Consider the following 214,929-nt stretch of genomic DNA (forward strand, 5'->3'; position numbering starts at 1 on the left):
ACCACCGCCCGGCTTCAACAGGATTTTTTTTAAAGAACTTGGAAGAGATCTTGAAACAGCAAAGAAAGGGTTGGCGAGATGGCTCAGCGAGGAAAGGTGCTTGTCAAAGAAGTCTGCCTGAGTTCGATCCCAGGAACTCCCAGGTAAAGGTGGAAGGAAATAACTGACTCCACAAAGTGGTTCTTTGACCTCCACACGTGTGTACCCTCTCCAACATCATACACAACGATAATAAATTTTAAAGTCAAAATAGCAAATGAAAGATGTAAAGGATCTAGAGTGCTGTATCACTCCAGCCGAGGGATTCCCAATCAGCTTGTCATTGAATGCTTCAGAAGGTCCAGGACAGCCAGTGCCATGTAGAGAGACCCTGGAGACCATGTCTAAAAAAAAAAAAAAAAAAAAAAAAAAAAAAGTGCCTTTAATCCCAGCACTCGGAAGGCAGAGGCAGAAGGATCTCTGTGAGTTCGAGGCCAGTCTGGTCTACAGATCAAGTTCTAGGACAGCCAGGGCTACACAGAGAAAATCTGTCTCAAAAAACCAAAAAAAAAAAAAAAAATAAAAATAAAGAAAGGAAAGGAGGAAGGAAGAAAAGAAAGGAAGGAAGGAAGGAAAGGAGAAAGGAAGGAAGAAAAGAAAGAAAGAAAGAAAGAAAGAAAGAAAGAAAGAAAGAAAGAAAGAAAGAAAGCAATACCCCAGAAGACCCAAGTGAGGCATCTATAGGAGCACCTGATTCCTATACAGTTGGTGTCCTCAGATGATAGCCTTGGGCAGGAATCCCAAGGCTTAGGACCAGGGTCCTCAGACCTCCTCACAGATGTGTCTCGGCCTCAGCTCTCAGTGACCCCAGTATACATTGCAATAAGGGCAGGGGCTGGGAAGGGAACAGAGCAGAGTCCTTCAGCCCCACACAGGAACCAGGTTGAAGCCTACCTTATTCGCAGGGACTCTGGGATGCTTCCTGGCCCTTTTATCTTGTAGTTTTTAAGGCTCACCCTATCTAGATCTTGAGAGCAAGGAATGTCTTGCTGCACAGAGAATGAACATAAAAAGGTGGGCTCATGGTTGGTTCCTACCACTGAGTCTTCTAATTCACTGTTCCCTTTACCTGGCACACACTTTCTCCTGAATGTCATCTTGTAAGAGAAAACATAACTCAGGGCGGGGGTTTGGTGTATTTCAGCAGTAAGTACCCCCAAATGCTTCATTATGGAAAAGTACCAAACATACAACAAAGGTGAAAAAGTGCCTCTGTTAACCCCTTGCCTTGCACAGATTCTTCAGGGTAGACCTTACCCCACTGCTTTACCCATTCTCCCCACCCCCACCCCCACCCTGTCCTCATATGCAGTCATTAGCCTTGCTTCCTCATATTCCCAAGTATGGCGTAGCAGTCAAGCCCTTCCCACAAACTAGTCCAACACACACATTTCCTTAAGTTCAATTTTTTTTTCTTCAATAAAGTTTGTACAGTGTGTATTTGTTTGCTAGGGCCACCTCAACAAAGTGCCACAGACTTGGTGGCTTTAATTTTTCTACTCTTGTCATCTAGAGGCTGGAAGTCAGGATGTGAGCAAGATTGTTGCTCCTGAGGCCTTTTGCCTTCTGCCTCAAAGGGTCTCCCACTCTCTGTGTGTCTGTCTGTGTCCTCTGCGCCAGTTCTTTTGTTTTGTCTTTTGGTTGTTTTTCAAAACAGGGTTTCTCTGTGTAGCCCTGGCTGTCCTGGAACTCCCTTTGTAGACCAGGCTGGCCTTGAACTCCCAGAGATCCACTTGCCTTAGCCTCCTGAGTGCTGGGATTAAAGGTGTGCACCACCACCACCACCACCACCACCACCATCACTGCCGGGCTTCAGTTCTTTTAAGGACACAGCCATAGTGAATTAGGGCCTATTCTAATGACTTGATGCTATCATAAATACCTCTTGAAAGGCTACATCTCCAAACATGAATGGGATGGGGGCAAGTCATAGTAGAATGCTCAGCTCTTCCAGGACCATCCAGTGAGCTCTGACAAAGACAATGTGACAAGGTAATGTGCTTGGTGCTTCACGCTTCAATATTCTGTGGCCATCAGTGCACCAAGGGAACATCCTTTTTCAAACATCCAGCCTATTGCAGGATTTAAATCGGACACAAACACTAGGTTACTGTGAATGGAGTGATCATTCCCCCTGGGTGAGGGCACCTGAGCCCTTCCCTGAGGCTTTCAGTGAGGGAGGGAGGCTGCCCCTCATGTACCTCCAGTTCATGCCCTGCTACTGCAGTGACCTGTCTGAGTGAGCTGCATTGATCACACTACCTGGGAAAGATTACACATGCTGTGATTCAGGGATCCTGGCAACAACGTAATTACAGTGAGTTTTTCTAAATCCCAAATTCACAGGCAAATTTGCCTGCTTTGTTTGTGTTTGTTCCACCTCTCCTTCACCTGACCTGAACTGATCTGTGGTTTTTACTGCTCTCTCTTCCGTCTCCCCAATTTACCATGTCCCTGCCAAGTCTCTCTTCCTGGTGGCTCTTGCCCACCTGGCACACTCCATGGCAAATGGGGCTAACATTTCCTGCAGTCTTTGCCTGTGGCTGGCCGGCTCTTCCACAACTCCCTGACTCCCTTATAAAAACAGCCTGGATGCTCTTTTACTCCAGAGTTTCTCCCACATTTCTGCTTGCTCCAGGATACAACCTGGCATTGAAAGTCTACTCCATCTGTCCTGTGGTAATCTGAAAGTCCCCATTTCCTGTTAAATCCCAGTGCTCAATGTAACAGTGTTAAGTAAAAAATACTGGCTCAGAACTGTAATCCCAGCAATTGAGAGGGTGGGGCTGGAGGATCATGGGTTTAAGGTCAGCCTCAGCTATGTACAGAGTTTCAAGCCTAGGGTACTTATGACCTTGTTAAAAAAAACAAACAACAAATTGTTTCAGATTGCCAGGATCATTTTTTGCTAACCATAAAACTTTAGAAAAATAAAATCAGGGTTGGGGATTTAGCTCAGTGGTAGACTGCTTGCCTAGCAAGGACAAGGCCCTGGGTTCGGTCCTCAGCTCCGAATAAAAAAAGAAAAAGAAAAAATCACCCTACAGAAAAGAAGCTTCTGGTGACAGGATTTTGAACATCTATTGTTATCAGTGGCATTATGTCTTTTGTGATGTCATTGGTTGTTCTCTGTATAGTAGTAGGCCCTTGGTATTTTCCCATATTCTACCTATGTACTCGATCATAGTATCATTATGTCTATTGCAAGAAACACAGTGGGGCATTAAAATTTAAACTCTATTTAAACTCTCTATGATTTTCCTCCATTCTGATTCATAAGCCTGGGTTAAATGTGGTCAGTAGGTTAACAGGCATGGTGTCTCACACCTTTAATCCCAGCACTCGGGAGGCAAAGGCAGGCAGATCTCTGAGTTCGAGGCTAGGCTGGTCTGCAGAGTGAGTTCCAAGAAAGCCAGAGCTACACAGAGAAACCCTGTCTCAAAAAACCAAAAGACAAAATGACATATAAAATAAGAGGATGATTGCCTGGTGGGCCATTTGTCCATTACTCGAGGTCATGCTGCTCATCGGCTTTAATTCCTAATTTTTCACACTCACATACCATGACTGTTCCTGTAGAACAACACTGAGAACTCCCCTTTGCTGGACACCTCATGCCAGGACGGGTAAATATGTCATGGCTGGACTGTCCTTTCTCTGTTATCAGACATTCCTTCCCATAAGCTCTCCCTTTGAAATACTACACACACACCTGCAATGCAACAGAACACATGCCCAGGCAAACTCCCAAGACCGCTGCCAACCAGAAGAGGGCAGCTCTAGACTCCGTTCTCAGGTGCAGGGTGAGGGAGCCCACACTCCTGAGCAGAGTACCCCAGGAGGTGGGTGCCTGCCTCTAAGTGAATTAAGCAGGCAATCAAAATGTGCATCTCCTCTTATAAAGAAAACAAAAGCCTGTTTTATTCTTTGTGAATATTTTAACATGTGTATTTTGCATTGGCCTATGGTCTTGTATGGTTTCCCAGGGCTGTAAGGATATTACCTACTTCTTCCCTTTTTTTTCTTTTTTCTTTAAAATCCTGCCGTGGTCGGACACCAGACAGCCTGGGAATTGAACCTAGGTCCTCTGGAACATCAGTCACTGCTCTTAACCACTGAGCCATCTCTCTCCTCTAGGATATTACCTACTAAATAAATATATATTCCTATAAAGATGGTCCTTAGCTGGGGCTGGAGAGATGGCTCAGAGGTTAAGAGCACCGACTGCTCTTCCAGAGGTCTTGAGTTCAATTCCCAACTCCCACATGGTGGCTCACAACCATCTGTAATGAGATCTGGCACCCTCTTCGGTGTACATAATAAATAAATAAATCTTAAAAAAAAAAAAAAAAGATGGTCCTTAGTTTGTAAAGGGGTAAGTGCTGGGGTTGCCCTTTGCTTATTTATTTTTCCAGAACTCATGAAGCTCTAACCAAAGGGCACCTGGTGCCCTGGATCAGCCGGTCAGCCGGTCAGCCAGTCAGCCACAGGTCTATTTTGACTTATCTGACACAAAACATATTTTTATTTTTCTGGGACAGGGTCTCATGATGTAACTCTGGTTGGCTTGGAGCTTTCTATATAGACCAAGCTGGCCTCAAAAATCATAGGAATCCCACTGCCTCTGCCTCTGGAGTGATGGGATTAAAGATGTGCACCACCAAAAACCCACAACTGGCTTGACACAACATTTTTATTTCCCTTCTCAATTAATATACTTCACTGTTGTAAAGAACATAAAGACAGATAAGCAGGAAGGAAAACAAAGGAATCAGCTGAATTCCCAGCACACAGAGGCAATCTCATGGTGCTGAGCACAGTTTATATTTTCTTATTTCAGTTTGAATTCCTGTGCACCAGTATTTTTGAAAAAATGTATTTGACATGAATAATCATGTATTGATAATGTCATGTACACACATGACAATCTTTGCTTTTTTTTTTTTTTTTTTTTTGCCGAGTACGATTAAACTTCCTATTTTCAATGGTTTTGTTGTCTGTTTTTGAGATGGGTCTCACCATACAACAACCATGAGCTGCTCAGTCAGCGGGTTTCTTCAATGTCTGTTTCAGACCTTGAGGTTTTAGTTACTGACATCCTATCAGACACATTGGAATATGCCCTTTTCTTCTCACTGTACCAGCAGTGACAGCACTATTACCGCTAACCTCTCTATGAGCAGTTATGGCTGGGTTTCGTACCTCTCATCTCGGCTCATGATGAAGGGAAGTGGGTATGTTATGGTTAGCTTTACTGTCAAGTTCCACAAATTAGGGATCCTCACCTGAAGAACTGTTCCTTTCATTTCACTGTGGGCCTCCCTCCGATACCTAGGGCAGACTGCATTTGCCTCTCTCTGTCTCCATGTGTGGTGTTCAGAAGCTATTATCTATTGTTCACCAACAAACTACCCTCAAAACAGGGCAACATGCTGGGCAGTGGTGGCGAATGCTTTTAATCCTCGTACTCAGGAGGCAGAGGCTGGCGGATCCCTGTGAGTTCAAGGCCAGCCTGTTCTACAGAGTGAGTTCCAGGACAGCCAGGGCTACTCAGAGAAACACCGTCTTGAAAAACCAAAACCAAAACAACAACAAAAAAAAAAAAAAAGAAAGAAAGAAAAGAAGAAGAAGAAAGAAAGAAAAGAAAAGAAAAAAGAAGACAACACATCATAAATTCAGGAGTTCCTAAAAAACCCACATACAAGCACTAGAACCATCATGCTCATGATGACCTTGGGTCTGGCAGAGAGCTCAGAGATAAAGCTGGTAAGCAGAACTAGCAGAATGCAAAACCTGGGTTTTCAAAAAATAAAGAAAAGAAAAAGAAACGGAGGAAGGAAAGAAGGAAGGAACAAGCAGCTATAAACTGGGAGGGAGAAGCTGTCGGTCCCATATTGTGAAATAACTGTCTCTGCTGGCTTTTGCTTTTTCTTTTTTTTTTTGTTTTGTTTTGTTTTGAGACAGGGTTTCTCTGTTTAGTCCTGGCTGTCTTGGAACTTGCTCTGTAGACCAGGCTGGCCTCAATTTGCCTGCCTTTGCCTCCTGAGTGCTGGGATTAAAGGTGTGCACCACCCCCATGGGGCACTGCTGGCCTTTTCATTTTGAGCTGTCTCACCTGGGCCCTTCAGCAATCCAAAGGTGACCAGGCTGGGAACTTATGTGCTCCTGGACTGCAGCTACTTTGGGCTAATGTTGTAGCTTAAGAGCTGCTAGGGCAAAGGGAGATCTGATCTAAATCTTCAGGGACACTAGATCTTCCAGAGCCTGGCTGGTACTGCCCTTCCCTGTGGCAATTCCACCCAGTCCTCAGACCTCACTCAAAACTGATCCATGACCTCCCACTCTGCTGCTTCCGACACAGTATCTGAGAGTGTACCCTTTTAATGTCAGAACTGTCCTAGCTCCTGAAGGATGTCCACTCCTCCAGGGCAAGCAGTCCATTCTTGCATCTCTATGACTTGACACCGGCTTCGTAATAACTTAGTTGAATGAGTCAATGAGAGCCTTTCTGAACCTTCCAACTCTGAGGGAGGCCCGGTGAGGTCTTGGAGACACCTCCAGTGGCAGCCCCCTGTCGTAGTTCTGACTGCAGTCAGCATTGGTGGTTTATGTCCTGCTCCCTGCAGCCACCTAGCAGGGCATCAACATGGAAGACCCCACAGACCATATTGATGCATAAAGCTCAGGTTCTTGCCTAACTAGGTCAGACATAAAGTAAATCAGGAAATGGAGATACAGCAGGTGCCTGTAAACTTCAAACCTCTTGGTGGTTTCCCAAGGACAATCCTCCAACTACAAGCAGCTCTTGTTCCAACCAACACCATCATTTGGTAGGAGAATAGGGACTAAAAAGCTACATCAAAATTAACAGATGGAGGGGATGGAGTGATGGCTCAGGGGTTAAGTAAGAGTGCTGCCTGCTCTTCCAGAGGTTCTGAGTTCAATTCCCAGCCACCACAAGGTGGTGGTTCACAACCATCTATAATGAGATTTGGTGCCCTCTTCTGGCATGCAGGCATATGTGCATGCAGAACACTCTATATGTTACAATATATGTGATAAATAAATCTTTAAAAAAATTAACAGATGGGCTAGGCATGGCAGCACAGGCCTTTAATCCCAGCATTGAAGAGGCAGAGGCAGGCAGATCTCTGTGAGTTCAAGGCCAAGCCTGCTCTACATAGAGTTCAGAACAGCCAGGGCTACATAGAGAAACCCTGTCTCAAAAACAAACAAACAAACAAACAACAACAACAAAAACATGAAAGGAGCCACAGGGGAAGACTGGAAACCTTTCCTTACCTGGCATCATCTAAAGAATAAAGTATGTTGGAGACAAATTCGTGAAATACAACCAGTAGCAGAGGTGGGTGCTTATAAAAGGCCATCCAGTGAGTGGCCAGATTTTTGCTCATTAGTTTATTTCCATTCTTGGAAGTTCTTTTTAAGATTAGTTTTATTTTGTGTGGGTGTGCAGATGCAAATAGATGGTGTTGGTTCTCCATGGAGCTGGACATGGATGTTGGGAATTGAACTCCTGTCCTCTGCAAGAGCAGCAAGTGCTTTTCCAGCCTCCATTGTTCCTTTCTTAGTTAGCTGTTTCTATTCCATGTCTAACTAAGAAGGCATGCTTTTTTTCTCACCTCTTTCTGGCAGCTGTCAGGATTTTTAACCTAACCTGTACTATGTCTTCTTTTAAATGCTAATAAACTTGTTTTGAGTTTAATTCTTTTATTTTTTAAAGATTTATTTATTTTTATGTACATTGGTATTTTGCCTGTGTGCATGCCTGTATGAGGGTGTCAGATCCCCTGGAACTGGAGTTACAGACAGTTGTGAGCTCCCATGTGGGTGCTGGGAATTGAAGCCAGGTCCTCTGGAAGAGTGGCCAGTGCTCTTAACCGCTGAGCCATCTCTCCAGCCTTTTCATTCTTTTATTAGTGAGACTAGGTACACTACACGAGCATCTCAGTTTCCTCGATAATATCTATGGTCCTGTTCCACTTCCATGGACCACATCTGCAACATTGTTCAGCTCAAAATGACCAGTGTCTGGTGCTCTGCCATGAGCCTTCCCGCCCACAGCCTCTCCTTACACCCACTTGGCTTCTGAAGGCTACCTAGGTTCCCAGACAGATCATTCCTTTCCCCTAAGGAGGCCTGTGTGACCCACACTCCACATGACCAGGGTGACTTCTGTGTGTGAAGTTTCTGTCCCTGCCTCCTTGATAGTAGCTTGGTCGAGTCTGCAGCCCTGTCCCTGACACAACAAGGCTGACAGGACTTGTCCATGTAGGGATGCAGAATATGAACTAAGTTGTCACAGAAACACAAGCTCCTCTGGCAACTCACCTGATGGACGAGAGCGCAGAGTTAACAGTGTAAAGAAGGCTGGACCAGAAGGCAGCAGAAGGCTCAGAGCCCACCAGCGGTCACTCACTAAATACATGGACATGAGCCTGGTGCACTCCCCCGGCATGGACAGAGGCCTGGAGTCCCTGTGGTTCCTGTGCCTTGGACACACCCCAAGGTCCCCGGTCTCTGAGGGAACTTCTTTAGCATGCCTTGCCTTCAATTTCCTCATGTGGTATCACATTCTCATGCCAGGTTTACATCATTTTAACCCAAGCTAAACAGACCAGTAGTTTCCAAGGAATCCATGGTCCAGAGCACCAGCTAGGAGGGTGTGATCCCCAATGTACAGGCTGAGGGAAACCCAGTCACAATCTGTGGGCCTGTAGGAAGCTGGCTAAACCTCTACCTCCCGTCACTACTCATGGTCCTTTTAGGAACCCAAGAATTTAATTCACTACCAACAAACAAAGTTTGGGAGCAGGCAACATGTCTGGCCTTAACAGTGGGTTATGTGTGCTGATTTGAGACGGTAGGGCTCTGAAGGACCCTCTCTCGGGCCATGACCAGCCATCTCAGTTGTCCACAGGAGTTCATCCTGAACTAAGTTTCCATTTTAAAGGAAAAATGCTCCAAATGTGGAAGGGTGGGAGTAATATCATACCTAGTTTGCAGGAAGAGGCATCTTCCAGCTTTCAAGGAACTTGTCTTGGGACCTACAGTTTACAAAAGGAGGATGGACACATTTTTACTTTGGAATACAGAGGCCAAAACTGCAAACAACAGGTTTGGTGAAACAGATTCAAACTGCCATCTACTCACTCGGAAAACACACTGGTTATCACTAACACGTTCCCATGACCTTAACAGACAGCCACCACCAGCACCACCACACTCACATCTGATGCTCCCCACTAGGAAGTGCAGAAGCGCATGTATCTCACTTTCCTCCCCTTTAAAATGAGAATGGGCAGATGTATTCGTTGAGAAGCTACAATGGTGTCTAGTACAAGATGGCACAGCTCAACCGAGGCCACTGGTGCCAAGCCCCAGTGTGCACAGCGTGGTCACCCTCATTTCCTCCCTTGACCCTGGCTGCAATGCCTGCCTGGTGCACACAGACACAACTCATCAGGCAGCCCATTCTTCTGCCTGCAAATGCACTCTTGGTCTGTGCCCAGCACTGTATGCCAATTGCTGAGGTCAGTGGATGCTTGTCCTTTGCTTCCAATCAAAGGCAGCCTGTCCACCAAGGCTGCTGAAGCTCAGTGAACACGGCCTCCGGTTTCCTAGGTACAAGCCTCACTACTGGCCCAATAGGGCTGCAATGTCAGACAATATTCATCTCAGCTGGCCACAGACTGACAGATCCTCTGGACTTTGTTTTACTACCCCAATGAGTGGGGAACATGAGGAAAACACAGGTCCCCTTGTTCTCTTCAAAGTGGGACTCTGGCTTTAAGCAGTTGCAGCTGTTTGCAGCTCCCATCCTGGAGGAGTTACAGCAGGAGGCTGCCTCTGGCAGAGGAGCACCAAATGTTGTCGGCAGGGGGTGGGGTGTCACAGCAGAGGAAGGACCACCCCCACAGGGCCTTCCAGGGAAGAAAAGCAGAAAGCAGAGCTGCTGGGGGGTAAAACTGAAAGGCAAGAAGGGACAGCCAGGTCAAATTGGCTTGGGTTAGAATTGTTTCAATAAAATTACTTGTAGATAATAGGGCATGGGACCCAGAGGGAGAAAGGCAATTGTGTAAAGCGGTGGATACAAAGAAACAAGACACGCCAGAAAAGCTTTTTCCTAAATTTGTTGACTTTGACCAAAGACAGCCAAAAGGAGAGAGGAGGGACAGAGCCTCTCCCTGAGCCCCAGAACCTAGCCGGCCTTCCCAAGGCCATGCCTGGAGTCCCCTACCCCCCCTCCCACCCCCACCCCACCCCACCCCCGCCACCTCCTATCGGCCCGAGTTAGCAGTTCACTGTGAACAAGGCAGAAGGCACCCTGTACCAAATATTTGTTACGATGGTTTTGAGGAAAACTTATAAGTAAATAAATAAGTACAGCATTGCTGAATGTAGGAGGCTGGGATGGGAGGAGGTTGCTGCATGGGGCAGCTAGGGAGGACAGATGGTGGCTGAAACTCCTCAAGGGATAAGAGTGGGTGGGGCCTACAGAGTACGAGAGGAGCCCGGAGGCCTTGGGGTCCGATGCGGGAACGCACAGGATGGCAGGGGACAGGAGGCACCGGGGTACATGAGCATGTGCTCAGGCCCACGGCCCGCGGCAGGGAGCGTGAGGGCTCGCTGACCTGGCCACTCGGGTAGCCATGGCATCGCTTGCCTGGGTCCCTGCCTGGGAGGGCTGAGCCTGTGCGCAGGCGCGCGCGCTCGCTCGCTCCCGCGGCGGGGCGCCGGAGACGCCCTGAGGCGCGCGCCTCACTTCCGGTAGGCAGTGATTGGGTGTGCCGCGCGAGCCCTGCCCTGCCGGCCAATAGGCAGCGCGGAGCGGCAGGGGGCGGGGCGCGGGCACAGCCCGGACACCGCCCGCGGGCCTGCCCGACTCCCGCCCGGCCGCCGGCGCCATGTGACCGCGCCGCCGCCCTCCGCGCGCCCGGCCCGCCCGCCCGCCGCGCTCCCGCGGCCCGGCGCAGCCCCAGGCCGCCGAGGGACGGCGGGGCCGGCGCCATGGCCGAGCGGGGCCGCCTCGGCCTGCCCGGCGCGCCCGGAGCGCTCAACACCCCGGTGCCCATGAACCTGTTCGCCACCTGGGAGGTGGACGGCTCCAGCCCCAGCTGCGTGCCCAGGTACGCCCCCGCGCTGCGCTTTGTCCGCGCGCACCTGCCCGCGGGCCGGGACCCCTCGCCCCGGAGCGCGCGCGGGCGAGAGCCAGGCGAGGGCCGGGGCGGGGCGGTGGGCCTGTGGCTCGCGGGGCCAGTGCTCTGCCTGCACCTTGACACCTGCGTCCCCGGCGGGGCTGCGCGCAGCGGACCTCAGGCACCTCGGGCGGTCGAGCTCTCGGCTGGTGCCACCGCTCTCCTCCCGCGTGCAGCGGCACTGTCACACCCCAGAGGCCTGGGCCTGAGGCTCGCAGGACACGGCCACTGTTGCCTCTCCTGTGCCCTGCGGGTCGGGTCTGCTCTCTCTTCACCTGTCGGCCTTGTGCCGGGAGCTGTGGAGAGAGCACCGGAGTCCGCTCTACTCACGGCTGCAGAAGCTTGGCCTTCCTCCCCTGGGTAGGCGCCCTCCCACTCCCTCGCTCCATGGAAAGGGCTAGACAAGATTTACCCACCGGGCGGACTCTGTGAACACCTATCTTTATGTGGACCTACAGCTTCCCATTCTTCTGCCCAGCTTGAAAGTTTTGGGATTTCTTGACTTGGATCCTACTCAGGAGCCTCAGTTTGTGAAGGAAAAGAGGAACTGTAGACACTAGGCTGAAGGCGCCGCAGGCTTCCCCTCTGGGGAGACAGGGAAAGTAGGCTTATCACCAAAGAGCCTTCCAGGTACAGAACCTGGACAGTGTGCCCCGGGGCGGGGGCGGGAGGTGAGCTTGAGTAGAGAGATGCTAGGGAGCGGGAGGTTCTTCACTGCAGGTTGGCCTGTGGCTCCCACTCTGCTTTTTCAGCAGGCCTCTGAGTGTGGTGTTAGGGTACAGAGGGCACTGGACAGTGGCTTTTCCCTTTTGGGTCTAGGCTGTACCTTTGGGAAAGGAAGGATGGATACTGAACACAATTCCTAGACCTGTGTGGCATCTGGAGGACCAAGACCTGAGGGTCAGTCAGCATTTGTCTCACTGGGAGCATCTCCCAAGTCACCAAAACCGGAGAAGGGGAATGTTGGACCCTCCCACTCTATTTCTGTCTCTTTAAATCATTGCCCTGAGCATCCCACTTCACACTGGCCCTTGTCTTCTTTTAGCAGCCCCTGAGTCCCTTAAATGAGAGCCAAGGGGGTCTCTCTCTCTCATTCCCTCCTCTTCCCCTGTTCTTTCTTCCTTTTTTTGACACTGAATCTCATTATGTTGCTGAGGCTGCTCTTGAATCCTAGGCTCTTGTGACCCACCCCCGACACCTGAGCTTATTTTATAGTTAGAACTACAGTTACAGGTGTATGCCCCACACTCACCTAAGACAGAGGTCATTTCATTTTTCCTCTAAAGGTGGACTTTTGTTGTTATTGTTATTTTTCGAGACAGGGTTTCTCTGTGTAGTCCTGGCTGTCCTGGAACTCCCTTTTGTAGACCAGGCAGGCCTTGAACTCACAGAGGATCCCACTGCCTCTGCCTCTCAGCGCTGGGATTAAAGGCGTGCACCACCAGCACCTGGCCAGGTGGACTGTTTTTTTGCGACAGGGTTTTGCTTTGAGTCATGGATGGCCTTGAATTTGTTTTATAGCCCAGGGTAGCCTTGAACTCTCCATCCTTCTGCCTCTGTCTTCTGCCGTACAGGGATTATAGGCATGCTCCATCATGCCTGCTCTGGTCTCTGTTCTTGCAGCACCTAGAATACCCTCTTTCTTTAGAAGAAAGCAGGGTCAGGGAAGGATGAGGCATCTGGGATCAGGAGCTGCAGATGCTGGGGTGCTCTGGGATTTGTCCTGGACAGAGGTGAGAGCCTTTCTCTGGAGTGATGAGGGTCATGTGGACCAGATGTTTGTGTGAAAGCATGTAGTCTCAGTACAGTGCTGCCTGTTCTCAGTCCTGTGTCCTTCTCTGCTCTGCTGATGTATGTACCTCCTGTGCACATACCCTCACACCACCTGCGTGCACTGCTGCTCTTCTGGGCACTGTCTGCAAACAGGATCATGATGGTGTTCTCTGAGTTCTTTCCACTGTTCGCCCTGGTTTTGGTCAAGTCTTTATGTGAGCTGCATCTGTGCTGGTGGCCTTTGATGCGTCACTGCTGTGTAGTATTCCCTTGGAATGATGACACCCGGGCGTCTGTTAAGGGATGTTGTCAGGTTCTTGCCCAATTACAAATCTGCCATTGCCATTGCAGAGGAGGTTCTCTTACCTCTCTCCTGTGTGCATGCCTGTCCCTGTGGCAGGCAGGACTGCCTTGAACGTGTTTTGCCAAGTAGGAGGATTTAGAGGTGTGGGTGTGTGTTCACTCAGTGTTACTATTCAGTTGCTTCCTAAAGCAGTTGTGCCAGCTCTGGCCCCCAGCATCAGGGTGAGAATCCTCACTGCCTTGCATTCTTGCCAAGCTGGTGGGTGTGAAACAGTGTTGTGGTTTTAGTTTGAATTTCTCTGATTATGAATCTAGACCACTTGTACTTCCTTGTTAGTGAAATTCCTATTCATGTCTTTAGCCAATTTTTCTTTCTCGTTTTTCCGCTACTTGAGTCTCAGCAGTTTCTACAGGGGATTGTAATCTTTTCCCACCTAAAACTGTCGAAATGCCCCTTTTCAATTGCATGTGTCCTTCAGAGTTGGCCTGGAGTGTGTGGATGGTGGGCTGGGGGTGGACTCCACCCCCCTCACTTTGGCATTGGTTGAGTTTCAGTTCTCCTTCCTTCCCTGGGAGGTGATGAGACAGCTCTCTGTCCTCGGGGAAGCTGGGTGCTAGGCATCCTGGGGCTGGAGGGAGGGAAGATCCAACTCCTGATACTCAGTGCTCTCCAAGCCGTGTTACCAAGTTCACCTTGCCTCAACAGCCTGGTACACCACGCTGCTGGGGACAGTGTCCTGCCCTGCCATCCTGATGGGATTCCAGAGTCCTTACCCATTCCCAGGCATGTTCTCCATCCACTGTTCAGCAGGGTCTTTACCACTTTGGATCTTTGTACTTCCCACTTGAATTCTTTTCTTGTTGACATTTATTAACACACTTCCAAGCTTTGTGCACCTGTTTCTTTTTCTTACCTCTGCTGACTTCTAGCCCATGTGTTGGCTCACTTCAGGAAAGGCCACTTGGTGTCTGGACAGCAACTTCTGTACAGAGTGCACACCGTTGTAGATGTGTGTTTGTGGAAGGCACAGACATCTCTATCATTCCAGCAAAGAGCCCCCATCCTTCCTTGTCTTGCCTGATGCTACCAGCTCTGCATTCCCAGGCAGTACCATTTCCCCAGAGGGCCCCGTGGATAGAGTGAGGCTGTCTTTGATGCATCCATGCTTTTTTGTCAGCCGACTTTCCTTTTTGTTGTTACATAATACTCCCTTGTAAGCATGAACCCCCATTTTAGACATTGGATTCTTTGCAGTTTGGGGCTGTCATTTGGTGATTATTGTCATAGGGCTTCAGTTTAAGAAAACCTCAGTTTAAGGTGCCGGGGAGGGGCACAATCTTCCACTTTCCCAATGGTCCTGGACAGTGTGGTAAATTTTCCTTAGACTCTCCTTGGAGATAGACAGTGTCAAGGTTTTCTCCATGTGCTGTCGCATGTCTGAAGTGGAGGTTGTCTCCTGGTTTTTACTGGGAAGGATTTGTTTTCCTCATCGAGTTGAGGAGTCCTTCATACAGTGGAAGTGGATGCTTTTTGCCAGTGTTTCTGCTCTGGGGTTTTCCACTCTTCTTCATGGGTGTGCTTTGTGATTTTACTTGAGACTGGTCTCATATGCTGCCCAGACTGGCCTCCAAACTGTGGAGCTCAAGTGAGCCTCCTGAGTTGCCGAGACCACAGATGTGTCTGTGTGCCCAGCTCTAGTATTTCTGGATGAGCAGTAGTTTTGATTTTGGTAAAGCCCACTGTTTTAGTTGCTTCTGTATCCTGTCTTAGAAATCTCAAGGTTATGAACGTGCTCTATGCCTGGCTTTATCACCAACTGGGTTAATTGTGATAACAGAAAGGCTTTGAAATGCCCATGCAATCTCCTGAGCTGCATGTGGTTCTCAGAGAACGGCCCCAAGCTTCTTTTCAGACATGTGCCTTGCATTGGCTGAGGTCTGTGATTGCATCCTGAGGAATGTGTGGGTTCTGCTGACAAGTCATATGTGTCTGCGTCAGACTCATTCCTTAATGTTCATATTGTGGACACACAGTGAAACTCATCTTTTGTTGCTCCAATTTAAAGTGAGGGCATAATCTTCTACTCTCCCAATGGTCCTGGACAGTGTGGTAACTTTTCCTTAGACTCTCCTTGGGGATGTGTAGTGTCAAGGGTTTTCCTATGTGCTGTTCAGATACGTGGAAACTTAGTGTTCTAGCACTGAGCTATATGTCTGGCACCCAGCTTACATGGCTTGGTCTGGGTCCTAAACTGCCATTTTAACTTTTTTGTTTGTTTGTTTTTTGGAGATAGAGTTTCCCTGTGTATCCCTGGCTGTCCTGGAATTTGCTCTGTAGCTCAGACTGGTTTCCAACTTGCACTCCTCTTGTCTCAGCCTCCTACGTGTTGGGATTATGAAAACGAGCCACAATTCCCATTGTGACCATCCTGAGAGTGATGTCTGTTGGAGTTTATGAAGAGACAGTTGGGAAAGTTAAGAGGCTCATTCTATGATGGGTGGATATGACTCTTCAAAACATTATCATTTGTTGGGAAGTTTGAGATGGTGAGAGGGAGATGGTTCATAGGTAAAGGTGCCACTCCTGGTGACCTGAGTTCCATCCCCAGGAGACACACTGTATAAGGAGGAAACCCACTCCACAAGTTGCCTTCTTACCTCCACATGTGCACTGCGGCACATGCCCCCCCCCCCATAAATACATTTGTCTTTGGTGGGTGTTAAATATGCTTACTTGAATACTTTACCTCTCCACCCTACAATCCATTTGCCTTCTTCTCATCTTCTTCCTCTCCTTCTTCTTCTTCTTCTCCTCCTCCTTCCTTTTTCCTTCCTTCTTCCTTCTCCTTCTCCTACTTCTTCTTCTTCTTCTTTTTGTAATGGGCTTTGGATTTTGAAATCTGGGCTTCACTTGCACTCGGCAGGTACTCTTCTACTGAGCTGTCTCCAGTGCGGCTGGTTGTTTGTTTGTTTTTTGTTTTGTTGTTGTTGTTTTTCAAGACAGGATTTCTTTGTATAGTCCAGGCTGTCGTGGAATTCACTTGTAGACCAGGGCTGGCCTTGAATTCAAAGATCCGCCTGCCTCTGCCTCCTGAGTGCTGGGATTAAAGGCGTTTGACAACACCACCCGGCCTGCGCTGCTGATCTTTACCCTTTCCCTTCTAGAGTGGTAAATTGTATGTATTATTTATTTTTTAATTAAAATCTTTATTTATTTATTTAGTTAGTTTTAGGATTAAATTCATCACTATTCTTGGGATAAAGTCCCAACATGGTCATACTGTGGTACCTTTTGTGTGTTGATCTTTAGACTGGACCATGGCTCTACAGTACTTTGAGGTAACTCACAATAAAGTAACTAAACTTTGCAGTCTCCTGGTAGAAATATACATTGCTTTTATTTTTGAGACAAAGTCTTATGATGTAGCCCAGACTAGCCTGGAACTTGGGGTGTTCCTGCAGTAGTTCCACAGTGTGAGGGTTACAAGTGTGCAGCACTATACCTGTTTTTTTCTGTAGAAAGTTTAACTTCTACAGAAGTTAAGTTTATATAGCACCCCTCTTAGTTTTGCAAAGTTGTATTTTTCTGAGACCTTTTGTACTTCATCCAGATTTTCAGACGTATTGACATGAAGTTTGTAATGGTCTCTTGTTTTCTGCCTATATGTGGGATCTGGAGTGATGCTTCCTTTCAGTCTTTCAATTCTTTTTTTGAGACAGGGTTTCACCATGTAACCCTGGCTGTCCTGGAACTCACTCTGTAGACTAGGTTGGCCTCTAACTCAGAGATCTGCCTGCCTCTACCTCCTTGGTGCTGGGATTAAAGGTGTGCACCACCACACCTGACTCCTTTTAATTCTCAGTATTATTTTATTTATTTATTTATTTATTTTGTGCCCCCCCCCCCCCCCCCCCCAGACAGGGTTTCTCTGTGTAGCTTTGTGCCTTTCCTGAAACTCACTTGGTAGCCCAGGCTGGCCTTGAATTCACAGAGATCCGCCTGGCTCTGCCTCCCGAGTGCTGGGATTAAAGGCGTGCGCCACCACCGCCCGGCTATTTTTTGTTTTTTTGAGACAGGGTTTCTCTGTAGCTTTAGAGCCTGTCCTCGACTAGCTCTGTAGACCAGGTTGGCCTTGAACTCACAGAGAACCGCCTGCTCTGTCTTCCGAGTGCTGGAATTACAGGCGTTCTCAGTATTATTTGTACATGTGGTGTGCACTCCTGATAGCTCTCACACAAGGGTCTGCTGCTTTTGAAAGTGATCATTGGTTTTATGTTTCCTACCACTTGTAGTCATTGGGCTTACTTTGTTTTTTCTGATCCTGTCTCCCACTTCCTTTTCCTCCTCCTGTTGGGGACAGAACCCAGGGACTGTGCAAGCTAGGCAAGCACTCTGCTACTGAGCTACACTCTAGCCCCTTGTTTCTAATTTCTTAAATACATAGTTAATTGCTTTTCCTCTTTCTTTTCATATCAGCAGTTGTAGGTATACATTTTCTTTAAAATGTATACATTCACAAGCTTTTATGTACATCACTTAAAGTATTTCCAGTGTTTTTGTTATTCCTGGTTTAAGTTTATACAATAGTCTTAAGTGTCTTAATATTCAAACATCTGTTTTTATTTTTTATTTTTTTGACACTAGGCCCTTAAAATGCTTTTGGAATTTGCTTTATGGCTCAGGATGTCCTCAGCTTTCATTCATGGTCTCTCTATGCTGAAGGTGAATGTATGCCTGGAAGCTGATAGGACATTGCTTGCTGTGTGTCCATTGGGGCAAGCTTGGTTTGTTACAGTCCTCAAGTCTGTTTGCTTTTGGTCTACTTCAGAAGCGAATTAAAATCTAATCTGGGGAAATATTTTTCTATTTCTCTTGTTCTGTCAATCTTTGTCCTATACATTTTTGAAGTGTGTTTCCATATAAATGTATGTTTAGAATTATGACATCTCTTTATCCATCGTGTGTGTGTTTGACTGCACCGTGGCGCGCATGTGGAGATCAGAGGACAGCTTGCAGGACTCAGTTTTCTCTTTCCATCCTGTGGAACCTAGGGAGTGAACTTGGGTCATCACTTTGAGGCAAGCACCTCTACCTACTGATGCATCTCAATAGCTCTACTTTAAAAACAAATGGAGGGCTGGAGAGATGACTCAGAGGTTAAGAGCACCGACTGTTCTTCCAGAGGTCCTGAGTTCAATTCCTAGCAACCACATGGTGGCTGACAACCATCTGTAATGAGATCTGACACCCTCTTCTGTGTACATAATAAATAAATAAATCTTTTAAAAAAAAAAAAACAAAAACAAATGGAAACAAAAACCAAACTTTCTTCTTTTCTTTTCCTTTCTTATTTTGAGACAGGGCTGCATGTTTCTAAAGCTCAGTATGTAGCTGTGGACGAGCCTCCCACCTTCACATCCCTGGTGCTGGGATTCCAGGCATGTGCCCCCACACCTGGTTTCTGTGTTGCTAGTGACCATACTCAGGGTTTTATGCATGCTACGCATGTATTCCGCCACCTCAGCTGCACCCCCAGCCAATAACCACCCCCTTTTCTTTAAACTGTCACATAGCCTTATGTATGGGGTGTAACTGGCTATTCAGTGTGTGTTTAGATTTAGTACTCACCCAATCTGACCCGATATTCTTTTCTTTTTTTTTTAAATGAATCATCTAGTCTATTTGTATTTATCTAAGTTGGCAATACTGTATTCATGTCTATTTTATCTTTGTGCTTTGTATCATCCTGTACTTTTTCTCTCTTTTACCTCACCTTAATTTTGCACCAAATTTCCCCTCCCTCGTTAGTAGTAAAATCTACTACTCTTACTTCTTTCCTGGTTACTCTGTGAACTTTAACTGTGTCCTTGTGTCATAGTTTAGTCAGCCATGCCTTGCTCTTGAGCTCTTTACTCTAGCCCCGGCGCTCCATTTGCACATGGAGCATTTGCTGCTGTGGCAGTGAACTTCCTCTTAAGCCTGGTGATGCTGCCCTTGTCGCTTTAGCTGTCAAGACTTGGAAGCTTTAGACTACTTGGTATCACTTCTCCCCAGTGTTCTTGCACCTAGGACCTAAGATCCTCCTCACTGCACTGGAAAGACTTCCTGAGGCTTTCCTCTGGGGAGGATCTGATAGCTATGAGGTGCTGTTTTATCCAATGGTGTCTTGTCTCTGTCTCATCCCCTGGGGCCTGGTGCTGGCTCCAGGGGCAGCATCTCCCTCAGGATGGCCACTGATTGCAGCCTCTGGTCTTGCTGTGCAGGAGGCAGCAGTCAGGCAGCCATGACTCACTGGAGGGCAGTGTGTTGGGTGGCTTGTGGTCACCTCTTTGTTGTCGGATGATGTGTTTTGGCATGTATTTCTTTTGTGCTGGCTCCTATTGGGGTTGTTGGACTTGTGGATTGGTGGTTTTCTTTAGTTCTGGGAGGTTCTCAGCCCTTTTCTCTTGGATTGTTGCCTCCTCCCTGTGCTCCCCACCTACCTCTGCAGTACTGGATGGATGTGTGGACATGTCAGCCTTCTTACTAGACATTTCATGTCAGCAGACGACGAAGGAGGTATGATGGATAGCAAGCCATGTTCCTCTTCGGCAACTGCCTGTTGCTTTCATGTGCTGGTATAATCCTTCTAGACCTATTCCTCTTCTCCCTCCTTGCCGCAGGCTTAACTCCCTCTGTCGGCATCATGTCTGTCTTGCTCAGTCCAGTCCAGGTCTGGTCCAAGTAACTAACTATTGGTGAATGTTGTGATTGACCAAGACGGCATGCTAAAGAATGTATATTTTACTTTGAGTAAGGGGAGGAATCTGGATTACTTTGAAGGTTTGTTGGGGAAAGTAGTGCTGCCTGGGCGCCTGAATTAATGTCAGTTTAGCTGGAGATGGATTTGAGGAGGGTTGGAGTGGGCAGAGGAGTTTGTGAGGTTCAAGAGTGGACTCTGTTGGAGGAGGAAGGCACTGTAGAGACCGACTTGGGTTGAGTAGGCTATGGACTTGGCATCTCCTTAACATAGCTCAGTGGGAAGATGGAGAAGACTGCACTTGTGAAGGCCCTGTGGATTCAGAATAGGCCTGGCACGTGGCTGGGGTCTGCATGGCTCTGATCTGCCTACCTTGCCCAGGTACTGCTTTTAGGTCATGAGCAGGGAAAGTTGCCTGTGGCCAACTGTCAGCCAAGGAGGCTGACTCTCCCTATGGGACTTGATGCTGTGACATCTTCATTTCCCTCGAGTGGCTTTATGCAAATGCTGTGGCCTGCACTGCCTTAGATGCTGGGCATCATTGAATACTCATGACCTGAAAACTAGGCAGGGCCAAGGTGCCTTGCAGTTCAAGGTCCTTGCTATTGTCCCGTGTCCACCCACTCTTTTCTTGGGTCCCAGGAAGATTGGGTACTGCAGGGTGTCAGTGAAGCAGGGTTGGGAGTGGGAGGGCATTCTAGAGTGAGGTCTGCTGCTTCGTACACAACTGGGATCTCATTTGATGCTGTGGTGGGCTTATGCAGGTGGCAGAACTCCATCATATGGAGAGAATCTTTAGGACTCCGACTTCAGGTGGTATAGCCAGAACTATAGAAGTGCTGTATGTATGTGTGTATGCACTCAGGTGCAGATAAGAGGGGACATGGGTAGGAAGGCCCAGGGTTTGTGCTCAGGGTCTGCCTTGCTCATTCTAGACCCAAGCCCCAGGCTGCCTGTCCCTTTGGGAACTGGCCTCCTCCACTGCAGTACTACTGGTGCTCAGGAGACACAGCTCTCCATACAAGGTGTTTCCACTAACAATGTGTGTGAGCTGCTGGCTCCTCTGCACGAGTACCTGTCACTTGCAGTGGTACTGAGAGACAGTTGGCCCTAAACATAGTATGTGAATGTATCTAGGGTTGAGTTCTCTCTGCTTTGGAGGTCGTTGTTCTAGAGCAAAGGTGGATTTTGTGTATCCTCTAGGGATGGCAAGGGACACACATGGCCTCTGAGACAGGAACTCCAAGCAGCAGTCCTAGAACTTTCAGGCAACTTTCACAGGCCTCTGAGAGCCTGTGCAGGGAGGCGAGTGCCTCAGGAACCCTCTGGTGCTCACAGATTTGGTGGTCCATTCCTACTATCCCACTAGCCTCTCCTCACCACCCTGTCAAGATTGAGGGTATTCCCCTATAACATGTACTCCGTGTCAAGTGCTGAGGTCTGAAGTAGAGCTTCACCTTGTGGCCCAGTTCCAAGGGCACCATTGTCAGAATGGGGACCTGTCTCTAAGGTGTCAGGTTCTTTCTGCATTTATGTCCAGCATGGATGCACACAGGCTACAGTGAACCCCTAGCCATTAGGTTGGAGTGCCTCGGCAGGGCCTGGTTGGATCCCCACACACCCTTCTCTCTGCAACACCTTTCTTCTTCTGGCCTCTGACATCTTACCTCAGGTAGAAGATACCACGTTGTCATAGCAGGAGAATCTGAGTTTGACAACTAGCTGTCATATCTCTTGTTCATTTCTCTGAAAGGTCCTCAGTTCTGTCCATCCAGCATGTGCTTCCTGCAACAGCTTTTGGCAGGGCTGTGCACACATGCTGAGTTGACCACCAAAGTGAGCAGTGCAGTGGGCACCTTCAGCTTTTACCAGGACAGTATCAAGCTGGCCAGTGCCTTTGGAAGGTGCCTTGCTGGCAGGAGAGTGCCTGGAGGCCAGAGGCTGTTTTATGCTGAGGAGAGGCTTGACTGGGTCTGGCCTCAGGCAGTGCCTGCTGGTGCCCTTATGCACCTTTGTGCTGGAGCCTTGGGGTGATGCCTTTCTACATCCTCAGGGCTCCTCTATTGAGGATGGGTATACATATCCTGAACATCCTTTATTTCTTCAGGACTGTCTCAGCCCCACTTGCCTTGAGTCTGGGGTATGCCCTGGCCAGGGCTGGCAGGGGAGCTTTGGCTGTGAAAACCTGCCCATGGTTTAGGCTTCCATGACTTGAATGTCCAGGTGGACTGACATGGACTCTTTCACCCAGCAGCTAGAATGTTGCTGGCCTTGGTCAGGGTCACCTAGGGCCGCATGCTTGTTTGCATGCTGCTCTGACCCCTGTTCTTCTTTATACTGTGGTGGGTCTGCCATTCCCTCAGCTCTGCTGGTTTCAGACCTGGCTCCAGACTCCTTTTGTATTAATTTTTTTTCTTCACACTTTCCAGGTATGGTGGCATACTCCTTTAATCCCAGCACTGGAGAGGTAGAGGCAGGCAGGTCTCTGTGGTGCAAAGCCAGCCTGGTCTACATAGGGAATCCCAGGACAGCCAGAGCTACATAGGAAGAACTTGTTGAATGAAATATAATTTTTTACATTTATTTATTGTATATGGATGTATATGTGTGTAGGTGTGCACATGACATGGTACTTATGTGGCGGTTTTGGAAGTCAGTTCTCTCTTTCTACTATGCAGGTCCTGGGAATCAAACTCAGGCCCTGAGGCTTGGCAGCAGGTGCCTTTACCCACTGAGCTATCTAGCTGCCCTGAACTTGCTGTTTTTGTTGTTTTTTGAATTGTTTTGTGTATAGGTGCTTTGCTTGAATGTCTGTGCACCACATGCATGCAGTACTGTTGTGGAGCAGAAGAGGGTGTCATGTCTCTTGGAACTGGAGTTGAAGACACTTGTGAGCTATCATGTGGGTGCTGGGGATGGAATCTGGGTCTTCAGGAAGAAGCGGTGGGTGCTCTTTACTGATGAAGACGTTGCTCCAGCCCCTGAACTTACTGTTTTAACCACCAAATGTGTTCCTTCAGTATGGCTGATGGATTTTCACCCTTTGAAAAACAAAAGAGACTAACACAGAAGTCGCCATACCCTAACTGCACACTGCTCTCTTCTAGACTTGGCAGGAAGTTCAACCAAAAGTAGCTTGGCTTGATCTATTTATAAATGTAAGACTGATCGAATCTACGGATAGGGGGCTGCTTGTTTGTGGGTGGTGTTTGCTTTGCCTGGAGAAACAGTGGGAGGAGCTTCGACAGATTTAGGGGACAGCAGAGGGCTGGGAGATGCTGGACCTGGGGTCACTGTAGCCTGTAGGCCACACAGTATCCTGAATGTTGTTATCAGAATCAGGGACTATGGTACCTGGGCTGGGCTGGGCAAGGCAGGACAGCATTGCCCAGGGACTGTCCTTTGAAGCCTGATGAGGGGAGCTAAGAAGCCAACTTCACTGGAAGGATGGTGGGAACAGGTGGGAAGGGTGGTTCATCTCCCCTGCATGGCTCCTCCAGCAGCCTTTGTTTTGCAGGTTCTCCCTGGTGATAGTGTAGAGACCAGAGCTGGCATCTGCCCACTTGCAGTATTCTGCATAGTTATGCCTTGGGTAGGATCTGAGACTATCTGCTGGGGTAGGGAGGAATTGGTACCTCTGTTCTAATTACTCCCATGCACACACCCAGAGAGCATGGAAAGACTGGACAGCTGCTGTATACACTGGCTCATCTCTAGTATGTCATGGGAACATTTAGATACTTCTTTGATTGGTGATGGGACATCCTGAGATGGAAAGCTGGGCCCTTACAGGCTCAGGCCTCTGACTTGTAAGGGTTTCTTTCTAGGACTCTGACCTCCAGATAACCAAGACCTGGGAGGTATTCTGAAAACTGCTTTGGGTGAGCTCCCTGCACTGAGGAAGAGTAGTTCTGGACAATGGAGAGTCTGCCCACAGAGTCACGTACACAAGAAATTGAAGGGAGCCCCTTCCCATGGCCCATAGACTAGTCCCTGAGGCCAAGGTCCTGGGGGCTGAAGGGGCCTGCTCTTCTCTGAGCATCTGGCTTTCCTGTGACTTGAGAGGCAGCCTGTGCAGTCATCCTTACTTTTCTTTCACTAATTCATGTTTTGTCTCCTGGAAATACCTTTCCCCTAGGAAAGGGTAGCAGTGACCCCAGGAGAACACTCACCATCTCCCAAGTTCTTCCCAGGTCATAGCATGGACACCCCACTCAATGTAGACATTCCAGCTGCCCTTATGGAGCACTGTGCCTTGGCCCTGTTACCAGCCCACATGGTCACCACTACACAGAGGCCTGAGGCAGGGGTCTGGCAGGTCAACAGGAACAGCTGCACCACCAACTGGGGAATGCTGTGCTCTGACACTGCTCAAGGATATGGGGAGGGGTTCTGCTGTGGGATCATCAAAACCACACATGCTCTGCACTTAAAATAGAAGCCCAGGCTGCCTTGCTAAGTGGGATGTGCTCCATTTGGGGGCTCCCTGTTAGGATAGTGGCTGTGATTCCTCCACACCTTTCTGTAGAAGGTGGATTGCCCTCAGTGCAGGGAAGACAATGTAATTAGATATCCCAATAAAGTTGATTTTGTTCAGAATTTAAAAAAATGTATGTCTGATTGGATACAAGAGTTCCTTATGAACTTCTTTTTGGCATCTTCTAGTTGCTCTAAGGATAATGAATAGAAGTGGGCATTGTTGCTTCTGTTGATATAGAGCTGGCTGGCTTCAGGCATCGTTGGACCCACAGACATGCAGTTGGGAGCTTCAGGCATTGCTTAATTTTCTCCACCTGCATTCTCCTGGGGGCAGAGGGAGAGAATCAGATGGAAGCTGCCCCTGGGTCTACCTGTGTTGCTGGTACATCTGGGCCATCAGTAGCCCTGGTTGGCTGTAATTGGTATTCAGCAAGTGTATCAATGAAAGTGTCAGCTATTGAGCACGATACATCACAGTGCAAGAGCAAGTAGCCCAAGCAGAAGACTAGATTGGGATAAGCTTGTAGCTTATGGGGTTCCTGAATATAGCTGGTCATATTGGGTACAGATGCCTTGTGTCACCATGTCATGGCCTTTAGCCTCGTCCTCTCCTGGCTTCTCTCAGGTCCTGTGTGTCCAGCATGGCATCGGGCAAAAGCCCCAGAACCAAGACCAGCCTACATACAGTTAGTTACATGCCTATTGCCTCTATCCTGGATACCAGGCTGGCCAATGTTTGAGCTCAATGTCCTCGCTTACAGTGGTAAAGTCAGGGGTCAGAGTCCTAGGCATTTTGAGGGGTTGCTGTGTTGTTAGCCAAATGACGTACAACCATCCACAGGGCTTCTCACAAGAGCTCAGTCAGGTCAGTCCTAGGGGACAGCCAGGATGAACACTTGGAGTGTTCACTCCAGAGCTGCAGCTCTGCTAACCTAACTCACCAAGTACAGAGGTTCCACTTTCTGAACGTCATTTTTTGGGGCTCAGGGGTGTGGCTCAGGTGTAGAGTACTTGCCTAGTGTACCTAAGGTCATGGGTTTCATCCCCAGCCCTGTAGGGAAAAAGTGGGGAAGGAAGAAAAGGAAAAAACAGTGGTAATTAAGGGGGAAAATGCAGAGACATAAATAAAACTGAGCAAAATCATTTGAACGTAAAAATCATCCTGATGGTCCATGGCGAGTTTTGCCATGTTGTACCATGTCCCATGGAGGAGAGACTGCTAAGCTCTTTCAAGCACTGGAGAGGAGCCAGTGTCAGTAAAGGGTGTAGTCACCCCTACAGGGAGATTTCAGTAGAGAATTGGGAGGCTAGCTGGAGCCTAGTGACGCCCAGGTCATTTGTGGGAAGGAACAGAGAGAGGAAGCTGTGAAGGGCAATGAGATTGGGAAAGTTTGCTACAGTGGTACTGCATAGGTGAGGCATCGCCATTCCACACTTACTCCTTCAGGGCGTTTGCATATGCTACCAGGACAGGCTGCATAGCAGCCCCTAGGAACCCAGGGTCAGGCAGCACCGTCCCCAGGGCTCTCCAGGTTAAGCTCTCTTCCTCTTGTGGGTCAGAGCCTCAGAGTGGCATCTTGTGCGTGTGTCCCAGGCCTACCTTGGGATATAGTTGGGCCCACTCAAACCTCAGATATTCAGTCTTCAAGATGATGGTTCTGAGATCTGCAGGGCCAACCTTGCCTTGGTTTTCCTGGAGTCCTCCTTTATCTCTTCTTGTGCTCTTTACCTGGACTCCTACTCTTCACCTCATGGCTTGGCTCTGCTGTCATCTCTGCACACTGGGCCCTGGGTAAGTGTGTGTGTGTGTGTGTGTGTGTGTGTGTGTGTGCGCGCGCGCGCGCGTGCATGTGAGTATGGGTACCAGCAGGGGCCAGAAGAGGGTGTCAGATCCCTTAGAACTGGAGTTTTAGGAGATTGTCAGCTTGAACCAAACTCTGGTCCTCTGCAAGAGTAGTATATGCCATTAACTGCTGAACTGCTGGTTCAGCCTCCCTCTACAATCTTTTTTTAAAATTTCATGTGCATTTATATTTTGCCTGCATATATGTCTGTGGGAAGGTGTCAGAGCCCCTGAAACTGGAGTTATAGACAGTTGTGAACTGCCATGAGGGTGGTGGGAATTGAACCCAAGTCCTCTGGAAGAGCAGCCAATGCTCTTAACTGCTGAGCCCCTCTGCAGTTTTTTTCACATTTATTTATTTACTTATTTTTTTTTTTTATTTTTTTGGTTTTTTCAAGACAGGGTTTCTCTGTGTAGCTTTGCGCCTTTCCTGGTACTCGCTTTGGAGACCAGGCTGGCCTCGAACTCACAGAGATCCACCTGCCTCTGCCTCCCGAGTGCTGGGATTAAAGGCGTGCGCCACCACCGCCCGGCTATTTACTTATTTTTGTGTATGTACTATAGTATGTATAGTGTGAGGTCAGAGGACAACTTCAAAGAGTTGGTTCTCTCCACCATGTTGTCCTTGGAAATGGAACTCACTGAGCCGTTTCACCAGTCCATGGGCCAGCTTCTAACTGACATGTGTAGCCTCTATGTGGGGTCACTGATAGACTTTCATTTATTGTTGTCATTTCATGCTTTGTTTTTTCCTTGATAGTTTTTTTCTCATTTTTCTCCTGAAAAATGATCAAAGGTTGATCAAAATTGATTTACTATATATATTTTAAAAAGTTAGGTTCCTAAGGATTGGAGAGGTGGCTCAGTGGTTAAGAGCACTTACAGAGGACTCAGGTTCAGTTCCCAGCACTCACATGGCACCTCAAAACTGTCTGTGACTCCAGTGGCAGGGGATTCGACACCCTCTTCTGGACTCTGAGGTACAAGACATACATGTGGTACACATACATATATGCAGGCAAAACAATAATAAGCATAAAATGAAAATAAATAAATCCTAAAAAATAAAAAGAAATTGGGTTTCTTTTTTTTTTTTTTTCCCTTTAAGACAGGGTTTCTCTGTGTAGTTTTGGTGCCTGTCCTAGATCTCGCTCTGTAGAACAGGCTGGCCTCGAACTCACAGAGATCCTCCTGACTCTGCCTCCTGAGTGCTGGGATTAAAGGCGTGCGACATCACCGCCCGGCAAGATTCACATTTTAATGACAAAAAAAAAAGTCACTTAGAAAACCAATTTTGCTGGGTGGTGGTGGTGCACGCCTTTAATCCCAGCACTCAGGAGGCAGAGCCAGGCGGATCTCTGTGAGTTCGAGGCCAGCCTGGGCTACAGAGTGAGTTCCAGGAAAGGCGCAAAGCTACACAGAGAAACCCTGTCTCGAGACCCCCCCCCCCCCCCAAAATGTGAATCTTAGCACTGAAGGACCAGCATCCCCTGCTGTCCTCTACGGGAGAGTGAGCTCTCACTGGCAGACTCCCTGTATGGGCTCAGCTGGCCTTCGTTTCTCCTCAGCAAGGCTGTGGCTGCTGCACACAGCAGCAGCCTGACTTTGCTCACTGTTGCCTCCCGTTCCTGCCTGCTGGAGTGACTTTCTTGTTCCTGGAGCATGTCCTTCAGTCTTGTGAGTGGAGACTGTGTGTCAGTGCCCCCTCACACTTAGAGATTGGCCTTCTGGCTTACCTTTGTCATGGTTTTGAGACACTGGTAATAAATTTGCCCCTTGATCCATGTGAGTAATGTACCTTCTCTGTTATTCTAAAGAGCTTTCCTTTCAGTCTGAATAGATAGGATTTATTATTGACATTATTTTTTATTCTCCTTGGCACTCTGTGGCATATGAACATGACTTTCCTTGTTCTGGTTTAAACATTTTTCCCTTGGCTGCTCAATCCCCTCCTGGATGGAGGCTGCCTGGTCACTCCCTTTGGTTTCTGGGCTGCTTCGAGGCCTGCACCCAGCATCGAGCCCGGTCCAGGCCAGCTGTTTATGTGCAGTTGTGTTTATCTATCCCCATGGGCTCTGCTTTAGAAGTGTGGTCATTGTTCTCCAAATCCTTAGCCCTGAGCACAGGTGGTATTGCCAGCTGACTCCGTGACTGTGAGACTCTTGGCTCTACGGACATAGTTAGTGGAAGGCCCTAAGGTACTCTCAGCCTACCACATTCAGGGTTTGCCTGTGTGGCTTGAGTAGAGGGTGTGAGGAGGCAGCTAGGCATTGGAGCCTCCCTAAAAGGAAGCCTAGGCATTTGCTGTGAAGCCCTTACTGTATGGATCCTGTTTTGTGACTGTAACAGCTGAGGCTAGATGTGCAGAGGGGGCATAGGGCCTAGCTAAGTCCTGACTGATTGTAGGGTCTCCGGTACTTCCCTCTACATGAGGCCCTAGGACAAATGCAAGGGAAGTTATGGCCCTGCGTTTTCTTCCACATGGCCCTGGAGTGTGAGTCCTCTACTGTATAGTGATTCACCCCATCCAGCAACTTACCCCCTCCTCCTATTTCCCAGGGGTTCTAATTAGAAGCAGTTCTAATTCATAACAATGTCTATCCTAAATGTCTTTCTGCTGTCAGATCAGGAAGAAATACAAGACAATCTCATGGTTCCACTCCACCATACCCCTTATTTTCAGGGGATGGGATGCCTGGAGTGTGTGCACTGTTCTGTTGTCTTCTGATCCAGTCCCACACCCCACACCTGTGGGCAGGGCAGCACTGCAGTTCCTTACCTCTGTTGACCCATGACTCCTAGCAAATGACTGGAACACGCGCGCATACACACACACACACACACACACACACACACACACACACACACACACACACACACACACACACGGCCTTCCCTGCTCTTAAGGCTTAGTTTGATTCTTGCCCCGTTACTGTTACCTTTGAGGCTCACCTCTTACCCCAGGTACCTTAGTGCTCACTCTTGTCATCAGATAACTGGAGTCACCCTCACTGTGTCCTCCAGAGATGCCTTGTATCTAGTAGGTGTTGGGTCTGTCTTATATAGGATACTGCCTCGTTGGAGGTGTTCCCATATGGCACTGCATTAACGGGTAGCTACGGTGTGTGGAACAATGCGCTAGAGTCAACTGAGAAGGCTGATCAGGCCCTGTGCAGACCGTCATTATAGATTGCCCTGCCTCTGCTGCTGCCAGCCAACTGTGGAGGGGTTGTTAAAACAACCTAGGACACACCTAGGACAGGCAGCTTTGGGTTCTCCTTAGAGAACTGGTCATTTGAGTTAGTCAGACCCTTTGGTGAGACAAGAACCCTAGAGCAGCAGTTTAAGGGACAAGGGTTTATTTTACTCACAGTTTCAGAAGTTCCAGTCCTTGGTAGCTGAGTGGGAAGCTTAGCGCACAGCTGTTTACCTCAGAGCAGACAGGAAACAGAGAGCATGCCTGTGCTACAGGCTATCTCCTTTTCCTTTTTTATTCCATCTGCTTCCAGCTGTGTATGGTGCCCCCCACACTCTGGGTGTGTCTCTCTGCCCTCAACACCCTCATAGCACATCTAGAGGTATACTAGTCTTTTAGGTGTTTTTCAAAATCAGTCAAGTTGATGAAGGTTGAAGGCACAGGAAACTGTGTATCCATCAGCGCCTACCCAGAGTGTGTCCCATTCTTTTTCTTTGTTTTTGAGACAGGCTGAAACTGGATATGTAGTGGAGCTTGGCCTTGAGCTCCTGATGGTCCTAAGTACTGGGATTACAGATGTGTACCCCACTACGCCTGGTTTGTGTTCTCATTGTTGCCCACCCTTCACCCTCTGTCCTGTGATGTTCCCAGGGCTGGTGGCTCCCAGACTCTCACCTTCCTAGGTGAAGATATCTTTTGTAGTTGCAGATTTCATACCTTAGGGCGGCTCCCACAGGATGGTTGCTCAGGCCAATGGCCTGCTGTGTGAGGTCCACCAGCCCTTGTAGGAGGGCTCATGAGACTGCCCCAGGACCTGACCAACAGCTTACATCCTTGCACCAGAAGAACACTGCCACTATGGACATGACAGTGCTTGTGCTCATAGCATCCTCCCCTAAAGGACATTTCCCACCAGGCCCTTCTTGGCCTGGGCACTGTAGAGTACTGGCTTGTGGAGGTTTTGGGTGACTTTGAGGTGGTTGTAGCTTTGGGCCTGAACCACACAGAGCCTTGCCTGTCTTCCTCTGATATGGCCACTTGCAGGGCAGGGCTCCTTACAGTGTCACACAGCAGTGTTTTGCACTTTCTCTTCCTTCCTGGGGCATGTCTTCTGTCCCTCTGCAGTACCTCCCCAAAGATGGGCCCCTGACCATAGATAGCTGAGTGCTGTGGCTCCTGGAGCATGGCTTCCTCATATAACCCTAGGAAACCTGGTGAGGAGGACTGGAACGAAGAAAGCTATTGCCACCACAAGGATAGCTGCCAGCTAGGCTGGCCTCTGTCCTGTGTGACACCTCCCCCCTGCGCGACCCTCCCCCTGTGTGTTAATGCTGTCACTGTGACAGATGCTTGACAGAAACATTTTTTCCTTGGTTTTTCAAGACAGGGTTTCTCTATGTAGCCCTGGGTGTCCTGGAACTCGCTCTGTAGACCAGGCTGGCCTCACAAAGACCCTCCCTCCTGTCTCTGCCTCCCGAGTGCTGGGATTAAAGGCGTGTACCACCACTGCCCTGCGACAGAAACATTTTTAAGGAGGAAACTTATTTTGAAGTTTCAGATGTTTCAGTTCATGGTTGCTGGCTTTTAAACCTGTGGGGAAGCAGAAGGGCATGGTAGAAGAAAACCGTTTACCTCATGGTAGACAAGAAAGGGCCAGAGTCAAGATAGGCTCTCCAGGGTGACCTCTTCCCACCAACCGTGCCCCACCTTCCAGAGTCCCATCATCTCCCAATAGCCTGTTCCACTCTGTCAGTGGGTCAATGATTAGGTCAGTACTCTCTTGATTTAGTAGTCCCTGGACATGCCCTCACAGGCACACCAGAGCTCTCCTGTGATGATCTCCTAGGCATCTATCTCAGTCTCGTCAAGTTCACAGTCAGGGTAACTGTCACAGCCTCACAGTTGCACACATGTGTGTGACACGGGAGATGGGAGTAGAACAGAGAGAGACCCCTCCTGTCATCTGTCAGATGCATAGCACACATCCATACCTGGGGCTTCTGGGCTCTGATGGAAGAATGGGGGGGTCCTTTGGAAGACCAGGCCCTGTCGATCTGAGGATCGAACCTCCTGATGGCAGGATCCAGAATAGGTGATGCCAGTGGCTCCTGGGTGGAGTGGTGGAGTGCGTGGTGCGTGCAGCCCCAAGTTAAGTTCTAGGTGTATTTGTAGCCTCTCCCACAGAACCCCTTTGGAGAATTCCCTACTCTCTCAGCAGACGTTACATAGATGACTCTTCCTTGTTGACTGTGTTGTCTTCTTTTTCCTGGTCCTAGGACTGAGTGGCACTATCCCTACCACCCTCTCTACTATTCTTCATGGTGGGGCTGGCCACTGATGGGAGGGGAAGGTGGGGATGTAGAGGTCCAGTGGTTGGAGGGTATCTGGCCTAGTCCCAGCCCACTGACTCTTGCCTTCTATACTAGCTGCCCTAGCCCTGAGCGGGGATATTGAGAAGGCACCCCTAGACTTCTCTCCTCATTCCCCAGGAACACGCATGTCCAGATAAGGTCCAGGCACTGTGGAGAAAACTGAGCTCAGCCAGTGAGGACTGGCAGCTAACTGCCCTAGGCCGTGCAGGTACATTTCTGGCTCAAAGAGGTGAGCAGGAGCTCAGGGTTCAGTGGCTGCGCCTGGACCCTCTCGTAGGGCCTGCTCCTCCAGGACCGTGCACACTGTGTCTTCTAACAAGTAGTCTCAGATGTTCACTGCAGCGAGGACTGGCAGAGCTGCAGATGTGGCCTTGACACTTGGACCTGCGCAGGAGTAGGCACCACCCTGCCTGACCTCCAGGGTGCTGGCATGTGGCATTTCTCTGCCTGCAGGGCATGAGAGGCAACTGGCCAGCCGCCACCATAGGCCCAGCTCCCACGTGGACAGGCATGTGTGAGGGGGCTGCGCCTGGAACAAAAGGTCCTTTAATTTTTCCTCCAACAAACATATGGTCAGCAGGTTTGGGGCCCCTAGATTTAGTCCTTTGTGAGACAACGGTCATAACCTTTTGTGTGCCATCATCACATGCCTGAAGGAAAAGGGTGGAAATCAGTGTTCTTAGAGGGCCAGCCAAGGTGCTAGTGTGGTTTTGGAAATCCATCATATACTTTTATGTCCTTGGTTTCCACAGTGCTATTAGGGTGGTGCAAAGTGGCCAGTTGTCACCTTCTCTGCGCCAGGATATTCTCTGGTGGTGACATTACCTGGGTATACTTTGATGGAGGTGATCCTGGTCATGGAGAGTATATTCTGTAAAGTTCTCAGGGGAGAGAGTCAAGGCAGGAGGGAATGAGGGAAGTAAGACTGGCCAGTCACAGTGAGAGTGACAAAGAAGGAGAGTGACAGAGGGGCTGCTGCTGAGTAGCCATAGGTTCTGAGTCAGTGTCCCCAGGCTGTCCTCTGAGAATTTGCAGTGGTGGTGGGGATGTGGAGAGCCACCTTTGCATGGTGCCTTCTCTAGAGCTCTCCTGCTGCCTGGTGTCTTCTTCCCAGCCAGTGGGCATGCCTGGCTTTGTGTTCACAGACCTGAGCTGCTCGGCTCAGGAGCCGCTGCTGTAGGTAGAACGAACGGTTAGAGTCACAGCAACAAGTGTGACATCTACACACCACCTGTGCCTGCAGCCCCGGAGGTGATGGCCCTCCTTGCCTTGCTCCTGATTTTTTACTTGGTTTGTTCTTTTTCTTTTTCTTTTTTTTTTTTTTTAAACGATTTTATTTATTAATTATGTATACAGTGCTCTGTCTGCGTGTATCCCTGCAGGCCAGAAGAGGGCACCAGATGTCCTTACAGATGGTTGTGAGCCAACATGTGGTTGCTGGGAATTGAACTCAGGACCTTTGGAAGAGCAGCCAGTGCTCTTAACCTCTGAGCCATCTCTCCAGCCCGGTTTGTTCTTTTTCTACAGGTCTTCCTTTTCCATGCTGACCTTTCAACTGAGTGTCAGCTGAGGCAGTGTTCCCTTACTTAACCTGGGGTGACCACATGTCTGAAAGATTTGGTGCTTTACCACTAGGAACCTTTTGTATGAAATCAGCCCAGGTGTTTGCTTGCTGAGCCATGTAGACTGAGAGTGGCTCTGGAGCCTGCTTGTGCCATTCTGACCTACTGCTTGCCTAATTTTCAAGGGTTGTTGACCAGGCCCTCACTTCAACCCTCACAGATGGCTGAGAAATGAAGTTCTGGTCATCGGGCTTCATGTGCTCTGATACTGGGTTCTCAACACCCCTGTGGATGAGCCTTCCATAACTGCTTACCCCTTCCAGCATGTTCCTGGGAATGTCTGTGACAGATGCCAGGTCTCTCCCCAAGGCCTCTGTCCATTGTCTTCTCTTACTGATAATGGACAGTAGAGCCCCAGGGAGAGCAGGGAATGTGATGTGGAGCCCTAGGACAGAGCCCCCTCTGGGACAGACTGGACAGAGGGCAGGGGAGGGCCAGTGGGCATCTAGAAGGGGAAGCAAGGGCAACAGGGACCTGAGGTGGTCCCTGGTGGTCAGGACCCTGTTCAGGCCTGTGGAACCTTTTGTTTTGGAGTGAAAAGATGAAGACAAAGAGACTCGAGCAAGGGATGAGAAGGCCCTACAGGCCCAAGATGGAGTTTCTAGTTGGCTTTCCTGGGTCAGCAGCTGTCTGGGGCACAGAGGACATCTGGTTCATTTCTTGGTCCTCATGGGGTGCAAGCAGATGCTGAGTCCTCACTACTTGGAGGGATGGATGAGAAGAAGTGAGTGACTCAGAGATAGAACTTGACAATGAGTCAGCTGTTGGCCATTATCACTACTCTGCTCAGGCACACGTAGGCTCCCAGGCTCCTAGGGACTACTGAACTTTACCTTGACCTTCTCCTGACTCTTACCGGGTAGGTAGCTCACTGAGAGGTCCTGCCCCTAACTGTAGGTATGTCTTCTCTTTCAACAGATTGTACTTTTGTGTCCTGTAGAAACTTTTGTTTTAGAGTGACCAATGGGGTGTGTGTGTGTGTGTGTGTGTGTGTGTGTGTGTGCGCGCGCGCGCGCGTGTGTGTGTGTGTGTGTGTGTGTGTGTGTGTGTGTACATGTCTTCTGCTCCCTTTCTGTCCAGAGTCACCTCATGAATGATAGTGTGCTGTTGGGTAAGAGCCTCACTTCCTCTGTGGCTGTAAAGCCCTGTGTATGGAAGACAGCTATAGGCCAGTCCTCTTCACAAGCAGTTGTGAACATCTTGGTATGGGCACTTGAAGTGGTAACCAACATCAGGCATAGTGGAAGAGCAGCTCATGCTCTTTTCTTTCTTTCATTTTTTTGGGACAGGGTTTCTCTGTATAGTCCTGGCTGTCCTGGAACTCGTTCTGTAGACCAGGCTGGCCTTGAACTCACAGAGTTCTGTCTCCCTAGTGCTGGGATTAAAGGTGTGTGACCCCCCCCCCCCCCAGTGCAGCTCATGTTCTTAACCACTGAGCTGTCTCTGCAGCCCCACAGAAGATACTCATTGATGTTAAAGTCAAGCTCTTGCACACTGTTGGTGGGATTGTAAGCTGACAGGGCAGCCGCTGTGGAAGATTGTATGCTGATGCCTCAGAATTAAGCCTATAATTACTCTGTGATCTAACAGTTCTATTTCTTAAAAAACAAAACAAAACAAAAACAAACAAAAAACATAGCCATGACATTCACAGCAGCCAAGAGGCAAATGACTCACATGCCAAAGACCGATGACAGGTAAACAAATGTGGTGCATCTACACTATACATAGAGCATTCTGACATACTTGGACGAGCCTGAGGACAGTCTAGCCAGTTGGTGAGCACCAGATGCAGTGAGAAACCCTGTCTCAAAATATAAGGTGGGAAAAAAGCAAAGATAGCTGATGTTGATTTATAGCCACCCTATATATGTGTGCACACACATGAACATGTATACACATACACCACACACAATAAACAAAAACAAAAGACAATACTAGCTGGATATGGTGTCACATACCTTAATCCCAACACTTGGATGGTAGAAGCAGGCTGATCTCTGTGTTTAAGACCAGTCTGGTCTACAGAGAGAGTACCAGGCCAGCTAGGTGGCATAATGAGACCCTGACTAAAAACAAAAACCAAAATATCAAACACAGCATTGTCAATAAGTATGAAAATTTGATAATTTTCCAGAAAAAGTGTGAATTATCAGTTGAGAATCTATAATCCAAAGTCCAAAATGTTCCAGAGTCCAAAATATTTTGAGCATCATGATGCATCAGGTGGAAAATTCCACTCTCGACCTCACGTGGTGGGTCCCAGTAAAAATGCAGGTACACCTTATCTTCAAGGTATGTGTTGGAAGAGCCCAAGTGCCATCCCCAAGATACGTGTGTGTGTGTGTGTGTGTGTGTGTGTGTGTGTGTTCCAGGCAAGGGAAACTCGAACTGTTCTCAGAAATTGACCCCTAAAGTAGAAACCTGAAGAAATCAAGCTGAAGTTGAAGAAGGTGGAAGGAGGTCAAGCTGTTCATTTCCTAAGCTGTGGTGTCAGGAAATACATAGCCTCGAAGGGAAGAGCAGGTGGATGTCACCAGCCCCCATTGTGGGAACCTTGCCAGGCTCAGCACAGTCCAGATAGGATGGAGGGGAATCTGGTTGACTACACACACATGTGGATGACTTAGCAATTAGGATGTCTGTTAGCGTACAGTATTCATGGGGAAGAGGGACTGTGGATTGAGGAGAAGTATTTGAATGTGTTTTTAAGACCATAGAAATAGGGCCAATGAGATGGCTAGGTGGGTATAGGGACCAGCCGCCAAGTCTCCTGACCTGAGTTTAATCCCTAGGACCTCTGTGGTGGAAAGAGAACTGATTCCTGGAAGTTTACTTCTGACCTATCCACATGTACCTTGTGGCATGTGTACACCCCCCACCATACATGAATAAAAATTTTAAATTTTATTTTAAATTATGTGTATTTATCTTATCTCTGTGTGGGCATGTGCATGTGAGTGCAAGTTTCTACAGAAGCCAGAAGTTGTCAGGTCTTCTGGAGTTTGAGTTGCAAGCAGTTGTAAGCAACACTGCGTAGGTGCTGGGAACTGAATTTGGGTCCTCTGCAAGAGCAGTGTATACTCTTAAACACTGAACCATCCCCTACCCAGGTGAGTGAGAGTGTGCTGTTGGGTACCCAGCTGGGTGTGTGTGTGTGTGTGTGTGTGTGTGTGCGCGCGCGCGCGCGTGTCTGTCTAGAAACTCATATAATTTGTTATCCAATTCCTACCAGTTTGTAGCTCGCTGCAGAAAGTTCAGTCAGTATGGCATCAACACACAGTTCACTGCAGACATCAGTAGTAGAATATTTGAAGCCAGAAGAGAGAGTGCTATTTGCTTTTCTGTTTATTTATATGTATTTCAGTGTATGCACATGTTTGTGTGGGTGCACATGCCTGTGTTTTGTGGAGGCCTGAAGAAAGCATCAGCTCTTCAAGGCTAGAGTTACAGACAAATATGTAACATGTTTATACGTATGCTGTTTATATCCATATGTATGCCTAGCTTGTTTATACATGTATATAACATGTTTACAACATGCTGTTTTTATCCATGTGTATGCCCATCTTGTTTATACACATGCCTAGATCTGAACTCTGATCCTTATGATCGTGCAGCACATGCTCTTAACCACCAAGCTATCTCTCCAATTCTTATCAAAACTACTCTGGAAATATGAGACAGTGCAGTGAAATACAAAATCAGGCATCCTCGTTGGTTTATTTATTTATTTATTTATTTATTTAATTTTTCGAGACAAGGTTTCTCTGTGTATCCCTGTTTGGCCTCAAACTCAGATCCACCTGCAGGCAACTAAGGAAGATGAAGCATGTCTGTAAACCCAGGTACTCATGGGGCTGAGGCAGGAGGATTGAAAGTTCAAGGCCTGCCCAGGCAACTTAGTGAGGTTTTGCCTCAATATAAAGTAAAACGGGCTGAGGGCATAGTTCAGTGGTAGACCAGTTACCTAGCATGCCCTAGGTTGGGATGCACACAGAGGAAGAAAAGCTGATGGGAGAGATCTCAGGAATGAAGCAGAGAAGCAAAGGGGTATTGGGGGTATTGTGTATCACTTGTCCCTAAATGAAATTTGATCTCATAAAACTCCACACTTTTTTTTTTTTAATTCTGTCAAGCTAGTTCTAAAATGTATATGAAATAGACATGCCATTCTGAGGACAAGGTGGTCTGTGTCGGCTGAGGGACTTTCGTGTTTTTAGATATTACTATAGGTGGAGACTTAAAACCAGTCCTGACCCTCCTGGACTTACACAACCAGGATGGGGGCACCGGCAGATTCAGTGCCTGGTGGGGTCACTTCCAGGGTCATTAGCCATCTTTCTGTGTCCTCACCTGACAGAAAGAGCAGTGCTGCATGCAGATTCCTTATAATCCCCTCCCCCTCCCCCTCCCCCTCCTCCTCCCCCTCCCCTCATGAGACTCCGCCTCCTTGACTCCTAGGTCTGTCACCTTGGGAGTTAGGGGAGAAAACAAACATCCTTTACTTTTTTTTTTTTTTCCCCAATTACTTGGCAAGGGAAGACCTTTTATTTTTTTAAATTTTTTATTTAAAAGTTTTTTTTTTTTTTCATTTTATATACCAACCACAGTTCCCCCTCCTCCCGCTGCCCCTTACCTTCCCCCCACCCCATCCCCCATCCACTCCTCAGAGAGGGTAAGGCCTCCCATGGGGTGTCAACACAGGCTGTCATACCAAGTTGGGGCAGGACCAAGCCCCTCCCTCCTGCATTAAGGCTAAGCAAGGTATCCCTCCATAGGGAATGGGCTCCAAAAAGCCAGTTCATGCACTAGGGATAAATCCTGGTCCCACTGCCAGGGCCCCCACAAACAGATCAAACCACACAACTGTCACCCACATTCAGAGGGCCTAGTTCGGTCCTATGCAGGTTCCCCAGCTGTCAGTCCAGAGTCAGTGAGCTCCTGCTAGCTTGGGTCAGCTGTCTCTGTGGGTTTCCCCATCATGATCTTGACCCTTCCCCACTTGTTCATATAATCCCTCCTCCCTCTCTTCAACTGGACTCCCAGAGCTCGCTCTGGTGCTTGGCTGTGGATCTCTGCATCTGCTTCCATCAGTTACTGGATGAAGGTTCTATGATGACAATTAGGGTAGTCACCAATCTGATTAGAGGGGAAGGCCAGTTTAGGCACCTTCTCCACTGTTGCTTGGAGTATTAGCTGGGGTCATCTTTGTAGGTTCCTGGGGTTCCCTAGTACCAAGTTTCTCCCTAACCCCATAATGGCTCCCTCTATCAAGATATTTCTTTCCTTGCTCTCCTTCTCTCTCCCTCCCTCAACTCGACCATCCCATTCCCTCATGTTATCACACCCCCATCCCCACCTCCCACACCTCCCAGCTCCAAGTTTACCCAGGAGATCTTATCTATTTCCCCTTCCTAGAGTGATTTATGTGTGTCCCTTTTAGGGTCCTCCTTGTTACCTAGCTTCTCTGGAGCTGTAGATTGTAGCCTGGTTATCCTTTGCTTTATGCCTAATATCCACTTATGAGTGAGTACTGTAGCTAAAGGTTTCCTGGTTCTGTTTAGCTCCTGCAGGCATGCAACCGGCTGCTTGGATCCAAGTAAACACACAGAGACTTATATTACTTATAAACTGTATGGCCATGTGGCTCCTCCAGCTTCTTGCTGTCTAGTTCTTATATCTTAAATTAACCCATTTCTATAAATCTATACCTTGCCATGTGGCTTGTGGCTTACCAGTACTTTACATCCTGCTCCTTATGGCGGTGGCTGGCAGCGTCTCCTGACTCAGCCTTCCACTTCCCAGAATTCTCCTCTCTCCTTATCCCGCCTACACTATACTTCCTGCCTGGCTACTGGCCAATCAGTTTTAAATAACATTAGCCTGTGTGTGTTTATTTGGGTTTGAGCAGCTTCGGAAATGCAAGGACGCAGGAGCTGGGTGGACACAGGAAAACTTCAACTATAAATGACGCCCTGCATTGGGTGCCATTTGTAGCTGGAGTTATCTTCAGTCCTGCCTGGGAGTGGCTGCTGGCTGGGGGAGTAGGGGGACTGGAGATAACTCCAGCTACAGAGTTCATACTGTGTTTGTCTTTCCGTGTCTGGTTTACCTCACTCGAGATGTTTTTTTTCTCGTTCCATCCATTTACCTACAAATTTCATGATGTCATTGTTTTTTACCACTAGTAATACTCCATTGTGTATTTGTACCACGAATGTACCACATTTTCTTTATCCATTTTTCAGTTGAGGGGCATCTAGGTTATTACCAGGTTCTGGCTATTATGAATAATGCTGCTATGAACATAGTTGAGCAAGTGTCCTTTCGGTATGATTGTGCATCCTTTGGGTATATGCCCAAGAGTGGTATTGCTGGGTCTTGAGGTAGATTGATTCCCAATTTTCTGAGAAACCGCCATACTGATTTCCAAAGTGGCTGTACAAGTTTGCATTCCCACCAACAGTGGAGGAGTGTTCCCCTTACTCCACATCCTCTCCAACATAAGCTGTCATCAGTGTTTTTGATCTTAGCCATTCTGACCGGTGTGAGATGGTATCTCAGAGTTGCTTTGATTTGCATTTCCCTGATGGCTAAGGAAAATATCCCTTACTTAACTAGCATTCCCACAGCCTCCCTAGCCATCACATGCCTTCCTGAGATGGTCAGATAAGACCAAGATCCAGCCCAACCAACAGTGGACTATTGTCTCATGTTATAGGTAGCATGCCTACCCAGGCCACAATGTTTCTGTAACTGGAAGTCAAAAATGAAGTGCTGAGTTAACTGTGTTTCCTTCTTTGATATGTGATGTGGCAGGTTTCTCTGGTGCAGGGCTGGCCATGTGGTGCTTCATTCTTGGTGTTGGGGTTCGTCCTTGCAGAGGGAAGGGAATAAGCAAGGGGCCTGCTACCAAAAAGTGACACAGGTCACCTCTGCTTAGGTCTCCCCAGAGCTGACCTGCTCATACCCTTAACTAGCTTCCCACAAAAGGGAAGCTGTCATCCAGCTAGCTTGGGAGGCAGCCCTCAGAGTAAGGGTAGAGCACAGTTTGGGAACATGCAGCACCTCCTTAGGCCAATGGGAAAAGCAGTGTAGTGAGCACAGGGCTAGTGTGAGCTTTGTCTCCAAGAAAACCCTCTATTCTTTTGCTGAGAACACCTGCTAACTCATGCTGGTGCATGCTGTTCTGACTCCTGCTGCTCACACTATTCCTGAAACCAAAGAAGTCTCTGCAGGATTGGGCACCAAGCTGGTTCTTTTGAGACAGGATCTCACACTGTGGTCCAGTCTGACCTTGAATTCTGTTCTGAGCAGTTGCTGCTTCCTTCTTTTTCCTTGCACACATGTGGGTTTTGCATGTACCTTTGTGCAAATGCATGTAGAAGTCAGAGGTTATGTTGGTGTCTTCCATGATCACTCTTCATCTTACATATTCAGGCAGAGTGTCTCATTTGAACCCAGAGCTGACCAATTTGGCCACTCCAGCTAGGCCATTTGCTCCAGGGATTCCCTGTCTCTGCCTCCAGGACACTGGGTGCCTGTCACTCCTACTGGCATTACATGGGCTCTGGGATCCCTGATCCTTCTCCAGCAACTTCCAGCCCCTGAGCTGGGTCTTTACTTACATGCGTTAAGTGGATGCAGTAAAAGAGGAGATGGTGACACTTGATACTTGGCAATTTCAGATGTGGACGTGTGCCACCTGTCAGGGAACTGCATTTTAGGATGGCATTGCCTTTGAAGTGCACATCTCCTCCTCACTGACACGTCGTCTTTCAGGAATGTCCTTACTCCTAAGTGCCATGTGTTAGCAGCTTGTTCCTCCTGTCTAGCTGAATCCTGATGCCTTTTTAGAATATACATAGGTCCACCTATGCCATCACTCTCTTTTCAGACGTATACTCTTCAGAATGCTTGGACACGGTGCTACCTTCCCGACACTAGGCTCTGTTGTCCAGCATGATGACCCAGAGGTGCCCTGCCAGAGAGTTAGCCATAACTGACTTGCAATCCCTTTTTTAAAACATGTTTTAAAATTGTTTTTATTTTCACTTTATGTTACAGTGTTTTGCTTGCATGTGTGCCCATGCACCATCAACCACGTGTATGCTTGGTGCCCAGGGAAGCCAGAAGAGGGTGTCAGAGTCCCTGGAACTGGAGTTATAGATGATTGTAAGCCACCATGTAGGTGCTGAGAATTGAATTTAGGTCCTCTGGAGAGCAACAAGTGCTCTTACTGATGAGCCATCTCTCCAGCCCCCTTGACTGCACTTTCTTCATGTTTATGGGAAGGACATCCGGGTGTTGAAGAGAGCTGTTGTGAGTGTTCATGTATGGATCTTTGTGTGAACAGACCCATTTTCCCTGACTAAATTCTGAGAGCTGTGTGTGGCTTCATGGAAACTTACAGACTGATTTCCAGAGTTCCAGTTGCTCTTCCTCCAGCCAGTGGCTAGTGTTGGTGTTTGCCACTTTTTGTGAGTAGCTTTGCTGTAGTTTTTGCTTGTGATTGTGACTTGTAGTTACATCACCAGTGACTAATGATGTTGAGCATCTTCCTGTGCTGCATCACAGTTGAAGATCCTATTCAAACACTTTGCTCACTTCTTTATTTTTTGTTTTTAATTTTTATTTTATGTGTTGTGGATGTTTTGCCTGTATGTGTATCTGTGTACCACATGTGTGCCTTGTGCCCACAAATGCTCAAAGAGGGTGTCAGAGAAGCTAGTACCCTTAACCACTGAGCCATCTCTCCAGTCCCACACACACATACAGAGAGAGAGAGAGAGAGAGAGAGAGAGAGAGAGAGAGAGAGAGAGAGAGAGAGAGAGAGAGATTTTTTTAAAGACCAGTTTCTCATTGATCCTGGAATATACCAGTTTGTTGCTGATTAGTCAATAATTAAAACACTGATTGGCCATTGGCTAGGCAGGAAGTGTAGGCGGGACAAGGAGGAGAATAAAGCTGGGAAGTGGAAGGCTGAGTCAGAGAGACACTGCCAGCCGCCACGATGAGAAACAGCATGTGAGGATGCCGGTAAGCCACGAGCCATGTGGCAAGGTATAGGTTAATGGAAATGAATTAATTTAAGTTGTAAGAACAGTTAGCAAGAAGCCTGCCACGGCCATACAGTTTGTAACCAATACAAGTCTCTGTGTTTACTTGGTTGGGTCTGAGAGGCTGTGGAACTGGCAGGTGAGAGAGATTTGTCCTGACTGTGGGCCAGGCAGGAAAACTCTACCTACACCAGTTGTTATAGACTGCCTGGCTATGGAACCCCTAAAATTCTTCTATGCCTCCACAGTGCTGTGATTACAGGCATGTGACATTTTACATGGAGTCTGAGGATGGAACTCAAATGCTCATGCTTGCATCTATCTTTTGCCTCTGGGCTTTTCCCATTTTCTTACTTCTGTAAATCTTACTCTTACTCTGTGGCTTGCTGTGTAGTTGGGTGGCTGGCCCCTGATGTCCTCCTCCTTCTCTGACTCCTAGATCTTCAATCCCTCTTCCCAGATTTTTTTCTTCTATATCTACTCTCTGCCTGCCAACCCCGCCTATCCTTTTTCCTGCCTTGCTATTGGCCGGTTCTTTATTAGACCATCAGGTGTTTTACACAGACACAGTAACACAGCTTCACAGAGTTAAACAAATGCAGCATAAACAAAAGTAACACACCTTAAAATAATATTCTACTACCGTCAGGCCAGCCTCCATCCTGTCTTAAGGGAAACAGGCCTCTGCTGCTGTGATAGAAGCAGATCAAGAGGTTCCTTCTCTTCCTGGCTCCTGGGAGTTTTTAGTGTGACTGTTAGAATTGCCCGGTAAGCTGGAATTTTTCCAGCCTGCTCCTGCAGACTACCACATTCCTCCTGCACAGTCTAAGAGGCTCCCCACATCCTCAGTTGTTGCCACAGCAACCCCACTTGGTGCCAGCTTTCTGTGTCAGTTGACTTCTGGAATGATAGCAAACATCCAAGGAACCAGCTTAGAGGGCTCCGAGTTACAGAGATTGCTTTTAGTCTGTGGTGAAGTGGCAAATCATGATGGCAACATGGGTGTAATGAAAGCTGCTCACAGGATAGCCACCAACAAAATCAAAACAAACCCAGGAAGAGTCTGTATCCCATGGTTCCTTTTAAGGGTGTGTCTTCCACTGGGTCCTCCTCCTTTAACATTCTACCACCTAATAGTGCCACAGGTACCAAGCCACACAGCTCCTTGAGGTGATTGAACCAACCACAACATTTTGATTGAGGGTACATGTGGTTTTTTTGTTTTGTTGTTTCCCCCATCCCTGTTTAGCATGCTGAAATAGTAAATTAAAATTATTTTCAAATGCTGAACTAGCATTTTATTCCTAGAACAAATCCTCACTTGGCTGTGTATAGTAATTAATATTTTTATGTCTTGCTAGATTTAGCTTGCAAATAACCTGTGGAAGAACTTTGTATCTATGTTCATGACAGACATTAGTGTAGTATGCTTTCCCTAGTCCCTTCCTCTCTCCTGCTCCTCACCTATCTTCTTTCAACAAGGTCTGGCTGTGTAGCCCAGGCTAGCCCAGATCATCTTATCTCTGCCTCCTGAGTGCCAGGACTGTGGGTGAGTGCCAGCGACCATGCCCAGCTTTAGTGTGTTTGATTTTTGTGCTGTTTTTGTCTTGATGGTAGAAAGGCAATGCTGACCTCCTGAGTTGAGGCATTTCTTCCTCTTGTGTTTTCTGGAAGATGGTTTGTAGATTTGTTTGCTTCCCTCTGTCTTCTACTTGTATCTCTTGTGCTAGGGATGGAATCCTGGGCCTCATGCATGCTCGGCAAGCGCTGGTCCGTGCCTCTGGATCTGCCGAGTTTTCTTCTTTAGAGTGTTTGTGCTTCATTGACTTTGCTAATAGCCAGTTCTGTTCTGTTACCAGCTTTGGAGGTTGGGGGCAGTAAGAGTTGTTTTATTTTGTCTGCTTGTGGAGTGGGTGTCTGAGATCTCTAGTGCTCTTTTATTCCTGATGAAGAGCATTTTCTGTCTTCTTTTATCTTTGTTTAGCAGGAGGTTTTATGAATTTTTTCAATCTTCCCGAAGGACTAACATCTGGTTTTTATTTTCTCTATTTTCAAGTTGTTTCTGATATTATCTTTATTGTTTCCTTCCTAGTGCTTCCTCGGTGTTCAGTTTGCGCTCTCTCTCTCTCTCTTCCTCTCTCTCTCTCTCTTTCTCTTCCTCTCTTCCTCCCTCCCTCTCCCTCTCCATCCCTCCCTCTCTCCATCCCTCCCTCTTCTCATTCTTATTTTTTCATGCAGCTTAGCTTGTACAGTGGAAATCTCTCTCCAGTAGAAGCACTAACACACAAATCCTGACGTTGTCTTCATTTTTATTCCACTCCTAACACTTTCTAGTGTCCTTGGAGAGACTGTTTCTACAGGTCCATTTCCCAGGTAACTGTGCTTTCCAGCTGCCTTGCTTTCACAGTAGCTACCCTCTCAACTGCAGTTTCATTTCCCATAGTTTAGTTTTCCAAGTTCTACTGTGGTATAAAAATATTACATAGAAAATTCCAGAAAGAGATAGCTTGTAAGTTTTCAGTTGTATGGTTTCCCAAATAGTGGAGTGAAGTCCTACAGGTTCCCAGAGTTGCATGCCCAGCCCAGCTGGTGACCTTGGTGGCCCATTAGGAGCTGCTCTGTGTATAGCTCTGTCTGGTGAGCGTAGGTGTTGAAATGCACTCCCCCCAGCCATGGCTGAGCTCCTCTGTCCTGCCCAGCTCTCGTGGCTCTCTGGCATCAGCCTGCCTGGGATCCTTGTGTTTGCTCCAACCTGCAGCTGTTGTTGAGTCGGCACATGCTGTGAGGGAGTCCCTTGCCTGTCCCTTCTCTGCTCTGAACATAGTGCAGTGAAGACAGCCTCCTCTCTGTCACCCTGTCAGTGAGGACCAGTGGGGTCCCATCTAAACACAGAGCATCATGGAGTCCCTATCTTAAACATGGAGTAGAAGAGGGTCTTGTCATAAACCCAAGATGGAGAGGGCTCCTTCGTAAGTGGAATCACTGTTTTTTCCATGAAAGTGATAAACACTTTCTGTAGCACAGATAGCTTCTTGACATCTCCTGTGGCCAGTGTAGGAAGGGCAGTTGAGGGACCACTTTCCCCACACATAGTTCTCAGGCACCAGGACAGAGGCATTTTGCTTTCATGTGAGAGAAGGCCAAGCTCCAGGGCTGTGCCTCTTGTCTTCTTGCTACTTCATTGTCATGTTGAGGACCTGTGGTAGCTCAGTGTGGAAGCAAAATTCCAGGCCTACCATTTGAGACCCAACCTAGACTTCTAGGGACTTATTTGTCTTGAATGTGAAGCAGTGCTGGGTAGCCAGTGCTGTTAATTAGTTTGTTTGAGACAGGGTCTCTCTATGCATACCTGGTTGCTCTGGAACTCACTGTGTGGATCAGGCTAGGCTCAAAGAGATCCATCTACCTCTGCCTCCCAAAGTGCCAGAATTAAAGGCATGTGCCATTTTAATTTAGACAGCTGCATGTTTACTGTGCTGCCCCACTGAGCAAGTACCATAGAGCAGGATCTAGGTAGAAAGCGATCAATATTTATAGATTGCCGTGGAGGTTTCTAGAAAGCTTGCCAAGGCAGGTGTGCATTCCACACCTTTGGTGCGCTTATTTGTCTTCAAGAGGTTGTTCAGGGGCTCATGTATGTGTATGTAGTGTGGTGAAGTGTGTGCACAGGTGTGGGTGGCACAGATGACTGCAGGAAGGTGTGCACTTACTTGGGAAGAAGTCAGACATGCAGAGTTCTGCAGAAGCCGACCCAGAGGCCATGTGCTCACTGTTTGGCAAATGTTCGTACAGCTGTTGTGGATCCTGGGCATGTCAACAGACTGTCGCTGAGTAGGCAACACTTGTCTCCATGTAGCTCAAAGACCATAGAGCAGAATGTTGAGGCGAATTCATGCCTGCTTCATGGAGGTGAAGCCAGGCCTGGAATGAGAGGCTGTCTTCCCACAGCTAAGCGCTGTGTTCTGTTGGTGCCAGCACCCTGGCCTTTGGAAACCTCCCTGTTCTTCAGTCTCACATGCTTGGCATTCAGATGTCTTTTCTCTAGCCCTCCCATCCAGCCCTACCTGTTGGTGCCCCTAACAGGAATGCTCAAAGGTAGCCGAAACAGGGCCAGACCTGCAGTTTTCTGGGCAGCTGCACAGCATACTATGAAGCATGCCACAAGGCTGAGCCCTGTGTCTTGCAGGTTATGTAGCCTGACCCTGAAGAAACTGGCAGTGCTCCGGGAGCTGGAGAAGGAGCTCCTGTCCGTGGTGATTGCTGTCAAGATGCAGGTAAGCCCTTACTGCACACCCACAAGTGTGGCCAGCCTCACTCTCACATGGTTCCTGGACTATTCTCAAAGACCCCCACCCTGCACTGAGCCACCCACCCAGAGCTTTCTTTCATGCCTCTCCCAGGGTGACAGGCTTGAGCAGGGACAGGAAGAGGAAACAGGACATGGGCTTTCTGGACCAGAACCTGCCCCAGTGTTCTGCCCACCCTTCATGGGTTCCTTGAGGAGCCTGTGACTGGGTGGGCTTGGATGCCACCCTTCTTGGGGAGAGCAGCCCTAGCTGTCCAGATGTGTCCACTAGCCCTTTGGCTGCCTTTGCTGTGCTGAGGACTGCCAGGCTCCAGTCCACTCTCAGTGGACAGGAGGTGGATTTTGACTCCTGGCTGCTCACATGGAACTCCTAGTGGCCCTCTACTGATGACCCTTCACAGGTGTGTGGTGTATGCAGGGCAGGTGTCAAGCAACCTCATACTGTGTGTTACTGACCTGTGACCCTTCGCCAGGGAGTACCTGGGTCCTGCTAAAGTAGCCCATGTTTGACCCCACTCATACTACCTGTGGCATTGGACACATTCTAAACCTGTTTTAACAGTTGTGCTGAGCCTTGGCCCTGGGTAAGACTTTCACCTGTCATTCAGGGTCTCCTCTGTCACACAGAACCCTCCCATCCATGCAGGACCCTCCCATTTTGCCCTGAGATGTGTGCTTGGAATTCAGAGAGGCCTGGCTTCTGTTTATGGTAAAGATGTGGGAGACACTCCTCCCTAGAGGTGCTGTGGGTTCTTGGCATCTAAACATGCAGGCTAGTCTCCACCTGCTTGGCTTTGTGCCAGATTGTGCCAGTATGTCATCTGTGCAGTTTGAATCTGTCTTAAACATCTGCTCTTCCTGTCCCTGTGGCAGTATGTTTTAAGTGGCATATCTTATTGGCTCCACACACCCATAGCTGTGCATTGTCCTTGCAGAGGCCATCAGTGGCCTGTGCTGAGCTTTGGTGACTGCTCCTTTGGCAGGAGCTGTTCTTGGTTTTCCCCCTTCCATTTCCTGGGCAAAACCTAGCACTGGAATCAGGTTTTAGGGGTCCTGGCAAACATTCCTGCTCACACACATACACAGACCTCATCCCCACCCATTGAGGCCTTTGTCATCATAGTTCAGAGTGCTGGTATAAGGATGCTCTTAGGCTGGTTCGCTTTAACATGCCCTAGATCAGAAGGGGTGTTTCCTTCCAGGGTTCCAAGCGTGTCCTGAGATCACACGAGATTGTGCTGCCTCCCAGTGGACAGGTGGAAACTGACCTGGCTCTGACCTTCTCTCTCCAGGTGAGTCTGACACCTGGGTAATGAGGACCCTCCCCTATCAGTGCTTTGGATGATGAACTCTTCCTCCTTGGTGCCCAGGATGATGGGCACACTCTGTTCAGTGCCCTGGAGGTGATGGACTCACTTCCTGCACAGTGCCCTGAGTGATAGACGTGCCCTGGTTAATTCCTTGGAGGTGAGGGACATGTTTCCTCATCAGTTCCCTGAGTGATGGAGACAAGATCAGTTCCTTGTCATGTCCTGGATGTTGGTCGGTCTCTCTCTCTCTCTCTCTCTCTCTCTCTCTCTCTCTCTCTCTCTCTCTCCCTTCCTTCCTTCCTTCCTTTCTTTTTCTTTCTTTCTTCTTCTTTTTTTTTTTTTCCTGAGACAGGGTTTCACTGTGTAGCTCTGACTGTCCTAGAACTCCCTCTGTAGACCAGGCTGGCCTCCAACTCACAGAGATCCACCTGCCTCTGCCTCCAAAGTGCTGGGATTAAAGGCGTGCGCCACCACCGCCCAACCAAGGTTTATTCTTTTTTTTTTTTTAAATGTATTTATTATGTATACAGTGTTCTGTCCACATGTATGTCTGTAGGCCAGAAGAGGGCTCATTACAGATGGTTGTGAGCCACCATGTGGGTGCTGGGAATTGAACTCAGGACCTCTGGAAGAACAGCCAGTGCTCTTAACCTCTGAGCCATCTCTCCAGCTCCCAAGGTTTATTCTTAAACGATTAGAAGTTTTTATTGATTTACCCTTCCCCCTCTCTCATAGTAAAGAAAATGGAATAGTGAGGTTTGTGTAAACTGTTTCATGCTGTGACAAAATGCCTGTCAGAGGCAAACTTAAGGAGGTTTCCGTCGGTTCGTGGTTTGAGCTGCAGTTCCTCATGGTGGGAAAGCCCAGGCAGCAGGAGCTTGAGGTAGCTGGTCACAATGCATCTGCAGTCAGGAAGCAGAGAGCAGTGATTGCGGATGCTCAGCTCTCTTCCTCCAGCCTAGAACCCAAGGAACTCCTTACATTTAGGGTAGGTCTTTCCACCTCAGTTACCCTAATCTAAGTAATCCCTCACAGGTATGTTCAAAGGATAGCCCAGTCTAGATACTCCTGACTGGAGCACACCAGGGCCTGTCTCCCAGGCGATTCTAGATCCTTCAAGGTGACAGTCAGTATTAAGCATCACAAGGATCAAATATATTATCAAGTCAGGGTTATTTTATTTTTTTGTTTAGCAAAGATTGGCAGGACTATATGGAAACTCAGTGTATTAAATTCAGAGTTTTCTGAGTGCCTTGTGGAGAATGTAGACTGTCAGTCAGATCATCTGCTTCTGAGTTTTGTGCACTACTGCAGCGAATCTAGTTTATTGAAGTGTAATTTACCAAATACACCCGTATCAGGTACATGGCTCCCATGGCTTCTGAGAAATGTGTGTGGATGACCAGCCTGCTTGGAGACTAAAGTTTAACCCTACTTCCAGAACTTACACCAGGCTCCAGTTGTGAGCTCTGAGAATCCTGTGGGAACTGCTTTCACTGAGTGAAGCCCCTGTCACAAGTGCAGGTTCTAGGCATGGGCAACCTACAGCAGATGGGACTGTTGCCTGGCAGTGTAGCCAGGGAGTGCACAGGAACTCACAGAAAGCACATGGTCACCCACAGAAGGCACCCAGATACTCCCACACATGGGAGACCACCAAAGACTTAGGGCCATGTTGGAAATGATGTACTGAGAAGCTGCCAGTCTCTTCAGATGTCCCTAAACATGTGAACCCATCTCAAAAACAGATAAGTTCCACTAGTGTGGAAGTGGAATCCCTGACACTAAGCAGAAGGTGGCCTCACTGACGTTGCAGATTCCTGAGGGCGGGCTGACGAAGGGCTGGAGGAGGCCTTAGCAGTGTCTGCAGGTGCTCTTTGGGGCCTGCTGACGGCGTGGTCTAATGTCTGTGCTGCGCCAGGCCTCAGGCAAGCTTTCTTGTGTCTGCAGTACCCCCACTTCCTGAAGAGAGAAGGCAACAAGCTCCAGATCATGCTGCAGCGCAGAAAGCGGTACAAGAACAGAACAATCCTGGGCTACAAAACGCTGGCTGCAGGCTCTATCAACATGGCTGAGGTGGGTGTCTGGGCTGGCGTCCAGGGCTCAGAACACTCGGAACAGATTTCTTTATGTGTCTGATAGACCATTCTGCAGGTCATCAGAGAATCCACAAGGTTGGGTTCCACTGTAATGGCAGGATGCCACTCTGTAGCTACTTCCCAGGTCCCCAGTCCTATGCTGCGCAGCATGGCTGCTCCTGCACCTGTAGCTAGGTGTACTCCACTTCCCAGAAGAGTGCTTGGAGCTGTCTGTCCTGGACTCCTTCCTTACACAGCTCCTCTGGTGCCCCCTTAGTCTTCACCCCGCCCTAGCAGCTCAGAAAGGACATCAGCTAGAGATTCCCATGTCTCCTGGAAGCCCTGTGTTCTGGGGAGACTGAGGAGACAAGGTGGGCTCCTAGGCAGATGAAGCCTCCAAGCTGAGCAGCTGGACCCCTATTAGCTACATGAATAGCCTGGGAGAAGAGGCTGCTCAGCATTGTCCACTTTGTCTCTACGCCATAGAGCTTTCCTCTTTTGGAGTTCCATTTAGTGTCTAGAGCAAGTGCAGCTGTGTTGGTGGCCACCTGAGGCTGGAAAGTTGGCTGCAAGCCAGATTGTGGCACTGCCTCCAACCTGAACTACCCAAGGCTTCTGGGCTGCTCAGCACCTACTCAGCTGCTTGTGCATTCAGGTGCCCCATCCTCTTCTTCCTCTGTTCTGGCCTAAGCACCCAATCCTGCTGCATCCTGTCTCTTGGAACTTCGCTTGTCCTCCTAGGCTGAGGCTTCCCTTCAATTTCCTAAGCTGGAGTGACCGTCCCAAAGGTGCACCTGCTGCAGCACCTATGTTTTAAAAACTTCATGCCTCCTGTGTCCTGTCACTCCTAAGGCTCCCCTCACTCACTGCAGTTCCCCAAAGCCCACTTCTCACCCTCTCCTACTACCCTCCTCTGTTTTTACTCTCTCCAGCTACCTTAACTTTGAAAATGAAGGAGGGAGTTAAGAGGAGTTGGCTCCCCAGGTTGACTTGGCTTCAGCCCCTTGTTGTGGTAACTCACTGTCACCAGCTCCTGGTGGGCCAGAGAGTTCCTGAGGACTGAGCTACAGAGGTGCTGAAGAGGGACCTGCTACTACCCAGGACTGTGCCTAGCCTGCCAGCACCAACCCAGGATGTTCCCAGAAGCCCAGCTTTAGCCAGGGGCCAGGAGTTTGGGGCCAGGGAAGTGAAAGGGAACATGAAGCAAAGGGCTGGCAGCAGAGCAGGGTTGAGATAGGCAAAAGCACCTTGGCTGGGCCTTGTCTGTGCCCATCTGCCTGGGGCCTACCTGGCCAAAAAGGTTCTTTGTAGGTGAAGCAACTGGTACAGAATATGCTTCTGACTCTCCTGGCAGGACCAACCTTTCTCAGGACATCCCAGAGAACAGTAGGCTACTTGTGGTCAGAGCAGGCATGCTGCCTACCCTCGCAGTATAGGAGGCCAGAGAGCAGGTTTTCTAGGTAAAGAGACTCCACCTTATCCTGGCTTATGCATCTCACACACACACACACACACACACACACACACCTCCCCCAATCTCCTGTTTCATACAAGCCTGGGTGTCCCTCAACCTCATTGTTCAAATCCTGGTGCTGCAAGGGGTCAGCTTCCTAAATAGATGTTAATGTCTGAACAGATTGCTATTCTCACTTAAATCTGAGGTTGCCCTTAGGGAGAGGACAAGCACTCAGTGCATCTGTAGAGTCAGGTGAGAGAGATTTTCCTCCATGTGTCCGCTATGTGCACTTGGCACATGAAGGTCCCAGTATTTGGTATGGAGCTGTGGGCCTGTCTTCCTGGTTTCTGAAATGTTGGTAAAAATAAATGTGAATGTCCTTAAAATTATTTTCTTCACTGATTAGAGTTGTCACCCTAAATCAGTTCCCAATTTAAAAAATTTGCCGGGCGGTGGTGGCGCACGCCTTTAATCCCAGCACTCGGGAGGCAGAGCCAGGTGGATCTCTGTGAGTTCGAGGCCAGCCTGGGCTACCAAGCGAGTCCCAGGAAAGGCGCAAAGCTACACAGAGAAACCCTGTCTCGAAAAACGAAAAAAAAAAAAAAAAAATTTACTATGTTTATTTATGTGTGTGTGTGTGTGTGTGTGTGTGTGTGTGTGTGTGTGTGTGTGTGTGATGAGTATGGAGGTCAGAGGACAATTTTGTGGCATTAGATTTTCTCCTTCCACCATGTGGCTGCTAGAGATTGAACTCAGGTCATTGCGTGGCAGCAATGCCTTTTCCCGCTGAGACATCTTTGCTGGCTCCAGGTACCAATTTTTTTTAATCTATAAAATTTTAACATTTGGGTCTGATCAAATGACCCCAGAGCAGCTGTGCATGTGCAGAGGCCCTGTCAGGGACAGGGCTGCCACTTGTCTCTGCTTTTGAGGCAGTGTCAGGGCCAGGACAATATCTAGGTCAGTACTGGTTCCTGCTGTCTTGAGTTTGTTACAACAGTTAGCCAGGGTCTTGGCCCTCCAGTGAGCCAGGCCTGGGCTTCTTGTGCCATTACAGACATGACCTATGTTGGTAGCTATTCTTCCTTGACTTCTGTACACGAGTCTTTAGACATCTGGTTTCCCAAGATTGGGTGATCCCCAGTCACACACTGTGGCTGCTGCTGAGGTTCCCAGGCTGGAACAGTAGATAGATGTGAGTGGGGGTCAGGAACTATTTAAGTGACTTCCAAGGGGGGGCATGGGTGCCAGAATTGGGTGATCTGTAGATACACTCCTCTGTCTGCTTGTAATCAGAGAAATACCAAGCCTGGCACTGACCGACCCACTCAGCCAATCTACTTGGTCCCTGGACTTCCTCTGGTTTCCTGCTCAGCCTTCTACTAGGTGTCTGTTGCTTCTGAATATTGGAGCTCTCTGGGATGGTAGCCCTCCTGATGCCTAGAACCATGCCCCCCAGGTAATGCAGCACCCCTCCGAGGGTGGCCAGGTGCTGAGCCTCTGCAGCAGCATCAAAGAGGCCTCTGTCAAGGTGGCTGAGATCTGGATCGTCTCCCTGTCCAGCCAGCCCATCGACCATGAGGATAGTGCAATGCAGGCTGGCCCCAAGGCCAAATCCACAGGTGAGTCACTGTGCCTTCTTCCTCTGCCTTCCTCTGCTCATGCCACTTCCTGCCCACATGTGTAGGAGGGCTGTCCCAGGGTGGTTGGAGAAGGCAGGGTGGGATGTGATGTGTCTATTGGATTTCTTTCTAGTTAGAAACTTTTGGGGAAGTCATGTGCTGTTGAAGTTCTGTCATAAGTTCTGTGTACCTACAATATGTAGGTGTCACGGGGGTCTGTCATGCAGTACCTTTGATGCTCTGAGCACCCAGGTTCTGGTATGGGGCAGGTACTCTGCAACCATCATCTGCTGCTACTATCACAACTGGGGTCACTGTATTTCCCCTGCTCTCTTGCTCCACCAACCCCACAGCCATGTGGCCTGCTGTCCTTAGACTCTTGGTGCTCAGGGCCACAGCACTGGTGTCTCAAGTTCCCCTGGTCTACCTGGGGCTGTCACCTTATAGCTCCCCTTTGCTCCCAGGGGACGTTCTGTTGCCAATTCATTGCCATGGCATCAGGTGGAATCTAAAGGTACTCTTCCTTCTGTGTGCTCATTCCGCAGATAACTACTCTGAGGAGGAGTATGAGAGCTTTTCCTCTGAGCAAGAAGCCAGTGATGATGCTGTACAAGGGCAGGTAACAATTTGAGCCTGAGGTGGGAGAGGCCCCTGACATCTTCCATTTCCATCTCTATAGATAAGCGGCTTGGGACTGAAGGGGACTTCCCTGTGCTAGCCCATATGAGGTCTGTGGGTCTCAAGTGCCACATGGGATGAGAAGGGCAGAGGAGCTGATGTGTGGCACCTGGTTGCTTCCTCCCTGGGGCTAGGACATGTCAGTGGGCAGCCCTGCAAGGCTTGGGAGTGTTAGTCGCTGATGCCGGGTGATGGCCTCCGTCACACTGCCATGGGGTGGGCCTGCTGTCCTGGTGCTGTGGCCTCAGGCACTGTGCATGTCTACACAGGATCTTGATGAGGATGACTTTGATGTGGGAAAACCCAAGAAGCAGCGGCGCTCGATAGTAAGAACGACGTCCATGACCAGGGTCGGTGGAAACTAGTTTTACTAACACTGGGGAAGGGCAAGGAGGGTGGGCAATGGCTGGGAGGCTCACTGGGAGGCTGTGGGCAAGAGGACAGATGGCCTCACATGACATATGGCCCAAAAGATTCTTAGAATTCCCACTTGCCCTCAGGGCAGAATCCTGTCTAGCTAGCACCTGGCTGGTTTTAGTCAAAATAGACATAATAAGCCAGACAGGGCTGTCTTCTGGCCGCCATTCTCTCACACCCCACTCCAACTTTATATGGTCATCGAGCCCTGGGGTCTGGAATCAGGCTGGGATAGCTGCCTCAAGCCCACAAACCTACGTGTATAGGCTATTGAGGCTGATGTTTTCTCCATCACCACAGCACTCAGACTCACCATGTGTGGGACCAGTTCCTTTTTGGGGGAACAAGACTGGTTTGCCAGCATAGAGACTTGACTGTTAGGCCTTTCTCACAGGAGGAAACATGGAATAGGCTTCAGCCTATTCTTAGCCTGCACAGTGACTATCAGTGGGCCCTGGGGCCCGGAACTAGGCTGCAGGACTGGCTGGCATGGGTAGCCCCTTCCCAATACTGACCAGGGACAGCACTGTCAGCCTTTGACAGATGTGAAAAGGAGGTTGTGGGCAAACAGTGGCCACAGGACAAAAGCCACTCTGGATACAAACTGGGTCTTCCCTGAATACAGGCAGCACCATCTGGAGCTCTTGGGCCAGCCTGAGGGACCATGCAGGAAGCATCCTCCCTGTTAGGGTCAGCTCTGTGAGGGTGGCTGAGAGTCCCCGGAGAACAGTGGCTGGAGCAGAGGCACTGCAGCCAACAGTGTGAGCAGCTTCACTGGACTCATAGCACACAGGTTCCACGGTGTCATCCACCCTGTGCTCTCCTGACTGCCTCCCACAGGGCGGCAGTCTCCTTCTGAAGATGAGGTCAGGGCCTTTCCTGGGAGGTGCAGCTGTGGGAAGGTGCTGGAGAGCCTGGATAGAGCTGCAGAGGCTTCTAGAACTGCAGAGCCACCCTGTGCCCTTCCCTGGTTGCCCCTCAGTGGGTGTGGACTATCAGCACCCCCCTTCCCCCATGTTTCTGAGTCTGGCCTCAGTTTGTGCTTTCAAACACTAAGAATGTTCACGTGGTGTTTATGCCCAGTTTACACTTTCATAGATGTGAGCTGTGTCCCCTCCTGTCCCTCATTGAGAGTCCAGAGTGCAGTTCCTTGCTATGTCCCAGGAATGTAGCCCCTCTCCCCCTCATGCCTAATGTGAGATTCTTGTACTTCTTGTCTTACAGCAACAGAACTTCAAGCAGAAGGTGGTGGCGCTACTGCGCAGGTTTAAAGTGTCAGAGGAGGTGAGTAGGCCAGGGCTCTGCACAGCTGCTGCAGCGCCCTGGTGTCATGCTGGGCAGGGTGTGCTCCAGCAAGCTCCAGGCCAGGTCTGGCTCTGCACTTACCATCTGTGGGTACTGCCCTCTGCCTGCCAGCCTGGATGGTGCACCTGTAGTAGGACAAGCAGAGGGCTAATCATTGGTTCTTATAAATAGACTATTTGGGGGAGCAGTTTCAGGTTCATAGAAAAAGTAAGTAGAAAGTACAGAGTTTCCCATACCCCAGCTCCTGCCATGCACAGCCTGTTCTGTAGCCAACATGCCACGAATGTTGGTTTGTTAGCTTTTCTCTAATCCCCAGTCTTGGGTATTGAGTTTGTTCATCAAAAGAAAAATCATAAAACAGAGTCAAGAGTATAGTGTCCCCATAGTAGAGAGAGGACACTTGAATGTTTGTCCTCAAAGTGTGCACCCACCCTTTGCATCCATTTATGCAAGGGCCACACCCCATAGCAGCAGAGTCCCAATCCAGCCCTAGCACCAACATTTAGCAGTTGCTCTTCACATGTGCAGGTATTGAGGGTGGCTCTTCTCAGCCATGGGGCTTTCTGTGGGGCCAGCATCCACTCTGAAACATCACCAGCATGATTCAGTGGAATGGCCTCTAGGACCTAAATCTTGAAGCTTGCATCTCATAGCGAGACAGACTCAGCCTAGTTGAAAGTGTGCACGTAGCAAGGAAGCTGCCTGGCCTAGGACTGTGCAGGCTTTTAGGTTGAGGAAATTGGATCATAACCTCGGAGTTTCATGTTTACCAAGCAATAGGGCTGCGTCTCAAAATAAACCTGTCATACTCGGCTTTTGTTCTGGCTTCTGAGACTCAGCCTAAACTCTGGAAAGTTTAGCCAACATCCTGGACATTGGTCAGGGAAAGAACGTTTTTATTTTGATAGGAATAATCTCCCACGTTTGTGAAGAATTCATGCAAGTTATCAAGCCATGTGATTTGTTCCATATCTGTTTTGTACTGTTCCCGTTCATGTGAGAAGACCATCTAGCCAGAACTCCACCATGTGTCTCCACACCCCTTGTTACTAGGAGTTATGCACAGGCACTGACTCCCACTCACAACCCACATCCTGGAATGTGTGCTCACCTGTGTGGGACTGTAGACCAAAATACAGACAGGGCTGGAGAGACAGCTCAGCAGTAAGAGCACTGGCTGACTGCTCTTCCAGAAGATCTAAGTTCAATTTCTAGCACACACATGATAACTTGTAAGCCATCTATAACTCCAGAGAATCCAGTGCCTCCTTCTGGCCTCTACCAACACCAGGCACACATGTGGTCCACAAACAGATATACAAGCAAAATACCCATACACATAAAATAATAATAATTAAAAAAGAAAATGGCAGGTGAGTTGCATATATATGTATATGTGTGTGTGTGTGTGTGTGTGTGTGTGTGTGTATACATGTATATGTATTTTTTTTTCTTTAAAGTACATCCAAAGAATGCTGTTAATAGTTGGAGACTGAAAAGCCAAAGGTGCTGGCAGATTCTCATCTGGAGAGGACTAGATCTTCATAGACAGTGCTGCATCTTCACATCCTCACACAGTGGATGGGAACAGCGCTATTCCAAAGGCCTGCCTCTTACTGAATCACCTTGGGGTTAGGTTTCAACATAAGAATTTTAGGGAAGCTAGGTAGTGGTGGTACACAGCTTTAATCCCAGCTATCTGGAGGCAGAGGCAGGCAGCTCTCTCAGTCAAGGCCAGCCTGGTCTACAGAGCAAGTTCCAGCACAAAAAAATTTTAGGGAACACAAATATTCATATTAAAACATTCTGCCCCTAGACCCCAAAATTCATTTCCTTCCCTCACACAAAATATGTTCATTCTAGCCCTTAAAATCTTAATTCACTCTAGCATCAACTCAGATTCCTTTTGTTTGTTTGTTTGTTTTTGTTTTTGGAGACAGGGTTTCTCTGTGTAGCTTTGGAGCCTGTCCTGGAACTCACCCTGTAGATCCACCTGCCTCTGCCTCCCTAGTGCTAAGATTAAAGGCTTGCACCACCACTGCCTGGCCAACTCAAATTCTTAAAAACTAGAGTGTCCCAGTACTGTCTACATCACTACAGGTCCAAGTGTGAGCATAAAATCAAATTATATGCTTTCAAGGTAAATTATGAGACCAGCACAAGGCAGATACTCTGTTCTAAGAGGAGAAAGGGGGAGTAGGGTAAATGCTCCCTAGTAAGTCCAGAACCCAGCAGGGCAAAATTTTTTGTACATTTATTTTATCTATTTGTTTGGGATGTGTGTGTGTGTGTGTGTGTGTGTGTGTGTGTGTGTGTGTGTGTGTGTGTGTGTGTGTGTGTGTAGAGGTCAGAAGACAACTTGCTGGAGTCTGTTTTCTCATTCCACCATTTGAGACACAGGGATCAAACTTAGGTCCTTAGACTTGGTAGAAATTTCCTTTACTCTCACTTGCCTCTAACACTGTATCTTAAGAAAGAAAAAAAAAAGGATTGATTTATTTTATAGGTATGAGTGTTTTGCCTGTATGTATATATGTGCACTACATGCATATCTGGTACCTACGGAGGTCAGAAGAGGGCATCAGATCCCCTGGAACTGGAGTTACAGATGGTTGGGAACTGCCATATGGGTGCTGGGAACTGAACTCCATTCCTCTACAAGGGCAGCCAGTGCTCTGAACTGCTGAGCCATCTTTCCATTCCCCAGACATTGAATCTTAAGGCTAGAAAACCCTTCTTTGTTTCAATAGTCTGCTCTCAGGACACATGGAGCGGGGTCTCTAGGACCTGGCAGTACATCCACAGTGTCACTGGGTGTAGCCTGCAGTGTCTCAGATAGCAGCTGTGTGCCTTATGGCTTTCCTGGGCTGCCACTGTGGCCAGAGACTGCAGTTCTGCCTCTCAGAGCACTCCACTGCCGTGGCTTCTCTGTTCTTTACTGGAAAGGGTCCTTTTAGACATGGCCCTGATTCCATCTCAGGCCTCTGCTGGGATAGCACATCCTGTGGCAGCCAATTTAAAATGACCGTATTTCTGCAAACTTTGAGAATTGGCACCTCTTGGTGCTGCAGAGATTGGCCTCGGTGCTGTCTGAGGGACCGTGGCTATTGCCTGACCACAGCTTTGTGCCTCAGGAGCAACTACTTGAAACCATGCTGCCCTCAGGACCTCAGCATGGAAGCATCTTTGGGTCATCTCCCCTCATCTTGTTGAGTAGGTCCTCACTCCCTCTGTGCATATTGCTCTCTTCAAACTTCTTGTGGCCAAACATACTTAATTTTTAAAAAATACTTTATTTTTGTGTGCATATGTGCACATCTGTGTGGGTGTTTGTGCACATGACTGCAGTGCCCATAGAGGACAGAAAGGGACATTGGATTCCCTGAGCTGTAGTTATAAAGCGTTATGAGCTGCCTGACTTGAGTGCTGGGAGCTGAACTCTGGTTCTCTGTAAGAGCAGCACACACACACTATAAACCACTGAGCCATTTCTCCAGTTCCTACTTCCACTCTACAACCTGGTCTAGCTGGGACTTTTCCAAATCTGTAAGATCTAGTTGTCTTTTGATTTTTACCTCATTTCCCCCCTTGCTTTTTTTTTTTTTTTTTTGGTTTTTCGAGACAGGGTTTCTCTGTGTAGTTTTGCGACTTTCCTGGAACTCACTTGGTAGCCCAGGCTGGCCTCGAACTCACAGAGATCCGCCTGGCTCTGCCTCCCGAGTGCTGGGATTAAAGGCGTGCGCCTCGAGAGAGAGGTACCGTAGCTCCCTCCAAATTGGAGGTTTATTTTGCCAGATACCCTGTTCTGTCATTTACAAGTTCTGTCTTCCATAAAATACCCAGACCCAGACCCTGTAAATCTACCAAGCTTTTTCTTCTTTGTCATAGATGATCTTTCCTCCAGGTCCCAGAACCATATTTTTTCATTTTGGGTCTGCTTTATTTTTACCAACATCCTGTTCCATCACCACATACAGTGGCTCCCTGCTCCTCTGTGCTGGTTACTGCCTTCTTCTAGGGCTGATCATCTTAGACTGGGTAATGGAGAAGCCAACATTTCTTGTTCATGGTTCTGGAGGCTGGAAGTCCAATATTAAGGCTCAGCAGATTCAGAGTCTGGAAAAGACCTATTCTTCAAAGATGGTGTGTGTGCATTCATACGTATGTTTGTGTGTGTGTGTGTGTGTGTGTGTGTGTGTGTCCATCCTCACATTGGGGACAGAAGGAGCCCATTCCCCCCAGCCCTTTTTCTGTGGTCACTAATTTTCATGAGAGCTCCACCCTCACGCTTGAATCACTTCCTAGAGTACCTTCAACATGAAACTTGGGAGTTTCTCTTGATAGATATATCCTGACACCATCTCTATGGGAAACACCTTCAGACTGAGCACAGCTTTGATCAGGGTTTGCCTGGGGGAACAAAAACATGACTCTACCAGGCCAAGAGGACTTTCTGGGAGAGAAGAGCCTCATGTCTTGGTTGAGAGGATGATTACAGGGTCTGACGTGTTGTCCAAGTGTGACTGCCTGTGTGCTTCACAAGATGTGAGCACTGTGTTCTGACACACCCTGGACAAGCCTGTCCACATAGGAGGGTGATCACACCCTGAGTCCACCTGAGGTCCTTGTGAGATGATCCCAGTTCCTAAATCAGAGTAGTCAAGAAAAGGGGTTGGGGAAATGGCGGCTCCGTGAGTCAGGCGCTTCCTGCACAAGCGCGAGGACCTGAGTTTTGTTTGTTTGTTTGTTTGTTATCTTTCGAGACAAGATTTCTCTGTGTAGCCCTGGCTGTTCTGGAACTTACTCTGTAGACCAGGCTGCCCTTGAACTCACAGAGATCCACCTGCCTCTGCCTTCTAAGTGCTGGGATTAAAGGCGTGTGCTACCACCGCTCGGCTTCAGGTTCAGCAAGAAACCCAATCTCAAAAAATAAGGCACAAAGAGGTGGAAGGATTTTTTTGTTTGTGTTTTGTTTTTTTGAAGGGAGTTTCTCTGTGTAGCCCTGGCCAACCTGGAATTTGCTTTGTAAACCAGGCTGGCCTTGAACTCAAAGATTCTCCTACCTCTGCTTCATGAGTGCTGGAACCAAAGGCATGCGCCACTACACCTGGCTTAGAGGAAAATATTTGACATTAGCTTCTATCCTGTGAACACACACACAGAGAGAAAAGAAAAAGAAAAAAGCAATCAAAATGGGATGTTTGGCAATAAGTGTAGTTCTGTGGCCTTGTCTGTCCTCTTGGTCTTGTTCCTGCACACCCGCCTTTGTTAGCCTTCAGCTACTAGCCAGACAGTGGCACAGGCCCCTCTGGGGCTTTCACATGTCAGCATTGCTGTAGGTCCTAGATTCGGAGCAGGACCCTGCAGAACATGTTCCTGAGGTGGAGGAGGACCTGGATCTTCTGTATGACACACTGGACGTGGAGAACCCCAGCGACAGTGGCCCTGACATGGACGATGATGACAGTGTCCTTAGCACCCCCAAGCCCAAGCTAAGGTAAGCCACGCCAGGTTGAAACTGCCACTTCTTTTTTAGTTTGTTTGTTTTTCTTTTTTTTTTATTAATTTCATTTATTTATTTATTTATTATGTATACAGTGTTCTGTTTGCATGTATCCCTGCATGCTAGAAGAGGGTGCCAGATCTCATTACAGATGGTTGTGAGCCACCATATGGGTGCTGGGAATTGAACTCAGGACCTCTGGAAGAACAGCCAGTGTTCTTAACCACTGAGCCATCTCTCCAGCCCTTGTTTGTTTTTCGAGACAGGGTTTCTCTGTGTAGCTTTGGTTCCTGTCCTGGATCTCGCTCTGTCGACCAGGCTGGCCTCGAACTCACAGAGATCTGCCTGGCTCTGCCTCCCGAGTGCTGGGATTAAAGGCGTGTACCACCGCTGCCCAGTTTGAAACTGTCACTTGTAATCAGCTTGAGTCTAGACAGAAGGAATTCTGAGTGGCCTGGCAGTATTGTTCTGGAATGGTTTGGGTTGGTTGAGTTGCCCTGTGATTGTGACCCATGTTTAACCCTGGGGAACCACGGGCTTGGACAGTTCTCACAGCGTAGACCAGCAGGGACATCCTGAGAGGAGGCAACATGAGGTGAGTCTAAGGTCATAGTGGATGGACAGAGCCAGGTAGCTTTTTCCCAATGACCCAAAGAAAAGGATACCTTTGTAGAAAGACAGATGAGGGAGGATGTAACTACTCCTGATCCACTGTAACTTGGTCCATAATCTTTTCATATGGTGGAGTATTTCTCAGGGTGAGTGGTAACCATATAAACAGACCACGGTGCTTGCATGTGCATTGGGAACAACAGACAGGCAGAACCATCTGGAGGTGGCAAGGGGGAGCGTCTAGGAAGGTTCTCTGTGAGGCCAGAGCTTGGTCCTTGAGGCAGGCTGTGGAGGAATGAATGGCCCCAGGGTACCCCCACTGTCCTCGGGTTTGAGGTATACTGGAAACTGCAAGGGTCTACTATACAGGCAGCAGAGGAGAGGCCCCAGCCAGCGCCCCTCCTTGGTTTGGCTGGGAGGACATCTGGCCAAGTCTGGCCTAGGGCAGAAAGAGAAGAAGGAAAACAGGCCAGTCCACACACATGTAATGTGTACATGTGTGACCTGGAGAGGCTTAGCCCTCAGGACAGGTAGTATATAGACTTGGGTCTTGGTGTAGCTACTGAGAACAGGGAAGCTCAGGATGTCCCAAAAAGTTACAGACCCTTTGTTTTTTAAGTTTTTAACTTGGACAGTAGAGAGAAGCACACACAAGAAATTTGGGTTCCTTATATCTTGCAATTAATTAATCATAATTCTTAGTGCTGAGTAATTATTCATTACTGCTGGGCTTGGTTGCGCATGCCTGTAATCTTAGCATTTCTGAGACTGAGGCAGGAGGAATACTAAGTTTAAGGGCAGCTTGGGCTATAGAATGGGACATGGGCCAATCAATCAATCAATCAATAAGTTCCAGCATCTCTTATGCTCTCCATTCTGGGGTGGCATCCTCAGGCCTTGGCTTCTTTTTCTACCTATGTCTTGCTGGGCTCAGGGCAGGGTGTTGAACTGCTGGCATGGGGGATGCCCTTTAGGTCAAGCAAGCTAGTGTTCCTTGTCCTCCTCCACTTTAGTACCCCTTATGCTCAACACTGGTCCTTCCTGCATAGTATCTTATATTTTAGGGTTGAGTGTGTTCTCTGCTGTAGTGACTTCTGGGCTCACATTGGGTCCACCCAGAGAGTCCAGATCCTCCCCATCATGAACCCCAGGACATTAACTATAGTGACATAGTGTAGCTTAGAGTTTTCCTGCCTGGCCCACGGTCAGGACAAATCTCTCTCACCTGCCAGTCCCACAGCCGCTCAAACCCGACCAAGTAAACACAGAGACTTATATTGGTTACAAACTGTATGGCCGTGGCAGGCTTCTTGCTAACTGTTCTTACAGCTTAAATTAATCCATTCCCATTAATCTATACCTTGCCACATGGCTTGTGGCTTACCAGCATCTTCACATGCTGTTTGTCATCATGGCGGCTGGCAGTGTCTCTCTGACTCAGCCTTCCACTTCCCAGCTTTATTCTCCTCCTTGTCCCGCCTACACTTCCTGCCTAGCCACTGGCCAATCAGTGTTTTATTTATTGACTAATCAGCAACACATTTGCCATACAGAACATCCCACAGCAACATAGTCCCTGGCCAGCTAATGCCTGTAGTTCTGGAGTGATGTGTGATCACTTTGGGGCTGTAATCCTGAGTGGCCATGCACAGGTGACACCCTGCATCTCTAGATCTCTACATAGCTTCATCACCCACATGGCCGTGCAGGTATCCTGTCTGTCTCAACTTGACTTCTTTAACATCTCTTGGCTTTCTGCTTTCCTTGACTCCTGTTTATTCACTCACACTTTATCTTGCTGAAGACAGATGCATTGGTCTGGATTGGCAAGAGTTGGCCTGGCTGGTCTAGAGTTATGGCTATTCTAGATTAGTCTGAAATGGCTTTGTTAGGCTTGGTCTGTTGTGGCCTAGGGGGTGTTAAATCATCTATTGGTCTGGAATAGTCTGACTATGTCTAGGAAGGCTTAGAGTTCTGGTCCTGTCCATGGTGCTTTTGTGCTGTTGAGAATGTTCTTCTGGTTTCTGTGATCTGGGTACAGAGCTCAAGGTTCTCAACAGGGGCAACCCCCATTCAGAGCACTGAGATACCCTGTGCTGACACCCAGTCTCCTTATGTTACACCACGAGCAGATGGGGTCTCCTCCTCCTCCTCCTTCTCCTCCTCCCCCTTCCTCTTCCTCTCCTTCTCCTTCTCCTTCTCCCTCTCCCTCCTCCTCTTCTTCCTCCTCCTCCTCTTCTTCCTCCTCCTCCTCTTCTTCCTCCTCCTCCTCTTCTTCCTCTTCCTCCTTTTCTACTTCCTCCTCCTCCTTTTCTTCTTCCTCCTTCTCCTCTTCTTCTTCCTCCTCCTCTTCTTCCTCTTCCTCCTTTTCTACTTCCTCCTCCTCCTTTTCGTCTTTCTTCTTCCTTCCTCTTCATCATCATCATCATCATCATCAAGACAGGGTTTCTCTGTGTAGTAATCCTGGCTGTCCTGGAACTCGCTTTATAGACCAGGCTGGCCTCAAATTCACAGAGATCCTCCTGCCTCAGCCTTCCAAGTGCTGGGATTAAAGGTGTGCACTACCACCACCTGGCTGATTTTCTTATTCTTTTCTTCTTTTTTAAATTTAAATTTTATTATGGGAGGTGACATGCCTGTGCCACAGCATATGTGTGGATGTCAGAGGACAAATCGGTAGGGTTATGTCTCTCCTTCCCACTGTGTGGGTCCCAAGGATCAAACTCAGGTCTTCAGGCTTGGCAGCAGGTGCCTTTACCCATGGAGCCATCTCACCAGCCCTGGAATACATGTTTTCTGCAACTGACTTCATAGCCAGTGCAGGAGCTGTGCCTGCCTGGAGTTCAGTCACTCCAGAATCCTACTATGTGTGTGAAGTCCCCTCGGGAGTGGATGTGTAGTCACACAGTTCTTCCACACGGCCTGCTGTTGAGTTCCACGCTGCTTTCCCTTCTTTGTGTAGTGTGTGTAGTGGGATCTTGGGAAATAACATCTGCTCCTTCTTCATCCAGGCCATACTTCGAAGGCCTGTCACACTCCAGCTCACAGACAGAGATAGGGAGCATCCACAGTGCCCGGAGCCACAGGGAGCCTCCAAGCCCGGTGAGTAGGGCCATGCTGTGCAGTGGTAAGACCCTTAGACCGGGCTGGGCATTCTCATGTGTCCTGGGCTCAGGGTTCTGCCCAGTAGAAGGTGATTCTTCTAATGTAATCCTGAGTTCATGGTCTGTGAAATTCCAAGCTAGTCTCCCTGGGCTCCCCATCCAGAAGTAGACATCCTCGTTCTGTAGCACAGCCCAATTCCTGTCTCATCACCTGCAGGCTGATGTACCTGAGAAGATGAGATCCCTGGGAGGCCAGCAGCCAAGTGACAGCATCTCTGACACGGTAGCCCTTGTAAGCAAGCATGGGGAGCATTCACCATGTGCAGCAGACTCAAGTGTACAGTGAACTTCACATGGAAGATGTGTGCACCACCCTCAGGGATGACCAGGCTGCCTGGTGATCAGGGCACCCTTGGTTCACCCTTCTTGGATATTGACTGGGTAGCTCAAGTGATGGCTGTGTCCCTAGCCTTGCTGTCAGACCCAGGCCCTCATGGAATCTCTCAGATATGGTGCAGGGTGGGTGGGTGCTGGTCCCTTAGTAATAGTTGGACCAGGAGCTACTTGTAGGAGAAGAGTACCTCTCCTCTTGCCTCCATGTGACTGTGCCTTATGCAAGACCTTAGGTCAGAGGACGCCCAGAGCCTTACCCTAAACCACGGGCACATGCATTGGAGAGGCATGATAAATGTTTCTGGCTGGTGGGTGCATATGGCTCCTTCTCAATCCATCAGAGTTCACCAGCCCCTCGGGAGGCATCAGGGCAACCTGATGATAGTCCAGAGGCTGAGACGTCTACCCTGGATGTGTTCACTGAGAAGCTGCCACCCAGCGGAAGAATCACCAAGACTGAGTCTCTTGTCATCCCCTCCACCAGGTGTGGGCCTGTGCTGAGGGACTATGTACCCCTTTGGGGAAGGGTTGTGGGAAGCCAACTATTTGGGCCAACTCCAGAAACTGCATGTGGGTCCCCTACTCCATCTGTCAATAGCAGCTGACTCTGGCCATCTGCTGGCCTGCGACTCTAAGGCCAGTGTGCCCAAGAAGTGCCACCTTCCATTCTGCTATTCTTGGAAATGAAACTGCTGAGGGCTCAGGGTGCTAGGGAGATTGCAATGTCACATCACAGGGGTCTGCTGGGTGGGGGGGGTGGCAGCTGTTGTGGGACAATTCAGTGTGCGACCTGCAGTGAACGTTTGGCCTGCCACCCCAGCTGTTCTCCTTTGCCTTTCCTGGTGTCTAGCAGGTCAGAGGCAAAGCCAGCTGGCCGCCGGGGCCGGAGCACATCCCTGAAGGAGCGGCAGCCAGCTCGACCGCAGAATGAGCGGGCCAACAGCCTGGACAATGAGCGCTGTCCAGACACGAGGAGCCAGCTGCAGGTTAGCGTGGGAGCTGAGGGAGGATGCTCCAAGTGGCAGGCAGAGGCAGAGAGAAGCCTAGGGGCCCTGAGGACTGGGAACACATGGAAGGTTTACTGTGAAATTCCCTGCAGACAGGAAGACAGTCATAGGTCCTCTTGTTAGGAAGCCTGTTGACCCTGGGGTTAGTTATAGCCATCCTGTTGCTCTCTCTGAATCAGAGCCACCTAAAGGGTGGCCACTCCAGACCAGGGGACTTCCTTGTTAGGCACTTCCTTACTTACTCCCAGCCTCCATGACTGCTTTGGGATATGGGGTATTGAGGCCCAGGGCTGCAAGTTGAAAGGCCTGGGTGCTGCATCTCCTTGTGTGGACACCTCACTATCTCTAGATTCCCAGGAAAACTGTGTATGACCAACTGAACCACATCCTCATCTCTGATGACCAACTCCCCGAGAATATCATTCTTGTCAACACCTCTGACTGGCAGGGACAGGTAAGGGGTACAGCCATGTGCTCTGTCTTCTGGGGAATTAAGACTTCATATGGCTTTGAAGAACACCAGTCCATGCTGGGGGAGTGGGGGGTACTGATGATCAGCTTTGCCTGGATATCTGTGGGTCCTGTGGGACCTGTGATGAGGGTTGGATAGGGACTACTAGGTGCTATGTCAAGGTCATTGTCAGCTTGTCCCTTTCTAGTTCCTCTCAGATGTCCTACAGAAGCATACACTTCCTGTGGTATGCACATGCTCTGCTGCTGATGTGCAGGCTGCCTTTAGCACCATTGTCTCTCGGATACAGCGATAGTGAGTCTGCCATCCTTCGTTACTTGGGGCACCACCCTTTGGCATTTCTGCCTGAGTATTTACTGGGGCCTTACATCCCAACCCTGCCTGCTGTTTGGAAACAGGGGATATTTGATCTTGAGAATCATGGATGGTTCCAGATGTGCTGCCCATAAACTCCCCAGAGCTTTATTCTGATTCCCAGTGGGTATCTTGAAACTCATTTAAGGGTGATAAGGGGAAGAAGCACTCTCTGGTGGGCTGCTTCCATTTACAGCGATCCCAGCAGAGGCCTTGAGCACAGTCTTCTGGCCCAGGCATATCCAGGCAGATATTCGGCTTCCTATCCTCCAAACTCGGAACTCCTTTTGGTGGGGCATCCTGGGTTTGATAGCTCCTGCACCTTAGGGGCATAGGCTTCCTAGAGCTCAGCAGGGTGATCCTGGGCCAGAGACAGTGAGGCATCTGTCCCTCTCTGCCCCACCCTCTTGGGATCGCAGCTGCAACTGCAATTCTCAGCCACCAACCCCTGTGAAGATCGCGGTGGCGGGAGCACAGCATTACCTCAGCGCCATCCTGCGGCTCTTCGTGGAGCAGCTGTCTCACAAGACGCCTGACTGGCTTGGCTACATGCGCTTCCTCATCATCCCCCTGGGTGAGGGGCCTTGGGCTACTGGCCACCTGTGACTAAACCTGAGAGACCTCAGAGACAGGGACACAGCCTGGTGAGGGTAGAGGTACCAATATGACATGCTTCTGCTGTTTAAAAATTCACAGTTATTTTCACCACATTGAAAGGTCATGTGTGCCAGATATAGTGTTATGCCTGTCCCCCTAGCACGCGGAAGCTAAGGATCAAAAGTGCCAGATCAGCCTGGAACCAGGCTCTGCAGTAAGACCTAAGTCTTCCCTCCACTTTCCTTTCTTCTCTTTGACAAATGTCCTAATCACGTAGACTGTGTCACAGGGCAAACTAGTGGTCCACCACAGATCACTCCACATGAGCTTTGGTTTCTGTCACCAAAAATGCAAAAAGTCTTTATGGGTTGTTATGACTCTGTGGACTTTTGGAGTAGCCATTTGGAGTTCTATAAACACATAACTATAAAACACACCTGGCCAGGCTTCATCTGTTTACCAGTAGTGAAGTTTAAAGGCAGCGCCTCACCTGGGGGCCTTGCCTCATTGTCTTCACTGATCTTTCTGCCTTCACCTTTGACTTTTGTCCATCTCATTTGCCTTCCCTGGTAGAGCAACAGGAAGCGGGAACTTTGTCATAGCCCCTCCCCCACCCTGCAGGCTTACAGCAGAGGGGCTCAGGGCTGCTGGGTTGTCTGGGGTTGGGCAACTCCACATGGTGATAGATTTCCTGGGGCTCCCAGGCTCCCACCCTGTGGCCAGGTACCTGGGTTCTGTGGACTACCGCTACAACAACTTCTTCCAGGATCTGGCCTGGAGAGACCTGTTCAACAAGCTGGAAGCCCAGAGCAGTGGTGAGGCCAGGGCACTGTGTTGGTGAGGGGGGCTGCCCCTTGCATTGGAGAAAAGGCCCCTTTTACTGGAGACCTCCCATCACAAGAGATCCTATTTCTCAGGCTCACTGTGGGGTGGGAGGTGTGTTACGGGGCTTCCCTCACCCAGCCTGAGTTTTTAGCCTTATTGTGGGCTGTGACATTGGGAAGGAGCAGGCACAGGGCTCCAGAACAGGCCTTCAGGGTTTGAGAAGGAACCCTGGCACCCCTGTCTAGGACCGTTGTGGGTGGGCACTTGAGCCAGAGGCAGCTAGCAGAAAGCAAATAGAGAAGAGCCAGAATATAGTGCCTGGGACACAGCGCAGACCCCTAGTCACGTGCTGACCTCTGTCGCCTCCACCTCGTGCAGTGCAGGACACACCAGACGTCGTGTCACGCATCACCCAGTACATCTCAGGAGCCAACTGTGCTCACCAGCTGCCCATCGCAGAGGCTATGCTGACCTACAGGCAGAAGAGGTAACATGGTGGGCCAGGGCTGGGGGCCAGGATGGAAAACCCGAGTGTGCCTGCTTGGCAAGAGCCTGTAATGAATCTATGTCAGATCAGAATACCCAGTTGAGTTTTCAGGACCTTTTATTTTTGTGCATGTTAACATTCTACATGATGTAGTAAAAGGTACTTGTTCCTGTTTTCCTCATATCTGGTCATATTTCTTCCACATGGCTCCTTCCCCACAGGTTCCCTACCCCTGGTTTGGCCTCTGGGTGAACAGTCAGATCATAATCCCATCTGCTCAGAGTGGAGCAGTGCTCAGGAGTTATGTGTGAAAGATTGGACAGAATGGGTCTTGGCCTGGGCTAGATACTTCCTCTCAAGAAGCTGAGGGCCTTCTCAACACTGGATCTTAGGGAACTGAACATATCTCTTTTGGCTCAGACCTCTGGACAATCTACCTGTCTTAGGGTTTCTATTGCCATGAAGAGACACTATGACCACAGCATCTTTAGAAGTTTAGAACTTAATAGAAGAAAACATTTAATTGGACGGCTTACAGTTCAGAGGTTCAGTCCATTATTATTATGGTGGGACATGGCAGTGTGCAGGCAGATATGGTGCTGGAGAAATAGCTGAGAATCCTACATCTTGATCCAGAGGCAATAGGAAGTGTACTGAGGCACTGGGTGTGGCTTGAGCATATATGAGACCTCAAAGCCCACCTCCACAATGACACACTTCTCCAGCAAGGCCACATCTCCTAATAGTGCCACTTTCTTTGGGGGCCATTTTATTTCAAACCACCACACTACCCTACATGCAGTCAAGAAGAGTTAAATGCACAGAGCCTAAGGCAGCCTCCTCTTTGGTGTCCAAGGTGGGCCCAGCACCTTGCTCAGGAGGGGCATAGACCCTGCAGCCAGTGACAGCAAAGTTCTGAATCTCCGTAAATTGCACATGCCACACACTACCTTCCCCAGTCCGAAAGATAGTTAAAGGCTAATCCACTGTAGTAGTTCAACAGAGAAGTCGAGCCTTGCCCCCTGACTGCCTGGTGCTCAGGGACCTCCTGGTGGGGCGGGGCAGATCCATCCTGCACAGACCCTCTAGGAACCCTCATCCCCCTCCCGGCTGCTGCTCCAGATCAAGGTGGGTGAAGAGCCAGCCAGACCAGCAGGGGCCGTTCTGCTACTGCCTCAGTGTGTGGAGGGTTTGTTGTTATTCCTGGGTGTCCTAACATGTATGTTTTCTCTCTTGGTGGCTTTCCAAAAAAGGAAAAAGCACTTTCACTTTGACTTTACCCTGAGGTACAGCTCTCTGGCCTATACCCCTATCTGTCTCTCGGCTGGTCTTTAGGGCTTGTTTAGCAGGATCATTGCCCAAGTGCCTCTCCTCTGATGCTCAGGCAGGATCCCTGTTCCTTGAGGAGCAGGAATGAATCCCTTTTTGGGAGAGGTGCACATGGGTCCTTTGGCCCACAGAGCCAACCTCAGGCAGTTTGTACTGTTAAACTAAGCTTGTGTCGACCCTGTGTTGGCGTCTGACTTCCCGTGTTGGCTTTGCTCCTCGCACTTGACAGTAGCAGTAATCTGGCCACACACACAGCCTCAGGAGAGCGCGGCACCACCAGTGTTGGGCCTGAATTTAAGAGTGTGGAGGTAGGAGTGTGTAGTGGCACAGTGTGGTAGGGGCCTTACCCACTTTCTGCACTATAAAGTCAGCTCCCAGGGCTAGCAGAGGTACAGAGGGGGTTTGTAATATCTTTTCTAGTTTCTTTGGAGGGGGGCAGCCAGGCTTTTGAGGACCCTAAGTAGGAGTAAAGTGCTTTTCTTCCCTGAGAAGACCTCATCCTCTGAAAACTTGACTGCTCCCAGGTCCCCTCAGAGCTACCCTTTTCCTTGCTGAGAGGGTCCTGCACACTGGCCTCAAGGTATCTGTTCTCCTGGGAAGAGTGCCCAGGACAGAGTCATGGGTCCAGGGTCCTCATTGCTGGTAGTGCTACCCATTATTCCAGCCAGCAGGACACAGAGGAGGGTCCTTAAATACCAGCTTGCCCTGCTAAACAAGCCCCCAAATTAGAGAAAGACCAGCCTTCACCCTCCCTCCTGCCTTGAGGCTTGGCCTGTCCACCGGCTGTGAAAGGAAGAGCCTGCAGCATGCCCTCCTGTGCTGTACTCATATCTAGTCAAGCCAGGCTTGAGGAGACCCTCTGTCCCCATACCTCCCTTTGCCTGTGATACAGTAGTGACACCGGCACTAGGTAGGCACGGGTACCTGCAAGGAGCCAGCGAAGACCCATGTTGCCTGGCCTTCCCTGTAGAGCTCTGGCAGAGTGTGCCTGCTCCTGTCTGCCTCTTACCTGAAGCTGGGAATGAAGCTTGTCCTCTGATGGCAGCTGAGCCCTCCGGTCATACAGGGACAGCACATGCTCCAGGCTCCTGTTCTGGTGTATATGGGTGAAATGGTCGTTGGGCCTAGGCTCTGTCTTTGGCTTCATGGCAGGTCTTGGGAACAGATCAAGGGCATGGTTCTTAGATGCCAACCACTTGACTTCCATGAGTACCTGTCCTACAGGCCCTGGCTGCCTCTGCATCCAGGCTCTTGGTTTGCCAGCTAGTGTCACTGCTGTTGCACCCATGGTGGTGCTATCTGCATGGCCCAGGATGCAATGTGACACTGGTGTCATAGTTGCTATACCTACGCTGGTTCTGTCTGCATGGCCCTGGATGCAGCTTGGCTTTGAGTTCTGGTAGCTTCTCCATGTTGCAATGTCTCCTGTGTCTTGTCACACATGGCCTTGTCAGCCCCGCTCTGTTCCCAAGTATCTTAGAGTAGACCACAGATAAGAGGCTGCTCTGCCATGGTCCTAGAGGGCCCTACAGAGTATGGGTGGCCAGTGGGTTAGAGCCCTCCACATTAGGAACCACTATGCTTGCCTGCTTTTTAAATTTGAACCTGGGCCTGGAATGGTGTGTGAAGTGGGCAGACAAGGTAGGGCAGTTTGGGGCCAGGAGTCAAGTCATTTGAAATGGACAAGGGAGAAGAGGTTTCTCTTGTCAAAACTGCCCTCCTTAGAAAGGAAGGGAAGGCTGGGAATTTAGCCATCTCCAGTGGGCTAGCATAGTCCAAGACATCTGACAGGCCTGTGGGTATGAGGAGGACATAGAGAGACCCCTCCTGCTGCATAGGCCACTGGTCTATCTTGTGGGTGCCTTGTGAGTGGGAGCACTGGAAACAAGCCTCTGCCCCACCAGGGAGATGAGCTGCCAGTCCTGGAAGCTCATGCCACCCAGGACAGGTGACTGGCTGATCACACACCTCCCAAGTTCTGTTTTGCACAAAGATGCCTCACTGAAACCGTGTTAGGCAGCACCTGCTGCAGTGTGACACCGAGCCTAGACACAGGAAGAAGCCCATCCATCTCAGCACTTGGCCTGATGTACATGTACATCTCTGCAACCGGTGTTCTGGCCTCTAATAGCAGTGTAAGGAAACCAGATAGAGCTGAGAGAACCACGCAGAAATGACTCCAGCTACTAACGTGCTCTTCAGATCAGGAAGTCACCGGGGAGGGCAGGCGGGAAGGGCATGGAAGAAATAGGACTACCTCTGCCGTCAGTCCTTCCAAGAGATGGAGGACTCACTCTGACTGCTGATGGAACCATGTGCACCACGCTGAGGCTATGCCTTGTGGGAGACTGGTCAGGGAGCCGCCTCCTCAGAGATGCACCACATGGCTAGCCCTAGTGGGTAGTGCGTGGAAGGGGGACAACGAATGATTCTTCATCTCGGCCCCTGATCTCAGGCCTTGGCATCTTCATGTGGATGGGCATGACGAGCACTTCCAGGACAAGCTGCTGTTTTGCCGAATGTTGTACAGAGTCAAGTACAGACAATACCTCATCCAGTCACTAATCCTGGTCAGCTATTCAAACTCTTCCCAAGAGTCCTGCTCAGGCCTCAGACTACACTTAGATGTTACCGTTAGAACCTCGCATGTCTACCCCAGCATGTTAGCCAAAGCTGCAGGCTGTATAGATGGCACTGACTTCACACAGACTCAGGAAGAAACCTTCATGCACTGGTTTTGGGAAAGGCAACCCCAGTCACTGGAGAAGGCCCAGTTCTGGATTCCATGGGCTTGCACATGAAGCAAGGAGTTGGCTTGATAGGCCTGGAAACAGGCAGATAGGCAGGGCTGCACAGGCACCTGCAATAAAAGCATTTTCCTTCAAGGGTCTCGAGCTCTAGTATTCGCTCCCCAGTTGCAGGACTGTACACCAGCTTCCTCCCAGGGGTGCAGAAATCCTCTGCTTATCGTTATGTTGGTAAAATGGAAAGGATCCACGTATCAGCCATGTCATCCAGGGGCCTTTCTGTAGTGACGAAGAGTACCTATGGGCAGGAGATGTGGCTGAGGGCCATGGTGGGAAGAGGTTAGGGATGAGTGGGCTGGGCCCCTGGGCAGAGGACAGCCGAGGTTGGGGTGCTCTAGCAGAGAGTCTAACAGTCTGTTTTTGCTCCCAGCCCTGATGAAGAATCCTCTCAGAGGTTCATTCCCTTTGTTGGGGTGAGTATCTAATCACCAGCTTCATTCACTGGGAACATGAACCTGCTAAGATTCCTGTCAAAACAGAGTCCTTTTCTATTAGCTTGCACATACAAGAACCTTCCTCACCATGTGAGCCCACTGAGGACTGCTTAATTCCTTCTCATAAATGCTCCTTGCTCACTTCCTGCATTGTTTGGTTCCCACAGTGAATACATGGGAGTATAAGCCCCTTTTCTGGGGGAGGTGTGTCAGCCTGTCAACTCAGCACTCGGGCGAGGAGGCTCAGCCCTGTCTACAAGATAAGGATGAGCCTTCTGGCAGGTTTGCTCAGTTAGGGCTGTACCTCCTGGCATAGGCTAGACATGACCAAATGTGGAGGCTCGCTCTCAGTCCCATTTTTACAGCCTTTGCATCTCTGTCATAGGTTGTCCTGCTGTGAGATCTCTAGAGCACCGTGACACTTGATCTCCAGGCAGTGACAGCTATCTTTATAGCATCCTGTTCGGGGCCCTTTCTGTAGTGACAGAAGTGCTCTATGGGTACCTAACATGGCTGAGACTGAATTTGATATTGTAATTCACTCTGGACTGCCACAGCTTCATGTGGCTAATGGCCACCTTGCTGGACGGTTCAAGCCTGAAGCACTCTCCCACTTGGCCCATACAGTATTCGGAGCAGCTCCTGCTTCTGCATCCGTGTTTTTCCTGCCAGCATCCAAGTCTGATGGATGTCTGGGACTAACCAGTCACATGCACATGGGATTTGCCACTGTCCAGAGCTGAGCCATGCCCCATAGATAGGAGGATGCTGGGACCTGTTTCCTATTCTGTGGGTACAGAAGCTGGGCAGCAGCAGGGACATAGGAACCTATCTGAGATGAACTCCAAAGTGGTGCCTAAGCAGAGCAGTAGGGCTCCTCAACCTCCCCACCTGCCTCTAGCCAGCATCTATTACTTCCCAGGTTGTGAAGGTTGGAATTGTGGAACCATCTTCAGCCACATCAGGTAACTTCATCCCTCTTTGAGGACTGTTCAGGTAGCCCTCTGGATAGGTGGTCCCTCTGGTCTTAAGGACCAGCAAATGTCTACTGATTCTCCTATACTTACAAAGCCTCAGATCAAGGCAAAGTGGCAGTTCTCCCAGCCAAGAAATGCTGTCCTGCCCCCCCATGAGTTCCTCTGCCTCCCCTCCTTGCCCTGAGAGCTGCCTCTCCAGCCCTAACTCGGGCTCCAGCCAACTGTGGGGCCGACCGGAAGGAAGGCTGTCTGCCCACTGCCTGTGACTCTTCCCTAAGGAGACTCGGACGATGCAGCCCCCTCGGGCTCCAGTGTGCTGTCTTCTACACCACCGTCTGTGTCTACATCTCCTGCGGCCAAGGAGGCTTCACCTACTCCACCCTCCTCCCCTTCAGTGAGCGGAGGCCTGTCCTCCCCCAGGTAAACAACGTGGCTCTCATCTTATTTGTTAAAAGGTGACATCCACCCTTTGTGTTACCCATTTTGTCAGCAATACAGGCAGATGCTGGTGAAGGAGTGGTGGGGGTCCTGTGAGGGATACTTGGGGCCGGGGCCGGGTGCCATAGAGCAGTGTAGGAGGTAGCTGATGTCTTTAATGAGTACTCCTAGGGACAGGAGTTACCGTAAATGAACATGGGCCTCACTGAGCCTGGATGCACCTTTGCGCAGAGTGGGCTGTTAAAGAGGAACTGACGGGGGAGGTGCAGGTGACAGCCCGTCAGGCCCCACACAAGCGAGCTGAGTCCTACCAAGCCACCTGAGTCCTGAGCAGAACTCAGACAACCAAGTTGAACTGGGGAGTTTGAGTGCATAATGAACATGGCCTGAAGGTCCAGTCAGGTTGCTGGCTCTTTGTCAGGGCCCTTCTAGCTACCTGCTCTCACCAGGCACTCACCTCTGATGAAGCTATTCATCTGAGTCCTAGGAGAGTAGGTGTGCAGGCTGCATGGCAATTTTGCCAGGGCGCCAACAGTATGCCAGGAGACAAGTGGGCAGTCAGCTCTGCAGAGCTTCTCATAGTTCACTGGCACTGGCCAGCGGTTAGTAGGTAAGGTGCCGGCCACACCTCCTTGCCTACAATGGCACAGTGACATCATGAGTGTGAGTACCTTCCCTCTGCCTTTCACAGCCAGGGCATCGGCGCCGAGCTCATGGGGCTGCAGGTGGACTACTGGACGGCAGCACAGCCCGCGGACAGGAAGAGGGATGCTGAGAAGAAGGACTTGCCCACCACCAAAAACACGCTCAAGTGCACTTTCCGGTCCCTCCAGGTCAGCAGGCTGCCCAGCAGTGGCGAGGCTGCAGCCACACCCACCATGTCCATGACTGTGGTCACCAAGGAGAAGAACAAGAAGGGTGAGGTGGGAATGTACTGAGCAGGGCTGGACAATAGGAGAGGGGCCTCTGTGGTGATTATTGGTGATGGGGATATCATTCTCACACCTTAGCAAGTTCCCAGTAAGTTCATAATCATGAGCCCACAACTCACTTCAGAAGGGGTTAGCAGTCAGATATGTTTTGACAGCTGTGAGGACACTGAGGTTCTAGGCAGCCTCTGACTTCAGGTAGACTATCAGGCAAGAGGGTGCTCTGTATGTGGTCACAGCAAGAAGCTGAATCCCAGGTGAGCAGGGGCCAGCCAAGTCCCCATCGCTATTTCTCTCCCTGCCTGCTGCTGGGGCTCTGGCCAGTTTGGCCCTGAAGGAGCAGTGGATCAACAGCAGGGCTCTTTTCTTCCCAGTGATGTTTTTGCCCAAGAAAACCAAGGACAAGGATGTGGAATCTAAAAGCCAGTGCATCGAAGGCATCAGCCGACTGATCTGCACAGCTAAGCACCAACAGAACATGCTTCGGGGTGAGCATGGGCCAAGGGGCTGCATTATAGGGTGCTGGGGGAATCAGTCCATGACCCAGGTCCTTTTTGGTTCTGTCTATAAAATGTGAATGCAGAACAAAACAGATGGCTGGATTTTCAGATTTGCTATGAAAGGCATTCTTAGAGAGATTCACACTTGGAACACGTTTTGATAAGGTACTTACATGCATCTAACAGTCTTTCAAGTTCAAATAATTTTTCAGCCTTTTCTGTGTTTTTATTGATAGAGATATGGTGGGGGTTGCTAGAGATTGAACCTAGGGTTTCATGCATGCTAGGCAAATGCTCTTCCATTGGGCTATATTCCCAGCCCTTCATTTTAAAGATTGGTTTTATACCTAAGTGTCTTACAGAGGCTATTCTGTAAGCAGTGCATTCAGAGTGTAGGACTCTTGGTCCTCTGTGGATTTAGGGTCCTGAGTCTTCCTAAGGCTCCCTCTGGAAATGCAGCTATTTTAAGTAGGACCTTGTGAAGTGTCATGCCTGGCTGAAGTGTGGCTAGACTGCCTTTGCCACTGGTCCCCGGGAGGTAGACCCACCATGGCACTGAGTCTTGGGAGGGCAGGTGGTAGAAAGGGCCTGGTAAGCATGGCTTCCTCCAGTTCAGGATCACCCTGCCCGCTGGCAGCAGCCCACCATTTCAGGTGGTTGCCTCGCCAGGCAGGCAGATGGTTAGGTGGCCCTCTCCCACAGTCCTCATCGATGGCGTGGAATGCAGCGATGTCAAGTTCTTCCAGCTGGCTGCCCAGTGGTCTTCCCATGTGAAGCACTTCCCTATCTGCATCTTTGGACACTCCAAGGCCACCTTCTAGCCCTACCCACGGAAGGGCTGACACAGGACAGTGGAGGGGCCCATGTCCTGCTCTGTGTCAGCTATCAATGGAGGGACACTGTGTTTCTGTTAACATGTGGTTACTACAGAGACAGACTCTTCAAAACACAAAGAAACAGTCTTAAGTATGAATGTGCTCACAGCCCAGAAACTAAGGGGAAGCTAGCTCCCTGTGGGCCACCGAGTAACTTTGCTCTGCTTATTAACCAGAATATGTGGGCAGTGGAAAGGCTGGTAAGAAGGGAGGTGAGCTCTGGTCTCATGAAACCCCAGGACCACAAGCAAGAAGTGTTCTTGTCTTTGTGTCCTGTCCTTCCCTGAAGTCAGGAATCTGCTTTCTTGGGGGGTAGGGAGCAGGGTTCAGGCTTTGGAGTTTAGTGGCCAAAAGCTGAGGGTAAAGGGCATGTTTGGTCTCCTAGCATGGGATGTCGGCCCCTAGCACCCCCATGTGTGGTTCCCAATAAACTCCAGCCTCATGGCGGAGGTTTTACAGTAGCAGATCTTTCTAATGCTCTCAGATACATTTGACGACGTAGCTGCCAAGCAGATGTTGCTCTTGTGAAGTCCCCTTGGGTGGGGTAAAGCCAGCAGGAGCTACATACCCACCCCTGCCCCTCTGGCTCCAGCTCCAGAGGCACTGCTAGGCTTCTGTGGATCCTGCTGCTCAGATAGGTGTCCTTGCACATTTCCCAGTGTTTGTCCTGGAAATGGGAGACACTGCTGGGTCTGTCTGAGGCCTGCTCTACCATGCCCTTCCACCTCTCTTCTGCCTGCTGGACAGGAACATCCAGGACTGGCCATGTGGGGTTGAGAATCAAGGTTGTAAACTGGAAACAGGCAACTAGAGGGGTGTGTGTGTGTGTGTGTGTGTGTGTGTGTGTGTGTGTGTGTGTGGTGTGGTGTGGTGTGGTGTGGTGTGGTGTGTGTGTGGTGTGGTGTGTGGTGTGGTGTGTGGTGTTTAGTGTAGCCAGTGGAGGAAACAGGCAACTAGAGAGGGGTGTGTGTGTGTGTGTGTGTGTGGTGTGGTGTGCGGTGTTTAGTGTAGCCAGTGGAGGAAACAGGCAACTAGAGAGGGGTGTGTGTGTGTGTGTGTGTGTGTGTGTGGTGTGGTGTTTAGTGTAGCCAGTGGAGGAAACAGGCAACTAGAGAGGGGTGTGTGTGTGTGTGTGTGTGTGTGTGTGTGTGTGTGTGTGTGTGTGTGTGTGTAGCCAGTGAAGGCTCCAGCAGGCTGGTCTAACTACAGAAGCTATCCAAGGGTCTATCCAAGCTAAGCTCCTCAAAGAAGCCACCTGGATCCCATTCTTGGTGGCAGCTCTGTCCTCCACCACCTTCCCACTCAGCAGGAGAGGGATGTGCTGGCCTGCAGCAAGTATCATCCTGACTGTACATGCCCCACCAGATTCATGAAGGGGTTACTGCCTCAGTCCTAATTTTTTCAAGAATCCTTTCTTCCTCTCTGGGGTGTCATTGGAAGAATGAATGCCTGCCCCTTTGAAAGCTGTGGCACTCCCGGGCACCCTGGTGGTTCAATAGGAGCCCAGAGTTTGGGGTCCTGACCTTGAGAACCTCCTAAGAGCATGCTCAGAAAATTGCCAACAATAGGGCTGAGTTTGAGGACTCCTCACTTTTCCTTGGGTGAAAGATGGCCCATTTTCTTTTTACTTACTTCCCCACCCCACCTTGCTGAAAAGAGTCCATTTGCCCAGGGTGAGGCCCTGTACTGCTGCTGGGTTGGGCCCTAATCCCTGGGCACAGGGCTTAGTGGTAGTGGAACCCCTGGTGAGGAGTACTCTGAAAAGATCCTGTTACAGAGCCAGGCCACTGTGATCCTTGGAGCTTAAGAGCCTGGCTTACCCTACCACTTGCGTTTCTTCCCAAAGGTCAACCTTGGTAGGAAAGATTTGGCCTGGAATTCTGGCCTTGAGGCAATGGGTGGGGGGGAGGGGAGCAGAGGGAGGATGTTTCAAGCTTATGCCTGAGAACAGCCCCTTTCCTGGAGAACTCTTCCTCTGTACATGCGTCCTTGATTGTCCAGAGGTCTGACTTTATACAAGAGAAGGGTATGGGCAGAGAGCCTCTGTCAGCAGCTGGCCCAAGACGAAGTCAGTAAAGCCTAGCACATGAGCACCATGCACCCACCACCATAGCAGCGCCAGGTGCAGACCTAGAAGCAGTCATCCCCTGTGCCTCAGTTTCCCCGTTGGTTAAAGAGAGATGGTCCATTTTCCTTGCCTACCTCATGGAGCTGTAATGAGGATTCAAGAGAAGCACTTTTGTCCCTTTGAAGGATGACTAGACACCAAAGCCCCCTGACAGGCAGTGCAGTGTTGAGGACAGCAGTGTGCGATACATCCCACAGGCCTTAGGCCTGGCCACACAGCCTGTGTGGATGGGAAGGTTCGCCCTCATTCCTGTCAGTTGGGGGCCCTGCCTCCTACCTTCACGTTGGCCCCTGCCACCACCCTCTGAGTATGCAGCTCAGTATCACTGTTTGGTACCAGAGCGGGGAGGGGAGGGGTGGCCCTCGGCTCCTGTGCAATGGCTTGTCCTAGCCTTATCCTGCAGGCCTCATTTCTGCCTCTAGCCTCCATCTCAAATGAATTCCTTATAAAAAATGTCCCGGCACTTCTTCCCTGAGCCAGGGTACTGGACCCTCACCTGCTCTCCAAACCCCCACGCCCTCCGGAGACTGCTCTGTCCTGGAGAGGGGCCAGCAGAGGCTGACCGCCTTGCGTGAGGATGACTCCGTCCACTTCTGAAGACTGTCCAGCGCGTTGTGACTGATTTCTAGGGTGTGTGTATGTATTGCTAGTTTGTTTGTTTTTAGTGGAAAGCAGGATTCATGTAAATAGCTTTTTTGGGAACAGATGCTGATCTGTCCCATGCGACCATGTGGACGATTTTAAGGTGCTGAAGCGACACTAATAAACTGACGGCGCTCAGGCCGCCCACTGCTGTGATTTCTTTCAATGTATTGGGGCCACGCGGCTGGGGCCCTGGGGTGCGGGGGCGCAAGCGTCGAGGGCGGAAGCAGCAGCGGAGGGCGGGGTCTGTAGAACGGAAGCTCCAGGTCCACTCCGCCCCTCTTAGGATTCTGTCTCGGCTGTCTGAGGCTGGTCCCTTCGGTTCCACTGAGTTGCCTTCACATTAGTCCGAGCTCACCGCCACTTCACTGAGTCCTCCTGGCCGCTCCATCTATCCAGACCCAATTGAGCGCTCGCAGCCCGCGACTCTCCATTCCCCCCACGCCCCGTGCAGGCCCTTCTGAGCCTGGTCCCACCGGCTGATCCGTTGTCAATTGGATCCCATTAAGTCGGTCTCATTTGTCCGGGATCCTCCTGACCCTTTCCTTTGTAGTGTCCACCGATCCCGCTCTGGAAGCCCCCGGGCGAGCTCTGCTCCCGCGTGGGAGCGGGTGACCCAACTCCCCTCACGTTTCACCCCTGCCCCTCAACTGACTTCCACAGTTCAGGTCCGCGGACAGGGAGGGAAATGAGAGCTCAGGCTGGCCCCGAGCCTTGTGTGTAGTAGGGTTGTTAAAATGACAGAAGGGAGGCGGGCTGAGGGCAGGATCCTAGGATTGAGAGCTTGTCAGAACAGCAGACAACGCACCCCCTACGAGGCAAGACTGGGGAAGGCAGAGAAGGGAAGCATCTACTTCTGCTGGGCTACTGATGCCCCTGGGGGCACTGCTGGTGTGGTGGGCAGTGGCCGCAGGATCTAGGAAAGGAAGTCACGTAAGGGCCCTCGCTGTTTGTCAAGAGTAGTAACTGGCGAGAAGGTGACCCTAGCAGAGCTTGCCATTTGCTTCGTGTCTGTCGTGGCAGCCAGAGCCCTAGATGTGCGAACTGCAGCCTGCTGTAGGTAGAGATGGACAGCAGGCGGCAGCGCCCCCGGAGGAAGACGCTACAGTGGCAGCTCGCTCAAGAACAACCGCAACAGTCCCCCTCACATGGGCCTTCAGCGGCCTCCGTCCAGCCAGACACCAAGAGCAACCCTCAGGAGGACTTGCAGACCCAAGACTGGGTAAGCTGCAGGAGGCTCTTCTGAAAACCCACGCTGATTGGGGAGGGGCGTGGAGAACGGACCTCTGGGACCAGAGGCGAGGCCTGAATGGGACTGACAGAAACATGGAGTTTCCAGGGCTCTCTTTCTCCAACCACTCTGGCGAGGAGGCTTGGAGTTAGACTTGCACCCCTTTTGCTTCCTCTGGAGGACACCAAGGAGGGATTGCCTGAGGTCAGGAAGAGGGTGCCTCACATACCTCTCTCAGCCCTCCCCAGTGTCCCCCAACCCTGGACAAGAGGGTTTCACTAAGTGGGAGGGGGAATGAGGTCCCCACAGCAGGCAAGTGTCCTCTCTGTATTGGCTGTCACTGAAATGCACACGGCAGCTGTGTTTGTGACAGCCTCCAACAGTAAGCAAACCCTGACCAGCCTTTCCGGACAGCAGGCGCTGGATTGTGTTCGCCCAGAGGTAGGAGAAACAGGCCCGACTGCAGACCCCTGGGACACTCCCTGAGCAGGCTATCACACTATCTGCGGTATAGTTTCCACTGAGAAAGAGTTCAGAGCCAAACCACATCAGTCAAGACTGTGGCAAAACTCACGCCCGTGGTGCTTTGGTGGTGTAACCAGCCATGGAGCCAGGCACTGAAGTGTGTGTTTGTCTGCCTGTGTACGTGCTGAGGTAAAAGGTCAGGCAGGTAAAGAAGGCAGGCTCCCAAGCTTGGTGTCATGGTTCACACATTGAAGGGGTGGGGTGGGAGCATTGCAAGTTCAAGGCCAGGCTGAGCTGTATAACAAAACACTGTTTCAAAAAACTAGCAACAATGCAGAGAGTGGGGTCCCAGGGTCGCCTGCATGACTACCCCATGACTTCCTCAGCATGTCCCCAGGACCCAGTGCCTTGAGGCCCCTACAAAGGTTACAAATGCCAAGACCTGACCTCTACAATGCTAACCAATAGACCCCTCAGCTTTCATGAGGCCAGGGTCTCACCCGGGACATTCCAGATTGTGAAGACACTAACGTGTCACCTGCTGGGTGTGATTTGCCCAGGCCGAGGGACAGCTGCAGCGATTTTATACTGCTGAGACAATGGGGGAGAACAGGTCCTATGGCTGAAGGGACTCCAGGCTCCAGGTTGGGGACCGAGAGTCACTTCAGTGTCTGCCGCACCTTGGCTCCTTTTGGGGTCAGCTCCAATTTGAAGTTCCTCTGCCTCCTTCTTCCCCAGTTCTCAGGCCCTGCTAGTGGCTCTGGCCTTGAAGGATGTCCAGGCTGCCTTCCCTAACCTTGTCCTGTGTCAAGTTCTCGCCCTTGGTATAGACTGTGCCTTGTGCCTCCTCTGGGTCTTCCCTCCGCTGGCTCTGTCTCGTGTTGCCTCCCACAGAGCTCCTGGCCTGGCTAACATAGCCCTTTGTCCCTCCCTTCCCAGCGGAGTCTACAGAGTCTTCTCTCTGCAGGTTGTCTTCAGCCCACAGTGCCACACGGTGCCTCAGAGAGTGCAGGGACCTTGGGCTGAGGTAAGGGTTGGAGAAAGTCTTCCTAGCAGAGGGTCCTTAGGCGTCCAGTTCAGCCACAGTACAGTACTTCCCGACCATCTGGCCAGCATGCTGTGAGCACTGGAGAGGAGCAGGCAGGAGGCTTGGGGTGGCTCTAGGCTGAACCACATAAGGGACACCTTCCTCACCCCACCCGCCTCTGAAACTGTGAGTGGCCAGCCAAGGAGCACCAGACATGCAAAAACGTGGAGACCCTGTGATTGTCCTGGTTAGTCCAAAAGAGTCTTCTGGAATCTTAGCCAGTATGGTGTTCAGAAGTCAGTAGCCTCTACAGCCACTACAGCAGACAGGATCAGCAAGGGAAGGTAATCCTCCCTTTTCATGACAGCAGGTAAAACTCAGGAAATAGACAAAACCTACTTGAGATGAACTTTACTTACCCTCTCCACCCAAAGAATTACAAAGCCTCGAATGATAGGAGAGATACTCTGTTCTGGAGAGCAATGTCAGATTCGGGGGGTTCTCTCCAAGGCGTTTCAAAACTCAGGATATCACTAAAAATGCTACATGTTGCCAGGCACAGTGGTGTACAACTTCCCAGCACTTGGGAAGCAGAGGCAGGCAGATCTCTCCAAGTTCAAGTCCAGCCTGGTCTACATAGAGACTTCCAGGCCAGCCAGGGCTACATAGTAATTCCTTGCTTCAAAACAAAGCAAAATAATAATAATAATAATAATAATAATAATAATAATAATAATAATAAACCCTACATTTCTCTTGTCTTACAGTTAAGTGCATATAGAAAAAAAAGAATAGCTGGGCTAGCTTCAACCTAGGAGATGGGAATTCATATGTAAGGCTTTGCCATAGTCAAGGAAAAAGGGTAGCTTATAGCCAGATAGGAAGAAAACAATTGCTTTTGGCAGCAATATATTACCTGTCTAGAAAATTCACATAAACCAGCTCAAAAATAAAAGACAAAGGTTGGTTATATGACTATTGTAACTTACTTGTTTCAATACACTAAATTAGAAAATATCATGAAAAGTTCCCATTCACTTTAGCAATAGAAATTATGAGGTCCTTTAGGTTATTTATTTTGAGGAACACCAGGAGTTTTGCCAGATAACACCAAGATCTTCTGTGGAACCAGATCCTATTACTGTGTGGACATATATAATTTTTGTTTGTTGGTTTGGTTTTTTGTTTTTCAAGACAGGGTTTCTCTGTGTAGCTTTGGTTCCTGTCCTGGATCTCGCTCTACAGACCAGGCTGGCCTCGAACTAACAGAGATTCGCTTGCCTCTGCCTCCCATGTGCTGGGATTAAAGGCATGCGTCACCACCGCCTGACCTGGTTTTGTTTTTTCAAGACAAGGTTTCACTGTGTTGTGTATCCCTGGCTGTCCTGGATCTCACTCTGTAGACCAGGCTGGCATTGAACTCACAGAGATCCACCTGCTTCTGTCTCCCAAGTGCTGGGATTAAAGGTGTGCCACCACTGCTGGCTAATATATAATGTTTTCAACCTGCCAGTTTGCCCCAAAATAATTTAAGTGGTGTTCCTATGGGGAGGGGACATTGGTTTTGGGTTTTTGAAACAAGGTCTCATGTAGCCCAGGCTGGTTTTGAACTTGCTGTTTAAGCCAACTATAACCTTGAACTCCTGATCCTCCTGCCTCTACCTCATGAGTTCAGAAATTATAGACGGTAGGGCAGGTGCTTTGCTTGAGTGGCTCTGGCTTGGTCTCAGGAGGTGACGGCCGAGGGTTCAGTCAACCACAGTCCTCTGAAAGCAGGAAGAATGGAAGCTGCTTCTACAGTAGCTCCCACCCACAGGAAGTCAGTGGTAGGTAGTGAAGAGTGGGGGCATTGGCAGCCCGTAGACCCTTACCTCAGGATGCTCTTGGGTGGAGATCTCCCCAGGATTGCTGAGTAGCCTCAGGAAGGCAGCCAAGCACTGGCTTCCCCCAGCGAGAGAGCAGGGTAGAAACTGCTAAGACATTTGCATTCTAGCCTGGGAGTCACGTCCCAACGTTTCCATGTATTTTGTTTGTTTGTTTGTTTTGTGGAGGAGATCACACTAGTCATTCCTACTTGGTGTGTGAGAGGGAGTTGGGGGGGGTAACAGGAGTATGATCACCAGGGGCTGGCTGTCAATGGGTTTGACCATTCTAGAGGCTGGCTGTCATAAACAGTAATTTAGGGCCCTCGGCCAGGCAGTGGTGGCGCACATCTTTAATCCCAGCACTTGGGAGGCAGCGGCAGGCAGATCTCTGAGTTCGAGGCCAGCCTGGTCTAGCCTACCAAGTACGTTTTAGGACAGCCAGAGCTGTTACACAGAGAAACCTGTCTCAAAAAACAAACAAACAAACAAAAAAAACAACCAAAGTCTGTAGGTAGGGCCCAAGCAGAATGAATGGAAGGATTGTCTACTGTGCATCGTCATGGTGGAAGTGCGGAATGCTGAGATGAAGGTCTGAGAGGTACCAACACGCACAGGGCACCTCACGAATTGCTGCCGAAGCTCATTACAGAGCAGGGTAGCTCGTATGTGCTGAGAGGAAATAGTCAACGTTTTCTTTTATTTGGTTTTTTGAGACAGGCTCTCAAGTCCAGGTTGGCCTTGGAATCATTTGAAGTCCTCAGGCCTCAGCTTTCCAGACGCTAGCATCCCAGATGCCACTGCACCTAGCCTAACAGCCACCTTTTAAAGAATTACGTTTATGTGAATGTGCGTGCGCCTGTATGAGTCTGTGTACCATGCGCATGCGGGAGCCCGAAGAGGCCCGAAGAGAATGTTAGATTTCTTGGAACTGGAGGTGCAGGGTGTTGTCAGCCGCCATACAGGTGATGGGAACCTGATGGCGTCCTCTGGAAGAGCAGCAGTAAGCACTCTTAGCTACTAAGTCATTTCTCCAGCCCAGCAGTCTACTTTTAATTGTATGCCTGGTTAAAAAAAAATCTCTGACATAAAGAAAAATAAAGTGATAAACAAAGAATTTTCCCATCAGAGACTCTCATCTCAGTTCTGAGAACACACCTCAAAGAACCAGGGAGTATCTCAGAACACATAAGAAGGAAGGGGGTATCTGAGGACACATGAGAAGGAAGGGGTATCTCAGAACACATGAGAAGAAAGGGGGTATCTCAGAACACATGAGAAGGAAGGGGGTATCTTAGAACACATAAGAAGGAAGGGGGTATCTGAGGACATATGAGAAGAAAGGGGGTATCTGAGGACACATGAGAAGGAAGGGGGTATCTCAGAACACATGAGAAGGAAGGGGTATCTGAGGACACATGAGAAGGAAGGGGGTATCTGAGGACACATGAGAAGGAAAGGGGTATCTCAGAACACATGAGAAGGAAGGGGTATCTGAGGACACATGAGAAGGAAGGGGGTATCTGAGGACACATGAGAAGGAAGGGAGTGGCCAGACAAACTGAAGGGAAGGCCGTCAGAATCCAAGCTCACTGCCCCACTTACACAGGTAAGCAGAAGGTGGGTTCTAGGCCACCTAGGGCTACACAATGAGACCCTGTCTCAAAAAAACAAAACAAAACAAAAAACACATGTAAGCATCAATCTGTTGCTGACATGTCCATTAATGTATAATCTGAAAGGCAAAGGTATTTCAAAGCTTTACTTTGAGCCGTGCGCATTTAAAAAAAAAATGAGCAAAGCTTTATCAGCCCTAAACTCCAGCACAAAAAGATGGTGTGGAATCAGGAGCTGGGCAGACGTACCTACCATCCAGGACAAATGCTGAGAAGTTGACCTCTGAGTAAATCTAGGAGGTTACTTTCTGCGTACCATGGAATTTCAAAGCAGAAGTAAAAAGGTTTGCAGCAAATAGTATCGGAGTGATCAGCCGGCCATTTACGGCACAGTAGAATACAGCCCTGCCTTTCAACACCCATGAGCAGGCATGCTGAACTCAAACCGAAAATTGCTTTGGAGAATCTGTATTTAGAATCCCAAATGAGAACCGCTTTTCTTAATCCAAACATAAAATCCTGAAGGAAAAGCCCAACAGGTTTAAAGAGTACAGGGCAAGCAAGAGGTGGAAATGTTAAATGACGGTCTGGAAGAAATGCTTATAAATGTTTACATCATTGAAATATTTACTAACAGGAATCTATGAAGAGATGGTTGAAAATGAAAAACCAACACAGCAGCCCCTACCTGTAGTTCCCGCATTTGGATGCTGAGGCAGGATTGTGAGTTCAGGACCAGCCTCGGCTACACGTCAAAAAAATTCTATCTACAAAACAAAACAGCAATGAGAAAACTTTCTCGAAAGTTGAGTGGACGGGGGCTGGAGAGACAGCTTGGTAATTAAGAGCACGTGAAGCTGTTGCAGTGGACCTGGGTTTAGTTCCCAGCACCCACATGTACCCTTTTATAACTCCAGTTCCAAGAGTTCTGATATCCTCTCTGGCATCTACCAGCACACACATACATGTGGTGCACATACATACATGCAAGCAGACACTCATAATTTTTTGTTTTTACATTGAGTGGTGGGCTGGAGATGTAGCTCATTGGTAGAGCATTTGCCTTGCACACACAAGGTCCCGCGTTTGCCCTCCAGCACCACACACCAAACATGGAGACAAAGAAAGTGGGTGAAGTCTGGCTTTCAGTTCCAAAACAAACAAACCCCACCTTATTGAATACCGACTGTGACTACATTGGTAGAAATGATGGCGATGGCTGTGGCTGGGACCAACGGACATGTAAGGGAAGAGTTTCTGTCAGTTGGTTTTTCCAAGAACCTGTTTGTGAATGTTGCCCACTATTTTTTTCTTTTAACTTTATTCACTTGTCTTTCCTAATGCCATTTTTTTATTTAATTTTTATTTTTATTTTATGTGTATGGATGTTTTGTCTGCATGTATGTCTATGTACCACATGCATGTCTGGTGCCCTCAAGACCAGAGGAGGGCATTGAATCCCCTGGAACTGTAGTTACAGACCATGAACTAACTGAGGTATTGGGAATGGAACCCGCGTCCTCTGCAAGGACAGCGAGTGCTCTTAACTGCTGAGCCATCTCTCCAGCCCCTAGGTGAAATTCTTGGGTTGTTTTGTTGCTTTTGTTTTTGTTTTGTTTTGTTTTCTGAAACAGGGTTTTCCCTTGTATAGACGTAACTGTCCTGGTACTCAGGGATCCACGTGCCTCTGCCTCCTGAGTGCTGGGTTAAAGGCCTGCGCCACCAAACCTGACTCAGGTTAAATTCTTAAGTATGTAATTGTTTGGCCAGAGTATATGAGTTTAGAACATTTTTCTTTAATTTTTTTTCCCTGGCCTGGTGGTGGTAGCACACGCCATTAATCTCGGCACTTAGGAGGCAGAAGCAGGTAGATCTCTGTGAGTTTGAGACCAGCCTGGTCTACAGAGCTAGTTCCAGGATAGCCAGGGCTATACAAAGGAACCGTGTCTCAAAAAAAAAAAAAAAAAATGTTTTTTGGCCTGGTGGTAGTGGTGTACATCTTTAATCCCAGCACTGAGGAAGCAGAGGCAGGTGGATCTCTGTGAGTTTGAGGCCAGCCTGATGTACATAGAGAGTTCAAGGACAGCCAGGGCTACACAGAGAAACCCTGCCTCAAAAACCAACAACAACAAAAATTTTTTTATTAATTCTTGCTTTCTGTGATTTTGAGGTCTGCTTGGTCTATCTAGTGAGTTCGAGGACAGCCAGAGCTACATAGAAAGACTTTGCCTCAAAACACAAAATCAAAACACGAATTTTATTAATCCCTTGAGGATTTTATACAGTGTATTTTGGTTGGGCCTGGTATGGTGGTGCACACCATTAATCCCAGCACTGGGGAGGCAGGCAGCCCGCTGAGAGATCGAGGCCAGCCTGGTCTACGTTGCCAGCCAAGACAGCCAGGGCTACCCAGAGAAACCCTGTCTCAGAAAACAACTATGTGTTTTATCATAGTCACACACACCCAGCTCCTCCCCGACCCACCCTGCCTCTCTGCCCGGCCACCTTCATGTTCTCTTCTAATTTTTAACTCATCAAGCCTCATTTGTGTTACCCAGCTGTTTTGGGGTCTGGGACTTGCCGTGTAGTGTGGTTAGCCTACCAGCGGTCACGCAGAGAGAACGAATTTTACCTCACCTAGTGGCTCTGAAATGCTAATAGCTCCTCTGCTGAGGGTGGGACGTGTGTCCTCTTCCCCTCCACACTGGGCTTTTGTCTGGCTGGAGCTTGTGCATTCTGTCACATTCGCTGTGGGTTCTTCTGTGTACCTGCTCTGTTGTGTCAAAAAATAAAACAAAACAAAAAACACTGTGTCCTTGAAGTCACCCACCACCTCTGGTTCTTAAAATCTTTCTGTTCTCTGTCCCTCAAAGATTTCTGAGCCTTTGAGGGGATAGATGTGATATAGACGTCCATTTAGGGCTGAGCACTCTCGGCCTCTTATTCTCTGCGTGCTGACCACGCGTGGATCTCTGTTAATTGCTATTGACTGCAAGAAGACACTTCTCTGACGAGGGTCGAAGATTCACTGATGATCTGTAGGTATAGGATAAGTCATTAGGAGTTTTTAAATTTATTTTATGTGTATAGGTATTTGGTCTGCATGTAAGTTCATGCATGATTGGTGCCCACAGAGGCCAGAAGAAAGTGTTCAGTCCCTGGAGCTGGAGTTACAGACGGTTGTGAACCATCATGTGGGTGCTGGGAATCAAACCTGGTCCTCTGGAAGACCCAGTGATGAGTAACTGATGAGCTATCGCTCCAGAGTCCTTAAAATCCTTTTTCCCACTTTTTTTGTTTTATTGAGATAGAGTTTCTCTGTGTAGCCCTGGCTGTCCTGGAATTTGCTCTGTAGACCAGGCTGGCCTCGAAATCAGAGATCCACTTGCCTCTGCCTCCAACATCCCCCACCTCACCCCCAACTTGTCATTGGCGTCCTCCTCCTCCTTCTTCTTTGATTTTTTTTTCTTCTTTGATTTTGAGACAGATCTTTCTGTGTAGCCCTAGCTGCCTGCCTGGCCTGGAACTCACAGAGATCTGTCTTCTTCTGCCTCCCAAGTGCTGGGACTAAAGGGCTTTCTTCCAATGTTGGATTTAAGCTGTGGATTGTCCTCAGGGGGACAGTTCTGGCCACACTCTGGTGCTTTCGTGTGCCCTCATGTTCTATCTGAATAAATATGCATTTCAGTCTCAACTTTTGTCCTCACGTGTTGGATTAGAAAAGGGTGCCCATTTTGATAGGAATGTATTATCTCCAGTTGGTAGTTCCAATTGTGTTGTTCTGTGGACTCAAAATTATGAGCTCCGGGGACCTGGTGTGGGTCCATTTTGCTTGTGGCGTAGATCACGTCCAACTTGTGTGAATGTTCCATCTGTTTGGTGAGGACATGGGTAAGAGTTCTGGGCATATTCTCCTACGTCAGTTACTTATATCTTTACATTTTTGTGCTGCTGTTCTTAAAACATGCGTGCGTGCTGTTGGGCGGTAATCCCAAAGCCTTGCTGTCAGTGCTCTTGCCGATGGTCTCACCAATGTGCACATGAAGTTAATGCTGCTCCCTCCTACTCCTGCATTTTAGAGTCTGCTGATTTTCTGCCATGTAAATTGAGGATTTGGTGCCCTACCTTCCACCTGTTCTCTCTCCCCATCTTTCCAAAGAGTTATATTATACTCATTTTGTTTATGTGTGTGCCTGTGTGTATGTGTGTGTGTGTGTGTGTGTGTGTGTGTGTGTGTGTGTGTGTGTGCATGTTTATATATGTAGGCATGTGTCTGTGGGTGCCTGTTTATGTATGTATGTGTATGTGTGTTTGTGTGTGTATATATGCATGTGTATGTGTGTGTACATGTTTGTGTGTGTGCATGTTTATGGGTGTTTGTGCATGTATGTGTGTTTGTGTGTATGGGTGTGTGTGTATGTGCATGTTTGTGTATGTATGCAAATGTGGGGTTTTTTTTTGGTGTGTATATGTGTGTACATAGGCCAGAGACCAGTGCCAGATGTTTTCCTCTTTGTTCTCTACCTTATTTCTTGAAACAGTTTGCAACTGAACACAGGTAGGTCACCAATTCTGCCAGACAGACAGCTAGCGAGCCCTAGATAGTCTCCTGTTTCCATCTTTCCAGCTACTGCTGAACCTGGTGTTTACCTCCATGTTGGGGCTCTGACCTCAGGCCCTCATATGCTGTGGCTAGCACTTTACCCACAGTGCCCTGCCCTCAGCCTCAATCGGGCTTCTTAGATCTGCTTCCAGCATTAGTTGGATTTTTTTTCCCCCGAGACAAGGTCTCACTAGGCAGCCCTAGCTGGCCTGGCACTCAGAGAGATCCTCTTGTCTGTGTCCCATATGCTGGGGTTGCAAGCATGCACTGGCATGCTTGGCTCCAGTGTCCAGCTATAGGATGACAGTGTCAGTGTCGCCACAGCTAAGGTGTGGACACGATAATGTTCCTTTTCTTCTTTAAAAAAAAAATATTTATTTGGTTTTTCAAGACAAGATTTCTCTGTGTAACAGCCCTGGCTGTCCTGAAATTCATTCTGTAGACCAGGCTGGCCTCAAATGCACAGAGATCCATTAGCGTCTGCTTCCTGAGTGCTGGGATTACAGGTGTGCGCCAGCATGCCCGGCCTCCTCCTCCTTCCTCCTCCTCCTTCAGATTTCTTTTACTTTATGTATATGACCGTTTTGCTAGCGTGATGTGTGTGCACTGCATGTGTGCCTGTCGGATCCCTGGAACTGGGGTTGCGGATGGTCGTGAGCCACCGTGTGGGTGCCAGGAATCAATCCTGGGTCCTCTGCAAGAGCAACAAGTGCTGTTAACCACAGCTGAGCCGTCTCTCCAGCCCACTGCTGCTGCTTTTCTTGTTCAGCCTTTTGTTTTTCCTCGGAGATAATAGTTAGATTAACTATCCTTTACAGAACCTTCTATGAGCCACATCTATGGCTCTAGGTACTGAGAGGTACGTCAGATCATCTGAAAGCTCCATTCTCTCCTGGGTAGTGGTTGTCCTGGGTTTCCTGTTCCCTCTGGTCTGCTGTCCTCAGGGCCCCATGCAGGCCTTCCTTGTCTATCTCAGGATTCCTTGTTTCCTTGGCCCTTGGTTTTTCTCTTTCTCTGTTTACTCCCAGAGCATACCATCTAGCCACTTCATTCACAAGGATTCAGAGGATGTTGACGTTTTGTGGGGGGCTTTAGAGACCCAAAGGTGTGGAAATGACTTTGCATACTTGTACAGCACTTTGGTTAGGTAAAAACTCTAGGAGAGAAAATTTTCAGGCCTTTTAAGACCTCTCCCTATCAGCTTCCAGTGCGACTGTGTAAAGCCATAGACCATGGAGGCTTCTGCTACCCCGTGCATGCTCTGGTTTTTCTGTGCGTTGCTAGGCATCTGTATGTAGCACCACCCCTGTGCCATTTTTGTCTTTGAGAGTTTTTTTTTTTAAGACTTACATATTTTATATGTATGAATGTTTTTGCTTGCATATATGTCTGCACACCAGGTGCGTGCCTGGTGCCTGTGGAGGCCGGAAGAAAACTTTGGATCTGCTGGAACTGGAGTTGACAGTGGTGAGCCACTGTGTGGGTACTGGGAACTGAACGGAAGTGCTCTTAACCACTGAGCCATCTCTCCAGCTTCATTTTCAAAAAATTTTAAGATCTTTTCCCCTCTTGCCAGTGTTCTGAAATGTCAGCATAATATATTCTGCTAAGGCTGCCTCCTCCATCTCTGGGGACAGAATGTGTGCATGTTCATGTGTATGTGTCTTTGTTTTCTCTTTCTTGTTTTATCCATTGCAAGTTGATCCAACAGGAATGATTCTCTGGCTTTCTTGTGGCTCCCTAGGTATATCTTTGCAGTGGTGCTTTGCTTTCAATCCTATGTTAGTTAGTCTTGTGGTAGTGATGCTGTGTAACGAGTATCTCCAAATGAATTCTGAACTTACATTTTCCCATTTCTTGGTCAGAAGTGACTAGGTTGGTTGTCCTGTGTGTGCCTCTCACTCTCAAAGGTCTTCTGTTCCTGGCTTTCTTGAGGTTGCTGCATAAACACAAGGGGCATGGCATGTGGCCTCGTGTCTATGTGTCACATGTAGAGTGCATATGCCTCCAGCCAGTGTCATCAGCAGAGCAGAAGCTACTCCAGCAAGAAGTACTGTGACCGCACAGTGCTGCAAGAGAGGTGTGCAGTCCCGCCACACAAAGTGGGTTAAGAGTAGGAACAGCTGGGGCTGGAGCAATGGCTCAGAGGTTAAGAGCACTGACTGCTCTTCCAGAGGTCCTGAGTTCAATTCCCAGCAACCACATGGTGGCTCACAACCATCTGTAACAAGATCTGGTGCCCTCTTCTGGCCTGCAGTTATACATGCTGTATACATAATAAATAAATAAATCTTAAAAAAAAAAAAAAAAAAAGAGTAGGAACAGCTCTTGACCAGCCTCCCACTGAGTATCCATCTTGCCAAGTCACACTTTCCATGTCCAAGGTTGTTCTTGTCCTCTGGATGGCCCCTTTCCACCTGCTTCTGCTCTGGTTTCATCCATAGCTGTATCCTACATCCAAAAGCCACAGTGATAGTACAGACCTGGGATCTCTCTCTTGTTTCTCAGCTAGCTAGTGGCTCTGTCCTGCTCTTCTCCTTAGGCTTGTGACACTGGTGACTTTGTGTGTGTAGGTATTCAGATGGCCTTTGGTAGCAGATGACTTTGCTGTGGCGTGGTCAGGCAGGCATCTGGCTTTCAGTGGCTACAGGCCTCTGCTTTTCAACAGAAAAGAACTTCTCTGGACTGGGCTAGGGGAAACAGAGTAAGCTAGGCTGCAGGATGGGATGAGGGTCTGTGGACTTCCACCGCCCGCACCCCCCCCCCCCCCCCAGTTAAACAACAGGAATGTGTTGCCTTACGCTTCTGAAACCAGAGGTCTCCGATGAGAAGGAATCAGAAGCGGTGGTGTTCTCCTTTGGGGGTTGCCAGAGCAAACAGCTGTAGCTTAGGCAGTATGAAAATGATACCTCTCAATTCTAGAGGCTGGCAGGTCAAGGCCAAGCCTCTCACAGATTCAGGTCTGGAGAGAGCCCACTTCTTGGTTCACAGAAGATGCCTTCCCTGTGTTTTAATGCGTGGGGCATGAGTGGGCTCTGTGGGTCCCTTTCTGATGAGCTAAGGCCCTAACCCTTCCCCTGAAGCCTTCCTCCTGCTCCAGCACTGTGAAGGGGAGGCCTCGGCCTGTGGATTTGGTGGAACACAAATCCCGAAGCCTGGCTTCTGCGGGCTGCATGAGGACCTGCAGGGGTCCTTCTTGGCTTGTAGACCGTCGTCGTCTCCTGTGTTTCTCTGTATCTTCTCCCAGTACATGTCTTGGAGTCAAATGTTCACTTTTTCTCCCCCTCATATTTTTGCCATCAAGGCCACTTTGTGTGTGTGTGTGTGTGTGTGTGTGTGTGTGTGTGTGTGTGTGTTGGCGTGGGTTCTAGTGATGGACCCAAGGTCATGCCCATGCTCAGTATGTGTTCTATCACGGAGCCTGCCCGGCCTTTTGCTGAGTATATTCTCATTGTTGTGAAACAGCTCTCCGGGCTTTTCCACTCTCAGAACCTGTATTACCTCCATGAAGCAACTCCCTTTCCGTCTCCAGTCCCCGGAGGCACCACTCCACTTTCTGTCTCAGTGAGTTTGAGTTGGACAGTTCCTAGACCAGCAGGATCATAGCAATTGCGGAACATGTGCTTTGGCGGCTGCTGTTTCACCGAGCAGTGCCCTCTGGGTTCACATTCACCCACACAACAGCATGTGCCATTTTTTTTTTTAATTTTTTTTTTTTTTTTTTTTTTTTTTTTTTTTTTGGTTTTTCGAGACAGGGTTTCTCTGTGTAGCTTTGCGCCTTTCCTGGGACTCACTTGGTAGCCCAGGCTGGCCTCGAACTCACAGAGATCCTCCTGGCTCTGCCTCCCGAGTGCTGGGATTAAAGGCATGCGCCACCACCGCCCGGCTATTTTTTTTTTTAAATTTTTAAATTTAAATTTAAAAAAATTTTTAATTTTTAAAAATTCATGTGTATGTATATACATGTGAATTTACGTGCACCATGTGCACGCAAGTGCCCACAGAAGCCGAGGGTGTCAGAGCTCTTTTCAATTGGCGTTACAGGTAGTTGTGAGCTGCCTAATGTGAGTGCTAGGAACTGGGCCCAGGTCCTCTGCAAGAGCAGAATGCACTTACTGCTGAGCCCGATGCCCCAATTGCCCTCACGATTGCTCCATTGTCTGGGTGAGTCCACCCCTCCACAGCACGCGATTGCTTCCGTGTTTTGGAAGTGACTGAAGCTGCTGTGGATGTGGGTATGCACATCCAGGCTTTGCTTTCTTCTGGGTCTGTATCCAGAAATGGAACCATCATGTCATTGTGCATTAATTCTTTCTGGATTTTTTGAGTAAGGAGGTCCTTCACTTGGAATGGCCTCATCCCTACTGTTAGCCCTCTATCCAGAAGGTAGCTAGGTGTGTCTCCTAAATGGGCAGTCTGGAGGGACTTCCACAGACCATTTGCCTACGGAGGGGCATCCTGTAGCTGTTATACGTGGGCTTTACCTACAAGCCGACGCAAGCTTTCTTGTAAGTCAACACTTTTTTTTTTTTTTTTTTGGTTTTGGTAACCAAACCCAGTCTTTAGGATCACTTTATACTCCTCTTAGGGAGGAAGGATGCCTGGGGTTGATCTTTGAGACCCAACTTTTTGGGGGCACACAACAGGCCAGCTTTGTTATGCCTCTGGCCCAGCCCCACCCTCCACCTTGGAGTACTTTGCCAGCACCACTATAGTTCCTGCACAGTCCGGGGACAGATATAACGGTACACATGAACACCTCACGTGAAGTGCTCAGGTATGCTGGTGTGAGAGTGTTGTGCACAGGGCTATGTGTCAGGGCACTGCCTTCCCCCCCGCCCCCGGGGTGCTTCCTGAAGCAGAGTGAGGGAGTCGGACCAACCTGGGGTTCGTAGTGAGACCCTGTCTCAAAAACAAACCAATAGGGGCTGGGGACAGATCTCGGTAAAGTGCTTGCCATATAGCTATGGGGACCCGAGTCTGCAGGTGACCGTGCACTCTGTCCCCACAGGTGTCTGAGCCTCCCAAGCGCAGGAGCCCAGGTAGCCGCTGGAGTGTCAGCATCGAAGAGCGTAGGCATCTGGCCATGCTGCGTACGCAGAACAGGACAAACACAGCCAGAGCCCTATCTAGAGACAAGCTGGGCCTGCAGACTGTACCCTCCCCACTGACCGGGCCTGCCCCAACCTCTCCCACCCAGGTCCCCGAAACCACGGTTGATCCCTCGCAGGATATTGTGCAGATGGTGGCCCAGCTGATACCCGAGGGTGTGGACAGGGATGTACTCCTACCCTACCCACTAGAACCTACCATGTACCCCAATGCCTTCTAGGACTTCTTGGCCCAGAGCACTCCCCTCTGGCAGAACGAGAATTTTGAGGCCCAGACCTCGAGGTCACCTTTCTCCTAAGAAGGACCCCTGATTAGCCCAGTGTATGTTGTCCAGTGCCTTTCTTTGTGGTGGAGCATGACTTCTGTACCCCACGTACCCTCTTTGTGTCCCACTGTGGGCATGACCCACCCACAGAGGACAAACAGGTAAGGACAAAGTTCTCAGGACTCAGGAGAGCTGCCCCTCCTGGGAACCTGGTTGGGAACTGTGGGAGAGCCATGGAAAGGAGAGTCAGGGGTGGCTTTCCAAAAGAGCCCCTGCTCTGTGGGGCATAATAGTGACCAGCACTTATGGGCCTCTGAGGAGGCCTAGATTGCCTCACAGACCCTGGCACATGACCCACTGCTTTGCTAGCCCTGTTACTGAGCAGCTGCCTGAGGAGGTGGTGAGATCCCTGCCACGTCCAGTTCCTCCAGTGGGGTTTTCATGTCATGAACCATTTGGAACCCATGGGATCTAGCTTCAAGGCCCAAATGGGACGTGTGACCTAGGATAAGACTTTGGTGGGGACAGCTCAGGGATAGGGACCTAGTGAGGTTCTAGACATAGGTAGGTTTTCAGGTAACTGATGATTCCAGACAGTGAACTTGAAGTTGGAAAGGGCTAGGAAGGCAGCGTGCACTGTACAGTAGGTTTGGGGTAACATAAGGGGTCTTCGGTTATGTCTCACTTTGTCTTGAGGTTGGGGGCCCTGTAGAGGGCTCGGGACTGGGGTGGTAACGCAAGACACATTTGGGGGACATCAAGCTGGAGGAGAGGCAGGAAAAGTGTGGTAACTCCAGTTTGTCAGTGGTTATGGGGGGCACCGCAGACTTAGAGACTGGTAGTGGTGGCCTGGGCCCCTGTGTGAGTGAGGCTGGGCGCAGGGGATTTTGAGTCAAGAGGAAGTGATAGACTAGGTTCAAGTGCAGGCATGGGTCAGAACTGTGTATTGGACCTTGAGGGAACCAGCCAGCTTGGTAGTGCAGCACCAGCTGCCCTTGCCCAGAGTCCATTGCTGAAACACAGATTTACCCATGCCCGACCCTGGGTCCCTAGCTGCTGACTTGACTTCTCTGCCCTCCCTTCCTAACTCAGTGAAATCCCTCCTCCTCCAGGAAGTCTGCCTGCATCATCCTACTGGGCACCCCTTCCCAGTTGTCCCTTGATGTAATTTTTGTCCATCCTAGGAGGCCTCTCCTCTACATTTTTCAGGATACCAAGGGTAAAGGGAAGGCAGGGCATGGTGCCACAAGGACTAGGGCAGGGATAGTCTGGACAGGGCCGTGGGGCACATCATGACCCTTCCACCTCCTCGGGGTTTGAAGGTGACTTAAGAGCACAGCATGCAGTGGGCTAAGTCCTGGCCTGGGCAAGAAGATATAGAGTCCTGTTCATGTGAGCTGAAGTCAAAGGTCACCACACACGTGCCTTGAGCTACATGCATTCAGCTCTGAGTGGCTTTAAAGGATGCCCTATTACTTCATGTTCTCTCATGGCTGAGGGTTGACAGGGCTGCTCCTCCTGAGTCTGCAGCCAGAAGGATACTGAGATGGTCAGCTCCTCTTAGATCTTCCCCGTCACAACAACACAAGTCAAATCATTTAGAGTATCAGGGCTGAGGCCCAGAGCTGGCTCCCACCCACCGGCCACTAGTGACAGTTAATGTGGCTGCAAAGCCAGTGGATTCATCAGGGAATGGAGCTTGGTGCTGGAATTGCTAGCAGCACCAGTGAGAGCACTGTGGCCCCAATTCTGGGGCGGTGCATAGTTTCCAGTGGCTACTGCAACTAATTATCACGCGTTTAGTGTTGTAAGAGAACACAGGCTCATTAAGTTCTGCAGCCATCCACAGAGGGTCTCACTACGCTAGGATGAAGATGTAGGCAGAGATGTGTTCCTCCTGAGGCTCCAGGGAGCTGCGGCTCACCTTCCCCAGCTCCCGGGGGTAAGTCAGACTGCAGTGCTGGCTCTGGGTTCACCCCTCTTCCCTCCCCTTTCAGCTCCTATGGTTAAGGACCCTTAAGACGACTCTGGGCCCACCCAGATGACCTGGAAAAACCTCTCAGTTTTAAGGTCAGACTTAGTGAACTTGATTTCCTTAGCTCCATCAGCATGTTCACAGGATCCCCCTTTTGGGAGGGGAGCATGGCACCTTCTCCAGGGTGGTGTTGGCCTCTAGGGGCAGAGGGCTAGGTGCTACTAAGGTGTATAGGACAGCTCCCCACAAACACATGACCTGGTCCCATGTTCAGGATGTCTACTGGGAGAAACTTGGGACAGAGAAGGGTATAAGAGGTGGGGAGCTCTGAGGAGACTGGGGTGAGTAGGGGTTCAGACAGGTTGGTTCATCTTAGAAGGAGCAGAAAAGTCTTGGGGGAAGGGTCCCTAGCACCTTAGTCAAAGGGAAGCAGGTCAGGTTGGGAGATCCCTCCCGCAACAGGGCAGGCTCAAGTTTTCTTGTGCTAGCCACAGCCGCGGGATCTCACTGGACACTCAGCACCTGTCCCAGTTTGATACTCTGGCTCTGAATGGGTTGCAGAGGATACTCAGTGTCTCGGTTTCTATTGCTGTGATGAAACACCATGACCAAAAACAAGTTGGGGAGGAAAAAGGTTTATTTGGCTTACACTTCCACATTGCCGTTCATCACTGAAGGAAGTCAAGGACAGAAACTCAGACAGGGCAGGAACCTGGAGGCAGAGGCCATGGAGGAGTGCTGCTGACTGGCTTGCTCCCCATGGCTCATTTAGCCTGCTTTCTTGTAGAACCCAGGGCCACCAGCCCAAGGATGGCATCACCCCCAATGGAATGGGCCCTCCCTCACTGATCAATTATTGAGAAAATGCCTTACAGCTGGATCTCATGGAGGCATTTCCTTAATTGAGACTTCTTCCTCTCTGGTGACTCACAAAGTTGACAACAAAACCAGCCCGTACACTCTGGACCCCTGTAACAGAAAAAGCCTCCAGCAGCCGACTTTTGCAGTGCTGGGCTGCTGGGACACTTAGGAGATGTGGCTCGCAGCTGTCTTTGCATGCCACTACATAAGAGATTACTTCACTGGATTTGTAAAAGACACTTGCTCAAAATTAACCGAGTATTTTTTTAAAGCAGTTTGATTGCTAAAGTGGGGGCTGTTGACATCAGGTAGAGGTTATCCCAGCTATTTCTGGGGCATCTGAGGGGATGAAATGATGGGAATTCTGAAGCACAGAGCTTCTGCTTACACATTTTAAAAAATTACACTAAAGAGAAACAAGGTAAAACTATTTAAACTGGAAAAACCCAATGAAAGATGGTAAAATGCCAGATGTGGTGGTGCATGCCTATAACCCAAGCAGTTAGGGCAGCAGGAAGATTGATGTAAATGTGAGGCTAGCCTGGAGTATATAGTAAGACCCTGTCTCAGGAAATTGTTATTTTTAGAAATTATAACTGCAGTAAGGGATAAGTACTGCTTATTTTTCAATGCACTGTTTTTTTTTTTTTTTGTTTGGTGTTGAGTGCCATGGGCCTTCCCTGCTCAGTCAATTCATGCAAGCAAGACCAATTACATTTACCTTCCATTCCAGCTCCCCAGCCCTTGTTCTGCTCTTCTGTAATCAGCTTACCTCCAGAACTTGGGCCATTTGCATTATTTGTTTTATATTTTATAATTAGCTGAAATTAAGGTCAGTTTCAAAGTTTTCTTTCTTTTTTTTTTTTAAAGATTTATTTATTTATTGTGTACACAGTATTCTGCCTACGTGTATGCCTGCAGGCCAGAAGAGGGGCACCAGATCTCAATACAGATGGTTGTGAGCCACCATGTGGTTGCTGGGAATTGAACTCAGGTCCTCTGGAAGAGCAGTCAGTGCACTTAACCGCTGAGCCATCTCTCCAGCCCAGTTTTATTTTATACTATGTGTACAGTGCCTTCATGTATGCATTCATGAAGTGCCCAAGGCAGCCAGAAGGGAGCATCAGATCCCTATAAACTGGAGTCACAGACAGTTGTAGACAACCACATGGGTGCTGGGAACTGTGCCACAGTCTCCTGCAAGAGCAGCAAGTGCTGAGCCATCTGTCCTGCACAGGGTTTCTCTTTGTAGCCCTGGATGTCCTGGATCTTGCTCTGTAGACCAGGCTGGCCTTGAACTCACAGAGATCCACCTGCATCTTCCTTCCTGAGTGCTGGGGTCAAAGATATGTGCCATCACTGCCCGGCTAAGTTCTTATTTTTAACTGGTTTCTTTTAGATAGGGTCTCATGTAACCAAGGCTGGCCTTAAAAGATGTAGCTTGTCTTCTGTCCTAACTCGAGCTCTCAAGTGCTGGGATTACAGCTGTGTGTCACCAAACCTTGCCAGTTTTTTTTCTTTTTGATATTATCCTTACATCATTTCCTCCTCCCCTTTCCTCCCATATCCTGCTCTGCTTTCTCTCAAATTCATGGCCTCTTCTTGCACTGATTGTTGTTGCACGCATGTACATGTGTGCACATACACATGCGTATTTCTAAGTATAGCCTGCTCAGTCTGAACACTGTGACTTAGATCGATGCTTTCAGGGCTGACCACTGGTACTGGATTACCAAATGGTGTGCTCCTCCCTGGGGAAGAGTCTATCTCACTCTCAGCATTCTGTAGTTGCCTTTAGTTCTTTGTGTAGGGTGGAGACCCTCCTGGTCTTTCCCCTGTCCACTTTTGGCCACTTGAGTTTTTAAAGAACTTTTTCCTGTTCTTGTATGTTTGAAATGTTTTCTTGAGGGCTTTATATATGCAAGAAAATCTGTCTGGATAAAAAAACTGTGGGTTGTATTTTCTTCTTAAGAACTGTTTCTCTAAGCTTTGAGTGCTGCTAGGGAAAAAAAAAAGGTCAATCAATTTTTGTGGGGGAGGAGGAAGGAGGAAAGGGTTTATTTTAGCTTATAGTCCATTATCAAAGAAAGCCAGGGCAGGAACTCAAAGCAGGAACCTGGAGGCAGGAGCTGAAGGACAGACTATAGTGGAATGCTGCAGTTACTAGCTTGCTATTTATGGCTGGCTCGGCTTGTTCTCTTGTACAACCCAGGACAACCTTCCAGGGTAGCCCTACCCACAGTGGGCTGGGCCCCCCCACATCAGTCATTAATGACATGCTCACAGGCTAATGTGATGGAGCAATTCCTCAATGGAGGCTCTTCTCAGAGGACTCTAGTGTGGGTCCAGTTGAAAACAACAACAACAACAACAAAATACCCATAATTGACCCCTTGTTAAGTTGACACATAAACACAACACAAAACATAATCTTTCTCGTTTGTCCTCAAGATCATATTAATAATACAGTATAACTTTGAAAGTCTCACAATTTTTAAAAATTTCAACACTTTAAAGTCAAAGTTCCCTTTAAAATTCCAAAGTTTCTTAATTGTGGGTTCCTGTAATAAAATAAGTTAAATACTTTCTTATTCCAATAGGGAAGAACCAGGGCACAGGTATAACCATATTAAAGTAAAACCAAAATCAAGCAATGTGAAGATCTACCATCTGGGACTCACTCATAGTCCTCTGGGTTCCAGAAGGCTTGGGAAGCCCTGTCACTCCAGGTCTCCATCTCCAGCAAACACAGCCTGTCCAGCAGGCTCAGGCCAGGTCACTCTATGGCTCAGCTAAGACCGTGGAGGGAGGAATGCTGTTTGTTCCTTTTTGGGGGAGGAGGGAGGTTTGAGACAGAGTCTCTGTACATAGCACTGGCTGTCCCAGAACTCACTCTGTAGACCAGGCTGGCCTCAACTCACAGACGTCTGCCCGCCTCTGCCCCCCAGTGCTGGGGTTAAAGGTGTGCGCCACCACACCCAGTGCTCCTTGTTTGTTTTGTTTTTTGTCCTCATCGTTGATATTCTTTTTCTGAAAAGTGGTTTCGGTAATCTTTAAAGTTCAATAACACATAAGACAGACCTCAGATGACTTGTGCTGCATTCATGTGCTGGAGCATGCCATGGGTCTCTCCCACACAGGCTTCAGGAGGACTTTCTTGCAGCTTAACTCTGAACACTTTTGATTTCTTGCCTCTAGGACTAGGTGCCATAAGCTGGGCTTCTTCTCCCGTCCTTCACCACACAGCGGCTTCAGGCATTGCTTCCAACAGGTCAGCTCAGGTCACCAGAGCACCCGGAGGCAAAACCCAAATCCCACAGCACTAGAAAGTCCTAAAATGGGATGTGGCCCCATGTCCCCATCTCTGGACCTCTGCTCACCTGCACAGGACCTCTTTCCCTGCCCTCTCATGGGATAATGGTGCCTCCATTGTCTTGAGACCACTTACCACATGGCATTACCTACTGCTACTCCCCCCACTCCTGCTATGTGATAAACTCCCCAAGGCAGAGACCATGTGACCCTCTAGTGTCTGACATTGTTTGGTAGCATGAAAGAGGTGCTCAGAAAATAAGCTGAATGGGCTCCATTGACAGCTTCCATAGTTCTGTCTCCTGGAGTGCCGTGAAACCTTACTCCTCTTACTAGTCCAACAGTTTGCCTCTGAGGTGGGCTGTGACACATAAGGCATCCCCTGGCACTAAGTCTCCCCTTGTTTTTCTCCGTCAACAAGCATCGCTGCCTCCCGTTGCCTCCACATCGCTAAGATCTAGAAGGCAAAGCACTCCTGTGATGGATTCTTCTGGCCTTTCTATTCACTTTCTTTTCTGCTGGATTTCCACCTGCCCTGCGCCTCCCTTGTGAAAGGTATTCCTAACAAATTACTTCATGTGGTCACCTTGCTGCTTCCTAAACCAGCATTCCAAGCTGCACAAGCAACTCTCCTGTCTAGTGGCTCTGCTACCAAGTGGATTCATTCTTCTCGGTCCCTTTTGCCACTGAGCTCTTCTGCTGGCCTCTGAGCTAGGCAGTTACCTTCTCTAGCCTGTGGAAAGGAGGCAGTGAGTTGAACTGCCTTCTGAGGTTCATAGCACTCCACTCCGAGGGAATGTCCTTAGCTCTGGAGAGTACCAGCTTGGAATTCAGAGTCTCCTTCAGGAGTCAGCCCTGGTTGCTCTTACCTTCTCTCCTCAAGGAAAAGGATTGAGACCTGCAGCTGAGGCTGGACGGTTACTGTGTTATCTACCTCTGGAGTGGAGGCAAACGGAGATGCCACAGAGTTTGCCAATTCTGTGTCCTGTCCTCACCACTGCATGGATATTTGGTAGTTTTGTGGGTTTTGTTTTGTTTTTTCAGAGAGGGTTTCTCTGTGTAGCCCTGGCTATCCTAGAACTTGCTCTGTAGACCAGGCTGGCCTTGTACCCAGAGATCCACCTGCCTCCGCCTCCCAGCGATAGAATCAAAGGTGTGCGTGCGCCGCCGCCGCCGCCGCCGCCGCCGCCGCCGCCGCCGCCACCACCACCACCACCTGACTTTTTCATTTGTAGTTTATTGTTTTTCTTTTTTCTTTTTTTTTTTTTTTGGTTTTTCGAGACAGGGTTTCTCTGTGTAGCCCTGGACCAGACTGGCCTTGAACTCAGAGCTTTGCTGCCTCTGCCTCCCCAGTGCTGGAATTAAAGGCATACACTGCCACCACCACTCGGCAGTTGTTGTTGGGGTTTTTTTGGGGGGGTTGTTTGCTTGTTTGGTGGTTTTTTTGTTTGTTTCAAGACAGGGTTTCTCTGTGTAGCCCTACTGTCCTGGATCTTGCTCTGTAGACCAGGCTGGCCTTGAACTCAGAGATCCATCTGCCTCTGCCTCCCAAGTGCTGGGATTAAAGGTGTGTGCCACCACTGCCTGGGTGTTTTTTTTTTTTTTTTTTTTTGAGACAGGGTCTATATAGACCTGGCTGTCCTGGAATTCATTATGTAGATTAGGCTGGCTTTGAATTTACAGAGATCTGCCTACTTGTCTCTTGAGTGCTTTGATCAAAGCCATGTGCTACCACGCCAGGCCCAGTTGGTCGTTCTGTTGGTCAATCTGTCAGGTAAAAAGAGGTCTTATGCCGTGCACACTAGAGGTGGGCCGTGGGAGACCAGCCCTCACACTTTCCCCACATGGGAAGACTGCCTGCTTACTATCTGTTCTCCTGTATCCCCTTTCTCTCTAACCTTCTGGCCAACGACCATCCAACAGAATGCCAGCACCTGGGTCATCTGTGTCCGTCCCGTCCCCCGCCCTTCTCAGCAGGTTTGCTCAGCTCTAGTTCCTGACCTGTGTCTGCTGCTTTTCAGTGGTGGTCGCTCAGCACACAAGGAGGTGGCATAGGCCTTGAGACTCTTCCTAGCTTGGGTCCAAGTGTCATGCAGATTTCTTGCCTAGTAATGTACAGTGTATCAGCCCGACCCCCTTACTGTCTAAACCTCACAAAGTGGCTTACAGTGCTTTCCTGAGCTCCATTTACTGTGCTCCCCACTTCGTAAGGATGAACTCAGACAGGACACTGACTTTCGGCAGCCATTGACTTTCTCTGTCAAAGTAGCCCACAGTGCGCCGACTCAACCAGAATCAGCTCTTCCTCACCTCACCTCCCCACCTATGGCAGAGACAGGGTTCCATCAGGGACACCACCTTTTATCTTCTGCCCTTGGGTAATTCTCCACAGACCTTAGATGAGCACAAAGGATGCTTCTGGATGCTACAAAGAGGTGGCTTCCTCCACAGAGGACTCGTCTCAGTACTTGCAGCCCTGGTATGGGGGTGAGGTTGGGGGTGGAGGAATGTCTGTGGCTGGAGGCTTATGTGAGCCCAGCTTCAGCTGGGGCCCTTGGGAGGGAATTGAAGGGAGAAGGGAGCTCCACCAAGGCATTGGCAGTTGAGGAACATGCCTGCCTCATGGGAGGGCAGTTATGATGCTCAAGGATGACCAAGGAGTCTGGAAGACAAGGGGCACACTCAGGACGTCTACAGGATTTGGAGAGTATCCCTATGAGGGGTGCAGGGAAGGGCTCACACAAGAAGGACCCAAGGGCACTTTGAAACTCCCAGGGAGTCCTAGGAGGGCCCACCTCGACAGGTCACCCAGGTATGGTGAGGGCCACCTGGGGGATGTCGAAGACTAGGTGGGCATGGGGCTCAGGAGGACCACTCAATGAGTGCTGAGGTGCAGGATTCATGAGCCTTAGAGATAACGGAGAATGCCAAGTACCACTCCGGAGGGGTCTCAGGAGACCATCGGTGATGCCTAGGTCCACTCTGGAAGGGCTGCAGGAGTGCTTCCCGGGGATGCAGGGCTTGGGCCTCCGGAGGACCACCTGGGGATGCCAAGGGCTACTCAAGCGGAGGTTTCGAAGCACCTCCCAGAAGAGTACCTGGAAGGCCTCCCCGGGATGCTGAGGGCCAGGTGGGAGAGCCACGCGGGGATGCTGAGGACCACTCAGGAGAGGATGCGGGAGGGCCACCCGGAGATGCCAGGGCCGGGCGGGCGTGGGGCTCCAGAGGGCAACCCCGGGATGCGGAGAGCCAGGCGGGAGGGGTCGTGGGAGGGCTATCCGGGGAGGCCGAGGACCAGGCGAGCTCAGAAGGACCACTCGGCCAGGGGCGCGCGGGCCGGCTCGGCGCGGGGTCGGGTAACGGCCCGCGCGGTGGGCGGCGGCGCCCGAGGCCCCTCCCCGCCGCCCGCGGCCGCTCCTCCTCTTCCTCTCCCGCCCGCGCCGCGGCCCTCCCGTCCCTGCGCGGCCTCGGCGGCCTCGGAGGCGGCGGCGGCGGCGGCGGCGGAGCAGCGCGGTCCCTTTAAACCGCCCGCCGGCGCCCCCGCGCCCGCCCCCGCCCCGGCCCGCGCCCGGCCCGCCGCCCGCGCCCTCGCCCCGCGCCCCGCGGCCCCGCCGCCGGCCCGGACATGGCCGCCAACATGTACAGGGTCGGAGGTAAGGCCCCGCCACGGCCTTTATGCGCCGCGGGCCCGCCGCCCGCGCCTCCCGGCCCCGCCGCGGCCTCCGCGCCTCCCCCACGCCGCCCTCGCGCGCGGCCCGCGCCCCTCCCCCCCGGCCCGCCCCCGTCGCGCTCGCGCCCCGCCCGCGAGGCTCGGTTCTGGTCTCCGGTGCTCGTCCCGGCCCAAAATGGCCCCTGGGCCGCCGGGGCCGGGGCGCGCGCGCGACGGGGGGCGCCGCGGCGCCGGGAGGGGGCGATGCCCACCTGTTGGGGGCCGGGGGGCGGCCCGCGCGACGCGGGCGGAGGAGCGGCGAGTGGCCCGGGCATCCCGGTGGCCCTCGGGCCCGGCGGCGCGAGGCCTGGGCCTGGGTCCCGGGCCGGAGTCCCCGAGCCGGAGCACGTGCCTCCGGAGCTCTGGCTACCGTCCCGCGAGCAGGAGTTTGGGGGGCCTGGGGGGCGAGCGGTCTCCTCAGGGGCCACGCGGGGCGGGCTAGGTGCGCGGGCATCGGGAGTCCTGTTGCAGGGACCGCAAGCCGGTCTACGAGCCCCTCGAGCGTGGCGGCCGAGGGGCTTTCCTTAGCCAGGGATTCCTGGGAGGGGGAGGGTTGGCTACAGCAGGGGACCTTCATCCCAAGTGCAGGTCTGAGTCACCCCCAAACTTTTCTCAGCCTGCTGCTCACCCTAGCACGGAGGCACTTTACTGCTAGCCTTCGGGAGGGCAGAGGTCCCCACTGAACGGGAGTCGTAGGGGCCTGGCTGCTGCGGCCGGTCCCCCTGCTGCTGGTCCCTAGGAAGCCCTTACCCCATTTGTGTGTGTGTGATGGGGACACTCTGGGACGGCCTTGCACACCTTCAGTCCATGCCGACCCTTACAGCCATCGCTTCCCATAGCCTTCTGCTCTCTCTCTGGACTTCCAGACCCTCCGTGGGGTCACAGCCTAAATGTGGATGGGTCTCTGTTGTTAATCTTCCCCCACTAGCAAAATTGGGCTCTGCTGTGAGAGTGTGATGGAGTGGGAGACCACCCAGAAGTACCCGTTACCACTACCCCATATGACCCTGACCCCTGAGTGCTCAGGATATTTCTTTCCATCTCACACCAGCAGGACCCAGGCTGCCCAGGTCTGTGGTCTTGGGCACAGTGGTACAGCTGTCCACCTGGATAGGTCATCCTGGGCTCTGTCTGCCCTCTCAGGGAATTCCTGGCCTCACACCTTTGCTTCCTGCCAGGTCCTGCCACAGGGCACAGCCTGGAGTGTTGGGGCCCTGTGAGGAGGGGCTGGTCCTCATGGAAGCTTCGGCTGGCCAGTCCCAGAGGAAGTGGGCCAGAGCACTGGGTCCTCCAGGCATACTGGCCTGCCTTCTGGGGCAGAGGCTCCCCTGGTGGCCCTCTCCCAGATGCTGCCCCTTGCTGTGCCCCATGGACCATTTTTTGCCTTCAGACCCCCTTCCTGTTCAGCATGAGGCCCATGGATCCTGCTGATTGGGCTGCTCCTTTTTTAGACTCTACCTCTAGTTCCCTCATTCTGGAAGGTTCTCCTTCACCTGTGAAAGGCTCCCATTATCCTAGTCCCTGGCCACCGGGTCACATTTCTTCCTTGCTGTGGTTTCTGGCCCATGATGGCATGCCATGTCTGAAGAAATGAATGAGTAGCAAGAGAGTTGGAGAGCTGGGCTCCTGCATCTGACTCAGATAGGGAGAGGTGGTCAGAGTGAGGAAGGTGGGCTGCAGGCCACTGTGGTCCTCGGCCCAGGGGCTTATGCCAATCTTCCAATTCCCATGCCTGCCTGGCAGAGTAATCCTGGCAGGGAGCTTCAGCCAAGGCCCTAGCAGACTGATGAGGAAGACCTGGACTCTGACTCAGTTCTAACTGCCTCAGTTTCCCCATGGTATGGATAGGCATCCATCTCTGTGTTCATCCTCTGTCCTGTGGCCTGTCTGAGGTCCCATAAGGGTGGGTGGCCGGACCCTGAGCTTCCACGCCAGGCAGGTACGCGTGTGGCTAAGGAGCAGCGATAGGTGTGTACGATCCTGTGTGTACTTTGGCTGCCATGCACAGGCTGGGGCGCCAGCTGTGCTGCCAGGAGTGAGCCCTGAGGGTGTCCATGGCAGGAGGAGGGTCAGCACCTATAGAAGGAGCTCCAGTGCCACCCCGGGAGTCCCAGCAGGGCCTTGTGATGGTACTCGGGGTGTTGGCTGTTGGCTTCCTGCCTCAGTCGCTGCTTGCCAGATTCTCAAGCCCCCAGATGAGAGAGGACACACTGGCTCTCTGAGCAGGCCTGGCTTCAGTCTGTTTTTGTCGTCTGGGATTTGATCCTCTGGGAAGTCTGCCTTGTCCTGAGGGAGTGCTGGTGGGGACCTAGCTTGGAAAATCCCCCCCCTTTCTCTCAGCACATATAGCAGAAAAATAACCATGCCCTAATGTGTGTCCCAAATGTTGTCAAGGCATGAACACTAGAAGAATTTGATTTGCAGCACAGTGTGTTGAGTGTCCTGTGCTCCCCCTGCCACGCTGCCTGAGGCCTCGTTGGGGTGGGCCAGGCTGGGTTGAAGGTGTAGGAGAGGTCGGCCAGGGAGGGATCACGGACTGCCGCCTTCTCCAGAAGTGGGCTCGCTGAGTAGTTTCCGCGTCGGCAGTGCTTGGGAGCCAGGCAGGTGGCAGAGAGGATCTGAGAGACTGTCCCCGGAGAGTGGGATCTTCCCGAGCCAGCCCGTGACGCCTGAGGGGTTTCTTACCTGTGCGTCTATTACAAAACCAGGTGGCATTTCTGAACAGAAGAGCAGAAATCACTCCGTCTCCACCTCACATCACAGCTGCCTATGTTAGGAGCCTTTTTCCTTTAACTGAAGGGCTGTGGCCATTCCCTCTGGAGTTTTTGTTTTGTTTTTGTTTTTCCTCTCATTTCAAGAAGTTAACCCCTATACTTTTGAGTGGCTTTTGTTTTTATTTTACTGTGCTCGTGGAAGATGACAGGAAGCAACAGCCTGCAGGCAGGCCTCAGCCACATCACAGCTGGCCTTGTGTCCTGCCTTGGTCTGGTGTTTCATATGCCTAAAGCCAGCCTCTTAGTTCCTACCTTGGGTTTTCATTTAAATCATTTGTATTTCATTGTGGTATTAGATGCAGTTTTGTGTTCTGCTTCAATGTTTTTGTTTGTTTTGGTTTTTTGAGACAGGGTTTCTCTGTGTAGCCCTGATTGTTCTGGAACTCCGTAGTTTAGGCTGGCCTCGAACTCAGAGTACCTCTGTCTCCAGAGTGCTGTGGTCAAAGGTATGTGCCACCATCGCCTGGCCTATTCTTTTTTATTTCGTTTGTTTGTTTTAAATTTAGTGTGTGGTACTGGAGGTTAAACCCAAGGCCTGTGTGAAATAATGAATCACTAGACCACTGAACTAGCTTCGTTCGGTTCTAGCAATTTTTATTTCTCAGTTGAAAGTTTTACTAAGCTGTTCCCATGGCTGAAAAGTCCAGGCTTCAAGGGGATACCTCTGCTGTGAGCCCGTGCGATGGCCTAGTGTCTTTGGTGTTCCCTAGCACAAGAACCACGTTGAGGAGCCACGTTGAAGCTTCTGGGTCCTGCCCAGCTCTTTGTCACAGCACATGCTTCAGGGAAGCCCCCAGAAGTTTTGACTCTCTTCCCCCAGCCTGCATCTGTAGCAGGAGAGGTAGCAGTGGCCACGCCCAGGGCTGCAGCGTGTCTGTGGAGTCTGCTCAGCTGCTTAGCCACAGAAATCTCAGCTGAATCTGTGCTGGAGGGCTGCAGGGCATTACTCCTCCAGGCAGGGCCTGCTGCTCCCCCACAGAGGCCTGTTCCCCGTCTTGTCTCACCTGCTGAGCATGGCCCCATATGGGGTGGGAGGTGGGCTGTGTGCCTGCTTTTCGCCTTCTGAATTATTTTGATTTGAGAGGGAAGATCTTGGCATTAAACTCCTGTATTAACAACAACAACGAAACTGAAGTAAACGGTCCAGAGAAGCAGCTCTCGTGGCCTGGAGCCCCAAACACGGTGCCTCCCTTTGTATAGGCTCCTGGGGCTGGCACCCATCCACAGTGGCCGCCAAGGTGGTCCCACTGAGCAGGGTGCTGGTGATCCGTGAAGCAGAATGTCACTTAAACATGTCATAAGGGATGCTAGGTGAATTCCTGAGACAGGTGTAGGCCCTCTCTGTCCCAGGCTGGCTCTAATGAACTCTCAGATGCTCCTGTCCAAATATCAAGCTTGGTCCTGCTTAGGACTGTCACTCCTACTTCCTGTCCCAGCATGCACTCTGCTTCACACCTGTGTTCTCAGGAAATTAAGATTGCAGAAAGTGTCTTTCCCTGCTGCTTGGCCTAGAGCCGTCTCCCTGGGCCCAGGGCCTCCGTGGTGCTCCCCAGGCTGCATACACCAAGTGCCACCGTGCAGTTTGTGGGCTCCATGTGAGCCTGATGCATGGGTGAGGGCTGCTGGGATGGCCTTCATGGGAGAGGCTCTGGCTCTGACCACTAGCCTATGGGGTAATGTCAAATGTGGCCCCTGTACCTGCTCCTGGGCAGGATTTCCTTGCCTCGGTCTTCCTGTGTGCTTAGTTCGGACCCTTGACATCTCTAGGCCTGGAAGGCCTTATGCATCTATAGGGTACAACCCTCTGTAGTCCCTGCTGGCTCAGGCTGCTGACTCCTGATGTTTTTCCAGGGGGATGATCCTTCTAGGTAGATTTCACCTGTCCATGTTCCTGCTTATGTCCATGTTCCACTTAGGGGGCCTGTTAGCCAGTTTCCTGCTGTCGGGCCTACTGTTTCCCTTGCCCGTGGAGCCCTGGTGGCCTAAAGTACTTGGTGTTTGCTCTAGCCCCATGTTGTTCTACTTCACCCTAGAGGAGTCTTTAGGATTTCGGGGTCAAGGCATGTTCCTTGGTACCCTTGGGCTATGGGATCCAGGGAGACTCAGGTTCTTGATTAGGGTCCCCAACTGGGTGTTGCTGGTGTTTAGGAGGTTCACAAGGCAAAGGCCATTGCTATGTGCAAGGGTAATATGTGGTATCTCAAAGAACCTGGGTCAGAGGCAGGGTGTGGGTTACCACCATAGTGGGCATGTTCTCAGTGATGGAGCTGCATGTGGCCTTCCCGGGCCATCTGGCCACCTGTGCATACTGGGTACCACTCCTGGGGATTATTGGTCACTTGCCTTTGCAGGTAGGGTCTTGGCCTCTTCCTCATCCTAGATTTTGTGGGGCCAGTGAGGAGGCCCCCTATGCTGGCTGTCCTCCAAGGTGTTACCAAAGGCCTCTGAGGATTAGTGGGGTACTGACAGGGTGACAGGACCATGGGCCAGGATGAAGTGTAGTGCCCCTAGAGGTTGAAGCTGCAGCTTACAGGAGTGCTTAGGGTAGCCAGCGAAGCACGTGTGTGAGAGCTGAGCAGCACGTGGGTTCAGAGGTGCTGAGTTCCTTCCTGAGGGACAGCTTGGTCAGTCTCTTCTTCATACACTCTATCCCTAAACTGGAAATGGAAAACAGCTGAGCCACAGACTGCTGGGCCTGGCTGGATGAGACACAGGCTTTGGGAGTGGATGTTGCAGATGGGAGTCTGTGGATCTAAGGGCTCACGGGGACCTTGCCTCCTGACTGGGAGTGGAGGGTCAGTGTTTGTTGGTCAGTGTCTGTGGTGACAGGGGCAAGTGTGGGTTCTGGTGTGCCCCACCCCCAGCCCTGCTCTGAGGGTAAGGCAGCAGCGATGTTAGCCAGAGAAGCTGCCCTCGAACTCCTGAGCTCATACTATCCTCTTGTCCCGGCCCTTCCAAGTGCTGGAACTGCAAGTGTACCCATACCCAGGTAGATCTGTGCTTTTTGACAAATGTCACTACGGACCTTCGGACATTCTCATGACCTCACACATTTCCTGGTGTCCTTTGTCGGGAAGCCTCCCCTCCCTCTCAACTACTCCTGTGCTCTGCACCCCAGAGTGTCACATGGTGGGACCATCCTTTGAGACGGCTTCTTCACCAAGCACTCTGCATGTGGGCATTAGTGTTATCTGAGGTTGGCTTCTCTCTCTCTCTCTCTCTCTCTTTTTTTTTTTTTTTTAAGATTTATTTATTATGTATACAGTGTTCTGCCTGCACGCATCCCTGAAGGCCAGAAGAGGGCACCAGATCTCATTACAGATGGTTGTGAGCCACCATGTGGGTGCTGGGAATTGAACTCAGGACCTCTGGAAGAGCAGTCAGTGCTCTTAACCTCTGAGCCGTCTCTCCAGCCCTGGCTTCTTCTCTTGCTGAGTAGTGCCTGTCTCCAGGTGTGCCACTGTGTGTCCACCAACCCGTGGATATTCTGGGTGTTTCCAGGTTTTCCAAGGCGAAAAACAGTGGACATGGGTTCTCATTTCTCCCGAATAAAAATTTACAATTGTGCAGTTGTAGGGTGTACAGGATGCTCTTACTGTTACATGTTTTGTTTTTCCGAGACAGGGTTCCTCTGTGCAACCCTGGCTGTCGTGAAACTCGATCTGTAGACCAGGCTAGCCTCGAACTCACAGAGATCCCCTTGCCTCTGCCTCCCAAGTGCTGGCATTAAAGGCATCCACCCAGCAACCTTACTGTTTTCATTTGAGCTTCCTGATGGTAGATGGTGTTCGGCTTCTCGTGAGTTCATAGTGCCATCTCTGTGTTACTGTCCCTGTCCCTGGGGGTTTGTTTGGTTTGTTTGGTTCTTTGAGGTAGGATCTTGCTGTGTAGCCCAGGTTGCCTGTGAACTGGTGACGTTCCTGCCTCTGCTGCATGGGGTTAAAGGTGTGGCCACCATGTTCAGCTGCTGTGTCTGATTTTTATTGTTTGTTTGTTCATTTGTTTGGTTTTGTTTGTTTGACACAGAGTCTCTATGTAGCTGATTGTTCTAGAATTCCCTGTGTCAACTGGACTGGCCTTAGATTCAGAGATTCACACACCTGCCTCTGCCTCCCTAGTACTGGGTGGGATTAAAGATGTATACCTCCATGCCAGGCATTTCCCAGGTTTTAAAATTGGATTGTATTCTTACTGTTGTGAGCTGTGAGGTGATTATTTATGTGTTGTTTTGTGGTGTGGACCTAACCAAGGGCCTGCTTACACTGGACAAGTGCTGTACCCCAGCCCCAGAGTTGGTTTATGTTCTGCATTCAGCTTCTTGTCAGAAGACTGAAGTTGCGTGTTTGGTGTTTCTAGAACCCAAGATCACAAAGTCTTTATACTTATCATTCTATAATAATTATAGAATCCTTAAAATTTGAGTTGACTTTAGTGTCCTTATTAGTTTCCCTGGGAGGGTTAGGATTCTTTGTGCTTTTGCTCATGTGTGTCCAGTTCTCCCCACTGGAGCATCTTGAAGGCACTGTGGGAAGTGAGGCTGCTGGATGTCGGTGTTCTGTCGGTGGGTGTTAGGTTGCTCAGTGGTCATGGATCAGCTTTTGCCAATGCATGTCTAGATCACGGTAGTTTTACTGTAGTCTTGGAAGTCAGCTGGTGTGAGGCCTCCAACTTTGTTCTTTTACAAAATAGTGCAGACTGTCCTAGTTTCTGAGCTTTCCCTTAAAAAGTGTAGAATTGGCTTGTTGATTTTTGTTTGGTTGTTTTTTTTTTTTTTTTAAGACAGTCTCTGGATGTTCTGGAATTCACTATAACTAGTGAATTAGTTAGACCAGGCTGGCTTCAGCCTCACAGACATCGGCCTGCCCCTGCCTTGTGAGCACTGGGACTAAAGGTGTGTGCCACCATGCCTGGCCCTTGTTTGTTTGGTTTTTCAAGACAGGGTTTCTCTGTGTAGCCCTGGCTGTCCTGGAACTCACTCTGTAGATCAGGCTGGCCTCGAACTCACAGAGATCCTCCTGCCTCTGCCTCTGGAGTGCTGGGATTAAAGGTGTGCACCATCACCACCCAGTATCTTGCTCATTTTTTTAAAAATTAAGTTTTTATATTTATGCATAAGTGTGTGTGTGTGTGTGTGTGTGTGTGTGTGTGTGTGTGTGTGTGTGTGTGTTGTGAGGATGTCCACATAGCACACATATGGACAATTTAGGGAGTCTCCTTTGACCATGTGGGTTCTGGGGTATTGAACTCAGGTTGTCAGGTTTGGCTTCCCGTGTTCCTAGCTGCTGGCCCTGGCTTGTGGATCTCTACATAGCAAACAAGTTGGTGAGATGCTCATGGCAGGGCCTCTTGGAGACTGGCAAACTGCACTGCCTAGGTTTGTGTGACTCATGAGCTAAGAATGGCGTTTACATTTTTATGTGGTTGAGGAAAAAAAATCACAAGAATACTTCATGACATGAGAAGATGATATGAAATTCAAATTGCTTTGCCCATAAATAAAGTTTTATTGGAACATGGCCACTGTGAAGCTAATGTATGTATATTCCGTGGCTGATTCTGAGTTATAACCAAGCTTTTCCTCCTCAGGCACAGTACAGAGCACTGTGTCTGCCATCAGGCATAGTGGTATGGGGCTCTCACAGCAGATCTGCATAGGTCACTGGTGGGTGTGTTGTGATTAGATAGAGCTCTGATGCCATCTGCCTGGAGAGAACACAGACCTTGTAGCTGAGGGCTCAGTCCCAGTAGACCCGTACATCACAGGCCAGCTGTGCACCCCTGGTTGTGGCCTGCGCTCCTGACTGAGCAGCTTTGGGTCAAGGCTCCCACTACACTGTTCAGGTTCGATTAAGTTGCTGAGACAGCTTGCAGGGCCGGGCAGTCGCCTTGTTTGCTGGCTCATTACAAAGGACACAAGGAAGCATGCGGATGAAGAGCTGACATTCTCAACCTTCTGATCATACCTGGTCGTTGTGTGGTTAGCTCTGTGCTGGGCAGCACAGAGCCTCCGGTATAACCATCCCACAGTGCTCTGTGTTAGCCAACTTTTTATTGTGGCCACACTTTGAGACTGCCACCTTACAAGGAAGAAAGGTTTATCTTGGCTTACAACTTCTGAGGTTTCATTCTCTGTCCCTGGTCCTTGCTGCCCTTGGGCCTGTGACACAGCAGAGTACTCAGGTAGAAATGTAGGATGGTACAAAACGGAGTATCTCATGGTGGCTGGGAGCACTAAAAGAAAACAAAGCAAGAAGGAACCCAGGCCCTACCCCTCCCTCAGGGCCATGGCTGCTGTTCGGCCTGAAGGCCGCCTGCTATGCTCTACCCCAATACTGCCAAGCCGGGCTCCAGGCCTTTCTGGGGGGGGCCTTTGGAGACACCCCATATCTTGTAGTAGCACACGAAAAGAACAGTTTTATCTCTCTGAAGGCCCCAAGGTTTTTAGGAGCCATGTGCCAGGAAGTGGGGCTAGAGACCAAATATGTATTTCCTTTGTCAACAGTAGCACAGTAGCTGTTGCTTTTATGTGTGCTCACCATGCTGCAGGTCCTACAGACACAGTGGCCCTGCCATTCTGAGCCTGTGTGTGTGTGTGCTGTGGATACACTTGTGGTGTAAATTGGGGACTTCGTTGTGGTTTTAAGGCAGTGCTAAATGTGTCATCAGTCATTGATTACCTCAAATGGTAAAGTCTTGCTCAATATCCAAGACTTCGTTACTGTGTGGGAGCAGTACAGTATATGTTGGTGTTACAGTATCCTCAACTTGAGGAAGCAGAATGGTCAGAACAGTTAAAAAATTTAAAGGAAGACTCTCATACCACGGGAGCCTCCTCAGAAAATCAGGATCTGACAGAAATGGTTGTCAAAGCAGCGTACTTACTAGCCATGTAGCTGCTGGAGCAAAGTGTCTGAAGGACATGGGCTTGCACCAGACAGTGAGCCTGGTGTGGGTGTGAGTGGGGTGGGGTGGGTTTGACAGTATGTAGCCTTGGTGAGCTCCTTGGCCCTTGGCAAGCTAAGGATGCTGCTGCTGCTGCTGTTCAGTCATTGATTTGAGGCATCAGAAGGAAGTTTAAGCCTCTGGAACAGCCTGTGAGCTGGGAGAAGCTGGGAAAGAACTGATGGTGCAGACGGGAGAGGAACCTGCTAAGATGAGGGACAGCCAGGGTGCATGGAGCAGAAAGGGGTAGGACTAGATAAATGAAGAAACTTGGTTTAAAAAAGAGTCAAGAGCCAGAAAGACGGCTTTACTGAGCCAGTGCCACAGACAGCATGCTTCTGAGTCAAAGGCTTGGTGGGTCACGGTTCTGTGGACATTGTCAGAAGCAGAAGGTGGACATTGTGATCTGACCCATTGTACAGCTCACCATGGTCGCTTGCCAGGGCTTAAACTTGGACCAGAGTGAAAGATTCCCAAAACAAGACAAACCACTTATAATCACCATTATTAATGCAATGAATGACTTTCAGAATTAGTTCTTACTACATGCTTGGTAATGCTATTAATTCATTGTAAAGCACTACCACTCAAGGCTGAGCAGCACTTATTTGAGAAGCTTATACTGTATTAAGTTCACTCTTACTGGGGAGGAATAAAATGGGAAGGTCTGATCAGGAATATTTCCTAGCTCATGCTGCCACTCTGGCAGAAGCCCGTGTCTGTTGGGAGTCCTCACCTCGGCAGTGATGTAGAGGTTGGTCTACACTATAATCCTTGCTGTGAGGGGTGGGCGTGTGCTCCAAGACTGCCATCTGGACCAGTACTTTGATAGAAAGACTCATGAGGCTGTAGCACTCTTGAACACAGTTACTTGCTCCTTGAAATGGAAGGGTGTGCCCCACCAGCCAAGGCCATGGTTGAGTCTCAGAAGAGGAAGGTGTTGAGGCCAGCATGTGGTTACTAATGATTGGAGACACACATAGAGATGGGCCTTGGAAGCAGGACTGTTCCTGGAGGTTGGTCATAAGTTCATGGGTGACCACTTCATCACTCAATCTCTGCCCTCAGGGGTCTTGTTACCAAGGACTGTTTGGCACAGCCAAGGTCTGGGAAGGAGACACTCCTAGGACTGTGGACAGCCAGGCTTGTGGGGAGAGCTCTTTGGACATCTTGAGAGAACAGGCCCATAAAAAGAACATGATGAGCTCTACAGCAACTGCATCTGTTCAGATCAATATCTGCATACAGATCCCATGCTTGCGATCCTGTTGAGAGCCTGTTTCCAGAGTCACAAGGTCTGAGCTATGGCAGCATTGCTGGTGAGCACACGCAGCACAGTAACCCTGAGCTGTTGTCAGCCCGAAAACCACTTGTTTTCTCGGGAATCCGTCTGTACTTTGTAATTTCATCAGTAAACACTTGGAAGCTTGGTTGTACTTACTACGTATTGCACTCAGCTCACATTTGACCTACATGCCTAAATTCTACTATCTGGACCTCTGCAGAAGTGTGCCACTCTCTGTTGTAGTTCATGGACACCTTACAGTACCTGCCATTTTAATTATGTTTGGGGGAGGAGGGGATGGGGAATGGGGAATGTGCATAGGTGCAAGTACCCGAGGAGGCCAGAAGAGGGCGTCGGATCCTTGAGCTGGCATTACAGGCGTTTGTCTCTGCTCCATGAGGGTGTTGAGCTGTACATATAACCACGGAGCCATCTCTAGCCCACCTACTGCTGATATTTTTATCATGCAGACCTTTTCAGGGTGTGTGTGTGTGTGTGTAACTGGATATCAAAACCAGGGTCTCGTACCCTGTCACCCCCCAGCTCCCACTGTTGGGAGTCTGCGTCTCTTCTGCAGGTGTGTGGTGGCTCTTGGCTCCTGGGTAGACTGTACTGGTTTGTTTTCCAGGTGGTTGGTTCATTTCATCAGAGTTGTTGAGTGATTGGCATAAACATCTCACCATCTCCTTGTCACTTGACCTTCCCACAGCACTGGGACCTGTAGGGATGTGTCCCCCCCCCCCATTCCCCCGTCGTGTGTGGCTGATGGTGGTTTTCTGTAGCTTTTCTCTTTTATTCAAGATCATTTATTAATTTTTTTTTTTTTTTTTTTTTTTTTTTTTGGTTTTTCGAGACAGGGTTTCTCTGTGTAGCTTTGCGCCTTTCCTGGAACTCACTTGGTAGCCGAGGCTGGCCTCGAACTCACAGAGATCCGCCTGGCTCTGCCTCCCGAGTGCTGGGATTAAAGGTGTACGCCACCACCGCCCGGCTCCATTTATTAATGTTTTAACCACTCTTTGGTTTGATTTTTTTTTTCCTCTTGTCTAAGTTCACGTTGATTTTTGTTCATTTTTTTTCTGCCTTCTTTATTTTCTTACTAATGTATAATGTACATTTAGCATACTTCATTCTTGTTGGGCAGGCACCTCTGAGGTTTGGGGAAGGTGTGTGGTTGAGTCGCTGCTGCCACAGACATAATGTGTGGCCCTGTCCATGAGCGAGCCCTCCCGTCAGGGTACCACCCCATCCCCATACCAGTGCCCATCCCCTGTTCTTGGATGTCTGTGTGTCTGCTCTTCTCTGAGATGAGCTACCTCAGTGCCTGCCTCTTGGGAGAGATTAGATTTTATTCCAGTTTTTGGCAAGTATAAATAATTTGGGGTTTGGGCTTATTTTGCTATGATTTGTAATCATGAAAGTTTAGATTGCGGATGCCTTTTTTTCCCCTTTTACAATTTTTTTTTGGTTTTTTTGAGACAGGATTTTTTTCATAGAGCTCTGGCTGTCTGGAACTTGCTCTGTAGACCAGGCTAGCCTCAAACTCACAGAGATCCACCTGCCTCTGCCTCCTGAGTGCTGGGATTAAAGGTGTGCGCCACCACTGTCTGGCTCAAAGTATATTTCTGCATTGGCTGGGACTTGAACCTAGGGCCTCCCGTGTGGCGGGCGAGAATTCTACCACTGAGCCACCAGTGCTTTTGGGTGCCCTATTAAAAAACTAGTTTTATTAAGAAATGATCCACATTGATGAATTTCAACAAAGTGCCCCAGGAGGGCCCCAAATCTAAGCCCAGAGACTTCCTCCAATTCTGTACTCTTTCCTTCCCTTGGGCCTTGCTTTTTCCAGGAGACCCCCACCCTGGTGTGAATGCCTCTGAGCACTAGCTGCTGGAGGTAAAAGGATGTGGCTGACCTGCTGGCAGGTGGCCCAGGCTCAGGAAGCAATATGGTGGCAGGCCTGCAAGTGTGTGCCTACATGGGAGCAAGGACCTGCAGTTGCTAACTCTGCCCATTTCAACAGGAGGAACCTTCTAGTCACCTCAGCTAAGGAGGGGGTTCATTGCCAAGGAGTTCTGCCAGCCTGGCAGTGTGACAATCCAGCATGCTCTCTGTACTGGGACTCCTGGAGCATTGTGGTAGTGGGGTGATCTGAGCTGTCCAGGCTAAGTCTGCCAGCTTTCAAAGTCTTCGTGTCTATCTGTGGAGCCTGGCCTCTGGTGGTGAATGGTCGACACACGGTTCTTGCCTGCAGCAGCTACTTGGGAAGGTGTCCAGTAGTTTTGAGCAAGGGCCTCAGGGTAGCTTTAGAGTTGGGCTTTATGGGGGAAGCTGCAGTCGGCCCCCACAGCCTTCCCACTAAGGCTTATGCTCCTGAAGGCAGTTGACATTGGGGGTTTGAGGGCTGCAGGCCCCTCCCAGGACAGCCCCTCAATCCTACCTCTTCCTAGCCCACTAACAACTGTGATCTGGCCCAGCACCCCTCTCTGGGTTCTGACCATCCACTGCTCTGGTGGTGGAGGGCTTTGCCTCCTCCATTCCCCAGCCCTCCAGTCCCTAGCAGAGCGGGGCTAGGGCTTAGAGGGTCTGCTTGGGGGTCCTAAGAATGGTGGGAATGACTTAGAGACTTGGTGCTTTGTGTGATGGCCTCTCTGTTTGCAGACTATGTCTACTTTGAGAACTCCTCCAGCAACCCGTACCTGATCCGCAGGATTGAAGAGCTCAATAAGGTAAGGGCTCAACACAGTAGCGCTACTGCCTGGCCCTGGTGGGGAGGGGTGGAGCCTTCCCTGTTGTGGGTGGTCAGAGTCTTCCTGCCTGGATTTTGATGTCTCTCCAGGGGAGGCTGTGAATGAGCCCCTGTGGCTCTTTAAAGGCCATGTCTAGGCTTTTTTAAATTTTATGTGTATGGGTGTTTTGTCTGCATGTATATCTGTGCCTGAGGAGGCCAGAGTGGGTATTGGATCCCCTGGAACTAGATGGAGTTATAGATTGTGAGCTGCCGTGTGGGTACTGGCAATCAAACCCAAATCCTCTGGAAGAGCAGCCAGTGCTCTTAACCACTGAGTCATCTCTCCAGCCTTTGCCTAGGCTTCTTGAGGACAAGCCCAGGGCAGCCTTGAGGTGTTGCAGTCTTTCTACCTCATCTCCCAGCAAATATTGCTCTGTCCGAGGCATGGACTTGAGCACACCAAGGACTCAGAGGGATCTGGGTGGATGATTCTGGAGACTAGTGACAGACCAGGGGCAGTGGCCTTCAGTGTTCTTGGTTCCAACTACACACACATGCTCTCTCCTCATCCTCCTCTTATTTCCATTGGCCTAGGTGACTTCCTGGCCACAGGACTACCATGAACATTTCAAAATTGTCTGCTCTGTCCATTACAGCCTTGAGGGTGCATGCAGTATTTATATACTGGGGGTCCTTGTTGATGTCATACTCCGGTTGCTTCTTCTACCATGGTTTGTGTATGCTGGGATGTTGGGAATCCTTGGCAGATGCTTAATCCTTTGTCTGGGGACATGGTTGTTCCATTACTGGAACCCCAGGATATCCACATGCCACCTAGGGTGGAGGCTAGGAGTGTGGAGACATGGACAAGTTGACACATGAGTAGAGGCTTTTCTAGGGTGCTGGGGTAGGCAGGCATGTTCCTGCTCTGCTTCTTCCAGTGCCAGGCAGAGGACATGACAAATTTCCCAGACCCATGTCCCTGAAAACACACTCTTTCCTGCCATACTGGGTGGATGTGAGCCTCCGTAGCCTTCTTGAGTATCACAAACCAGTGAGAGGGTGTGCTTTCTTAGAACTCCAGGCTTGCTGGAATGGTGGCTTGGGATTCTTGGGATCAAATGGACAGGGAAGGCAAGGTTGGACGCTACCCCACAGATGGACCTGTTGAGCCTGGCTAAGCCCTGCAGTGGCTCTTGATGGAAGCCTAGGTGTAGCCCAGCTTCTAGGGTTTGACCTTACCGGCTCCAGCTCCTTGGGACCCATGTTGCTCAGGCTGTGCTGTCTAAGGCCTTATGCTGCTGCAGCAGCATCTGCTACCAGCCCAGGGATAAGTTATGTGTGCATGTGTGCACCTGGGGATGTCTTGGGAAGATGAATTGAAATTAGTCAGAGCATACGGGGAGCTTCTGGAGACCTGAGGCCTGTCATGGCATAGGTGGGTACTAGTGTTTCCTCTGATGTACTTCACTGGGACCAGAGCCCTGACAAGTACCTCAGAATTGGCCCTGGTCACAGTTGCCAATAGGCAGGGCAGTAGGTTGGGTAGATGGAGCTGAGCTCTCAGTTTGAACAGTTGGCTGCTATAGATGTGGACCAACAGGCTTTCATTTACACATTTCAGTTGCAAAGACTTGGACATGAGCAAACAAGTTTGTAGAGGAGTACCCCATCTGCAGTGAGTGGGCCAAGTCTGGCTGGCTGTGTCCCCTAGATCCTCAGTGAGCAGCAGCTAAAGGGTGTCCCTTGGCCCAGCATGTGTAGCTGTGTGAGCCCTGTCATTTTGAGTGATACTCTGGGGTAAGTCTCACCTACCTCAAAGCCAAGTGCAGAGGACAAGTCATGTAGTGGGGAGTTGTGAGCTGCACTGGCAGGCTCAGATCCCAGCTGTAGACCGGTCTTGCTGTCTCTTAATGTCAGACTCTGTTAGAGGGATGGGGCTCCTCTCTGGGCTTCTGTTTTGGCCTCAGTCATGGACCTCTATGGCATAGCATACCTCTGATCTCCACAGTCTGTGAGAGGTACTCTAGGTTTCACCCTGCAACACTTGAGGCTAACAAGGCAGTATGACTTACCTGATGTCCCTGGCTGCCGTCCACAGTTAGCATGTCCATCACACGTGAAACGGTCTCAGGACCTGTTACAGAGGAAAGACAAGTACCTTCAGTGATGAGAAACTCCTGGATCCCAGAGGCTGTACAAGATTAATACATATATGAAAATGGAACCAGGAGGAAAAGGAGCTGCTGGAGCAGGAGACAGAACCCAGGGCCTCAGGGAGGGAGAGAGTACCAAGCATGGGCAGGTGCTGTGGCCAGGGGACAGAGTGAGAGAAGCTCCCCAAACGAGCATGGACTTAGAGAAGTGCAAACAGAAAGGGAGGATTGGTAACAGTTGAGGACACTGTCTAGAAAGTAGGACAGGAGCAGAGAGACTGGGACACAAATCAGAAAACCAGAGACAACCCCAAAACCCAGCACCCACTGAGAAGGAATTACAGGAAACAAGAATCTCCCAACAGGTAGGAGTGACCCAAGGAATAGGGACTGAACAGGAGGTCTTCTTGGGTGTGTCTTGTCATTCAGAACACAAGAGACAGAATAATTTAGTGGGGTTAAGTGGTGGTTGTACATGCCTTTAATCTCAGCACTTTGGAGACAGGGACAGTGGAACTCCAAATTTGAAGCCGGCCTGGTCTGCATAGTGAGTTCAAGTCGAACCAGGGCCAGATAGTGAGACCCTGTCTCAAATTAAAACCCCAACAAAAACCTCCTCTCAGTTTAGAGGAGAAGTGGACTGCATGGGCACACAGCTGTGCTTGGCATTCTCCAGTCTATGCAGAAGGCAGGTCATCCCAACCCTGTGTCCAGTTGTAGATGGGCAAGTGACTATACCTGCTGGCCTCTCAGAAGGCTGTGGAAGCTGTCCACTACTACAGTGAGACCATCATCCTGGGTATACTAAGAGGTCCCCCAGCTTAGACAGCCATAAAGATGATGTGGGAGTGTCACCAATGGTTAAAGCTTGACATTTGTTCCTGGACCCCAATTGTAAGCTGTTTGGAGGATTCCATGATAGACAGTTGAGGGGAAAACTAGGTAATAGAGCAATGTGAATGAACATGACCTTGGGGAATGGGGAAGAAGGAACAGTGTCACAGTACTGGCTCAGCCATTTTTCTATAGTTACATTTGATTAGAGTATGTGATCATTTTTCTTTCGTTATATGTAGTCAGAGTATGTGATGGTTGATTAGTATTGTCAGCTTGACAGAATCTAGAATCACATGCAAGACTGCCCTCTGGGCACACCTGGCGGGGAAGGGGGGTGTCTTACCTTAATTATGTTAATTGAGGTAGGGAGGCCTGCCCACTTCTGGCAGCACCATTCCCTGGCTGAGATCCCAGACAGTATAAGCCGAGAAAGGGAGCTGAGCAGCCCCAGGCATACATCACTCTGCTTCCTGACTGTGGATACCATGTGACTAGCTGTTTCAAGCTCCTGATGTGTGACTTCTCTGCCGTGGTGGACTGTAACATGGACCTGTGAGCCAGGCTAAGTCCTTTTCTCCCTTAAGTTACTCTGTCAGAGTAACTTAACACAGCAGCAGGAAAAGAAATGAAGACAGCATAAACGTGGAACAGCATTAAAATACTGTACTGCCGGGAGGCAGAGGCAGGTGGATTTCTGTGAGTTCAAGGTCAGCCTGGTCTACAGAGTGAGTTCCAGGACAGCTGAGACTGTTACACAGAGAAACCCTGTCTTGAAAAACCAAAATAAATAAAATAAAATACTGTATTGAGGGATGTGTGATGGTATTGGGCTGGGTGCAGAGTGAGCTGTGGACCACAGTAGCTGTCAGAACCTGTGCAAGTCTGGGCCCAAGTGGCTGTCTGGGGTGGGGCTGTTGTCGCTGCAGGACTCACTGTGAGTGTCGATGCTTCAGACTATGAACTGCTTCACCATGTGAGGTCTGTCAGCTAGAAGAGCCAACCAGGGAGATCTCAGTGGCCATAGAAGGATGAACAGAGTTCCCTTCGATGATGGCTCTGGGTATAGCAGATGTCCACAGACCATGCCAGTGTGCGTGAGTGAACAGGGTGGATAAACAGGAGTGAGGAGACAGATACCTTGTGTAGAACTTAGTAATATATACATTCTCCACCCAGGGTGGGAACACTAGCCAGGGTTATAACCTTGCATCATTACAACATTATTATTGTTAGTTTTTAGGCAGGGTCTCACATATAGTCCTGACTTACCTGGAATTCACTGTATAGACCAGGCTGGTCTTCAACACACAGAGATCTGCCTCCCCCTGCCTCTCATTATTTAGCATTTATGTGAACCCTGGCTAGTTGTATAGTATTCTCTGATAGTGCTAACATGCAGAGTGTTACAGGAGCCCAGGTCAAGGTCCACAATTGACTCAAGGTCTCACCTTGGTGGTTCCTGTTGGTCATGTGGGTCCGGGTGACCAGGTCTCAACTGCTGGCAGTCCTGTGGTGGACAGTGTTGGAGCCTGACCTGGAAGGGAAGAAGGGTAGCTGCAGTCTGTGTCAGGGCTGTCCTTAGGCTTTCTGGTAAAGGGCTGCTGCTATCTTAGGGCCGCTATCTTGGTGGGGCCCCTGGCTGGCAATGTAGAACCTCATGGGTCCAGGTCATTGGGTGGGGGAAATCAATCTCTGTGTCTAGCGTTCATTCCCTTTTGGTCCCATTTACCTGACTTTGATGTGTCAGAGGTTTGGCTGTCCTCAGCTCACTCCTCGGGGCCTCACACCTGGGCTCAGGTATTGGAGATCTGTCATTTTCTTCTGAATGTTTCTGGTTGGGGGACTTGGTCCTGTCTCAAGGCCCCTTTTGGGACTTCCATTGCTCAGACACCTCTGCCTTGCTGTTACAGACAGCCAACGGGAATGTGGAGGCCAAGGTGGTGTGTTTCTACAGAAGGCGGGACATTTCCAGCAGTCTCATCGCCCTGGCTGACAAGCATGCAAGTGAGTCCCAGCCTTTCCCCTGGGGTGATGTGCCTGCCCCCTTCAGTGCCTGCTCTTGGGTTCTGGCCTCACTGAGGCCATTCTGCTGGCCTGCTTTGTCCTTTCCTGTCTCTAGCTGTGTTCTGGTGACATCTTTATAGCTCTGTGCAAGTGCATAGTCCCTCTTCAGTCCTGTTTACCCATGGGCTAGGGTGAAACATCCTCTTTGTGCCTCTTGCCCCATACCCATAGTTATGGTCCAGCGAGGGATGTTGGTGTGCCTGGTGCCTGGCTCAGACCCACAGGGCAGACGATAAGGAGGGTACTGGCCCAGAGCAGATGCTGTGGTCATTGTCTGGCCCTTGAGGTAGACTGATTTCATTTCACTGGAAGATGTCTATGTTTTTAGTAGTTTTTTCAGAAACAAAGACCTTCCTCCTTGCTCAAGGGAACTCAAACCCAAGCCTGATAAGCATGGTTCAAGCGTACTTTTCCTCCCTGTTGGAACCTTGCCTGGTCCTCATGGTTAGGGTCTGACCTCTCACTGAAACAGGCCCATATCATGACTGGAGGAGGGCTGTGTGAATATTGCACAACTGCTGAGCCCTGGGTGCTTGACCCAGGCGTTCTGCCTGAGCCTGGGAACTGTAAGGCTCTGGCCACTGTGGGTGCTATCTCTGAGCAGGGGAGGACCAGAGTTGCCTGGGCTGTCCACCCAGGGAGGGTACTTTTCCATTAAGAGTTAGTTCAATAGGTATCATCCCTGACTTTCCGTTGCTGGGTGAAGGGCTCAAGACCCACTTTCAATGCACACGCGCAGCGCGCACACACACACCTGTGCACACACTCCATCATCCCCACTCCTAGCAGGTGAGAGTAGGGTTGCAGGAGCCAGAATATCCTTGTGGTGGCAGCCAATCAGGTGGGAACCCTAGAAACCTACCTCAAGCAGGAGTGTGTGAGAGGCAGGGTGTCCAGAACTAGCTGTCCTCCCCGGGACTAGGTAGGGAGGAGCACGAAGGAGCCAGAGCTGACTTGAGAGTGGGGTTGGTTATGCAGTGAAGTTCCTGTCATCCTGCGGGTAGCCCTGGGTGACTCACTAGCACAGCACTGGACCCTTTGTTTTTGCTTCCAAAATGAAAATGCAGCCCTCCTCTTAGACCATGTGCTTAGGAACCCTTTTGGACACAAAGCTGGGCTCCCTCGACCTCTGACCTCAAAGCCTGTGGGTACATATGCTTCATGCTCTGTGAATGTTTGACATGATTGTAACCTGCAGGTGTGGGTCTCAAGTCTGCAGTAAAGTCGGAGCCATCTTGTGTCCACCACAGTTGAGGGGATGGTCTGCTGGAAGGGCAGTGACCTGCTTTAAGGACCACTGTACAGTCCGAACCTCCTGCTGTCTAAGACACCCCAGAGGTGCTACTGTCTCTGTGGAGGAGGGTGTTTGGTGTGAAGACTCAGTCCCAGGAGGACTACCTCAGTGTGGAGGACCTCCCAGAACCAGGGCGTCTACAGAGCCCCCACACTGTGCTCCCAGAAAAGCTGCATGGGGCATCTCTGGCCAGGCCTCTCGTGAGCTTCATCAAGCCAAGGAGGCAGGCATCAAGGGTACCAGGGTCTGCTGGCTGACTTCTCTCGGGCCCGTCATGTGACTGCCGAGTGCCCCATTCCCTGGGGCTGCCTCCTGATCACATAGCTCCCCATAGCCAGGGCACACACAGCTGTTTCCACAGTAGGGGGCATTACACAGGAGCTAGAGACCCAGAGAGGGCCCTGCCTTGTGGTCAGGAGCTTCTGGCTTCCCAGTCGGTGCACTGCCAGGGTGTCTAGTCCAAGCACTGGCCTCAGATGGGCGGCCAGACTCTGTAGCTTATGGTGCACCCATGCAGGAACCCCTTCCAGATGCCCACAGAGGGAAATGTGGCCTGGCCTCTACCCAGTACCCTCCAGAGCAAGGTTAGGCCTTAGCAGAGTGAGACTGGAGGTGGTGTGGGAGCCCAGAGCTAGTGCTTCTAGGCCTGGGAAGCGGGGAGGCGTGGAGTATGGGTTGGGGCTGTCCCACCTGCCTTCAGGATTTGTCCTTTGTAAGGTCTCTAGGGACAGCTGGAGCCAGAGGCTGTGCATGTAGCCGTGACAGGGTCTGGCTCTGCTCTAGGGCTAGAAGAGATGAGGGCATCCTAGAACCACTTGGTGTCTTTCAAGGTTAGTGGAGGATTGTACCTGGAGCCTGACACAGATGCAGCCCACAGGTCCCTCTACCAGTGAGAGTGTGGCTGTGTCCCCTAGATGTACTGTATGATACAGAGTGGGTGTGCATAAAAGCTAACCTCTTTGAGTTGTTGGTGGCTGGGCCTCATGTAACTACATCTCAGGCTCTAAATGATGGTGTGCATAGCTCCTGTCCACTGGGCAGGAGCTGCTCTGAACAGACCTGCCTGCCTTGTTTAGGAAGAAAATAGCTCAGTGGAGATGCCCAGGCTCCTGGGGCCCAGTCATACTGAGAACGTAACTCCCAGCCCTGGCCTCCATCTAAGATGCCTAAGGCTAGGGATTCCCTTCCCAAAAGTGCCAGAACGCCCTACAGTCACCACATGGGGGCGACAGAGAGCAGCCATGTCTGGCAGGCTTATTGGAGCTGTGGGTGTTGGCAGGGCTGTCCCCCTGCTGGACACACTAGACAAGCCTGGGCTTCATTGTGCACATTATTTCATACTCCCAATTCCGGAATCTGGGATAGGCAGAGGAGTATTTTGTTGATGCAGGTAGTGGACAGTAGCCAAACCCCCTGGGGTTCGGTACAGCCTGGGTTTCTCCCAATAGCCAGTGTCCTCCGCCGGCCGTCCTGTTGTTTTCTTGCCTTTCTCTGGGCAGTCTTGTCTGGAGGCCCCTGACTCCTGTGCTTGCTGCCATCTAGGGAGGAGTCAGGCCCCGATTGGTGCAATGTGTGTGAACATTCTGGTTGGGGTGGTCAAGAGCTACACTCTAGAAGGTCTCAGGCAGTAGTTGGAAGAGGGATGGGTCTTGGGTGGGCGGCCTGAATGTTGGAGCAGTCAGGAGACTCAGGTAGTCTTTGGCTGGGTGGTGTTCATCCTCTACTGGGAGGCCTGTGGCCCCCATGTCTCCTCGGTCCGGGCCCTGGGCAGGGAGCAAGCGCTGGCACTGGCCCTAACCTGCCATCTGGGCGCTGTCTGTCTGTTATGTAGCCCTGTCAGTCTGCTATAGAGCCGGACCGGGGGCGGACACCGGCGAGGAAGGTAAGAGCCGACCTCTGCAAGGAGGGTGTCCTCGCGTCTGTGTCCCTGGGCTGGGGCGGGCGACGCACAGGTGGATGTCTCCTGGATGGGCTGCCTGCATGCCCATCCCTGCATCCTCTGCCAGCCGGTTGAGGGCTGGGAATCCCAATGTTCAGCCTGTAGCCCGGCCTTGGCTGTGGCCCAGGCCTCAAGGGGTTGTCCTGCTAGTGCAGGACATCTACTGTGTCTTGTGCAGGGCCGTCTGGCCTCAGGCTAGCGGGTGAGACCTCCTGTCCTGAACATGTAGTGCGCCCATGTTTTTCCTGCCTCTCTGCCTGCTGCTTCTGAGGCCAGTCTGAACACTGTCTTCCTCTTCCCATCTGATGTTGAGCCCTATATTCCAGGCTTCCAGGGCATCTGTGGGGCTGCCCAGAGCTCCTGAGCCACCTTGGAATGGGCAGGAGATGTGATAGGCAGGGAAGTGGCCCTCCTGCGCTTGGTGCCCTGCACGAGGGAGAGCTAGCTTGGGGGGCAGGGTTCTCAGTTGCCATCTTCAGGGATGACTGACAGGACCTCTTTGTCCTCTAGGGGAAGTGGAGGAAGAGGTGGAGAACCCAGAGATGGTGGACCTGCCTGAGAAACTGAAGCATCAGCTGCGGCACCGGGAACTGTTCCTCTCTCGGCAGTTGGAGTCACTGCCCGCCACCCACATCAGGTAGTTCTCGAGGCCCTGCCTGGTGCCCTGCCACTTGCCCCTCCTTCTCTTACCCATTCTTCTCTTCCAGGGGCAAATGCAGTGTTACCCTGCTCAATGAGACTGAGTCACTCAAATCCTACCTGGAGCGTGAGGTAAGACTCATTCTACTGTTTTCTGCCCTGGCATGATGCCTGCCCTTTTAACTGTACTGCAGCTCCTTCCCTACCCACAGTACCCTGTCACCAGGATTCAGAGAAGTTTGTCTGGATCCTGTTGGTCATTTCAGGTGTTCACAGGCATTTCTTCAAGATGTCCCCCATGTGGAGGTTCCAACTCTGGGGGAATAAGTGGTTGGAATTGGTGAGCCTTCCTAGCCAGGGTTCCAGGGACAAGAGCCACCTTGTCTCCTACAAAACATTGTGGATAACACATGGAAAACAGAAGGCTACGCGGGCCATCTCTGTCCACAGCCTGAAGTGACCTCAGGGCTGCTGCCTTTGGGGCAAGTGGTTCTTATGTAGGGTCACTCTGCACACAGTTGGGTAGTACCCATTAGATACCACTCCCTAGAGAAATTAGCGTCTCTGGGGAAGCAAAGTCCCTGAGGATGTTGTAGGATACTACTACTGGGAAGGTCAAGTTTCTGAGGCTAGATGGCTAGCATGTCAGTTACTTGGAGGATTGGCAGTTGAAAGGAACACTGATAGTCAGGTACGAAGCAGGTTTCACACCATTACCACCACCACACTACTGCTGCCGCCGCCGCCGCCGCCACCACCACCACCACCACCACCACCACCACCACCACCACCACCACCACCACCTCTTGCCTCTGGGGCTCTACTACCTCAGCTTGAGGCCTGTGACCTGAGGCTCCCGTGTACAGCTGGCTCAGGCTGACCTAGACGGGGGCCCGTTACCTATACCCCCAGGGAGTACCACTTAAGCTTGAGAGTACTGGGATGGCAGAATAGGTCCCGGGCGCAGCCCACACCCCTCACGCAGGGGTCACATCTAAATACAGCGCTCACTGTGAACCTGCTCTGTTCCCAGCCATCACCACCACTCTTGCCAGACAGAGCCCAGAGATAGCTGGACATGGTGGTTCAGCTATTGCTACATGAGCCCTTTCAGGCCCACGAGTCTGAGCAGCCGTGGACATGTTGGTCTGGTGAGAACTGCTTGAAGTCCTGCAGGGCTAGGAGTCTGAGCATCATGAGATGTACACCACAGTCCTCGAGGCAGGCAGGGCCTACGGAGGAGGAGGCCGTGGAGGACTATTGGCCACACAAGAGGGCAGAGGCTGTGGTTGATGCTGGGAGTGTTTCCCCTGGGCAGAGAGGAACTTTGGAAGGACCCCTGCTGACAGCTATGGAGAAGGGTGACTGCAGGATGGGAAGAGTCACGCGCACTTGTGAGCCAAAGGCCAGTGGTAATATGGCACACACAGTGGCAACCCCAGTAGTATGAGCGACACAGACAGCCTAGAGTGTTCCAAGTGCTGCCTGGGTCCAGGTGGTGAAGCCCATGTGCTCTTGATACTGTTTTTCCATTTAGATGTTTAGGAAACATGCGATACTTGAGTGATGGAAAAAGCAGGTTCCTGCTTCTTCTGGCTAGGCGACTCGCTGCCCTCCGTGCGCCCGAGACTGCTGGTTTCCCTTGAGTACCTGCAACTTACCAGGTGTAACCACCGATAGTCTCTAAGAATCATTCTTTGCCTAGGCCTCAGCCCTCACAGGCAAAGTCTCAAGAAACAGCGATCCTGTTGGCCAGTGGTGATGCACGCCTTTAATCCCAGCACTCGGGAGGCAGAGTCAGGTGGATCTCTGTGAGTTCGAGGCCAGCCTGGGCTACAGAGTGAGATCCAGGACAGCCAGGGCTGTTACACAGAGAACCCTGTCTTGTAAAACAAAACAAAACAAACAAACAAAAAAGAAAGAAAAGAAAAGAAACAAGGATCCCACCAAGAAGAGCAGCCCTACCACAGACAGTAGCCAACAGAGGGATACCTAGTGTGGTCAGGCCACCCAGACCTTCCAGCTAGTGAGACTTAGCATGAAACAGGCTGCATGGTTTTTATAATTCAGAAAAATGGTATGGGGTCTGAACACTGGTGGGTCTGGGACAGTACCACTATCCCCTGGGTGGGCTGGACCCCTTAGAAAGGCAGCATTCATTGACAGGTCTGTATGTGGTACTAACACCCCAATGTGGCAGTTGAGAGAAGTTAGTTAGTCTCAGAGTGGTAGCAGGAAGTAGATTAGGACCTGGAAAAAGAGGCAGAAGAATTGCTAGTCATGGGGTGGAATGTAAGGTGAGGACCAGCAGCCCAAGAGCTGTGGAAGAGCTGGGCAGCAGAGATCACAGGGAGCACTGAGAGCCAGGCTATGGGGATGAGTTGATCTCAGGCCCAGGAGATACTACTCAGAACCAACGCCATGCTGACTGTAAGGGATAGGATTGGCTTACAGCCTGAGCCTGGGAAAGGCTAAGAAAGGCTGGATGTATGACTCTCCGCCTGGGTCAGTCGTGAAAAGCTGCAGCCTGCTGTGGTGTCCAGCTGTGCTTGGTGCAGCCTCACATGCCTGCTCGCCTGCAGCCTGTTGGAGGGTTTATTCCTAGGCACTTTTGTTGCTCTCATAAGTTGAATTTCTTCTCCCCTCTCCCCACAAGGTGTTTGAGACAGGTTATTGTGTAGCCCTTGGCTGTCCTGGAACTTACTATGTAGTTTCACCAAGCACAGCTAAACACCACAGCAGGCTGCAACTTTTCACGACTGACCCAGGCGGAGAGTCGTACAACCAACCTTTCTCCACCTTTCCCTGTCTCAGGCTGTAAGCCAATCCTATCCCTTACAGTCAGACCAACCTCGAACTCACAGAGCTCTGCCTGCTTCTGCCTCTCAAGTGCTGGGATTAAAGGCGTGTGCTACTATGCCCGGCCTTCATAAGCTGAGTTTCAAATTGTTGCTGAGACAGAAAGACTGTGGCTTTGTGAGGGGCTGTGCCCAGTGACCTTGGCAAGATGACCTTGACCCATCAGCTCTTAGCTCCTAACCAGACAGGCACCTTCTGCAGCACCTTGATAAGGTCCTCCCAGTTCTTACTTCATTTCTGTTGCTGTGGGGGCTTCTGTTTCTGGGGTCATGGACAGGCAGGTCACCGTGCCCCCTCCCCCATCAGAACTGGACAGGCTTGTTGGAAACAGCTGAAGGTAGAGGACTCACCTGACACCTCTGTCTTGTGTTTTTCAGGATTTCTTCTTCTATTCTCTAGTCTACGACCCACAGCAGAAGACCCTCCTGGCTGACAAAGGGGAGATCCGAGTAGGAAACCGGTACCAGGCTGACATCACTGACTTGCTGAAAGAAGGTGAGGCTCAGGTTGGGCCATGGCAGGCAGGAAGCTCAGAGTAGTGCCTGCAGCTGCAGCCTGGGTTACCTCGGCTTTCAAAGCCTCATTCCTAGTGGACGTTGGGACCCAGCAGCAAGTCTCAACCCCAAAGCCACCTGTTGACCCCCTGTGGCTGCTTGAACTCGGATTTCCCTTCAGCAGTTCATTACGACTTTGATTTTATATTTTTCAGCTAGGCAAGTGCTCTGCCACATGCCACACCCCTAGCCTCATTCCTTACTTCATTTATTTACTTATATTTTGTGTGTGTGGATATTTTGCTTGCATGTATATTGGTGCACCACTTTTTAACAATGCCATGGAGTCAGAAGAAAGTGTTGGCTCCCTGTGGCTGGAGTTATAAAAGGTTGTGAGCAGCCACCCTGTGGGTTCTGAGAGTTGAACCCAGGTTTCCTGGAAGAGCAGTCAGTGCTGTTAACCATTGAGCCATCTCCCTAGCCCCATCCCAGGGTCTCACTTATATAGTCCAAACTGACCTTGAACTTGTCACCCTCTTGCTTCAGCCACCACACCTGGTTCATTATAGTTTTTGCATTCGTGTGTGGTGCATGCATAGGGGTGGGCGTGCATGCCTGCATTGTGTGTGTGTGTGTGTGTGTGTGTGGTGTGTGTGTGTGTGTGTGTGTGTGTGTGTGTGTGTGTGTGGTGTGTGTGTGTGTGTGTGTGGTGTGTGTGTGTGTGTGTGTGTGTGTGTGTGTGTGTGTGTGTGTGTGTGTGTGTGTGTATAAAGGTCAGAAGACAACTTGATGGCGTCTGTTTTCTCATCCCACCATGTGAGACTCAGGGATCAAACCCAGGTCTTTAGTGTGCGTGTGGAGGTCAGAGAACAGTCTGTAGGAGTCACTTCTCTCCAGCATGTGGGTTCTAGAGACTGAACTCAGGCTGCCCGGCTTGGCTGCAAGCACCTTTGCATGCTGAGCCATCTTACCACCACCTCGTCTTTTGGGGATGCGTGTGAAATTACATTTATTCATTCGTTAATCTGTATGTAGGGGGGGGGTCAGGGGACACCCTGCAAGGACAGGTCCTATCCTACTATGGTGGGTCACAGAGGTCAAACTCGGGTTGTCACCTTTGGTCGGGAGGTTTTTTGCCGCCGCCAGAGCAGATTGACATCCATCAACTCTGACCTGAGGCTTGTGGGTCCGTCCACATCTTCCTTCCACAGCCTTGCAGAATGACCTGATGAGCTCCAGACCCTGGCCTTCGTCCCCAGTAAAGCGCTCAGATCTGCCCCAATAGCTGTCAGAGGCTCCGTACCCCATGTGACTGTTAGCGCATTCTGAGGGATTACCGGGTCTCTGAGGCTGTTGCTGTTTTATTCTCTTGCAGTACTTCAGATAGAACCTTGTGTGTGCGAGGACAGTGCGCTGCCTTCTTAGAATACTTGGCCCTAGTGTGGCACATGTTGACGTCATTTTGCATGCTCTTCCCTTTACCGTATTGGTTTCTAGTCTTTGTGTTTTCTGGTGCTTGTTGGATCTCAGAATGAGGTACTAGGCCCAGTTGGGTGGGTACTGGGCAGGGCCTGGCTCATCAGATGGCTGGCTCTGGGTACAAGGCTCTGTGTTTGGGAGACTGTCCTTTGTTGACTTCTGTCCCATGGTTGAGCTTGTTACCCTGTCCCTGACACATCCTGATGCCCATACACAACCTCTTAGCCAGAGCCAGCCAGCTGCTGCCTGTGCTGGCCTCTCTTGAGCTTCTTCCCCAAATGGCCCCAGCCCCGAGGCTCTATAAGCAGTCCTGAACCATGTCCAGCCTCCTGGGCTGAAGCCGCAGTATCTGCTTGCTTAGCCAGGGTCAGAGGAAAGTAACAGAGGCCTTGCCTATGAAATCCACATGAACTTGGGTTCCACGGGGACCTGAGAGGCGGGAGAGGTCTCAAAGGTCAGAGGACCTCAGTTGGAGCATCTCTTCCTCCGAATCTGGCATATCCATGTTCCTAGGCATTTGTGGGCTCATTGATGAGTGCTAGGAGAATCCCCAAGAGAGCCATGCTTTGGCTTCAGGGCCCCAGGGGAGCTGCCTGCCACAGTGGCCTCTTTTCTCTCAGCACACTCCTCTGCAGCCTTTTGACACAAAGACAGTTACTTCCTCATGATGTCTTCCTTAAAAATTGTATTTACTTTTTTTTTTTTTTTTTTGATTTTTCGAGACAGGGTTTCTCTGTGTAGCTTTGCGCCTTTCCTGGATCTCGCTCTGTAGACCAGGCTGGCCTCGAACTCACAAAGATCCTCCTGGCTCTGCCTCCTGAGTGCTGGGATTAAAGGCGTGCGCCACCACCGCCCGGCCTTATATTTACTTTTAATCATGTGGTATATATGCCATGTTGGGGGTGCCCACTGAGACCAGAGATGTTGGATCCCTTGGAGCTGGAGTTACAGGTGTTTGTGAGCTGCTAGACACGGGTACTGGGAATTCAGGTACTGGGAATTGAACTCAGGTCCTCTGGAAGAGCATACTCTTAACATGCTCTTAACTGCTGAGCCATCTCCAGCCCCATGCTGCCTCCATTAACTGTGTTGGAAATTTCAAAGTGAGCAATGTGGGTTGGGATCCCCTGGCATTCTTTGCTCTCTGTTCCAGGCAGTTGTAAGTCATTTACTGTGAACAGTGTCTTGGTTTTGGGGACCCTGGAATGCCAAGGGTTACACCCTGTGACCCCAGGTGAAGGGATTGAGTACAGTCCACACCAAGACAGAAACCCACCCATAGCACTGGGGAAATGCCACTGTACCAGGCCGGCATAGGCTGGAGTTCATAGACTCCAGCTGTGGACCATGACCGCCAGAGAACTGATGATTCAAGCTCCTCAGTCCTTACTGTGGTCCCTGCAGGTCTTCTGCAGTGGTGGGCTTCCAACCCAGGGCCCTCATCCTCTGTGACTGGCTGATCGTAAGACTTGCCCTGCCCTGGATTTAGGGCCCAGAGATAGTAACTCTTTAAGAGGGTCAGAAATATCTCCTTGGAGACATCCAGTCCTTTTGTTAGAGAACTTGCTCAGTGCCCTGACTTGGAACCCAGTACCCTGCAGGGACTCAAGTGCTGGCTGTTCATGGTCACATGGTACATTGATGCCAAGGGCCAAAGGAGAGTTGATTGGATCTGATGCAAATTTCGAAGCATGATACCTTCATTAAATTATGAATGTAGCCCTTGGCTGGAGAGTCAGACAATGGATGATTGTGGGATTTCTCCTCAGGGCATCTCCCTAGAGTCAGGCCTGACCTGGCTCATGACACAGTTCTCTTCAAGACTCTTGGTGCTGCTGTATGCTCTTTATGAGTATACAGTTATTTCATCAGTAATTGTCCCCAAACTCTCAGAGTAATAGAAATCAAAGAGCAGAGTGCCCAACACCTCCCCTTCCCCAGGTCATTCCCGCCCCAGGTATTGGGTATATAAGATGTACAAGCCAATCCTGAGCCAAGTGTGCCTTGGAGGTTATATGTAAGGATATGTGTACTGGCCTCCCCTCCAAGCTAGCACTTCCCATCACCTGGGGAAAAGGAGAGCAAACAGACTTTTGGTTCCACTCTGGAGTCTTTTCCACAGTCTTTGCTGTTCTAAGGGACACTTGTTCCCCATAGGTGAGGAGGATGGCCGTGATCAGTCGAAACTGGAGACCAAGGTGTGGGAAGCCCATAATCCGCTTGTGGATAAGCAGATTGACCAGTTCCTTGTAGTGGCCCGGTGAGTTCAATAACCAGGGACAAGCAGGTTGTTACCTGGAGCACCGTGATGGGTCTTGGAGACATGGAGCCTTAATTTGTACATCCAACATGAAGTCCATGGTCTTGTCCTTGTTTCCTGCTCAGACCTTTCCCTGAGTATGGATGCAGCCTTTTAGGGCTGCAAATGTCCCTGGGTCCCTTTGGACCCGTGACAAGTGTGCCTGTGTGTCTGGGCCTATGTTCTCACTGTGTGCCCTGAGGTCTGTCTCCACCATAGGTAGGCACTTCTCCCGGGGCTAGGCTGGGACCTAGCTAAAAGCTCCCAGCTGTCCCAGTGGGTGGCTGGAGGCTGCTTGAATGGAGGTAGGACCCCAGAACCAGTGCTGAGCCTACAGAGCAGTTGAAGCCCAGATAAATCCCAGCATGGCCCAGGAGGAGGCCTGTTTACATTTGCCACAGACAGTGAGGCTTAGGTTCCTCAGGTCTTGAGGCAGCTCCCCATAGAGAGATCTCCAGCAGACACACTGGAGATGGCAGGTTCTCCTAAGCGGCATTGAGGCACTTTTTGTAAGTTCTTTGTCCCCGACACATTTGCACACGGGGACTCATATGCCACCAAGATGCTCCTGCAGCTTCTCCCTGGCCTCCTCTAAAGCTGAGCCCCAGAGGCCTTTGGTGGGTGTGCCCCCTGGGCCCTGGCCCTCACTGTCTTGCCTGGTGAGGCAATCCCTCCAAGTCAGCTCTGGTGGTTAGTGAGTCTCCCTCTTCCCAGCTCCGTGGGCACCTTTGCACGGGCCCTGGATTGCAGCAGCTCCGTGCGGCAGCCTAGCCTGCACATGAGTGCCGCAGCAGCCTCCCGAGACATCACCCTGGTGAGTGGGCCACTGCCACCTCCCCTGCTTTCTTCTGGGGTCCAACAGCCACATAGGCACAGAGGGTCCTAGCAGGGTAACTGAGGACTTCAGCGTCTTCTAGTACACCTTAGATTTGTTTAACCTATGCTAAGGGAGCTAGGGAGGGGTTCCCACCCAGGGGCCTTGGCAGCCACTAGATTGCCACCTTGAGACCTGAAGGAGAGGGCGGGTCACATCGAGGTTCAGGAAGATACTCCTTAGGGCCTGGGGACAGCCTGGACCCAGGGGAGCCCTGCTGTCTTACAGTTCCATGCTATGGACACGCTGCACAAGAACATCTACGACATCTCCAAGGCTATCTCAGCCCTCGTGCCTCAGGGTGGGCCGGTGCTCTGCCGGGATGAGATGGAGGAGTGGTCAGCATCAGAAGCCAACCTTTTTGAGGAAGCTCTGGAAAAATATGGGAAAGATTTCACAGACATTCAACAAGATTTTGTAAGTGCTTAAGTGAGGTTGGGGTAGTGGCTAGCCAGGCCCCATCTCTCACCCAGGAAGATGCCTGTGCCAATGGCCAGGCCTCTGTGCTTTCAGTCCAGGCATAGTATGGCTACCAGTGAGCACTGAGTAGGCATAGGCCCTCACTGTGGAGCTAGGATACTGCTGTGGAAGAGGTTCCCCTGGAGGCATCTTCAAGTCTTATCAGCTGCTTGAACTTGTTTTTGTTTTGTTCTTAACTAAGCTGAGCCTCCCTCCTGTGTGCAGTTCCAGCAAGTCTTTAGGGTCTTTACTATGAGAGGGCCTAAGCCCTCAGAGCCCCTAAGTCCCCAAAGGACTGCATAGTATTAAACTTGACTGAAAGCCTGCAGGCACTCTGGTGAAGGAGTGTGTCTGTATGAGGTTAGGCAGCTGGGCCACCTTACCCACAGCCTGGAGGAGGTGGGTACTAGGTGCCAGGATGTGTAGTGAGTGGACTGTATTGTCCATTGGAGCACCATCAGAATAATAACAAGGCTCAGTATGGTGAAACATGCCTATAATCCCAGCATTCGGGAGGTTGAGGCAGGAGGATTGTGAGTGTGAGACCAGCCTGGGAAACACTTAGAAACTGCTACAAACAACAAACAAACGTAGTTAGCAAGCCCAGCCCAGGGTGGGAGAGCCAAGAGCATGCAGAGTGCTAACAGGCATAGACAGAGGGTCTGAAGGTCTGAGGGAGCAGCCCTGGGGGCCCGGGTGCTGGTCACTCCGATGCCCACAGAACCCACGATCTCTGCTGGACAGCCTGGCATGTAACTGGATTAAAAAAACAAAGTGAGCACAACCCTTTTAGACAAAAAGTAGCGTTAGAAGAATGGGACAGAAAGAAACCAGCAGTTAGAGCAGGTGGCGGCGTTTGAGGGGGCTGGACGTGGTTGCTACAGTGGGTTGGACAGCCCTGTGGAATCTGAATATTTCTAGACACAGTTCAGCAGATAAACTGAGTCTGTCAGAGACTCAGAAGAAAGGGCTGTGGAGCCACCTGCTAGAGAGCAAGGCCTGCTGGTCAGTGGATTAAGTGAACCAAATACAGAAACAGGATTCTGCACAGAACAGACGTACCCAGCTTGTGTATAGCCCAGGCCACAAGACACACTTTCGTGAGTCTGCTCTTGGGAATTGTTCATGCAGAGAAAGCTGATAAATACTAAAGAAACAAAGTTCTCAGATGACATTTCTAACCATCATGCTAGACTTAAAGACTGAAGCCCTAGCCTTGGGGTATAGCCCAGGGATAAGATGCTTGCCTTTCATGGCCAAGACTCTGGGTTTGATCCCCACCGCTGGCAAAAAACAACCTATGAGCCCTTTGAAATTAAAAGTGCCATTTTAAACAGTAGCTCGAGGTGAGAAGACTGAACTTCAGTCGCTTGGCTTGTGGCCCGGGAAGCACGGGAAGAGGGCAGGGTTAAGGGGCTCCGCTCACTGCTGTGTGCTGAAAGATAATCACCCCAGCCCCTCAACACTCAGCTGCATATAAGGGAAGGACAAAGACTATGTGGAAGAAGCCGTAGAGTTAACTAACCCAGAGAAGCAGCAAAGATGCCTTTCCAGCCCAGGTGAGGTGCAGCGCTGAGGTGTGGACGGTACAGGGAGCTGCTCGTCCTGTCTTGGGCCCTCTTTGGCTGCTAGAGCAAAGCCCCTGAGAATGGGTCATTCAGAACAAATTCATCAGTCTGGTTCTGGAGGCTGAGAGGTCCATGGTCGTGGTGGGAGGCGGAAGGGCAGGACAAGGTCTCTGATCCTCAGTAAGGACAGCAAAGCTGCTGTCACCTCACTCAGGTTCTTGGACATAGTGGTAATTGTTCTAGCGTGGGTTTTCAGGGAAGGTCAGCCACACATTAACACAGTGGGGGAGCGGGACTTGTGCTGTTAGTGGGGGACCAGAATTGCCATCCCAGCACTGCCCCTGCCTCTGCACCCTGTCCCCAGCCTGTCTGGGCAGTAGTCCTGTTCCTGCCACCCCTGATGTTGCCTTCTCACCCCAGCTCCCGTGGAAATCGCTCACCAGCATCATTGAATACTACTACATGTGGAAGACCACCGACAGATACGTCCAGCAGGTGGGCCGTCCCACCCCCCATACCACACCTGCCTCATCCTTCCCCCACAGTCCCCAGATAGTCACATTAATTTGTTTATACCTTCCCTAAGCCTGGAGCAAAGAGGAAAGAGCCATGGTCACTCGAGGACTCAGAGACTGGGCGGAAGGGACATTCCTGAACCCTAGCCAGCCTGACAGACACCCTCACTTCCTGGCCATGCAAAATTTTCACAAGTCTTTCCCAAGGGAGCCAGTGATGGAGAAACAATGGTGTCCCCTGTGGTCTCCCAGCTGCCCTGGCCAGTCTGGTGACCTCCCTAACCCTCTGTTTTGTTTTAAGAAACGTTTGAAAGCAGCTGAAGCAGAGAGCAAGTTAAAGCAGGTTTATATTCCCAACTAGTAAGTTCATTCTTATGTTCCTGGGGGCCAGTAGTGGATGGGCAGTGGGTATGGGACTCTTAGGATCCATTGGGGTCAGGCGGCTTCCTGAGCTAAGTCAAGGAACCTCTGTCACCCTCTTCATGAGCTTGCTTAGCTGGGGAGGAGGGATCAGGCTTCAACTTCTTTTGGCCCAGGAGTCAAGCTGGGTTTAGTGCTCAGCATATTGGGGCATGGAGTATGGCAGCCATAACACAAGGGACCAGGGGTACAGGGATGTCTGTTGGGATACAGACACCCCAGAGCACCTGTGACTGATCCTTCTCCTCCATCAGTAACAAGCCAAATCCAAACCAGATCAGCGTCAACAGTGTCAAGGCCAGTGTAGTGAATGGCACAGGGACACCAGGCCAGAGCCCCGGGGCCGGCCGGGCCTGCGAGAGCTGTTACAGTAAGTGCTGTACCTGGCACCCACCCTGGGCAGCAGGGGCCACGGGAATGCTACTGCGTGGCTGTGGTGCTCACGGGGCCCCTAAAGGCCCGTGTGCCCAGACCTGGAGTGACTCACCATGATGGGGCTGCCGTGGTGGTGGGGTGGACCTACGTTGGCCCTGGGCCAGTGGGTGGGTGGCTGTGGTGGCGGTGGGGACACTGTGGGATGCTCTCTGCACCGTTGGTTCTGCTTAAGAATCCGTCTATTTCCAACTTTGTTGTCCGTAGCCACACAGTCTTACCAGTGGTATTCTTGGGGTCCCCCTAACATGCAGTGTCGCCTCTGCGCATCTTGTTGGACATATTGGAAGAAATATGGTGGCTTGAAAATGCCAACCCGGTTAGATGGAGAGAGGCCGGGACCAAACCGCAATAACATGGTAAGTGGGACATGCCATACCTATCACCTGCTGCATGTAGGCCTCAGGTCCTTGGCCTCCGGTCACGGTGCTGTGTTGGGGTGGTGTGCCCCATTCCACAGAGTCCCCATGGCATCCCAGCCCGGAGCAGTGGGAGCCCCAAATTTGCCATGAAGACAAGGCAGGCCTTCTACCTGCACACTACCAAGTTGACACGCATTGCCCGGCGCTTGTGCCGTGAGATCCTACGCCCATGGCATGCCGCACGCCACCCCTACATGCCCATCAACAGCGCAGCAATCAAGGCTGAATGTGAGTCATTCTTTGTTCCCTTTCTTGGGGCCGGCAGGAGCCACACCTAGGCAGTGTCCAGGTTGGGGTAAAGGTAAGGGCCCTGACTCTTGGGGAACACAGCCCTTCACCCAACCTCGCCCTCCTGTAGGCACAGCACGGCTGCCTGAAGCTTCCCAGAGCCCACTGGTGCTGAAGCAGGTAGTGCGGAAGCCCCTGGAGGCTGTGCTCCGGTACCTTGGTAAGCTGGAGGGGGGGACATGGCCTTCTAACTCTAATCCTAGCAGCCGTCTAGGAAACACTGCACGATCACCACAACTACCCTTTGGCCAAGGTCGCCCTGTGCCAGGCTTAGCAATACCCAGGCTTAGTGCTGCTTCCTGTCCCTCTTTGGTCCTGAGCCCCAGGCTCTTTGACTCTAACCTCACTGGAATACCCAGTAAGTGGCCCTGTGTCCTGTTAGAGACAGGGTTTCTCTGTTTAGCCCTGGCTGTCCTAGAACTCACTCTGTAGACCAGGCTGGTCTCCAATTCACAGAGATCCTCCTGCCTCTGTTTCTCAAGTATTAGGATTAAAGGTGTGCACCATTGCACCTGACTTCTGACTAGGGTTTATGTCAGGTGTAACCCAACCTGCAAGTCTTCCAAGGCAGGGTGGACACCTGCCACCTGCAGAGAGGCCTCTCCCCAACTATAAGACAGCATTGCAGGCCTTTGTGAGCCCTTGGTGGCCAAGGTGCTCATCTGGCTAGCAGCCTTGCGGGGATGGTTCCTTGTTTGTGTTGGTCTGGGCACTGTTGAGATCTCTAGGCAGTGCTACTGGCCATTTAGAAATGGCACATTCTGAGGTTGAACCAGATACTTGCGTTCACTTGTTTGCAGTGTTTAAGTGGGCTTGAGTCAATCCTCCAGCATGGAGGTAGCAGTCCTTCTAGAAAGGACATTCCAGAACCATGAGCTAAGTGTGTGCATTGCAGACACAAGTGTCTTTGGCTTTGTTCCCTGTCCGGGGTCCTGGGCCCCAGGGCCAGCCAGCCTTGCTCTTGTTCCCCAGGAGGATGTGACAGTGCCAGGATCCACCTTCTGTGGGGCGGGTCCTTGCTCAGGCCGGCCAGGCAGCTCAGTGTCTGGCCAGTAGCCAGTCTTCTGCCATCAGACCTGGTGGCCTGGATGTGGAGGCTGTCTGATGGGACTACTGTGTTTATGGGCTGTGTCTGGATCTTGTAAGCTCTTAGCACTTACCCAGCTATCCTGTCCAAGGCAGCAGGCTGGGCTCTACTTGGCTGTCCTGAAGATATCCTAGGGAGCCCTCTGGCTATTTCTCCCCAGCTTCAGTGAGCTCTGGTAGATAGTGACTGTTTTCTTCCAGCCTAGTCAGTGGGGTTTCAGGGTGGGAAGATATTACTGCGTGGAGCCTCTTGTACTGCAGTTTCTGAATCATACCCTTGACTCTTACATTTCCACAGAGACCCATCCCCGCCCCCCTAAGCCTGACCCTGTGAAGAGTTCATCCAGTGTGCTCAGCAGTCTGACCCCTGCCAAGTCAGCCCCCGTTATCAACAATGGCTCCCCCACCATCCTGGGCAAGAGGAGCTACGAGCAGCACAATGGGGTGGATGGTGAGTCTGAGCTGCAGGGCTGGCCCTGTGAGGTGGTCAGGCCTACAGAGGGCGGTGGGGCTAGCCCTGGAGCTCCACATGACCCTTATTCAACTGGCTCTCTTAGTTGATGGTGTTTTCTCTCCCTCTCTCTCCTGTCCCTGGGCACTGCCAGGCAACATGAAGAAGCGCCTCTTGATGCCCAGTAGGGGTAAGGCCTGGGGCGGCCGCTGGTGGGGTGCCGTGGCCGAGTCCTGTCGTGATGCCTGTGTGTGCTGTCTACTAGCAGACTGGGAGGTTCGGGGCACGTACAGGGGCAGTCCACACAGACCCAGGCCACAGTCCATACTCCTATGCTCTTGTAGACTTGTAACTTGGTAGAAGGCCCATGAGCCTGGGTCTCTGGCCTCGGCCCCCTCGGCCTGAGCCGTGAGTGGACTGTCTTTGCACGAGGGCCCTGGCGCCCCCACTGCTGTCGCGCTGTGCCTGCTCGCATGCCTTCAGCCTTGCTTGTAGGGCCGCTAGTGCTACCTGCAGTTTTTGTGTGCCCTGCTTGATGGGGACAGTAGGATGGGCTGGTGACTGGGCTTACATATGGTCTTTGTATCTGCTAAGGACTAGCTCAGATTCTCCTGATGAGGTAAGGACTGTAGGGCACGAGCCTGCTCTGGACATGAGGTCGAGCACCAAGTCTGATGTCAGTGTGGGGGTTAGTGTTTAAGGCTGGACCTATGGGTAGCCAGGAAACACCAGCCAGCCAGCATGAGCCTGCTCAGGCCCCTATGCCGTCAGGACGAGCCCAGGAGGTAGCAGTGGGCAGTGACCATCCAATTGTACCTTATTCCCTCAGGACACTCCCCCTCGAGGCTGTTTTGGAAGCTTGCCAACTGTTAGGCACCCAGGCAGGCATATCCCTTTTGTCTGGCTGATGTTACCTGCACCTCACTCCAGGGTCCAGGCATAGCCTCCCCAGACCTTGCTTCTGGCCTTATAGAGCTGTTTACTTCACTCAATTTCTCAGTCTGTCATGCAGACCGAGGTGTGTTCTGCAATGGGGACCCAACCAGGACATGGTGGGAACTCACTGGCCCTGCAGGTGGTCTAGGCAGCTCAGTCCCCGTGTCAGAGGGTCTAGCCACAAGAGAAATGGCTGTCCTGAAATTGTAAAACCAGGTCTCAGTACTAGATTTAGCCTAGGAGCCATGGGCTGGCTGCCTGGAGACAGCCCCACCTTGTAGTGCTGCTGTGGTAGGCCTCAGGAGTGGGCCTTGCATAAGCAGGGCAGATGGGAACTCTGGGCAAGGCGTTGGCCCCTGGCACCCTAGGTTCTTAACTCACTAACCCCTGCCCCATGCTGCCTGCTGCTCTGCCCTGCGGCTTAGCTGCCATGTGCATGCGGCTACTCTAACTCTAGTGTGTATCTTCTCTCTCTGCCACCTCATCACTCTGGCAGGCACTTACCTGGGTAAGTAGCACTTGTGATAGGGCTTTGTGTGGGCCCCGGGTTGGGGTCCCAACAGGTGCCGTGAACAGGTCACCCCTGCCTGGGTGCTGCAGACCGGGAAATTGGGGCCCCTGAGAACTAAATGAGCTTGCAGGGGAAGGCTGGATCCAGGACGCCAGAACAGGGTCGAGTTGCAAGTGGAGGAGGTGGGACAGGCTCTTCAGAGCTCTTCTTAAGAGATGGGCCACCCTGTAATCCCCACCCTTGGGAGGCCGAAGATAGGATCTCTGGTTCCAGGTAGCTGAGATACAGGTTAAGACTTTGTCTCAAAATATAAAAGAGGGAGATCTCTGATGGGAAGTGTCTGATGATTGACAGATTGCCAAGGGGTCCAGTGGCACTGGCTAGGCATGGTAGAGGAGTGCTATCTTGTCCCCCGCTTGGGGCCAGGCCATTCAGAGACCTGTTTGGCACACATGCTTACACATGCCAGCAGACCCAGGAGGCAACGATTCCTGAGGTGGACCCAGCTGGGACTCCTGCTGGGGTGGGCTGACAGAGCCTAGATTTTGCCTCTTAGTTTCATCCTGTTGACATCTCAGTTCCCTTTTAGACCTGCAGCCTACAAGCATGCTATTGTAGTCAGGGTAACTGCTTTTAGCATGTGAGCAACTGGCAGACAATGGCTGCCCCAAGAGTGAATAGGGATGATGATGTACATACAGCCCTGCAGGCTGTTGCTTGACTAGACCTCACCTGTCTTGGCCTAGTTGGGGGCGTGCAGGGCGAAGGGGTAGTCATCTCACACCTTCAAAGAAGCAAATATCAGATCTGAGACCTCTGTCCTCCTACCTGGAGCCCAAACTGCCAAACTGCTACATCTTCTGCTGGTCAGGATGTAGGTGGCTCTCAGGGTTAGCAGAGCTATGGGACCATCTGGGCTAGCTGAGAACAGGCCACTTGGGTGTGGGCTTTGGCTGGAGGGGGTGGCCTCAGGAGGGATCATCCCCCACCTCCATTCTAAGGCGAGCAGTGTGGGTGCTGAGTGTGCTTCCCTGCTCTGGCCTTACTTGGTGTTCTTTTTCATCAGGTCTGGCAAACCATGGACAGACCAGGCACATGGTAAGAGTGGGTGACTGTGTGTGTTCACATCCCTCGGGTGTTGGGGAATTGGCCCAGGTAGCCCCTACTCCCGAACCAGTGCCAGGGAGAGAGTATCTGGGAGTCCTGGCCAGACCTAACAGGTAGCCTAGGCCCAGTACATTCAGGCCTGAGCAGCCCTCCAGGAGCTCCCTACCTGGGCGGGGTGTGTTGCTATGGAACCTTGAGGCCTGGCTGCCCAGGAAGTTGGGCGCTTGGTCTGAGGGTTGTAAAGTGAGGCCAGGGCACTGTCTCCGTGTTCATACCTACCTCTTGTTCACTACAGGGACCGAGTCGGAACCTCCTGCTCAATGGGAAGTCCTACCCCACCAAAGTGCGGCTGATCCGTGGCGGCTCCCTGCCTCCTGTCAAGCGGCGGAGAATGAACTGGATTGACGCCCCAGACGACGTATTTTACATGGCCACTGAGGAGACCAGGTTGGAGCCTTTCCTGGGACGGGATGGGAGTCTTCAGCTACCACCTTCTGGTTTTTACTGGCTCACCTCTTCCCACAGGAAAATCCGCAAGCTGCTCTCATCCTCAGAAACCAAGCGTGCTGCCCGCCGGCCCTACAAGCCCATTGCCCTGCGCCAGAGCCAGGCCTTGCCGCTGCGGCCACCCCCACCTGCACCAGTCAACGATGAGCCCATTGTTATTGAGGACTAGGCGGCCACCCACAGTGTGGCCTGCCTGGGCCCCTCCATCAGCCCCAGAGTATCCAGTGAGGCCTGCAGAGGCCAAGCGGCCTCCCTCCCCCACCAGACTGCTGCCCACCCCACCCTCTGTTTCCATAGCGCCCCAAGTCCCGCCCTCACATGCAGAGACACTGCTCCTCTGGTGGACATGCGGGGGAAGAAGTGTGGTCTAACTTATTCCAAGACACCGAGGAGTCTTTTTTAGCTTTGTGTTTACTTTCTGGCTGGAGCAGAGATGAGGAACGCCGGGCCCTGCACAGGGCTTCTCACCCGGGGTGGGTTCTAAGGTTTGTTGTGTTCTGTTGAAGGTGCCATTTTAAATTTTATTTTTATTACTTTTTTTGTAGATGAACTTGAGCTCTGTAACTTACACCTGGAATGTTAGGATTGGTGCGGCCAGCAGCGGCCAAGCTGCCTGGCGGGGTTGGTCCCTTGTCTTTTCAAGTAATTTTCATATTAAACAAAAACAAAGAAAAAAATCTCATAAAAAGGAAAACCCCAGCAAGCCCTTCTGCGTCCTTTGTTCCCAGTCTCTCTCCTGCCCCAACACCTGGAATATATCAGGTACATGGCCAAGCCCAGGAAGATGGGCAGGTGCCACAGGGCAGGCCAGATGCTGCCCAGCTCAGTGCTGAGGTTACTCAGGCTGTGGAGTGTACCACTCCGAGACCTATTTCTGCAGGCCTTTGGCCCAGTGCCTGCTACCCTCCCCAGGGGGGCAGTGAGGGGCTGGCCATGGGTGAGGACCTCCACTTTAGATGAAGCTGTGCCACAGTGAGAGCTGACCCTACCTGAGGCCCCACATCTTTTTCCAACCAAGGTTCACTTAGATTGACTTAGCACAAAAGCTTCGGGTCCAGGGCCACCGCCTGTGCGCTGACCCCTTGCCCCAGCTGTCAGGCCTTCTGGCTCGGCCCGGCTGGGCTACCCTAGCAGGCGTGCTTTCCTCAAGTATTTGCTCATATTTCTGCCCAGAAACCTTATCTCTGCCTGTGCCTATCCTTGCAGGCCTAGAGACAGGTGCAGGCCTGGCCAGCTCCCGGAGGAAGGAGGGATGGCTACGGACCATCGTCCCTCAGGCTTCTGCCCCTCAGTTGGCCAAGAAAAGGGTCAGCCAGCCCCTCCCTGGGAACACTGGGCATATTTGGCCTCTGCCTCCTGCTTCTGCCCTACTCAGGCAGGCGCCTGTGTTATGTGGAAATCTCAGATGGGGGGTTAAAATAGAAACCACTTATGTTCCCACTCTGGGTACAGATAAGGGGGTATCTTGGCTTTCCTGGGCTTGTGATGGGGCTTATCAGGGTGACAGGCCAGGTGTCTGGGATAGGGCTGTGACATACCCCATCTTCCTAGGGTCATTAAGCTGCTTCCCCCAGCTGGTGCTGGCTTCCACCTTGTCCTCTACTGCTCTAGGACTGCCCAGTCTTCAAGGGCTTCCTTGGAGTCCTCTCCCATGTGGGAGTCTGCAGGGAGCATGACTGTCGGCTCAAGCAAGGTGCAGATGAAGCCTCTTCTGAACTGGCTCCCTGTCCTCAGGCACAGGGTCTTCTTCTAAGGGCTGTCCTTTTCAGGAGTCATGCTGGGTAATGAGACATCCCTAGGTCCTGGCCAAGAGGGCCCTCTAAGAGTTCCCAGTGCCATCCTGGTATTCTTGACGTGCCTCAGTACCTCAGCTCCAGTGGCCACTATAGAAACAAAACCATGTGTCTTGGGCTATGTGTCTACCTCTGGCTGCTTGGAGATCAAAGCCAAGGCAAAGAATGGGAAGTGAACACAGGCTGGTGGCTGATGGGCCCAGGAAAGTACTCTGTTCTATCCGGAAGCCCTTTTTGATGAAGAAAATGGGCAGGGGACATTCTGTGAGGGCCAGACACTCATGACCCAAGGGACTGGTACTGACTTGAAGACCTGATGTGGAAACAGCCTGCATACCTGCCCAAGTCACAGCTCAGAGCCTTTATCCCAGGCCTTGCCGTGCCTCGGGCCTCACTGTGACTCGGCTCAGCCATGGGTTTCCTACAGTAGATCTGTGACCCTGCTCTAAGGGTGGGACACATGAAAATATAGTTCCAAATATTTTTTTTATCTTGCTGAGACTGTAGAGACGTGACCTGCTCCTCCCCCTGCCATCTTCCATACTTTATGCATGATGAGAGGGTACAGTAAAGGTTGATTCGGTTGGGAGCTGGGGCACCTATGAATCTAGCCTGAACAGAGCCCGGCTGTGAATGAAGGGGTCATATCCAGGAAGGTACTGTGGAACCCCCTACCTACCTCTTCCTTTGGCTGGTCTGTGTCCAGAGATGCCTTTCTGTCCCTGCCCATGCTGTCCTGTTACTGCGCTTTTGCCTTCCATAGCCTCAGATGCGCAGGCCAAGGCCACTGTTCTGTCACTGGCCCATGTGCCTTCCCGCCAGGCCCAGGACAGCCCCATAGCCCTCCATCACTGCGTGGGGACCACAGGAGAGTGGGTAGAGCAGCAGCGGCAATTAAGCTCTCTTACCCCACCCTGCTGATCCCCTTCTCACCCTGGGCGTCAAGCCAGTATTCGGTGCCGTTCTGCTGCCACCTCCGCTTGGAGGGGCCCTGTCCCTGCCTACTCTTTCATCAGGCCTGGGTACCCTCGAGGCCTTTTCAGAAGACTGCTTGAGCCTAGCTCACTTAGCCGTCTTTCACTACAAATGTTAGTGGTAGGTGGTCAAGCAGGCTGGAAGCTAGGGTCCCCAGGACTCCTAAGATGGGGAGCTGTCTGTCGAGAGCACAGTAATGGACACCTGGGTTGGGAGTCAGGGCACCTATGAATCCAGCCTGAACAGGAACCTAGCTATGAATGAAGGGACCCTGTCCAGGAGGGCACTGGAGGCCACCTTACCTGCCTCTCGCCTTGACTGGCAGGTGTCCAGAGGTGCCCAGGGGGAGCTGGTCAGGCTGGTCGGTCAGGCTTGGAGGGGGCGGCACATGTTTCTCTGGGCTCTTGTCACCATGGAAATGGTAGTAGCAGCAGGATATGTGTGCAAGGAAGGGGGAGGGGCCACCACATGGAGCCTTGTTAGTAGGCCGGGGATCACCAACATGCCTGGCACCTGGAACCTCTTGACTCCCAGTCCTTGGGCTGGGCAGAGAAATGAAATATGGGTGTCCAGCACAGCTGTGAAGACAGGGTGGGAGTGGTGGTTCTGGAGTCAGTTGCTCATACTGGGTCCGGTCATCAGGGTCTGGGACATGTAGGGTGTTCGTTTCCCACACCCAAGGCCCAGATTTGGTCAAGAGGCTCAGAGAGAGGTCTGTGGGTCCCTGGGTCCTCTCTTTGGTCCATATCTTCAGGAGTTCCAGGATGGGGTCAAGAAGTAGGAGGGCTAAGCAAGCCCCTAGTGGGAAGGAGAAATGGGACGGGGTCGGGGGTGGGGTGGGGTGGGGTGGGGGATTGTTCCTGAGGACTAGCAAGGTGGAAGACAGGATCTGGCTGGCAGGATTTCTGGCTCTGCTGTCCTACGAAATGCACTGGGGCCAGAATTCCGGGAGTCAGCGACCCTGGCCTGAGGAAGACCGGCAGCAGTCATGGGCTGGGGGCGCTCACAGACGAGGGTGTTAGCTCTCAACACTTGATGCAGAGGAAACTCCCTGGCACCCCACTCCTCCAAGGATAGAACTGGGGAGGACTCTTTGGGCGCAAGTGCACCTGCAGCCCCCTCGGAGCCTGCACTGGCTGTCTCCACCCCGCCCCCACTCATCCCAGTGGTTTCTCAGGCTGTTTTTGGAAGTGGCGGCGCTTACTAGTGAGCCTCGCCCGCCCCTCCTTCAGCACCACAGACAGGACCGCGGCGCCCCGCCCGGAATCCGATGCTTCGTGCTTCTGTGCAGCGAGGCCGTTGCTATAGAAACGAGGCAACAAAGGGAGGCGGCGCCGGGAGGCGGGAGGCGGTGGGGGGGGGGGCGTCCCGCGGGCTTCTCGCGCCCCCTCCTGCCACGAGCCAGCCGGGGCGTCGGGGACTGGAGCTGGGGACCCCAAGTCTGCTCTCCAGCTAGAGGCCACGATGTTGCCATGGAAAACCCGGGCGGTCCCCGTAGAGGCCACCACACTGTGGGGTAGGGGGCGCCAGGCCCTGCCCCTCCGACCCTGGCAGGTGCGCCCCGCCTGCCGTGCGCCCAGCTGCTGGCGTCCCGGGGGGCGGGCTCCCGAGGCCCCGCCCGGGTCTCGGAGCCAATGGACGTCCGGGGGCGGGCGGGGCAGGCGCGGGCGGCGGCGCAGAGACCAGCGCGGGTGGAGGGCGCGGACCGATCGAGCGCACCGACCATGGCCTCCAAGTGTCCCAAGTGTGACAAGACCGTGTACTTCGGTGAGTATCCACCCGCCGTCCGCCTTCGTCTCCAGTCCCCTGGCTCAGAACCACACCCCGTAGTGTACACGGATCCGGGTGCGCAGCTACGGTTTTGGGATGCGCGGCCGGCCGGTAGCTAAGCTCGCCACGCTGCCCACGCGGGTGCGGCCGGAGGCTCGAAGGTGGGGCTGCGCCCAGCAAGGGAGGCCACCTGGGATCCTGGAGAGGCGGTGGCGTCGGGTGGGTTCAGAAGCGGCCAATAGACACTGGGCGAGGTATGCAAAGTCCTGGTCTGCCGGGGCCAGGAGCACCCTCCTGGTCAGCCGCATGTTCGACTCATCGCCCTTCTTCAGTGGCACTATTTGGGGCGGGATCCAACGAAGTCGGACGCCTGGGACTGGACGCCTCTGGGTCCCGGCATCTCCGCCTCACCCTGTGGCTGCCTCCTAGCCTGCACATGGGCCCAGTAGTGTGGCCCGGAGTAGTGAGTGACCCCAGTCCTCACTCCGACCTCTGCCCAGACCGTTGGACCAGGTCTGGGATCCGCTGGGATTCCGGATTCAGTCCAAGCGGGGGCGACCTTGGCCTCCGCCTCTTACATGCTCCAGCTTGCTCCCTTTCTTGGCCATTTGCCTCAGCATTTTCACCCGGGGTGGGGCACTTGTGACACGTAGGTCTCCATGAGCTTGAGAGTGCACTAAATGACCAGGACCCTGGCCTCTTGGAGGTTAAGACCGTCAGGGAAGGAGGCAATAGTATGCAGGAATGTTTGATTGGTTCCTGCTAAGGTGGCCTCTGAAGGCAGTCACCTTTATCAGGCATCCCTGATCCCTGAACTGCTAACCTCCCGGGGCTATAATCCTGGTTGAGCAACTTTTCCAGGGTAGCAGTGTCTGTCCACCAAAAGATAGACTCAGGGCCAGAATACAGGAAGACTTCCACTTTTCCAGGGTAGCAGTGCCTGTCCACCAGAAGATAGACTCAGGGCCAGAATAGAGGAAGACTTCCGGCTTGAAAAGACAGGGTCCCCTTCTGTGGCCATCTCTGAAGAGTAGTGAGTGCCCAGTGGGCTTTTTCAGCTGACAGAAGGAGAGGAGAGGCCACTTTTGTTTGTTCCCAGAGGGGAGGGACAGGATTTGGCTTGGAGTTGTTCTGGGTGGCCTGGAGCCAGGGGTTTCCTGTTGCCTCCTGGAGGGGACAGATTGCCTGATTTCAGTCCTTTTCCTACAGAGGGATGTCTGACAAGTCTCAGGGTGAGGACAGTCCTCAGGGCCATTCTTCATGACTTTGCCCCTGGCCAGGCAAGCTCTGGACTCTTTTCGGGCCTTGGCCAAGAGGCCACCCGGAAAAAAGCACTCTGCCTGCTTGGGCGCCTCAGGCTCTCGGCAGAAAACAAAGGCTCCTCACAGTCAGCTGGCTTCTGTCCTATGGGAAGGCAATGGGGAGGTTGGGTGGGGGCGTCCAGAATGCTGCCCTTTCCACCCAGCTAGGCTGTGCTCTGGCAGCCCACATCTGAGTAAACTCTAGGCCAAAAGTCCCCCAGTGCTGTGAGACTGATTTCCCTCCAGTACATGTGGCCAGGTAGAAGACTATTGCCCCCCCCTCCAAGCTATTAGACCCAATCGATGCTGTATTCCCAATTTACATCTGTAATGGGGCCATCGACCCAACTAGTGAGTCCTGAGGGTCAGTTCCCTGCCCCCACATGGCCCACATCCCAGAGCTGGCCAGAGCAGAGTGGTTTTGGCAACCTTGAGCTGCAGCTGCCACAGCCACTGATGGCCATCCCAACAACCTCCTTATCACTGTGCTGAGAGAGGATGCCAGGCCAGCATGGGAGCCAAGCCTGCCTTCTATCCAGGTAGCTCTTGCCTATTCTGGCTTGGACATAGCAGGGCTCTGGCTCACCTGTGTCTTAGTATCACAAAGGGAACTAAGGGATACTGTCCAGGGCAAGGGTCTGGGGGATCCTGGAGGACGCCCTGTCCTGACCATGCACAGCAAGTTAGAGCTGCAGAGAGCCAGACTTGGCCGCATGGAGGATCCAGGCTCGCTGCCCAGCGGCAGCACCTCCTGGGGCAGGAGGGGGGCGGAGGGGAGGGAGGGAGGGGCGAGCTCAGAGTAGGCTGTTCTCCCTAGCATTTGCCAAGGTTATCCAGAGGAGGCTTGGCCCCAAAGGGACCACTGGACCACTCTTGAGAAAGGAAGTCTAGAGAGCAGTTTCTGCTATCCTCAGAGTAGCATGCCAGAGCCAAGCAAGCATAACACCCCTCCCGCCTCCCCCGCCACTCTGGCCTGGCCCCTTCCCTTTGGAATTCCGGCTCTGCTCTCAGCTCGGGCCCTTCTTCCTGCCCACTTCTCCACCCTTTTCCTGCCTTACTCCCTTGGGGAGGCCCAAGCTTCCGTCCATTGGGATGTGTCTCAGCAGTCATAGCCCTGGAAGTGGGAGGCGGCTGGGGGGGGGGGTTCAGGAGGAGCAGGCTCCACAATCCTCAGCTGCTGATCACAAACCTTTGGCGCCAAACTGGCAGCTGGAGGCAGTGGGTGGAGGGAGATCTCAGGGCTTAGGATAAGGGAGCCAAGTAGGGATCCTGCCTGGCGGCTCTGCGCAACCAGGACTGGTGGTCCCTCAGCCCGCGCTGAAGATCAAGGGCTTTTGTCTTGGTGGTGGGGCTCTGTTGGCTCGGTTAGGGAAGAGGCACAGTGAGGGTGAGGCAGGTGTTTGAGGAAGGAGCAGGTATAAACAGGTGCAGTCAGCAGACATTGAGGGGTTAAACCAAGTGCATGGGCTGAGACCACTTAGGCATGAGCAAGGAGAAAAAGGGCTCCAGGATGGCTGAGGGAGTCTCTGTTGGCAGTAACCTAATCTTGGAGCCACCATGGGTGGGGTGGGAGTAGGGTGTGATGTCTACCAGGTGGGGTGGGCTTGGAAGCTTCTGGACTGCAGGAAGAGGAACAGGAACTCTGCCCTGACCTCCTGTTACTACCCACAGCCGAGAAGGTTAGTTCCCTGGGCAAGGACTGGCACAAGTTCTGTCTCAAGTGTGAGCGCTGCAACAAGACTCTGACCCCTGGGGGCCATGCTGAGCATGATGGGAAACCTTTCTGCCACAAGCCCTGCTATGCCACACTGTTTGGACCCAAAGGTAAGCGGGGCCTCAGCCAGGCCTGAGCTTCTGTGGTTGCTGGATGGGGGCGGGGTCCATCTGCTCTTACCTCCCCTTTCTCCTCCCCCCATGCCCCTCCTACCCTGGAAAGCCATGGAGCAGCTTTGGGAGAAGTTCTGTGTGAGAGATGGGTTGGCATCAAGGCCTCCAACCGGTAACCTCCAGCTGACATGCTTGCCCCCTACAGGCGTGAATATCGGGGGAGCCGGTTCCTACATCTATGAGAAGCCTCTGACTGAGGGCCCTCAGGTCACTGGCCCCATCGAGGTCCCTGTGGTGCGAACTGAGGAGCGGAAGACCAGCGGACCCCCCAAAGGTCCCAGCAAAGGTAGGATAGGCCCTGGGTGGGGGCTAGGTATGGGTGGCCAAGGTCCACCCTGACCCAACTTCACCCTTCCAGCCTCCAGTGTCACCACATTCACTGGGGAACCCAACATGTGTCCTCGATGCAACAAGAGGGTGTACTTTGGTAAGTGACTCCCCAGGCTCCTGACTCAGGGAGACTGTGCCCCGGGGCTGGGGTCACCACCCTCACCATCCTCCTCCCTTCCAGCTGAGAAGGTGACCTCTCTAGGCAAGGATTGGCACCGGCCTTGCCTGCGCTGTGAGCGCTGCTCCAAGACGCTGACCCCCGGAGGGCACGCTGAGGTAAGGGGTGCAGTTGGGATGTGGGAGCCAAATAGGTCTTAAAGGAGGAAGAGCATACTGGAGTGAGGATTCAGGAACTGGTAGGGTGGGGGCAGGTACCGGAAACAAGGGATTCTGCTGCTGCGACGCTCCCTGGCCTGGGATTGCCCTAGACGATACGGACTGCGCTCCGGCCACTAGAGGGCAGATTCCGCAGATGTTCCTTGGAGCTCTGCTACTCCATCAAAGCGAGTGGGCCCGCACATGACCTTTGAAGCCTAAGATCTCAGGGAGGCAGACTCCTACATTGTGAAGGTCTCACGGCAGCAGCGGGGGAAGTAAAGGAAGGGGCAGGGGAGGAGTCTGCTCAGCGCTCTCTCTATGCTGCCCTCGCCCCTCACTGCATGGGGGGGGCACGTAAAGGAAGGGGCAGGGGGAGGAGTCTGTACTCAGCGCTCTCTCTATGCTGCCCGCAGCACGATGGCCAGCCCTACTGCCACAAGCCTTGCTATGGAATTCTTTTTGGACCCAAGGGTGAGTACAGTGGTGGTGGTGTGTGGGGGGGGGGGGGGCGGTAGAGGACCTGGGGATCTCTCTCCTTCCCCAGATCCCTGTTTGTTCCTGCTCGGCCACCCCAGCCACTTCTCTCCCCAGGAGTGAACACCGGTGCCGTGGGCAGCTATATCTATGACAAGGACCCTGAAGGCACAGTTCAGCCTTAGATCTGCAGATGCTGTCCTCCGGGTCCCCTACTCGACCCTGAGGGAGAGTGACCTGCTGCCTAGTCCTGCCTGCCTCAGCGCGTCTTGCCTGCAAACCCCAGGGCCTGAGTGGTGGAGGAGGAAGCCTCCTGGGTAGTCTCCAGAACGGCCCAGAATTGCAACCCTGTTTCTCTGTGTGTCACCTCAGCATGCCCTGTGTCACCCACCGCCCTCTGTGTCTGTGTGCCTCCATAGCCTCATGTGTCCTGTGTCCCTGTGCCCAGCACCCTCTCTGTCCCTGTGTCCCCATGCCCCTGATAGCTCTCCGAGGTGGCTGTCCTGTGATATCCCTGTTGCCCACACCTGCCCACCAGTATTATTTATGCTCTGCTTGCCGGTGATGGCCATGAGCTCACAGCATTCCCAGGGTGGCAGCCCCCCTGTAAGGAGCCCTCTGCTGGTTCCCACACTACGCCCTACCTACCCCTCACGTGGTTCACAGCTTCGGAGACTTTTGCTGTCAATAAATGGTTTGGTTTGAGGATTGCAGGACCCAGTGTCTTGTGAGTGTGTGTGGGGGGGGGGGGGTGTGAACCCGAGACAGTGTCCCTTTGTCTCTTCACAGACGTTCCCTTATACTCCTGGGCCCGGTATTGGTAGGGATGGAATCCAGACACATTTCTGGACTGGGAAGACTGACTTAGGCATCGGTGGCCACACTGAAATGTGTGTGGGGAGCCGGGAGGGGCTGCTCTGGGCAGAGGTGAGAAGGTGTCTTGGACAAAGGGGTCCAGATAACGGACAGGTGGGATCCATTGAAGACATAACTAGCTCTGAAGCATGTAGATGATCCCGGGGATGAGCCTGGGACCCTGGGATACTACAGCGCTGGGCACCGGAGCCTTGGTGGGTGAGGTCTGACTTGAGAACAAGCAGGAGCCATGTAATAGGGCCTGGAGACAGGTGACCAGAGAGGTCTTATGCAGAGCGAGGAAAGCTGGTGTGAGCTGGGTGGGACCCAAAGTGGAGGACAGCCTAAGACTGGGCTGAGAAGTCCATGAGAGGTTAGGGGTGCAAGTCAGAGCCCAGTCTGACCAGGCAGAGCTATGGCCATTTCCTGCTATGTCCACAGGGCAAAGCTTTTGACCACCTTGACTTGTCTCTAGTGGGTGGACCAGGAACAGAATGAGGATAGTCTGCTAGGCGAGGGTCCAGGGATTCATGTGACTGGGTTTATAGTGAGGTAGTGAATCGCGACTGGAACCCCCTTAGACAGTGGGTGCGGCCTTCCTGCACTTGCTTTTTCCCGAATGCCCACTAGACGGCGCCCCTGTATTTCAGCTTGGTGCTTTAGGGGCCGTCGTCTCTGATCAGGCGCCCCATCTAGTCCTGCTCCATATGCAGTCCAAGCCTCAGATACCTAAAGCGTTTAGGGCAAGTGGCTCCCAGATCTGGTTACTGCCACAGAGCACGAAGCCCTTTCGGGCTTGTCCCTGGCCTCTTGTCCAGCCCTCTAGGCCATTGACCCTGGTGTGTCCGTGTCTGGGCCTACTGTCCTATGGGCAAAGTCGTGTCCCTGGCCGCGGAGCATGGGTCGGCTCCGGTGTCTGGAAGTGCCCCCGCTCTCCACCCTCGCCAAGGGGAGGTCCAGCAGGTACCTCCCACCAAGACTCCGCTTCTTGGCTGCACATTTTGGATCGAGCTGGGCAGCTCGAGCTCTTCCTGGTTGGCGATGCGTGGGGGTAGAGGGAACGATGAATTGTCCGCCCTCCGGAGCAGGAAGACTTCTCAACCAGCTCAGCTTGGAGGAAACAGAGGGGGCGGCGCCCGGGCAGGCCCTCCCCAGTCCTGAGCGGGACCTTTGAAGGAAAGAAGGGGACTCCCCTGGCTGGGCCACGAGGGCAGGGGTCTTCCCGGGGCAGATCCGTCCCCGCCCTGCGGCCAGCTTTGCTATGCCTCAGAGGGGCGGGGCAGGATCTGGCCTTTTCCTGCCGGGGAAGATGACGCTGCGGTGGTGTTTGTTTCCAAGGAGTTGTCGTGGAAACGCGGCGGCGCTGCGACTGTTTGTCTGGGCCTTGTTGCCAGGCGGTGTCCACTGCATCACCAGGTCGCGCGTCAGTGGCACCGGCTTCCGATGCACCCAAGATGGAGGAGAGAATGGAAGTCTTTGTCTCCGGCGTCCGCCCTTCTCTGGGAGAGTGCTCTGAGCTTCTCTCTCCCAAACGAACACCTAGACTGGGAGATGGCTCTAGACGCCATCTGACCACCTCACCTCGTTCCAAATTCTGCCAGCTGAGTCCAGGACATCACAGGGAGCCTCACAGCCCAGGCTACTCTGCACAGTTTAGCTGTGTTCCAGGAGTTCCCGTGACACACTCTACCAACCACACACCACCCACCTTTCTAGCCTTGCTTCACTCTCCAACCAGGCCCCCCAGCCCCTCTCTAGACCCCTACTGGTATGCTCAGCTGGACTTCTTTGTGGGGTGCACAGCTTATGGCTCTCTCTTCCCACTTCACTTAGCCTTAGATCCTCTGGCCAGCCTTCCAGACCCCCAGCATCCTCCCTCCTGCCTTGACTTGTGTCTCTTGGGCCAGTGACGACACTTCTTCATCAGGCCGGGGTGCCCTTCTGCCAGAGTCTTCCTCAAGCTCCGGGCTCCCCGCGGATCCCATTTATCTCAGGGTCTGGCTGGTCCTGCTCCCTGGCTGCTGGCTGACGCCTGTGGGCATGGTATCAAAAGAGCGCCATGTGCTTGTGCTGGTGCTCTGACTACTGAGTGGGTGCAGTGCAGGCTGGCTAAAAGCCCAAGGTGCCAGGTGTGGGCGGCCCTTTTTCCCAGGGCCAGGCTGGCTGTAGGGGTGGGCTCCGGGCCACGAACAAGGCCTCAGCTGCTGCTTTGGGAAAGCTGGAATTCCAGGCAGTTCTGCCTGAGCTTTGGTTCCAGGAAGCAGTCCCTAGGCACGGGGCCCAGCTGCAAGGAGGGCAGGGTTCAGGGTACCCCATCTGACCAGATGATGGGTCCTAGGTCGGGAGTGCATACTACCACTCTGCCACCCCTCCTCCTGGCCATGCCATGGTACTTCTGGAAAAGGAGGGAGCTGATTGCTGACCACCTAAGCCTGAGGGGCAGAGGAAGGGCAGGGTTCAACCCCCTCTCACTGGCTAACCATCCCAGCAGGCCCACCCTAGGGCCAGATCTTATGCCAGACAGGGGTCCCTTGAGACAAGCTGCTGAAAATAGGCCCTGGGAACTTGTCAATGTCCTCAACTGGTCTGAGGGAAGGGAGAGGGAGGGTGGGCCCTAGGGAGGCCTGTGCTGTGCCTGACTGTGCTCAGCATGTTCTCTGAAGTGTGTGCCGGCGGGGTATGCACCTGAGAGCAGCGGACATTGGGCAGGCCCAGCTGGCCTCCAGCCCGTAAATGAACATCTCCACACGTGACTCCACTCTTAGTCAGGTACCAGCAGTAGATAAGGGTAGTTTTTGCCACACTGCAGAGGCCCTTCCCTGAGTTGTTGAACTTTCCTGATGGGAGCGGGTATTGAGACTCCTCAGTGGTCATCAGCCCGCAGGGCTCACCCCTACCTTCTCTGGCTGGCCTCAGGGTGTGGAGTTTTAGCCAGTGGAGGGCGCATAGGTGTGTGCAGAGAAGGCTTGGGCAGATACCCGATTCTGCAGCCTCCCCTCCCCCACACCCTCTATGCTGCCCTGGTACAAGCAGTGAGGAGCTCAGTGTGGGCCCTGTCGGGGCTTGTGCAGAGCACCCCAGGCCTCTACTTGGCCTGAGAGCCCTGGTCAGTTGTCCTCCTCCAGGACTAGCCTGGGATAGAGGAAGCAGGTGAGTGTGGAGCTGGGCTTCAGGAAGGCTGGCAGGACTGGCACCAGCTGAGCCTCAGCCCAGAGCCGGGTTGAGGGCTAAGGCTAGCGGTCTGGGTAGAAGCAGCAGCAGGGGAACATTTGCTGACATTATGGAAGCTTTGGAAGAGTTCTCATGTGTGTGTGTGTGTGTGTGTGTGTGTGTGTGTGTGTGTGTGTGTGTGTATGTGTATGGTTTTTTGTTTATTTTTTGAGTCAGTGTCTCATTTAGTTCAGGCTGGCCTTAAATGTTTTATGTAACTGAGGCTGACTTTGAATTCCTGATCCTCTTGCCTCCACCTCCAAATTCTGAAAGAGTTCTCAGGCCAAGAGCAGACTCTTGCCTCAAAGTCTTTTGGTACAGCTGGGGGGTGGGGCAGGTAGAGCCTTTCTTTTCTTCTTCTTCTCCTCCTCCTCCTCCTCCTCCTCCTCCTCCTCCTCCTCCTTTTTCTTCAAGACAGGTTTTCTCTGTATAGCACCAGCTGTCCTGGATCTCACACTGTAGCAGGCTGGCCTCTAACACGGAGACCCACCTGCCTCTGCCTCCTGAGTGCTGGGATTAAAGGTGTGCACCACCACCGCCCGGCTGCGGTAGAGCAGGTAAAGGGAAACCCACCAAAGCTGTAACTCTCATCAAAGTTAGGTGAGAGTCCAAGTAACCATGAAACATTTGTTTCTGGCAGAACAGTAATTATTTCAGACGTAACATGAACTGTTAGTTTCGATTTACACCTTTTTCAGTTATTTTAGCTTATGTTAAGCTTGTTTAGACATTAATTATTCTAGTTAATACATCTGGACCACGGTCAAGGTCATAGAAATCTCAAATGTGTTTCCAAGGTAGACACGACTTTTGAGGGACTACAGGGCTGAGAACTAAGAAAACAAAGATGTTGTCACCTCATTTACTGCTTCCTCAGCATCCCTGGCTTTTTCTTCTTTCCTGTTTTCCTTTTCTCCCCTCCCTCCCTCCCTCCCTCCCTCCCTCCCTTCCTTCCTTCCTTCCTTCCTTCCTCTCCTCCTCTTTCTCTTTTTCCTTTCTTTCTTTCCTTCTTTCCTTCTTTCTTTCTTTCTTTCTTTCTTTCTTTCTTTCTTTCTTGACAGAATCTGGCTCTATAGACCAGGACATTGAACAGGTGATCCTCCTGCCTCAGCCTCTGGAGTGGCCCTAGCCCATCACGGGCCTGTGGAGCTGTACCAGCTGTGTATGTCTTTGTCTGTGTCTGAGTGGATATGTCCAAATCGAATGTCTGAGAAAACTGCTGTGTACCAACAAAGACGATATCCGCCCTTGGGCCCTTCCTTGGCACCCCTCCCATGACCATGGAAACAGGAAACAACACTAGGGAAGGCCAAGAAGACTCTGTTTTTTTGGGAGGGCTCCCTAGTTCAGGGTTGGGCCTGAATCCAGGAAGGAGCTATCTCTGGGGTGGGGCAGTGGATGGAAGGAACATGGCCAGGGTCATTGACCAACTTGCCTTAGCAAGTGTCTTTTGGCTGAGAGGTGGGAAGGGCCTATCAAGGAGTCCCTGGGTGCAGCTGGATAGAAGCATGGACAGCCATTTGCTCTGAGGCCACACACATGACCCTAGAGCCATCCCACAGGACATCCCCCCACAGGTACGCCTGCAGGCCCTGGGTTATGCATGTGTATCCAAGCACTCAACCTCCTGCACACACCCTACCAGAGGGAGGCAGTCTGCCAGGTGCCCTGTGCCTCCACCCAGTGCCCGCCCCTGGCAGGCAGTAGTTGGCTTCTTCTACGGATAGTGAGGTAGTTTGCTTTGTGTGTGGCCAGGCCCCAGAATCTGTGATGACAGAGACACCATCTTTCTAGATGGTTCTGGGCCTCCCCTGATCTCCAGAGCCTTTGCCCATTCCTACCCTCCTTTGGCGCCTCTCCTCAGTAGACTAGGTCAGGAGCTATAGAAGTTTGGACCTTTTTTCAACAAGTAGGCGAGAGAATGGGAGTCTATCCTTATAGGGCCTGTGTGCACCCCTGCTCTGGAGCCCCCAGCCAGTAGTAAAGGGCTTCAAAATGTCTTTGTAGATCTGGGCATTTGTGGAGCCCCACAAATGGGGGAGGAGTGTTTGTACCTGTGGGTAGTCCTTGAAGTGTGGCTTTTATATTAGACACATGGTGCATCAGTAATCCCACAGCTTGAGAGCTCTGATCCCCACCCCAGCCAGTAAGATAAAGGTACCCCAGATCCTCACCACAGGGTCAGGACTGAAGACTGATAATGGTAGGCGAGTGTGAACAAAGGCTCTGTCAGGGCTGAGCCCAAGACACAGGGTCCCTGAGCATTGTCAAGGATGGTCTTCTGAGCTGCAAGAGTAGCACCTGGCCTGGCCTGAGATGAGGTCTTGTTTTTAAAGGAGTGTGTCAAGGGCAGCCGAGGACTCTGGTGATACGGTGTGTGAAAGCCCAGCTAACAGCAACCACACCATCAGTGTGTTAGGCAATGTTCAGAGCCCAACCCCCATGGAGGCCTGAATGTAGTGACCAGGTTGGTCTGCAAGTCGGCAGAGCACTCTGAAACCAGGTTCCCTGGGTCAGTGCAAGCGCCCCCGCCCCCTTATTTACTGTAGGGGTAGTCCAGTCTCTACCTGGTACCAATCACGCCTCAGCCTCTTCCTTAGCTGGGCGGTGGACTTGGACCGCTGATCTCCTTCACCCAGAGATAAGGACTGTTCTTCTTCATCAGGGAGGCGACCTGGGCGTGGCCTCACCCCGCATTCCTTGCCTTGACCTCTATTCTCCAACCTCAAGCTGATGGGTCCTCAAACTTAGATTCTGAAGTCCCTGTGGCAGGAAGGGCTTTTCCTGAATTCAGAAGTCCCCTCTTCTGAATTCCCCTGGTGAAGTTGTGGCTGCAGTCCAGTCAGCTGGCAAAGGTCAGGGTGTTCACTTGCGTCTGGCCAGGGTGGACCTGCTGGCGTCTGCGTGGGTTAGATCTGGGAAAGGCTGGGAGGGGTTGGGCTACAAGGCTGAGACTCTGTGCTCTCAACTCTGTTTCTCGGAGAAGGCAGCGTCAAAATACGTGGAGAATTTTTGAATGATATTTTGCATCTATCTGCGCTTAGTTTTACTTTTATTTATTTATTTTTTTTTTTTTTGTGTGTGTGTATTTTGAAACAGGGTCTAACCGTAGAGACCAGATTGGCCTCACCAGTTTTAGCAGGACAGGCAATCCCACCACGCCCGGCTTTATCTGAACTTCAGAAGTTTCTTGTGCCCACCCCGGCTCCTGCAAGCTCTCGCAGGTGCAAGGAGCAGGGTGACCCTGATAGGGCGCTTCTTCTTTCGAGGGGAGGACCCAACGTCCCCTATTCAGGACCGCGGGCTTGCCCTGCCCCAGGCAGGGGGCGGGGCCTAGGCCCACAGGAGCTGCCCGGCTCCTCAGAGGGTCCCCAGAAGACCCAGTGCCCCTGCATGGCACTTGGCCAGTTTGTCCTGACAGAGGCGAGCATGGGCCAGATGACCATTCTTGGCCAGTTGGTCAGGATCAGAGATCCCAGGGGTCCAAGTCCCGGACTCAGGGGGCGGGGCAGGGGCGGGGCCTTAAAGGGCAGGGCCTCGGGGTCCCTGAAAAGCGCGGACCAGGCAGCCGCCACCCAGTCCAGAGCCTACAACCTATTTCCTTCTAATTGCAGCCGCTTGTGCAGGACCAAGTTCCGCCATGCCGAAGTGCCCCAAGTGCGACAAGGAGGTGTATTTCGGTGAGCATGCTTGGGTGTCCCAGCCTCTCTCCACATGCCCGCGGGCGCACCCCAGGCAGTACGCGGAAGCATGGCCCGGAGGCGGACAGTGCTGGGTTGTTCAGGTGGGCGGGAGTGCCTAGAGTCCCGGGCATCGCCTAGAATCGAACCCATGGACCTTGTCCGGGGTTTGAGGGACAACTTGGTGTTAAACGGAACCGACATCTGTGCCCACTCGCTGTCTTATGTTTTTGGGGTCGGTCTCCTAGCCTCCTTGCCCCGGGTCTCCAGGTCTCCATGACGCCCATGATTTTGGGTCTCCCCCACTCTCGGTGACCGTCGCCCCTGGATCCGTCTGTCTCTCCTGCCTTCTCTCTGCGTGCCCTGGGCGGGGTCCCCGCGGGGTAGGAAGGAACGCAGGACTGAGGCGGCCCCTCCCAACGCTAAGTAGAAACAGACGCGGAAAACCACGTCCGGGGGTGCGATCTCCGGTGTGCTCATTTTCTTGCTCTTCGCGCGCCCTAGGGCTCCCATAAGAGGGTGTTTGATTAAGTAAAGTCCCTTCGTCCCCGCCGTGGAGAAGGGTGAGCTCGGAGGTCAGAGGACTTAACCCGGACGACCTAGCCTTAGTCCCTCCAGACTTGCTCTCCAACACTACTATGCCTTGTCCCTCAAGTCTGAAGGCCTCCTCCTGTTCAGCGCTACAAGCCCTCGGGGGTCACATCCCTGTGGTAGCGCTTGGACATGCCCCACCAATGAGCTGGGGTGGGGTGGGTGGCCCACTCCTTTAGTCCCAGCACTTGGGAGGCAGAGGCAGGAGGAGCTCTGTGAGTTCAAGACCAGCCTGCTCTACAAAGTGAGTCCCAGAAGAGCCAGGGCTGTTACACAGAGAAACCCTGTCTCAAAGAACCTGAGGTGGGGGGAAGAGAAGAGAAGGGGAGGGGAGAGGAGAGAAGAGGAGGGAAGAGAGAGAGAGAGAGAGAGAGAGAGAGAGAGAGAGAGAGAGAGAGAGAGGGAGAGAGAATATCCCTCCACTAAGGCAACCCTTCTGGTTCGAGCCGCAGGATTGCTCCTCTATGGAGCACAGGGGCAATCTGGGGACCCAGGGTGGGCTACCACATTGGGAGAATGAAGCCTAGATGTGTGTGCAGCAGAAGAGGGCGTGCAGGCCCCCAGTGTCTCAGTGGGTTTGTGCTTTTGCAGCTGAGCGAGTGACATCCCTAGGCAAGGACTGGCATCGGCCCTGCCTGAAGTGTGAGAAATGTGGGAAGACACTGACCTCCGGGGGCCATGCCGAGGTAAGGGACTGCTAGGGGGCAGAGGGGGGAGCAGTGGGGGGCTGGGATGACAGCCCCCCTCATCTTCTTCTCCTTGTAGCATGAAGGCAAGCCCTACTGCAACCATCCCTGCTACTCAGCCATGTTTGGGCCCAAAGGTATGTGGTTGGACCTCTTCCCTAACAGGCCTCCCATCTCACTTGGCCCCCTTCCCCCAACCTACCGACCTCCTATTTTTTTTATTTTTTTTTGTTTTGTTTTCAGGCTTTGGGAGAGGTGGAGCTGAGAGCCACACTTTCAAGTAGACCCAGGTACTATAGCCCTATCTCCAATCCCACCCAGTCCACCCCTCTACAGGATAGGGTCAGCCCTAGTGGAGTAAATAACAAAACTTGGAGATGTGCTCACTTTTGTCTGTTTCTCCTTACAGGTTGTGGAAACCCCCCCTACCCGCCCAGGCACATGCCAGGCCTTAACCCGAGACAGCAGGGGTTCTCAGTAGCCCTTCATGCCCTTAATAAACCTGATCTTTTGGAAGACCTGTGTTCTTGTCTACCAGTGTGTGTTGGAGGGGAGCGGCAGTGGGAGCCTCAACTCCAGGCCTGATGCAGGGCACTTGCTTTTTCTGCTGCTGCAGACATGGCTGCCCACTATCCTTTGGGGGAGCAGGAGTTCAGATCTACCGCTAACTTCAGGATCCATGAAGTTCCTGTAGCCCTTAGTGGTTCTGGCCTGGGGTGAGGCCCTGGGGCCAACAGGGTCAGCAGGAACATGGAGCCTGGGAATGGGTGGGGCTGGCCACAGTTCAGAGGGTGAATCAGTGGGAGCTGGTATGGTTCCCTTTTTGAGATTCTTTCGGGGGAGTTGTGTGGACTTCTTGCCTATTCCATTTCCACTTCCTGCAACCCTACCCTGTCCCCAGAAGTGTACCCTGGTTGATGGTCTGCAGCTGCTCAACAGATACCACATCCATATTTGCCCTCCCCCCTGCCCAGGAATGCCCTGGGTGGCCTGGTGCTCTAATAGAAGTTGAGGGCTGGCTCTGTGGTAGTAGAAAGGGCTTTCTGGAAATTCTTGTAGAGCTAGGCAACCTTCAGCTTCCCCTTCCCCCATGCCACTGGCCATCCAAGACCCTTTTGGACTTAACAAGGCCACAAAGGTCTCAGCAGTGCCCTGTGGCTTTGCCTGTCTTAGTCTTTGGCACCTATACTGCAAGAATGAGGCTGCTAGGCTGTTGGTAAGTCCTGTAAGTGGCCTACAGTGAAGTGTGTGTGTGTGTGTGTGTGTGTGTGTGTGTGTGTGTGTGTGACTGGGCGATTCTGGAAGAGGCTATAATGCTTTAGGTGACAACAGTATGGAGCAGAAGAGTCAACCTGAGATCTTAAGAGTTTCCTCATGGGAGGCATGTGAGTGTTGGGACAGACCTCTAGGTCTTGGGTGTCCAACAACACCCGCAGAGGACCGGGAAGAGACATGTGTGGGAGACGGGCAGAAGCTCTCTTTCCCCTGTTGTCTCTCACCCTGGAGGACCCTGTCTTCCTCATAATCGCAGCCCCCTGCACCCAGCTCCATGTCTCCCAACTGGGGCATCCTTGGGGTGAACTCTCAGCAACCTGAGGCCTGTGGGAACGAGCAGATCAGGCGGGGCAAGTGCATAATATTGCAAAGAGGCTTTGAGAGGCAAAGGGCTCCTTAAGGGTGTATCAGGAGTTCCTTGGCACCATAGCCAACATTGCGCGGTCTTTGTGTTTAATTAAGGTTGCAGCGCGCTGCGAGTGTGAGGGTGTGCAGAAGCAAGGCCTAGACCCGGGGCGGCAGGAGCAGGTAGAGTCTAACTGGGCTTGGCCATTTGGCACCAGCAGCCCTAGCTGCTTGGCAAGGGCCCAGGAAGGACACCCCGAGGCAGGGCAGCCGAAGGCACCCAGATGAGCGAGGAAAAGTCTGCAGCAAGATGTCATATGAGGGAGTAAAGCGGGGAGCAGGCACACAGGGGAGGTTAAGGTAAAGGTGGGCCAACGGTCCGGCACTTCCGGAGGGCGTGGCCATCCTGCAGACGCGGTTAAGGTGGCAGGTGTCTAGAGTCCTTTGCCCCTCCCTCTCACCTCAGTTTCCTCTTCCGCACCGCACCTTCTCCACCTGCCTCTTTCCCGGCTTTATTGAGATGTAGAGCACACATAGTACTGTCCACTGTCTCAGTTATTTCTGGTGACATCGAGCGCACAAAGCTTAGCTTGTGCCCGCTCGAGCGTACAGGCCCCCGCCCCCACAGTCCGCCCAGCCTTTCGCCGCCTGCCGGCGCGTCCCTGGATCCCCGTAGGCAGCGTCCGGTCTTTGTCCGGCCCTCCTCCACACGCACAGGAGCACTTAATGTGCCCTCTCGTCCCCGGTTTCCTACAGAGCCTGTTCTGGTAAAGGTTGTGGCCACGTAGCAGCCTCATGCCCATTGCTGAGCACAATTCCTGTCTGCTTGAGGTGCGGGCGTCTTCCCCCGCTCGCCGGGTTGGACTCTGGGTTCATTCTGCCATTGTCGTGGAGCTGCTGTGTACGTACTTCCACATTTTTTCCTTGCAGGGTTCTCACGGCTTACCGGGATTGACCCTGTAGTGCGCGAAACTTAAGTTCAACCTTAAAGGAGGTGGCCGCACCCTTATCTAAAGTGGAGAATTTCCCTCAAAAGCTTCGTCTTCTGGTGGCTGGAGGGAGGATGAAAATGGGGACAAGGAGGTCTGGGGCTGTACATGAGAGGGAGGATGGCATTCTCAGGAGACTTCTGGCGACGTGGCCCCCGGAACTCCCCACCCAGTTTGCAGGGCTCGGCGTCTCCTCCTCGCGGGTCCCTGACGCCCCCTGGCGGCGCGCTCCTGCGCGGCTCCGCGGAGACCCTGCCTCCGTGTTTGGGTGGAGCCGTACTTCTTCCTCCGCGCCTCCAGGGGACACTCGGGCGCATGCGCGCCCTCCAGCCCCGCGCTACCTGGGAGGTTGCTAGGAGGTTGGCAGCTGGAGGTGCTGATTGGTGAGTTCCAAAGTCGGCGGAGTTGGCAAACCCAAGGCCCCTCCCAACCGGACCCCGGAAGTGCCTGCCTACGGGATAGACTGGTAGGCACTCAAACGCCAGGGCCACCGCTCATTGGACCTGGCGGAGAAGGCGGGTCCCAGCCCAAGCCGTGATTGGTCGCTGATCCTGGCCAGCCGGGCGGGAGATCCGAGACTGCCTGGTGCTGGCTGCATGGGGCGGCGGAGGCGCCGGGTGGAAGGGGCGGCCAAGGCCTTGCCTGAGGCTATCGCTGCGCTGAGTCGGTCCCTGCCCGCTGGGCCCAGCCCCGAAATCTTCCGCCGCGCAAAGTTTGACCGTCCAGAGGCGGTGAGGCTACCAGGGTAGGCGGCCGGGGGCGGGGAAGGCCTTGTCCTGGGCCGACGTAGGTGATACCTTGATATCCGCTGATTACAAACTCCTTCGCTGCAGGCTCCAGTGCTCTGGCAGCTTCTCTTCCGAGTGCTCTCACCGCTTGCTGCAAACAATACCTTGACCGACCTTGCTCCAGGTAAGCCGGGGCCTCTCAGTGAGCCACGCCCCCAAGGCCCTTGTTTCCACTCCCCCAACTCGGTCGACCCAGTTCTGCCCTAACTCAGTAAGTCCCGCCCCATTAAAGCTCCTCCTTTGTCTGCCCCTCTTTATTCAACTCGAATGCCCCCTTAGTGCAGGCACCCGCCCCTCCCCCTCTCGCTGACAGCTCCAGCCCGCCCACTTCTTTGAGCCCCGGTTTCCATTACCCTTTTTCCCTTGCTCACCTGGCTAGCCGTGGCTCTGAGACTGGCTAGACCCTGAGCCAACCCATCACAGAAATCCAGCCTCCTGGGCCTCCTTTGTTCACTCTGAGCGGGTTCTCAGCTTAGGGGTGCTCCCAGGTCCCCGGAAGGATCCAGGGGACATCTCCAAGTTGGCACCCCGTGAGCTGGCGATTTCCTATTCCAGAGGCCCAAGCCCGTGTGGTGAAGTCAGCACTGGGCTCCCAAGGCTACCCCAGGTCTGCGCTGGTACAGTTTCCTGCGGGCAATTCTCAGGGAAGCCGGGAACTGCTGCTGGCCCTGTCCTGGCTCCTGGCACGAGGACCTTTGCTTGAGCAGCTGCTTGCCCAGACCCGTGTGCAGTTGGGTGATCAGTTGCCCCAGTGTGAGGTGAGTATGTAGTGAGGGTGTCTCAGCCCAGCTTTGCCCAGAAACCCCCATCCCAAGTCACATGGTATCTGCCCTTGGTGCAGTCCTCAAAAAGGCTCATCCAGCTTCCCGGCTGAGGATATAGAGGCTTGATCCTGTGCTAGCAGCATAACTCCTTGTCCTGGTCCTTCCGTTAGGATGAGATGGGGTGTATAGCAGGGCTGACTCTTGTTCTCTCTCCATTATGAGGTCCTGGCCAGCCCTGGTCATCCTGCACCCCATGTGGAAACAGAGAGTCCGGTGGATCTCCGACTAGTGGAATGGCTGATGGGAAAGCTGCGGTTTAGGTGGCGACGCCTGATCTCCAGTCAGCAGGAACAGTGTACCCTCCTCAGCAAGGTAGTCCAGACACATGGCTCTTCGCACTGTGCCCCAGGCTGCCTTTCCCTGTGGTCCATCGCTGTCACCGCTATTGGCTCACTGGGCTGCTGGGCTTCCCTCAACTCTGGCCTTTAGGTTAAGTCTCACCTTTACAAGCAGGGCAGGACCCTGCTTTGCCTGTGTCCTGGTGAGCAAGGTGTGGAGGCCCTCAGTGAAATTGTCTAGTGCCCCTCTCTCTGCAGCTCCCCAGCCCCAGCATTACACCCTGAGCCCAGCTCTGTCCTTTGTGGCTATGAGTGGTCTCTGAAAGTGCCTGTGTCCAGCTAAGAGAAGTCTTGCTGGGGCGTGGCTCCTCAGTCTGGTTGCGTTACTTGTTACAGATCCACCTGTACACCCGTGGATGTCACAGCCAACAGAGCCTTGGCCATCTTTCTGTGGCTGAAACAGAGATGCTCAGAGACCCAGAGAGCAGCCAGCAGGTGAGGGTTGGCAGGGTGCTGGAGTGGGTGTTGCCATGGTGGGGTGTGGTCTGTTGGGGAGCACCTGGGTTGGTGTTAGGCTTTGACTTCTATGTCTCTGGGTATTTGTGGGTGACCAGTGTGTCCCTTAGGATTGTCCCTGTCCCGTTGATCGCCCACCTATCCAGGAAGGCAGACTAGGTGTTGTGTGTGTCTGTTATTTGTCCAGCATGGTCAGGGTCGGAGGGATACGGTGTCCAGGAGGGGACCACTGGATTGGAGGAACAGTGATCTCAGGTCTGAAACGAGCTACCAGCTCTCCCTGTTGTAGCTGGAGGTGTTTAAAGGCCGAGTATGAGTGGGGATAGCTGCTCTTCAGAGCCTGGGGCTAGACTCAGGGGTCTGTGTGGGGAAGTCTACTGAGGTAGATCGATGTACAGGCCCTGGATATTTGTAGGCCTCGGTCCTGCTCTGTTGCCTAGGGGACATTTGGTTCTTTCCAAGCATGACTGCCCTAGGCAATGGGCTCCTGATGTTCCCAGATAGACCTAAATCTTAACACAGACCTGGAGGATCGCAGGCCTTGAGACCCAGTGATGAAGTGGCCTCAGGCAGACATTGCCTTCTGTCTGAGGCTGAGAAGAGTGCCAGTGTTGGCCCCATCCCCAGCTTCTCCCAGGATATTCAGTTCCTCCCACATAGAAACTATCTATCACTGGTTTCTTCCTTCTGGTCAGCTTATCTCTGAGGTTTACAGGACAGGTCTAGCACTGGTCATCACTTAGGGGCTGGACTATAGACCATCCCAAGTGGTTGGCTGGCCGTTGGCATCGGGCATGTATTGCAACTGAGCTGGAGCTCAGGTTGGATGACCCCTTCTTCCAGGCCCAGCTCCTTTCTTTGCCTCTTCCTTCTGCAGCCCAAGACTGGACTCCTCACCTTATCAAAGGCCTGTCCTATGGCCAGGCAGGTGGGACTGGAGGATCATGGGGTGAGGGACAGATAGCTAGAACGCTGGTTTCCATGGTTTCTGTTGTCTTCCGAGGCTCATATCACAAGGCTAGTTGGCAGATTCCAGATCTGGGCTTCTGTGCTCTGGGTGATTTGTTATGCCCTGCTATGAGCCAAGAGTACTCACCTGGTAAAGTGTCTGGCCATTGGTACCAGCTGGACCTGTATCCCTGGATAAATGCGGGGCTGGGCCAGACCTTGAGGGGCTGAGACAACGTTTGAAGGTCCGTATGTGCCCTTGGCTCTGACACCTTTTATTTTTTTACTTTTGTTCTTTGTGGATTTCACATCATGCATTCTGATCCCACTGATCTTGTCTCTTCAAATCTGCCCTCTGCCCTTGCAACCTCCCCCCTCATATCAAAACCAAATTTAAAAGAAAAACCAAAAACCAAATCAACCAACCAAACCAAACCAAACAAAAACAAAAAAGAAGAAGAATCTCACCGTGGAGGCTGTGGTGTGGTCCGCTGAGTCACACAGCTTACCCTTTAGTCCATTCATCTTTACTTGCAAGTGTTCGTTGCCTGGAGTCATTGGTCTGGCTCGAGGCCTCTGGTTTCTGCTAACCACTGATAGTGGGCTCTCACTGTGGTTCCTCTTGGATATCCTGTTGTTGTCCTGTGTCATGGAGATCCTGCTGTTTTGGATCTGAACCCCTTGGATCATAACAAAGGCCTGCCATGCTCGGTCTGGCACTGCCTAGGACTTGGCTGTGGGGCCACTCTAGGGGTGTCTCAGAATCTGGTCTCTGCTGATACAGGACTGGACAGCAGTGGTTAGGTGGACCAAGGCCACAGATCAGCTTCTGTCCATGTGTTTGTTGGGGTGCCGGCTAAAACCTGGATCTGGTCCACCCACAGACAGGTCCCAGAAGTTTCCGGAATGTTGCTGCATCACTAGTCAGTTCCCTTGGTCGCTGTGGAGTCCACGGCCTTCTGTTTGCACCCTCTGTGTCCTTGTTCCTGCTGGGGAGGAGGTTCAGGGAGGGGGCTGCATCAGGAGAATGCAGAATTGAGGGTGGAGCATGGGAAGGTGAAGGGCCTTACTTGCTCCTCCATCACACCCACACCCCACAGTCTAGGGGCACTGAGCCTCCTGGGGACTGTTCTTAGAGGCTGTCTTACCTGCCCTTCTAATGGTGTGTTTCGGTGCCTTTTGCCTGTGGTTGGATCTTTGCCCTTTGGTGCTTGTGCCCTCCTCACCCTGGTCTGGTTCCTTACATCTCTCACCACTCTCCCACCTCTTCCATGGCTAAGTGGCAGCTCTGATGCCCCTGTCTCTCTTGTGCTTGTCCCGTTGGCCCGGCCTTGGCCAGCATTCAGGTCTCTCCCCAGGTTCTTAGGCCATGGACCCTTCTTGCATTCTCTGTGGAGCCAGGGGTGGGGTGGGGTCTTAGGTCCAGAGGGCTTGGCATGTGCTGTCTTCTGCAGGGGTCCTCTCTCTGGGTCCCCCATACAGGTGTCAAGAGGGGAGCACTTACGTTCTGTGTGGGTTGGGCCTCTGACTAGACAACGGCACCTCAGTTTACAGATTACTAAGCGTTTTGTCTTCTAGGAGGGTCAGGTGTGTTGGGTGATCTGTGTTTAGAAGGGAGGGAGACAAGGAGCTAGTGGCTTCTGGCGCTAAGCCAGTCGGTGGATGTTCCGTAGGAAGGGGAGATCAGAGTATGGGGATTGCTCTGTCTCTGATGCACAATGGTTAGTGCAAGACTAGCAGGCTTTGCTCTGCTGAGGGAGGGAAGGCAGAGGTTATCTTCTGGTCTGGCCCTGTCCTTCCCTTTTATGCATGTCTCATCTCCGTCCCATGCCCCTGTCCTATGCACAAATCCCCATCACTTAAAAACTCTTCCTTACCTTTGGGGTTTCCCAAAGTTACATGGGACGGCTCAGAGGCCTCCCTAGCCTTGGGCCTTCTCATTTACGCAGCCTTTGGGACAGCCTCTAGTCAGTGGAATATTGGGCAGAGCACCCTGGTCAAAGGCCCCTGGACTAGAGCTTGGCTCAGGAGGTGGTCAGTGGGCAGTCTGGCCCAGCTGTGTCTTTTTCTCTAGCTTCTGCAGACACTGGAGATTGAGAACATGCGCCTGGGGGCAGCTCTGGAGTGGCGGCACTGTGAGCTGGTCTTCTGGCAGTGGATGGTGAGGAAGTCTTCCCTGTCCCGCCCTCCCCCCCACTCCCCCCCACTCCCCTACCCCGGCCCTGGCCAGGAGTCCCAGGCTCATTGGTGGTAGAGTTTGGAAGATGGAAGATGGAGGACTCCAAGGGATGCTCTGCTCAGGACATCTGCTGGTCCTCAGTGGAGGCCTCATATTGCTGGTCCTTACTCCTCGTTCTCCCAGAGATCTGGTTTTTGTGCTCCCTGGCGTGCTAAGGAGCTGCCCTGTCCACAGTAGGACCTGGGAATGCTACCACTGCCCCATTACCCCTGCGTCTTCTGTCCCCACTTGAAACCTGGGCTTGTCCCTGACCATCTCACCGGGGTCTCTGCAGGATACAGTTCTGGATGCCTGTTTGTCGGAGAGTCCTGCTGTGACCTCCCAGCCCACAGTCCTGCCCATGATCTCTGAACGCGGGCTTAGTGAGCTGGAGCTGGTAAAGCAAGAGTTACAGGCCCTGCAGGAGGAGCTGCGGGAAGTGACTGAGACCCGGCGGGCGGCATGGGAAGCCCAGGTGAGCTCCTAGGCAGCTGCTTCGCCCACCCTTCCCGACCCATCCTCCCGCCCTGCCTCTTACTGCCCCCACCCCCCAGACTGGGTTAACCATTTGACTAAGTCTCTAGATGAATTACTCTACTTATTTGGATTAAATTGGATGGCGATACACTTGGACAGCAAATTCCAACAGCAGGGGGCTGCAGGGAAGGGATCCTGCCGTCCTTCACTGCCACCTTCAGACTTTGTCCAGGGTCTCCCACAGAGAGGTGGGCAACCCTGTGCAGCAGTGCCTGTCCTTGTATCCCCGTTCCGTGCACACTGCCTATTGGTCAGCCACACAGCCCCTGCCCAGCGGCCCTCCCCAGCTGTGCCTGGTAGCTTACATCGTTCACTGCCATGTCTGTCAGTTCTCCTTTTGGGAAGCATTTTAATGTTAGCTGCAGGCAGGCCGCCCTTAAGCTCTTCCTTGAAGCTCTCCTCGAAATCGGGGGCATCCTCCGTGTTCCCACACTATCCATCCGAGAGAGGCTGGCATGCCACAGACTGAGGAGGCTGTGGTTGAGCCAGAGGTCTCCTCCCCTCTCCCACAGCAACTACTACCCCAGGAGTGCGGCCTGCTTTTATCCTGGGTCATGTTTGTTTTTTTAGAACAGTGAGGGCAGAGTCCATTCAGCATAGCGCCCAGGACTCAAGGTAGCTTTCTGGGGTCTTTGGAGTGGGTTAGTGGCTGGGAAGCCCTCATCAGTGTGGTCTTCACCCCAGGCCTGCTGCCCACAGGGTCTTTGGATGGGGACTACCCTAAGGGTTAGAGGGAGTACCCTGCGTCCCCTGGGTCAGGGCAAGTCATGTGCTCCGCTCCTGGACAGCAGCAGGAAGGGGAAAGGTGGAACAGGGTGGTGGGGGACGCTGCACTGACCCCTGGAGTAGTGGGTGTCCTTGGGAGTCTTCCTTTGAGTTCCAAAGGGCCTTAAGGCACGTGGTGGGCTAGAAACTGCCCAGCGGTCCTGCAGCTAGCAGGCCTGAGACAGGAGCCCTGGAGGTTGAGGTTAGGGATCCTGATGCCCTGAGTTTTGGGTCCCTGTGTCCCAGCTGCTGCTGGCATGGGTTTTAGGGGCTTTGTGAGGGTGAAACATTTTTGGGCTAGCCAGGCCTTCTGTACTGGTTCCGGCGTGGCCTGGCTTTCTATGGTGGAAATGATGCATGGGCTAATACCTTGTCTTAGAGCTCTCGAGTTGCGAGGTTATTGGGAGCACCTGGACCTGTCATCCTGGGAACAGAGCTGCCCTTGGCTCAGGAGCCTCTGTATCTTCTTTTATACAGATTGGAGGCCTAGGTCAGGGGCCAGAGTGGAGCACCACAAGGAAGGCCTTGCAGGAGGCTGTCGAACAGGAGTTGGTCGCCCTGCAGGGGTCCTGGGAGCCATCCAGTAACCCTGTCCAGCCACAAAGACCCCATCGACTGGTGAGATGTAAGGATGAGTCACCAAGGCCCCAAGGCCTGCAGGCAGCCGAGGTGATCAGGACACTGAGCGCCCAGGAGGCCTGTCTGACCAAAGTGCTGCATCAGCTGCAGAATCAGTGTCGGCAGGAGCTGGCCAGGATGGCTAGTGCTCTGCCTGGATTGATTTGGATTCTGGCTCCTGGACACTGAGGACCTCAAGATGTGCCCACTTGTGTAGAGGGCTTTGTAGGGTCTCAGAGGAACAGACTGGGGCTGGCATGGGAGCAGAGGTCCGGGCCATGTATTCTTTCCAGGGCCAGAGCCCTTTCTGTCTACAGTTTTGGAGTCACCATAGGCTGGTCCTCCTGAGACGTTTGGAGGGGACCTGTATATACATGGTAGAGCTGTCTCTGGGGACACCAGGCTGCTGCCCTCTTCCACTGTCCCTTTAACTTCCTCTTGGGACACTGGGATGTAGGTGGTGCATGGTTGGCACCGTGCTGAGATCACACATGCCCCACAGTGCAGGAGGTATTGGGCCTCCCCTGAGTGGAACGGCCCTGGTTGTTTCCCTGCACCTCCTTCTTAGACTCTGGCTGGACGCCTCCTGTACTGGGCCATGGCTGTGCCTGGTGTGTGTGTGTGGTGGGGAGCTGGATGGGGGCCCTGGGGGCTCTGCCTGGGGGAGAGGAGGAGGGAAGCTGCAGTGTAGACAGAAAGGCCTTTGTTCTGAAGGCTGCCAGGCAAGCTCAGGTCTCACAAAGCGGCCTGTGTCCAGGATGTACCCACAGCCTGGTGGGATGGCTCTCCTAGCCCAGGCTTCTCCCAGCCAGCGGGCTCAGGCTGGTCCCGTGGTCTCTAGCCCTGCTTTCCTTCCTATCCCCAGCTCCAAACTCTGACCAGACACTGGACAGGTGGTAGGTCCCACTAGGCAACCTCTAGCCTCCTGGTAGCTCAGGCCTGAGGCCACTACCAGACCCTGGGCACCTTGGACGCTCAACTAGAACATTGTCTCGGGGTTTTCCTGCTTGCCTAGTGTGTGGTAAGAGTGACAGCTCACGTCTGGGGTGACAGTTCTGGTGCAGGTGGCCTCTGGCCCTGGAGGCAGGATACCATGCTAGTTTGTCCCAGTGACTGTTCCTAGCACACTTCTGGAGGACCAGTGTCTAACAGGTCCTTCCTAACTTTCGTGATGGTAGCTCCTAGACTCACTGGATCCTCCTGCCTGCTGCTGGGCCTCTGCTGTACCTTCTGGCCTTGATTTGGGCTATAAACAAGTCCGCTTATGCTTCCTGCCTCTGAAAACTGCCCTGCTATAGGATTTCCAGTGGCCCTTTGGAACTTGACCTTAAAAAATCTAAATGTGCCGGGCGGTGGTGGCGCACGCCTTTAATCCTAGCACTCGGGAGGCAGAGCCAGGCGGATCTCTGTGAGTTCGAGGCCAGCCTGGTCTCCAAAGCGAGTTCCAGGAAAGGCGCAAAGCTACACAGAGAAACCCTGTCTCGAAAAACCAAAAAAAAAAAAAAAAAAAAAATCTAAATTCAGCTGGGTGGTGGCAGTGAATGTCTTTAATCCCAGCACCTGGGAGGCAGAGGCAGAGGGATCTCTGTAAGTTTGAGGCCAGTGTGGTCTACAGAGCGAGTTCCAGACAGCCAGGGCTACACAGAGAAGCCCTGTCTCAGGGGAAAAAAAAATCCAAATGCAGATCAGTGCTCCCAGCTGTCACTTCTCTGTTTGTTCGGCAGAGTTAATCATTTCCAGTCAGAATTCCGTGTACACGAATGCATTGTTTGTCTCTGTGGGACTCAAGGGTCTGAGGGCCATGTCAAGGAAAGAGCCTCTTGGGGGCTCAACCATGGGACCCATTCTTGGTCAAGTTGTTAGACATTGTCACTTGGGAAGGACTTCAGTACCAGTTTTTCCACATATAAGGGCTTGAAATAGCTCACATTGGTGGTCTCACTGTTCTGTGTCCTGAGCTCCCACACAGTCAAGTAGGAGTAGAACCAAGTGTCAATTGACCACATCCTTGGTGGACCCTGAAGTCCTAGGGCAAGCTCACAAATTGATGATGTATGGTGCTCCAGGGTCCTTTACCTGCAGCCTAACAGACTGGGCGTTATGGGCCACCTGACCGACACTCTCCTCCCTGACTTTGAGGAAGAGTGGTCACATTGTCCCTAACACCCCCAACCTGATCTTAAGGTCAGGAAAATCTAGTACTTGACACAAACACTAAAGATCTGGCCACCCACGGCACATTGGAGGCCAGCAGGGGGACAGTGGGCCCTGCTCTGAAACCAGCGAGGACATGCCATCTGTTTCTTGGGTTCCCACCCAAGGGAACCTAGTATGCGAAGACAAGCCCCCCCATTGCTTGAGGTCGTGGGGAATACCAGAGGTGGTTTCCTGACACCAAAATATGCTGACTATGAGGGGAAGTTTGGTGATTTCAACTCTTATCAAAGCTAGAAATTTCTGTTTATTAAAAGATGATATGATAGGATGTGTCCCGGTGGTAGAACACTTGTCTATCTTGTGTGAATTTGGATTCCGTCTCCATCTTCTTGGTTGGGGGTGTTGGTGAGGGAGACAGTTTGGCTGGGAGTGTTAGCTACATTTGTAAATGGTTTGGTATAGAGATGAGCAACAGGATATCAATCATGAAAGACAGCTGAGTGTAAGACAGGAACCGAGAATGCCTGATAAGTAGGCCGAATGCCATCTTCATGGCAACCAGGTGAAAGGGAAGAAGGCTTCTGCTACGGGCTGGAAGGGTGTGCTAAGACACTGCCTTGGGTTGGTAAAGGACTGCTCTCAATGGATTGGAAGAACCACTTCTGGGTCTGTCCCAGAGAATTAATGGTATGTGCACAAAAGGCCTGGCAGGGACCACCCTGTAACAGCGTGCATAACTTCAGGAATCAGAAATGCCTGCATAACTCCAGGAACCAGAAATGCCTACAACCCTGTGAGAAGCCAAGGATGATGCAATCCTGAATGTAAAAACTGTCTTGAAGCTACATGAGGTGTGATGCATGCCTTTAGTCCCAGCACTGGGGAGGCAGAGGCAGGCAGGTCTCTTGAGTTTGCCAGTTTGGTCTACAAAGCAAGTTCCTGGACAACCACACCTGTTACACAGAGAAATCCTGTCTCAAAAGCCAAAAAGAAAAGAGAAAAAGAACCCCATATTTCAGTATGACATTTAACAAGGCCGTAAAATAAATAATAAAACAAGACTGAAGATGTACCTAGTACCAGAAGACAAAACCCAGACATAAATTGGCCAGAAAAAGACCCGCACAATAACCTCATTCATAGAATGTGCTGGAGCAAGGGGAGGTGTGGGTGCTGGAGAGGTCTGCTGAGGGCTTCTTGAACATTGACTTTATAGATTCATAACATGTATATCACATCTGGTTTTTGGGTATATCAACCTTGCCTTATAAAGAAAAATCATAACTCCAGACAGCAGCATCACGTGAAGATGCTGTATGTAGCTTTGTCCTCATGGTGTGGGTCATTCAACCTGGGCAAGCAGGTCAGGACCATGTGTACCTGTGTGGACACGGAGAGCCTCTTCTGTGTCCTGTTCACATCCAAATTTGGCCAAGGAGATGTTTAGGTGTCGTTTAGGAGAGAAGCTGGCTCCTGTTTAATCATGGGGACCTTGGCAGTTGCTGTTAACCAATTAGCTAGCTAGGGTCATTTACTTCATGGAAATCAGAGTAGATGAGTAGTTCTAGCATTAGTAACCCTTGGCTCATGAGTGCTGAAACCTGATGGACCGATAGACTCAAGCTTGTGGCTCAAAGCCCTGGGAACTAGAGGTGCATGGGTCCAGGCCTCAGGAGCCAGAGACTGACAGATCCAGCCGCTCACTCGGGCTAGAGGAATCTTGCCCTGGCTTATTATTGCCTGCAACCCAGCACTCAGCAGTGCCTCAGCTCTGAGCAGTAGCTAGTGGTAGAGGCAGGCAGTGCAAGGTAGCATTGCAGCTCTCACCCTTGGGTAATCCCAAGGCCTCTTCTAGTGGCGGGCCTGGGTGACGGGCCTGGGTCTGTCACCCATCACCTTCCACCTCTGTTCTGCTGTCCTCACTGATGCCACTGTGAGTGTTACCCGATCAGCCTACACTGCTGAGGAGTAGATAAAAGACTATTCTGAGGAAGCCTTTGCTGGGCCTAGGGTAGCACCAGGGGGCATCTCAGATGTCTCCCCGTGGACTGGAGAAAGCTGAGCAGCCTGGCTGAGCAGCCTGGTTATATAGCCAGGAGGGGTGTAGGACATGTTGGACATGTTAATGGGAGGATTCTATTTACACCAATCAGCACAGCTCCCAGTTTCCCAATCACTGGCTCACACCCCCACCCCCCATCCCCGAGCTGAGGGCCTTGTGCTTGCTAGGCAAGCGCTCTACCACTGAGCTAAATCCCCAACCCCAGTGGCTTTTTAAAAAAAATTTATTATCTCATATATTACAATCTGATCACAGTTTCCTCTCCCTCCACCCTGCTAGTCCCTTCCCCCCTTCCCTTCTCCCCCATATCTACTTCTCCATTTCCCTTCAGAAAAGAGCAGGCCTTCTGGGGAAATCAACCAAACATGGCATGACAAGTTACACTAGCACTAGGCACATACCTCGTGCGAGGCAACTGGGTAGGAGGAAAAGGGTCCCAAGAGCGAGCAAGCAAATGAGTCAGAGACAACTCCACCCCCACTGTTGGGAGTCCCACAAGAGCAAGCTACACAACCCTAATGTATATGCAGAGGACCTAGCGCAGACATCACTGGCTTCTTGCTGAATTACTGCGGAGACATCCCTCTTCCCATCATGAGTGAGAATGACTTCAGGATCTCGCTTGGGTGGGGTTGTACAGAGTAGTTGGGACAGGATTAGGAGTCAGAGATTCTCAGAGTGATAGTATAGTGTCCAGCACAGCCAGCTGCTTTGAGAGTAGTGCCACCAGCTCTCAGAGAAGCGGCTGCCTGGTAGACAGCTCTCTGCGTTAGGCTGCCAGTCCTCCAGGAAGGGTCTTCCTGCCATTCAAAGGTCTGTGGCCCATACCTGCTTTTGCTCATTTGCAGGAAAAAAAAATTACTGGGTACTTACAATAGGGTCTTACAACTCAACAGAACCAACATTCTCATCCGCTCTTAGTGAAGCTCAGCAGTGTCGACTCCTGCCTCCGTGCCCTGGTGCCCAGCTTTGGTACCTTCACCATGACATTTGAGTGGAGTGCATGGCAGGCAGTTAAGCTACACAAATTGAATTTGGGACTAGAGGACAGGTGAGAACACTGGTGTGGATGGGACCACACTGGGAGGGATGAGGCCAAGATCCAAGTCTGAGGCCTGAGCCCTGGTTGCCCACAAGCAGTAGCTAGGAAAATGAGGTCAGAGGGACCGACGGGGGTGTCACCTGAGGTTTTACAGGCAGGAAGTGACTGTTAGATTAGGCCAGCCTTGTGATGGTCGTACCCATACTCTTATCCTAAGAGAAAGGACCTGCGAGCCAGAGCACCACAGTGCCTGGCAGTCAAGGGAGCTCTTATTGATTTCAGAGAGGGTGTGGGCCAGACTCTTCCAGTGCGGTCTGTGTGCAACCCTGCTTCCTCTTTGTGGACCAGAGATTTCCCTAAACCACTCTACCCCTGCCTCACCATTGTACTCTAGGGACCATGTGATGTGGTGATAGGGACAATGAATGTGGTTGGGACAACCGTCAGGCCTCCGAAGCCCTGGGAAGGGAGCCAGGGAGCCAGGAACTAGATGAGTCAGTGTCACCTCCCACCCACACACACCTGAGGGACACAGCAGTGATGGTCAGCTGCCCTCCACGGCTCCTTGCTGTTTGTTGCAGGCCTGGAGGTCTCAGCTTCCTCTGTTCACAGTAGTGTCCGTGTGTGCCTCAGTAGTTTCCTGGTGACATCCTTTGGTCAAGTAGAGGGTTGGGAGATGGCTCAGTGGGCAAAGTGTTTGCTATGCAGGTGTGGCGACCTGAGTTTAGGTCCCCAGAACCCATGTGAAAAGCTGGGTTTGGAGTCATGCCTCTAAAGCAGATACTAGAAACGAGACAAGAGGATCCGAGGCACTCGCTAGCTGGCCAGTCTAGTCAATTGGTGAGCTGCAGGCTCAGTGGGACCCTGTTTCAGAAAACAAGGTGGGGAACCGAACTGGAATACACCTGGTCTTGATCTCTGGCCTCTACATGTGTACATGTGCACACAAACACACACAGACCAACAAAAGAAAGACCTAACCATTCTATTGATGTGTTTGGGTCAGACAACACAGGAATTCCTCAGCTGTCCTAGGAAGTTAATGGTGGAGCTGGAACTCAGCTGGTAGAGTTCTTGCCTAGCATGTATGTCCTGGGTTCTGTTCCCAGCACCTGGTAAGCTGGATGCGGCGGCACGTGTCTACTTCCAGCACTCAGAAGGTGGAGGCGAGAGAATCAGAAGTTAAAAGTTGTCCTCGGGCCACATAGCAGGTTGGAGCCAGTTTGGGATGCATGAGACCTTGTCTCAAAAGAAAAAAAAAAAATTACAGTTGGAAATGAGTGAAAGACACAAACCCTTGGTTTAGTTCTTAATGCACTTGCTTATTGGAAGGATTCTGGGTCCACTTTCAAGCTTTAATTTGGTTGAGTGTATCATCTGGGCTTTCTAATTTGCTTTGGCTTTTGCCTAGAATTTGTTTTCTTATCACAGCAATGGCTGCCAACCCAGTTTGTTAAAGAGGTAACCGAGGGAGAGTGCCCAGTGTTGGAACCCTGAGCTCTCTCAGGTTGTTCAGGAGGTATCTGACAGACCGTATATCCCCATGTTACCTTCCCTTAAAACGAAAATAGCCAAGTGTGATGGCACAGACTTTTAATCCCAGCCTCGGGAGGCTGAGGCATGGGGATCTCTGTGAGTTCAAGCCAGCTTGGTCTACATAGTGAGTTCCAGGCCAGCCAGGGCTGGCTACACACTGAGACACTGTCTCAAAGCATCCCCCTGTCCCCAAATGCCTTGCAGTGTTCCCTGAGAATTCACTGTGGCATCCTGGGATGCCTTAGCACACATTTCAGGAACTGCAGCTCCAGCTAAGACAAGTCTTTGTGTTTTCCCACCCTGCCTGCACTGTTAGGTCTTAAAAGACTCACGTTGTGAGTCTTGTTCTGACTGAAGTACATTATCCCATGTCCAGTGAGGTGTGTGTACCTATTTCTCTGTCTGATTCCCAGAGACCAACACTCAAGCTATCTCTGGTTCTCTGAGGCCAGAGAAAGTCTGTGGTGATATTTGTAATCTAAGAACTAAAGCTTGCCTGAATATCAGAGGACAGAGCAGCCACAGAGGTCAGGCAGTGGTGTCACACACCTTTAATCCTAGCACTTGGGAGGCAGAGATCTGTTTGGATCTTTGTGAGTTCAAAACCACCCTGGACCACATGAGATTAATCCAGTTTAAAAGAGAAACAGCCAGGCAGTGGTGGCACACACCTTTAGTCCAGCACTTGGGAGTCACACCCTTTAATCCCAGCAGTAGGAAGGTGGAGACAGGAAGTGATATGCCTGGACAGAGAAAGGAATGTAAGGTCGGAGGAGATAGGAATGAAATCTTTTTGGCTGAGGACTCAGCGGCATTCAGTCTGAGGATTCATGGAGACAGGATCTCTTTGGCTGAGGAGTTGGCGAGGTGAGAAGCGGCTGTGGCTTGTTTCCTCTGATCTTTCAGCATTTACCGCACTATCTGGCTCCGGGTTTTTATTATAAGACTATTTAGGATTTGTGCAACAAAAGTCCTGCTCTGGAACAGTGACTTGGCTATACAGTCAGATCAGGTCAGTGGACGTGAGGTGTATAATCTCTTGTCAGGGTGACAGTGGCAGCCCGATGCCATCAAGCTCCTCTTGGAATCACTTATTCCCTTCAGTACGCTTCAGCTTCTGTAGGCCATTGACTGAATGTTAAGTGGTCATTCTCTCTCATGTGTTTCTTTGATTGCTGAAGTTGAGTATAATATCATGCACTTGCTTAGTTTTCTGGTTTTACTTTATGGGTATGTATATCTGTGTGTGGTACATGTGTGTATGCATGTTTTGTATGTCTGTAGGCACGTGTGTGTAGGGGGTGTACACGTGTAGGTAGGTGCATATACATAGGTTGGTGTTGAGTACCTTACCCACTCACTCTTCATCTTATATGTTGAGGAAGAGTTTGTTGCTGAACACAGAGTTTGCCTATTTTTGGCTAGTCTGTTTAAGACAGCTTGCCCAGGGTTCGTCTGTCTCTTCTTCCCCCATACTGGGATTTCAGGCCGGCCAACATGCCCACCTGACTTTTATATGTGTTCTAGGGACCCAAACCCCGGTCTTCATGTTTATACCGCAAACACTTTACTCACTGAGCAATCTCCGCAGCCCCTGGCTCTTTCCTTCAGTAAATGACTAGTCATTTCTTCTTCTTGATGGGCTTTCTCTGTATGGCCCTAGCTGTCCTGGAACTTGCTCTGTAACCCAGGCTGGCCTTGAACTCACCATCTGCTTGCCTCTGCCTCTCTAATGCTGGCATTAAAGGTGTGTACCACAACCACCTGGTGTCGTATCTGTTTTCAATGTGTGTCTGTGTCTGTGTGGTGTGTGTATGTGGAGGCCAGAGGTCGCTCTATCTTCAATATTTCTTTATTACTTTCTACTTTTTTTTTTTAAGGTTTATTTTATGTATATGGGTGTTTTGTCTGCATGTACATCAGCACACCAGAAGAGGGCATTGGATCCCCTGGGACTACAGTTACACAGTTGTGAGCCCCATGTGGGTGTGGGAATTGAACTCAAAACCTCTGGAAGAGCAGCCAGTGCTTTTAACTGCTGAACTATCTCTCCAGCCTCGCTACTTTAGTTATTGAAACTGGAGCCAGCTATTTTGGTGAGATTGGCTGGCTGTGAGCCCTTAGGATCCACCTGTCTGCCCTCCCTAGCTCTGGGGTTGCAGACACATGGCACAGTGTCTGACTTGAAGGAGGTGCAGGGGATCTGAACGCAGGTCCTCGATGCTTTCACTTCCAATCTCACTGAGCCAGTTCCAGCCCCTGGTTCTTTGAGTTTTGACTTTTTTTTCCAATATGGAAACTGTCTTAGTATCATTTATTGATGCCCCATCTGTTTCCACTGTTCCAAAGAGCTGCTTATTAGAGATCTGGTGTCCTTTAGTTGCTGAGTTTTTTTTATTTGTTTGTTTTTTGAGACAGAGTTTCATGCAGGCTGGCCTCAAACTCACTACGTAACAGAGATTGGTCTTGAATTCTCTTTTCTTTCTTTCTTTCTTTCTTTCTTTCTTTCTTTCTTTCTTTCTTTCTTTCTTTCTTTCTCTCTCTCTCTCTCTCTCTCTCTCTCTCTCTCTCTCTCTCTCTCTCTCTCTCCCTTCCTTTCTTTCTTTCTTTCTTTCTTTTTTTTACATTTAATAATAATACATTTGTGGTAGTTTGAATGAAAATGGCCCCCATAGGCTCATAGAGACTGTCATTATTAGGAGGTGTAGCCTTGTTGGAGTAGGTATTGCTTTGTTGGAGTAAGTGTGTCACCAGGGGGTGGACGTTAAGGTCTCAGATACTCAAACCAGGCCCGGTGTTACTCTCTTTCTGCTGCCTGTGGATCCACATGTAGAACTCTTAGCTCCTCCAGCACCATGTCTGCCTGCATGCCACCATGCTTCCTGCCATGATGGTAATGGACTAAACCTCTAAACTGTAAGCCAGCCCCAATTAAATGTTTTCCTTTATAAGAGTTGCCGTGGTGGGCTGGAGAAAGGACTCAGCGGTTAAGAGCGCTGGCTGCTCTGCCAGGGGACCTGAGTTCAATTCCCAGCACCCACATGACAGCTCACAGCTGTCTGTAACTCCAGTTCCAGGGGATCTGACACACAGACACATCAATGCACATAAAATAAAAAATAAATGAAACAGTCAAAAAAAGTTGCCATGGTAAAGCTGGGTGGTGGTAGTGGTACACATCTTTAATCCCAGCACTTGTGAGACAGAGGCAGGCAGATCTCTGAATTTGAGGCCAGCCTGGTCTACAGAGAGAGTTCCAGGACAGCCAGGGCCACAAAAGGAACCCTGTCCCAAAAAACCAAAATAAATAAATAAATAAATAAATAAATAAATAAATAAATAAATAAATAAGGAGTTGCCATGGCCATGGTGACTCTTCACCACAATAAAACCCTAACTAAAATGTATAATAATAATAATAATAATAATAATAATAATAATAATAATAATAAATAATTAAACAGAGGATAATTTTAGTCCTGTCCTTCTCTCAAATGGGTCCTGTGGATCAAACTTAGGTCATCAGGCTTGGCAGAAAGTGTCCTTATCCACTGAGCCATCTCAATAACCTCTCCCCCAGTCTTGAGTTTCTAAAATACATTTTATTTGTTTATTATGTGTGTATGGGTGTGTGGTGGTTTGAATAAGTATGGTCCCCATAGACTCATGTGTTTGAATGCTTGTTCATAGGGAGTGGCACTACTAGGAGGTATGGCCTTGTTGGAGGAAGTGTGACATTGTGGAGGCGGGCTCTGAGGTCTCCTATGCTCAAGCTACGCCCAGTGTGACATACAGTTCACTTCCTGTGTCCTGCAGATCAAGATATAGATCTCTCAGTTCCTTCTCCAGTACCCTGTCTGCCTGCATGCTGCCATATCCCTCCATCATGATAATGGACTAAACCTCTGAAACTGTGAGCCACCTCGATTAAAAATTTCCTTTATAAGAGCATCTGTGGTCGTGGTGTCTCTTCAGCAATAGAAACCGTAACTAAGACAGGGTGTCCATGTACAACAGTGTGTGTGGAGGTCAGAGGACAACTTGCAGGAGTCAGTTTGCTCCTTCTGCTGTGTGGATTCTCTGGATGAAATTCAGCTGATCAAGGTTGGTGGCATGCACCTTCCCCCATAGGCATGACCATAAATTATTATTTTTTTAACCAAATTTGAAGCAAGTTTAAATTAAATATTGGCCAGGTAGATTCTGGCCAGGTGCATACCCAGGTTCCTGGGAAATGACCGACCTTGAATTTTTTTTTTCTGGATTTTTCGAGACAGGGTCCCTCTGTGTAGCCCTGGCTATCCTAGAACTCGCTCTGTAGACCAGGCTGGCCTCGAACTCACAGAGATCCGCCTGCCTCTGCCTTCCAAGTGCTGAGATTAAAGGCATGTGACACAAACACCTGGCAGCTGATCTTGAATTCTTGATCCATCTGCTCCATCTCCCAAGTTCTGGGGTTATGGGTGTGTGCCACTGCACTGGGATTCTTCTCTGTTGGTTCAAGATGGGTTAGCATAGACTGGCCATGAACTGATGAACTTCCCGTGCTAGCCTCCTGGCGCTGGGATTCCAGGCCTGTGCCCCCATGACCAGCTTGCCCCTGAGTTCCTTATTCTTCCTCTTGGTCTTCTTTCTTTCTTTCTTTCTTTCTTTCTTTCTTTCTTTCTTTCTTTCTTTCTTTCTCTTTTTCTTTCTTTCTTTCTTTCTTTCTTTCTTTCTTTCTTTCTTTCTTTCTTTCTTTCTCTCTCTCTCTCTTTCTTTCTTTCTTATTTATTTATTTATTATGTATGCAGAGTTCTGGCATGTATGCCTACACACCAGAAGAGGGCACCAGATCTCATCCTAGATGGTTGTGAGCCACCATGTGGTTGCTGGGAATTGAACTCAGGACCTCTGGAACAGCAGCCAGTGCTCTTAACCTCTGAGCCCCCTCTCCAGCCCCCTCTTGGTCTTCTTGCCGATCTGTGGAGGGCATGTTCTCTGCACTGCTTCAGGGATGGTCTCTTTCTCTCCTGACAGCATTCCTATGGAAATTTTAGAGTGGGTGTCAAATGTTAGAAAATGATTGTCTGCGCATGGTGGCGCACACCTTTAATCCCAGCACTCGGGAGGCAGAGGCAGGTGGATCTTTGTGAGTTTAAGGCCAGGCTGGTCTACAGAGCGAGTTCTGGGACAGCTAGGGCTGTGTAGAGAGATTCTGTCTAAACAACAACTCATCCCCTCAAAAAAAAAAAAAAAAATGAAAAAAAAAAAAAACAACCCTCAAACAAACAACAACCATCCTCCAAAAGCCAAAAAACAAACAAACAAAAAGTTGGTATAGGCAGTTTGGAGAGATTCCATGTTGCCATAGTTGCCACACCTGCGACGGTGTCGCCCGTGTGACAAATGCCGATCTGGTGGTGTCACGAGGAAGGGGGGCACGTGTCTCTCGAGCGCCGCCCCCCCCCCCCCCCCCCCCCCCCCCCCCCCCCCCCCCCCCCGCGGTCCCCTGGCAATCAGCCCGAGCAATGGTTCCTGGATACATTGTTCCCTAAAGACCAGCCTTCCGTGGATGGTTGGCAAGACTCCTGCTTCTTTCTTCTTTCCTGACAACAACAACCTCCCTGTGCCTGGACTCCCGTAGACCCTCGCTTGACGTACCTGATAACTCCTCAACTGTTACACCGGCACCGCCCCCAGTGATTCAAGCCCTTGGGCAGATAGCACAAAAAACCCCTACTTCAGTGGGGGCACTCATGGATAGATTAGAAAAGAAAGAGCTAATGATTCAGGTTCCCACAGATTCTAAGGAAGAAAATGTAAAAGTAAAAAGATTGTTAGGTAGCCCTCACTCAGCTCATGCAAACTCACAAGAAAGAGAACTTAGGAAACTGGCAACTCCCACAAGAATGGTTGGAGTGTACATTCAATACCGTATTAATGGGAAATAGTGGACACCCCCTCGTTGAAATCACAGAAGTAGAAATTACTTAGATCCACCCCCTTTTACAGGGGCTTATGACTATGAAGGGAATTGGTTGGGTAAATCATGGGGGAAAAGAATGTTGTGGAATCAGTTGCCTTTTATGGAAAGGCTGGTTAGAAGCAGAAAGGTATGGTGTACATATGATAGGCAGACAAGGTCAGCTATATTGAGGGGTATAGCACCTGTGCTAAAGAGGTGGGCTAAGGCTCTTGGTGAGGACTTTGTAACTGTCTTTAATAAATTACTAGAAATGGATCACTAGTTATTGAGTACGTGATCTGGCTCTTAGGGTTCAGGCCACAGCATGTCTCTGTCTGAAAGGATTAATCATTCTGAAAACCACATTGTGTGACCACAAAAGATTGCGTCTATTTCTTTCCTTTTGCCCCTGGACTTAATTCCTTGTTAAGATTGTATAAAATCTCAACCTGATGTTCAGTAAAATTGCAGCAGTTTCACAGCATACTCTGGTGTCTGTCTGTCATCGCCGAATCCCAATTATCCTGAGCACCTTCCCCCCCCCCTTCTCTCTTGGTCTGGTGGCCCTACTGAGACCCAGTCCGCGGCACATAGTTTTGATTCTTCCAACGTCTGAGCACATCTCTCCATTGATGTTTTCATGGGTCCTTAGATGGAGAATTAGTCTCGTTTGGTAGGGTTATTTATCCATATTTGATTTTAAGTTTTATTAACTCTGAAGATTAATACTGCATTTTCTAAAGATTGCAGAAGCGTAACTGACTTCTGCATATTGACCAGGTATAAACAAGCTTGCTAAACTCTGTTACTAATTCTAAAATCCTATCTTTAGTTCTTTTAAGCTTGCCGAGAGCATGGTTCTATCTGCGAAGACTAATAGGTTTCATTTATAAAATTAAAAAAAATGTTTTAAGTGTTTGGATATTTTGTGTACATGTGTGCCTGTGTACCACCTGTGTGCCGTGTTTACGGAGGCCAGAGGAGGATGTCAGACCCCCTAGAACGGTAATCACTAGATTCTTAGCCACCTCGTGGGTACTGGGAACGGAAGCTGTGTCTTGGGGAGAGCAGCAGTGCTCCTAACCGCCAAGCCATTTCTCCAGTCCTGGATTGCTGCTGCTGCTGCTGCTGCTGCTTCAGATTAATTTTTGTATGTATGAGTGTTTTCTCTGTAACTATGCATGTGCACAGTATGCAGGCCTGGTGCCCACGGAGGTCAGAAGAAGACATCAGATCCCCCTAGAACTGGAATTATGGATTATTGTGAACTACAACCAGTGTAGGTCATGGCACCCAAACCCAGGTCATCTATAAGAACATCTGGTCAGGCGGTGGTGGCGCACGCCTTCAATCCCAGCACTCGGGAGGCAGAGCCAGGCGGATCTCTGAGTTCCAGGCCAGTCTGGTCTACAGAGTGAGTTCCAGGACATCTAGGGATACACAGAGAAACCCTGTCTTGAAAAACCAAAAAACCAAACCAAACAAACAAAAAACCCCCAAACCAAACACACAGAAACAAAAACCCAACCCCCCTAGCAAATCCTCTTAACCATGGAGTCATCTCTTCTGCCCTGCCCTGTTTCATTTTTTTAAATGTCTACTTACTCATTACATATTGTTTCCTAGTTTCTAGTGTCCCCAGTACAACAATGAGCAGATCAGCAGCTATGGGCATCTACCTACTTCTGGTTCAAAAAATTATTTTCAACTGTTAATTACTGAGATTGCTGTTTGTGTAGGGTTTTTTTTTTGTTTGTTTGTTTGTTTGTTTTCAAGACCAGGTGTAACTGGAGTTTTCCTGCCTGGCCCACAGTCAGGACAAATCTCTCTCACCTGCCAGTTCCACAGCCCCTCAGACCCGACCAAGTAAACACAGAGACTTATATTGGTTACAAACTGTATGGCCGTGGCAGGCTTCTTGCTAACTGTTCTTATAGCTTAAATTAATCCATTTCCATTAATCTATACCTTGCCACGTGGCTCGTGGCTTACCGGCATCTTCACATGCTGTTTGTCATCATGGCGGCTGGCAGTGTCTCTCTGACTCAGCCTTCCACTTCCCAGCTTTATTCTCCTCCTTGTCCCGCCTACACTTCCTGCCTAGCCACTGGCCAATCAGTGTTTTATTTATTGACCAATCAGCAACACATTTGCCATACAGAACATCCCACAGCACTTCCCGCTTTTTTTTTTTTTCAAAAAGTAAGGTTTTAACCTTAACAAAGTAAAATTACATATAATTTGGGAATTTGGGCGTAGCTTCTCTTACTACTTCCTGCTGGAGGGGGGCGCTGTATCTTATGGGGAAACAAAGAAAATTTTAGGATTATGGAATAGTCCATGAGGCTGCATCGTCTGAGCCAGTTGCCTTGAAACGATTCTGGATGTTGGATCATCTGGGCCATGGTGTCATAGGAGACCTTTCAGGGGGTCTTGGCTGGTCAAACCTGATGTATCTTAATCTGGAACAAATCCATAGCCTCTGGCTTTCTGTGGAAACAAAAGAGACTCTTTTCCAAAGCAATATATCCTTATATCCAAATTTTGAAGTCAAGGTATCTTTAAAATATACATTTTGGCATAACTCAACAGCTTTTACAATCAAATGTTTTTCTGCAGTTAAAAATCCCAAAGACAACACAATCCAGATTCTCTGTGTAATATCCATTTTTACGTGGCTTATTTTTTTATACTACCTTTACTGTCTCTTTAAAGACTTTATTTTTTAAAACTATGTATTTGTTTATATAACTTTATATATCACCTTTTTTGTCTCTTTCAAGCCTATGTATATTTTACACACATTGTAAACTATTACATCTGAATCTGTCTTATTGTGAATCTATTGCTTTAAGCTGCAGCAGCTGTGGCTGCTGGCTCCGCCCACCTCAGCTTCCCATCATGGCTACGTTTACCACCAGCTCTGGGAGCTATCATGGGTCTATGCTTTTATCCAAGCAGCGTGTAGTCTAGAAACCTCTTTTTACGTTTTATACCTGCAAAGGCTAAATCCACCACACAGCTTAATGTGCCACTTGCAGAGGCCTCATTCCCGCCAAACTGCAGGTCAAGCACGCACACCAGAAACCCACAAGGAGCTCAAACCAGCAGCTGCTGCTCATTTGAGAGAGACAATTAGGAACTGTTTTTAGCTCCGTTTTAGAATCTTTTTTCTCAGTTTTAGGTGGAAACTCTTGCCACCACGTTGGACGCCATTTGTAACTGGAGTTTTCCTGCCTGGCCCACAGTCAGGACAAATCTCTGTCACCTGCCAGTTCCACAGCCCCTCAGACCCGACCAAGTAAACACAGAGACTTATATTGGTTACAAACTGTATGGCCGTGGCAGGCTTCTTGCTAACTGTTCTTATAGCTTAAATTAATCCATTTCTATTAATCTATACCTTGCCACGTGGCTCGTGGCTTACCGGCATCTTCACATGCTGTTTGTCATCATGGCAGCTGGCAGTGTCTCTCTGACTCAGCCTTCCACTTCCCAGCTTTATTCTCCTCCTTGTCCCGCCTACACTTCCTGCCTAGCCATTGGCCACAGTGTTTTATTTAATGACTAATCAGCAACACATTTGCCATACAGAACATCCCACAGCAACCAGGTTTCTCTGTGTAGTCCTGGCTGTCCTGGAATTCGCTCCTTTGGCCAGGCTGACTTGAACTCACAGAGATCTGCCTGCCTCTGCCTACTTACTGAGTGCTGGGATTAAAGGCATGCATCACCATCACCTGGCTTATGTAGGGTTTTGTAGGTGCAATTTTTTTTTTAAAAGATTTGTTTATTATGTATAGTGTTCTGTCTGCATGTATGACTGCATGCCAGAAGAGGGCACCAGATCTCATTACAGATGGTTGTGAGCCACCGTGAGGTTGCTGGGAATTGATCTCAGGGCCTCTGGAAGAACAGTCAGTGCTCTTAACCGCTGAGCCATCTCTCCAGCCCTTGTAGGTGCGTTTTATTGGATTAAAGGCCGTTCTCTTCCATTCTCCTGGGAGCTCCTCTCTTATAAGTCATGTGCGGTGATGAAATTCTATTAACTGTCTTTTCTGCTTCTATTGAAATGATCATATTTCTCCTTGAATTTGTTAGTGTGAAGAATTACATTTATTGGTTTTAGAAACTCCTAATGTAAAGCATACTTTCAAATAAAAATCCTGTAGAAGTTCGAATATCTCCTACATGCACTCACCCAGTTTTGACGTTTTTCCTCAGAGTTCTGTCTCCATGCTATATACATATATGAACATATGCAACATGGATAAAGCATGTGTAATGTAAACCTGACTATAGATGTTTATACATAAGATATCTGTGCATCATTCAATAATTAGTTTGCAGAGCCAGGTATGGTATTTATAACTGGGCCCAGTTCCTGGGCACAGTGAGGTTGGAGGAGTTTGAAATAATCAGTAACAGCCATATCCTGTGCAGCTCACACTTTAAGAAAGAATAAAGCTTAGGGCTGGAGAGAAGGCCCAGTGGTCAAGAGCACTTACTGCTCTTGCAAAGGACCCAGGTTCAGTTCCAAGCATCCACGTCAGTCACCTCATAACCACCTATAACTCAAGTTCCAGGGGGTCTGACACCTTCTGACTTCCATTGAAGGCACCTACACGTGGTACATGAAAACTCATGTGCGCATGCGTGCACACACACTCACATTAATAAAAATTAAAAAATGATGCTGTAGGCATGATGCTCATTACCCTGACCACCTAAGAGAATATTTCTGAAGTCAAAGGACTTGCTGAGCAGTAAACACAGCATGACCTTCAATGTTAGGGAAATACCACAGATCCAGTGCCCCATCTAACCTGTAACTGCATCCAAACCCTCTGCTCAGCCCCAATTATTCACATCTATTTTTGTGTTTGTCTGTCACCCGCTGCCCTGTCCCTCATTCTGTCCCAGAGCCGTTCTGTCTTTCCTGGCCTTCACATCCCTGTAGCACATCTCTTGTCCTTTGCCTGCTGTTTCCCCAGGATGGACACATACTCCAGAGAGACGCAGACCAGGAATGGTACCTATTTTTCTCTACAATGCTGTCTACCCTGCTGTGAGTCCCCAGGTGATGCTTGACACAGTGATTGACGGAATCGCTGGTCCCACTGGCCGCAGGCAGCTGTACAACTCCGACATGTGTGCCTCCCTGAGCCCCTGCTGATACTTTACACTTCCAGATTCTGTTTGTGTGTTTCTGGCTACAGGAGGGTGTAGGACACATTTTCCTGGCCGTCATTCTCAGAAGCCCTCTTTGACATGAGGGGAACTTGCACTTTCTTTTAGCAGGAGTTTACAGGAGACCACTTTGTCTATGCCCTTATTGTCAAATTGTCTTTATACTTGTTTTTAAATGTGAACTGTGGAAGAGAATCTATTTGTCTTATGATTGTCTCCTTTAGTCTGTAAATGACTGTCTGATGTAAGTCCCAGCTACCTATAGCCTCCAAAATTGTCGCTTGGTCTGTGACACCCTGTTATTGAAATGAATAACTGAGGTCATCAGCTTAGGGGGAGGAAGGCTGATTTTGGCCCATAGGGTTTTAGGTGGTACGTGGTCCCATGTTTATGTTAGAAATAGGTCCAGGGTTTTAAGAAAATGATCAGCCAATCCTAAGTACTTCAGCAAGGCAAAAAGTTTTACTTGGGCAGAAAGATGCACAGCTATATCAGATCAAGCAGGCAAGTACACCCGTGGGTTCCTGCTAGGTTTATTGTCATCAGTATTATTATTGTTATTGTTTTTTAAAACAGGGTTTCTTTGTGTAGCCCTGGCTGTCTTGGAAATCATGCTGTCCTCAAACCCACAGAGATCCATCTGCCTCTGCCTCCCAAGTGCTGGGATTAAAGGCATGTGCCGCCACCACACCACCGGGTGGGTTTTTTGTTCTTAATGAAAAGGGGTCAGAGCTCAGCCTTGCATCTACAGGAGTGGCTAATTCAAAGTCACTCAGCTGGTAAGTATAATGCAACTTTGAGCATATAGTTTGATTTCAAGAAGTTCTGACCCTGGAGGAATTTGAATTTCTGCCAAGCAGCATTTTTTTTCTCTTTTTTGAGACAGGGTCTCTCTATTATGGAGCTCTGGCTGTCCTGGAACTCACTCTGTAGAGTAGGCTGGCTAGATCAACCTGCCTCTGCCTCCTGAGTGCTGGGACTAAAGGCGTGAACCACCACACCCCACTATTCTTTAAATTTTAAATTAAATATTAAATTAAATTTAAAAAATTATTCTTCTCTCATATATTGCATCTCAATGAGGTTTTCCCTCCTCTCTCCCAATCCCTTCCCCACCCACATCTTTACTATTTTTAAAAATGAAGTTTTGTCTTACTTAACCCTCTGGTAGAAGAGATAGTGCATTTCTTTGTAGACAGATTTCTAAATGGTCTTATTAAATAAAAAAAAAACACGGAGCCAAATATAGGGGTGAAAGCCTTAGATCAAGGAAATAGGGAAAGCCACCAGCCAACCTTACCTCACCAACTCTGCAGCTTCCAAATGTGAGCCACTTTCTGTCTTATCCACACCTTTATTGCCTTGCTATTCTGCCCTCTCATTGGCTCTCTTAGCCCAGCTACCTCACTTCGTCTTCCTACACAGCTCTGTCACTTTCTGTCTGTACAGACCTTCATGTCTCTATAGTTGGTACTGGGATTAAAGGCGTGTGTCACCACACTTAGCTCTGTTTCCAGTGTGACCTGAACACACAGAGACCCTGCCTGCTAAGTGATTGGATTAAGGGCATGTGCTACCGCTGCCTGACTTCTTTGTTGACTTAAAATGGCTTGCTATTTCCTCTGATCTCCAGGCAAACTTTATTAAAGCACATATAAAATATCACCACATTTCTTTTACATTTTCCACAGTTCAGATGTTCATTTCCCTAGCAATGAACCTCTTTTCAGGATATGCCATTCATATATCCTTCTTGGTGAAATGTCTGTTTAGATCTCTGGACTTTGGTGGCAGGGATAGAGGGTGGTGGATTGAACCCAGTGCCTCCTTGTGCTGGGCAGGTGCTCCGCCAAGCCACACCCATAGTTCCTGCCCGTTTTTAGGTTGGGTTGTTTGTCTTCTTCCTGTCTGCTTGTTTCTGTGTTTAGGTGGGGTCTCACTATGTAGCCTTGGCTGGCATGGAACTCACTGTCAACCAGGCTGCTGGTGTCAAACTCACAGAAATTCCCTTGGCTCTGCCTCCCAAGTGCCTGTATTAAAGGTGTGCACCCCGGTGCCTGGCTCCTTACTGCTGAGACTTATTAATTCCAGTACCCAGGAGGGAGACAGAGGCAGGTGGATCTCTGAGTTCGAGGCCAGCCTGGTCTACAGAGCGAGTTTCAGGACAGCCAGGGCTACACAGAGAGAAACCCTGTCTTGAACAATAAAACAAAACAAACCCTCCAAATACAGACGATCCTCTGTTTTCAGTGAGATCAAATCTAAATGCATGATACATGCATCACAAGTTGGAAGACTATGTGTGCTGACCTACTAGTGCCACAGCCAGCAGACTGTAGACTCCACACTGACCCGGAGGCCAGTAGCTACTGCAGTTCCAAGCTGCCCAGCGTGGGGGCAGAGGTATAGGCACCTGAAGTCTGGTTCCTATGAACATGTATCACTTTCCCACATCATAAAGCTGAAAAAGAAGTTGTAAGTCAAGTGATCATGAGGATTCCTTTTTCTCAGAGAAGAAAGTGTTTACAAATATTTTCTCTTGGTGTCTCTGTTCTCTTTCCTAAGGACGGATCTCAGCCTGGCCTTGAACTGAAACTTCCTAGACCTCCCTCTCCCGAGTGCTGGGACTATAGGCGTGCACCACCGATCTCGACTTCTTAACTCTCCCTCTCCCTTTGTTTTGTTTTTTGTTCTTCATCTGTCTGTGTAGCCCTGGCTGTCCTGGAACTCCCTCTGTAGACCAGGCTGGCCTCGAACTCACAGAGATCCGCCTGCCTCTGCCTCCCAGTGCTGGGATTAAAGGTGTGCCTGACCCCTGCCCCACTGACTTTTTAATTCTATTAATAGTAACTTTTGGAGAACAATGTTTCCCCCCTCTTTTGGCTTTGGTGGTTGACAGGGGACCCCAATAATGCTAAAGACACCCTCACTTAGCCACACACACTTCCAGTTCAAACAGAAGGTTGTAGATTTTTGTGACGTTCGTTGATCAGTTTATCTAATCTGTCTTTTTGTGTGTGTATTGGAGGATGAACCTAGGGTCTTGCCTGGGCTAGGCCATCTCTCTGCCCCAAATTCTACCCCAAATCCCAATTTGCCTTTTATGAATGGTGCTTTTTTGTCATATCTAAGAATCTATTTATTTTTGCCCCAGGTTGTAAGGCTTTTCTTTTGATTTTTTTTTCTTCTGAAAGTTTCCTAACTGCATTAGGGCCCATGTACATTTCGAGTTAATTTTTGTCAAGCTATAAGATACTGGCCTTGAGCCCTGAGCTCATGCTATCCTGCTCCAGTCCTGAGTAGCTGGGATAAAGGTATGGCCATAGTGCTGACTTTCACTGCCTCTTACTTATGGACAACACCTCAAAGCTTTCTGGATTTACTTGTGTGGAGTTGCTTCAAGTCAGAAATTGCATTGGGGAGCTGGAGAGATGGCTCAGTGGTTAAGAGCACTGGTTGTTCTTCCAGAGGACCCAGGTTCAAATCCCAGCACCACGTGGCAGTTTACAACTGTCTGTAACTCCAGTTCCAGGGGAACTAACACCTTCACACCAATGAACATAAAATAAAGTTAAATAAATTATTAAAAAAAAAAAAGAAATTGCATTGGTTCCTCACTGTGGCTGTAACAAACCGCTTGAAGCAACACAGTTTACTTGTGTGTGGTATAGGCCCAAGCCTTAGGAGGCTAGAATCAAGGCTGCTTCTCTCTGAGGCCATGCGCTGATGTAACCACCTTCTAGAGAAGTCCATGCCCCTGGCCTTCTGGGCTCTTCTTCTTCCTTCAGAGCTGCTGGTGCGGCCTCTTCGCAGCCCTCTGAGCTGACGCTCTAGCCTTTCTATCTTTTTTTTTTCGTTTTTCGAGACAGGGTTTCTCTGTGTAGCTTTGCGCCTTTCCTGGGACTCGCTTGGTAGCCCAGGCTGGCCTCGAACTCACAGAGATCCACCTGGCTCTGCCTCCCGAGTGCTGGGATTAAAGGCGTGCGCCACCACCGCCCGGCCTAGCCTTTCTATCTTAAGGACCTTGGTAAAGACTCTGGGCCACCCATGTGGTCCAGGGTGACGTCTCTTTTTGTGGTCCCTACCATGAACACAGCTGTAGAGTCCATTTTCCCACATTCGATCATCTGGCCAAAGGTCTGAGGATGCTGACGTGGTGCAGAGCTCTGAGGCAAGCTTGCAAGGTCTTAGGTGAGGGTTGGGTTAACCATGGCTGAGAGGAAGGAGGAAGAAACAGACCAGACAGGACTGACATGGGCTGCCTACCCCTCTCCTCCCAGTACCTACCCTCTCACTCAGCCTTGCTTAAGTCTGTCAGGGGGGTCTTGCTCCCAGGCCCGGGACTCTGAACTGCTACCTCCTCTCTCCATGCTGGGTCTGGCCTGGCCTTGATGTCCAGCCCTCTGATCCTTGAGGCTGAGGATGTAGGGCCTCTTCCTGGGCAAAGGAGAGCTTTGGGGTCCTGTTGCACTCCTTAGGAGGAGAGAGTGGGTTGGTTGGCATCGATACTGCTTATTACCTGCTCTTGCCTACTTTTCTCTACTGATGGGCATCTTAGAACCTCCCCCGCCCCCAGGGTGGCCCACCATGGCCTGCTAATCTAGCTTCCCAGGGCCAAGGGAGGGCCACAGATCAGTCACCAGAACAGAATCCACCACCTATTCAGAACTGGCCGTCAGTGTACCCGATGTCTTGTTTAGGGTGCTGAGGAAACCCAGCTGCACCCCCTTCTAGTCCCTTCAGCTCCCTTGTCCTCAGTGCTTGCCAGAGGGACACTGCAGCCGGAGCAGGGGGAGGTGGAGGTAACCAGTAAGCCTCCCTGTCGTCCTCCTCCAGTGACAGGGAGCCCTGCTGCCAGCATGGCATGTTAGGAATGGGGTGCTCCGTGAGAACAGGACCTGGAGGGAGGTCCAGCCCGGAGCCTCGTTAGCCCCCTTTGATGTCCTCCCAGCTGGCCCTTCTACCGAGAGCCTCACAGTCGGGTTTCTCCTACAGGGTATACAACTAGAGAGCTAAGGTCTAGGCCCTGACATGTGTGTCCTTGTGGGCCACTGGGGAGGTCTGGCCAGGAGGTATAACTGCGACTAGTGGGACAATCAGCCCCGCCCCTACATCCGGCCACCTCCGCGGGTCGGGGTCCAGCGGTCTGCCTGTGGTAGGTGAGCAGAGTCACCTTAGTGGCCGTCTGAGATTGGAGGGCTACAGAGGAATTTCAGGGTGTGAAGAGGACTGATGAGACCTGCCTGACGATTTTTTGCAGTGTGTTGAGGCCAAGTGGACAGACCACGGGGGCTGGAGTGGATGCCGGGTTGTCTGGCACCTAGTGCCCCCTGTCATGGGCGCAGGAGCTGCGCAGAACTGTCGTCATGGCAACCCGTGCTACGCAACGGCCCTAGGACCCGGGTCCTCTCTTGGCTAGGGTCTGAGCGTCCCGGGGGCGCAGGGCGGGGCCTCGGCCGGAGGCGGTGCCCGCGGCGGAGGGGCGGAGCGCAGCACCGAGCGCCTGGGCCCCCGCGCTGAGGCTCGGCGGGGCCGGCCGGCGCGCTGCATCTGGCCGGCCCGGTAGGCGCGGGATGCGAACGGCGGGGCAGCAGGAGGCGGGCTGCTGGGCTGAGCGGGTCGGTGGAGCTGGGCGGTAGGCGGCGGCTGCAGCGGCAGCTAGCTGGGCCTGTACTATTCCCGCCCCCAGGCTGCAGGCCGTGGGATGGGCAGGGGCAGCTGCATGGCGGCGGAACCAGGCCCAGCCACCACTGGGGAAACCTTTAGTGGGAAAAGACAAACTGAGACACAACCTGCTGGGAGCTGTTAGACCCTCCTGTCCGGGGTCGAGGAGGGAGGACCCTTGTTTGCCTCAGCCTCTCTTTTGGAGGTACCAAGCGAGTAGGGGGTCCTTGCAAAGCTGAGGGAGAGGCAGGCATTTTAGAGCTTGGAGGCCCCGAATCTGTGTGTGATGTTTGAGCAGTGGGCAGGCTTGGTAGGGATGGACATTTGGGCCTGGCATGAGAAACCCAGGGTAGGTGGACCTGGGCTTGGTCCCTGAGAACATGGCTAGGACAGAGTGTGGGGGAGGGGACACCAGGCTTGGGTTCTGGCTTTCCGGAGGCCGGGACACTCCTAGGGGTTGGAGTCTGTCCATTCCTAGTTTAAAGCCTTTTGCTCGTGGCGTTTGGCATTTGACAGTGACTGAGCAAAGGAGTGATGGCGTGCAGATGATGGGGAGGAAGGATTAGCCATCAGAGCCTATTTGGCCTGGACAGTTGCTAAGAGGAAGGGAATTCTCAGTGTTTGGCTGTAGCCAGTGGAGTTGCAGGTGGGTCAGGACTGGGCCCAGCCTGTGCTTCCTGGGAGAGGAGTACTTAACCAGTGGGCATGAAAATGGAGTGTGTACCTGAGAAGCAGGCGTGTGTGGATTTTTGGAGCCCTGGTGTGGGCAGATGCCTCCCTCAACACATTATTGAAACTGTGGTGTAGCTGTGAGAACCCAAAGAGTAAATAGAGGGGCCAAGGCTGAGAGGAGGAAGGGACCGTGGAGTTTGAGGGTGACTGTGGTGTCACCAGGAGGCAGGTTGAATGCATCACGGTCACGGGTGACAATAAATTTTATGTCTTTGTCTAGACAGGACAGTGAACAGAGAGCCCTTGTACCAGGTGTTAGGGAGAGGAGAGCCCTGCTTGGAAGTGACTTTCAGCTGGGTGGGTGAAGGCTGCCCGAAGTGTGAACAGGCCCAGATACGAGTGCCCACGATCTGGGTACCACAGACATGACAGCCAGTGCTGGGGACTGAGGAAGAGACAGTGTGGCGACAGTTTTCCTGAGGTTGGCCCGGAAGGTGGAGGGAAGCAGGCAGCAGAAGCCCGGACCGGTCAGAGGAACTGGAAGTGCAAGTGTGCTGGTTCAGGTAAAAGGAGACGGCAGGAGGCGTGCTCAGGAGAGAGAGCACTTCTCCAGGGCCATAGCTAGCTGTGGTGGGTCAGGGAAGATAATGATCTGCTTTGTCCTAAACAACCTCAGGAAGGGGAGAGACTGAGTTGTGGAGAGAGGAAAGGGGGGGTGGTGCAAGTCATAGAAAAGTACGAGGGGCTGGTAGGATGGATTTCTCAGGATTCGAATGACTGTCCATCTACGATCGAAAAACTTGCTCAGTGCCTTGTCTCCAGGGTGGGACCTGGGTCTCCAATTCTAGTGCGCTTAGTACAGCGCAGCACCAGGCAAGGATGCCCAGAACCTCCAAAGAAGCAGCCTAAAGCTCCTGTCAGAGCCAGGAGAGACGGAGGTGTGGGTCCAGCCGCGACAAATCATCAGGGCTTTTAGAATGCGAGTGGGGATGGGGGAGGGAGGGGGGAACCACTTCCGTTCCTTTTCCTTCCTGGCGGTGGCGGGAATGAGATCGGTCCCTCAGGTGGGGCTTCAGCGCCCTCTGGAGGCCCCGTTCCCGGGCTCCAGGTCTCGGGTGCTAGCAGCGGCGCGTGCGTGCGTCCAAGGAGGCCTCCTGCACCGGGCGTGGGGACAGCACCACACGCAGGAAACAGCCAGGCCTGGGAAGGCTGCCGTGTGCCCTACCAACCCTAATCTCGGTGACACTCTGCAGCACAATCTCACTTGTATCTGGTCTTTCCCAGGTTCCGAGCTCGCCGCCCGGGAGCGGCAGCGCGCTCCGGGCAGCTGGACAAACCCCGCGCCCGGCTGCGCTGCGCCATGCCGGAGGGCTGAGCGTCGCGGACGCTGCTCTCTGGGACACAGCAGGACTTGGTCCCGCTTTGCGTGGGGACTGCGCGCGCCAGGGCCGAGCCCGGGCCGCTGACCATGGTGCTGCCGCCTCCGGACCGGCGCCACGTGTGCCTGACCACGCTGGTGATCATGGGCAGTATGGCCGTCATGGACGCATACCTGGTGGAGCAGAATCAGGGCCCGCGCAAGATCGGCGTGTGCATAATTGTGTTGGTAGGCGATGTGTGCTTCCTGTTGGTGCTGCGCTACGTGGCCGTGTGGGTGGGTGCCGAGGTGCGCACGGCCAAGCGTGGCTACGCTATGATCCTCTGGTTCCTCTATATCTTCGTGCTGGAGATCAAGCTCTATTTCATCTTTCAGAACTACAAGGCGGCGCGGCGTGGAGCGGCCGACCCGGTGGCTCGCAAGGCGCTGACACTGCTGCTGTCCGTGTGCGTGCCGGGCCTGTTCTTGTTGCTTGTGGCACTAGACCGCATGGAGTATGTGCGCACCTTCCGAAAGCGCGAGGACCTTCGCGGCCGCCTCTTCTGGGTGGCTTTAGATCTGCTGGATCTGCTGGACATGCAGGCCAACCTCTGGGAGCCGCCGCGCACCGGGCTGCCTCTGTGGGCCGAAGGCCTCACCTTTTTCTATTGCTACATGCTGCTGCTGGTGCTGCCCTGCGTGGCGCTCAGCGAGGTCAGCATGCAGGGGGAGCACATCGCACCGCAGAAGATGATGCTGTACCCGGTGCTCAGTCTGGCCACCGTCAACGTGGTGGCTGTGCTGGCCCGTGCCGCCAACATGGCACTCTTCCGCGATAGCCGAGTCTCCGCCATCTTCGTGGGCAAGAACGTGGTGGCGCTGGCCACCAAGGCCTGCACGTTCCTCGAGTACCGTCGCCAGGTTCGCGACTTTCCACCACCCGCCCTCGCGCTTGAGCTGCAACCACCTCCTTCCCAGCGCAACTCGGTGCCGCCACCTCCGCCACTGCATGGTCCGCCAGTGCGCCCCCACGGGCCCTCGCCCACTCGCGATGCGCTGGACACGTGACAGGCCCCCCCCCCCCCCCCCCCCCCCCGCGGGCCGCACAGACGCTGGACTAGCTGCGCGGTTTGCATGGGATGGGATGGGGCAGGCTCCCATTTGGGACAGGGGCTGTGAATACCTGTGCAGTGCCTGGGGTGCCGGGGCCGCGTCTGCTTCTTCATCTCAGGAATCTCTCGGACCACGGACCCTCAACTTCCACTCCACCGGCTCACCTTGATGCACAGGGGCAGTTTGGTGAGGCCTGGTCCCGAGTGGAGATGCCTCAACCTCTGCCTGCTGCTGGGCTGCCAGGGTGGGAAAGGGAGGGCTGTGTTCCAGGAGATCTGGACCTATGGTAGGGGCCCCTGGCTCAGAGTTTGGGGCCAAGGAGGCCTCTGTCATTTTAAAGACTTGTGTTTACAATTTTGTACCCAAAGCCTGGCTGTTCTTCCTGTTTCACAAGTCCCCTGCCTAAGAGCTGGGCAGAGTGGCGAGGACTGGTGAGTGCTGGCGGCCGCGGGGCAGCCAGGCACTTCTGGAACAAACAGGTATTTCTGGGGTCTCTTCTTCAGGTGGTTCTCAGAAGTTCCTGGGTGAGGTCCATTGTGGCCTGTGCCAGAGACACTCTTCTCCCTCGTCAGTGCGTCTGTCCCTACAGACTCTGCTCTTACTGAGGTATCCTGACCCCCTCCCCCCAATTCCCCAGTCTCCACAGTTGTCCAGGCCTCACGTCCTCGCTCAGGTTCAGAAGTGTCCTATACTTCCGCCCCTTCCCAGACTCCCTCTGCCTGTGGTGACTCGGGCTCATGACTGCCGGTATCAATGGGATCAGGTGCCAGCTTTGTTCCCAAGTTGAAGCTGCATGCAGCCTCAGCCAGAAGAGCCGTCTGGCCTCATGTCACCCCAGCCTGGCCCTGCCCCAGACACTAGCCAGTCCCGCAGTGCCCTGGCCCAGTGCACAGGCCTTGATGTCTGTCTGCAGGCGGTCTCTCCCAGACCTCCACCCCAAATCTGTGGTGCTTAAATTCCTCGGGCCTAGGAGGGTCTCTTTGTGGCATCTGGGGAGGGGCCTTTATGAGGCTGTTTGAGGGGCCTTACCTGTGAGGGGTGATGGTTACGTATCTCCCTGGCCTGGCACCTGCCGTGCCATACAGACCCATGGCCTGCCGGGCCTGTGTCCACTGCATTGCCCGATGCTCACATTCACCTCCCTGAAGCAAGGATCCACATCCTTGTGATCCACAGCAGGAGCTCTGCTGTCCAGTCCGACTTGCTGTAGAGGGGTGTGGATCCAGCTGTGCACAGTAGGGTAGCTCCATCCCTGAGCCCACCTCTGGATGCACTGACTGTGCCCACCTGTGCCCACCTTCTGGATGTCCTTTCCCCACCCGGAGAGCTGCTTCTCAGACTGGATTTTGAGAGTCACGTGTTTTGCAAGCAGCTGTCCTTGGAGACCATTCTCTTCAGGGTCACAAAGATGACCCCTGGCTATGCCCCTCACCTGGTGGAGTGTGGCCAGTGCCTCTCTTTTTGCCTTCCATACTGGACCTTGTCTCCACCTCTGACTGCATCCCCTGCAGTGCCTGATGAGCACCCTGAAGGCTTTGGCTCTGGGTTCCACACTCCCAAGACACTGCAACCCACCAACAAGCTTAGAGAGGCCTATGGTATAGGACAGTGACCCTGTAAAGTACACATGCGGCTGGCTGCAGGAGTTCCTCAGTTAGTGGGCAGACCCTGGCTGTCCTTGGCTCTGTGTGGTCTTGGATGGAGACCACAATAGCTGAGGCCCAAGAGGTGAGCTATAATTCTGAGTGTCTGGGCTGTTGCCTGTGTCCTGCTCTTGATGAAGCCAGGGCCATCCTATCTGTTCAGTCTCTTGTCTTTGTTTCCATTTGCTAAAGGGCCAGGTGTACCTACTTGCATCTGGTCATCCCTTCTTTAACTTCTTGAGGTGGCTTGTTTGGCAAGATGTAGTGGAGAAGGGAGCTAGGGTCCCCTTGTGCTCATTAATTCATTCTTGGTTAATGAATCCTGGTGCTAGGTTGCTGACCTTGACCCAAGAGCCTGGGTATGATGGGCATCTGGGAGAGGCATTGGGCAGAGCTGGTCCTTAGGACATGGAAAAAAGTTTGGGCTTAGGCCCTCTAACTGCAAGTATCCCAGGGCCGTAAGTGGTGGGTTATGTGATTAGTGTTAGGAAAGGTACTGTGTGAGGTGGGGGGGATAGTTGTAGTCGTGGGGATCCCCACTGAATACCTCAGGTGAAGTGCTGGGTAAGGAAGTTGATAATTGAAAGGGCAGGGAGGTGGGTAGTGAGCAGACTTGGGGGTCCACTCCCTGTGAGGTAAATTGGAATGTAGGATTCTTCCTAGGTTCTAGCCCTCAGGTAGGTTTTGGAGGAATGGAGTCTCAAGGTATGCTCACTGTGAGGATGCTGAAGTGGATTTTGTGCCTGTTTTAGGAGGGGATTCTGAGCTTGTACGAAGCATAAGAAATCACAGGTCAAAAGGTAAGCCTCCAGAGTACTTCAGACAGAACCGTCCAGAGAAGGAGGCCCAAGGAGGGAGAGGGGGGTGGCTTGGCACTGGAGGGCATGGTGGGGAGGGTGTTGCTGGAAGTGCCTGAGTGCTTGGGCAAGAGTCAGGATGGAGAGAGCGTGGACATCTGGCTCTTCAGACTTGGGGAGTGGAGGAAGAGAAGTGGGCGTCAAGGCTATGTCCTGGGGCTGGGGCTATGCGCAGCTGCTGTACTCCTCCAAGGGACTGACCATCTCAGTCATCAAGAGCATGCTCACCTTGTTTACTTCCTACCAGGCAAGGTCACGTGATGTTTCCAACTTATGTGGCAAGACTCACTTAAGGGTCGGAGAAGCTCCTATCTGGATACATTAATCACCTATGCCCATGTCCCTGTGTGCTCAACGTGTACTGTCCCCGGAGACAGTGGCATTACTGTAGGGAGCTTGACCTTTCCAAGATCTGAGATGTTAACCAGAGTCTAGACAGTTCTGCAGACCTGGAGCCTAGCCTCAAGGTGCTCAAGACTTGTTCCCACAGCTCAGATGCTGGCAACTGAACTTCAGTTCTCTGCAAGAGTAACAAGTACACCCAACTCCTCTCAGCTTTCCCAAACATTAGTTCTTGAGATGAGGGTCTCATATTGTTGCACAGATCGGCCCCACACTCCTGGGCTCCAGTGACGCTCCTGCCTCAGCCTGCTGAGCCCCTGAGAATATAGGTGCCACCTTCCTGACTTGCACAGTTTGCTTGTTTATTTATTGAGATAGGGTCTCGTGTGTCCCAGGCTAGCCTTGAGTTCACTATGAAGCTGAGGACGATGGCCTTGAACTCCCAGTCCTCCTGCCCCTACCTTCCCAGAGCTGGGATTATAGGCATGAACACTGTGCCCACCACCCTTTTTTAAAAAAGCAGTGCTGTATGAAACTCAGGCTTTATGCATGACAGGCAAGCATGCTACCAACTGAACTACATCTTCAGCACCATTAAAAAAAAAAGGTAGGGCTGGTGTTTTCTCCTTTTGGCAAAGCCATAGAATAACCCTATGTTAGCCCTTTTCTGGTGCAGGTGAGAGGGTTGTATGCATTATGGCTCTTGGCTCTACCTCTCTCTAGTCAGGCTGTGGTAAGGGGTGAAGGCAGCAGTGAGGACTGTGTTGTGGTGTGCCAAGGCCAGGGCAAACCTCCAAGACCTCAGTGCTGTTAGAGGAGCCCGGCTCGCTCTGGTGAACCTTGGGCCAGGCAAAGAGGAAGAAGCACCCTCAGGCTACGGTGTGCTGATCTTGGGCCCAGGAATCAGTGTTTTCTCTGCCACCATGACACTGTGGCAGGCCCTCAAGTTCAAATCCCAGACATGACCAAGCGTGGGAGCACCACAAGAAGGTATAGAGGCTGTCCTAGGAGCTAGTTCAGGCCTAGGGTCCCAAGCTAGAGCCTCTGAGGATGGAGGGATGCTAAGAATGCCCATTCCACCTTTGCTTATTTTGATACTATTTGGAGTGATGGTGGGAAGGGCCAGACGCTCCTTGCCAGTCTGATCCCGCCTCAGAGGAAAGTCTGGACCTGTGGCCCTTCATCTCCCACTCTCAAGCACCCTCACATTTGCTGTAGAACAGCAGTCTCAAAGTAAAACCTGGGTTCATCAAAATCAAGCCCACTTACCTTAATTGGTGAAATTTCCTGTGATCAGATTCCTCTGAGCAAAAAAACTACGAGAGACACCAACCAGTGGCCCCCAGAAAAGCTCTCTACTCTTTCCTCATTTAGATGGTTTGCCCTGCCTTCTAGGAACTCCTTTACTAATAGCCCAGGATAAAGTGAGGAGGAGGACTACCCTCATGATAAGACAAGAGTAACTCACTTGTGAAAACAAGAGAAGAGAAATAAATGCAAAGGACTCCTCAACCAGAGGCGGGCAAGGAGGGCTATCACCTCTGTGGCTCGGCCTCACCGGGGAAGGTGTGTGCCAAACCTGTAGGTATGTGGAAATTCTCTGGTGGCAGGGCTGTACCTGGTTCTGGACCCATTGAGATGCACAGGCTTTGGATGGGTGAAGAAAGAGAATGGGATCATTGGAGAGGACACAGGGCAGAGTGCAGGAGGTAGAGGCTAGGACCCCGAGGAGGCCTGGCCAGGACCGGCCTACAGGGCTGTCTTAGTGGGTTACTATTGCCTTGATTAAACACCATGACTGGAGCAACTTGGGGAGGAAAGGGTTTGTTAGGCTTGCTCATCACTGTTTATCACTGAAGGAATTCAGAACAGAAACTCAAACAGGGCAGGAACCTGGAGGCAGGAGCTGATGCAGACACCATGGAGGGGTGCTGCTTATTGGCTTGTTCCTCATGGCTTGCTCAGCCTACCCTCTTATAGAACCCAGGACCACCAGCCCAGGGATGGCACCACCCACCTTGAGCCGGTCCCTCCCCATCAATCACTAATTAAGAAAATGCCCTAAAGGCTTGCCTACAGCCTGATCTTGTGGAGGTGTTTTCTCAGTTGAGGTTCCCTCCTCTCACGTGATTTTTTTTTTTAAATTCATTTATTTATTATGTATACAGCATATGTGACTACAGGCCAGAAGAGGGCACCAGATCTCATTACAGATGGTTGTGACCCACCATGTGGTTGCTGGGAATTGAACTCAGGACCTCTGGAAGAGCAGTCAGTGCTCTTAACCTCTGAGCCGTCTCTCCAGCCCCCCCCACCAGGTGATTTTAGCTTGTGTCAAGTTGACATAAAACTAGTCAGCACAAGGGCCCAGAAGCCACCTCCTCCATGTGATAAGACTCCAGTTTTCTTGAGATCCCCCTGGTGTCAGAGTTGATTTGAGTGGACGCTGTGCTTGCTTGAGCTGGGTTTGGCATGGTTAGCACAGCCAAGGAGTAGGTCACTCCCCACTGGGATAGAAAGCTCAGGGCAGCTCTACAACCTGACAGTCTGTGTCCTTCCAGAGTCTGTGTTGACCCTTAAACCCAAAGCAACCTAGTTGGAGGTTCTGCCCTTATAAAAGGGCTTAAAGTGGGGGAATTCACCATTGTTCTCCTTGGATGACCCGGTGGGAGGGTGCTGCAGGTGCCATCTTGGCAGCGAGATCAGCTCTCACCACACACGACTTGCTGTCACCTTGGCCTTGCACCTCCAGCTTTTGGAAACGTGAGAGGTGAGCTTTGGTTGTTGATACATTTCCCAGCCTGGAGCATGTGTGACAGCAGTACAAATGGACGTGGGGAGAGGGAGTGCTTCAGCCTGTGAAGCTCAGTTCTCTTTGCCGCAAGTCTGGGCAGGTGGTCCAGGCTGACACTTCTGGGACCCAAGTCCCTCCGGTCTCATTTTCCTTGGTATGAGTTATGCTTTTAGGACTCCAGCTGCTGCCTTAGGCTGTGGCCAGAGAGAGGGCCCAAGAGGCCCTAGTAGGATTTCTTTGGGGGAGAGGTTGCTTGGAGGCTGGCTGTAGACACATGCTCACTCTCCTGTGTTAGGCAGGTTTTCTTTACAGACAAATCTCAGAAACAGCTTAACTTAGAAAAGATTGCTTTGTCTCATAGACTCAGAGTTTTAGTCTATAGCTGGCTCCATTGTTTTGGGCCTAAGGGAAGACAATGTCAGGACCTTCAAAGACCTACATCCCAGTGTCAAACTGTAAATATTTCAACTGTGAGGTCAGAGCCCTCAGGAGTTAACCACTTCCCAAAGTCCATCAGTGGCCAACCACACCTTTCCACGTGATCCTCTGCAGGACATTTCATATTCAAACCATAATATCTCTGTTGTCTAGAACTTAGATGTGCGCTGCACTCGGGGGTGGGGGGGAGCAGGGGAAGGGTTTACTTTTTGGGTGTCCTGTGACCGGGAGTAGCAAAGGGCCATCAGGCAGCTTCTGTAAGCACAGGCTGCCGGGCCCTGCTGACTTGGTCTTTTCAGTCCTCACTTTGACCAATGTTCTCAGTGGTGTGGGCATCTCAGTGCTCAGATTCTCACCCCTGCCTGGCCTTGGCAGAGTCATCGCAGTGGCTGCCAGCCAAGCTCTGCTGTCTGGATTCATCATCCTTTCCCTGACTATTTGTGGGGCAGAGTGTCTCATTTTTTTTTTAATATTCCTTCTCTGTGGATTCCTTTCCAATTCCATTTTCCTATTTATTCCATTATTATTATTTTATTATTATTATTCCTTTTTTTGTTTTTGTTTTTTGAGGCAAGGTTTCTCTGGGTAGCCTCGGCTATCCTGGAACTCACTCTGTAGACCAGGCTGGCCTTGAACCCATAGAGATCTGCCTACCTCTGTCTCCTGAGTGCTGGGATTAACAGCATGTACTGCCACTGCCGGACTCATTTCTTTCTTTTTTTTTTTTGCTATTGTTAAAGACAGGATCTTGCTATTTATCCCTGGCTTTCCTTGACTTGGATGCTCTCTTGCTTCAGCCTCCCCATGCCGGGGTTATAGGGCTTATATTTGCCACCACTCCTTGCTTAAATGGATCTTAGGTGCAAATAACTAGAGGCGCCATCATTCTTGGGACTGTGGTGGGCAGGTTGCTTTGTGCACTTAATGTGCTACTTTTTATCATGTAACAGGCACTTGCACTCCCACCCACCGCCCCAAACAGGAGTTGAGCCTGTATGAACAGCCCTCCCCACTCCACTCACTGAGCACCCTGAGCCCCATAGCCACATTTCTTAGGTTTTCTTTCTATACAATTTACTTTCTTATTTTTAATTTGTAATTTTTTGAGGGAGGGAGGGCCCTGCTATATATCCTTGGCTGGACCCAACTTGCAGCAATTTTCCTGCATCTGCCGCCTGAAGTGGAATTAGAGATGTGTGTCACAATGCTTGACTGCTTTCATTGAATCTGTGCATAATCATGAAATGTTTATTTTTTAGTTTTACAAAATCCCCTGTGACTTGCTTTTTAATGCATATTTTATTAAGAGTTTCCATATTGTGGCATTTTGTTTATTTTGAGCATCAGTTAAAAATCTATCTTGCGCTGAGTGTGGTGGCATATGCCTGTAACCCCAGTACTCAGGAGGCAGAGGCAGGAGGATCTCTGTGGACTGAGGCCAGGCCAGTCTACCTAGTGAGTTCCAGTCCAGCCAGGGCTACATAATGAGATCTTGTCTTAAACTAACAACCAACCAACTAACCAACCAACCAGCCACCATCCAAAATCTACCATGTGGGCCAGGTATATGGCACATGCCAACAATTCCAACACCAGGGAGGCTATGGCAGAGGATCATGAATTTGATGGCAGTCTGGGCTATCCAGTAAGACCCTGTTCCAAACAGAAACAAGCCAAATCAAGCCAAATATCTTTGTTAGGGTTTCTGTTGCTGTGATAAAACACCATGACCAAACTTAAGTGGGAAAGAGTTTAATTCATCTTAAAATTCCCAGGTCACAGTCTAGCACCGAGGGCAGGAACTCAAAGCTGGAACCAGCAGGCAAGAACTAAACAGAAGTCATAGTGGAATACTTACTGGCTTGCTTCTCCTGGCCTGCTCAGTTTATTTTCTTATAGTACCCAGGATCACCTACCCAGGGGTCGCATCACCCACAGTGAGCTGGGCCTTCCCACATCAATCACTAATCACGAACATTGATTCCTTGTCTACAAAGAAATTGATGGAGGTATTTTCTCAACTGAATTCTTTTCCCAGATAACTTCAGCTTGTGTCAAGTTGACAAAAACAGGCAAACAAACAAACAACAACCTAACCAGGACACCAAGCCAACCCACCCAACCCACTGGATGGTCATCCCACACCTTTCAAATCTACTTTAATCATTTCTAGATTTTTTTCTCAGAACAGTCCTGATTTGAACATTCTAGTTCTAGGTCAGCATTCCTGACCACAGAGGGCCAGCCCTGACCTAGAGCTGCAGTCTTTGGGGATGGGGACCCGCTCTGGAGATGATGATGGAGATGGGGGTATGCAACCCCGTGGTGGGATTACTGCCCTTATAGGAAGAAAAGTGGCAAGAGTTCTTCCCTCCACTATGTGGGGACACAGGGAGCAGGCAGCTGCTCACCAGCCAGCTGGGGTAGAGCAGTCGGCCCAAGGCTTCCAGCCTCCAGAGCTGTGGAAGTGGCCCTGCGCTAGTTCACCCGAGCCAAGGACGCTGTATGTGCCTGATTTGGATGTGGGCTTGCTATTTAAATTCCCCATGGAAATCTCTGTTGAAAAGGCAAACTTAATTCACATTCACTCATTGTGGTTCTGATGTAGCCAAGCCTATTTTTAACCTCCGATTTGCGCTTTCTCCAGCTGTCCTCCCGTCTACCTCCCTCTCTATGGTCTGTTGCCTGGCGGCATTTCCCATCGCACTTTCATTGTCAGTTTGAGAAATGCAGTTTTAGTTTGAAAAAGAAAATCTTTTGAAAGTCACCATTGAATCTTTCGAGGCTGGCAAGTTTTGTTCTTTTAAAAAGTTTTTTATTAGCATATATTAACTATTATGTAGTAACGGGATTCATTACAACTTTTTTTGTGTATAATGTTCTTTGATCATATTCATTCCCATTATCCTCTCTTGTCCCCTTCCCACCCCCACTAATTACCTTCCTTTTCTCAACTAGCCCCTTGTCTACTTTTCATGACTTTTTTTTGGGTGGGGTGGGGTGGGATGTGACCTAATGAATTTCACTAGAGCTGCTTACAGGAGTATGGGTGAGGGATTTTCAGAGCATGCTCACTTTACCCATAGCTACACCTCCACAAACGTCTCTTCCTTCTCCAGAAGCCATTCATGGCCTGTAGATACTCAGGAAGGAGTGGGGCCTCGTGAGTCCTCAAATCTTCATGACGGGATGTGGATAGGTCCAATTTTGGCTAGGTGTTGAATTACAGATACCGTGAGTTCAGCAGCCATGCGGTGCCTGGAAGACAGCCTTTTACGGCACCCTATCCCTTCCTCTGACTCCACATTCTTCCTGTCCCTTCTGTGATGCCGTGCTAAGCAGAGCTGTGAGTCTTTGGAAGCAGGTTCAGTTAGTTGGAATTCTGACACTCCCCCACCCATCATGGATTCACCCTTGAGACCTATTGGATCCTTTCTGTAGGTGGTGTTATCCTAGGTTTGTTTGTTTTTGTTCTCTCTGGCGCCCCGCCACCCAGCTCCCAAATAAATTCACACACGGAGGCTTATTATTACTTATGAACGTCCTGCCTTAGCTTGACTTATAGTTTCTAGCTGGCTTTTCTTAACTTGAATTATCCCATTTACCTTTTGCCTCTGGGCTTTTCCCATTTTCTTACTTCTGTAAATCTTACTCTTACTCCATTGCTGGTTGTGTAGCTGGATAGCTGGCCCCTGATGTCCTCCTCCTTCTCTGGCTCCTCCTTTTCAAATTCTCTCTTCCTAGATTTCTCCTTCTATTTAAACTCTCTGTCTGCCAGCCCCACTTATCCTTTCTCCTGCCTCACTATTGGCCATTCAGCTTTTTATTAGACCATCAAGTATGTTAGACAGGCACAGTAACACAGCTTCACAGAGTTAAACAAATGCAACATAAACAAAAGTAACACACCTTGAAATAATATTGTACAACATTTCCTCTTTTTTGTCTAAATAAAAATAAAGGTTTTAACTTTAACATAGTAAAACTACAAACAAAAACAATGATCAAGTTGGAATTACATTTACAACATTCTGTCCATTTGTAGTTGGCATATTCAAAGAAAATATTGCATTATCTATCCTATCTTAGTGAATCCAAAATTTTACACCTAATTTACTTTCTATCATCATTAAGGAAAACTGCAAATATAACTATTTAGTCTTCAACTCCATCAAAGATCCAGAAGGATGTTAATATTATAAATGCCATATTCTATATGTCTTTGAAAGGTTTGAAGACCATCTATCTATCTAAAATATATCTCTTTAACCTAGAAACATACCTAACCTATCTACAGTTTTGATTGTTAGAAATGACTAACTACTGACCTATGTTTCTTGATAGTCCTATATAGTTTATAATAATAGCTTTCAAAAACTAGAACTTTACCTTACATTTTATTTATTTATTTATTTTTAAAGATTTATTTGTTTATTTAGAAGAGGGCATCAGATCTCATTACAGATGGTTGTGAGCCACTATATGGGTGCTGGGAATTGAACTCAGGACCTCTGAAAGAGCAGCCAGTGTTCTTAACCTCTGAGCCATCTCTCCAGCCCTACCTTATGTTTTTAAATAATCTGAATAGGTACAATACCTTAAACAAGAGTAGAGACACATATATACAATATGTTGTAACAAAAATAACCTTACATTTTATCAATATACAAAAATCCTTTAAACAAGAGTAGAAACATATATACAATGTAACAAAAATAACTTAAAATCTGTATCAATAGTCTATATTCCCCTAAATGATAACAAACATCCATAACCCACCAAATAACCAAAACCACCCACAACCCCTAACTCTTGGGAATGTGGACATAGTTTTTGCCATACTGCTTCCTGCTGTCTGTGGATGAAGTATCTTTAGGGTCCCAGAGAGAAAATTTTGAGATAATGACTAAGTCCTGGGAAGATCAACAGTAGTCTTTGCTGATAGATATCACCTGTCAAGTTTCAGGAGGTCTCGCCTGATCAAACCTGATCCATATTAACCCCAAAGGAATCCACAGCCTCTCATCTCCTGTAGGAACAAAACTCCAAAGCATCTTTTTTGACAAATATATATTTTTACTTCTTAAAAGTTAAGGCATTCCTAAAGTATATAAGCTGATTTATTTCAACAGTCCCTCTTTCAATTCCAGGTCTCTTTGCAGCTGTCCTTTGCTTTTCAACAATCAAAAAAATTGAAATCAACACAATAACATACAGAATCCAGACTACCTGTGTATCTCCCATCTTACATGGGATTTTTGTTTTACTCTCTCTTTAAAGACTTTATTTTATAAACTATTCATTTTTTCTATGACTATATCCCTTTCTTTTTCTTTTTTCTTTTTTTGGTTTTTCGAGACAGGGTTTCTCTGTGTAGCTTTGTGCCTTTCCTGGATCTCGCTCTGTAGACCAGGCTGGCCTCGAACTCACAGAGATCCTCTTGCCTCTGCCTCCCAAGTGCTGGGATTAAAGGCATGTGCCACCACCACCCGGCGTCCCCTTTCCTTTTCTTAAGCCTATGCACATTGTTAAACAGACTGTAACCTGCTTAGAGGTTTTTCCATCTGGTCCTCTTTAATTGCACATCTTCAGCCTTTTTTGATCATACGAGCAAACCTTAGGCTGCTAACCTACACCTGGATTCCCCGTGTGCGACTCTCAGCTGGCTCTGCCCACTTATTGGGCGATGAGAACCAAGCTTGAAACTCACAGTCAGTTGGTTGGAGGTTTGTCTGACCAGGAACTGCATCCAACTTCCCTAGAGCTCTAGAATGCCAATGTCAATGCTTGCACTGTGGCAGGTGTTTTTTATTAGTTTTTCTATATCCCCCTAAATGATAAGAAACATCCATAGCCCACCAAATAACCAAAACCACCCACACCCCCTAACTCTTGGGAATGGGGGCATAGTTTTCTCCTACTGCTTCCTGCTGTCTGTGGACGAAGTATCTTTAGGGTCCTACTTAATGTACTAGCTGCTTAAGGGCTCAGTGACTGCCAGAAACTGTCTGGCCAAAACTCTTAAAGGAGCCATATCCCTCTTTTGTTGTTATTGTTCAGCTTTCTCAGGCTCTAGATGGATATTCAAGCCCCACATTGGAACAAAATGTTGTTTGTTGTTGTTCTTTTTTGGGGCGGCCCGCCACCCAGCTCCCAAATAAATTCACACACAGAGGCTTATTATTACTTATGAACGTCCTGCCTTAGCTTGGCTTAGTTTCTAGCTGGCTTTTCTTTACTTGAATTATCCCATTTACCTTTTGCCTCTGGGCTTTTCCCGTTCTCTTACTTCTGTAAATCTTACTCTTACTCCATTGCTGGTTGTGTAGCTGGGTGGCTGGCCCCTGATGTCCTCCTTCTTCTCTATGGCTACTTCTTTACAAATCCTCTCTTCTCGGATTTCTCCTTCTATATCTTCTCTCTGCCTGCCAGCCCCACCTATCCTTTCTCCTGCCTCGCTATTGGCCATTCGGCTTATTATTAGACCATCAGGTGTGTTAGACAGGCACAGTAACACAGCTTCACGGAGTTAAACAAATGCAACATAAACAAAAGTAACACACCTTGAAATAATATTCTACCACATAGGTTTACTTTAGACATGCGCAATTTACTTGCCTTTCATTATCAATTGTCCACATCCAACAAAGCTGGTGTCTGGGCTCCGGTGCTGCTGCAGAGCACAGACTGCTTAGTTACAAAGCACAGGACTGCCTGAGACTCACAGTCCAGGACTGAGGTACGGGTGGAAGCTGAGGCCTCATGGCTGCAGTTCCACGGGGCAGGAGGTGAGTGCAAGCCAGGCGGTATAACCCTCATGGAGCGGTGGGCTCCTGATCCGAACATTGCCCTCAGGCCTCCTTCCCAGCCTCTGCCCTGGGCCTGTTTTTAGCATTCCTGTCTTGGAGGCCATAACACCTATGCCTCCTCTTCTGTTACACAGCCCTGGGTCCCTTTGGCCCTTGTGGAGGAAAATGCTTCATAGCCTCACTGACCCTCAGGGTTGACAGCTTGTGTTAGCTTGCTTCTGTGAGGAGATTTTCCCCTCACACTTCTTCCTGCCCTTCTGCACCCAACACTCAAGAGGAGAGCTACCTGTTGAGGATAGGGAGCCTCTCCTGGTGTGTGACATGAGGGAGGCTGGACTTGGTCCTGTGCAGTCACTGTTCCTTACACCAAATTTAATCCCAGCTGAGGGCGGAGAGATTGTGGAAGGACTTGCTCAGTCTTCTTTTTCAAATGTCTTTCTTGCCTTAGTCTGTACTGACACTCTGTGGCCACTGTAAGCAGTCCCAGTGGTTCCCCCTTACCTTCCTACGCTGATGAGACTGAAATCCAGACAAGTAAATCCCAGCTCTGGTGAGCCATGTGGCATGTCCCAGACATGGGGATGAAGAATGAAGTCAGTTTGTGAATGGAAGTTCTTCTGCAAGGTCAGAGACATCTGGGAAATCACCCCCTTTCTTTTCTTTTAGAATGTTCCTTTATTTTTGAGAATTTCATATATGTCTACAATGAAATATGATCATATAACCCTACGTTCCCCTTTTGCAACTCCCCCATAGCCCCAAACCCTCCCGGCACGCCTCTTCCCTCCTATATTTATGTCCTCTCTTTTTCTTCTTTTGATAGCCCACTACATGCAGTTATTGCTGCTCATATGTGCAAGGATGTAGGGCCATCCACTGGAACTGGAGGCTAACAGTAGCTACAGCCTCAGAAAACAATGATTTTTCCCTCCCCTAGCAACTACCCACTGCCAATAGCTCCTTAGTACAAGATGAGGCCTGGAAGTGATCTATCCTGCCTCTGCTGGGACTTTAGTAGTCTTGACCGTGCACAGGTAACCACAGCTGCTGTGAGTTCACTCATGCAATGGCTGTCATGTCCAGACGGATTTCACACACTCCTTCCCACCCTCTGGCTCTTACTTTCTTTCTGGGTTCTCTTCCTCAATGACCCCTGAACTTTGATGATGGGGAAATTACTACAGATATCTTGCTTAGGGCTGAGCAGTTAGTCTCTTAGTCTCATCACTCTGAGAGTGGAGAGAGTGTGCGTCTCTCCACTGACTGCTCCCCTCTGCAAGAGGAGGCTGCTTTGCCCAAGGTTGAGAGCATCCCAGGTCTATGGGCACAAAAATAAGGTTTAGTAGAGTAGGCAATTTTACAGCATGAGCATTTAGCAAAATCACAGTAGCAGGTTAAGCCTTAGAGCCTATCATTTTTTCCCAACAGGATTATAGTACCACATATGAAACTCCCCTGTGGAACAGGCCTCAAATCCAGTCACACAACAATCAGTCATCCCATAACAGTCTCTCCACTGTTGTCCCAGGGGGCACATTTTTCTGGACAGGCCAGTACTGAAGCATGCAGGGTCCGGTGCTGGATAAAATCATTAATGTCTTTCTCCCCCAGCAGCCTGCAGAGCATCTGGCATCATGAAAGCCAGTGCATGGCTTTTATACAAAGTAGTCATAGAGCTGGGAAAATGCTTCAGTTGGCA

General features: G+C 51.0%; 7 protein-coding genes across 16 annotated transcripts; all 7 read left to right on the forward strand.

Moving 5' to 3' along the window:
* Positions 1–11,030: 11,030 nt before the first annotated feature.
* On the forward strand, positions 11,031–80,371 carry Pacs2 (phosphofurin acidic cluster sorting protein 2). Of its 6 annotated transcripts, none has more exons than XM_052739148.1 (25): positions 11,031–11,189; positions 46,835–46,922; positions 48,157–48,246; positions 50,215–50,340; positions 53,258–53,420; positions 53,966–54,039; positions 54,368–54,448; positions 55,740–55,799; positions 61,160–61,317; positions 64,947–65,037; positions 65,257–65,331; positions 65,774–65,916; positions 66,283–66,418; positions 66,789–66,893; positions 67,099–67,205; positions 67,685–67,839; positions 68,567–68,677; positions 69,066–69,174; positions 70,428–70,460; positions 73,681–73,723; positions 74,667–74,709; positions 75,000–75,141; positions 75,851–76,077; positions 76,463–76,576; positions 77,291–80,371. In XM_052739148.1, exons 1-25 carry the CDS (start codon positions 11,071–11,073, stop codon positions 77,407–77,409), a joined length of 2,712 nt encoding a protein of 903 aa, XP_052595108.1. In that variant the 5' UTR covers positions 11,031–11,070; the 3' UTR covers positions 77,410–80,371. The 6 variants fall into 6 exon arrangements, with proteins under 6 accessions (XP_052595108.1, XP_052595109.1, XP_052595110.1 ...); XM_052739149.1 differs by having other exon boundaries at positions 66,286–66,418; XM_052739150.1 differs by having other exon boundaries at positions 54,368–54,424.
* A 928-nt stretch (positions 80,372–81,299) lies between these two features.
* On the forward strand, positions 81,300–106,085 carry Tex22 (testis expressed 22). The gene is given in 3 exon segments (XM_052738135.1): positions 81,300–81,455; positions 96,049–96,431; positions 105,581–106,085. Coding segments are annotated over 3 exon segments (1,044 nt in total).
* A 50-nt stretch (positions 106,086–106,135) lies between these two features.
* Positions 106,136–146,335, forward strand: Mta1 (metastasis associated 1). 2 transcript variants are annotated; one of them, XM_052739155.1, is made up of 22 exons: positions 106,136–106,215; positions 119,931–119,998; positions 124,904–124,997; positions 128,183–128,233; positions 128,801–128,927; positions 128,998–129,061; positions 132,166–132,283; positions 135,919–136,021; positions 136,775–136,874; positions 137,163–137,351; positions 139,382–139,456; positions 139,778–139,836; positions 140,151–140,266; positions 140,536–140,687; positions 140,789–140,978; positions 141,109–141,198; positions 142,423–142,575; positions 142,730–142,765; positions 144,008–144,019; positions 145,089–145,120; positions 145,425–145,576; positions 145,655–146,335. In XM_052739155.1, exons 1-22 carry the CDS (start codon positions 106,188–106,190, stop codon positions 145,803–145,805), a joined length of 2,160 nt encoding a protein of 719 aa, XP_052595115.1. In that variant the 5' UTR covers positions 106,136–106,187; the 3' UTR covers positions 145,806–146,335. The 2 variants fall into 2 exon arrangements, with proteins under 2 accessions (XP_052595115.1, XP_052595114.1); XM_052739154.1 differs by lacking the exon at positions 106,136–106,215 and adding an exon at positions 118,225–119,538.
* Positions 146,336–149,803: 3,468 nt separating this feature from the next.
* Crip2 (cysteine rich protein 2) lies at positions 149,804–155,197 on the forward strand. The gene is made up of 7 exons (XM_052739156.1): positions 149,804–150,171; positions 153,147–153,299; positions 153,508–153,648; positions 153,721–153,789; positions 153,874–153,968; positions 154,424–154,481; positions 154,602–155,197. The coding sequence occupies exons 1-7, from the start codon at positions 150,039–150,041 to the stop codon at positions 154,667–154,669; spliced, it is 717 nt and encodes a 238-aa protein (XP_052595116.1). The 5' UTR covers positions 149,804–150,038; the 3' UTR covers positions 154,670–155,197.
* Positions 155,198–158,449: 3,252 nt separating this feature from the next.
* Positions 158,450–164,029, forward strand: Crip1 (cysteine rich protein 1). 2 transcript variants are annotated; one of them, XM_052739159.1, is made up of 6 exons: positions 158,450–158,489; positions 162,164–162,229; positions 163,412–163,506; positions 163,586–163,643; positions 163,750–163,796; positions 163,916–164,029. In XM_052739159.1, the coding sequence occupies exons 2-5, from the start codon at positions 162,190–162,192 to the stop codon at positions 163,788–163,790; spliced, it is 234 nt and encodes a 77-aa protein (XP_052595119.1). In that variant the 5' UTR covers positions 158,450–158,489; positions 162,164–162,189; the 3' UTR covers positions 163,791–163,796; positions 163,916–164,029. The 2 variants fall into 2 exon arrangements, with proteins under 2 accessions (XP_052595119.1, XP_052595118.1); XM_052739158.1 differs by lacking the exon at positions 158,450–158,489 and having other exon boundaries at positions 162,095–162,229.
* Positions 164,030–166,033: 2,004 nt separating this feature from the next.
* Tedc1 (tubulin epsilon and delta complex 1) lies at positions 166,034–184,355 on the forward strand. Its single transcript, XM_052739157.1, has 8 exons — positions 166,034–166,846; positions 166,949–167,027; positions 167,459–167,661; positions 167,890–168,039; positions 168,402–168,500; positions 171,544–171,630; positions 171,983–172,162; positions 173,467–184,355. The coding sequence occupies exons 1-8, from the start codon at positions 166,712–166,714 to the stop codon at positions 173,794–173,796; spliced, it is 1,263 nt and encodes a 420-aa protein (XP_052595117.1). The 5' UTR covers positions 166,034–166,711; the 3' UTR covers positions 173,797–184,355.
* A 12,648-nt stretch (positions 184,356–197,003) lies between these two features.
* Positions 197,004–200,708, forward strand: Tmem121 (transmembrane protein 121). 3 transcript variants are annotated; one of them, XM_052739162.1, is made up of 3 exons: positions 197,139–197,410; positions 198,158–198,440; positions 199,162–200,708. In XM_052739162.1, the coding sequence occupies exon 3, from the start codon at positions 199,346–199,348 to the stop codon at positions 200,300–200,302; it is 957 nt and encodes a 318-aa protein (XP_052595122.1). In that variant the 5' UTR covers positions 197,139–197,410; positions 198,158–198,440; positions 199,162–199,345; the 3' UTR covers positions 200,303–200,708. The 3 variants fall into 3 exon arrangements, with proteins under 3 accessions (XP_052595120.1, XP_052595122.1, XP_052595121.1); XM_052739160.1 differs by lacking the exons at positions 197,139–197,410; positions 198,158–198,440 and adding an exon at positions 197,004–197,103; XM_052739161.1 differs by lacking the exon at positions 197,139–197,410 and having other exon boundaries at positions 197,429–198,440.
* Positions 200,709–214,929: the final 14,221 nt, after the last annotated feature.

Source organism: Peromyscus californicus, unplaced genomic scaffold (assembly GCF_007827085.1).
Source record: "Peromyscus californicus insignis strain IS unplaced genomic scaffold, ASM782708v3 Scaffold_15__1_contigs__length_86483966, whole genome shotgun sequence".
Classification (NCBI taxonomy): domain Eukaryota; kingdom Metazoa; phylum Chordata; class Mammalia; order Rodentia; family Cricetidae; genus Peromyscus; species Peromyscus californicus.

Excerpts from the sequence above, each read along its gene's own strand:
- Pacs2 (XM_052739148.1), top strand. The coding sequence starts at position 11,071 with ATGGCCGAGCGGGGCCGCCTCGGCCTGCCCGGCGCGCCCGGAGCGCTC. Across the intron at positions 11,190-46,834 it reads AGCCCCAGCTGCGTGCCCAG|GTTATGTAGCCTGACCCTGA; the intron begins GTACGCCCCCGC and ends TGTGTCTTGCAG. Across the intron at positions 54,449-55,739 it reads GAACGACGTCCATGACCAGG|CAACAGAACTTCAAGCAGAA; the intron begins GTCGGTGGAAAC and ends CTTGTCTTACAG.
- Mta1 (XM_052739154.1), top strand. The coding sequence starts at position 119,496 with ATGGTCGACACACGGTTCTTGCCTGCAGCAGCTACTTGGGAAG. Across the intron at positions 124,998-128,182 it reads CCTGGCTGACAAGCATGCAA|CCCTGTCAGTCTGCTATAGA; the intron begins GTGAGTCCCAGC and ends TCTGTTATGTAG. Across the intron at positions 128,928-128,997 it reads CTGCCCGCCACCCACATCAG|GGGCAAATGCAGTGTTACCC; the intron begins GTAGTTCTCGAG and ends CTTCTCTTCCAG.
- Crip2 (XM_052739156.1), top strand. The coding sequence starts at position 150,039 with ATGGACGTCCGGGGGCGGGCGGGGCAGGCGCGGGCGGCGGCGCAGAGA. Across the intron at positions 150,172-153,146 it reads TGACAAGACCGTGTACTTCG|CCGAGAAGGTTAGTTCCCTG; the intron begins GTGAGTATCCAC and ends TACTACCCACAG. Across the intron at positions 153,969-154,423 it reads CCCCCGGAGGGCACGCTGAG|CACGATGGCCAGCCCTACTG; the intron begins GTAAGGGGTGCA and ends TGCTGCCCGCAG.
- Crip1 (XM_052739159.1), top strand. The coding sequence starts at position 162,190 with ATGCCGAAGTGCCCCAAGTGCGACAAGGAGGTGTATTTCG. Across the intron at positions 163,507-163,585 it reads CCTCCGGGGGCCATGCCGAG|CATGAAGGCAAGCCCTACTG; the intron begins GTAAGGGACTGC and ends TTCTCCTTGTAG. Across the intron at positions 163,644-163,749 it reads AGCCATGTTTGGGCCCAAAG|GCTTTGGGAGAGGTGGAGCT; the intron begins GTATGTGGTTGG and ends TTTTGTTTTCAG.
- Tedc1 (XM_052739157.1), top strand. The coding sequence starts at position 166,712 with ATGGGGCGGCGGAGGCGCCGGGTGGAAGGGGCGGCCAAGGCCTTGCCT. Across the intron at positions 168,040-168,401 it reads AGTGTACCCTCCTCAGCAAG|ATCCACCTGTACACCCGTGG; the intron begins GTAGTCCAGACA and ends TACTTGTTACAG. Across the intron at positions 172,163-173,466 it reads GGGCGGCATGGGAAGCCCAG|ATTGGAGGCCTAGGTCAGGG; the intron begins GTGAGCTCCTAG and ends TCTTTTATACAG.
- Tmem121 (XM_052739160.1), top strand. The coding sequence starts at position 199,346 with ATGGTGCTGCCGCCTCCGGACCGGCGCCACGTGTGCCTGACCACGCTG.